The sequence below is a fragment of the Rhinopithecus roxellana genome, chromosome 20 (assembly GCF_007565055.1).
Source record: "Rhinopithecus roxellana isolate Shanxi Qingling chromosome 20, ASM756505v1, whole genome shotgun sequence".
Taxonomy (NCBI): domain Eukaryota; kingdom Metazoa; phylum Chordata; class Mammalia; order Primates; family Cercopithecidae; genus Rhinopithecus; species Rhinopithecus roxellana.
This window is the reverse complement of record NC_044568.1, coordinates 293506-576855: the sequence shown is the minus strand read 5'-3', so window position 1 is coordinate 576855 and position 283350 is coordinate 293506. Positions and strand designations below refer to the sequence as shown.

Sequence of the window (283350 nt, the reverse complement as noted above, 5' to 3'; positions counted from 1 at the left end):
TTGGGAGAAAAAAATAAGGCTGTACTTTACCTTTTTATACCAAAATATAATAAATCCAGATAGAATAGAGATTTAAATGCAAAATGAAACCACGTAATTCTAGAAAAAATCTTGGGTAGCTGTTCTGATCATATTAAACAGAAGAAGGTCTTCTAAACATGAAACAGAACAAAGAAATCATAAAGAAAAGATTGACATGGCCAGGCGCAGTGGCTCACACCTGTAATCCCAGTACTCTCGGAGGCCAAGGAGAGTGGATTACTTGAGCCCAAGAGTTCCAGACCAGCCTGGGCAACATGGGGAGACCCTGTCTCTACAAAAAATACAAAAATTAGCCGAGGATGCTGGCACTCGCCTGTAGTTTCAGCTACTCGGGAGGCTGAGGCAGGAGGATCACTTGAGCCAGAGAGTTTGAGGCTGCAGTGAGCTGTGATCACACCACTGCACTCCAGCCTGAGCAATGGAGTGAGACCCTGTCTCAATTAATTCATTAATTAAAAGTTTGACAAATTTGAACTACATGAAAATTAAAACCTCTGCATGGCTACGTATATATATATATATGCATATATGTATATATACACATGTATATACGTATGTGCATACATAAAAATATGTATATGTAAAAGATAAAAGACAACCCAATAGGAAAAATAATTGGGATAAGATGTAAAAGAGAAATGGCCAATAAGGATAAAAAGATCCTTAACCATACAAAGTCTAAAATACAAACTGAAACAAGGGACTATTACTATCTTTGACATGTTCAAAACAAGCAAGCGAGAGTCATCTCGTAGGGTCTTTTAGACCGAAAGTATGATAGGACACAGTAGTAGTGTTGTTTTTTTGTTTGTTTGTTTTGTTTTTTGAGATGGAGTCTCGCGCCAGTCACCCAGGCTGGAGTGCAGTGGCACAATCTCAGCTCACTGCAAGCGCCACCTCCCAGGTTCACACCATTCTCCTGCCTCAGCCTCCCAAGTAGCTGAGACTATAGGCGCCCGCCACCACGCCCAGCTAATTTTTTGTATTTTTAGTAGAGATGGGGTTTCACCGTGTTAGCCAGGATGGTCTCGATCTCCTGACCTCGTGATCCACCCGCTTTGAAGGATGAGATAATGCAATTTCTGTTTTGCTGTTGTTATTGTGTTAGAGATGGGATTTCACTCTGTCACTCAGGCAGGAGTGCAGTGGCATCTTCTCAGCTCACTTGCAGCCTCAAACTCCTGGGCTCAAGTACTCCTCCTGTCTCAGCCTCCTGGGTAGCTAGAACTACAGGTGCACACCATCACACCCAGCTAATTTTCTTATTTTTTGTAGAAATTGTGTCTTGTTATGTTGCCCAAGTTGATCTTGAATTCCTGGCCTCAAGCAATCCTCCTGCCCCAGCCTCTCAAAGTGTTGGGATTTGGGGCATGAGTCACGGTGCCTGGCTCCAATTTCTGTTTTAATAGCATCACAAGAATCACACCAGCTGCTGTATGTAGACTTCACTGGGCAAGATGAAAGCTGGGAGACTATTGCAATAATTAAGGTGAAAGATGATGGTGGATTGGACCAGGGTGCCAGCAGTGGAGCGGTGAGAAATGGTCAAATATGGATCCTATTTTGAAAGAACAGCCTGCAAGATTTGTTCATATATGGAATGTAGGCTGTGAGAGAAAGAAATCACGGATGACTCCAAGATTTTGGTCCTAAACAACTGGAAGTTGCCGTTTGCTAAGATGGTGAAGAGAGCAGAAGGAGCACATTTCAAGGGGAGAGTTTTAAAAAATCCTTGAGCTCCCTGTTACACATTCCAATAAAGATAGAAGTAGATTATGGTATATGGGAGTATTGGCTTCAAGAGAGAAGTTGGAACAAGAGCTATATATTTTGTAAGTTGTGTTTCTGTTTTCATTTATCTCAAAGTATTTTCTAATTTCCTTGTAACTTCTTCATTGATCCACTGGTTGTTTAAGAGTGTGTTGTTTAATTTCTACATATTTGTGGATTTTATACTTCTCCTTCTTTTATTGATTTCTAATTTCATTCCATTGAAGAAAAGATACATTGTATGATCTCAGTATCTTTAAATATATTGAGACTTATTTTGTGGTTTAACATGTGGATTATGCTGGAGAATGTTCCATGTGCACTTGAGAAGAATGTATGTTCTGCTGTTGTTGGATAGCCTGTTTTATGTATTTTATGTATGTCGGTTAGTTCTAGTAGCTTTGTAGTGTTGCTCAAGCTCCCTATTTACTTATTGATTATTTTGTCTAGATGTTCTATTTAATTTTGAAAGTGGGGCATTGAAGTCTCTAACCGTTATTGTAGAGCTGTCTCTTTCTCCCTTCAATTCTGCCAGTATTTGCTTCATAGATTTTGGGGCTCTGTTGTTTGGTGCACATACGTTTATAATTGTCATCTCTTCTTGGTGAATTGACAAAGCTATACACATGTGGGAGTTATCGTTGTATAGTTGGTATTAAAACTATGGGACTGGACAAGATCACCTGGGATGTCAGTGAAGAGAGAAGTCCTAGGATTAAGTTCTGATGACCCTCTAACATCAAAAAGTTGGGAAGAGGAGAAGGAGTTGCCAAAGGAGCCTGAGAAAAAATGGCCAGTGACAGGAGGAAAATCAGGTGTGTGGTTTTTCAGCTCAGTAAAGAACACCAGCCTGGTAATAAAAGTCAATACAAAATCCATAACTTGTAGTTTATGGCTCAAATATGGACAATCATGGTAATTTCTGGGATCATGTGTATGATGTGGTTTTCCAAATGAGGACTGAAAACATCCATCTCCCTTTCACTTACTAATGCCAAGCTGGGTGCTACAGGGCAGTGGTGGGGTTGGTTCCATCAAGGGTTGCATTCTCCGTAGGGCTGTACTCAGTAAAAGACTGGTATGTTTTCTCTTCAGAGCTCTCCAGGAAAGCTAGAATTTTGCATCGAGACTGGTATAAACCAGAACCCAGTGGGGCATGCTGTCCAGAGTGTCTCAAGGCCTAATAGGATGGCAACACAAAAAACTGGCCATACCCCAGTAGTACCAAGTCATCGTTCTTCTAGATCTCCAGAACTTTGCCCATCTGGGAAGGAAAGGAATTCCTGAACTAAAACAAACAGTTTTTTTGTGAAGAAGACTGGAGAATCAGGTTTGCAAAAAGCACGAACTAGGACAGTTTTGAGGGAGCTTGACAGCAGGAGTCGTCACAGGAACAGTGCAAGAATGACCTGGCTGACCCAGCAATTCCCTCTTAGGTACATAGAAAGAAATAAAAACATATAGTCACACAAAAACTTGTACACGGATGTTTACAGTAGCATTATTCATAACAGCCAACAGTGGAAATAACCAACAGCTTCCTCGGATCTTTTTTATAAGGGCAAAAGTCTCATTCGTGATCACTCCACCTTCACAATCTAATTACCTCCCCAAAGCTCCACCTCCTGATAACACCACATTGGGGATTAGGTTTCAACATATGAGTTTTGCTGAGGCAACATGAACATTCAGACCATAGCAGATGCATTCCAGGTGAGGTAGCTATTAGACATCTAAATTGGGCTTAAGAACACCTCCAAGGCTGGCCAGGCATGGTGGTTCACACCTGTAAACCTAGCACTTTGGGAGGCCGAAGCAGGCAGATCACAAGGTCAGGAGTTCGAGACCAACCTGGCCAACGTGGTGAAACTCCATCTCTACTAAAGATACAAAAAATTAGGCAGGCGTGGTGGTGCATACCTGTAATCCCAGCTACTCGGGAGGCTGAAGCAGAAGAATCACTTGAACCCGGGAGGTGGAGGTTGCAGTGAGCTGAGATCACACCACTAAACTGCAGCCTGGGAGACAGAGCAAGACTCTGTCTCGACAACAACAACAACAACAAAAACACCTCCAAACATTATCCCTTGCTTTCCCTTCCCTTCCCTTCCCTTGCCCTCTCTCTTCCCCTGTCTATTCTCTACAGGGCAGCCTGACGATTTTCTAAAGAAGTGAAATAATTTCACAATGGCCAGTGGTTCTTAAGTTAGGAAACTTTTGGGTTCCAGAGGCAGAAACCAACCTCAACCTAGACTAAGGAAAGGAGAGCACAGATGAGCTCAAGTCAAAGGGAATTCTAGGGGGATGGACCTCAGGCACAGCTAGATTCAGGTGTTCAAACAACACCATCAGGTTGCTGTCTCACTTTCTCTCTCCATTGGCTGTGGTTTTCTCATCTTCAGACAGACTCTCCACCTGCATATAAAGATGGTGCCCAACATCTCCAGGCGAAACTGGTCCTCAGTACCTTGGATCTCAGAGAGTAAGAAGTGTCTCTCTCTCTCTCCATCAGGATCGAAAGAGTCCCTGAAAAGGAACTCACATACCCACCTCTAAATCCATCACTGAGGGGCCAGCTGGGGTCTTACACTCACCCTTGTGGCGGGGGAGGTGAAGTCTCCTTTTTTGCATCCTGTTTACCAATCCTCATTCCTATTGGAACCACTGTTGCCCCTTCTTTTTCAGTGCATCTTCCAGAGTTTTTCATACATATGCAAGAAAATATAAAAGGAGGCTGGGCACAATGGCTCACTCCTGTAATCCCAGCACTTCGGGAGGCTGAGGCGCACAGATCACTTGAGGTCAGGAGTTCGAAACCAGCATGGCCAACACGGCGAAACCCTGCCTCTACTAAAAATACAAAAATTAGCCAGGCGTGTGTGGAGGAAAAGTTAAATATCACATTTGAACTCAGTTGGAAGTGGACACAAACAATGGTCACCAAGTCCCAGAACAGGTTGTATGAGCCCCTTGATGCGTTCATCCAGCGCTGAAAAATTTTTTCGGAAAAATCTCTATTTCAACCTAATCTTATATGTCAGTTATTGAAAAACAACAGACAATTGCAAAACCAAGTTGATCTTTCTGTGTTCCTTCAGTCCAGTCGCAAAGGGCCCTCGTGACTGGGCCTCATGCCAAACAACTCGTTACAAAAAGAGATAGGGTCCCAGACTGCACCGAAGCTTCATGAGACCTCTCCTCACCTGTGCACAGACAGGTGGCCGACTCTGGAGCCCAGGCTGCTGCTTCCCAGTCTGGTGATTCCTCCATAGTCTGATGAATGTATAGATATATAGATATATAGACATACAGATATAGATATCGGCCCTCTCCCTTTCCCACTGTGATTTGCCTCTCCTCATCTGTGCATAGATGAGTGGCCGACTCTGGAGCCCAGGCTGTTGCTTCCCCGTCTGGTGATGAATCCTCTATAGTCTGGTGAGTGTAAATATATGTATCTTTTCCCTTCTCTTCTTCCCATTGCAATTTGCTTATTATATCAATTTGCTTATTTTTATATCATTTGCTTATCATATCTGCATTGCCATTCATGTGGGGTAAAGGTTGTTTACTCTTAAAGGTATTGTGTGTATCTTTTCTTTTCCCTTTGTGCATTTCCCGCACAGAACAGCGTGGTGGCAGGCACCTGTAAGCCCAGTTACTTGGGAGACTGAGACACTTGAACCTGGAGGGCAGACATTACAGTGAACTGACATCACACCACTGCACTCCAGCCTAGCCACAGAGCAAGACTCCATCTAAAACAAAAAAGAAGAAGAAAGAAAAAAAAAAAAAAGAAAAGAAAAACAGAAAATAAAAGATATAGGGATGCTTCCTAAGAAAAAGGAATCTTTTCCAGAAGTCACTCCCAAAAGACCTCCCCTTGCCCCTCGTTTGTGGAGGTTTCCTCACACGCTCATGTAAAAAGCAATCGTGAGCAAGAAAAATGTGCAACACGAGAATCACTTGGTATGTTTAAAAAATATGAGATATGGGAGCCCAATCTCAGACCAATTAAAGCAGAGGCTGAGTCAAAGGGTTCAGAGACAGTGACAATTAGCAGCAAGACCGAAAACTAAAACCAGGTCATCCCCTGCAGAAAAAGAAAAAGGGTGGGGAGGGGAAGAAGCGAAGTGGAAGAGAAGAACAAAACAGGTGGGGAAAAGGAGGAGTGAGAGGATAGAAAGGAGAAAAAGCAACTATGTCGCCATCCTCTGGTGGACGCAAAGGGCAGGTCCTCAACTCTGTTCTTTCTACTTATTCATTTAAGAAACATGTATTGAAGGAATGTGCTGGATGCTGAGATTAGAGCAATGAACAAAAGAGACATAGTCCCAGACCCATAGAGCTGAGTCCGATGGAGGAGGTAGACATTAAATACATTCAGTCATTTATTTAGTAACAAAGATTTACCAAGCACCTACTCTATGCCAGGCACTATCTTAAGAGCTGTGATATGAGCCTGGTGTGGTGGCTCACACCTGTAGTCCCAGCACTTTGGGAGGCCAAGGAGGGAGGATTGCTTGAGGCCAGGAGTTCAAGGACCAATCTGGGTAACACAGCAAGACCTCATCTCTACAAAAAATGTTTAAAAATTAGCCGGGTTGGCTGGGCGCGGTGGCTCAAGCCTGTAATCCCAGCACTTTGGGAGTCCGAGACAGGCGGATCACGAGGTCAGGAGATTGAGACCTATCCTGGCTAACACGGTGAAACCCCGTCTCTACTAAAAAATACAAAAACTAGCCAGGCGAGGTGGTGGGCACCTGTAGTTCCAGCTACTCAGGAGGCTGAGGCAGGAGAATGGCGTCAACCCGGGAGGCAGAGCTTGCAGTGAGCTGAGATCCGGCCACTGAACTCCAGCCTGGGCGACAGAGCAAGACTCCGTCTCAAAAGCAAACAAACAAACAAACAAACAAAAATTAGCCGGGCGTGGTGGCGGGTGCCTGTAGTCCCAGCTACTCAGGAGGCTGAGGCAGGAGAATGACGTCAACCCGGGAGGCAGAGCTTGCAGTGAGCTGAGATCCGGCCACTGCACTCCAGCCTGGGTGACAGAGCGAGACTCCGTCTCAAAAACAAACAAACAAGCAAACAAACAAACAAAAAAATTAGCCGGGCATGGTGGTGTGCACCTGTAGTCCCAGCTACTTGGGAGGCTAAAGTGGGAGGATCACTTGAGCCCAGGAGGTCAAGGCTGCAGTGAACTATGATCATGCTACTGTACTCCAGCCTGGGTTACAGAGTGAAACCCTGTCTCTTAAAAATATATATATAGATAGATACAATAGTTTGCATTAGAAACAAAGCCAATTATCAACATTCCACAATGCTATGGTGACTATACGGTTTCCTGAACTGGCATTTGTTAGTTCTTTGGGAAGAAAGAAATATTCACTCCAAGAATATCCTTCAAAAGTACTCAGTGTCTCTAACCCTGGCACAAAACACATGGCAATTATCTCAACAACAGCAAAAAAAAAAAAAAATAATAAATATATATTAAACTTGAAGTTATTTTGCAATGGATATGCTACTATTTGTGAATTTGTTAGTATAAGACAGGGATCAGCTCACATTTTCTGCAAAGGGACAGATAGTAAATATTTTAAGCTTGCAGGCTGTATGGTCTGTATTACAGTCCACTCAGCTCTGCTTTGCAGGGCAAAAGTAACATAGACAACACACAAAGGAATGGGAGTTCTCACACAACTTTATTTACAGACCCTGAAATCTGAATTTCATATAATTCTCACATGTCACAAAATATCATTCTCCTTTTGTTTTTTTCTGATCATTAAAAAATGCAAACACTATCTTAGCCCACAGATCACACAAAAACAGGCAGCAGGCAGGGTTTGGCAGGCAGGCCACCCTTGGCTGACTCCTGGCAAGGCAGATGTTACTTGAGATTAAGGCATGAATTTCCCAATGTGCCTTGACAGGGAAACTGAAGAGACACCTAGAAACCTTTGATATCAATAAGGGATCACTCCAGGTATGACAGGTACATTTTTGTCCTACAGAGATAGGGATGGAATTTATCCTTTTTGGGGGGGGGGGGCGGGGGGAGGACTACAAATTGAGTTGTATTGATTCTAAATGCTATTTGAGGATAAAAAAGATGTTTCCAGCCAAGCATGGTGGCTCACACCTGTAATCCCAACACTTTGGGAGTCAAGGTGGACAGATCACCTGAGGTCAGGAGTTCAAGACCAGCCTGGCCAACATGGTGAAACCCCATCTGTATGAAAAACACAATGCTGCCAGGCATGGTGGCACGTGCCTGTAATCCCAGTACTGGGGAGGCTGAGGCAGGAGAATCACTTGAACCTGGGAGGTGGAGGTTGCAGTGAGTGGAGATTCCTACCACTGCACTCCAGCCTGAGCAACAGAGCAAGACTCCATCTCACAAAAAAAAAAGAAAGAAAGAAAGAAAGAAAGAAAGATGTTTCCATGTTGTACATAATTGTTGTATTAATTGTCTGTAATTGGATGGGAGTGGTGGCTCATGCCTGTAATCCTAGCACTTTGGGAGGCTGAGGCAGGCAGATTAGTTGAGGTCAGGAGTTAGAGACCAGCCTGGCAACATGGTGAACTCTCGTCTCTACTAAAAATACAAAAATTAGCTGGGCGTGGTGGTGTGCACCTGTAATTCCAGCTATTTGGGAGGCTGAAGCACGAGATTTGTTTAAATCCAGGAGGCAGAGGTTGCAGTGAGCCAAGATCATGCCACTACACTGCAGCCTGGGCAACCGAGAGTCTGTCTCAAAAATAAAAATAAAAAAATTGGCCGGGCGCGGTGGCTCAAGCCTGTAATCCCAGCACTGTGGGAGGCCGAGACGGGCGAATCACGAGGTCAGGAGATCGAGACCATCCTGGCTAACACAGTGAAACCCCGTCTCTACTAAAAAATACAAAAAACTAGCCGGGCGAGGTTGCGGGCGCCTATAGTCCCAGCTACTCGGGAGGCTGAGGCAGGAGAATGGCGGGAACCCGGGAGGCGGAGCTTGCAGTGAGCTGAGATCCGGCCACTGCACTCCAGCCCGGGAGACAGAGCAAGACTCCGTCTCAAAAAATAAATAAATAAATAAAAAATTAAAATTAAAATTAAAAAATTGCCTGTAATTAATAAGGTGTTGGTCCATATGTCATTTAGCCTTGGGCAATTCACTAAATCTCTCTGAACTTTAGTTTCCTTAATGTATTGTAAATGGAGGGGAAAAATAGTAGCTGGTACCTAAGAATGTGTTCAGGAGTAAATGACATAAATGCCTGTGATTGGCTTATCACAGCATCTGGTACACAGCATGCACTTAAATAATGAAAGCTGTCACTATGGCTGTTGTTTGATACCACTCTGCATTGCCTTTTTTTTTTTTTTTTTGAGATAGAGTCTTGCTCTGTTGTCCCAGGCTGGAATGCAATGACATGATCTCAACTCACTGCAACCTCCATCTCCCGGGTTCAAGCAATTCTCCTGCCTCAGCCTCCTGAGTAGCCAGGACTACAGACACACCACCATGTCCCGCTAATTTTTGTATTTTTAGTAGAGATGGGGTTTCACCATGTTAGCCAGGCTGGTTTCTAACTCCTGACCTCAAGTGATCTGCCTGCCTCGGCCTCCCAAAGTGCTGGGATTACAGGAGTGAGCCACTTCTCCCAGCCTGCATTGCTTTTCAATAGCAACCATCATGAAATATCAAATTGGAGAAGAGGATATAAGAGTTAACACATGTCAACAGTTTTGTACTTTAACCACTAATAAAATTTATTAAAGATTGTTAAAAATCAGTCTCTTTTATATTTCTTGTTTTATTTGAACATCAGGTGCACAGAATTGGATTATTCATAATAATGAATACCCTTGGCTCAAGGCATACTCTTCTCAGTGTTTTGTGTATGGCCTGCCTTTATGTTGTTAGTTAGCAGTTTTTAATAAGGTATTCAGCATCTGCAAAACCACTCACCCAAAACAAAAGCCAGGAACTTGGCAGTAGCCAACCTCTAACCACATGGTTCCCCCAAGTAGGGAGCCATCATCCTGAATCCCATATTCATCATTCGCTTGCTTTCCTATTTATGTTTAGCTCATTTTATACATATTCCTTAGAAGTGCATATTTTAGACCAGGCGTGGTGGCTCACACTTGTAATCCCAGCACTTTGGAAGGCAGAAGCAGGAAGATCCTTTAAGGTCAAGGAGTTCAAGAATAGCCCAGGCAACATAATGAGACCCCATCCACACACAAAAAAAAAAAAAATCTAAAATTGACCAGGCATGGTGGTGTACCTGTGGTTCCAGTGACTAGGGAAGCCGAGGTGAAATGATTGTTTGAGTTCTTGAGACCAGGAATTTAAAGTTACAGTGAGCTATGTTCATATCACTGCACTCCAGCCTGGGCGACAGAGTGAGACCATCAAAAAAAAAAGGCACATTTTTATCCTGATTGCTTTTTTATTTTGTTTGTTTGTTTGTTTTTAAAGACAGAGTCTGGCTCTGTCGCTTGAGTGTAGTGGCACGATCTTGGCCCACTGCAGCCCTGCCTCCCAGGTTCAAATGATTCTGCAGCCCCAGCCTCTCAAGTAACTGGAATTACAAGCATGAGCCACCATGCCCAGCTAATTTTTGTATTTTTAGTAGAGACAGGGTTTCACCATGTTGGCCAGGCTGGTTTCGAACTCCTGACCTCAAGTGATCCACCCACCTTGGCCTCCCAAAGTGCTGGGATTACAGGCCTGAGCCACCGTGCCTCACCTCTTTGTATTATTTTTTATTGTTGTTATTTTTTATGAGTTTTTTTTTTTCCAAATATTTTCAATCCAAGGTTGGTTGAAACCACAGATACAGAACCCACAGATATGGAGGGTGGCTGTATTCAACTTGAAGAGACAATGCCCAACTGTTTTCCAAAGTATTTACATGATTTTACACTTCCACTAGCAATGTATATGCATGCTTTCTATATATTTCTCATCCAAATGCTGGGGATTTGTTGAAGGAAATGAAATACATTACAAAGAAGGTATTTTAGTATAAGGATCAGAGGAATTTCATGGAAACCTAGAGCAAGAAGTTCAGCTAACCAGCCACCTGGCACTCTGGCTCTCTCTTGTTTCCCCTTCTCTCTCTCCTCTCTCTCTCTCTCTCTCTCTCTCTCTCTCTCTCTCTCTCTCTCTCTCTCCCTCTCCCCTCTTCCCTCCCAGCCCTCCAACCCCTCCCCGCCCCCTCCCCCCCCCTCCGCCGTCTTTTGGCGCAGATCATCTGCCTCTCTGCTTCTCTCTTTCTGGGTATTTCTCTTTTTTTTTTTTTTTTTTTTTTGAGACGGAGTCTCGCTCTGTCGCCCAGGCTGGAGTGCAGTGGCCAGATCTCAGCTCACTGCAAGCTCCGCCTCCCGGGTTCACGCCATTCTCCTGCCTCAGCCTCCCGAGTAGCTGGGACTACAGGCGCCCGCCACCTCGCCCGGCTAGTTTTTTGTATTTTTTAGTAGAGACGGGGTTTCACCTTGTTAGCCAGGATGGTCTCGATCTCCTGACCTCGTGATCCGCCCGTCTCGGCCTCCCAAAGTGCTGGGATTACAGGCTTGAGCCACCGCGCCCGGCCGTATTTCTCTTTTTTCTCTGTAAGTCAGTGTCCTCTAAAAGGCTCCCAGAGTCTGTCTCCTCCGTAACTTGGACTTGCCCTTGACTTTGGGGCTGGGTGCAGTGGTTCATGCCTGTGATCCCAGTACTTTGGGAAGCCGAAGCAGGAGAATCCCTTGAGGCTAGGAGTTTGAGAACAGCCTGGGCGACAGTGAGATCCCATCTCTAAAAAATAAAAATAGAGTTGCCCTTGACTTTGGGTTCCCCAGTGTCAACTCTGACCCAGATCCTACAGTATCTTACAACTCCAGGGTTCCCAAACCCTCCTGCTGTCAATTCAGATTTTAAAGAGAATAGATCTACTTGGCTTAGCTGGGGTCAAGTGTCCACGCCTGGTCCAATTAGCAGAGTCCAGGAGTTCAAGACCAGTCTGGCCAACATAGCAAAACCCTGTCTGTACTAAAAATACAAAAAATTAGCTGGATGTGGTGGCGCACGCCTGTAATCCCAACTACTCAGGACGCTAATGCACGAGAATCACTTGAACCCAGGAAGCAAAGGTTGCAGTGAGACGAGATTGCACCAATGCACTCCAGCCTGGGTGATAGAGAAAGACTCTGTCTCAAAAATAAGTAAGTAAACAAATACATACATACATACATACAACGAAGCATCTAATTCAACTTCAGCCTTAAGAGAAACACAAATTAAAATTACACGGAGATACCATTTTTAATTTTTGAGAATAGGAAAAACATTCTGAAGTTGGAAAAATATACTGGTGGTGAGACTCTCAGGACCTAGGCACTCCCATTTCAGTTTCTCCCTGTAGAGGGATGTGTTCATTGGTATAACTCCTGCAGAGGTCATGTGGATACTATCCATTAAAATCCCAAATATATTATATGGACTCCTAGACCCAGCAATCCAGCTTCTAAGAATTCACCCTACAGAAACACTTGCATGTTTGTAAAATGACGTGTGCACAGGGTTATTTGATGCAACATTGGTTTTTGACCTAGCAAAAAAAAAAAAAAAAAAAGAAAAAGAAAAAAATGAAACAGAAACCATCCAAGTGCCCATCAGGTTAAATAAAGTACAGTACCATGAAACACAATGAAGCTGTAAGAAAGAGGGAGGGAAAGAGAAGGAAGGAAGTAAGGAAGTAAGGAAGGAAGGAAGGAAGGAAGGAAGGAAGGAAGGAAGGAAGGAAGGAAGGAAGGAAAGAGGGAGGGAGGGAGGGAGGGAAAGAAAGGCAGGAAAGAAGGAAGGGAGAAACCTTTCTACAAACTCATATAGGAAGATCTCCAAGACATATCACATGAAAAAAGCTAGTTGTAGAACAACATGCATGATTGTGAATAATATACTATCTTTTCTGTTAAAAATACAACAGAATGTGGCCAGGTGCGGTGGCTCACACCTGTATTCTCAGCACTTTGGGAGGCCAGGGAAGGTGGATCACTTGAGGTCAGGAGTTCAAGACCAGCCTGGCCAACATAGTGAAACCCCCATCTCTACTAAAAATACAAAAATTAGCAGGGCCTGGTGGTGCATACTTGTAATCCCAGCTACTCGGGAGGCTGAGGCAGGAGAATCGCTTGAGCATGGGAGGCAAAGGCTGCAGTTACCCAGGATCACACCACTGCACTCCAGCCTGAGTGACACAGTGAGACTCCATTTCAAAAAAAAAAGGCCGGGCGCGGTGGCTCACGCCTGTAATCCCAGCACTTTGGGAGGCCGAGGCGGGCGGATCACGAGGTCAGGAGATCGAGACCATCCTGGTTAACATGGTGAAACCCCGTCTCTACTAAAAATAAAAAAAATTAGCTGGGCATGGTGGCGGGTGCCTGTAGTCCTGGCTACTCGGGAGGCTGAGGCAGGAGAATGGTGTGAACCTGGGAGGCGGAGCTTGCAGTGAGCCGAGATCATGCCACTGCACTCCAGCCTGGGTGACTGAGTGAGACTCAGTCTCAAAAAAAAAAACCGGAGAATACAAGAAGAGAATCCCAAGAAAGTGCATATCTATATATACATACATATGTGTATATATTTGCATAAATACATCCAGAAGATGCCTAAGAAACTTATTTTGGAATGTGGGAGGGCATGGTGCATTTAGATGAATAGGGAGCAACAGTTAAAGGGTATACACTTTATATGTTTTCATATGGTTAGGTTTGAAACCATGTGAATGTATTACTTACTTAAAAATTAAATTAGGTCGTGTGCGGTGGCTCATGCCTGTAATCCCAGCACTTTGGGAGGTCGAGGTGGGTGAATCTCGAGGTCAGGAGATGGAGACCATCCTGGCCAACATGGGGAAACCCCATCTCTACTAAAAATACAAAAATTTGCTGGGCATAGTGGCGGGTGCCTGTAGTCCCAGCTACTCGGGAGGCTGAGGAGGGAGAATCGCTTGAACCCTGGAGGCAGAGAGGTTGCAATGAGCCGAGATTGCACCACTGCACTCCAGCCTGGCAACAGAGCGAGACTCCGTCAAAAAAAAAAAATTAATTAATTAAATTTTTAAAAATTATTCCAATGTAAAAGAAAAAAAACTAGCATCCAGGACATAAAGACAAATCTCTATATGCTGGGTGTGGTGGCCTATATATATATATATATATATATATATATATATATATATATATATGTCAAAACTTCTCAAATCATGCTCTTTTATATGTGCAATTCATTGTCAATTATGCCTCAATAAAGCATTTTAAGAGTTAATTTTATTTTTTCATTTTTAAATTGCAATTTTGTTTTGTTTTATAACAAATAGGACCAGAATTATGCATACAACTTATAAATGATTATACATATATGTATATCTATTTGAGGGTGCAGGTTCAAAATTTTCTCACTGAAAGAGGCTTGTAGTCACAAATGCGTGGCAACTACTGGTTAAAGCCAGTTTCAAACCCAAATACAGAAGCTAAGCCCACATGTTTAACTGCTACACTCTACTGCCCCCTGCTGGAAGCAGGTTTTGCATTAGGCCTTTAATTGGCTCCTCTGGGTTAATGTCACAAATTTAATGAGGAAAGATTTTCCAAAGATCTACTTAGAACCAAACCCTTCTAAACCACACACACACACACACACACACACACACACACACACACAGAGCAGGAAGCAGCCTCAGATCTTTCTGCCACACTGGCCTCGAGAGAGAAAAGAGCAACCTTTCAAAGTTGTGAAAGAGAAAAAACAAAAACGAAACTATCGGGCCAGAGTCCAAACTTTCCCTAACACCTTGAATGCCCCCTCAGGAGGCCATGGATGGAAAGGGGTCTTCCCTAGAGGCCAAGATTCCCCCTCACCCTTTCCCCAGGTAACTAAGAGACTTAACACCAAGCCTCTGGCCAGGAATGGTGGCTAATGCCTATAATCCCAGCACTTCGGGAGACCGAGGTGGGAGGATTGCTTGAGTCCAGGAGTTCAAGATCAGCCTGGGCAACATAGCGAGACCCTGCCTCTACCAAAAAAATAATACAAAAATTAGCCAAGCCTGATGGTGTGCACCTGTAGTCTCAGCTACTTGGGAGGCTGAAGCGGGAGTATGGTTTGAGCCCAGGAGGTCGAGGCTGGAGTGAGGTGTGATCATCCCACTGCACTCCAGCCTATGGCACAAAGCGAGACCCTGTCTCAAAAAAAAACAAAACAAGGCTGAGCACAGTGGCTCACGCCTGTAATCCCAGCACTTTGGGAGGCCGAGGCAGGCAGATAACCTGAGGTCAAGAGTTCGAGACCAGCCTAGCCAACATGGTGAGACCCGTTTTCTATTAAAAATACAAAAATTAGCAGGGCGTGGTGGCAGGTGCCTGTAATTTCAGCTACTCAGCAGGCTGAGGCAAGAGAATCGCCTGAACCCAGTAGGCAGAGTTTGCAGTCAGCCAAGTGTGCAGTGCCACTGCACTCCAGCCTTGACAGAACAAGACCTTGTCTCAAAACAAACAAAACAAAAGCCAAACCTTTTGTCAGCCAGAGAGCGAGAGTTGCAAGGAGGAGTTGCCAGAATAGAACTATTCTGGCCATAGTCCAGAGAGCTACTGTGAGTTCTGACAAAACCCACAGGCAGACCCTTGAGGACTTTACAAATGTCTCTTTAGTTCGTTTTTTTGTTTTGTTTCGTTTTCAGACAGAGTCTCACTCTGTCACCCAGGCTGGAGTGCAATGGCACAATCTTAGCTCACTGCAATCTGCCTCCCAAGTTGACACCATTCTCCTAACTCAGCCTCCTAAGTAGCCGGAATTACAGGTGCCCGCCACCACGCCTGGCTAATTTTTGTATTTTTGGTAATGACAGGATTTCACCATGTTGGCCAGGCTGGTCTTGAACTCCTGACCTCAGGTGATCTGCCTGCCTTGACCTCCCAAAGTGCTGGGGTTACAGGTGTGAGCCACTGTGCCCAGCCATCTTTACTGTTGTTTCCAAAGACTTCTAAAGTAAGTGAGCTCATTGCTTCAGTTTCAGCCACACTATGACACATGGCCAAGAACTCCCCTCCAATCCAGTTCCCATTTCAAACAATGTTCTATGAGGGGATCCACCCAGACCTGGGATCTGGACTGCAGGATTAGGCAATGCACCCAGGATAATCCCAGAGCGTAAGTAGACAATTCCATGATCCGAAGTAAGCCACCACCCTGCAAATGTTACCACTATTATCATCAGTTTCCTGCTTCCACTGAGGTCTAAAACTCACAGCAATATCATTCAGTCCTAGGGAAAAGAAAGAAAAACAGAACGTGTGCAAAGGATTTTCTCTGAAACACAATATAGCATGGAGGTTAAAAACTTCGGATTTGAAGTCAGATATGCCAAGGTTCAAAGCCTGGCTCTTTATTTTATTTTTTTATTTATTTTTCTTTTTAAACACAGGGTCTCACCATGTTGCCCAGGCTAGTCTCGAACTACTGGGCTCAGGTAATCCTCCCCCCTCAGCCTCCCAAAGTGCTGGGATTACAGGTGTGAGCCACCATGCCAGGCCCTGGTACTTTTTTTTTTTTTTTTTTTTTTTTTTTTTTTTGAGACCAGGTCTGCCTGGTTTTATACCTTATTTTTTTGTTTGTTTGAGACAGAGCCTCGCCCTGTCACCAGGCTGGAGTGCAGAGGTGCTATCTTGGCTTCACTTCAATCTCTGCCTCCCAGGTTCAAGTGATTCTCCTGTCTCAGTCTCCCAAGTAGCTGGGATTACAGGTGTACGCCACCACACCCAGCTAATTTTAGTATTTTTAGTAGAGACAGGGTTTCACCATGTTGGCCAGGATGGTCTCAATCTCCTGACCTTGTGATCCGCCTGCCTCAGCCTCCCAAAGCCTGGGATTATAGGCATGAGCCACTGCGCCCGGCGCCTGGTTCTATAATTTAGCTTCTAAGTTGTGTGTCTAGGGAAAGTTAACTCTATACTTCTCTGACCCTTTTCTGTGACTCAGTTTTGTCATAGATGAAATGGGGATAATAGTAGTAATTACCTTGTAGGATTGTTGTGAGGCTCTTTGTACAGTGCTTGGCTCATGTCAAACACCCTGTATCTTTACTCTTATTGTTGTTACTATTACTGTTACTACTGTTACTGTTTTTGTTTTGTTGGGTTTTGGGTTTTTCTTTTTCTTTTCTTTTTTTTTTTTTTTGAGATGGTGTCTCGCTTTCTCACCCAGGCTGGAGTGCAAGTGGCACAATCTCGGCTCACTGCAGCCTCCATCTCCTGGATTCAAATGGTTCTCCCTCCTTAGCCTCTCGAGTAGCTGGGATTACAGACATGCACCACCACGCCCGGCTAATTTTTGTATTTTTAGTAGAGACAGGGTTTCGTCATGTTGGCCAGGCTGGTCTCAAACTCCTGACCTCAAGTGATCCACCCACCTCGGCCTCCCAAAGTGCTGGGATTACAGGCATGAGCCACCACACACTTGGCCTGTTATTATTCTTCTCTACCATCTGTCATTCTTCACCATCTCAGTTTTTTCTTTTTTCTTTTCTTTTTTTTTTTAAACAGGGTCTCGCTCTGTTGCCCAGGCTGGAGTGCGATAGTGATCATTGTCCTCACGTTGGTCTTATCCTCTCCAGCTCAAGCAATCCTCCCACCTCAGCCCCCTGAGTAGCTGGGACTACAGGTGTGTACCTCCATGCTCAGCCTTTTTTTTTTTTTTTTTTTTTTTAAGCAGAGATAAGATCTTGCTATGTTGCCCAGGTTCGTCTTGAACTCCTGGGCTCAAGCAGTCCTCCCACCTTGGCCTCCCAAAGTGCTGGGATTACAGGTGTCAGACACTGCACTTGGTCCATCTTGATAGACTGAAAGAGCTCACTCAGATAGGTCGGTGGATCATGTGGGTTCTTCAAGGCCTGAGAATTGGGTTATTTACTTCAGCCAGAGTCGTGCATGTCTCACCATTCCGAAGTTCTAGAAGTCAATAGAACTCACAAGGATATCTCAGGACCAGTTACACACCCCCAAATTTAGAAAATACAAGCAAATATCAGAACTAAAGATGACCATTGCAGCTGCTTAAAATCAAAGCACTGATTATTTCCTAAAATAGCATTTCGCAAGCCAAGAGCAAGATTCAAGATCCCGAAGTCTAAAACCATGTCCCTATTGTCAGCCAAGGAAAAGTGTGTAGATGGAGAAGATAGAAGAGGAAAAAAAAGGCCAGGCACAGTGGCTCATGCCTGTAATCCCAGCACTTTGGGAGGTGGAGGTGGGCAGATCACTTGAGGTCAGGAGTTCAAGACCAACCCGGCCAACATAGTGAAACCCCATGTCTCTTAAAAATACAAAAATTAGCTGGGTGTAGTGGTTTGTACCTGTAATCCCAGCTACCGGGGAGGTTGAGGTGGGAGAATCATTTTTTTTTTTTTTTTTTTTTTTTTGAGACAGAGTCTTGCTCTGTCACCCAGGCTAGAGTGCAGTGGCACGATTTGGCTCACTGCAACCTCTGCCTCCCGAGGTCAAGCAATTATCCTGCCTCAGCCTCCCAAGTAGCTGGGATTACAGGCACATGTCACCATGCCCAGCTAATTTCTGTATTTTTAGTAGAGACCAGGTTTCACCATGTTGTCCAGGCTGGTCTCAAACTTCTGACCTTGTGATCCACCAGCCTTGGCCTCCCAAAGTGCTGGGATTACAGGCATGAGCCACCGTACCCGGCCTAATTTTTGTATTTTTAATAGAGGTGAGGTTTCGCCATGTTGGCCAGGCTGGTTTCAAACTCCTGACCTCAAGTGATCCACCCACCTCGGCCTCCCAAAGTGCTGGGATTACAGGCGTGAGTCACCGCACTCCACCAAACCATGGTATTTTAGTTTGATTCCTCTGGAAGCAGAGCCTGAGACAGGGCTTCCGATGCATGGGGTTTATTCATTTATTTTTTCTGGAAGCAAATGTAAGGGAGTAAAAGGGAAACAGGGTAAGTCAGGGAGAGAGATGGAGCAAAGATGTAGTCTCAGGAAAAGTCTAGCCTTGGTCTGATCAGTGAGGGTTTCTAGGGCATAGGCTTTAGTGCAGAAAGGTTCTTCCTGGAGAACAGAGGCGGGGCTTTTCTGAGGACCACAGGGTTGGGTAACTTCCAGGAGAGGCAGCTCGCATCATCCCAGGGCAGTGTTCTGAGGAAGGGAGACCACTATGGGCTGTAAACAGCCAACACTCACTGCAGTTGGGAAATGCGGGTGGGATCCCACTGTGTCTACTATGCAAGGCAACTTATTCGACTCTGCAGAGATTCTACTCAACAGGTTTGTTGCTCAGCAAGCTCGAGGCTGAGATGCAAGGTTTTGCTTGTTTTAGTAATTAGGTTTTCTTTTTCTTTTCTTTTGCGGCAAGATCTCTGTCATCCAGGTTGGTGTGCAGTGGTATGATCACAGCTCACTGCAGCCTCGACTGCCCGGGCTCAAGCAATCCTCCCACCTTAGCCTCCCGAGCAGGTGGGACCACAGACATGTACAACCATGGTTTGATTTTTTGTAGAGTGGAGTTCTCACTGTGTTGCCCAGGCTGGTCTCGAATGCCTGGGCTCAAGCAGTCCACCTGCCTCAGCCTCCCAAAGTGCTGGGATTACAGGCATGAGCCACTACACAGCCAGGTTTTCTTTTCAATGTTTGTATATTTTATTAAGAAAATTAAACAAAACCATTGTTTATGAAATCCATCATATTTTTACCATAAGGGCATAAATCTATGTGTCTGCTTCTTCACTGGTTTTTAAGCTTTTATTTGAGTATCACGTATGATGCACTAATAGACTTTTAACAACTGACTCTCCAAGTGTAGCTCCGACATGCATGTTTGTTGATATTTTTGTTTACATAAACAACTAGGAAGAGAAAAGTGAAATGAAGTTTTTTTGGAACTTTACTCATTTTTCAATGATGAAAGGAACATCTTTGTTGAGTCAGATAATAGATTTCAAACACAAGGAGGATATTTCCTTGATTTTTTATGTCATTAACAGACAACAGACAACACTTCTAAAAAATATTTTCGGCCGGGCGCGGTGCCTCACGCCTGTAATCCCAGCACTTTGGGAGGCCGAGAGGGGCGGATCACCTGAGGTCAAGAGTTCAAGACCAGCCTGGCGAACATGCTGAAACCCCGTCTCTACTGAAAATACAAAAATTAGCCAGGCGTACTGGTGCAGCTACTCAGGAAGCTGAGGCAGGAGAATCGCTTGAACCTGGAAGGCAGAGGTTGCAGTGAGCCAAGATCACACCACTGCACTCCAGCCTGGGAGACAAGAGTGAGATCCTGTCTCAAAAAAAAAAAGTTTAGGGGGTCAACAAAATATAAATCAAGACCCAACTTGTAGCATCTGCTGACTTCCATGGTAAAAATACTTGCACCATAACTGATTCCAAGATGGTAATGTGATGTCACTGGCATGGAGTTGGGTTATAATTCTGTGTAACCCACCATTCCATACTAATAGTATTTCCACCAAACAGATACCATAGATAGAAAGAGTCCCAAGTGTGCTCAGAAGCAACAGTAAAAGAATTAGAAAATAAATTTTGAGTATTTATTACTTTCGTCTTTAATGTATTTAATTGTAAGTGTGTATACGTTGTTAATGATGTCTGGACGTGATGGCGCCCGCCTGTAGTCCCAGCTACTGGATTTGGGAAGCTGAGGTGGGAGGATCGTTTGAGCTGGGGATGTGGCGGTTGCAGTAAGACAAGATCGCGCCACTGCACTCCAGCCCGAACGGCAGAATGCAACTGTCTTTAAATAAATAATAAATAATAAATAAATAAATAAAGTGTTCACGCCCCCTCCATCTGTATCAAGAAATACAATGCAGTTAGATCCCCCAGGAGCCTCCCTCCAGCCCCCGCAGGGTAACTACCCCGTTTCTTTCCCCCTCTCTCGCTTCTCCGTGGGTAACCAATGCTTCCAACAGCTTGGAACCCTTGGCTTGCTTTTGTCATTCCAATGGAATCATGAGCCTGCAGTTTGAAATATTACCACTAGAGGCCTCTCGTGAGGCAAAACAGAAATCTACAGGACTCCGCCTCTGAAAAACCCAGTCCCGCAGGACTTCTGGCCTTCCTCAGACGTAAGAAGATGGTTACTCACGCCCAGGGCGGGGAGGAGAGTGAAATGACTGAGCTCTGTGCGTGGGTGAGTCCTTGGAGGAGATATGAGGCCACAGTGTTTCCTGGGGAAGATAAAGGGACCAACTTTGGCCTTAAACCCCAGTGTTGACCGGGACTGGTGGCTCAAACCTGTAATCCCAGCACTTTGGGAGGCCGAGGCGGGCGATCACCTGAGGTCAGGAGTTCAAGACCAGCCTGGCCAACATGGTGAAACCCCGTCTCTACTAAAAATACCAAGAAAAAAAAAAAAATTAGTCGGGCGTGGTGGTGGCCACCTGTAATCCCAGTTACTGGGGAGGTTGAGGCAGAATTGCTTGAACTTGGGAGGCAGAGGTTGCAGTGAGCCGAGACTGCGCCATTGCACTCCAGCCTGGACAACAAGAGTGAAACTCCGTCTCAAAAAACCAACAACAGGCCGGGCGCAGTGGCTCATGCCTGTAATCCCAGCACTTTGGGAGGTCGAGGCGGGCAGATCACGAGGTCAAGAGATCGAGTCCCATCCTGGTCAATATGGTGAGACCCCCGTCTCTACTAAAAATACAAAAAATTAGCCGGGCGTGGTGGTGGGCTCTTGTCATCCCAGCCACTTGGGAGGCTGAGGCAGGAGAATCGCTTGAACCCGGGAGGCAGAGGTTGCAGTGAGCCGAGATGGCACCATTGCACCACTCCAGCCTGGGCAAAAACAGGAAAACTCCGTCTCAAAAAAAAAACAGTGTGTTGTGCTAGTGAATTAGCATAGCCCAAATGAGCACCAAGGACTGCTTCTGCCCAGGCAACAGGACCAGTTACCAATGATTCCTTTATTTGAAGCCTAAACCTTAATCAGCTCATTAGTTCACACCACTCTGATCTAGAAGAAGCAAACCCATGGAAAAACATATCAAGGGGAAAATAGAGGTAAGGAAATAGAACATAGAGATTAAGCTCGCAGACTCAGGAGTTCAACGGACCTACGTTTGAATCACAACCGCATCACTTACTAGCTTTGTAAATTTGGACAAATTACTTAACTTCTATGAAACTTAGTTTGCTCATCTGTGATATGGAGGCAAGAAAACCTTCCTTGCAAATTAGCGATTAAGTAAATCACATATGTGCAGCAACAGTGACTATTTTGAGGAGGATGAAAGGAAGACTGTCATTTGGTTTCGAAAGACATTCCAATACACTGAATTTATGATGTGCAGAACTGGCAGGGTATGCGAACATGGGAATTAAAACTGCTCCAGGCCAGGCGCAGTGGCTCACTCCTGTAATCCCAGCACTTTGGGAGGCTGAGGCAGGAAGATTGCTGATTGCTTGAGACCGGGAGCTCGAGACCAGCCCGGGCACACTCCAGTCTGGGCAACAGAGAGAGACACTGTCCCCAAAATTATTTTTTAAAAAACATTTATGCATAATAGTATAAACAGCTCTTTCATTTGGTCAAGGACATATTTGCATATTAGTGCATACATGCATATCACATAGCTACATCTAATTTTATATAAATGGGATACATAATTAGAGTATTTTCTATTTTTAGTAGCTTTTTTCTTTCTTTTTGCTGGTTTTACTCCTTCACTAGTATAATACTCCCTCCAGCCTACCACAAAACCCTTGTTAACAAACCAGTATATTACATTCTGTATTTTTCTCCATGCTCATATAAAATAACTTACAAACATATTGCAAAGTTTTACAAAAATAAGTTCCTATAAGGCTGTTTTCTCATCTTGCAATTCTCAATGTGACTCAAAGAAATTCTTCCGAGTCAATGACTGTACTCTATTTTTTTTTTTTTTTTTTTTTCAGACAGGGACTCGCTCTGTCACTCAGGCTGGAGTGCAGTAACACAAATGCAGCTCACTGCAGCCTTGACCTCCTGGGCTCAAGCCATCCTCCTGCCTCAGCCTCCCACGTAACTGGGACCACAGGTGCATGCCACTACACCTGGCTAATTTTGTAAATTTTTTGTAGAGACAGGTTATCATTTTGTTGCCCAGGCTGGTCTCAAACTCCTGGGCACAAGTAATCCTCCCTCCTCGGCCTCCCAAAGTGCTGGGATTATAGGCATGAGCCACCACGCCCAGCCTCATATATATATATGTATTTCTTTTTGAGACAGAATCTCACTCTGTCGCCCAGGCTGGACTGCAGCGGCGCGATCTCAGCAGCTCACTGCAACCTCTGCCTCCCAGGTTCAAGCAATTCTCCTGCCTCAGCCTCCCAAGTAGCTAGGATTACAGGCACTGGCCACCACATCTGGCTAGTTTTGTATTTTTAGTAGAGCCAGGGTTTCACCATATTGGCAAGGCTGGTCTCAAACTCCTGACCTCAGGTGATCCGCCCACCTTGGCCTCCCAAAGTGCTGGGATTACAGGCATGAGCCACTGTGCCCGGCCTCCAATATATTATTTTTAATGGCTGCATAATACTCCAAATTGCAGATGTTATACAGTTCAGGCAACTATTTATCTTATTTATTTATTTATTTTTGAGACAGAGTCTCACTCTCTTGCCCAGGCTGGAGTGCAGTGGTGTAATCTCGGCTCACTGCAACCTCTGCCTTCCGGGTTCAAGCGATTCTCATGCCTCAGCCTCCTGAATAGCTGGGACTATAGGCGTGCACTACCACACCCAGCTAATTTTTGTTTTGGTTTTTGTTTTAGTAGTGACAGGGTTTTGGCATGTTGGCCAGGCTGGTCTCGAACTCCTGACCTCGAGTGATCCATCCACAACAGCCTTCAGTCAGCTATTTCTCAATGGAAGGAGATTTTCATTGTTTCCACTTGTTTGTCACTAAGAACAACGCTACAGTAAGCACATTGATGTTTCTACCATTATAAACCTGTTGCTTTTATTTTTGTGGAAAAGATCCCTGAGAGTGGGGTTTCCAGGTCAAAGGAGTTATGCATTTTTTATTTTTACCAGTTGTTAACAGATGCCTTCAAATATGTAACAGGCCAAGCATGGTGGCTCAGACCTGTAATTCCAGTACTTTGGGAGGCCAAGGCAGGAGGATCACTTAAGGCCAGGAGTTCGAGTTTCTTGCCTGGACAATATAGCAAGATCCCCATCTCTACAAAACATTTTTTAAAAAACAAAAACAAAATAACCAAATAAGTCTGTAACAATTTACATTTCCACCAGTACTATGTGAGACTGTGCTCTTCCCCATATCCCTGACTGCAATAGGTTTAGCCTTCTTTTTGTTTGTTTGGGTTTCCTTTTCTTGTTCTTTTTATTTTTTATTTATTTATTTATTTATTTGAGACAACATCTCGCTCTGTCATCTAGGCTGGAGTGCAATGACGCAATCATAGCTCACTGCAACCTTAAACTCCTGGGTTCAAGTGATCATCCTGCTTCAGCCTCCCGAGTAGCGGGGACTACAGGCACATGCCACCGTGCTCGGCTAATTTTTTTTTTCTTTTCTTTATCTTATGGACATTTTCAAACATTTTGAATGCAAACAGAACAGTATGATGAACCTCCAAAAACGCATGGCTCAGCTTCAGCAATTTTCAATATTATTTTATTCCCACAGCCTTCTTTTTAATTTTTGCAAATTTATGGGCATAAAGTGATATACTTGCTGTTACTTTTTTAATCTTGTTTTTACATTTCTCTGACTGCTAGTGATTTTGAGCACATTTTCACACGTGTAGAGCTGATATTATGTAAGAGCCTATTCATAGACTTTGCATATTTTTTGGTTTGTCTTTTTCTTGTCGATTTATAGGAACAGTTTGTATTTAATAGATGTTAATCCTTTACTTATCTTCCATGTTGCCAATATTTTTTCTAATCTGATGTTTGTCTATGGTGTCTATTCTAAAGTTTTAAATTTTTATATATTTCATGTGTATCTGTTTTTTCTTAAAGCTTCTATATTTTCTGTATTGCATAAGAAATTCCCCACCACCAGCACCAAGTGCAATCTGGTAGTTTAGAAAATTGTTTGGCAAAATGTACTGAAGCAGAACATACACATTTCCCATGACCCAGAAATTTTGCTGCTAAGTATATACCCAAAAGAAATGCATAGATACATTCATGTACAGACATGTACAGCCGGGCACTGTGGCTCCTGCCTGTAGTCCCAGCACTTTAGGAGGCTGAAGCAGAAAGATCACTTGAGGCCAGGAGTTTGAGACCAGCCTGGACAACATAGTGAGACCTCTGTCTCTACAAAACAATAAAATAATTAGCCAGGCATGGTGGTGGCACACACCTGTAATCGCAGCTTCTTAGGAGGATGAGGCAGGAGGATCGCTTGAGCCGAGGAGTTGGAGGCTGCAGTGAGCTATGATCAACATAGTGCACTTCAGCCTGGGCAACAGAATGAGATTTTATCTCTAAAAATAAAATATAAAATAAAATAGTACAAGAATACTCATAGAACTATTCATAAAAGCCAAAAACTGGTGGGGAAAAAAACTAATGCCCATCAACACTACAATAGTGCGGCCATAATAAAGAACAAGATCATGTCCTTTGCAGGGACATGGATGGAGCTGGACGCCATTATCCTTAACAAACTAACACAGCAACAGAAAACCAAATACCGCATGTTCTCACTTATAAGTGAGAACAGATTGAGGGGAACAACACACACTGGGGCCTTTTGGAGGGTGGAGGTTGGGAGGAGGGAAAGGATTAGGAAAAATAACTAATGGGTACTAAGCTCAATACCTGGGTGATGAAATAATCTGTACAGCAAACCCCCATGACACAAATTTACTTATGTAACAAACCTGCACTTGTACCCCTGAACTTAGGATAAAAGTTTAAAAAAATTAGAATGGATAAATAAATTGTGGCATAGTCATACAATGTGATGCTATACGGCAATGAGAATGAACTACAGCTACAGATCTCACAAAAAATAACACTAAAAAGGAAGCCAGAGATTGAAGAGCACATGCTGTATGATTCTATTTATATAAAGATCAAAACCAGACAAAAATAATCTATGGTGTGAGAAGTCTGGGTAGAGGTTACTCTTGAAATGGGGCACAAGGAACTTTCTGGGGGAGTTGGTCAAGTTCTGTTTGTTGATCTTTGCACAAAAAACAGAGCACAATCACAGTCAAACAGATGTGTTCACTGTAGGACCCGTGATTTGTGTACCTTCTGTAGGTATGCTGCACTTCAATAAAAAGTTTACTATGAAATACAAAATAAATTTCCCCATCTCCTAGCTCCTAGATCATTCACGTAGTATTGTAAACCATCCTCAAAGATTTGTATTGTCTTATTTTTCACATTTACTTTTAATCCATTAGAATGTATTTTGTATATTGTGGTAGGCAGGCTTCTAAGGTGGCCCCAATGATTGTCACCTGCTGGTATTCATGACCTGTGTCACCTCCTCTCTGTGAGTGGAGGCTGGAACTGTCTTCTGATAAATAGAATATATCAAAGTTAGACCAGGTGCAGTAGTGCATGCCTGTAATCCCAGCACTTTGGGAGGCCAAGGCAGGAGGATCACTTGAGATGGGTTTGAGACCAGCCTGACCAACAGGGTGAAACCACATGTCTACTAAAAAAAAAAAATACAAAAAGTTAGCCAGGTGTGGTGGTGTGCACCTGTAATCCCAGCTACTTGGGAGGCTGAGGCATGAGAATCACTTGAACCCGGGAGGCAGGAGTTGCAGTGAGCTGAGATCACACCACTGCACTCCAGCCTGGGCAACAGAGCCAGACTCTGTCTCAAAAAAAAAAAAAAAAAAAAAAAAAAGACGGGGGGCTTAGAATATGTTCATAGGGTATCATTTCTGAGATTAGGTTACAAAAGACTGTGACTTCCACCTTGCCAGCATCTCTGCTTTCTCTCTCATCTCTCTCTCTCTCTCTCTCTCTCTCTCTCTCTCTCTCTCTCTCTGATGAATTAACTTGCTATGTTATACACTGCCCTTTGGACAGGCCCACATGACAAGGAACCAAACAAGGGTGGACCAACACCTCTTAAGGAACTGAGGCCCTTAGTCCAACAGCCCACAAAGAAATGAATCCTGCCGTCAATCATGGAGTGAGCCTGGAAGTGAATCCTTCCCCAGTCAATCCTTAAGATGAGCACAGCCCAGGCAGACACCCTGAGGGCAGCCTTGCTAGACTTGCAGCACTGGGCCCTGCCGAGCCATGCCCACATTCCTGACCCACACAACCTGTGGAAGAAGAACTGCTGTTGTTTTCAGTCAGCAATTTTGGAGGTACTTTGCTCTGCAGCCATAGAAAACTAATGCACATGTGATATAAGAAAGAAATTTTATTTCTTCCTGATAGATACAATTATGCCAAGGCATTCATCAAATAGTCCAATGAATTAAACTATCATCTTTAGCTGAGTGTGGTGGTGAGCACCAGCAGTCCCAGCTACTTGAGAAGCTGATGTGGGAGGATCAGGTGAGCCCAAATTTGAGGCTGCAGCGAGCTATGATCATACCACTGCACTCCAGCCTGGGTGACAGAGCAAGACCTTATCTCTAAATAAATAAATAATAAAAATATCATCTTTGACATTTATTAAATGATCACATATACTGATGTTTATTTCTGGATTCTTTGTTCAATCCAACTCGTATATTTATTTATTTGTCAATTCCTGTGCTAAAATTATATTGATGCTGTGGTTTTGCAGTATGTTCTGATAATCTAGTAAAAAATAAGCCCCTTTCCGCCAGGACATGGTGAATCACACCTGTAATCCCAGTACTTTGGAGGCCGAGACGGGCGTATCAGGAGGTCAGGAGATAGAGACCATCCTGGCTAACACGGTGAAACCGCGTCTTTACTAAAAGTACAAAAAATTAACCGGGCGTGGTGGCGCGTGCCTGTGGTCCCAGCTACTCGGGAGGCTGAGGTAGGAGAAGGGCGTGAACCCAGGAGGCGGAGCTTGCAGTAAGCCGAGATCGTGCCACTGCACTCCAGCCTGGGCGACAGAGTAAGACTCCACCTCAAAAAAAAAAAGCCCCTTTCCCATTTTTCTTTATTCTCACACTTTTTTTGACTATTCTCAAGCATTTATTTTATTTCAAATTTTGCATCTTTAATTTTTGTGGGTACGTGGTAGGTGTACATATTTATGATAGGGTACATGAGATGTCTGGATACAGGCATGCAATGCGAAATAAGCACATCAAGCATTCGTTCTTGCATATAATCTTTATTTTAGCCAATTTTTAAAACCTTGGATCAAAAAAATTACGATATATTTTAATTTGGGGAGAATTTTTTTGTTTGTTTTTTGGAGGGTTTTTTGTTTGTTTTGTTGGGGAGAATTTTTTGTTTGCTTTTTGGGGTTTTTTTTTTGTTTTATTTTGTTTTGTTGTGCTTTGTTTTTGTTTTTAGAGACAGGGTCTCACTCTGTTACCCACGTTGGAGGGCAGTGATGTAATTATTGCTCACTGCAGCCTCAAACTCCTGGGCTCAAGTGATCCTCCCACTGCCACCACACCCAGCAATTTTTCAAATTTTTTTGTAGAAACAGAGTCTCGCTATGTTGCCCAGGCTGGTCTCAAACTCCTGGCCTCAAGCAAGTCCTCCTGCCTTGGCCCCCCAAAGTGTTGAGATTACAGATGTGAGCCACCACGCCCAACTTAATTCAGGGAGAATTAACATATTAATTATATAAAATCTTCCCATGCAGGAACATCCCTTTACATTTGTTCACATTTTGTTTTATGTCTTTCATAAGATTTTAAGGTTTTCTTTCTGTAGGTCTTGTGCCTTTCTGCTTAAATTTATTCCTAAGCGTTTTCCTTTCAGTGCTATTATGATTGGAATATTTTTGTTTTCTATTTCCGTTTTCTCTGCTCTGTTGCTAAAACAGGAGAAAAGCTATTGATGTGTGTATAGATCTAGAGATTTCAGAGCCTTTGAGCACACATTGAGGTGCAGGGAAGAAATAGAACTTTTTTCTTTTTAACTTTATAAAATTTATCAACTTTGTAAAATCTTATAGAACTTCATAGACTTTATAAAATATAACTTTTATTTTAAGCTCTCTTTGTGCAAGGTGGAAGAAATGCAATCCCATCTGGCTCCTCCTAGCCTTTTTCAGGGTGGGTTTAAGTTCCATGGAGCCTACACAGCACCAGCAGGCAAGAGAGCACCGGGGTCTGGTCACCATCTGTACCAGCGGGCAGCCCCTGAGATGCCAATGGCCTCTGCTGCATCGCCTGTCCTTCCCCTCTGAAGTCTCCTTCCTCCCTGTTTTCCTCCCTCTCTCTCTCCCTCTCTCTTGCATGCTCTACCTCTCTCTCCATATATATATACACACACACATACATGTATATATGTATGTGTGTACATGTATATATGTGTGTGTATATATATATATACACACATGTATATTTGAGCACATGTGTTCTCTCGCTGCTTCTTTTTTTTTTTTTTTTTTGAGATGGACAGAGGGACTCTCACTCTGTCACCCAGGCTGGAGTGCAGTGGCGAAATCTTGGCTCACTGCAACCTCCGCCTCCCAGGTTCAAGCGATTCTCCCACCTCAGCCTCCCGAGTAGCTGGGATTACAGGCACCCGCCATCATGCTGGCTAATTTTTGTATTTTTATTGAAATGGGGTTTCACCATATTGGACAGGCTGGTCTCAAACTCCTGACCTCAGGTGATCCACCCTCCTCGGCCTCCCAAAGTGCTGGGATTACAGGCGTGAGCCACCTCACGCGGCCTCTCTCTGCCTTTCTGTTCTCTCTCCTCTTTTCTGAGCACGCATGTTCTGTCTCTTTACCTCTGTCTCACTCTTTGTTCCCTCTCTCTCTCTTTCTCTATCTTTCTTTTGAGCATGCATGCTCTCTCTGTCTCTATCTCTATTTTGAGCACACATGTTCTTTCTCTTTACCTCTCTCTCTCTCTCCATACACATATATTTTTTGAGCACATGTGTTCTCTTTCTCTCTCTGTCTCTATTTTGAGCATGCATATTCTACTTTTTTTTTCTTTTTTTTTCTTTTTTTTTTTTTTTTTTTTTTTTGAGATGGAGTGTCGCTCTGTCACCCAGGCTGGAGTGCAGTGGCGCAATATCGTCTTACTGCAACCTTTACCTCCCAGGTTCAAGCAATTCTCCTGCCTCAGCCTCCCGAGTAACTGGGACTACAGGGATTACAGGCACCCACCACCACACCTGGCTAATTTTTTTTTTGTATTTTTAGTAGAGATGGGGTTTCACCATGTTGGCCAGGCTGGTCTGGAACTCCTGACCTCAAGTGATCCACCTGCCTCAGCCTCCCAAAGTGCTGGGTTTATAGGCATGAGCCACCCTGCCCAGCCTCTATCTCTCTTTATCACTATTTTGGGTGCACATGTTCTTTCCATCTCTCTCTACATATATATTTTTGGGCACATGTGTTCTCTGTGTATGTGTGTCTATTTTCAGCATGCATGTTCTCTGTCTCTATCTCCATCTCCATTCTGAGCACACATGTTCTCTCTCTCACTCTAATTTCAACACATATGTTCTCCATCTCTATGTGAGCATGCATGTTTTCTCTTTATCTCTACCAATCATCTCTCTCGCTCTCTCCCTCCTCCAAGCCACTCTCAGGCACGTGGTAAACATCCACCCACCCACCTCCATATCACAGTGGACAGTGGGGACCCCTCTAATGGGCCCCTCTGCCCCAACCAGAATGCAGCTTCTCTTCCGGAGTCTTCCTGCTTTCCCAGGCTCTCCCCAGGAAGCAAAATGCAGAGCCCCTCTGCTCTTGGACCCCACAAACCTACATGGGGTCCCGTCCTTGGATGAGGGACTGCAGGCCTGGGTCTCCCTTCCTCGGGGACCGGGAGTAGCTTCTCCCTGTTCCTTCTTATTCTCCTTCCTCTCCAAGTCTAGAAAATCTTTTCCAGCCTCATTTAGTATCTGAAATCTTTTTTTTTTTTTTTTTTTTTTTGATACAGTCTCACTCTGTCTCCCAGGCTGGAGTGCAGCTCACTGCAACCTCCGCCTTGAGGGTTCAAGTGATTCTCCTGCCTCAGCCTCCCAAGTAGCTGGGATTATAGGCACGCACTACCACACCCGGCTAATTTTTGTATTTTTAGTAGAGACAAGGTTTCACCATATTGGCCAGGCTGGTTATTGTCTCAAATCTAGGCTCCTAACCTGAGTTTCCTGAAAACTCAAAAGCTAGAATTTTCATTTATCTTTCTGCTTCTCATCCATTTGCTAAGGTAACAAAATTTAGGGCTGACTTGCTTGAATGGAAGAAGGACTGTCCGGGTAAATGAAACTCTGGAGTGGAAAAAACATGTAAGTATTTCAACATAGGATCCCATCATACATATAGGCACAGGGAGAAGAAACCATTGGCGGAAGTATGATAGAATGTTAACGGGGTGTTGTTTTCAAGTGGTGGACCCATGAATGAACTTTTTAAAAAATTTGTATTTATTATTTTATTTTATTTTATTTTATTTTTTTTGAGATGGAGTGTTGCTCTGTCACCCAGGCTGGAGTGCAATGGCACAATCTCGGCTCACTGCAACCTCTGCCTCCAGGGTTCAAGAAATTATCCTGCCTCAGCCTCCCAAGTAGCTGGGATTATAGGCATGTGCCACCACACCTAGCTAATTTTTGTATTTTTAGTAGAGACAAGGTTTCACCATGTTGGCCAGGCTGGTCTCGAACTCCTGACCTCAAGTGATTTGCTCACCTCAGCCTCCCAAAGTGCTGGGATTACTGGATGAGCCACTGACTGCATCCTGCTGATTATTATTAATATTTTTGAGATAATGTTTGCTCTTTAGCCCATGCTGGAGTGCAGTGGTGCAATCACAGCTAACTGCAGCCTCCAGCTTCTGGGCTCAAGTGATCCTCCCACCTAAGCCTCCTGAGTAGCCGGGACTACAGGTGTGAGCCACCACACCTGTCCAAATATTTTCTTATTTAAATTTTTCTGAATTTTACAAAGTTTCTAGAATGTATATTACTTTTATCATCACATAAACACACACACACACATAATTTATTCCAGTTCATTTGCAGTTTGTATTTTATGCAAGTCAAATTTTTTGCATGAGAAATGCCTGAATCCAACCATAGTAAACACACTGTACATTTCAAAATAATGCAGAGTGTACAAAATATAGAGCAGAAAGGAGGGTTCGTTCACACACTCAATTGCTTGGGTTAGGTTCTACAGTGGCAAGCAATCACTTTTTTAATAAAGTTAGGACTACTGGGCCAATTTAGGGATATTGGAACAGCTAAGCATGAAAGAGCAGCCAAGTAAACCAAAGACGTCATGATGTACACATTTCTTTGTTTTTGTTTTCTTTGGTTTTTTATTTAATTACTTATTTTGAGACAAAGTCTCACTCTGTTGCCCAGGCTGGAGTGCAATGGCGAGATCATGGCTCACTGCAACCTCCACCTCCTGGGTTCAAGCGATTCTCCTGCCTCAGTCTCCCAAGTAGCTGGAATTATAGGCATGCACCATCATGCCTGGCTAATTTTGGTATTTATAGTAGAGACAGGGTTTCACCATGTTGACCAGGCTGGTCTCAAACTCCTGACCTCAGGTGATCCTCCCACCTCGACCTCCCAAAGTGCTCAGATTACAGGTATGAGCCACCGCGACCAGCCTGTTTTGTTTTTTAGAGACAGGGTCTCACTCTGTTGCCCAGGCTGGAGAGCAGTGGTGCTACCTGCAGCCTGGAACTCCTGGGCTCAAGGGATCCTCCCACCTCAGCCTCCCAAGTAGCTGGGACTACTAGTGCACACCAGCGTGCCTGGCTTATTTTTTATTTTTTGTAGAGATTGAGGTCTTGCTATGTTGCCCAGGCAGGTCTTGAACTCCTGAACCTGGCATGGCTTAGTGTGAAATAACTTTCATAAAAATCCCAACCTGTTCATAGGAAACCCAGCCTAAGACAGTGGTGTAGTTCCTTCAGTGGTCAGCTAGGAGGTCCAAGCTGGATAAGGACGAGGAAAGGGTTGACAGAGTGGGAAAGAGACTGAGGGATGAAGGTACCATGTAGGTCAGGGCACAAGGATAAGGAGAATGAAAGAGTGAAACTGTTGCATGGAGAGGAGGCTGCAATCAGAGAAAGGGATGTTGGAACTAAGTAGTTCTGAGTGTGACAAGGACCCAGGACATAACGTGCAATTGTGGCGTGAGGGGTAAGGTCTCCAAAGAGGTACGGCCACTGAGAGGCTGCAGTGCTGGCTAGGCTGTACCTTGGACGTTGAAGACACCAAGGAGAGTGGCAGGATTTGGGGTGGAGATGAAGGCTAGGGGCCAAGCTACCAAGTTTTCAGTAACTGTGAGGGGATGACCAGGAGGGCCAAGGTGGCAAAGAGGAGGGGGAGAAGGTGGCAGAGCTGGGCTGCATGAGCCTCAAATCAGCAGGGATTTTTTTTTTTTTTGCTTGAGGATGAAGGAGACATGAATGAGTCGAAACTTGCAAACAGGGTGGACCTTACCTTCAAGGACCCTGGCAGGCCCTCTCTGAACAAAATTGGAGACGTCTACCGGGAGCACGGCCATTAGAAGGTGCCCTTCCGTGCGGCATTGTCTTACATCTAAGGCATAGGCATCTCTAAGCTCTACGAAGACAGGGGCCTCATCACTCTTGTTCACCAGGCAGGCATACCATAGCTTATAATAAATACATATTTATTGGTTGGGCACCGTGGCTTACACCTGTAATCCCAGTGCTTTGGGAGGCCGAGGTGAGCGGATCAGTTGAGGTCAGGAGTTCAAGACCAGCCTGGCCAAAAGTGGTAAAACCCCATCTCTACTAAAAATACAAAAATTAGCCGGGCATGGTGGCCTGCATTTTTAATCCCAGCTACTCAGGAGGAGAATTGCTAGGACCCAGGAGGCAGAGGTTGCAGTGAGCCGAGATTGTGCCATTGCACTCCAGCCTGGGTGACAAGATCGAAACTCTGTCTCATAAAATACATACATACATACATACATATTTATTTATTTTATTTTTGGAGACTGGGTCTCTCTGTCCCCCAGGCTGGAGTGCAATGGCACAGTTATAGCTCACTGCAGCCTTGCCTTCCTGGCTCAAGCGATCCTCCCACCTCAGCCTCCCGAGTAGCTGGAACTACAGGTGGACATCACCACACCTGGCCAATTGTTTTTGTAGAGATGGGGTCTCACTATGTTGCTGGTCTCAAACTCCTGGCCTCAAGTGATCCTCCCTCCTAGGCCCCCCAAAGTGCTGGGATTACAGAGGTGAGCCACTTACTTGACCCATAATAAATATTTATTGAACGAATGACTGAATTCACCAGTTAATCTCTATTTCCTGATAGCCCAGCGGGATCCGCTGGTGCAGTGATGAAGAGCGCAGCCTTTGAGATCAGGCTTATCTGTATTGGGACTGTGGCTCTTAGCCTCCGCTTGTACCTGCGGTGCAGTGAGGACTCCAGGAGCTGGTGATGAACCAGCACGGTCCTCGGCACGTAGTAAGTTCTCCACAGGTGGGCTCAGTAAAATCCCTCTCCCGGTAAAGCTCCCCGCGGTGTTTGGTGGGGTGCCTGGGACGCGAGGATGCGGCTGGGAGTGTGATGAGAAGGGCGGGGACCAGGCTGGGGTTGCAGGCCCAGCCAGGGGCGGAGTCTCCTCCGGGTCGGGAGGGGACCGAGCGCTCCCTGGGAGGCACCGAGGGACCTGGCCAGCCGTGCGGCTGCCCAGGCGCTATGGCGAGCGCGGCCAGAGGATCGAGGCCGTGGCCCCGGCTGGAGCTCCAGCTCCAGTTCGCAGCACTGCTGCTCGGGACGCTGAGTCCACAGGTGAGCGCCAGGGACCAATGCCAAGTCCCCAAAGTCAGGTCGCGGGGCGCAGGGGACGGGGTCGCGCTCAGGGCGAGGGCGCGGCGGGGCCACTGGGGCGCCTCACGCCTGGGTGGTCCCAACTCGGCCCCGACCGAGTAAAAGCCTCCTGGGTTTGGGGAGCCGCCAGTTACCCCCAACAAATACCTAGCTGGGGAGATCTGCCAGCGTGGAAAGGCAAGAGTAGGCCGAGCACCCCGCTTCTTCTGCAGGGAGGGGTGTAGTCTCGGGGAGGGGGCACCTGGGCACGAAAACCAGGCCTCTTAAAACTTCTGGGGATCCTGGCTTCCTTTGAAAATATGATTGACTTCAGGACCCTCTGCTGAGAAATGCGCCTGCACGCCCAGTTTTGCAATTTCAGAGGCTTTACCATGGGGTCCTCTTACCCATGGCTGCACCCCAGGTTCATAATAATAAACCTGGGATAAATAAGCTGGGAGTTTGAGTATCTGCTCCCACGGTGCCAGGAGTAGGAGAGTCTTAAAGAAATGCAGCCAGGAGGCAAAAGTCGCTTGGCCTAAGAATCCAGGTGTCCCGCCTGGAGCCCCCATGGGGCAAAAGCGATCAGGTAGAGTTAGGCACCTCTCATTCCCCGCTTCCACTTCATGGGTCCATCTCATGGTTGCCAGCTAAGAAGCAAGCCCAGTGTGGCCAGATCAGGTGTCTCAGAAAAATTAGAAATGAGAAAAATTTGAAATCTTGGTTTTTTTGTAGAAATTACCCAAATTTTTAAAAAATTGGCAGCTAATTGAAAACAAATTTTTAAGCACTAGATGGTCAAACAAAATTCTTTGGGGGCAACCAATCTGCAGTCTCTTCTCCAGACTGTTCTCCCCCCTGCCATGTGCTGCAGATGACAAAATTGAAGCCCAGAAAGAAAGAGGGGCTAGCAGATAATTTCCTGATCCTCCACTCAACGCCAGTGGCTCAGCCCCAAACCCGAGGGTCCCGAAGCAGGATGTGGCCTTTGTAGGGGTGCGGCTGGGCCACCCGGATGTTAGGCCTCCTGCTGGGAGCTCAGCCTCACCCTGTTTGCTCAAGGAGGGGCTGGAGCAGGTGAGTGAGCCCAGGAGCACCAGATGTAAGTACGGGTGGCTCCAGCCCCCCTCCCACGGGCACCCCCCAGCCTTGGGTCAGGGGACCCACAGGAGCCTGGCACCAAAACCAACTGGGCTGGTTTGGGGAGGCAGAAAGGGCCATCCCAAAAGAGGCAGACATTGTGGCAGAGGAAAAAGAGGCCAGGCACAGGAATCAGAGGGATGGCAACTCAAGTCCTTAGTTTTGCCACTTCTTATCTCTGTGGCTTTATGCCAATGACCTAACCAATGACCTAACTTTTCTAAGCCTCATTCTCCCTCCCCTATAGAATGGGAAAACTAATAATACCCGTCTTAGAATGGGTGCAGTGGCTCGAGCTTTTTGTAATCCCAACATTTTGGGAGGCTGAGGCAAGAGGATCACTTGAGGCCAGGAGTTCCAGACCAGCCTAGACAACATAGCAAGACCCCATCTCTACAAAAAATACAAAAATTAACCAGGTGTGATGACACACACCTGTAGTCCCAACTACTTGGGAGGCTGAGGTGTGAGGATCAGCTGAGCCCAGGGGTTTGAGGCTACAGTGAACTATGATTGTGCCACTTAATTCCAGCCTGGACAATAGAGCAAGACCCTATCTTAAATTAAAACAACAAGAACAATAACAAAAGGAAATGAAACAAACAATGAAGTCATTTTGTAAAGGCCTTTAGTCTTCTTTGGATAACCAGAATGGATTGAGGGAGGGGGTAAGGAATTGGGAATTTAGATACATTGGGAGCCAAAACCTTCCCTCAGAACCCCCCAGCTCCCACTATAACCCCTCTCTAGGGTCAAAGAGATGATGGGTGACACCAGCATGTTCCCCAATCACCCTTCCTCCCCTGCTCTGTCCCCATCTGGGGGAAGGAGGAATCATAGCCAGCCCTACTTAGGACAGGAGCAAAAGGTGGTCCCAGACCCCTCAGAGAGCTGACTTTGTCTCTACCCCCTTGCAGGTTCATACTCTCAGGCCAGAGAGCCTCCTGCTGGTGTCCACCTTGGATGGAAGTCTCCATGCACTGAGCAAACAGACAGGGGACCTGAAGTGGACTCTGAGGGATGGTGAGCAAGAGATGGTCCCTCCTCCCTCCTTGAACCCATAGATTGGTGAAGGGGGAGTCACTGTGGCATAGAAAATAAGAATATAGGCTCTAGAATCCAATAAGCTGGTATCTATAGGCAGCTTCACTGCTTACCAGCTGTGTGGCCTTGAGAAACTCACTTTACCTCTCTGATCCTCAACATCCTCATCTGTAAAGTGGGGCAAAGGATATGACCCTATCTGACAGAGTTTTTGGGAAGATGGCATTACATTGATGTCAAGTGCTTGACATTACAGTCATGCCATAGCTCAGTGAATATGAGCTGTGCTTTTCAGTGGAGTCTGGAGGGAGCTGCTTATGCTCTGTGTCCCTGTCCCTGCAGATCCCGTCATCCAAGGACCAATGTACGTCACAGAGTAAGTGAACCTGGGGCCTTTTAAGGAGGAGGCAGCTGGGAGATGGGAGACTCATAGTTGTAGAGAGTTTGTGTGTGGGATGGGGATGTGTTGGAAGTAAGGGAAGAGAATTGGCTCTGGATGTGATATGGGGGAGGGTCTTGGAGCCCCAAGGTGTTTCCTATAAGAACAGCTCCTAGTAGCAGAGAAGTTGGAGGGAATTTGGGGCCTTCATGAAACCAGGGGGCAAGCACCCATTGGTCTCCTTGTTCCTCTCTGCTCCACAGAATGGCCTTTCTCTCTGACCCAGCTGATGGCAGCCTGTACATCTTGGGGACTCAAAAACAACAGGGATTAATGGTTTGTATCCCATGGTGTTTGGGAATGGGTGAGGGCCAGGGCTTTCATTAGGTAGAGCACTGAGAGGTGGAGAGGCAGTATGGTCAGTATTTCCTGTCCTGCAGAGGATGTAAGTCAGGACTCAGCACATTGTGAGAAGGCTGTCTGAGGGACCCATTGAAAGGGTGGTAAAGGGAAGTCTGGCTGTGTCTGCAGGGCAATCTGACTGTCAAGCTGGGGGTATTCCAGGGGCTTCTCCAGGACTCTGAGGACTTTAAGGAGAAATGCATATACCAGTTAGCTTTTGCTAAATAAAAACCAACCCAAAACTCAAGAGCTCAAAACTCAAACATCACTTAAATTTATTCAACTCAGAATTTGGTGAGATGACAATTTAGACTGGGCTCAGCACAGTGGTTCTTCTGCTGGTCTTGACTGAACTTGTTCATGCATGTGTGGTCAGCTGCTAGTCAGATGGATGGCTCTGTTTCTGAAAGTTGGTAGTTGGTTGACTTTTGGCAGGGGTGGCTGGGTCATGTGTCTCTTATCCCTAGCAGGCAAACCTAGGCTTATTGACATGGTATCAACAAGGGACCCCAAAGCAGCAATACATAAGCACTTTTCAAGCTTCTGTTTGTGTCACATTTACTAATGGCTCATCAGGCAAAGCAGGTCACATAGCCAAGCTGAGAATCCAGTGGTGAAAAAACAGATCCCATCTCTTTATGAAAGGAGCTGAAAACTCACCTTGTGAAGGGACACAGACACAGACATGAATACAAGATGAAAAGCAATCTGTGGCCATTTTTTGCAATCTTCCACATCAGGACTCTGAATGGGGTGGAATGTGCTTTGTCAGAATTCCTTTTTTTTAATTTAAACAAATTTTTTAAAGACAGGGTCTCATTATGTGTTCAGGCTGGAGTGCAGCGGTACGATCACAAGGCTCACTGCAGCCTCGAACTCCTGGCCTCAAGCGATCCTTGCACCTCAGTATCCTGAGTAGCTGGGACTACAGGTGCACACCACCACACCCAGTTCTTTGTCAGAATTCTAACCATGTCAGGGGAAGCCTGCCAGAAAAGTCTTAAGTATATGATTTAGGAAGGTGAGCTGGGCGCGGTGGCTCAAGCCTGTAATCCCAGCACTTTGGGAGGCCAAGACGGGCAGATCACGAGGTCAGGAGATCAAGACCATCCTGGCTAACACGGTGAAACCCTGTCTCTACTGAAAAATACAAAAAACTAGCCGAGCGTGGTGTCAGGCACCTGTAGTCCCAGTTACTCGGGAGGCTGAGGCAGAGGAATGGCGTAAACCCGGGAGGCGGAGCTTGCAGTGAGCTGAGATCCGGCCACTGCACTCCAGCCTGGGCGACAGAGCAAGACTCCGTCTCAAAAAAAATAAAAAATAAAAAATAAAAATAATAAATAAATAAATAAAATAAAATAAAAAATAAATAAAATGATTTAGGAAGGTGAAGTGATAAGAAATTTTAGTGTGTGAATCAGGCAAGGTCTCAGCTGCAAACCATGGCATACTCAAATAGAATAGTTTGAGGACATTTTGTTAAACGTGTGAGCAGAGTATAGGAAACCACAAGGGATAGTGCAGTATATTAGTTCATTCTTTCATTGCTATACTAAAAAAATTACCTGAGACTGGGTAATTTATAAGAAAGGAGGTTTCATTGACTCGTGGTTCTACAGGCTGTACAGGAAGTGTAGTAGCTTCTGCTTCTGGAGAGACCTCAGGAAATTTACAATCATGGCAGAAGGCATGAAGGGGAAGTAGGCATGTCTTACATGCCCAGAGCAGGAGCAAGAGAGAGAAAGGGAGGAGGTGCCACCCACTTTTAAACAACCAGATCTTGTGAGAACTCTATTACAAGAACAGCACCGGCTGGGCACGGTGGCTTAAGCCTGTAATCCCAGCACTTTGGGAGGCCGAGGTAGGGAGATCACCTGAGGCTAGGAGTTTGAAACCAGCCTGGCCAACATGGTGAAACCCTGTCTCTACCAAAAAATACAAAAATTAGCCAGGTATGGTGGCACATGCCTGCAGTCCCAACTGCTTGGGAGGCTGAGGCAGAAGAATCGCTTGAACCTGGGAGGCAGAGGTTGCAGTGAGCCAAGATCACACCACTGCACTCCAGCCTGGATGACAGAGTGATACCCTGTCTCCAAAAAAAAAGAACAGCACCAAATGGAGAAATCTGTCCCCATGATCCAATTACCTCCCACCAGGCCCCACCTCTAACATTGGAGGGATTGCAATTCAACAAGTGATTTTTGTGGGGACACAAATCCAAAGAATATCCTGCAGTATCCTTTGGTTTGTGACAGTGGGGTGACATTATCAGCCCTAATTCTAGAGGCTGGGGAGGGAGCAGCTACCACAGCCTGGAGCTGGAGAGAGCTGTCCCAAGAGCACCACCTGATGGGACCTCAGGGCTTCAGTGGAAGGACACAGCCAGCCCGTGAGAACTCTGTGGCAGGGACACCAGGGCATACTCTGATCTCACCCTGTCCCTATTATTCAAACCCAGCAGGAAGCCAGAGCACATGGTGCCCACAGACATAACCCAGACAAGTCCAGCTTTGGGGAGAAAGCAGAGTAGAGAAGGGTGAAGGATGGAGCTTCACTCCTAGCCAGCATCAGGCCATGGTCTCCTTTATTCTAGAACAACTCCTTCACTTCTCTGAGTCTCTCATGGCTGTTGACAGTTTTGAAGTGTCAGTTGTTTTGGTTTTTTTGTAATTAAACTCCCCACTAGATGTGTGTGAGGTTTGTTTGTTTGTTTGTTTGTTTCATTTTATTTTGTTTAGAGACAGAGTCTCACCCTATCTCCTAGGCTGGAGTGCAGTGGCACAATCATAGCTCACTGTAGCCTTGAACTCTTGGGCTTAAGCAATCCTCCCACCTCAGCCACACAAATAGCTGGGATGATAGGCACAAGTCACCATGCTCAGCAAATTTTTTTTATTTTTTATTTTTTATTTTTTTTCTGTAGAGACGAGGTCTCACCGTGTTGCCCACACTGGTCTTGAATTCCTGGGCTCAAGCAATCTCCTGCCTCAGCCTCCCAATGTGCTGGGAGTACAAGCATGAGCCACCATGCCCACCCCAGTGCACGTTTTTGAGAAGGAGGTCAGGTCAGGCCAGGAGCAAGTGGCTCACGTGGTACCTTGACACCGGGTATGGGAATTTCTGCATTTCCTCAAGAGACTGTGCATCACAATGATTCAGTATGCTGGCTCTGGAGCCTGACTGCCTAGGTTCAAGCCCAGGCTCTGTCATTTAGTAGCTGTGTGACAGTAGCCAAGTTACATGACCTCTCTAAAACCCCAGTTTCCTTACCTAAAAAGTGGAAAAGATAGTAATACCTGTTATTTGGTTGCTATGGAAATAGGCTCACTTGCACAGTGAACACTGTGTGTTTCTGCTCTTACTCCTTCCTGGAAATTTTCCCTCCTAGAAACTGCCATTCACCATCCCTGAGCTGGTTCATGCCTCTCCCTGCCGCAGCTCTGATGGGGTCTTCTACACAGGTGAGCATCTCTCCAGCCTCTGGGGTCCAGTTTCAGCCAACAGAGGCAGGGATCTAAGTCATGACGGGCTAATTAGGCACAAGAGTGGTGGGACCACACCTCTCTCCATGCCAGCTTGAGAGCTAACACACTTTCCACCTCCACAGGCCGGAAGCAGGATGCCTGGTTTGTGGTGGACCCTGAGTCAGGGGAGACCCAGATGACACTGACCACAGCGGGTCCCTCCACCCCCCGCCTCTACATCGGCCGAACACGTGAGTCAGGCCCCAGCTGTTCCTCAAGCTCTGGGCAGCCTCCCCTTTTGCTCTGCTGAGATCTGGCTTTGGCTAACCAAGTTGAATTCAGGACAGTCTGTTAGTCATCAACAAACATTCTACAGAGCACTGAACTAGGAGCCAGGGATAGAGCTGTAAACAAGACAGCTCCAGTCTCTGCCACTGTGATGTTCATAGGCTTCCAGGTCTCTAGGCTGTGTGCTCAGGAAACCCCCACTCCTACAAGATAAATGGCCCCTGGGGTTGGAGGGAGCATCACATGGACGTTCCTGGTAATCTTGCTTCTGGGATCCCCAGAGTATACGGTCACCATGCATGACCCAAGAGCCCCAGCCCTGCGCTGGAACACCACCTACCGCCGCTACTCAGCGCCGCTCATGGATGGCTCACCTGGGAAATGTGAGTTCCATCTTTCTCTGGCCCCATCTTGGAGCAAGGTCCCCAACCCAGGGAACCCTGAACAGCATCCATGACCAATTCCCAGCCACATTTTGACCCACTTGACCTCCCCAGGGACCCCATATACTAAATGGCACACCCCGATGGCTGACCCCAAATGACTCCCTCAACACCCAGACTGACCCTTCTGAACCCTGGCCCGTCCCTCAACCTCCTAACTCTTCTATACTCCAAGTGGCCCCAATCAGGTAACCCTGGATGACTTCCCACATGCAGAGTGACCCCAAACAGCCCCTGAGCAATCTCTGTGTGTCCTAACTGACCCCTATATGTAACCCCTGAAAGCTGACCCTAAGTAGCCTCTTCCATAGACTGACTCCCTAGGTGACCCTGACCACTCCCCAACATTTTTTGTGAGATGGGATCTCACTCTGTCGTCACCCAGGCTGGAGTGCAGTAGTGTGATCATAGCTTACCACAGCCTCCAACTCCTGGGCTCAAGTGATCCTCTATCCTCAGCCTCCTGAATAGCTGGGACTGCAGGTGTGTACCACCAAGCCTGGCTCATCTTTTTTGTAGAGATGGGGTCTTGCTATGTTGCCCAGGCTGATCTCAAACTCCTGGGTACTGGGATTACAAGCATAGGCCACCACACCTGGCCCACCCTCTTGATATTATGACTGATACCCAACTGCCTGAGTGACCTTACAGGTGCCCCAAAGGCCCCCCTCAAGCCCTGATTCCATCATTCTGCATGAGACCCAACCCTGGTCACCTCAGCAGAGGTGAGATCACCTACGCACCCCAGCTGACCCCTCTCACACTCTAAGTGACTCCCAAGTGATACACATGCCTCCAGGCCACCCTGATTGATCCATCCTAGATGACCATCTGTTGACCATGGGCAATACCCCACCATCCTAAGTGACCCAAACTGACTCCCACACATCTGAGTCACCTTTGAATGACCCTGACTGTTTGTCTCATTTTCAAAGTGACCCCATAAACTCCAACAAACCTTCTCATGTCCTGATAACCCTCCATGTGATCTCCACACACCAGAGTGACCCCCTCACCCAGAGGGCACCCTTGGACCCTCTTAGGAGAGCTTCCAACCACATCTCCCCAGCCACCTTTCTCGGCAGACATGAGCCACCTGGTGTCCTGTGGGATGGGCCTGCTGCTCACTGTGGACCCAGGAAGTGGGGCAGTGCTGTGGACACAAGACCTGGGCGTGCCTGTGATGGGCGTCTACACCTGGCACCAGGACGGCCTGCGCCAGCTGCCGCATCTCACCCTGGCTCGAGACACTCTGCATTTCCTCGCCCTCCGCTGGGGCCACATTCGACTGCCTGCCTCAGGCCCCCAGGACACAGCCACCCTCTTCTCTGCCTTGGATACCCAGCTGCTGTAGGTGTTCATGCCTGGGGCCTAGGGAGGGAGCCGTCTGAGGTGTTGCAGGCTGGGTCTGATGGCCAGGCGAGATGTTCAGCTGTGACACACCAGTACAGCTGAACCAGGGGTCAAAACATTTCAAATTGGTTACTTACCTAGCTGGTGTCCTGTGCTGCCCTCCAAGCGTCCCCAGGACCCCCTGGGTAGCCCCCACTGTTCAGCACCTCATAGGGTAAGATCTGGCCTAGGAGGGTGTACTAGTCTGTTTCATGCTGCTGATAAAGACATACCCAAGACTGGGCAATTTACAAAATAAAGAGGCTTAATTGGACTTACAGTTCCATGTGGCTGGGGAAGCCTCACAACCATGGCAGAAAGCAAGGAGGAGCAAGTCACGTCTTACGTGGATGGTGGCAGGCAAAGAGAGGAGCTTATGCAGGGAAATTCTCCCTTATAAAACCATCAGATCTTGTGAGACTTATTCACTATACGAGAACAGCATGGGAAAGCCTTCATGATTCAATTACCTCCCACCGGGTCCCTCCCACAACACATGGAAATTCAAGATGAGATTTTGGTGGGGACACAGCCAGACCATATCAGAGGGGGACTCCAGGTCTTAACCTGTTCTGGTTGGTAGGTGCTGTGCCTTATCGATTGTTAAATACTTTAAATAACAACCTTATTGCATCTAACACCTTAGTATCCCCATCTTGAGAAACCAGTAGACAGTTTGGGAAAATCAGGGATCATCCATTCATTTCAATTCATTCTGCAAATATTAATTGAGCGCTTACTGTGTGCCAGTCTCACTAGAGTCTGGGAGTACAATAGCAAATAACCCAATCATTGTTCCTGCCTACAGGAACCTGAGTCTAATGGGAGTGACAGATATGTAAAGGGACTATTGCAACCTGACATGCAACCGAGTCTAATGGGAGAGACAGATACGTAAAGGGACTATTGCAACCTGATATGATAAAGGATGAGATAAGAGTAGTATAAGATGCCATGGGAATGTATAGGAAGAGTATCCACATCAAGACTGGGGACAACAGGCAGTCATGGATAGCTTCCTGGAGGAAGGAACATCTAAATTGAAACTTAAAAAATGAATAGGAAATGAGAGAGATGAGAGAGCATAGAACTCAGGGAACAGGAAAAAATTAAATAAGACTGAAATACAGACCTAAGAAAGGAGTAGGGTCTGAGATTATAAGCTAAGAAGAGATCTTGTAGGATCATTTAAAGGGCTTGGACATTTTCTCCTAAAGTTAAAAAGTCACTGAAGAGTTTTAAGGAAGGAAGTGATTTGATAATATTTTCATTTTAGAAAGAATATCTTAGAGTGGTATATGGAAAGAAATGGACCATTCATGGAATATTGATTTGTTCAGGAAAGAAATGAAGATACTTTATCCTAGAGCAGAAACTCTAGAGAGGAAAAGAAGTGGAGTGTGAGATATGTTAGAAGGAAGAACCAGTGAAAATTTGGTGATTAGGGAGTTGCAAGGAGTCAAAGATCATGCTCAGGTTTCTAGAAGCATGTGGGTGCTGTCATTTTCAAAGGGAGGGAACACTAGAGGAGGTGGGGGAGAAGAAGGAGGAAGAGGTGAAGAATGATGTAATGAGTTTATATTTAGAAAATTGAGCTCAGCAGGGCGCGGTGGCTCACGCCTGTAATCCAGCACTTTGGGAGACCGAGGCGGGCGGATTACGAGGTCAGGAGATCAGACCATCCTGGCTAACACGGTGAAACCCCATCTCTACTAAAAATACAAAAAATTAGCCAGGCATGGTGGCGGGTGCCTGTAGTTGCAGCTACTCAGGAGGCTGAGGCAGGAGAATGGTGTGAACCTGGGAGATGGAGCTTGCAGTGAGCTGAGATCACGCCACTGCACTCCAGTCTGGGCAACAGAGCAGGACTCCATCTCGAAAAGAAAAGAAAAAAAGAAAAGAAAAGAAAAGAGAAAAGAAAAGAAAGGAAGAAAGAGAGAGAAAAAGAAAGAAAGAAAAAAGAAAGAAAGGAAGGAAGAAAGAAAGAAAGAAGGAAGGCAGGCAGGCAGGCAGGAAGGAAGGAAGGAAGGAAGGAAGGAAGGAAGAAAGGAAGGAAAGAAAGAAAATTGTGCTCTTGAAAGCGGTCTCGGTTAGACATAGATTTGAAATCATGACTATAGAACATGTATCAGCTAGCTTTAGTCGCATAACAAATTGCCCCAAAACAGAGAACTTAAAAAACAACAATTTATTATTTTTCAAGATTCTGTGGGTCAGCTGGGGTGGGTGGGTGGTTTTTCTGCAGTCTGCCTGTGGCTTGGTTGAGTCTGGAGAATCTAGGATGGCCTCACTCACCTATCTCATAGTTGATGGACTATTTGGCCTATGGGGGATTAAAGAGGTCTCTCATGCCCCAGCAGGCTAGCCTGGGTTTTCTCCCATGGTAATCTCAGGGTCTACAGAAAAATGCAGAAGGAAGCCTCAAGGCACAAGCACTTTTCAAGCCTCTACTTAGGCCACATTTGCTATTGTCTGTTGATTAAAGCAAGTCTCATGGCTAAGCCAAGTCAATGTGAGAGGGAAATATACAAGGGCATGAGTACCCTGATAACTGAAACTACACATCACCAGCATTCATTCTTCTCTTCTTTTTCTTCTCTCCCGCTAGGATGACGCTGTATGTGGGGAAGGATGAAACTGGTTTCTATGTCTCTAAAGCACTGGTCCACACAGGAGTGGCCCTGGTGGTGAGAAGTGGTCTCTGAGTGGGCTGAAAAGTGGATGAACGGGAGAAGAACCTCCCTCACTTATGGCTCTCCATCTTCTGCTGTAGCCTCGTGGACTGACCCTGGCCCCCACAGATGGCCCCACCACAGATGAGGTGACACTCCAAGTCTCAGGAGAGCGAGAGGGCTCACCCAGCACTGCTGTTAGATACCCCTCAGGCAGTGTCGCCCTCCCAAGCCAGTGGCTGCTCATTGGTGAGATCCTCTGGCTAAAGTTGGGAGTAGATGAAGATAAAGAACCTGTGAGCCCAGCTTCTGAGCTGGAAAGCTAAGGTCCTCTTCAGCCCGATGACTTTTGCCCCCCACCTTAGGACACCACGAGCTACCCCCAGTCCTGCACACCACCATGCTGAGGGTCCATCCCACCCCGGGGAGTGGAACCGCAGAGACAAGATCCCCAGAGAACACCCAGGCCCCAGCCTTCTTCTTGGAGGTCAGTGCTGGCAGAGAGTGGGGGGTAGGGAGGCCCCAGCAGATGGGGGAATAGCCCTTGGACCTTTTCCTCAGGCTGCTAAGAATAACAATCAGGGTGGGTCAATTGACCTCACACAATTTCCCAGAAGACAAACATTTTTGTTGTTGTTGCTGTTGTTACGGCCAGAAACACGTTAGAAGTGTCAAAAAGTGGCTGGGCATGATGGCTTATTCTTATATTCTCAGCATTTTGGAAGGTCAGTGTGGGAGGATGGATGGCTTGAGGTCAGGAGTTTGAGACCAGCCTGGGTAACATAGCAAGACCCCATCTCTACAAAAAAAAATTAAAAAATTAGTGGGGCATGGTGATGTGCACCTGTAGTCCCAGCTACTCAGGAGGCTGAGGTGGGAGGATTGCTTGAGCCCAAGAGTTTGAGGCTGCAGTGAGCTATGGTCACACCACTGCACTGGATAACACAGTGAAACCCTGTCTCTTCGAAAAAAAAGAAAAAAAAAGACATTGACTACCTAAATCATGAAACATAGGTCATGTTTTCTTTATTCTTCTTCAGTGTAAAAATGGTAAAATATTCATTGAAAACAATAACTATAAAAGCATGTGCTCCTGGGAGAGGGTTGGACCTAAATCACTAGTAAGTAGCTCAAGGTTAGAAGGAACAGCCATGGCCTAGAGCCATAATTCTCAAATCCGGTTGCTCATCAGAATCACCTGGAAGCCAACTCTAGCGCTAATGCATTTAGAATCTCTGGAGGTGGATATCTATATTTTTCATGACATTCCAAGAGTATCTGTGTTTTTTTGTGACATCTCATGAAATGCTGGTCATTGGGTAGGTTTAGAAAACCATTCTTCTGGGCAACATGATGTTCCAGCACTGTGGAAAGTGCCACGTTTCCCACCATACGCAGACCACTCACTGCCCCTTCAGCTAAGCCCAGCCCTGTGTGGGGTGATGAAGAAAGGTTAGGGGTTCCCCGGTGGAAGGAGGTGCTAATAATAAAGGGCCCTTTATCCCCAGCTATTGAGCCTGAGTCGAGAGAAACTTTGGGACTCCGAGCTGCATCCAGAAGAAAAGATTCCAGACTCTTACCTGGGGCTGGGACCCCAAGACCTGCTGGCAGCTAGCCTCACTGCTGTCCTCCTGGGAGGGTGGATTCTATTTGTGATGAGGCAGGTAAGCCCATCACCCGACCTCAGGTCTGTCTTGGGGAAACGCTGCTCCTCCTCTCTGAGACCACTCAGCAACTCTCTCCCTCTACCCAGCTCTGACTTTGCCCCCTGCCTCCCTCCCAGCAGCTCCCCAGGCCCCTGTGATCTTGCTCTGTAAGTTCATTGCTGCCTGGTGAGGCCATCTCAGTCACAGATACTGGGCCCCACAGGGCAGGGTGTGGCCGGGACAGAGCTCTCTTAGGCTCTCATGTTACAGCAGCAGCCGCAGGTGGTGGAGAAGCAGCAGGAGACCCCCCTGGTACCTGCAGACTCTGCTGACATCTCCCAGGATGCCCAGTCCCTGCACTCGGGGGTCACCCCGAGGAGCCAGAAGAGGCTTCAAAGTCCCTCGAAGCAAGCCCAGCCACTCGACGACCCTGAAGGTGAGCTTGAGTGAACGAGACAGGGCAGTCAGGAACAGAGAAAAGCAAGGGGCAGACTTAACTGCAAAGCTGGTTTATTAAAAGCCACTATAGTGGGGTGGTTAGGTCTACATGAATTAATAAGAGTGTTTTGAGTAGAGCCTGTTATGTAATTGAGCACTCTAGGAGTGTCTGCTGTCATTTTTTAATCATTATTTTTTTGGAGACAGGATCTTGCTCTGTTGTCCAGGCTGGAGTGCAGTGGCACAATCATAGCTCACTGCAGTCTCAAGCTCCTGGGCTCAAGAAATCCTCCCTCCTCAGCCTCTCAAGTAGCTGTGACTACAGGCATAAACCACCATGCAGAGCTAATTTTAAAGTTTTTTTTTGGTAGAGATTGGGTCTCGCTATGTTGCCCAGGCTGGTCTTGAACTGATGTCCTCTAGCGATCTTCCTACCTCAGCCTCCCAAAGTGCTGGGATTACAGGCATGAGTCACCATGCCCAGCTCATTATTGTATTATTATTTTCAAGGAACCTGGGTGTAGATAAAACTGGGTATAGATCTAAGGCTGCTCTCTGTTTACCTCCTTTGAGCTTAGTTTTTTCATTTGTCAAATGGGAATAATAACATCCAGCTCATTACATCATCTCACCATGAGAAGTCACAATCATTATTATTAAATAATACTTAGGTAATATTAATATTCATGTTAAAATGATGTTATATTTGGAAACAATAATAGTAAATGACCTTTGTGCAATTTAGTACCTTTTATTTTTTTAAACACTTCTCTTTTCTCAATTTTGTCCTATAAGGACTAAAGCCCTTTTAGGTTGGGCACGGTGGCTCACACCTGTAATTCCAGAACTTTCAGAGGCCAAGGTGGGGATTGCTTAAGGCCAGAGTTCGAGACCAGTCTGGGAAACATAGGGAGACCCGTCTCTACAAATAATACAAACAATTCGCCGGGCGTGGTGGTGTGAACCTGTAGTCCCAGCTACTCAGGAGGCTAAGGCAGGAGGATCACTTGAGTCCAGAAGGTCGAAGCTGCAGTGAGCTGTGAACCTTTCAAGGTTCCTCTGGCATCTGGAATGCTCCAGGGCTTCTTGCATGCCTTTACCAATCAGCCTGGGCTACTTCTGCTTGATTGGCTCTGGGCTGGGCTCATGTGTTTGGTTGTTTTTGTGAACTTGTGCTGGCTCCTTCTAGTCACTGCTCAAGCCACTTCCTCATACCTTGGCCCCACTCTGCCATCACCTTCTCAGGCGGAAGTCTACGCTACATGTGGCTTGATGCTCCAGTGCTGTTTGCAATGTCCGCCTCTGTGGTCACTGTGCCTTAGCCCAGAGAAAAACAGCTCCCCTTCCTCAGGGGTCAGCTCTTTCAGAGGGCCCTGCAGCAGGATTTCCTGAGCCCTGAGCTGTTGTAGTTTTTGTCATTTTACTGGTCCTGGGTGGGTCCAAGTAATACTCACCCCACTGTACCCCAAAACGCCCATCTCCCTGGACCTTCTGACTCGAGTTGAGTCTGGCTATTTACCTGGACAACCAGGACTCCATCTTTCCCCAGGGTCATTCTTGTCAAATTCCTTATGGACTGTTTCATGGTTCACAAAACTACAGTGGAGTCACGGCCAACTTTCATTTAACTTGAATAAATTTGGCCGAGCGCAGTGGCTCATGCCTGTAATCCCAGCACTCTGGAAGGCTGAGGCAAGGGGATCACTTGAGGTCAGGAGTTCGAGACCAGCCTGGCTAACATGGTGAAACCACATCTCTACTAAAAATACAAAAATGAGCCTGGTGTGTTGGTGGGTGCCTGTAGTTCCAGCTACTGGGGGATGACTGAGGTACAAGAATTGCTTAAACCCAAGAGGCAGAGGTTGCAGTGAGCCAAGATTGCGCCACTGCACTCCAGCCTGGGCAACAGAGCAAGACTACACCTCAAAACAAAACAAAACAAAAAACCCACAAAAAAACATAAACAAAAACTTACAGAAATTCATCTACATATGCTTGGCTGGGCCTCCCTCAGGACTTCTGGCTGCATCATGTATTCAGTGACAAGTGGATGCAATCCAGCCTGAACCAGAGATAACATTTATATAGCGCTTACTGTATACCAGGCTATACCAGGCACTGTTCTGAATCATTTGAATGCATTAACTCATGAGATAACATCCTGTGAGGTGAATGTTATTATAGAATGCCCCTTTTATGGAAGAGGAAACTAAGGCAGAAAGGCCTAGTGACAATTCCCAACCCTACCCCGGCTCACAAAGCTAATAAGTGGCAGCTCAGGGGTCCAAATGCATGTGGCTGGCTCCAGCAGGTGCCGTCATTTCTGTGGGATGGTGCCCCTGCTTGAACAATACCCAGCAAATACCTGTGAAAGAATGTGACTGACTTTAAGTGTTACCCAACCTGTGGAGAAGCAGCAGCAAAGTCCATCATATGTACTCAGGATTTCCAGAGGTAATTCTGACTGTATGCCCTTTCTCCCTGACACGACAACTTTTGATTACTTTAGAATTGAACTTGGGAGGCCAAGGTAGGAGGATTGTTTGAGCCCAGCCTGGGCAACATAGTGAAGCCCCATCTCTACAAAAATTAAAAATACAAAAAGATTAGCCAGGCATGGAGGCATATGCCTGTAATCCAGCTGCTTGGGGGGCTGAGGCAGGAGGATTGCTTGAGCCCAGGAGTTCGAGGTTGCAGTGAACCTAGATCACGCCAGTGCACTCCAGCCTGGGTGACAGAGTGAGCCCCTGTTTCTAAAAAAACAATGACGACAAAAGCTCCCACATTTGCTGCCTCTCCATTATAATTATGCAAAAGGCTGAGCAGAGTGATGGCAAATATCTGTGTGTGCAGACTGAGCCTCCCCAGCTCATTATATCTGCATTGAAGGCCTTTGTGGCCTTAAGTCTGGCATCTCTCTTCAAGGGTGCTTCTGAACATCTAACCCAGGAAACTAAGCAAGTGTTTACTCCATGCTGAGAGCACTGAGAGCAGACACACAAGAGCCTTTGAGTCCAGCAGAGCCAGTGACACAAAGAGGGCCCAGAAGGGTGACTGTCACCTGCAGTCAGATGAGCAGGGTTTGTTCAAGCAGCTCTGTCCCTGCTCGCTGATCTGCCTGTTTTTCCTATGTGTGGGTGATGTGCTTCCAGCAAGGCCCTGCCTGAGCCCGTCTACTCCAGAAAGTCCAATGTATACCAATGAAGGTACTGCCTGCATCTTGCTGACAGATGAGTGTGAACTCTAAGCAAATAATCCAGAGGAATGCTAAGGTGCAGCTTGGTGATTTTCTCACTGATCCCTAATGCTGATATTATTATTATTATTATTATTATTATTATTATTATTATTAAGATAGGGTCTTGCTGTGTCACTCAGGCTAAAACGTAGCTCACTGTAACCTCTGCTTCCCAGGCTCAAGCCAATCCTCCCACCTCAGCCTCCCAAGTAGCTGGACTACAGGCACACAACACCATGCCTGGCTAATTTTTTTTTTTTTTTTTTTGTGACGATGGGGTTTCATCATGTTGCCCAGGCTGGTCTCGAACTCAAGTGACCCACCTGCCCTGGCTTCCCAAAGTGCTGGGGTTACAGGTGTGAGCCACAGCACCCAGACCTAATGCTGATTTTCATTTGCTCTTCCTAAAGCTGACTGTAAAAACTGAAGCTAGAAACTCTAAGTAGAATGTTCTCAGGACCACTGCACTGCACAATTCTAGGGGTGCCATAGACGTTTTGCTATATGAATAGTACCCACTGGAGCTGAGCAGGACACAGCCTGCCCAGATTTGCCAGGGTCAGAGTGAGACATCTCTCACAGACTGCCCAAAGGGAAGGGCAGTAACTATCCCAACCTACAGATCTTTGCCCACCTGAGCCAACCTCACCCATCCTAATGGGAAACCAAGGACTCTGGGGGGCTCCCTGCTGCCCTGGAACTAACTCTGGGCAGGTTAGCATTCAATGCCCACTGCTTCTGTCTGGTCCAGTCTTTTTTCTGTGGCTACACTCACTCTCATCACTCTTCCAACTGCCGGAACTCACCTTCCCTTGAAATTGAAGCTGATACAGTGTCAATTAAAAGGATTTAGTTACAGCTGGTGAAGGTGGGCAGAATGGCAGAGAATGTAAAGGGAAAACAAAACAAACCTGTGCAGAAGATGCCGAAAGAGGGAAAGAGATAAAAGGATAATATAGCAGACATCACCTCTACCGGTTCTTTCCGTACATCCATTTAATCTTCACAATAATATTGTGTGGGCTCTTTAACCTTAGTTCCCCACTCTACAGATGAGAATACTGAGGGCACAGAAGTGAGGCATTTGCCTAAGTAGATAAAGAGTCAGTGGCAGCACCAGACATTGAACCCAGACAGTCTGGCACCTGGGCTCTTGCTCTTACCCACTGCACCAGGCTGAGCATGGGAGGGTGGAGGCGCAGAAAAGGTCGAGGTGAGTGTGGACTGGGCTAGTGTCAGGCAAAGTTAGGCAGAGGCTCCCTGAGTCACCACCCTCCTCTCCCCCAGCTGAGCAACTCACCGTAGTGGGGAAGATTTCCTTCAATCCCAAGGACGTGCTGGGCCGCGGGGCAGGCGGGACTTTCGTTTTCCGGTGAGTGGCAGCCAGGAGCCAAGCTGGGGACATGGCACTCACAGCCCTCGTGGGCACTGTCCCCAAGAAAGACATTCTTCCAAAGACTCCCCGAGGTGGGTACAGGTTAATCCCTCACTCGCCAGTCCTGCTCTTTCCTTTATCTGCTTTTTTTTTTTTTTTTTTTTTTGAGTCTTGTTCTGTTGCCCAGGCTGGAGGGTAGTGGTGAAATCTCAGTTCACTGCAACCTCCGCTTCCCAGGTTGAAGCAATTCCGGGCTTCAGCCTTCCCAGTAGTTGGAATTACAGGTGTGTATCACCACGCCCGGCTAATTTTTATTTTTTTTTAGTAGAGACAGGGTTTCGCCATGTTGGCCAGGCTGGTCTTGAACTCCTGACCTCAAGTGATCCGCCCGCCTTGGCCTCCCAAAGTGCCCTTTATCTCCTTTCCCTGAATGCCCCCTGCCCCCGCCATCACCCACTTTCCAGGGGACAGTTTGAGGGACGAGCAGTGGCTGTCAAGCGGCTCCTCCGCGAGTGCTTTGGCCTGGTTCGGCGGGAAGTTCAACTGCTGCAGGAGTCTGACAGGCACCCCAATGTGCTCCGCTACTTCTGCACCGAGCGGGGACCCCAGTTCCACTACATTGCCCTGGAGCTCTGCCGGGCCTCCTTGCAGGAGGTGAGTTGAGGGCTCAGGGAGGGTGGGTGGGAAGGTCCGGGCTGGAGATTGATGCTTTGGCCCTCACTGCTGCTCAGTACGTAGAAAACCCGGACCTGGACCGCGGGGGCCTGGAGCCTGAGGTGGTGCTGCAGCAGCTGATGTCTGGCCTGGCCCACCTGCATTCTTTACACATAGGTACCCCCACTACCTCTGCCTCCCGCTTCCTGTCCTTAGCGCCTGCCTTCCGCCCTCAGCAACCAGCTTTCTTTCTGCCCACCTCCCACAGTGCACCGGGACCTGAAGCCAGGCAATATTCTTATCACCGGGCCTGACAGCCAGGGCCTGGGCAGGGTGGTGCTTTCAGACTTCGGCCTCTGCAAGAAGCTGCCTGCTGGCCGCTGTAGCTTCAGCCTCCACTCCGGCATCCCCGGCACGGAAGGCTGGATGGCGCCCGAGCTCCTGCAGCTCCTGCCACCAGACAGTCCTGTGAGTCTATCCACCAAGTCCTCCAGGCACACAGCTGCCCCAGGCTGCAGGAATCCGTCCCTGTCCCAGTTCCCTTCCTGAGGAGACTCCATGACGCTTGCTGTGTGACTTTGAGCTGCTCCTCCAAGCTTGTTTCTTCTTAAAGAAGGGATAATTTGTCCTTCCTTCTACAGCAGTATCAGGGACTGTTTTGCCACCCAGGGGACATTAGGCAATGTCTGGAGACATTTTTGACTGTCATGACTTGGGAGGGAGGGGCTACTGGCATCTGCTGGAAATGCTGCTAAATGTCTTACAGGACAGGACAGCACTCAACCCAAAGAATTAACAAAATGTCAGTGTTGCTGAGGTTGGGAAACCCTGAGCTAGAAAATGGTTTGCAATCTTCACTGTGCTTCACAACCTCTGCACAACTTAAAAAAAGGATGCCCATTGCCCGGTGCGGTGGCTCACACCTGTAATCCCAGCACTTTGAGAGGCCGAGGCAGGCTGATTGCTTGAGCTCAGGAGTTCGAGACCAGCCTGGGTAACCTAGGGAGACCTCGTCTCTACCAAAAGCACACACAATTTAGCCTGTGTGGGTGTGTGCATCTGTGGTCCCAGCTACTTGGGAGGCTGAGGTGGGAGGATCGCTTGAGCCTGGGAGGTGGAAGTTCCAGAGAGTCAAGATCAGGCCACTGCACTCTAGCCTGGACAACAGAGTGAGACTCTCTCTCTCAAAACACAAAAAACCAAACAAAAAAACCCAGACCCCACACCCAGTGATTTTGATCTAATTGCCTGGGTCATTTTTATGTGGAGCCAAGTTCGAGAACCACTGGTGTCGAAGGTTTTGGAGGGCATCAGATGAGCTAATTAGTTGATACACAGAGCAGCATCTGACCCACACAGACAGACACTTGCGTTTGGGACCCCAGAATTACAGATTTTGAGTCACAGTGTGTGGGCGGAAGTTGAAGCCAGAGAAATAGAGGCCAATCACACAAAAGGACAGTCACCAGGGAAGGCCGCCCCCGGTCCTAAAGTTGAGAGAAAGCTCAAAGTGGTGACTTGGGCTCAAGGACTAAATGCATGATGTCATGAGACTGTACAGTTTATTTTTAAATTAGTGGCCAATATGTATATATTTTTTTCTTTTTCTTTTTTCTTGAGATGGAGTTTCACTCTTGTTGCCCAAGGTGGAGTGCAGTGGCGTGATCTCAGCTCACTGCAACCTCCACCTCCTGGGTTCAAGTGATTCTCCTGCCTCAGCCTCCCTAGTAGCTGGGACTACAGGCAGGTGCTACCACGCCCAGTTAATTTTTGTATTTTTAGTAGAGATGGGGTTTATGCCATGTTGGCCAGGCTGGTCTCGAACTCTCAACCCTCAGGTGATTCACCTACCTCGGCTTCCCAAAGTGTTGGGATTATAGGCGTGAGCCACTGTGCTTGGCCCTATATATATTTTTTTGAGACAGGGTCTTGCTCTGTCATGGAGTGCAGTGATACCATCACAGCTCACTGCAGCCTTAAACTCCTGAGCTCAAGGGATCCTCTCACCTCAGCCTCCCAAGTTGCTGGGACTACAGGCATGCAACATGGCACCCAGCTAATTTTTGTATTTTTTTGTAAAGGCAGGGTCTCACCATGTTGCCCACGCTGGTCTTGAACTCTTGGCCTCAGGCAATCCTCCCACCTCGGCCTCCCAAAGTGCTGGGATTACAAGGTGTCAGCCACATGCCTGGCCCAATATTTTAATGTTTGAGAAATTCCACATACAATTTGGATTTCTGGATTTTCTTTAAAAAAATCAGAATCGCTTGAGGCCAAAAGTTCGAGAGCAGCCTGGGTAACATAAGAAGACCCATCTCTACAAACAATTTTAAAATTGGTCGGGCGTGGTGGCACATGCCTGTAGTCCCAGCTACTCAGGCCAAAGTAGACTGCTTGAGCCCAGGAGTTTGAGGTTACAGTGAGCTGTGGTTGTGCCACTACACTCTAGCCTAGGCAACACGAGCAAGGCCCCAACTCAAAAAAAACAAAATCAGCTCTGCCACCCTGGAAAGTCCCCTGGTGACAATGGGTTGGAGCTAAGGACCAGGTGCCCCTGCAGACAGAACCCATACCAGGTCACCACAGTCCTCCTGATTGCCTTATTGCCTCATGTCTGGCACCCACATGTTACCTGCCTACACCCTGTAGGAATGAAGCTTGGAAACCTGAACTAGCTCAGCAGGGGCAAAGGTTTTGGATGAAAACCATGGGACCCCTATAGTGGGGTGTGTGTGTGAGCAGGGAGCATCTAGAGCCAAGGAGATGCTGCCCAGGAAGCATCTTGAGTTCCAGTCTGAACCAAACCCCTGGCTGCTCTATCAGCCCATGGGAGAATTTAGCCAGGCCGACTTCCTGGAAGCAGAGATTTCCTTCTTAAAGCCCATCTCTCTGGCCCCAGACCAGCGCTGTGGACATCTTCTCTGCAGGCTGCGTGTTCTACTACGTGCTTTCTGGTGGCAGCCACCCCTTTGGAGACAGTCTTTATCGCCAGGCAAACATCCTCACAGGGGTTCCCTGTCTGGCTCACCTGGAGGAAGAGGTCCACGGTGAGAGAGCCCTGGGCCGGGCAGAGAAGGGAGGAAGGGCAAGACACTAGGCAGGCCTGAAGCAGACTTTTCTCTTCCTCTTCCATCCTCCAGACAAGGTGGTTGCCCGGGACCTGGTTGCAGCCATGTTGAGCCTGCTGCCACAGGCACGCCCCTCTGCCCCCCAGGTGCTGGCCCACCCTTTCTTTTGGAGCAGAGCCAAGCAACTCCAGTTCTTCCAGGTCAGAAGGAAAGCTTGGGAATGGCCCCCAAAAGTCCTAAGTTTGGGTCCTGGGCAATTAGAAATGGGACATTAGATTGGCTGAGGGAAAACAGGAAGAGCTACCAGGTCCTGGCAGCCTGGCTCTTTCCCTAAACTGGGAGCCAGCCTGGACTCCTAAACTCCACCATCTTGGCACTCTCTGGTCCACTCACTGCCAGCTTCGCCAGCCCCAGCTGCCCTTTGTATGGGAATATAGCCCATTCCTTTCCACCTGAGTCGTCACTCATGCTGTGCCAGTAGCCCACTGCACTTGCGTGAACTTGAGCAAGAGATTTCGTGCCTCTGAACTGCAGTTTGCTCATCTGTAGAAAGGGGACAGCAGTACCAAGCTCATAGGTTGGTGGTAAATAACAGAGGCGTGGCACAGAGAAGCTTCACGCCCCCAGAGGCAATGATCCTTGTCAGTCACCCTAAATCACTCCCCTAAGTCAGACAACACACTCCTGGCTATGTGGCATTTGGCCCTGGTCACAAGGCTCAGGAGCTCTCTGGGGCCCCAGGATGTCAGTGACTGGCTGGAGAAGGAGTCCGAGCAGGAGCCCCTGATGAGGGCACTGGAGGCAGGAGGCTGCGCGGTGGTCCGGGACAACTGGCACGAGCACATCTCCATGCCGCTGCAGACAGGTAGAGGCTACACTCAGGTGGGCCTGGGCAGTGGAGGGGAGCCCAGCAGGGACAGTTTCAGGACACTGAATTCCCTGTCCACAGACCTGAGAAAGTTCCGATCCTATAAGGGGACATCAGTGCGAGACCTGCTCCGTGCTGTGAGGAACAAGGTATGTGTTGGGGCCTGGGTGGGCCTGGGTCTTGGGGGAGGCATGGCTGCAGCTGAGCCAGGATTCTCTTGCTCTACCTACCCCCAGAAGCACCACTACAGGGAGCTCCCAGTTGAGGTGCGACAGGCACTTGGCCAAGTCCCTGACGGCTTCGTCCAGTACTTCACAAACCGCTTCCCACAGCTGCTTCTCCACACACACCAAGTCATGAAGAGTTGCGCCTCTGAGAGCCTCTTCCTGCCCTACTACCCACCAGACTCAGAGGCCAGGGGCCCATGCCCTGGGGCTGCAGGGAGGTGAGGTGGGCCGGAGGCCACACAAATGGTCTCCATGCTGGCTAGCTGAAGAGCTGAGCCTGTGGTTGGCCTCAGAATCAGAATCAGAAAAGACTGCCAGGCTGGGTGCAGTGGCTCACGCCTATAATACCAGCATTTTGGGAGGCTGAGGTGAGAGGAATTTGAGACCAGCCTGGCCAACATGGCAAGACCCCATCTCTACAAAAAATTCGAAAAATTAGCCAGGCATGGTGGCGCACACCTGTAGTCCCAGCTGCTTGGGAGGCTAAGCTGGGAGAATTGCTTGAGCCCAGGAGTTCCAGGCTGCAGCGAGCCAGGATCATGCCACTGCACTCCAGTCTGGTCCACAGAGAGACACTGTCACCCCCTAACCCCCACAAGACTGGCAGAGGCTGGGCAGCCTGGGGCTGATGAAGCAGAGATGTTCCCTGGATCCCAGGCCCTGGCACCCCTCAGGAAATACAAGAAAAAGATTCACATCTGTTTAATGTATATAAAGCCAAGGAAAGGACAGTTCTGAACTCAATAGAAATATTCTGTACAATTCATATGGTGGGGTTGAGGGGGAGGGGACGAGGCTGTAGAACCCACACCCGAACATGTACAAAAATAACTTACACAGCAACCCCCACCTGCAAGAATGATGCAGTCTGCCCAGCCACCGGGGCTGGGGGGCACACTGCAGACATGGCACCGCGGGAGCCAAACAGTATGGGCCCCAGATGCAGGTGGGAGTGAGGAGGGCACCAGTCCGGAGGGGAGGGCGGCTATTAGGAGGCCTTGAGGCGGTTGCTGGCCGAGCGTGAGCTCAGCAGCTTGTCCACCATAGTGCGGGCATAGCGGAGCCGGCTGGCCAGCTCCTTGCAGCAGCCGTACTCCTCCAGGAGACTCAGGCGGTACGTGCGGAAGTCCCGCTTCTCATCGATGTAGGTCACGGCTGCCATCAGTGGGCACAAGATGAGCTTGGTGTGATCCTGCAAGAGAAGAGGGGCAGGGATTGGTGATCCCAGAGGCCGGTGTATGTTAGGGAGTAGAGGGAAGACACAACAGGTTATAGGTACCTGAGCCGCTCACTCCACACTCAACTCACATGGGCCACTGCCAGGCACGTGGAGCCTACCCCAGCTCTCTCCTGCCCCTGGTGACATCCAGCTCACCTGGAAGAAGTTGATCTGCACGCTGCCATTGCTGAGGTGCAGGATGATGGCGCTGCGGGTGCGAAACCAGGTCCGCAGGTAGGGCAGTCGGGCGAGCTCATCACCTTCACGCGGCGTGATGTTGGCACCTGCCTTCAGCAAATGCTCACTCATGTAATTGCGGAAATATTTAAGGAGGGTGATCTGGATGAAAAGTAGGTGAGGGGTTCCAGAATTAGAGTATCACCCTCCAGCACAGGTCCCACTCCCGCAATAGCACGCCCCATGGGCCGGACGGCACTTACCTTCTTCATCAAGGAGTTGGGATGGGAACTCACGGTGAGATAGGACTCGGTGCCATCACGCTCTATGTACTGCAGGCTGTCACCATCGTTGTAGAGGATGAGGCGTGTTGAGTCATTGAAGAGCACCCCCACGCTGTTATCACAGAGCTGATACCCTAGGGATCAGTGGAGAGAGGTCTTAGAAAGGGGGAATAGAAAGTGGGGAGTGGGGCTGGGTGCGGTGGCACATGCCTGTGATTCCAGCACTTTGGGAGGCTGAGGGAGGAGGATTGTTTGAGCGTAGGAGTTTGAGACCAGCCTGGGCAACATAATGAGACCTCATCTCTACAAACTATTTTAAAAATTAGCTGAGCGCGATGGTGCATGCCTGTAGTCCCAGCTACTTAGGAGGCTGAACCCGCAGCCAGGCATAAGCCTGGAAGTTTGAGGCTGTAGTAAGTCATGACTGTGCCACTGCACTTCAGCCTGGGTGATAGAGTAGGACCCTGTCTCAGCGGGGGGGAGAAGGCTGGGGAGTCGGGGAGCACTGGGAGCTGGAACTGGGAGGCCTGGGATGGAGAAAGGAGGGCACTAAGAGTACCTGGGAGCTCAAAAAGGCCAGAGCCTGTAACAACTGAAAAGGTCACCTGGCTGTGCCTGAGTCACCCACATGGTTCTGGAAGAAACCTACCAAGGCCGTACTTGTCCGAATAATCCACCCACTTGCTGACCCAGAAGATGGGGATGCAGGCAGGATCCTCAGCCTCCTCTGAGACAGAAACAGACAGACAATTGGTCAGGACCAGCCTCTTCCTCTCTGGTTCACACATGTGGCCCACACCAGGGAACAAGGAAGCCTGCTGGGCACACCACCTGGGCTCAGTTGAGAGGCCTAGGGCCCCAGAGAAGAGCAAAGCAGGGCCTCTGCTGCCAATAGGCTCAGACAAGCAGCAGCATAGACATCTCTACACAGAAAGTTTCAGCACAGCGCACCAAGTTCCACTCACTCCTTCATTCCACTGACCCATTTACTGAAGGCCTACTGTGCCAGGCACTGTTGCAGGTACAGTGAGCAACAGACAAAACCCCAGCCTCCACAGAGCTTACACTGTGGTTGCAGGGGCAAAGACTAATCAAATTAAGTATGGGCAAAATATCAGTGACTTCTATCATGGTAAGAGTAAGAGACATCTAGTTTTCCAGTTTGGAGTAATTAGGAAACTGTGAAGACAGAAGCCGGTTGCAAACACATTAAAATGTTATATTCAGTGCATGCAACAAACCCCTTACTTTAAATCCAATCAAAGAAGAAGGACGTGTTGGACTATGTTGGGTGAGAAGTGTTATGGAAAACTATGCAGTGGGTAAGGGGATGAGAAGCACCAGCAGAGGGGCCAGGGAGATGCTCATGGAGGTGACACTGGAGCAGACACTTGAAGGAGGCCACAGTGTGAGCCATGTGGTGTCTGGAAGAAGTGCTTTCATGCCAGGGCCAGGGAGAAAGCCCCGAGGCTGCAGTACGTCTGGGTCTGTTATTTCAAGGGTCTTGAAGAAACAATAGGAACTTACTGAGCAAAAGAAACAGCGTATGAAGGTGGCACATCGAGGTGCCAGAGTAAGAGACGGATCAGAAAAGAAGGCAGGAGCTACAGCAAGCAGGGCCTCGGATATCAGGAAATGGGGAAACCAATGGTCCTATGGAGACAGGGCCTGGACAAGTCACCAGTGCTTTGTTGGCCAAGGTTCCTCCTGCCTTCTCTAGATGCCCCAAGCAATCTTGTCCCACCCAGGGCCCCGCAGTACCCACCTTGCCTGACCAGCCCACGCTCCGAGGGCTTGGAGGCATTGACACTGTGCAGCTGCTGCAGCATGTCACTGAGGTGGCAGTCGACCACCTCACCTGTCTCTCGAACCACTGGTTCTTCTTTTTCCCGGGGACGCTCAGGCAGGGGGTTCTCCAAGCCTAGAAAGGTGACAAAAACAGGGGCGTTGGGAAGGGCATAGGACTCCCCTGCCACAGCTGAAACTCTTCCGAAAGAAAAATTCTCTTAGCTACCATTGCTTTGGGGAAACTGAGTCAGTGCCTGGTTATTAGAGCAGCAGCTGCCATGCTCAGGTGACAGGCACAAGTGCTCACTGTGAGGCAACAGATCTTCAGATGCTCTGGCCTCTGACCCAACGATGTGGTACAACCTGCCACTCAGGCAAACAGCTTGAAGGCACCAGCAGCTCAGAGCTGCCCAGCTTCGAGCAAAGAATTAAAAGCATCTTCAGCATCCAGGCAGATGGAAGGGCTGAGTAGTTCAGTTCATCCACAGAATGGATTCAGTCAGCATTTAAATAAAAACACAAGAAATTTTTTTCCACCCCAAAATTTGCTTTATATGCTTATTTATAACCAAAAAAAGCTTGAAAAGATACATGAAATTTTAATGCTGATTATATCTGGGCAGTAGAAACACAGATTTTTTTATTGTCTTTTTCATTATTTATTTATTCCCCCACCAACATGGGTAATTCTCCTTGCATAATATAAAATGTTTAAGTTTTCAATTAAAAAACAATGCCATGATAGGGACTTAGGTATGAAATAATAAGATATTAGGGATTTGCTTTAAACACTCCAGCAAGGCCAAGCCCAGTGGCTCACACCTGTAATCCCAACACTATGAGAAGCCAAGGCAGGTAGACTGAGCTCAGGAGTTTGAGACCAGCCTGAGCAACATGGCAAAACCCTGTCTCTACTAAAAATACAGAAACTAGCTGGACATGGAGGTGGGAGAGTCACTTGAACGCAGGAGGTGGAGGCTGCTGTGAACCATGATCTTGCCACTGCACTCCAGCCTGGGCAACAAAGCAAGACTGTCTCAAATAAATAATAAATAATAAATAGTAAATAATAATTTTTTTAAACTCCAGTAACAAAAAAGGCAGAAGGCTGGAATAAATAAAAAAAGTCTGTCCAAATGTTGATAACTAGTAAAAATAGATGAAACATGGGACTCATCGTACAGTTCTCTCCACCTTTGGGTAACTGAAAATTTCCTTAAGTTTTTAAAATGCTATATGAAAAATTAAAACTGAAAGAAAAAAAGTAGGAGGCTGAGGCAGGAGGATCACTTGAGCTCAAGAGTTCGAGACCAGTGTGGGCAAGAGGGCAAGACCTCATCTCTACAAAAAATTTAAAAATTGGTCAGACATGGTGGCACATGCCTAAAGTCCCAACTACTTGGGAGGCTGAGGGTAGAGGATCACTTGAGCCCAGGAGGTCAAAGCTACAGTGAGGTACAACTGTGCCACTGCGCTCCAGCCTGGGAAACAGAGCAAGACCCTGTCTCAAATTAAAAAAAAATAAATAAAAACAGAGAAATAAGTAATCCTTTAAAATATAGCCCAAAGAATAAAATATCCATGAGTCTATTTCAGACATAACCAAATAAATAAATCAATGGGAGAGAAGGAACAGCTCTTCCTTACAGAAGAATTCCAATTATTAAATGTAGAAAAAGTAAGGAAAAGAAAAATTGCCATTAGAACGTCACTGTAGGCAGGACACAGTGGCTCACGCTTGTAATCCTAACACTTTGGGAGGCAGAGGAGGATCACTTGAGGGCAGAAGTTTGAGATAAACCTGGTCAACATAGTGAGATCTTGTCTCTACAAAAAAATTTTTTTTTTTTTTTTGAGACAAAGTCTTGCTCTGTCGCCCAGGCTGGAGTGCAGAGGTGAGATCTCGGCTGACTGCAACCTCCACCTCCCGGGTTCAAGTGATTCTTGTGCCTCAGTCTCCTGAGTAGCTGAGATTACAGGTGCGCACCACCATGCCTGGCTAATTTTTTGTACTTTTAGTAGAGATGGGTTTTTGCCATGTTGCCCAGGCTGATCTCAAACTCCTGAACTCAGGCAACCCGTCCACCTCGGATTCCCAAAGAAAAAAAATTTTTAATTAGCTGGGTATGGTGGCACATGCCTGTAGTCCTAGCTACTCTGGAGGGTGAGGCACGGGGACTGTTTGAGCCCAGGATGTTGAGGCTGCAGTGAGCTATGATTGAGCCACTGCATTCCAGCCTGAGTGACAGCAAGTCCTGAGACCCATCTCAAAAAAAATTCCACTGTAGTAATTGCTGCAAGGTATATGGAAACTCTGGGGAGTTTTTTGTTGTTGCAACTTTTCTATATAAGCCTAAAATTATTCCAAAATGAAGTTTAAGAAAAACCAATACCTAAAAATTGGAAACTGAAAAATGAACTGAAGTTGTACATCAAATTGGTGATATATCCACAGAGCAAAAAAGTATTTCAAGTGACTTTTTAAAACTATGTATCCTTAGTGAAATATACTTTAAAGACAATTAGAATTGCAAGAAAATAAAATATCATTTAATAACAGGAACTCATATATGTTGAAAATTTGAAGCATATTAATGTAAGGGAACAAGATTTTCAGTTTAGAAGAAACGAAATACGAGTATAAACCAAACAAGTAAGAACAGATTAATATTGTGTCTGAATCAGACACTTAAAAATTACCAAAAGAAAAGCAGTAACTCCCCAGTGGAGGAGAAGAAAATCACTGTAAGACAGTATGTATCAATGTTAAATTTCCTGAACTTGGGAATTGTGCCAGGTACTATTGTTATGTAGAAGAATCTGTTTTTAGGAAGCATACACTGAAGCATTAAGGGTAAAGTGTAGGACGTATACAACTTTTGAATGTTCAGAAAAAAGAGGGCAATTGATAAATGTGAAAAAAAATGTTAACTGGTGAATCTGGGCAAAAGGGGAGAATGGGAGTGTCTTTTTGGTCTCTGCTACGTTTTTCATAAGCTTACAATAATATAAAAATAAAATGTTTAAAAATGTGTGATTTGGAAATACCAACATAGACTCAATGTCAGTCTTCTCCCACTGCCACAAATGCAGCTCCTAATTCTGTTCTCTGAAGAGACCTAGAAGCAATGACAACCTAAGCAATGGCATGTGGTTTTTTGATTTTTAAGAAAATGTCCATCTTTTTTAAGACAAGTATTCTGAAGTTCATATAGGTATAAAATGGCAAAGTGCCTGGGGTTAACTTTAAAAAATACTTCAAAGAAACAAAAATAAATAAATGAAGCAAACTTGACAAAATCCTGATAACTAATTATTGAATCTGGTAAGTATGAGGAGATCCATTACATTATGCTCTATATGTGTACTTGAAAATTTTCATGCTGGCTGGCTGCAGTGGCTCACACTTGTAATCCCAGTACTTTGGGAGGCCAAGGCGGGCAGATTGCTTGAGCTTAGGAGTTTGAGAACAGCCTGGGCAACAAAGTGAGAATCTGTCTCTACAAAAAATACAAAAAATTAGCTGGACATGGCAGCACACGCCTGTAGTCTCAGCTGAGATGAGAGGATGACTTGAGCCTGGGAGGCAGAAGTTGCAGTGAGCCAAGATCACACCACTCCACTTCAGCCTAGGGGACAGCCAGACCCTGTCTCAAAAAAAAAAAAAAAAAAGAAAAAAAAAAGAAATTTTTATGTTTTTCAATGAATCATGAAAAAATGTTAGAAATTTTTTTAAAGGCCAGGCATAGCAGCTCATGCCTGTAATCCCAACACTTTGGGAGGTGGAGGTGGAGGATCACTTGAGCCCAGGAGTTCCAAGACCAGCCTGGGCAACATGGCAAAACACTGTCTCTACAAAAACAAAAAAAAAATTAGCCAGGCATGGTGGCTCATGCCTGACAGTCCCAACTACTTGGGAGGCTGAGATGGGAGGATTGATTGAACCCTAGAGTTGAAAGCTGCAGTGAGTTGTGATTGTGCCTCTACACTCCAACCTGGAAAACAGAGGAGAGACCCTGTCTCCAAAAAATTAAATTAATTAATTAAAGTGATTGGAAAGAATTTTTTAGGCTTGGTATTCAGTCCATTTTCTTCTTCTTGAGCATAGCAGGTTTATCCAGCCATGGTAAGGTCAGTCATTCCCGGCAGGGCCGAGGAGCAGATGGGCATTGGAGCCACGGATTTAAGGACAGAGGTCTGTCCTAAACCAAACCTGAGCTCTTGGGGCCAGGGACTAAGCCACACACACCCCTACAACCTGGGCTTTCTCTGGGGAGTCTGCTCTCTTACCCAGACCCTTGTTGTACCTTTATTGAGGACTGTGAGGGGCTTCCGGTTGCTGGGGTCCAGGCTGCTGGGAGCAATTGAAAACCTCGGTGGAATGGTCAGGCAGGTGATGGGGAGACGGGCAGGGATATAACCAGAAGTAAAGAACTCGTCATTAAGCAGCTCGTTAATGGTTGGGCGGGCAGTGGGATCTGTCTGAAGCATCTTCTGGATGAGGGAGGCGGCCACGGGGTTGATGTGCTGGGGCAGAGAGAGGGACAGCCATAAGCAGAATGTGAAGGGGACCCGGAGTACAGTACGGCCTCAAAGGGGCTGCAGGCCAATAGACCACACGCAGTCCCTAGTCTCAAAAATACACCCCAGGTTAGTGGTTCATAACTTGGTTCAATGCCAACTTCTCCACTGTCGGCTTTACTGAGCACCTTTGACAGAAGGGTCAATGGAGTGTGGCCTAGCACCAACTCACTTTCCTGGCACTTACTATGTGCCAGGAAAGCATTCTAAGCACTCCTGTGCTTAGCTCACTTAGCCCTCACTAATACATCTAAGCGGTGGGGATCTATTACCATCCCTTTTTTGCAGAGGAGGAAAGTGAGGCACAGAGAGGGTGAAGGCCTTGTCTAGTTGGCTTGATTCCATGCTGTCTCTGACAGTGAACTGACACTTTGTGATGGATTTACTGTGTCCATCCTTATGGTGACAGGCCTCTTGGCTTCACACAAGGACACTACACTTCAAACTGGCTGTGTGCTAGGCTTCTGCAGGAACCAGCTATTCCTTTAAATGCATTTCTGTTGGTGGTTGTGAAAATACACATCATGGCCAGGTGCAGTGGCTCACGCCTGTAATCCTAGCATTTAAGGAGGCTGAGGCGGGCGGATCACGAGGTCAGGAGATCGAGACCATCCTGGCCAACACAGTGAAACTCTCTTTCCACTAAAAATACAAAACAAAGTAGCTGGGTGTGGTGGCGGGCACCTGTAGTCCCAGCTACTCAGGAGGCTGAGGCGGGAGAATGGTGTGAACCCGGAAGGGGGAACTTGCAGTGAGCCGAGATCACATCACTGCATTCCAGCCTGGGTGATACAGTAAGACCCTGTCTCAAAAAGAAAAAAAAAAAAAGAAATTGCACACCACTATGCCATTAGGAAGCCCTGGGATTCACAGTGATTCATAATTCTGTGAGCACTTACTACATGCAAGGTACTCTGTGAGGTGCTCCAAGGCAGGAACTCCACTTTATAGATGGGAACTATGGTTCAAAAGATGCAGCCCAGGCTGGGCATGGTGGCTCATGCCTGTAATCCCAGCACTTTGGGAGGCCGAGGCAGGTGGATCACCTGAGGTCAGGAGTTCGAGACCATCCTGGCCAATGTGGTGAAACCCCATCTCTACTAAAAATACAAAAAAAAAAAAAAAAAAAAAAAAAAAAAATGCCAGGCAAGGTGGTGGGTACCTGTAATCCCAGTTACTTGGGAGGTTGAGGCAGAAGAATCGCTTGAACCTGGGAGGTAGAGGTTGCAGTGAATTGAGATCATGCCACTGCACTGGGGAACAAGAGTAAAACTCCACCTCAAAAAAAAAAAAAAGAAAAAAAAGAAGATGCAGGCCATTTGCCCAATGTGATCTGGCTAAGTGGCAGAATCCATTTGAATTAAGATAATCCATTTCCAAAGCTTAAGCACTTTAGCCTCCTATTCCTTCCCACCTCCTTTGTTTTTTGCATTTTATGCAACTTTTGGGCTACCCAATCTCTTGAGAATCTGCCAACTCTCTCCCCCTAGAAAAAATGCTTATGTGCACATACATGTCAAGTTCTGTATGCAATTTCAGACACAGGCCCTCACAAGCTCTGTGGCTACCCTAGAGGTGGAATAGACCTATTTCTGGTCCTAGGATATTGCTGGGCTCCATAAACAGCTTTTGGGGAAAACAAAATAAATGTAAAGTTAAAGCATCATTAGTCACCTTGGGAATACTGTATTCATTCTTCTTGATCCGGAGGTAGGTCTCTTTTAGGCAAGAAGTCTCAAAAGGTGGTTTGCCCACTAACAAGGTATACCTGTAAGCACAAGGTAGGATTTGGCACCAGTCTCCCAGCCACAACCCAGACATAAGAGAAATCATCTCAGGGTCAGAACGAAGACCAGGCATCCTCTGGACACTCACTGTAACTCTGGGGCCCCTGAAGACAACCCCCAAGTCCACTGAGCAGTCCCAGGAGCCATGATATTGGCTAGAATGAGCCCTTAGCAGAATACACATGGTGAGACTAGGATTCTTAGGGGCCAGTGATTTTTTAGCTGTGGCCTGCGGTCATCTAGGACTCTGTGCAAGGACCTCAGAGGCTGCCTGTCATGCAAAACAGGTCAAAGGGCTACCTGCACTTACAGAAGCAGCTCTACCTTTAGCAGTTCTGTACTTAAGTCTTCAAGTTTTCATTTGAAAAACCCCACTGCGAAGATGTATGAAAGTCACTGCTATAGCTCATTTCTAACTCTCCAGTACCTAGGCCCAAAACAAGAAAGGTAGTACCTGAAAAGGCCCAAGCCTCTGCCTGCCACCAACCACTGCTGATGGTCTCAATCCAGACAGACCACTGGCACGTCATCCTTCTATCTGTAACTCCTGGCCTAATTTCCCCCACTATGCTAATGTTCATCAGTGTTTAAGACCTTATTGTGCATGGAAATTACCAAGGGACCTTGTTAAAAAATCCAGATTCTGATCCAGTCAGTAATCTGGGTCCTGAGATTCTGCATACAGGTTCCCAAATGATGGTGATGCTGCCCTGTGGACCACTCTAGCAAAGAACTAGAGTAAGGTTGTGGAGACGACTTCTCCTCCTCCTTCTCCTCCCCCATGTCCTAGGCTGCAGAAATCCAACAGGACACACCAGTGACAGGGAAAGATATGGCAGTTAGGCTTTGTTTGGGGGTAACCTGTCCCCTGGAGTAGGCTTTCTGTAAAGCAGGCTGAAAGGTCCACAGAAAAGGTCAGCCAGGTAGGATGTCCCAAAGTTGCCCCTGCTGAGACCAGGTAGGTCCAGAGATAACTCCCAACTTACATGATACACCCAATAGACCACACATCCACCTCGAAACTGTGCCCTTTCTTGCTCAGCACCTCGGGAGCTATGTAATTAGGAGTCCCGCACAGGGTCTTCTTCCTCTCCCCGTCATATTCGACTTTGGTTGCCAGTCCAAAATCCCCTGGGACAGAGGGAGGAAGAGTGGGTACTTAGATGCCAGCCTCTGCCATCTGTCAATGCAGAAGGCTAGTTAAGGTTTGACCATCAAGAACCAGGGCCATTTGATCCCACAAGCTTCTGCTCCTTGTATGCAGCAAGGCTTGCCCAGGAATCTTCCTGCCATGCTGACACCAGGGAGGTGCCTCCAGTGACCCTTCTCACCCCTCCCCTTATAAAGGGGCTATGCTTCGAAACGGGAACTGGCAGGGATAGCAAAACTCCAGTGCCTTCAAGGATCAAGCAAGTTAACCTCCAAGACTTGACAAGTCTGTGAAGAAGTAATAGGGAGGAGTAGAGACTGTGGCAAACAAGTCTGAAGGGGACAGCTGCTTTCCAGCCTAGCAAAGGGCTGCCCTAAGAAAACGCTGTCCTCGTATTACTGGAGCTTTCACGACTGTTTAAAAGGAGCTCTGAATCAAAATTTTTTCCAATTTAAAAAATAAAAACAAATTCAAATTCTTTGTAAAAAAAGATAAATGCTATATTGGGACACAAAAAAATAACGCATCTGTAGGCAAGATACTGACTTGTGGGTTCTTTGTTTGAAATTTCTTGACTAAAGAGAGAATTCCAGAGGCAATCAACAGCCCAAACTTCCCACCATCCTCTTCCTTCCTCCTGGTCTCCTTCCTTTCTCCTAGCCTCCTCCAAATTCCAGCCTCTTGGAGTGATGTCAAGCACCCCTGCAGGCTCAGCAACTCACCTATTTTCACCTCCAGATCTTCATTCAGGAAAAGGTTGCCCAGCTTGAGGTCTCGGTGAATAACTCGGTTTCGGTGCAGGTACTGACAGCCAAGCACAATTTGCCTTAGGTAGTATCGGGCCTCAGGCTCAGTCAGGGCTTTCCTCCTCTTGTGCAGCTCCAGGAGAGACTGTGGATGGGAAGGAGAGGGCAGGAGGGATGGGGAGGTGGTATTGAGGCCGGTGGGGAAGGGATAGGGTTACCAGGCAAAGGAAGCACAGGACTGGACTCTGGACTCCCAAAAGATGGTGGGTTTCTCTCCTTCCCTATGCCCCCACCCCATTCCTTCTCCAGGACAACTGGCATCTGGACCCTGCCTTAACACTGTCCACAACCATTCACAGCACCACTTCTCCTACTAGCTTTCTCCCTTACCTGGGGGTCCTCTCTCAGCCCCACTCCGGAAGTCTCCAGCAGCAGATCCCCTTCCTGACTCTTATCTCCCTCGGAAGGCCCGAAGTCTAGCTCCAACTACCCCCTCACTGACCCAGCTACACTCCGGAAGCTCCGGTGCCCGGCATCACTAACCTGGGACTCCTCCCTGGCCACTCCAGGGCCCTAGCGTCCATTACCAGCACCCCTCCCCCCAAGTACCTCGCGTCTAGAAGCTGACCTCCCTATCAGCAACATGACTCAGACTCCACTTCACTGGAACCCCGTCCTCTAGCAGCTCCAAGAGCCAAGAAGCCCTTACCAAAGACACTTTCCATACCTAAGCGGGAGGCTCCCAGCACCCTTCTCTAGCAGCTCCAAGTCCCAGGTACTCCCTTCCTGGGCACTCTTTCCAGCAGCTCCAGGTCTGGGCGGTCCAACTGCCCCGCAGGCAGTTCCAGTTCCCCAGCAGCGACACTCACCCTCCGGCGGCAGAGCTCCAACACCACGAACACGAAGTCGTTGTCCTCGAAAAAGCCGTGGAATCCTACGACGTGCTGGTGGGCGAGGCTGCGGTGAATGGATATTTCCATGGACATCTTCTCCCTCTGGTGCGGCTTGAGCAACAGAGATTTAGGCACAATCTTGCCCGCGAACACCTCCTTGGTGTCCGCGTCCGAGATCTCGAAGCACTTGGCAAACCCACCCTTGCCCAAAAAGCGGCCCCGCACATAGCGCCGCCGGCTGCGTGGGTCCACTAGGACCTCCGGGATCTCTTTCGCCGGTGGAGCCGCCGCCGGAGCTCCAGGAGCTGCAACTCCGGGGACCCCGGCTTTCCCAGGGTCTGCCGGTGCCCGTGCCAGCTTCCCTGCAGTCGCCGCCGCACTCATGCTCCCGGAGCTGTTCTGCTGACCTGGATCCGAGCAGAGGATCCGCACCACTCCGCTCCTCCCCGAATTCAAACGCGGCGCTGGGAACGTTACAAAAGCCTGCGCGCCACTGATTGGCCGCGGGGATTTAAAATCCAAACCCGCCCGCCGCGCGGCACCATGGGAGCGCCCTGCGCAGCAGCAGCCTTTAAACCCGGACCCAGCCGGGGAAAAACGTGATTGACAGGGACGCCCGAACACGTGGGATAGCCTGGGAAACCAAACCCGGGGTGGATGCGGAGACCCAGCCCCGAGAGGGGAGGAATTCCTTCGGGGTTTCTCCCTTTCTCGGGAGTCCGGGAAAGCTCCTGCAGTTCGCTTGCGCCTCCTCCAGGAAGCTTTTCCTTAAAACTTCCTCCACCTCCACCCCACCTAGAATATAAGCAATCTAAGAGTTGGGAACTGGCATGCCAGCAGGTCGTTTCGGAGAGCCTTAGCATCCGCCTCCGATGCCGTCAGCTCTCAGGCAAGCCACCCGAACTGAACTAAAATCTAAGTAAAAGTGTGCTTGCCAAACATACCTTCATGGCTAGTCTGCTCCTTCAAATAACTGCCGCTTCTGAGCTCCTCCGGATTACAAAGCAACGCTGCTTAAAGGAGGGGCCATAGAACAGCAGCATCGCCATCACCTGAGAGCTTGTTAGAACCGCAAAGGCAAACATTCAGGCCCTACCCCAGATCTCCCGGGTCAGTGTCCGCCTCTCAACAGGACTGCTCAGGTGATTCCTACACATCCTGAAGTTGGAGAAGCACAGTACCAGAGTCCCCCATGATGCAACGAAGCTGTCTGGCCTGCTCGCTACTGAATTTCCCAGGGCCTAAAATAGTGGACACTCAGTTTCTTGGTCAGAGGGACGGAAGGTTGGAAGAATGCCTAGCAAACTGGCAGGTCATAGCCAAATGTGTCTTGCAGGGTTTTGTTTGGCCTCCCACTTGTGTGTGTGTGTGTGTGTGTGTGTGTGTGTGTGTGTGTGTGTGTGTGTGTGTGTGTGAGTGTGACGGAGTCTTGCTCTGACGCCCAGGCAGTGGTACGATCTCGGCTCACTGCAACCTCTGCTTCCCGGGTTCAAGCAGTCCTCCCGCCTCAGCCTCTCAAGTAGCTGAAATTACAAGCGTGCACCACCATGCCCGGCTAATTTTTGTAATTTTAGTAGAGAAGAGGTTTCACCATGTTGGCCAGGCGGGTCTTGAACTCCTGACCTCAAGTGATCTGCCCACCTCGGCCTCCCAAAGTGCTGTGATTACAGGCATAAGCAGCCATGCCCAGCCATTGTAAAACATTTACAGCATTTAAAAGAGGAGGTCATAAAAATTTGGATTTGTGGCCTTTCCTGAAAAAAATCAGCTCTAGCTCCTTACTCTGTGCCTACATGCTTTCAGTTTGCCACAGTTCCCAGCCACACCCCTTTGTTCTATAGGTACTTGAGTGGCAACCCTGGAACAGCAAAATACCTAAGTTAGAAGCTCTTTCTCTGTGCCTCCTTAGCACCCTCTGATCCTTCATAGAGCCCAGCAAAAATCAACCATACTATAAGCATCCTTCACCTGCCTTGCAGCTAAGGGGAAGGGCAATGAAGGCAATGATGCTTTCCACCCCATGTCCCAAGCTCCCAGAGCAGTGCTTGGTAAAAAAAAGGTACTTACTAAAATGTTGGCTGAATAAAAGGAAGACTTTGAAAAATTAAGTTATTTTGTACCCCTATGGTGTGAATAATTCTTTTTATTGAAATTTAATATACTTACAGAAAAAAATGTACATATCATAATTGTACACAGAGGTCAGTGAATTTTCACAAACTGAACACATCTGTAAACCACACCCAGATTGAGAAAGAGAACATGAAAACACCCCGCAAGTCTCCCTTGTGCCCTGTGCTGGGGGTGCCACCACCACCTCCTAGTCTGATGATGTACTAAGAGATTCACAGACTCAGCCTGTAATCATACTTATGGCTATGATTTCCTACAGCAAAAGGCTAGGAAGCAAAATCAGCAAAGGAAAAAAGTGCATGGGCAAAGTTCAGGGAAACCAGGTGCGAGCCTCCCACGGTCCTCTCCCAGCAGAGTCACACAGGACACAATTCCTCCAGCAATCAGCTGTGACAACCCATATGCACTGCTGTGTACAAGGGAAGCTCATTACAGACTCAGTGTTCAGGGCTCTGATTGGGAGCCGGTCACCTCATCCTCTGCCAAACACATATGAAAATCCGAGACTCACAGAAGGAAAGCAGATGTTGGGCATAATCCACACTGTACAGTTTAGGCACAGTGAGCCACTCTAATCATTTAGGGATTAATGAGAACCCTCCTGAAATCCAAGCTTTCAGATGCCAGCCAAGGGCCAGCCTTGCAAACAGGCCTGCTTTCTCATCTCTTTTCACACAGTCCATCTCCTTATTGAGGATTCTTTACAGCAAAATTATTATCAGTAGGACCCCATGCAAAAGGGTAAGACCAACCTGAAGTATGGACCTCAGTTCCTCCTGGTAGGCTCCTGGATTTAACCAGCTAAAATAAATCCCATTAACCATAAAGTCTATCTTAGAAATCCAGGTGGCTTCCTCCTTAATTCCTTTTTTTTGAGACGGAATCTTGCTGTCACCCAGGTTGGAGTGCAGTGGCGTGATCCTGGCTTACTGTAACCTCCACCTCCTGGGTTCAAGCAATTCTCCTGCTTCAGCCTCCCAAGTAGCTGGGACTACAGGTGCACACCACCACATCCAGCTAATTTTTTATTTTTGTATTTTTACTAGAGATGGGGTTTCACCATGTTGGTCAGGCTGGTCTCAAACTCCTGACCTCAGGTGATCTGCCCACCTCAGACTCCCCAAGTGCTGGGATTACAGGCGTGAACCACTGTGCCTGGCCCTTAACTGCTGTCTGAACCTTTTTCTTTTTTTTTAAACCTGACCTGATGCATCAATTCAGGCACAGTACAACTCTGGTCAGTAAGTGGAAGCTAACGCAAATGCTTTCCAGGGCTCAGGGGACATCATGAGAGTCATGGTCATGTACAGAAGCATAGTCCCAGGGGCACAGGTGGTACCCCTGGAAACAAAGAATTTGCAGTATTAGGGCACCTCAAGCAGGACATCCATTAGTCAAGCCGTACAGGTGAAGAGACCTCCCACCAGGGGAGGTCTCCTGCCCTAGTGTTTCCAGTTCCATCTGAAAAGTTTCTGGAGTTCTTGGCTTCCAAGGGACTGCCTGAAGGCAGTGAGTCCCAAACAGTTTTGCTTGTTCAGGATACAAGTTGATCCATCTCATGAGCATGGATGACATTTGTGGGAGATCTTCACGGAAAGCATGGGAGCTGGACCCACTCTGTTGTCAGTCTGAACTCAAAGCACTCACAGCACATGGAAAGGCAGCAAGCACTGGGAATTTTCCTTCAGCAAGAGGAGGCTTCTAGGGATCAAGCCTCCCCACGTGCCACACTTTATTTTCTCCAATGTTACAAAAACAGTCGTGCCCTGTTCAGCAATCATAACATTGCATTTTTTCAACCATCTCTTTCTCTCAGCCAGGCCTTTCCCCTGGAGGGGTTGTAAGAGGCACAAAAGCATTTTTGTAGATAAACTTTTTTGTTTGTTTGTTTGTTTTTTTGAGATAGGATCTGGCTCTGTTGCCCAGGCTGAAGTGCAGTGGCACGATTTTGGCTCACTGCAAATCTCCGCCTCCTGGGCTCAAGCCATCCTCCTACCCTCAGCCTCCTAAGTAGCTGGCACTACAGGCACATGCCATCATGCCCAGCTAATTTTTGCATTTTTTGTAGACATAGGGTTTCGCCATGTTGCCCAGGCTGGTCTTGAACTCCTGAGCTCAAGCAATCTGCCCACCTCGGCCTCCTGAAGTGCTGGGATCATATGTGTCCATCACTGTGCCTGGCCAACTTTTTTTTTTTAATCATCATCCTAGAGTTCAAGTAGATAAATGTTTTTGTGCAACTTAACCAGAAAGACACATTCAGGAATTGGTAATGATGTGTGGAGGGTTGAACTGTGTCCCCACAAAAATTCATGCTGAAGCCCTAATCACCTGTACCTCAAAATGTGAGCATATTTGGAGATAGGCCCTGAAGAAGTAACCAAGTTAAAATGGGATTGTTAGGATGGGCCCTAATCCAACCTGACTGGTATCCTTATTAAAAGAGACTATTAGGACACAGACACACAGACAGAGGGACCATACGAGAACACAGTAAGAAGGCAGCCATCTGTAAGCCAAGCAGAGAGACCTGGGAAGAATCCAAACCTGTCGACACCTTGTCCTGGACTTTCAGCTTCCAGAACTGCGGGAAAATAAGTTTCTATTGTGTAAGCCACTCAGTTTGTGGTACTTTGTTATGGTATCCTTAGCAAATGAATAAAGGATGAAACTCTGAATTTTTTAAAATTTCAAAATGTGTTTACATAATCTTCCACCCCTTTTGTCCTGATTATTCAATGAGCAGCCTAAAAAAGCCTAATACCTTTCTGGGGACAGCTACATTTCAATAATCCACCTACCTTACTAAGCTGTGTGTGCTGGGAGAAAAGTGAGGGAAGCAGAGTCACGCTGTCAGTCCACTGTTGCAAGGTGCAACTAATCCCAAAAGCTGAATGCAACAAGTCAACAGCAGTGAGAGAAGCCCCAGAGAAGGTTTGAGTCTGGTCTGTCAAAAGCAGGAGGAAGGGTCACAGTCCTTGTGATGTGCCCTTCTCCATCCTGCAGCTTTTGGCAAATATTAGAAGTTAGGAATGCAATTAGCCTCTGTATTAGAGACAAACAGCCTATCAGCAACTTGATCTTAGATGGATCCATTAGAGAATAAGCCCTTTTCAGCCAGGTTCCAGGATGTTTTCATAGTTTAGCACTCCACGGAGGGGGTCCTTAATCTCCAACGGCCCCAACGTCTAAGTCCTGGTCATTGAGCCTGTGTCTGCTTTCAGTTCAGCATAGCCCATGTTGAGGCTGAAACAGCTCATGGCACACAGTAGCAGGTTTCAGCTTAGAGTCAGGGCCAGGCAATTAGGATCTGGGAATTTGAGATTCTGAACAAGCCAGCTGCTTTTCTTCAGCAGCAGTGAAGGCATGCTGAATGGCCAGACAGCTGTGGTTCAAGTGACATGCAAGGCTGCCTTTTTATCTTGTTGGTCTTAAAGAGTCCAATTAACCCACTCAAAAAAAAAAAAAAATGCATATTAGACTAGACAATTATCAGCCTCTAAGGGTAGATATTTGATTTTGACAAGGGCTCATTAGCAATTTAACTGTATTTTCATTTTCCAAACAGATTGCTTCTCTTTACATGTTGTCTCCTTCTTTCCAGAGGCTCCAATAGGCACGAATCACAGCAAAAATCATCAGTTACAGGCCTGTTCTGGTTCTAATATCTGAAGAATTTAAATTCCAACCCATCCACTAGTGGCAAAAAACTAGAAAGCTGAATCCCACTAACACCTTTCGTATTTTATTTTTGAGAAGCTTTATTTGATTGGGGTGATTCCTCTAACATTTATGAAATTAACAAGCATAAAACTTTGTTTTTAAGAGATGAGTAGCTGGGACTACAGGCGCACGCCACTGTGTCCGGCTGAGGTATGGTTTTTAAGCAATGAAATCAACCAGTAAAGGCCGGGCGCGGTGGCTCAAGCCTGTAATCCCAGCACTTTGGGAGGCCGAGATGGGCGGATCACGAGGTCAGGAGATCGAGACCATCCTGGCTAACACGGTGAAACCCCGTCTCTACTAAAAATACAAAAAACTAGCCGGGCGAGGTGGCGGGCGCCTGTAGTCCCAGCTACTCGGAGGCTGAGGCAGGAGAATGGCGTAAACCCGGGAGGCGGAGCTTGCAGTGAGCTGAGAACCGGCCACTGCACTCCAGCCTGGGCGACAGAGCGAGACTCCGTCTCAAAAAAAAAAAAAAAAAAAAAAAAAGAAATCAACCAGTAAAAACAAGTTCAAATATTTTTCATTCATACACTCAAGGCCTGCTCAGCACCCACTGCATGTATGTTTTACTTGTTCCATTAGAAAGGTTTACTAAAAAATGGCCAGGCACAGTGGCTTATGACTGTAATCCCAGCACTTTGGGAGGCCAAGATCGCTTGAGCCCAGGAGTTCAAGACTAGTCTGGGCAACATGGTAAAACCCTGTCTCTATTTAAAAAATGAACAGATACAAGAAAGTTAAAAAAAAAAAAAAAAGGATGATGTATTAAAGAAAATGCTCCTAATTCTCTTATGTCTTTTCATAGCTGTTTCCACGTTCTCATATTCCCTTCTAATCCTTGTCAACATGGAATTTGTTTTATACAGTTGCAATTATGGTCCATTAATACAATCTATTTGTATGTTACCAGTAACAATAATACTAACAGTGAACCCTTATTGAGCATTTACTATGCGCCAGGCACAGGGCTAAAAGTTTTAGAGATGATCTCATTTACCTTAGGTTACTCACCCAAGGTTTATAGCCAGCAGCAGACAGCAAAGCCTGAATTCCAACCCAGCTCTGCTGACTCCCAAGAACATCCACCTGCACACTGCCTCTTGGGCCTTGTTTGTCTGGCAAGTCCTAAACCCCAGACTCATTTGTTCACTTGCTTGCTTCCTCCCTCCCTACCAAAACACAGTATGATCTATCGGTTAAACTCACAGACTGAAAACTCCGGGTTCAAATGTCAGCTCCTCTATCACTAGCTGTATGACCTTGGGAAAGTACTTAATCTCTCTGTGCCTCAATTTCCATGTTTATAAAATGGGGATAAAGTGCCCATTTCCTAGGATTCTATCCAGGAGATGATGTGCCTATTTCCTAAGGTTCTTGTAAGTAGATTCTGCAAGGACAGCACTCCAAATAGTACAGGCACATGGTTTTGACAGTTGTTTCTGTTATTATTGAAATAAAAAGAACCTGTACCTGTTCCCAGGCAGCTCAGAGTCTCTCACAGGCCTTTTCAGTTCCTGGGGCTCTCATATTTCCTCATTCTCCCAGACTCCTCTGACCCTACTCTTCCTCAGGCTCTTACTGCTCCTGTGGGAAATCAGAAAGAGCAGCCAGCAGACAACACCAACTGAGAAGAATGCAGCTGAAATGGCACAGGTCAGTACGGCCAAGAAACACCATGGGCCAATGTTCAGACCCATGGTCTGAAAGCCAGAGTGGGTGTGAATTTCACTCCCCTGTCTCTTTTCTTGGATGATTTTCATCTGCATGACCCATTTGCTCAATGCCCAGTGGATGTGAAGATACAGAAAAGTCCAGGTACTGCTTTCAGGGAAGTAAGATGTCCTGTGCCAACTCTTCTCACTTCAGCGTCCAAGTCAGAGTGCACAAGGAAAGCAGGTGGGGCTGGCCCACCAGCAAAAGCTTCAGGAGAGCAAGGGATTGGCTGACTGGGCTGCAAGGGTAGTGTTCAGAGCCAGCTACCTTGGAGGCCAAGATACCGGAGGAGCTGCATAAAACATGGATTTTGCAGCCAAATAAGAACTGGCCTTGATTCCAGCTCAGCCATTTATTAGATGTATAACATTGGGCAAATTTACTTAACCTCTCTGAATAGCAGTTTCCTCTGCTGTAAAACAGGCTGTGAAAATCCCTACTTTTTTGACAGTTGGGAGGATTAAATGTTTGCACCCCATAGATAACAAAACAAGGAAGGGTGATTTCTCCATCTCTTCTTTGTGGTGGACTGATGATAAAGGCCAAGATGTTTTTACTTTTAAATTTTAAAAATATGTAAGAATATTATGCCTTATACTCTAAGGGGTTTTGCTCAAGGTGTATCACTTCCTAATAAAAGTAGGTATAACTACAATTTACTGAGCCAGTACTTACGCTTTACATGTATAAATGCATTTCAATCCTTATAATAACCCTATCCAACTTCCCCGTTTTACGGATGAGAAACCTGAGGTTCCACGAAGTAAGATAACTTGCTCAAAGTCACAAGGCTAGCCAATGGCAGGCTGGGATTTGATCAGCCCAACTCTAGCACTCACGCTCCTCACCACTATGATGGCTCTCAAAATGGGCCCCTCAGACCCTCTCTGTATTTTGATTCTTTGGCTTTCTCCCTCACTAAGCTGTGAGATCCTTATGGGCAAGAACTGGCTCCATCTTAGTCTCCACTGTATCCCCAGGACCTAGAGGCAGTGCTTGGCACCTAGTAGTGGCTTGGAAAGCATTTGTTAAATGAATAAATGAGTGATGGTGTCTCTTTTCTCTGTACAGGAAATGGTGAGGGGCCTACCTTCTTACCCCTAAATGCCAGCAAGCACATATTCTACTAAAAGCACAAGCCCATTGCTGGGGGGCTCTAGAAGTGTTTCAGTTATCATGTATTTAGGGGAACTGTAGAAGCTGGCAAGACATTTTGCTGAGACCAGTTCTGAAAAAAACAGGCCTTTGGACATGCTGTCCCAACACTGCCAGTATCATTTCAGGGGCCTTGCAGCTCCATAGAAGCTAACCCCCAGGAGACCAGCCAGCTGGATTTGACTACCTGTGATTACCATCCAGGTTGTCAGATGCCAATTTTTTTCAGGAGAATAGCTGAGGCTAGCCAGAATGTGGCTGGGCAGCACCCTCTAGGCTCTCACTGGATAGAACAGGATACGGAGAAAGGCCCCCTAGCCACCAAGACCTCTTCCTTATAGCTGAGAAACTTCCAAGGATATGTTAACTAGGAACAATGTTTGTCTGATTAATTTCAAGTCTGCCAGATGGGTGAGTGACTAAGAAAGGAACTGTGGCCTCAGATCCTGAGTGAATTGGTTCATGCAGAAGTGACTAATACAGAAGCCACCACCAACCCCAAACAACCACAAGAGTTCTGTGCAGCCATGTAAAACAGAATCAGTCAACAGGAGGCTCACAGGACAATCATTCACCTTTGTTCCCTGCACCAGGGATCCTGCAGTCGGAGACTTATCTGGAGCTGGAGTAAGGTCTGAGGCATGCTGGCGGGGTATGTGAGGGTGGGGGGTGAGGGTGGTCGCATCCAGGCAATCATTCTATTAAGGATATGCTAGATGACCCACAGACTCAGGCCTGACTCCTCAGGAGCTCACAGCTAGTGGGGGTTCAGACAAGAACACAGGTACATAACTAACTCTATTGATAAGGGCCCCTCGGTAAGGTGCTATGGGGATCACAAGGAAGCAGTTCCATGGCCCAGTCAGCTCATCTGGAGGAAAAAAATAAAATAAAAAGGAAGCAGTTCCAGACAGAAGACCATCTCCAAATGGTTCTTTATTGAACACCCACTTTGGCTAGGCAGTATTCTCCCCCTGCCCTCTAATCCAGGCTCAGTGGAGTATCCTCAGAAGGCACCTCCCAAGACCAGGAGTAATGAGAGACTGGGCAGAGGGTTAAGGGACAGCAGGGAGAGAGAGGAAAATGAAGACACCAGGGAAAGAGGAGAGGCCTGAACTGGACAGCTGATGCTTTTTCCTGCCCAGCACCCATTCATCCCTTCTTCAGGTAATATCATCTGCCACAACCACCAACACCAACTCTCAGTCTCTGTGGGTACATGCCAGGCCTGTCCATTCGGTGTATTCCATCTTCCTGGCTACAATGATGACTTGAGGCTGGATACCTTCCTCGTCTGGACCAATGAGAACCAAATCCAGCAGTTCTGTCAGCAAAGGGGAGCTCTTTTTATCAAAAACTGGTGCTGTGGGGCCACACTGTGAAGCCCGAGAATAAAGCCAACTGAAATGAAAGCAGAGCTGAGAGCCAAAGAGACAGATCCCAGTTTGGAGTCCTGGGATGCAGCCTGAAGCCCAATCTAGCCCATCTTTTTCAGCTATATGAGCCATAAATTCCCTCTGCCCCAAGTGAACTGGAAAGATTCCCAACCAAGGTCCTTCCCATCTGGCTGTTCTGGAAGTATTCTGAGGATAAGGAGATTTTCTTCTCTAGGGTTATAAAAGTAATTATGTGGTGACAGGCTGTTCCTAGGTCCCTGGGGTGAGAGCCACCATGGAGACAGAGTCCAGCTCGCCTTTCCTAGGATACACACTCACTACTGTCAACACATCTTCGAATACATCAGCACATAATTATAAACTCCTATTGTTTGTAGTAGCTATTGTTTTCGTCTTCCCACCATTTTGTTTTGGATGAAGAAAAGGTCATGACCCAGACTGGATTAATCATGTGGCCAAACACGCATGGCCATAGTAACTGACCCAAGAGGACATGGAACTCACAACAAACCATTGAGAACTTTGGGAGTTTGCAAATTAGAACTGGAAGGGAAGAAACCTTTCATTCAGGGCCCCAAGCTGGGAGGATGCAGGTCTGGAGCTGTCAGCTGTCATGGCCCTAAATGCACGGAGAAGCTATTTATTTTGGCAGTTTTAATGTATAAGCATTTTAAAAACGACAAACTAGAAAGGAGTTCTAGATGGGACTAGTGGCAATGATTACATACAGCTGTTCTGTTTTGCAACCCCCCACAACTGGATATTAAGTCAGGATAGCTCTTGCTAAATTCTAACCTTCAAGGCTGAACTGTTCTGCCCTATTCACTTACGGATCAGAGCATTAAGCAAGGACAACCTGCTTAGCCCCTAACTTCTAAATCTTCTTTCTAAGCTAAGAGGTCAGAGCAGAACCAGGAAAGATTGTGCTATCTGGTCAGAAGGAGATGGTAAGAACAGCCCTAGCAACTTCATTTACTCCTGGGGCTCTGTGCCCACAAACTGATTTTACGAGCCCTTCATGTATATATGCGAATGGACTCTGAGTACAGACATTTTGGTGTGAATTGTGGAGTTTATGGCAAATACAGGGTAGGTTGAATGGTTCTAGGCCAGGGAGCAAGAGTTCACAAATGCGGTGTCTTCAATGAAATAAGGTAAGTACCTTGAGGCAAGGAGTAACTGCCTGACTAATGCATCCACATGAGAGACTCAAATCTAACACTTGGCAAAATTACAATCTGGGATGCTGAGGTCCCCACTTTTAGTGAAAGCCAAAGGCCCCAGGTCAAAATGCTAAAAAGTCTTTTACTAACTACCCTAGGACAGCTAAGGTCATTTTGGGACAGAAAGAAACACTAATCACCCCTCCCCTCAAGTTTTAAGAGCCAACAGGAATCTGGGCTCTGAAAAGTCACAAACACCTTTCCCAGGATTATGAACAATTGCCAACAACTGGCCAAATGTGTTAGCAGCAGAAAAGCTGGGCATTACCTGTGTGAGAGGCTCTCAGCATGGGTAGTGTATGGCCATGAGCAGCACACCAGCTCCATAGCCTCCACACCGGAAGGGTGCTGCTGCTCTGCAGGTCTGTTTCAGGCAGGATCCAGCCATCCACAGGACCAAGGGGCTGGAGCGTTGGGAACAGATGATTCTGTGTTCCACAGACAATGGTACAAAGTGACTGTTCACAGATAAGGTGTAAGCACAGCATTTGAAGACAACTCCTCCAGATGGTCTGTCTGTTAGTAAATTCTTAAGAGCTTAGAGCCTTGAGGATTGAGAAATTCTAAAGAAATTTTTTAAAAGGAGGAGGGTGGTAGATGTCAAAGACAAGAGAGTTTTTTCTAGGTGCTGACTGGCTCACTTTGTCCTCAGGTTCATCTTAGAGCTCAAGCAGATTCAAGACATGAGGCAGAGATGCTAGACTTGTGTCAGGGGCAAAAACTTCTGGTAGTAGCTCTTGGTGACGTCAATCATCAGCTCCTGAGTGCACTCCGGGAGCTCCCCTGAGAAGAGTCCTGGGGAAAGAAAGACCCAGCTCTAAGAAGCTTAAAGAAGTTACAAGAGATTAAGATACTTCTCTGGCAATATCCCTCTCACTTCAATCAGACGCATGTCTGACAATCACTTAAACAGTTGCTGGGGCTGTTCTGGTCCAGCGCTTGCTAAGAACAGCTAAACTTTTTCACAGCAGGACCCCAATATGGAGAAATTACTAAACAAAAGTCTTTCCTTCCTCCTCTGCAAAAGCAGAGATGCATGACACGGTAGAATGGCCAAATGCCTCCCCAAAGAATCTGAATGATGATTCTGTTCATCTTAGAAACTCAGATTCAATGATCTGAGAGATGAGATTTATTTTTTAATTGGAAAAACAATTAAACCACCCAGTGGTAGGTATCATATACTGTCAAATCTCTCTGTTCATATCATTTTCCATCTGTGAATTTATGACATGCTTCTGTATATGCTACATGATTTCAGCTGTGTAAAACAACATGGAGAAGAAGATACTGTCTTGGGGTAGGGCTAAGGCAATGTGAGGTTTTCTTCTTCCTTCTGATTTTCAGTGTTTTCCAAGTTTTCTGAGAGAAGTATGTATCACTTTCGTTTCCTCACGTTTTATAATTTGGAACTCCAGCCTCCTGATGGGCTTTACTTGTGAGTATTCTATCAGCCAAGGTCTGGAGATAATGTATTAATATTTGCCCCTCTCAGGTATCCCCAGGGTATTGCTGGTCTTAGATCATGCTTTATACTAACTTTTCAGTCTGGGAATTCCTGGGCCCTGTGGAATGTATACATTAAACTCATGACCAATGTGAGGGTAAGCCCAGCATTAAAATTCTCTAGACAGACTTTTTCTACTCAGAGCCCAGGCCAGGCAAGAAATGCTTTCCTGTACATTCCCTATGTTGGCAGCAGATTTGTTTTACATCGACTTTTCCTTGAGAGGGAATCCTTTAAGAGTTATCTGAGGATCTCTCTGTCATGTGTGGATCCAAGGCTTTATTTCCATCCCGACATGAGTATCACCCCTGAAACCACTTTGTGATGAAGACAGCATTAACCCGTGCAATCTCACAGCTTGGGCTGAGTTTCCTCTTTGTGTTTGGCCCTTCATAATTTCCTTATTTTCTGGTGAACCTAATTATGCATTTAAACAGTTTAAATGTTAGGTAGCATTTCCAGGTACTTTGTACAGGTGAATTTCTAAGTTAGCTCTATCAACATATTGCCAGAGATAGGAATTGTATGCATTACTCTTGTGATAGAAAATATAATTGAGTTTTAGGAAGTTAAAATAAATCAACACGCAAGGTTACCTGGGCAGCCTGAGAAGACAGTGAATGGTGGGACCACAGTTTCTGGAGGTAATACCGTGTTGTCAAGAATTTTGCAGCAGTCTTTCAACACACATCGGCGCCCCTGAAATTAAAATCTTGTTAATAGGAAATGGATCAGGAAATGGGAGTAAAAGTTGTCTAGTCTACTGTGTGAAAGGCTTTCTATTTTCCCCATTCATGATATCATGTAATAGCCAGGGACAGTGACAAGAAGCTTGGTTGCAATTTCCTGCTTCAGGTGGTACCTGACGAGGAGGAGGCAGCAAGGTTGTGACAGTGTGTGTTTGTGTACATTTGCGGGGGAAGGCTGTATGCTAGAGACAGGACAAAATGTCTCAGGCATTACAGACTGAATTTCAGTCTTCCGTGAGCTCTGTTGAATTTTCCCTTTGATTTAGTGGACATTTGTGCTTTTGCTTGTCCAGCATCCATTCCCCTTTCTTCTGGTAACAGAACCTGTCTTTTCCTTGGTAACCCTCCCATCCCTGTCTCATCCATGTGCTTCACCCCACAGCCCACACACCAAACCCCAAGCCTGGACACAATAACAGGTGTTGGGGATCAGCATATGACCCCAATTAGTCTGATGGACCCCAACCTCAGGGTTTTTGCTGAGACTGCTGGGGAAAGCAGCACTTCCCACTGGGGTTTCCAGAGGACAGGCTGGAAGACTGGAATAGGCATCTTATTTCCATGAAGGAAGAACCTGTCTGAGAGTGAACCTCCCAGAGGAAAGCAGCACAGAGATGGAGACTAATTCTTACAACATGGGCTGAAGCCCTGGAGCCATTTGGCCATGACATTAGGATCTACTCCTGTAGTCTTGGTTTATATTCACCACCCATTCCACTCTGCACCCACCAGCTTAAGGTTGGTTGGTTGGTTTGCTCCTTTGTCGATTCAAACTGGAAAAATCCTGACAAATTCATTTGGATATGAAACTATTAGTTCACTTGTTCTCCCACAGGTGAGTGATAGTCATGTGTCTGTTTGAACCTCATCCCGGACTTTAACCACTGTCACCACTTTTCAATTCTGCCATGATACACTGCATTTAGAAAGCAAGAAATAAGGTCTGAGAGACTCATCTGTTTCATGGGCTAAGGGAAAAGCAGGGCTTCTGTGTACAGTTTACAGCTGTACCTCAGACTCCTTGCTGAGGAAATGAAAGTTTTGGTCATTTTTGACTGCATTTACATCAGGACCTGTTAGTTCACTGGTATCCTGGCTAGACAATCAGAAAATATACCTGACTGAGAGTGTGGAAATCTTTACAAATACCAGGACAATGCTAACCAGTCCAGATCTCAGATTTTAGCAAAGAACATGAAGAAGACACTTTGATTTTGTTGTGTTTAAATTTTTCCCCACTATTAAACACTTAAATCATATGTTTTTCTAGGAAAAGGTAGATTGCTAAATGAACTTCTTATGAAAGCATGTGAACTTCCCAAGTGGCTCTGAATTTCCCAAGTGGCTGATCTCTCTCCAGCTAGGTAGACAACAGCCCTGACAATACTTGATAACATCTTTAGCTCAAAAGCACATTATGACTATAGTTCTTCATTCTTCCTTGTAAAGTCCTCTTCCATGGGTTACCTGCTAGTGGCAATTTCAAAAATATGGCAACTAACTATCTTCCCTGGTGACCTCAAATTAACATAAACCCATAGAATTCCTGTCATGACTAAGCTCCTACTAACTCAGATTAAGTTCATGAGGCACTGAGTAAAAGGACACCCAACGGGCTACCTGAGGCATGATATAGTCCCATGGAGGGATTCACACACAAAGGGCCCTGGAAAAGAAGACTAGTTGATGGGATATTTTCACTGTGTATACCAGCCACCATGCAGCCTGAAGGCACCTGCTCTGTCCACTGGTTGGCCATTTTGCCCACTTAAGAGAAATAGTGCTTAACTGGGTTTCAGAAGCTGTCTGGGTAGACTGATCAATCAAATTAAACATTTAAAATGTAGGTATTTCTTAGGCATGAATGTACTGGCAATAGCTGAGGAGGTAAAAGCTGAAACCACTTTTTTTTGGGGGTGGGGGTGGGGGGATGGAGTCTCACTCTGTTGCCCAGGCTGGAGTGTAGTGGCATGATCTCGGCTCACTGCAACCTCCGCCTCCTGGGTTCAAACAATTCTCCTGTCTCAGCCTCCCAAGTAGCTGGGATTACAGGCGCCCGCCACCACGCCCAGTTAATTTTTTTGTATTTTTAGTAGAGACAGGGTTTCACCATGTTGGCCAGGCTGGTCTTGAACTCCTGGCCTTAAGTGATCCTCCTGCCTCGGCCTCCCCAAGTGCTGGAATTACAGGCATGAGCCACTGCGCCTGGCCTGAAAGTACTTCTTTATTCTTCCCTAGAGAGTTTTCCAAGGAGTTAACAACTGCAGCCGTGCTGCTAATACTACAGCTACCTATATATCCTGTGCAAGAAAGTTAGCATCTTGGAGCCTTGGTTTCCTCATCTGTGAAACAGAATGGAAAACCAATCTGCAGGGCGGTTGTCAAGAAGAGAGAGTAAATGTAAAACTCATAGTACAGCAACAGTGCCTATAAATATTGCTTGTTAAGCTTTTCCTTCAGGCATCTGGGCAATTCTGATGAACACCTACATCTTCACATATCCAAACGGAAGTTAAGACTACCACATGGGATGTTACAGGAAGGATCTATGTGTCATGGGGATGGCTGGACTAAAAGAGTTACTTCCAGTGCTGAGGTTCTAGAATTCTAAAAGAATCTCTCCTGAGATTGAGTATTTGTCAAGGCTCAGCAAGTACTGCCAATATGAAACAATGACTATATCATGAAGTGATATATTAAAAAGTGGCATAAAAACAAGAGCACCTGACAACAGGATTAGAATTTCTTAAGCACTGGGAATAGAACTTGGATTTAACCTTTCAGACATTTCGCTCTGAGGATAAATGACAGGGTTATACGACTAGGCTACTGTGGTAATATCTTCACTTTGCTAAGGAAAATATCAGAAAACCCCAGCTGGAAGGCTAGTTTTTGCCAAGCAATTAGGGTGAGGGGAGAGGATGAACTTTACTAACTTTCCCCTTGTCCCAAAGACTTTCTGTTCACCTTTGCTGTACCCTCATAGTTCCTGGAATGTGAACTGTTTGGTTTCTGCAAGTTTTTTGATATTTCAGGGTCTGAGTCTTATCCAGGGCAGACAGCTGGCTCCATATTAACGGGAATGGTCATTAAAGAAACAGAGTCTTGGCTTTTCCTAGAATCTAGTCTAGAGTACAAATCTAAAATGCAGAAAACATTTTCCCTAAACATGCTTCTCATAAATCCCATCTGAAATCAAGCTCATCATCTAAGAAATCACAGGAAATCCAACTTTGTCAAGCCTTGGTTGGGTTACATCAACCTATTCCTAGGCTCCAGTGAACCAGGGTCCCACAGATTGTGCTGAGCAAGGGGCCCGCTTGCACCCTGAATTACACGTAAATGCCCTTTGATGACTTGAACCCTTCCATATGCATGTGAATCCCTTTCCTGAAATGCTTGTCCTCTCCCAATTTCAACTCACCCTTCAGATTTCCTTACTCCCACTAGACTGTAAGCTCCATGGAAGTAAGGCAACAAGTAGGCCATATAGCAGCAGAGCTAATAATCATATTGCCTGGGTTTAAATCCCAGGTTTACTGCTTTCTAGCCCTATCAAATCCCTTAACTTTTGTTTTTTTTAAAAATGAAAAATCTTGCTTTGTTGCCCAGGCTGGTCTTGAACTCCTGGGCTCAAGGGATCCTCCTGCCTTGGCCTCCCAAAGTGCTGGGATTACAGACGACAGTCATCACACCTGGCCCCAAATCCCTTAATATTTAAGATCCTCAGTCTTCTCATCTGCAAATAGGGGTAACACCTAACACCTTTGAATGGTTGTGAGGATTAAATGAAATCATCCAAGGAAAGAGTTTAACATTATATAGAGGAGGCTTGATAAACGCTTGCCAGTATTAATGTCTAGAAAATATTCCAAATCTTTTTATTTATTTATTATTTTTAAGACAGTGTCTCGCTTTGTTGCCCAGACTGGAAAGCAGTGGTGCAATCTTGGCTCTTTGCAACCTCCGCCTCCTGGGTTCAAGTGATTTTCCTGCCTCAGCCTCCCGAGTAGCTGGGACTACAGGCATGCACCACCATGCCCAGCTAATTTTTGTATTTTTGTAGAGACAGGGTTTTGCCATGTTGGCCACACTGGTCTCAAACTCGTGACCTCAAGTGATCCACCCACCTCAACCTCCCAAAAAGTTGGAATTACAGGTATAAGCCACCACACCCGGCCAAAAAAAGTTCTGTATCTGTCAAGAAAAATCCAACTATGGGAAGACTGGAAACCACTGCTACCCTGCTTGGTCACAGAAACAGGGTCCCACTGATGGGAGGGATAGGAGCTGGAGGGAAAGTGAGGCTGCTTTGCCAGCCAAGTCATCATACTCACAATCACACAGTTCTTCCCAACATGAACGTAGGAACCAATCTGAGCTGCGTTGACCACACAATCTTCCTCAATAAAGACATGGTCCCCAATATGTAAAGGAAAGAATGCAACACTAGAAGAGGAAAAAAAGATGAACAAAGAAAGGTCAAGATGATGTACTTTGGGTCAAGGTTTATAGAACTACAGATCATAATTTGAACTTTATCATCTTAGCAAGACTGTCCCCAGCAAGGAAAGAAACCTCAGGCTAGAAAAATTATACAATATTGAAGAAAATGAACGTGATTACTAGTTCAAAATTGCAATAATACACCAAAGAAATATGCAAGGAAAAACCAAGGCAGGAGGGGCAAGATCTTCAAAGCTAAAAAAGCAGGTACCAAATAAAAATCAATGAATGTTTGTTCATTCCCACTTCCTTTGAAAATGCTCACAGATCACATTTTTACTAACCTTCCCTATAATGTGCCAGGGGATTGACATTAGGCTCATGAGTTATAATTTCCACATTCAGCATTCTAAAAATTTATTCATTCACAGATTTCAGTGAGTGCCTACTATGTGCCAGACTCAATGCTAGAAATCAGGGCTACAACAATGACAAAAGAGATAGAACCCTGTCCACGAACAGCTTACAATCAAGAAGAGATTAAATAGTAAGATGTGACAACTATGATAATGGATACAGAAACACAATATCAAGTTATGAGCATATATAACAAGGAGACCTTACCTAGTCCATGGCTTTAGGAAAAACTTAATTGACTTTGAGTAGGAGTCAGCAGGCTTTCTCCAGATATCTGACATAATTCCCATCCCATTCTCTAGGGTTCCTCAAATGTCACTGACAGTGGTTCTGTGATCACATTTATATGTAATTTCTATACCTTGGGATGTAAAATATTTGGACTGGAATGAATATAAAGTGCTAGACGCTCACTAGCTCCTTCCAATTCTGTTCTATTCTGTTCAGAATATTTTTTCAGAGATGATACCTGTCCTCTATGAATCTATAATTTGTTTAAATCTTCCTTAACCATTACTATTTTTGGTCTGTACCTCTTGTGCAGCAATGCATTCCTTGATCTCATCACAGTCTGTAGCAGTACTGACAGTTCTTTAATTTTTAAATTTAAGATTCCAAGTTTGATAGTATTATCTGATTCTGGTATGAAATGCAGGTAGAAAAAAATCCACACTCAGCTTCTATTCACATTTTGCTATTTACACTTTCATATTTCTGCATTTCTCACATGTACTATTCCTACTTACACATCCCTTCATTCAGCAATAAACCCCTTGTTCACTCCTGGTGCTTTTCCTGTGCCATATCCAACCCAATAATGCTGTTAATCAACATCTCTAGTAGTGTTTCAGTCACACCGTATAAAACCATAAAAGGGTACCAGGAGGGTTTTCTGGTTTCCCCCTAATAGCCTTCAAAGCCAATCATGTGAATTTTTTATAATGATTCCCTGATCCTGTTCTTGTATGTCATGGAAAGCCTAGAATCCAATATCATTACTGGACATGTGAGATTATTTCTGCATGATATACTTCTAGGTATTACCATTAGTTTGAATTAATTGCTCCCTTCTTTGTTCCTTCCTAACCATGGTCATACCTTTGTGACAGGTGTATCACATCATAATCATATAGTAGCTGTCACATGTCACTATCTGATTATGTTAATTGTTTCTACAACTAGACTTTGGGAACTATGAGGTAGGAATCTTATTTTATCTGTCTTTATATATTCTCAGCTTACAACCCAGCTGCGGGCATGAGGAAGGTACTCAATAAATGCTTGCTGACTTATTGGATGAAATGCAGATGGGTGCCAGGAGGGCAACTAGCCAAGGAGGAGAGAGGTAAAGAGGCAAAGAGAATACTTTTAGCACCATATCAGCTATGGTGGTCAGTTTGCCTGCTCTGTCCATGGCCTTTCTCGGATAGTCTTTATTCCCACTGAAGGATCAGTGGACCTGCCTTGACTCTGCCCTTTGGGTCAAAGCTGTTCAGATCATGGATACTTAAGGTGAGCCAATCTGATTCTCTCTCTCAGGAGTTTGGAAATGACACATAAGGTCTCTAGTTGGTGTCTGCTGGAAGCCTAAATGGAGAAATGATATAAATTAGAATGTGAGTCAGCAAGGTAGTCTCCATGAACAAATGGGGCAGGTACCTGTGAGAGAGAAAAGGGAAGTAGAAATGCAGAGAGAAGGGCAGTATAGAAGAAAAAATACAATCTCAGATACAGAGAGGGATAGGTAGACAAAACAGTCTTGATTCCGGCTAGCTGTGCAATTCCAGGTTCTGGTCCCTTGTGAGGCCTGGCTTGCTCCTTTTCCTACTCTTAGGTTCCATTATATATGCCAGTCTGTTTGATCAGAAACCCTTTGCTTTTGCCAGTGTATAAGTGGATTCTGTTTGTGGCAACCAATCATCAACCAGACTGAAGACAACTACCAGCAGAGTTGTGTTCATTATGGTGAACTCTTACTCAGTGCTTCAAACAACAGGATGGACCTAGTCATTATACCACAACTCAACACATGGACCATACCACCAGTGGCAGCTTCTTGCCCAAGACTTGAACAAGTAATTAAATTACATACCCTTTGCTGAATTTCTTGAATGGTGGCCTTATGACACTACGACTTTTCACAACACAATGACGTCCAACTCTTACGTTTGCCAGATCCCCTCGGATAATACAGTCATTCATCACAATGGTCTGTAAGACAAAGCAAATTTTAAAAAATTAGCAACATAGTCTAAGACGTAACAAAAAAGAGTAGATAACGAGATACTGATTCTGAGTTATGTTACAATCCACTCTGACAGAATGTTACAAACGTTCTGCCAAAAGGAGTAACTTGTAAGGTAAAAAGAGAACTGCCCTCCTGACAGTGACTGCAGTTAGCGATGTTCCTAATACATCATAAGCTTTGCCCTTAATCCCCCATGAATAGAACTCACTGAATGAGCACTTAGTGAGAACACCTAAAGCAGATCTGGCTTATGTGTCTCTTTAGATTTGCTCAGGTAGGTCCTTGTGCCCCCGAAGCCATGGCTGCTTACTTACCAAGAGTTCTGGCTGCTCTACCTTTGTCTTCTTTCTTAACAGTACTACCTCCAGCCCCATGCTTCAAGAGGTGGACCCACTGGAGTTCTGGTTCATCTCTCAACCTCTGAACTCAGATTCTAAGTGCTACACTGCAGCAGAGTTTAAGATGTGGCTTCCCCAGAAGTTACTGAGAGGGGCTGAGTAACACAACCTGTAAGTCTGGGAGGATTAATGCCTTATACTTGGTAAAGAGTAGGCACCCTCAAAATGTCTGCTGAATAAATGAATGGGGTTAAAAAGTGAATATGCTGGAGTTGTAACTGGAAAAAGTAAGCAAGGGACATGCAAGTAGATTATGAGGAATTATGTATGCTAAGCACGGAAGCTTAGGCATTTTTCCTAGAGGATATAAAGAGTCAACAAAATATTTTATTTCATTAAAAAATTTTTTCTGGCCAGGCGTGGTAGCTTACATTTGTAATCCCAACACTTTGGGAGGCTGAAACAGGCAGATCATTTGAGGTCAGGAGTTCAAGACCAGCCTGGCCAACATGGTGAAACGCCATCTCTACTAAAAATACAAAAATTAGCCAGGCATGGTGGCAGGTACTTGCAGTAATCCCAGCTACTCAGGAGGCTGAGGCAGGAGAATCGCTTGAACCTGGGAGGCAGGGGTTGCAGTGAGCCAAGATCACGCCATTGCACTCCAGCCTGGGCAAAAAGAGTGAGATTTTGCCTCAAAAAAATTTTTTTTTTAAGACACAGGGTCTCACTCTGTTGCCCAGGCTGCAGTGCAGTGGCACAATCATAGCTCACTGCAACCTTGAGCTCCTGGGCTCAAGGGATCCTCCTGCCTAAGCCTTCTGAGCAGCTGGGACTACAGGTGTGTGCCACCACATCCCACTAATTTTTAAATGTTTTGTAGAGATGGGAGTCTCGCTATGTTGCCCACACTGGTCTTGAACCCCTAGGCTCATGCAATCAATCCTCCAACTCTGGTCTCCCAAAGTGCTGGGATTGCAGGCATTAGACAATACATTTGGCCCCAATATTTTAAACAGAGGATTAACAAACATAAATTTCCATATTATTACTACTATTCTGGAAGCACCCTGGCATCTGCATGGGGGATACAGGTGAGAGACTTGAGGAAAACTGACCCTTTAGATGACTACAATGGATCAAGGTAAAAATAGATAATTAGTCTTTTTTTTTTTTTTTTTTGAGATGGAGTCTTGCTCTGTCACTCAGGCTGGAGTGCGGTGGCATGATCTTAGGTCACTGCAACCCCACCTCCCAGGTTCAAGCAATTCTCCTGACTCAGGCTCCCCAGTAGCTGGGATTACAGGCACCCGCCACCACACCTGGCTCATTTTTATATTTTTAGTACAGACAGGGTTTCACCATGTTGGCGAGGCTGGTCTTGAACTCCTGACCTCAAGTGATCCTCCCAAAGTGCTGGGATTATAGGCATGAGCCACTGCACCCAGCCTATAATGGATCTTATCTAAAACAATAACTGTACATATAGAAAGAAAAAATAAATAGTAAAAAAATATAAATTAATAATAAAAGCAAATTAATCTGATTAAGCCTCTAGATTTAATGACCAATTTCAAGGAAGGAGGGAGATAAGGACCTTATTAGGCAACTCCATATAGACATAATCAGCCAAATTCAGCAGCTGGAGAATTCAGCTGGACAGTGATCCAGTTTCTGCAACATATAAATGGCATGGAAAGAAAAAAAGGGTTGGGGAAAAAGAACTGTTACAGATTAAAAGAGACTTAAGAGACATATCAACCAAATACAATGTGTGCAGCATCATGTTTGGATTCTGCTTTGAACAAACCAACTGGAAAAAGATATCCTGAGATACTGGGAAGACTGAATATGGACTGAGGATCAGATGATATTAAGGAAGTACTGGAGTTTTTACAATATTAGCATGATAACAGTGATACTCTACTCATTTTTGTTTGTTTATGGAGACAGGGTCTTGCTCTGTCACCCAGGCTGGAGTACAGTGACCTGATTATAGCTCACTGTAACCTTGAACTCCTGGGCTCAAGAGATCCTTCTGTCTCAGCCTCCAAGTAGCTGGGACTACAGGTGTATGCCACCAGATCTGGCTAATTTTTCTTTTCATTTTTTGTAGAGACATAGTCTTGCTATGTTGCCCAGGCTGGTCGCAAATGCCTGGCCTCAAGTAATTCTCTCACTTCAGCCTCCCAAGTGCTAGGATTGCAACTGTGAGCCACCATGCCCCACCTCTACTGAATTTTTAAGTCCTTAAGAATTAGTAAGACACATTGAAGTATTTGTGGGTGAAATAATATGACATTTGCAATTTGTTTTAAAATACTCCAGCCAGGAACAGTGGCTCATGCCTGTAATTCTAGTACCTTGGGAGGCTGATGTAGGAGGACTGCTTGAGCACAAGAGGTCGAGACCAGCCTGGGCAACATGGCAAAACTCTATGTTTACAAAAAATATAAAAATTAGCCAGATGTGGTGGTGCATACCTGTAGTCCCAGCTACTCAGGAGTCTGAGGTGGGGGGGACTGTCTGAGCATGAGGAGGTTGAGGCTGCAGTGAGCTGAGATCACGCCACTGCACTCCCACCTGGGTGACAGAGTGAGACCCTATCTCAAAAAAAAAAAAAAAAAAAAAATTAAGCAGGGCATGGTGGCACGTGCCTATGGTCCCAGGTACACTGGAGGCTGAGGTGGGAGGATCACCAGGAATTCAAGGCTACAGTGAGCTATGATAGTGCCACTTGCTGCACTCCAGCCTGGGCAACAGAGTACAACTCTGTCTCAGAAAAAGAAAAAATAAATAAATAAGAATAAATAAAAAACTCTAGCCTTCCCTACCCCATCCTAGTCAAACTAGGACTGAGTTTAGGGTGAGTTTAGAGATGAAGCAAAACTGTCAGAATATTGCTAATTATGGAAGCTGGCAAATGACTTTATGGAAATTCATTATATCCACTCTACTTTGGTACATGTCTTAAAAGTTCCATAATGATAATGTTTAGCTATAAAAAGGAAAAAAATAATAATCTGCTACTATACGCAACAAGATGGATACATCTCAAAAACATTACACTGCGTGAAAAAAGCTTGACATAAAAGAGTATATGATTCTAACCCAGATATCCATTAATGGGTGAATGGATAAAGAAAATGTGGTATACATTGCTTCTTGGCCTTTTGGTGAAGATCAAGTGAAGAAAATGTAGTATATATACATAATGGAATATTATTCAGTCATAAAAAAGAATGAAATCCTGTCACTTGCAGCAACATGGATGAAACTGGAGGTTATTATATTAAATGAAATAAGCCAAGCACAGAAAGACAAATATCACATGTTCTCACTCATATGTGGGCACTAAAAAAGTAGATTTCAAGACAGAGTAGAATGGTGGTTACCAGAGGCCAAGAAGGGTAGCGGGAAGGAGGAGGGGTTGATTAATGGGTACAAATACACAGCTTGATAGACGAAATAAGAAATAAGACCTAGAATTTGATAGGTCAGTAGGGTGACAATAGTTTACAGTAATCTATTATGTATTTCAAAATAGCTAGAAGGAAATAATTTTTTTTTAACTTTTAAGTTCAGGGGTACATATGCAGGTTTGTTAAATAGGTAAACTTCTGTCATGGAGGTTTGTTGTACATATTATTTCATCACCCAGGTATTAAGCCTAGTACCCATCAGTAATTTTTCCTGATCCTTTCCCTCCTGCACCCTCCCCACTCCCCGTTCCCATAGGCCCCAGTGTGTGTTGTTCCCCTCTGTATGTCCATGTGTTCTCATCATTCAGCCTCTAGTTCCACCCATATCCCTGCAAAAAACATGATCTCATTCTTTTTTATGGCTGCATTGTATTCCATGGTGTACGTACCACATTTTCTTTATCCAGTCTATCATTTATGAGCATTTAGGTTGATCCCATGTCTTTGCTATTGTGAACAGTGTTGCAATGAATATATATGTGTACATGTCTTTATAACAGAATGATTTATATTCCTTTGGGTATATAACCAGTAATGGGATTGCCGGGTCAAATGGTATTTCTGTCTTTAGGTCTCTGAGGAATCACCACACTGTCTTCCACAATGGTTACACTCCCACTAACAGTATGTAAACGTTCCTTTTTCTCCACAACCTTAGCAGCATCTGTTATTTTTTGACTTTTTAATAACAGCTATTCTGACTGGTGTGAGATAGTAACTTGTGGTTTTGATTTGCACTTCTCTAATAATCAGTGATATTGAGCTTTTTGTCATGATTGTTGTATGTCTGATTTTGAAAAGTGTCTGTTCATGTCCGTTGCCCACTTTTTAAATAGGGCTGTTTTCTACTTGTAAATTTGTTTAATTCCTTTAGATGCTAGATATTAGACCTTTGTCAGATGCAGTTTGCAAAAATTTTCTCCCATTCTGTAGGATGTCTGTTTACTCTGTTAATAGTTTCTTTTGCTGTGCAGAATCTCTTTAGTTTAATCAGATCTCATTTGTCAACTTTCACTTTGTTGCAATTGCTTTTGGCATCTTCATCATGAAATCTCTGCCTGTGCCTATGTCCTGAATGGTACTGATTAGGTTGTCTTCCAGGATTTTTACATTTAAGTCTTTAATCCATCTTGAGTTGATTTTTGTATATGGTGTAAGGAAGGGGTCCAGTTTCAATTTTCTCCATATGGCTAGACAGTTATCCAAGCACCATTTATTGAATAGGGAATCCTTTCCTCATTGCTTGTTTTTGGCAGGTTTGATGAAGACCAGATAGTTGTAGGTATGTGGTCTTATTTCTGGGTTCTCTATTCTGTTCCATTGTTCTATGTGTCTGTTCTTGTACCAGCAACACGCTGTTTTGGTTACCATAGCCCTGTAGTACAGTTTGAAGTCAGGTAGCGTGATGCTTGTTCTTTTTGATCAAGATTGCCTTGGAGACTCTAGAGGGAAATAATTTTATTGTTTCTAGCATAAATACAAATATTTAAGGTGATGAATATCCCAATTACACTGAGTTTTTATTTTTTTCATTTTTGGGGGACAGGGTCTCACTCTGCCGCCCAGGCTGGAGTACAGTGGTGCCATCATGGCTCACTGCAGCCTCGACCTCCCAGGCTCAAGTGATCCTCCCAGTTCAGCTTCCCAAGCAGCTGGGACCACAGGTGTACACCACCAAGCCCAGCTAATTTTTTTTATTTGTAGAGATGGGGGTCTCCCTATGTTGGCCAGGTTGGTTTTGAAATCCCGGGCTCAAGAGATCTTCCCACTATGGCCTCTGAAAGTGCTAGGATTACAGGTGTGGACCACCACGTCTGGCCAAAACTGATCGTATCTTTATAAATTTTATAAATGTATTATTATGTGCCCCCAAAATATGTACATCTATTATATATCCATAAAAAATTATTTTAAAAAAGGGCTTGTGATTCTAATTATATGAAACTTCAGAAAATGCAAAACTAATCTATATTAGTTTTATATTGGTGGTTGCCTGGGGCAAGGGTACAAGGGTAGAGGATTGACTGCAAAGGGGCACAAGGAAACTAGAGTAATAGAAATGTATTCTATATCTTGATTGTAGTAATGGTTGCACAGATGTACCCATCAGTCAAAACTTGTCAAATTGCACACTCCAAATGGATACATTTATTGCATGCAAATTATACCTCAATAAAGATGATCGGTTTTAGTTCCACAATAAAATGTTTAAAAAGAAAAGAAGGGCCGGGCGCGGTGGCTCAAGCCTGTAATCCCAGCACTTTGGGAGGCCGAGACGGGCGGATCACTAGATCAGGAGATCGAGACCATCCTGGCTAACACGGTGAAACCCCGTCTCCACACATGCACACGTATGTTTATTGCGGCACTATTCACAATAGCAAAGACTTGGAATCAACCCAAATGTCCATCTGTGACAGACTGGATTAAGAAAATGTGGCACATATACACCATGGAATATTATGCAGCCATAAAAAAGGATGAGTTTGCGTCCTCTGTAGGGACATGGATGCAGCTGGAAACCATCATTCTTAGCAAACTATCACAAGAACAGAAAACCAAACACCGCATGTTCTCACTCATAGGTGGGAACTGAACAATGAGATCACTTGGACTCGGGAAGGGGAACATCACACATCGGGGCCTATCATGGGGAAGGGGAAGGGGGGAGGGATTGCATTGGGAGTTATACCTGATATAAATGACGAACTGATGGGTGCTGACGAGTTGATGGGTGCAGCACACCAACATGGCACAAGTATACATATGTAACAAACCTGCACGTTATGCACATGTACCCTAGAACTTAAATTAAAAAAAAAAAAAAAAAAAAGACTTGCCCGAAAAAAAAAAAAAAAAAAAAGAAACCCCGTCTCCACTAAAAAATACAAAAAACTAGCCGGGTGAGGTGGCGGGTGCCTGTAGTCCCAGCTACTCGGGAGGCTGAGGCAGGAGAATGGCGTAAACCCAGGAGGCAGAGCTTGCAGTGAGCCGAGATCCGGCCACCGCACTCCAGCCTGGGCGACAGAGCCAGACTCCTTCTCAAGAAAAAAAAAAAAAAAAAAAAAAGAAAAAGAAAAAGAAAACAAGGAAGAGAATCTATATGACTTGGTGACTGTTTGGCTGTTGGGAGGTAAGACAAAGAGAATTTACAATAGGGTAAGCAATCATGAGGATTACCAATTAAATTTTGAAATATTGAATTTGAGATAGCTACAGGATGATAAATAGGCAGTTGTAAATAAACGTCTGAGGTCAAGGACAGAAGGTCAGGCTAGGCAGGTAGGTGGGGGAACTCCTGACATATAGCTGAATTTAGATTTATCACTAGCCTGAACACCTGACTCTGAAGGACACCAAAAAAGAAACAGACTCACACCTGGAAAAGCTTACTAAACTCAACTGCATACGTATTGTCTACAAAACTTGTACTCATAAAAAAGAACTTCCACATCTGCTGCTGATTATGAACATTACAGTTCTTTTGGTTTTCTTTTTTAGTTTTATTTTTTGAGATGGAGTCTTACTCTGTTGCTCAGGCTGGGGCACAGTGGTGTGATCTCACCTCACTGCAACCTCTGCCTCCCAGGTTCAAGTGATTCTCCTGCCTCAGCCTCCTGAGTAGCTGGGATTATAGGTACAAGCCACCACACTCGGCTAATTTTTGTATTTTTACTAGAGATGGGGTTTCACCATGTTGACCAGGCTGCTCTCAAACTCCTGACCTCAGGTAATCCGCCCGCCTTGGTCTCACAAATTGCTGGGATTACAGGCATGAGCCACCATGCCCAGCCACTTTGGTTTTCAAAAGATGTACTCCTCAAGCTTAAAGAGATTATCTATTTCTAGTATGAACTCCCTTCATCTAAGAGTCTTAATTTACTTCAATTATTGTTTTCAGTTTCATGTTTCCACCTACAATCAGAGAAAATGGTTTCCTTTTCTTTTGGAGGAAAACAGAATTCCAAGAGTTCTGGGTATTTGGTGATGGTGGTTGTTTTATTCTGTTTTAAATAAGTACAACAAGCTTAACGTGGAAATAAAGAACATCCACATAAGTCTGTTTGTCAGCCTAAACTATACACCAACTAAAGAAGCAAACACACGCAAAGGAAGTAAATGGTATCACAGGTGGTCAGAGAAATGTAGGAAGATGGACTCAAATCCTTTTCCTATTTCCTATTTCACAAGGAGTAGCGCTGAGGAAGAGAAGTCAGATTCAAAACAGAGGCAGTGGGGTGTTAAAATGAAAGAAGGTGGCTGCCCTTCAGAGAAGCAAATGAAAGGAGGTAGCTGCCCTTCACAGAAGCTAAGCAAAGAGTTAACTGAACTCAACAATGGGCAAGGCACAGGTAGCAAAGTGGAGATTGAAGGACTATACTTGCAAACCTGTATTGTTTGGCTCATGCGGCATTTTTATTATTTATTTATTTTAACTTTTTTTAGCTATCTCCTACAGGAAGGACATGTGGCATTTTAACAAATCATTTAAAATTAAACATTACTATTTGAATAGTAGAACATCTTGCATTTTAAAAATTGAGATTTCCAGTTGCTTTTGAAAAAGAATCAGAAGCTCTGGAAAGCTGATTGTTGCCACATGGGCCTGTATTCCCACACAGTAACAACCAGCTTGGGCTTAGATTGGTCACATTCTCCAGTTCACCAGGCCCACCACTCCCTATTGTTCACACTCTTTCTATCCCTGCAGGCACTGTGACATCTGATTTATGGGCTCAGGAAAACAGAAATGACAAAGTTCTGAAAGAGAAGGGTTAGAAATATAAATGGACTGTTCATAATAGCAAAAAACTAGAAACAAAATAACTTTCTACAAACAGGAGGGTGGATAAGTGGAATTGTACACAGCAGTGAAAATGCACAGACTGGCCAGGCACAGTGGCTCACGCCCATAATCCCAGCACTTTAGGAGGCCGAGGTGGGCAATCACCTGAGGTCAGGAGTTTGAGACCATCCTGGCCAACATGGTGAAACCCTGTCTCTACTAAAAATACAAAAAGAAAAAAAAGAAAAAAAAATTAGCTGGATGTGCTGGCAGCCACCTGTAATCCCAGCTACCCAGGAGGCTGAGGCAGGAGAATCGCTTGAACTTGGGAGGTGGAGGTTGCAATGAGTCAAGATCGCGCCATTGCACTCCAGCCTGGGCAATAAGAGCAAAACTACATCTAAAAAAAAAAAAAAAAAAAAAGAAAAAAGAAAAAAAAAAAGAAAAAGAAAAAGAAAGAAAATGCACAGACCACAATGAATCTTAGAAATAAAAGCTGAGTACTGCCCAAAGCAGTCTGCAGACTCAATGCGTTCTTAACAAATAGAAAAACAATCCTCAAATTCACAGACTCTGAATAGCCAAAGTAATCCTGAACACAGCTGAAGGGGGTATCACACTGCCAGACTTAAAAATATACTGCGATGCTACAATAACCAAAATAGCATAATACTGGCATTAAAAAAAGACACATAGGACAATGGAACAGAACAGAACCTAGAAATTAATCCACATATCTATCTATAGCCAGCTGATTTTTGACAAAGGCGACAAGAACATTCATTTGGAAAAGGACAGTCTCTTTAATAAATGGTGCTGGGAAAATAGCATATCCATAAGCAGAAGTAGACCCCACACCTGTCACCCTATACAAAAATCAACTCAAAATGAATTTTTTTTTTTTTTTTGAGACAGAGTCTCACTTTGTTGCCCAGGCTAGAGCGCAGTGACACCATCTCGACTCACTACAACCTCTGCCTCCTGGGTTCAAGTGATTCTCATGGCTCAGCCTCCTGAGTAGCTGGGATTACAAGCATGCGCCACCACACACAGCTAATTTTTTTCTATTTTTAGTAAAGATGGGTTTCACCATGTTGGCCAGGCTGGTATTGAACTCCTGCCCTCAAGTGATCCGCCTGCCTCAGCCTCCCAAAGAGTTGGGATTATAGGCGTGAGCCACTGTGCCCGGTCTATAACTCAGAATGAATTGAAGACCTAAATGGAAGGCCTGGGACTATAAACTACTAGAAGAAAACATAGGGGAAATGCTTAAAGACACTGGTCTTGGAAAAGATGAATAAGACTTCAAAAGCAGAGACAACAAAAGCAAATAAATAAATGGGATTATATCAAACTAAAATGATCCTGCACAGCATAGGAAACAATCAACAGAATGAAAATATGGCAGAACATATCTTCAAACTATTCTTCAAAGACAGAATTAATATCCAGAATATATTAATACAAGGAACTCAAACATCTCAACTGCAAGAAAACCCAAACAATCTGATTTTTAAATGGGCAAATGACTTGAATAGACATTTCTCAAAAGACAAACTAATGGCCAACAAATATATATTTTAAAATGTTCACTAAACATCACTAATCAGCCAGGCACAGTGGCTCACACCTTTAATCCCAGCAGTTTGGGAGGCCGAGGCAGGTGGATCACCTGAGGTCAGGAGTTCGAGGCCAGCCTAATATGGTAAAACCTCGTCTCTACTAAAAATACAAAAAAATTAGCCAGGCGTGGTGGTGTGTGCCTGTAGTCCCAGCAACTCAGGAGGCTGAGACAGGAGAATTGCTTGAACCTGGCAGGCAGAGGTTGCAGTGAGCTGACATCAGGCCACTGCACTCTAGCATAGGCAACGGAGCGGGACTCTGTCTGAAAAAACAAACAAACAAACAAAAAATCACTAATCATCAGGGAAAGGCAAATTAAGACCAGAATGAAGTATCGTCTCACTGCAGTTAGGATGCTTATCATAAAGACAAAAAATATCAAATACTAGTGAGGATTTGGAGAAAAGGAAACTCTTATACACTGTTGGTGGGATGTAAACTAGTACAGCCACTATGGAGAACAATATGAAGGTTCTTAAAAAACTACAAATAGGGCCAGGTGTTGTGGCCCACACCTGTAATCCCAGCACTTTGGGAGGCTGAGGCAGGCAGAATACTTGAGGTCAGGAGTTCGAGACCAGCCTGAACAACATGGATAAACACCATCTCTATTAAACATACAAAAACTAGCCAGACATGGTGGTGTGCACCTGTAATCCCAGCTATTCAGGAGATTGAGGCATGAGAATCACTTCAACCAAGGATGCGGAGATTGCAGCGAGCTGAGATCATACCCTGTACTCTAGCCTGGGCGACAGCGAGATTGTCTCAAAAAAAAAAAAAAAAAAAAAAAAAAAAGAAGAAAAACAAAATTTGCTGGCAATGGTGGTGTATGCCCGTAGTAGAAGCTACTTGGAAAGCTGAGGTGGGAGGTTCGCCTGAGCCTGGCCTGGAAGGTCAAGGCTGCAGTGAGCTATGACTGTGCCACTGCACTCTAGCCTGGGCAACAAAGTGAGACCCTGTCTCAAAAAAATTAACAAATAACAAATAAATAAAATTAAGATTTTTAAAATAAAAATAAATCACAGGAAACCAACTTAAACAATATATATTATTTAGGGATATGTGGAAAATTTGTTTAAATAATAAAGAATTTATAAGACACAAAATCAGGACAGCAGTTTTCTCTTGGAGGGTGGCAAAAATAGGAATGGGGAGGAACATAAAAATAGTACTTATTGTATACCAATTATGTTCCAATTCTTCAGTTGGGTATAGGGTTCACTGGTGTTGATTTCATTTTATGCTTTATAACATATATGTCACATATATTCTTTTGTATACCCAAAATATTGCCAAAGTAAACATCTTTAAAAAGCAAAAGGCAGCCAGGCATGGTGGCTCACGCCTGTAATCCCAGCACTTTGGGAGGCTGAGGCGGGCAGATAACCTGAGGTCAGGAGTTCAAGACTAGCCTGGCCAATATGGTAAAACCCCATCTCTACTAAAAATACAAAAATTAGCCGGGCATGGAGGTGCGCACCCGTAATCCCAGGTACTGGAGAGGCTGAGGCAGGACAATTGTTTGAACCTGGGAAGCAGAGGCTGCAGTGAGCCAAGATCCTGTCACTGCACTCCAGCCTGGGCAACAGGGCAATACTCTATCCACCCCCCCATTCCCCGCCCCCCCCCCGGCCAAAAAAAGCAAACAGCCCTCAATAGGCAAAACAATCTTATAAAAGTACAAACATGAAAGACTCATAATTCATGATTAAAAACTTATTATAGTAGGCCAAGTGCAGTGGTTCACACCTATAATTCCACTACTTTGGTAGGCCGAGGCGGGTGGATCACATGAGGTCAGGAGTTGGAGACCAGCCTGACCAAAATGGCGAAACTTGGTCTCTAGCATGGTGGCACGTGCCTGTAATCCCAGCTATTCAGGAGGCTGAGGCAACAGAATCACTTGAACCTGAGAGACAGAAGTTGCAGTAAGCTGAGATCATGCCACTGCACTCCAGCCTGGGTGACAGAGCGAGACTCTGTCTCAAAAACAAAAAAAAAAAAAACAGAAAACTGATTACAAAGCTATAATAATCAAAACAGTGCAGTGTTCCATAAAGTCATACAGACCAACCAAACAGAATTGAGAGTCCACAAATAAATCCATTCATCTATGACCAATTGATTTTCTAGAAGAGTGCCAAGACCATTAAACAGGGAAAGAATAGTATTTTCCTTTGGGAGGCCGAGGCGGGCGGATCACGAGGTCAGGAGATCGAGACCATCCTGGCTAACACGGTAAAACCCCGTCTCTACTAAAAAATACAAAAAACTAGCCGGGCGAGGTGGTGGGCGCCTGTAGTCCCAGCTACTCGGGAGGCTGAGGCAGGAGAATGGCGTAAACCCGGGAGACGGAGCTTGCAGTGAGCTGAGATCCGGCCACTGCACTCCAGCCCGGGCGATAGAGCCAGACTCTGTCTCAAAAAAAAAAAAAAAAAAAAAAAAAAAAAAAAAAAAAAAAAAAGAATAGTATTTTCAACAAACGGTGCCAGGATAACTGTATTTCTACATTCAAAAGAACTAAGTTAGACCCCTACCTCAAACCATAAAAAAAATTAACTCAAGCCGGATACAGTGATTCATACCTGTAATCCCGGCACTTTGGGAGGCTGAGGCTAGCAGATCACCTGAGGTCGGGAGTTTGAGACCAGCCTGACCAATACGGAGAAAACCCGTCTCTACTAAAACTATAAAATTAGCCAGGCATGATGGCACATGCCTGTAATCCCAGCTACTCGGGAGGCTGAGGCAGGAGAATCACTTGAATCCAGGAGGTGGAGGTTGCAGTGAGCCAAGATTGCACCACTGCACTCCAGCCTGGACAATGAGAGGGAAACTCCATGTCATTAAAAAAAAAAAAAAATTAACTCAAAATGGATCAACGACCTAAACACAAGCACTAAGACCACTAACACTCTTAGAAGAAAACACGGCAGTAAATCTTCATGGCCATAAATTTGGATTCTTAATATGACACCAAAAACACAAGCAACAAAAGAAAAAAGATAAAGCAGACTTCAAAATTAAAAACTTTTGTGCATCAAAGGGATGCACAAAATCTACAGAAAGGAAGAAAGCATTTGCCAATCATATATCTGATAAGTGTTTAATATCCAGAATGTATAAAGAACTCCTAGAACTCAGTAAGAAAAAGACAACACAATATAAAAATAGGAAAAGGACTGAACAGACATTTCTCTAAAGAAGACATACAGATGACCAATAAGCAACATTCAAAGATGTTCAATATCATTAGTCATTAAGGAAATACAAATCAAAACCACAAGGAGATACCATTTTATACCCCCTTGGATGGCCATAATCCAAAAAAAAAAAAAAAAAAAACCCAGAAAATAACTAGTGTTGGTAAGGATGTGGAGAAATTGAAACCCTGCACAATGCTGGTGGAAACGTAAAATGGTGTAGCCATTTTGGAAAAAAGTTTGGCAGTTTCCCAAAAAGTTAAACACAGACTCACCATTTGTCCCAGCAATCATACTCTTTTGTATATACCAAACATTGCCAAATTAAGTATTGAGTATTTACACTCCTAGGTATATACTCAAAGAACCTGAAGACGGGGACGGGAACAGATACCTGCACATCAGTGTTTACTGCAGCATTATTCACAATAGCCAAAGGGTAGAAACAATCCAAGTGCCTATCAACAGACGAACAGATAAGGAAATGTGGTATATACATACAATGGAATATTACTCCACTATGGAAAGGAATGAAGTTCTGATGTGCTTTAACAAGGATGAACCTTGAAAACCTTACGCTAAGTGAAATAAGCCAGACAAAAAGGACAAATATTGTATGATTCCACTTATACGAAATATCTAGAATAGGCAAATTCATAGAGACAGAAAGTAGATTCAGGCTATCAGCAATGGAAGGAAGTAGGGATGGGCATTTATTCCTCAATGTGTAGAGTTTTTATTTGGGGTGAAGAAAAAAGTTTTGGAAATGGATAGTGGAGATGGTTGCACAACATTGTGAATGTAATTAATGCCAATTAATTGCACACTTTAAAATTGCTAAGGCTGGGCGCAGTGGCTCACGCCTGTAATTCCAGCACTTTGGGAGGCTGAGGAGGGCAGATCATCTGAGGTCAGGAGTTTGAGACCAGCCTGACCAATGTGGAGAAACTCCGCCTGTATTAAAAATATAAAATTAGCTGGGTGTGGTGGCACAGGCCTGTAATCCTAGCTACTGGGGAGTCTGAGGCAGGAGAATCGCTTGAACCTGGGAGGCGGAGGTTGTGGTGAGCCGAGATCACACCATTGCACTCCAGCCTGGGCAACAAGAGGGAAACTCCGTATCAAAAAAAAAAAAAAAAAAAAAAAAAAAAAAAAAAATATATATATATATATATATATATATAGTTAGGCTAGGTGCAGTGACTCACGCTTGCAATCCCAGCATTTTGGGAGGCCAAGGTGGGTGGATCACTTGAGGCCAAGAGTTTGAGGTCAGCCTGGTCAACGCAGCAAAACCCTGTCTCTACTAAAAATACAAAAATTAGCCCAGTGTGGTGGCGTGTACCAGTAGTCCCAGCTACACGGGAGGCTGAGGCATGGGAATCCTTGAAGCCAAGAGGCGGAGGCTGTGGCAACTGAGATGGCATCACTTCATTCCAGCCTGGGTGACTTTCTCAAATAATAAAATTTTTTAAAAAATTGTTAAAATGGCAAATTTTGTTATATATAGTTCACTGTAACAAAAAAAGTCTTCGGCCAGGCACGGTGGCTCACGCCTGTAATCCCAGCACTTTGGGAGGGTGATGTGGATGGATCATCTGAGATCAGGAGTTCAACACCAGCCTGGCCAACATGGTGAAACCCCGTGTCTACTAAAAATACAAAAATTAGGCCAGGCACGGTGGCTCACTCCTGTAATCCCAGCACTTTGGGAGGCCAAGGTGGGCAGATCACGAGGTCAGGAGATTGAGACCATCCTGGCTAACACGGTGAAACCCCGTCTCTACTAAAAATACAAAAAATTAGCTGGGCATGCTGGCAGGTGACTGTAGTCCTAGCTACTCAGGAGGCTGAGGCAGGAGAATGGCATGAACCTGGGAGGCGGAGCTTGTAGTGAGCCGAGATCGCAGCACTGCACTCCAGCCTGGGTGACAGAGCGAGACTCTGTCTCAAAAAAATATATATATAAATTAAGTGGGTGTGATGGCAGGAGCCTGTAATCCCAGCTACTCGGGAGGCTGAGGCAGGAGAATCACTTGACGCCAAGAGGTGGAGGTTGCAGTGAGCCAAGATCCTGCCACTGTACTCTGACCTGGGTGACAGAGCAAGATTCTGTCTCAAAAAAAAGAACCAACCAAACAAAAAGAAACAGTATGTCTGAGCAGCAATAACCAAATTATATTTCTTTTCCACTTAATTCCTTGGTATGACAGGCTTAATGGAGACTAATTGTCTTCTGAAAATATTTGTGATCTCTTGGTTATAACGAGACTATTTTCCTTCTGGAAGTTAGAGATGTAGTATTTATAGAAAAAGTAATTTCAAAATTGAGTGTTCCAGATGGCAGGAAAACAACTATGAACTTCCCTGTTTGTCAAGCTCAAATATACCTTGTGATATTTTCTCTTCCAAGTTTATACTCGTCCCTTTGCTATTGTAATTTATTTGGATTACAAGATTCTCAGTCTTTCAGATTCCACTTTGCATATTTGTCTCATACTTTTAATATTTTTTCCAATTGTCACATTCGTTTTAAGAGTTTCAGTTAACAGTGAATTATTAATTTTTACTAAAGAGATAATTTTATAAGTATTACTTTAGTTTCTATCTTCAAATATTTCATTACCTATTACACTTTGTGCCCAGTAGTTTAATGCACATTATAATATCATAAAATAATGTTGGTTCTAGGTACCACTGTATTTTGTTCCTGGCATAAAAGAAAAAAGGTTTTCTGTTGCCTCTTACTGAACCTTTTTGCATTCAAGAGATCCAACTTAGGCCGGGCACAGTGGCTCACGCCTATAATCCCAGCACTTTGGGAGGCTGAGATGGGTGGATCACTTGAGGGCAGGAGTTCGAGACTAGCCTGGCCAACATGGTGAAACCCTGTCTCTACTAAAAATACAAAATATTAGCCAGGCTTGGTGGCAGGTGGCTGTAATCCCAGCTACTCAGGAGGCTGAGGCAGGAGAACTGGTTGAACCTGGGAGGCGGAGGTTGCAGAGACCTGAGATGGGGCCACTGCACTCCAGCTTGGGCGACAGAGTAAGACTCTGTCTCAAAAGAAAAAAAAAAAAAAGGAGATCCAACATCCAACTTAGAGAATAAAAAATTTAAAAACAAGAGAATTAAAAATGTACAACAATAAATGGGAGATATGGCAACATTTTATCTGCCCTGCTATGGTGATAATTAGCAGAAAGCAAGCTAAGGTTTGCAGCCTGGAGCTGGCTTTGTCCCTTACCTTGCCATTGAGAACGATGTTCTGGCTTCCACACAACACTGATTGGCGACTGACTTTGTTCCCAGATGCCTAAAAGAAAACAACAGAAAACCGGGGAGAGCAAACTTAATAGGTTTCTGGACTACAGGCTTCCGTCAAGAAAGCTCACATTTGAGAGAAAAAAACATAAAGTGGGGTGCTGTCCACAATGGAGTGTGAGTCCAGGATGTCAAAAAAGCAATGACGGATTAGGAAACTACGTCTGAGCCTGGTGGCTCACGCCTGTAATCTCAGCACTTTGAGAGGCTGAGGCAGAGGGATTCCTTGAGGCCAGGAGTTCAAGACCAGCCTGGGCAACATAGTGAGACCCCCCCCTTCTCTAAAAAAAAATTTTTTTTAATTAGCCGGGCATGGTGGCGCGTGTCTGTAATCCCAGCTCCTCAGAAGGCTGAGGATGGAGGATCGCTTGAGCCTGGAAGGCTGAGGCTGCAATGAGCTATGATTGCACTCCAGCCTGGGCAATAGAGTGAGACCCTGTCTCAAAAAATAAAAAAATAAAGGAAATTAGGGACTCAAGGAATAAACTCAGAATTTGAATGTCTATAGCTTAGTGGCATCAGACAGACGTGGATTCAAATCCATTCACTTCCGCACTTGGGCTTTACGGCCTTAAAACGAGGATAATGACTTTATGAATATCAGAGTTGTCAGAATGCAAAGAAAACCAAAATAACAATAGTAACGTTAACTGACCACTTGCCCTGTTTCCAAGATTTTACAAACATATCGTGTACTGATAATAAAGAACCAAACCGGCAGGGTGCGGTGGCTCACGCCTGTAATCCCAGCACTTTGGGAGGCCGAGGCGGGTCGATTACCTGAGGTCGAGTTAGGGACCAGCCTGGCCAGCACGGTGAAACCCCGTCTCTACCAAAAAATACAAAAATTGGCCGGGCGTGGTGGCGGGCGCCTGTAATCCCAGCTATTTGGGAGGCTGAGGCAGGAAAATCGCTTGAACTGGGGAGGCGGAGGTTGCATTGAGCCGAGATCGCGCCACTGCACTCCGGCCTGGGCGACAGAGAGTCTCCGCCTCCCTCTCCCCCAAAAAAATAACCGAATCGTTTTCGGCGCAAGTTACCACATTACAAAAGGCAATGTAAAAGGGCCTGAAGTCCGAGCTGTAATTCATATGAACAGGATGGGACTTGTCCTAGCCTCCTGAAGGCACTTTATCCCTATGAGAAAATCAGGAATAAATACAAAAGGCCTAAACTGGCCATGCGCGGAGTAAACAGCAAAGCCAGACTATACATGGGGCGTCGCTAGATAATCCGGGACTAACGGCCAAAGGGACAGGGGTGGGTGGGGTAGGGGCAGACTGGGAACTCCGACCAGGCCTCAAAGGGACGCAGGCTTGAAAAGAGGAGGAAAGATATCTAGACCCGCGCACCGTCTCGATGTACTCGGACTTGTTGTAGAGCAGCTCGCCCAACTCCATGGCCGCCGCCTCCTTCCCTCAGTCCCGGATCCTGTCAGAGTCAGTCGGTCAGTCTTTCTGAGATTCCGGCTACTTCCGGCCGCTCCTCCACTTCCGCTCTAGGTGGCCCACTGGGACTCATCGACAGCTCGGCTCTCCTTTAGGCGGCCTCGCTCCACTGCTCGGCCGTCTCCGGCTGCGCGTGCGCAGGTCGAACGTTGGATTTAATTGGCCGGAGATTAGGGCGCGCCTGGCCCGCGTGGGTCAGCTGATGGCGCGCTGAGGGTGCGATCCCGGGCTCCCCATTCTTTCTCGGGGCGCCTCCCCGGCCCAGGGCCAACTGGGTCCCGGTGTCGGTAGGCCTGGGGTCGGCGACGGCTGCTCTTTTCGTTCTGTCCCCTGCCCGATGGAAGAGCCTCCCGGGAAGCCCCTCAGCTGTGAGGAGAAGGAAAAGGTGCCACGGGGTGCGGGAAGGGCGGATGCAGGACTCTGACCTCGCTTTCCCAGGGTTTTAGGTCTAGCATTGTGTCCTCGGCAGTCCGAGAGCAGCAGTATCGTCTGACGCCCCTCCCCCCGCTTGGGGCTGAGGGGGCACAAAAAATGAAAATGTGGAAATAGCGTGGTGCTCACGTGGTGGCGTTTAAAGAACAAATCTCGTTACAGTAACAGTGCATTGATACAATGTGTAACACTTCATAGATAAAGCTGTGTCGACACCGTTGCTGCTCCCCCGTCCCACACCCTCAATCTTCACTTCTCCCGCCGGACCTCCTCAAGTAAATCTTTTTAAGTCTGGTACTTCCAGGTCCTTTCGTGTGTTAGTGTGTGTGGTGGAGGAGGGGCGTATCCCTAACCAGCAAAAAGGAGTCCTATGTGTATTTTTTTTGAGAAGGGAATGTTCGTAAATGGTAGGATCTGAATGGTTCTGTAGGTTCCGTTTTTCATACCCTTGTTTAGCATTCCTGTCAGGACATGTTTATCTACCTTACTTTCTTTTTTAAGTTCTAGACAGCATGTTGTAGTTTGGAAGTTTCTTTTCCTTTTTCTTCCTTTTCTTTTCTATTTTTATTTTTTGAGACAGAGTCTCACTCTGCCACCCATGCTGGGGTGCAGTGGTGCGATCTCGGCTCACTCCAACCTCCGCCTCCCGGGATCAAGCGACTCTTGCCTCAGCCTCCCGAGTAGTTGGGATTGCAGGAACCTGCCACTGCGCCTGGCCTTGGAAGTGCCCTTGCTTCTTTAGACTGTATTTTACTGATAGACTTTTAGTATGTTTCCAGCTTGTGCTGATGTTATTCTTATCCTGGCTTACCTTCTGGTGGAGGTGAGAAAGATCATTTATAAGTAAACAAGATAATACCCAGATATTTATAAGATTGGTGGGTAGGCCAGTCTCCGTGGCCCACGCCTGTAATCCCAGCACTTTGGGAGACTGGGATGGGCAGATCGTTTGAGCTCAGAGTTTGAGACCAGCCTAGGCAACATAGTGAAACCCCGTCTCTGCTAAAAATATAAAAATTAGCCGAGTGTGGTGACGCCAGCCTGTAGTCCCAGAGGCTCAGGCCTCAGAGGCTGATGCACGAGAATCGCTTGAACCAGGGGACGCTTAGGTAGCAGGGAGCCGGCGAGATCGCGCCACCGCACTCCAGGCTGGACGACCAAGTGAGACTCTGTCTCAAAAAAAAAAAAAAAAAAAAAAAAAAAATCCAAGTAGCATGTTTTGCACATAGACTTTGTTTTGTTTTTTTTTTTTTGTTTTGTTTTGTTTTTTTGTTTTTGTTTGTTTTTTGAGACAGAGGCTTGCTCTGTCGCCCAGGCTGGAGTGCAGTGGCACGATCTTGGCTCACTGCAACCTCTGCCTCTCAGGTTCAAGCGATTCTCCTGCCTCAGTCTCCTGTGTAGCTGGGATTACAGACGCCCAATACCGTGCCCAGCTGATTTTTGTATTTTTAGTAGAGATGGTGTTTCTCCATGTTGGCCAGGCTGGTTTGGAACTCCTGACCTCGGTGATCCGCCCGCCTTGGCCTCCCAAAATGCTGGCATGACAGGCGTGATCCACCCCACCTGGCCTTTTTTTTTTTTTTTTTTTCTTGTTTTTTGGTTTTTTTTTTTAGACAGAGTCTTGCTCTGTTGCCCAGGCTGGAGTGCAGTGGCACAATCTAGGCCTACCGCTACCTTCGCCTCCGGGTTCAAGCAATTCTCCTGCTTCAGCCTCCTACAGGTACCCACCACCATACCCAGCTTATTTTTGTATTTTTAGTAGAGGCAGGGTTTCACCATGTTGGCCATGCTGGTCTCGAACTCCTGACCTCAAATGATCCACCCATCTTGACCTCCCAAAGTGTTGGGATTACAGGTGTGAGCCACCACTCCCAGCTGTGTAAGTCTTTTTTTTTTTTAAAGGTATGTATGGAGGATGGAAATCTTGATGTTTTATTGGTTGAAAGATGAGTATAACTAAAAAGTTCCTAAAAAGCAGAAAAACCAGGGCTGGCTTTGCTGCTGAGATAATCCTTTGAACCAAAGAAGCCAGAGAGACGGGAATCTAGACTTTCAGAGAACAGTAATTTGATTCAGCCCAATTCACTTATTCATTTAATAAATATTTGTTAAATGCCTACTGTGTGCCTGGCTGGAGATTCAGCAGTGATAGCTCCAACCTCACTGGCCTGCGTGTTCCTCAAACATACGTAGCCTGTTCCACTGCAGAGCTTTTATATTTATGGTTCCCTCTGCCTGGGGTACCGTTCCCTCTGATCTTCCCAAAACTAGCTCCTTCCTCATTTGGTCTTAGGCTCAAATGATAGTCCTCAAAAATGCCTCCCTGACCACTGTAACTAAAGGAGTCCCTATCAGTAGGCCAGTAACTCTCTTATATCACTCTGTTTATCTATCTAGTTATGTATTACCTTGTAAAATCATCTTCCCTGTTTTCTTATTTATTATGTGTATCCCTCACTGTATATAAATTGCATCTAGAATAGCATCTGGAGCACTAATTGACACACAGTGGGTATCACTTATTATTCCAGGTACTAGAGATACCTGGACCATTAACTGATAAATAGAAGATTCATTTGTTGAGTGACTGAGGATGACAGTCCCTGCTACCTTCAAGGATCTGGATGATGGGGAGAAACAGAGAACACAGTGTGAGAATACTGTGGTAAGGAAAGTACAGAGGACTGATAGAGTGTCTAACCTAGATTTGGAGAAGGACCTAGAAGTCTATCCCAGGGAAATGAAAATCTAAGCTAAGGCTTGAGGAGTCAGTAGGAATTGGCAAAGGAAGGAAATGTTCCAGATGATAGGAACAGGTTATACAAAGATCCTGAAATGGTCAAGAGCTTGGTACTTTTTGAGAACCAAAAGTAGATTGTCATGGACCAGTGCTACTCCCTGCCTCTTGCCGGGGAACCCCACCAAGCACTGCATCCCTTCCCTGTGACTTCACCTTTCTGCTTGCCCAGTATTGTTGGTGTTTTTCTTCTTCCAGTTAAAGGAGAAATTAGCATTCTTGAAAAGGGAATACAGCAAGACACTAGCCCGCCTTCAGGTAAGTGAATCGTGTTCTCAAATTAAGGCGTTACAATACAAACAATTTAAAAACAGTTCTTGACTCTTTATATAAAGCTTTAAACGTATTTCTGGAGCTGTTTTTGTTTCCTCTAGCGTGCCCAAAAAGCTGAAAAGGTTAAGCATTCTATTAAGAAAACAGTAGAAGAACAAGATTGTTTGTCCCAGCAGGAGCTCTCACCGCAGCTAAACCACTCAGGTAAATCTAGACCATTCCCTTATGCCTGCTTTATTATTCATTTCCCAGGTATATTTTGGCTATTGTTCTTTTTCCCACAGAGTGAAGATAGTGACTAGCAATAGACACTTTAATTTTTATTTAATTTTATTTTTTTGAGACAGAGTCTCACTCTGTCACCCAGGCTGGAATGTAGTGGCATAATCGTGGCTCACTACAACCTCCACCTCCTAGGCTCAAGCAATTCTCGTTCCTCAGCCTCCTGAGTAGCTGGGACTACAGGCACGTGCACTACCATGCCTGGCCAATTTTTATATTTTCAGTAGAGACAGGGTTTTGCCATGTTGGCCAGGCTGGTCTCGAACTCCCGGCCTCAGGTGATCTGTCTGCCCAGGCCTCCCAAAGTGCTGGGATACAGGTGTGAGCCACTGTGCCCGGCTGCAATATTATTCTAATTAACATAAAATTCATATGCCATAAAATCTACTCTATAGACTACTTTCAGTTAGACTGTTTATTGTTCTTTTTCCCTCTCAATTTTCAGAAATTATATTTATTGTTTAAATATTAGAAAGGGTTTTTTTTTGTTTTTTTGTTTTTTGTTTTTATTTTGAAACAGTGTCTCACTCTGTCACCCAGGCTGGAGTGCAGTGGCTCAATTGCGGCTCACTGCAGCCTCTGCCTCCCGGGTTCAAGCAATTCTCCTGCCTCAGCCTTCCGAGTACCTGGGACTACAGACACACACCGCCATGCCTGGCTAATTTTTGTATTTTTAGTAGAGACAGGGTTTCACCATGTTGGCCAGGATTGTCGTGATCTCCTGACCTCGTGATCTGCCTGCCTCAGCCTTCCAAAGTGCTGGGATTTACGTGAGCTACCGTGCCCAGCAAAAGATTTTTTTTTTTTTTTACTTTAAGTATATATGAACAGAGAAAAATTGTAGGTGAAAATATTCTGAAAACAATGGTCAATAAATTCAAGTAATTTATAATAATAAAATTAAGGGTTATTGAAATGGGAGTGTTATTAAAATTACTTGAGCCAAGGGGGAAAATAAAGAAAGAAATACATGAGATAAAAAATTAGTTGAGGCCGGGCGCGGTGGCTCAAGCCTGTAATCCCAGCACTTTGGGAGGCCGAGATGGGCGGATCACGAGGTCAGGAGATCGAGACCATCCTGGCTAATATGGTGAAACCCCCGTCTCTACTAAAAAATACAAAAACTAGCCGGGCGAGGTGGCGGGCGCCTGTAGTCCCAGCTACTCCGGAGGCTGAGGCAGGAGAATGGCGTAAACCCGGGAGGCGGAGCTTGCAGTGAGCTGAGATCCGGCCACTGCACTCCAGCCTGGGCGACAGAGCGAGACTCCATCTCAAAAAAAAAAAAAAAATTAGTTGAGATTTAAAAGTTAAGAGAAGAGATTGTGTGATAAAGAATACTCTGTTTAAAAAACATTTTTAGCGCAATGCTATTTGATTACATGTACTTAAAATATCATAGATTGTTAGAATTTTAAAAATTAGAACTTTAAAAAATATGTACAGTATGGAGTATGTAGAGTTCCTTTACATATTCCATCAGATAGTAGAAGTAGTCAGCACCTTGAACACCTTGAACCTAAAGGTAACAGTGACCTTACTACTCACAGCCTAAAAAACAGATTTATTTCACCTGTAAATTCATCTGCCTGAATGAAGTGTCACTGATTCGTTCTTAAATAAATGTTTAGTAGTATTTATATATAATAGGATAAAAATGAGTATTTTTTGTTTTGTTTATAAGAAAAATATGTTATATATATTTTTTTCTCCTCAGAACCTAAAAATAAAATACGTGTTTATGACAAGTTACACATCAAAACCCATCTTGATGAAGAAACTGGAGAAAAGACATCTGTCACACTTGATGTTGGGCCTGAGTCCTTTAACCCTGGAGATGGCCCAGGAGGATTACCTATACACAGAACAGATGACACCCAAGAACATTTTCCCCACAGGGTCAGTGACCCTGATGGTGAGCAAAAGCAGAAGCTGCCAGGGAGAAGAAAGAAGCAGCAGAAGAGAACATTTATTTCACAAGAGAGAGACTGTGTCTTTGGCACTGATTCACTCAGACTGTCTGGGAAAAGACTAAAGGAACAGGAAGAAACCAGTAGCAAAAATCCTGCTAGATCACCAGTAACTGAAATAAGAACTCACCTTTTAAGTCTTGAGTCTGAACTTCCAGATTCTCCAGAACCAGTTACAGAAACCAATGAAGACAGTGTATTCATTCCACCAACTGCCCAACCAGAAAAAGGTGTGGATACACTCCTAAGAAGACCTGATTTCACCAGGGCGACTACAGTTCCTTTACAGACTCCAACAGATAGCAGTAGTAGTCAGCACCTTGAACATATTCCTCCCAAAGGCAGCAGTGAACTTACTACTCACGGGCTAAAAAACATTAGATTTACTTCACCTGTAAGTTTGGAGGCACAAGGCAAAAAAGTGACTGTCCCTACAGATAACCTCGTTGTAAACAAAGCTGTAAGTAAAAGTGGCCAGCTGCCCACAAGTTCTAATTTAGAGGCAGATATTTCATGTTCTCTAAATGAACTCACTCACAATAACTTGCCAGCAAATGAAAATCAAAACTTAGAACAAAATCAAACAGAGAAATCTTTAAAATCTCCCAGTGACACTCTTGATGGTAGAAATGAAAATCTTCAGGAAAACGAGATTCTAAGTCAACCTAAGAGTCTTAGCCTGGAAGCAACCTCTCTTCTTTCTGCAGAAAAACATTCTTGCACAATGCTTGAAGGCCTTCTGTTTCCTGCAGAATACTATGTTAGAACAACACGAAGCATGTCCAATTGCCAGAGAAAAGTAGCCCTGGAGGCTGTCATTCAGAGTCATTTGGATGTCAAGAAAAAAGGGTTTAAAAATAAAAATAAGGATGCAAGTATAACTTTAAACCTTTCCAATGAGGAAACTGACCAAAGTGAAATTAGGATGTCTGACACATGCACAGGACAACCAAGTTCAAGAACTTCTCAGAAACTTCTCTCATTAACTAAAGTCAGCTCTCCCACTGGGCCCACTGAAGATAATGACTTGTCTAGGAAGGCAGTTGCCCAGGCACCTAGTAGAAGATACAGAGGAAAAAGAAAATCAGCCTGCACCCCAGCATCAGATCATTGTGAACCACTTTTGCCAGCTTGCAACCCATCGGTTATTAGCAGGTCCAAGGAGGAAGTCACCTCACATAAATATCAGAACAAAAAAGCAGTTACTCTAGTGAAAGGTAAATCAAGATGTGTTTGATGATGATGATGATGAAAGCTAACAATTACTACAAGCTAACAAGCCTGGCATTTGCTTTTTTTTTTCTTTTCTAAAATGGGACAGGGTTGAGTGTGTTGTCCAGGCTGGAGTGCCATGGTGTAATCATGGCTCACTGCAGCCTCTATCTCCTGGGCTCAAATGTTCCTCCTGCCTCAGCCTCCCAACTAGCTGGGACTACTGGCATGTACCACCATGCCTGGCTAATGTTTTTAAATGTTTTGTAGAGGCGAGGTCTTGCCCTGTTGCCCAAGCTGATATTGAACTCCTGACCTCAAACAGTCCTCCCACCACGGCCTCCCAAACTGCTGGGATTACAGTCATGAGCCACTGTATCCAGCCTGCCTGGCACTTTCTAAATGTTGTACAGATACTAACTCATTGAATCATCACAGCAGTCCTACATGAGGTAGAATCTCTTTTCATTCTCACTTTACAGGTGAGGAAACTAAAGCACAGGGAGATTACAATGACTTTACTTAATTTAATTAAAATTACAGAGCCAGGATTCAAACCTGGCATTATGGTGCCAGAGTTCAGTGATAGAGCTGCAGCAGTTCAACACTGAAAAGGAAAATGTTTTGGTTGTTTATGTAATATTACATATTCAGGTACAATACAATTCCTATCTATGGGTAGAGGCTTCACAGCTAATACAGAAAGTGTTTTTGAAGTAAAATGGAATGTGTACTAAAGTTAGACTATGTCGGGCATGATGGCTCACCCCTGTAATCCCAACATTTGAGGAGGCCAAGGTGGGAGGATTGCTTGAGCCCAGGAGTTTGAGACCAGCTTGGGCAACATGACAAAACCCCATCTCTAATATATAGAAAAATTAGCCAGGTGTGGTGGTGTATGCCTGTGGTTTCAGCTACTTCAGAGGCCAAGGTGGGAGTATCACTTCAGCCCAGGATGTCGAGGCTTCAGTGAGCCGTGATTGCACCACTGCACTCCAGCCTGGGTGATAGAGCAAGACCCTCTTTCAAAAAAAAAAGAGAGGCCGGGCGCGGTGGCTCAAGCCTGTAATCCCAGCACTTTGGGAGGCCGAGACGGGCGGATCACGAGGTCAGGAGATTGAGACCATCCTGGCTAACACTGTGAAACCCCGTCTCTACTAAAAAATACAAAAAACTAGCCGGGCGAGGTGGCGGGCGCCTGTAGTCCCAGCTACTCGGGAGACTGAGGCAGGAGAATGGCGTGAACCCGGGAGGCGGAGCTTGCAGTGAGCTGAGATCCGGCCACTGCACTCCAGCCCCGGCGACAGAGTGAGACTCCGTCTCAAAAAAAAAAACAAAAAACAAAAAAAAAAAAAGAGAAAGAGTCCACTTACTATTCTGTTTTAGAAGTCATCATGTAATGAAAAGGCCTAAGCAACTTTTTTGGATAAAATATCTAATGCAGTGTCTCTAAGGCCTTCATGGGACACAGGATTTTGGAGGATGGGAAGCAAGGATACATTGTAATTTAAACTTTTAATTATTTACTGATAATTTAATCATATCTGATCAACTGAGCACAAAAATGGGGTAATTCATTGTGGCTCTAAATTAGGCATCAGCATACTTTCTAGAAAGGGCCAGATAGCACATATTTTAGTCTTTGTGCTCTGTCTCAACTACTCAGCTATGTGCGAAAGCAGCCAAAGTCAACTTGTAACTGTGACTGTGTTCCAACACACCTTTATGTGCATTTTACAGCCAAGTTCCTTAAAAAAAAAAAGAAAAAACTTTATGTGCAAAAATAGGTAGCAAGCTGCTCTGTAACATTGGACATGGACTTGGTCTATGAGCTATGACTAATTAATCCAAAAATTGTGATTTTTCATCTTTTAAGTGAACAAGAATGCATAGTCATCAAAAAGTAGGCAATCCAGTAATCTAGAAATATTGTTTTTTACACAGTAGTTTTTTTTATTGTTGAGACAGAGTTTCACGCTTGTCGCCCCGGATGGAGTGCAATGGTGCTATCTCAGCTCACTGCAACCTCTGCCTCCCAGGTTCAAGCGATTCTCCCACCTCAGCCTCATGAGTAGCTGAGATTATAGGCACCCGCCACCACACCAAGCTAATTTTTATATTTTTAGTAGAAGTGGGTTTTCGCCATGTAGGCCAGGCTGGTCTCTATCTCCTGACCTCAGGTGATCTGCCTACCTCGGCATCCCAAAGTGCTGGGATTACAGGCCTGAGCCACCAGACCCAGCTAGTAGTTTGAAATAGTCTGCTATCATTTTAGTAACCTGCAGCTACATTTAAGAACTTTTTTTTCAAGGTGACATTCACATAACAAAATTAACCGTTTTAAATTAAGTGAACAAGTCAGTACACAGTACATTTACAGTGTTGTGCAACCACCACCTCTATCTCATTCTAAAACATTTTTATCCCCTCTAAACCCCATACTCATTAAGCAGCTGCTACCCATTTCCTCTCCCCCTACCCCGTACTCCTTCCATGGACAACCACCAATCTGCATTCTATCTCTATGGATTTACCTGCTCTGGATATTTCATATATATAGAATCATACAATATGTGACCTTTTGTGTCTGGCTGCTTAGCATAATGGGCTTCTTTGTTTTTGAGATAGAGTCTCACTCTTACCCAGGCTGGAGTGCAGTGGCACAATCTCGGCTCACTGCAACCTCCGCCTCCCAGGTTCAAGTGATTCTCTTGCCTCAGCCTCCTGAGTAGCTGGGATTACAGGCGCCTGCCACCACACCTGGCTAATTTTTGTATTTTTAGTAGAGATGGGGTTTCACCATGTTGTCCAGGCTGGCCTCGAACTCCTGACCTCAAGTGATCCACCTGCCTTCAGCCTCCCAAAGTGCTGGGATTATAGGTGTGAGTCACTGAGCCTGGCCACTTAGCATAATGTTTTAAAGGTACGTTTCTCTTGTAACATGCATCAGTACTTTGTTCCTTTTTATGGCTGACTAGTATTCCATTGTATGTATATACCACAGTTTGTTTATGCATTCATCATTGAGGATATTGCAACATTTTGAATGGAGTGGGATACCATTTGCAATAAGAGCAGTAAATTGCTACTCAGGAGGCTGATGTGGGAGGATTGCTTGAGCCTGGGAGGCAGAGGTTGCAGTGAGCCAAGATCTCGCCACTGCACTCCAGCCTGGGCAACAGAGTGAGACCTCGTCTTGAAATAAGCAAACAAAAGCAGTAAATTAACTCTTTGCTTCAAGAGAAGACTAACTTTTCCATAGTGACAAGAGCCAGCATTTTGTAGACCATACTCTGGCAGCCTGTTGAAATCACAGTTTTAGAGGTAGGAAAAAATGTAGATATTTTTAGTTCATTTCTCTTATGAGAGACAATGAGAAAAGGGAAAATGAAATAAATCAATTTGCCTAAGGTTAAGCTGCAAATCAGTGGTTGAGCTGAGCCTTGTGCTCAGTCCCTTCTCCCAGTTAATATTTTTGGCCATACTCCGTTTTGTTTTGTTTATATTTATTTATTTATTCATTCATTCATTCTTTGAGACAGAATCTCGCTCTGTTGCCCAGGCTGGAGTGCAGTGGTGCTGGTGCAATTTCAGCCCACTGCAGCCTCCACCTCCTGGGTTCAAATGATTCTCCTACCTCAGCTTCCCCAGTAGCTGAGATTACAGGTGTGCACCACCATGCCCAGCTAATTTTTTTTTTTTTTTTTTTGAGATGGAGTCTTGCTCTGTCACCCAGGCTGGAGTGCAGTGGTGCGATCTCAGCTCACTGCAAGCTCCGCCTCCTGGGTTCACGCCATTCTTCCACCTCAGCCTCCCGAGTAGCTGGGACTACAGGTGCCCATGACCATACCTGGCTAATTTTTTTTTTTTTTTTTTGTATTTTTAGTAGAGACGGGGTTTCACCGTTGGTCAGGCTGGTCTTGAACTCCTGACCTCAAATGATCTGCCTGCCTCGACCTCTGAAGGTACTGAGACTACGAGTGTGAGGCACCGTACCTGGCCCTACTTTTTAAAAATTTTTATTTATTTATTTATTGTTTTTAAAGACAGTCTCACTGTGTTGCTCAGGCTGGTCTCAAACTCTTGGGCTCAAGCGAGGAGTATATTTGAGTTTAGAAACTCACTCTTTGTTGGGTATTATGTATATTTTCTAGTATATTTGAGTTTGGAAACTCACTCTTTGTTGGGTATTATGTATATTTTCTAGTATATTTGAGTTTAGAAGCTCACTTTTTGTTAGATATTATGTTTAAGAATGGTTTAACATGTTTCTTGGATAGGACTTCATTGTAAACATTAAGTTCATTCTGGGGAAATTAAGGTTCATTAAAATGTTTCTTTTAAATTTGGGAGGTCCTATTCTCTTTGTCATCAGTGAAACAGTTTGTTTTGTTAGGTTTTGTTACTATTTTTGTGACTTATTTTTCTTCTTTAGGGAAGAAAAGTCATCAAAAAGAGGATTCCCTTTCTTGGAGTAATAGTGCTTATTTATCCTTGGATAATGATGCTTTCACAGATTCATTTCATAAGGATGGAATGCTGAGCTTAAAGCAACTACTGTCTTTTCTCAGTATCACAGACTTTCAGTTACCTGATGAAGACTTTGGACCTCTTAAGCTTGAAAAACTGAAGTCTTGCTCAGAAAAACCAGTGGAGTCCTTTGAATCAAACATGTTTGGAGAGAGACATCTTAAAGAGGGAAATTGTATTTTTCCAGAGGAACTGAGTCCTAAACGCATGGATACAGAAATGGAGGACTTAGAAGAGGACCTTATTGTTCTGCCACGAAAATCACATCCCAAAAGGCCAAACCCACAAAGCCAGCATACAAAGACAGGCCTTTCTTCATCCATATTACTTTATACTCCTTTAAATACAGTTGCGCTTGATGATAATGACAGGCCTACTGCAGACATGTGTTCACCTCTTTTCCCCATCTTAGGTACTACTCCAGCCTTTGGCCCTCAAGGCTCCTATGAAAAAGCTTCCACAGAGGTCGCTGGACAAACTTGCCGCACACCCCAACTTGCTCATTTGAAAGACTCAGTCTGTCTTGCCAGTGATAGTAAACAATTCGACAGTTCAAGCAGTCCAGCAAAACCACATACCACGCTGCAGATGTCAGGCAGGCAAGGACAACCTACCTGTGACTGTGACTCTACCCTGCCGGGAACACCTCCACCCATTGAGTCATTGACTTTTAAAGAAAATCAGCTCTGTGGAAACACATGCCAGGAGTTGCATAAACATTCCGTCGAACAGGTACAATCCATTTCCTTTGTGAAATTTTCTCTGGAGGAATGAAATGCCTTAGTGAATGTAAACAGCATGACTTACTTATGCACTGGGCCTTCCACATTTAAGAACGGTTTGACATGTTTCTTGGATAGAACTTCATTGTAAACATTAAGTTCATTCTGGGGAAATTAAGGTTCATTAAAACGTTTCTTTTAAATTTGGGAGGTCCTATTCTCTTTGTCATCAGTGAAACAGTTTGCATTTGGAGCTTTGCTGCTGTTATAAGAGGAAATAAAGACAATATGAAGTAGACATTTTGATGAGTGGGTAATGCAAGCAGACATTATACATGAAGTGTAGACTAATGATGTGACTTTTGTTTTCACAGACTGAAACAGCAGAGCTTCCTGCTTCTGATAGCATAAACCCAGGCAACCTACAATTGGTTTCAAAGTTAAAGGTCAGAAGAATATTCTCTTCCAGTGTCTTGTGTCTTACATATGAAAACTTTAATGAATTGAAAAGCATTCGGTCATATAGCTTCTTGTTCTTTAATACTATTAAAGATATTGATAAACAGATTCAGAAAAACAGATTTGGATTGTTTTCCCCAATATTTACCTCTGTTTCTGTTTTGAGCTCTCCTCTTAAAGTTTCTATGCCAACCTGTTGGCAAGAATAACTTAGGCTAAGTAGCTGAACTTCATATCTAAATCTAAGTTGGGGAACTGGGCACGGTGGCCCACCTCTGTAATCTCAGCACTTTGGGAGGCTGAGGCGGGCGAATCACTTGAGGTCAGATGTTTGAGGCCAGCCTGGCCAACATGATGAAACCCTATCTCTACTAAAAATACAAAATTAGGCCGGGCGCGGTGGCTCAAGCCTGTAATCCCAGCACTTTGGGAGGCCGAGACGGGCGGATCACGACGTCAGGAGATTGAGACCATCCTGGCTAACACTGTGAAACCCCGTCTCTACTAAAAAATACAAAAAACTAGCCGGGCGAGGTGGCGGGAGCCTGTAGTCCCAGCTACTCGGGAGGCTGAGGCAGGAGAATGGCGTGAACCCGGGAGGCGGAGCTTGCAGTGAGCTGAGATCCGGCCACTGCACTCTGGCCTGGGCAACAGAGCAAGACTCCGTCTCAAAAAACAAAACAAAACAAAACAAAATTAGCCGGGCATGGTGGTGGGCGCCTATAATCCCAGCTACTACGGAGGCTGAGGGAAGAGAATACTTGAACCAGGAGGCAGATGTTGCAGTGAGCCAAGATCTCACCACTGTGCTCCAGTCTGGGTGAGTGAGACTCCATCTCAAAAATAAAATAAAATAAACATAACTCAGGCATTTTGACAGAGAGTGAAATGAGAGTTATTCATGCCTCTCCTATTCAAATGGTGTAATGTTTCTAGAAGAATCACTTATGGTGATTTATAAGAAAATGGGGAGCAGTTCTAGTGGTTAATCTTTTCTATGCAGTGTGGTAACTGAAAATGTTGCATTACTAAATGTCCTAGGGGCAAGGGTGAAGATGGTGCATATGCTCTCCCAGAGAACCACTGGTGTGAAGGAAAGCACTTCAAATCCACATAAAGTTTTTCCCAGATTACTGGCTTTGTCACCTTGGACAAATTGTGTAACCTCTGAGCCCCAGATTACTTTTCTATAAAGGATATGTGGTAATAACCTGTGCTGTGTTTTGGAATTTATTCTTGAGTCAATTTTAATAACTTATTTTTATTTTATTTTTTGAGACAGTCTGTTGTCCAGGCTGGAGTGCAGTGGGGCAATCTCCAGTCTCCACTCACTGCAACCTCAGCCTCACAGGTTCAAGTGATTCTCGTGCCTCAGCCTCTATAGTAGCTGGGATTACAAGCATGTGCCACCACGCCCTGCTGGTTTTTGTATTTTTAGTACAGACAGGGTTTTGCCACATTGGCCAGGCTGGTCTTGAACTCCTGACCTCAGGGGATCCGCCTGCCTTGGCCTCCCAAAGTGTTGGGATCACAGGCGTGAGCCACCATGCCCAGTGTCCTAATAACTTAGTCTCTTAAAAAATCAACCATTCCATTCATATTTTCAAATTTGTAGGTAAAAAGTTACTTCTTATAGATTATTAAAATCTGTGTATATGCAGTTAAGCCTCTCTTCCCCATTCTCCCATTTCTAAAATTACTGTTTTTCTATATTGGACTCAAGATGTGGCCATTACGTGGGTCTTCCAAACAAACTAGTTTTTGGTTGTATTGGTTATTAATTGGGTTGTGGTTTTTTTTTGTTGTTGTTGTTTGTTTTGTTTTCTAGTTCATTCTGTTTTTATAATAAACAAGATAACTGTAAATAATTCCTTTCTACTGTTTTTTTACTGTTCTTATTTTGTTCTTGTACTGACTTCCTGAGCTGCATGCTTACTTGATTTTAATCTTTCTTGTTTTCTTATAAATGCCTTTGTGATTATGATTTTTACTGGACATTTCCAAATTTTCTTGGAAATACTGCTTTGGCCATGCTCTGTGGTTTGGATACATAGTGTTCCCATGATCATAATAGTGATAGTATAATGTTATTCCTCGGAGGGAATAACATTGAAACCTGTGGTTTCAGCCCATGAGTGGTTCATCAGGATGTTTAATTTTCAAATGGATAAGTTGTATGGAATATCTTTTTGTGGTTAAATCTGAATTTATTCCATCTGGACTATACATTTTAAAATCTTTCATGGGCTGGGCATGGTAGCTCACACCTGTAACCCTAGCACTTCGGGAGGCCAAGGTGGGTGGATCACTTGAGGTCAGGAGTTCGAGACTAGCCTGGCCAACACGGTGAAACCTTGTCTCTACTAAAAATACAAAAATTAGCTGGGTGTGGTGGCAGGCACCTGTAATCCTAGCTACTCGGAAGGCTGAGGCAGGAGAATCGCTTGAATCCAGGAGGCAAAGGTTGCAGTGAGCCGAGATTGCACCACTGCACTCCAGCCTGGGTGATAAACTGAGACTCAGTCCCAAAAAAACACAAAAATTAAAATTAATAAATGAAATAAAAAATAAAATCTTTCATGATGTAAGTTTGATAGGCAAGTTTTTAGTTACATAAGAACCACAAAACTCTTTCTTTTCACCTGTATAAAACTTAAACTTTACATACCTACTGTTTCATTGAATTATAATTCATCACTTTGCATACTTATGCTTTGCATAAAACAGCCCTCCAGTACCACTTTAACAGGACTATTGTTGCCATTGTATCAGAATCCTTCAGGTTCCTGTTCCGTAGATGTGAGTGCCATGTTTTGGGAAAGAGCCGGTTGTAAAGAGCCATGTATCATAACTGCTTGCGAGGATGTAGTTTCTCTTTGGAAAGCTCTGGATGCTTGGCAGTGGGAAAAACTTTATACTTGGCACTTCACAGAGGTAAGTGAGAATCCCGAGCTGAAAAAGATCTTTGTAGCCATTTGCCTGATAACGTAGATAGGCAGCTTACCAAAATTGGGAGCTATGACCATGCAAGGCAGAACAGAGATGAGATTTTTTTCCCCAACATTTTATTATGAAAAGTTTCAAACATCCAGAAAAGTTGTATAGTGAGCACCCATATACCCACCATTCTAGACTCCACCATTAACATCCTACTTTATTTGCTTTATCACAAATTTTCTTTTGTTTGTTTGAGTCAGGGTCTCACTCTGTCATGCAGGCTGGAGTGCAGTGGCATGATCATGGCTCACTGCAGCCTCAACCTCCCTAGGCTCAGTAATCCTCTCACCTCAGCCTCCCAGGTAGCTGGGACCACAGACATGCACCACTATGTCTGGCTAATTTTTTATTTATATATTTTTTTTCCTTCTTATTTTTGTTGAGACAGAGTCTTGCTCTGTCACCCAGACTGGAGTGCAGTGGCACGATCTCTGCTCACTGTAAACCTCTGCCACCCAGGTTCAAGGGATTCTTGTGCCTCAGCCTCCTGAGTAGCTGGGATTACAGGCACCCACCACCATGCCCGGCTAATTTTTTTGTATTTTTTAGTGGAGACAGGGTTTCATCATGTTGCCCAGGCTGTTCTTGAACTCCTGACCTAAGGCAATCCGCCCGCCTCAGCCTCCCAAAGTGCTGGGATTACAGGTCTGAGCCACAGCATCCAGCCTATAGTTTTTATGCAGACGTGGTTTTGCCATGTTGCCTGGGCTGGTCTTGAACTCTTGGGCTTAAGCAGTCGGCCTGCCTCAGCCTCCTAGAGTGCTAGGGATTACAGGTGTGAACCACCATCCCCAGCCGATCCCAGTTTTATCTAGAGATGGTTTTTTCTTTTTTTTTTTTTTTTTTTTTTTTTTTTTTTTCGGAGACAGAGTCATACTTTGTCGCCTACCCTGGAGTGCAGTGGGGCAATCTTGGCTCACTGCAATCTCCATTTCCCAGGTTCAAGCAATTCTCCTGCCTCAGCCTCCCGAGTAGCTGGGACTACAGGCGTACGCCACCACATCCAGCTAATTTTTGTATTTTCAGTAGAGACGGGGTTTTACTATGTTGGCCAGGATGGTCTCGAACTCCTGACCTCAAGTGATCCACCGGCCTCGGCTTCCCAAATTGCTGGGATTACAGGTGTGAGGCACCACACTCAGCCTAGAGATGGGTTTTTACACTAGACCTGTTGGAGGAGCTTAGAATTTTATGTCTGTTATGACTTTGACACTTGCTGATATTTATACTCCTTGCCCTTCACCAAGGCATTATTTTGCTGCTTTTCTAAGTGTATTTCCTTCTAGTCTTTTCCCACTATCATATACATCTTACATGCTTGCAATCTTAGTGTGCTTAAAATTTTTAGATCTGTCTTTTCTCACCATACATATAAACATTTTTCTGGCCAGGCGAGGTGGCTCACACCTATAATCCCAGCACTTTGAGAGGCTGAGGTGGGTGGATCACCTGAGGTCAAGAGTTCAAGACCACCCTGACCAACATGGTGAAACCCCATCTCTACTAAAAATAAAAAAAATTAACCAGGTGTGGTGGTGCATGCCTGTAATCCCAGCTACTTGGGAGGCTGAGGCAGGAGAATTGCTTGAACCCAGGAGGTGGAGGTTGCAATGAACTGAGATTGTGCCATTACACTCAAGGCTGGGCAACAAGAGTGAAACTCCGTCTCAAAAAGAAAAAAAAAATTCCTTGTTTCTGTAGAGTCTTCATACTTGTATAAACTTCATTCTTGCTCTCCAAATGTATACAACATCTAACACTGTGCTTTGCACAGAGGTGCCCAATAAATATTTGTTCAGTGAACATAGATATACTTTTAAATGGCTACATAAATATTCTTTTCATTCACATGCCAGAATATACCCCATTATTCCTCTATTGTTAGAATTATACATTGCATTACATAAATGTTCAGTAAGCACTATTATGCATATAGTTTATTTAGATTTACAGCTAATAAAAAGAGTGTTTTCTGAGCCTTCAAATGATGAAAACTATTCTTGTACAGTGAGAATACAAAAGAATGTGATAAATTTTGGAAAATCTGGATTAAACGAAAATGAAACAAACCAAGTATAATTTTTGGCTGCTTTGTTTTATTTAGGTTCCAGTATTACAGATAGTTCCAGTGCCTGATGTGTATAATCTTGTGTGTGTAGCTTTGGGAAATTTGGAAATCAGAGAGATCAGGTATGTAATTCCCAACGGCTGATTTGTTTTTCCTTCATCTTTGTTTCTGTCAGCTGGTTTTGAGTGCAGGTAGTAACCTAGACTTGAGTCTTGAAAGAATCTGAAAGATCTGAAGAGAGAGAGATTTGTTTAAAAAAAAAAAATGGGGCCGGGCGCGGTGGCTCAAGCCTGTAATCCCAGCACTTTGGGAGGCCGAGACGGGCGGATCACAAGGTCAGGAGATCGAGACCATCCTGGCTAACCCGGTGAAACCCCATCTCTACTACAAAATATAAAAAACTAGCCGGGCGAGATGGCAGGCGCCTGTAGTCCCAGCTACTCGGGAGGCTGAGGCAGGAGAATGGCGTAAACCCGGGAGGCGGAGCTTGCAGTGAGCTGAGATCCGGCCACTGCACTCCAGCCTGGGTGACAGAGCGAGACTCCATCTCAAAAAAAAAAAAAAAAAAAAATGGGCCTTGCGCGGTGGCTCAAGCCTGTAATCCCAGCACTTTGGGAGGCTGAGATGGGCGGATCACGAGGTCAGGAGATCAAGACCATCCTGGCTAACACGGTGAAACCCCGTCTCTAATAAAAAATACAAAAAACTAGCCGGGCGAGGTGGCGGGCACCTATAGTGCCAGCTACTCGGGAGGCTGAGGCAGGAGAATGGCATAAACCCGGGAGGCGGAGCTTGCAGTGAGCTGAGATCCGGCCACTGCACTCCAGCCCGGGCGACAGAGCGAGACTCCATCTCAAAAAAAAAAAAATGAATAGAATGACATCAGTGACTGAAGTTTCTATTTAAAATGTGAACCTAGGCTGGGCACGGTGGCTCATGCCTGTAATCCCAGCACTTTGGGAGGCCGAGGTGTATGGATCAACTGAGGTCAGGAGTTTGAGACCAGCCTGGCCAACGTGGTAAATCACTTGAACCCGGGAGACAGGTTGCAGTGAGCTAAGATGGTGCCACTGCACTCCGCCTGGATGACAGAGTGAGACTTTGTCTCAAAAAAAAAAAAAGGCTGGGCACGGTGGCTCATGCCTGCAATCCTAGCACTTTGGAAGGCCAAGGCGTGTGGATCACGAGGTCAGGAGTTCAAGACCAGCCTGACCAACATGGTGAAACCCCGTCTCTACTAAAAATACAGAAAAATTAGCCAGGCATGGTGGCTTGTGCCTGTAATCCCAGCTACTCAGGAGTCTGAGGCAGGAGAATCGCTTGAACCTGGGACGCAGAGTTGCAGTGAACTGAGATTGCACCACTGTACTCCAGCCTGGGCGACAGAGCAAGACTCCGTCTCAAAAAAAAAAAAAAGGTGAACCTAGTCCTTTAATGTTAAAAGATTACTCCTGACATCACCCCATTTTTCCTTATATTTGGCTTAGGGCATTGCTTTGTTCCTCTGATGATGAAAGTGAAAAGCAATTACTACTGAAGTCTGGAAATATAAAAGCTGTGCTTGGCCTGACAAAGAGGAGGCTAGTTAGTAGCAGTGGGACCCTTTCTGATCAACAAGTAGAAGTCATGACATTTGCAGAAGATGGAGGGTAAGAAAAGCATTGATTGATTTTTAACTATTAGATGAAGAATAATTTTATCACAGGTTTCAGAGAAAGTTGGGTCACTAAGATCTTGTTTTTCTGTGCTGTGGGTATAATATAAGCATGTATGGCATCAAGACTAGGTTATGACATAGAAGCAGGTTAGTGAGGTGTAAGCCAGACATGTCAGGGATGAAGTCAAAGAAGGGGAGAGGCTCAGCAAATGTAGTTTGTTCTTCAGTCTTCTTTGAAATCTCTGTGTGTCCCTTAAATGTTAGAAATACCTCTGCTGGGCACAGTGGCTCATGCCCATAATCCCAGCCCTTTGGGAGGCCAAGGCAGAAGTTTGAGCCCAGGAGTTCAAGATCAGTTGGGGCCACATAGCGGGGCCCCATCTTTACAAAACATTTAAAAATTATCTGGGTGTGTCAGAGCATGCCTGTGGTCCCAGCTACTATGGAGTCTGAGGTGGGAGGATCACTTGAGCTTAGGAATTCAAGGGTGCAATAAACTGTGATCATGCCACCACAGTCCACCTTGGGCAGCAGACCGAGACCTAATCTTAAACACACACATACACACACACACACACACACAAATATTTTAAAAAATATATAGAAATACCTTAAGGCCCTAGACCCTTTCCTCGTTCCACACACTTGGAGTCCATTGCTTCACTGACCATCTTGGTGCTGACTACTTGCAAACATACATTTCTACCTCTGAGCTCTTTCTTGAGCTCTAGACCTGTAGGTTTATTTATTAGACATATTGGGAACACCTTGAATTCAAAATGTTGCAAACTGAACTTAACAGCATCTTCTCTATCATATACTCATTATACTTTATTTTTATTTTTCAATTACACTTCATTGTTATTATCCATCTGTCTTTTCTAAAAGTGGAGGGCAGGGAACTTTGGCTTATTTATTCATGATCTGTTGCAAGAGATGATAATTGTTTGCTTAAATTAGGAGTATGTTAGTGGAGATGGGAAGAAGCAGATAGATTTCTGAGAGATGAGAAGATAAAATTGCTGGGACTTGGTGATTGACTAGATTAAGAGGAAGGAGAGAATATCAACATGGTAGAGTTGGTCACTTGAATGGTGACCAAGCCCGAAATGTGGATATTTTCCTTGTCTCCTTCCTCCCAGTCTAGGTGGTCACTTAAGTGGTGACCAACCCTGAAACTTGGACATTATTAGATGGTGGTGCAATTCATTGAGATAGGAATGCAGAAAGAAACAAAAGGTTTAAAGAGAAACTTAACAAGTTTAATTTTGAATATAATGAATTTGAGGTGCTTGCAGCATATCTAAGTAGATAATATGGAAGTAATATATGTTCATTGTAGAAAGTTTAGTATACACGTTTTCTGGGTTAGATTTTTTTTTTCCTGGTATTTGGTTAGTTTATATTATGCACAGTTCAACAGTGTGGAGAAGGGCTACCTAGAAACTGCTTTAGTGCAAAGTACTGACTTTTCATACTATTTTAATTGCAGAGGCAAAGAAAACCAATTTTTGATGCCCCCTGAGGAGACTATATTAACTTTTGCCGAGGTCCAAGGGATGCAAGAAGCTCTCCTTGGTACTACTGTTATGAACAACATTGTTATTTGGTAAGTTTTCCCTCTAGGTCCTCAGTTCCATCATCTGTAGTATGAGGATACACCTCTCATTTTACAGGGGTGTTGTGAAGATTAAATAAGAGAGTATGTGTAAACATGATTGTGATTTTTTGTTGTTCTTGTTGTTTTTGTTGTGTTTTGAGACAGAGTCTCCTCCTATTGCCCAGGCTGGAGTGCAGTGGTGTGATTTCGGCTCACTGCAACCTCCGCCTCCTGGGTTCAAGCGATTCTCCTGCCTCAGCCTCCCGAGTAGCTGGGATTATAGGCATGTGCCACCACATCCAGCTAATTTTTGTATTTTTTAGTAGAGATGGGATTTCGCCATGTTGGCTAGGTTGGTCTTGAACTCCTGGCCTCAAGTGAACTGCCCGCCTTGGCCTCGCAAACTGCTGGGATTACAGGCGTGAGCCACTGTGTCTGGCCTGATTGTGGTTTTTTTGTCAGATACTATATACTTGTCTTACCAACAACATCATATTAATTGAGATATACCAAAAAAGATCAGTCTGAGTAGACTATTTAAAAATAAATGGAATTCTATTTTCAAAGATGTACACTTCTTTCTGCTTTTGGTTAGTGATTGAGTAGCTTCTGTCAGACCAACTCTCTACCTTCAAATAACTATACACTCTGGACAAAATACAAAAAACAACTTTCTAAAAGCACCAGAAAGCAAGAAAAAGAAGAAACATACTGGAGGGGTTTCTCCCTTTAGGTGAAGGGAATGACACTAGGCAACGTTCCTATTATGGCTTTAAGCTAGGAGGCAAGGCCCACTCTGCTCACTGGGTGACTGGAAGCCTAATAGAAGATCTGTCCCACTGACTTAGAGAACTAAAGGACAGACAGAGTTCAGGGTGATCACAGCTGCTAGAAAGGGAGGGGAAAAGTCCTAAAAAGGAGAGAGCAAAAAAAAAAAAAAAAAAGAACCCTAACTTCTAGCTATAATGTTTACCTAAATATCTGGTTGACCCTTTAAACTGGATGTGCATAAGTCAGAGTCAAAGCAGCTCAGGTGAGACTGAAAGAACTGAACTTCACTTTCGGCATTTGGAGTTCGAGTTTAGCCAAGTTAACTGTTTACTAGGACAGACAAACTTACAACCAAAAAAATCAGGGTCGGGCGCAGTGGCTCATGCCTATAATCCCAGCACTTTGAGAGGCCAAGGCAGGCAGATCACCGGAGGCCAAGTGTTCGAGACCAGCCTGGCCAACAAGGGAAAACCTCGTCTCTACTAAAAATACAAAAATTAGCCAGGCGTGGTGGTGCACACCTGTAATCCCAGCTACTCAGGAGGCTGAGGCAGGAGAATGACTTGAACCCAGGAGGCGGAGGTTGCAGTGAGTCAAGATTGCGCCACTGCACTCCAGCCTGGGTGACAGAGCAAGATTCTGTCTCAAAAAACATAAATAATTTTTTGAAAAATCAATAGAAGTGTATTTTAAAAGTACTTACCATATTGTCTGGCACATAGGAGGTATTCAGTAAACGTTAAAATTCCTTTTCTAAAAATATTTTTAAAAACAAAAAACATCAGTGTTTTTCAGAGGAACCTAACAGAATACAAAGCTTTTGCAACATATTAATATCACTGGAACTAGGATACAGTCCAAAGTTACTCAGTATACAAAAAAAAGTGTGGCGTCTAAAGATACCCTGTCTCTACTAGAGATACCCTGTCTCTACTAAAGATACAAAAATTAGCCAGGCGTGGTGGTGTGAGGCTAAGGCAGGAGAATCGCTGGAACCTGGGAGGCAGAGGTTGCAGTGAGCTAAGAGCGTGCCACTGCACTGTAGCCTGAGTGACAGAGTGAGACTCTGTCTCAAAAAAAGGAAAGAAAAAAGTGTGATCACACAGGAACCAAATTAACAAATTTGTGATAGGGAAACCATCACAGGAGTCCCCAGCCATCTCTTTTCTGACTACAGGGAGAACCATACCCAGCCACAGGCACTTGCAAGTTTAATTTGTATTAGGAGAATAGATCGATTTTGTTTCTTTTCTCAGAAGCCTTGTCTATTAACTGTTTCCTTGGGGCCAGAATGGGTCTTGGTAAGAGGAAGTTATGATATTAGTGTGACCACTACCCTAGCTCTTCTGTACTATCCAACCCTAACCATTTTTTGTTTTTCTTTTTTAAATACTGTGGTGACTTACAACCCTAACCTTCTAGAAATAAACTAGAAAAGCATGGCCCCTGAGAGAAACAATGTGCCCTTCCCACCAGAAAGCCTCTGAAATTTGGCTATGTTCTGATCTGCCAGAAGACCCTGTTTTCAGATGTCCCGATGTCTAGGGCGGCACTTGGCCACTTGGAGCGCATTCACCAGGGTTTCTACCCAGAGGTGTTATTTGAGGACGATGCTCTTTCAGAAGTTATCTTTTCTATTCTTTCTGTTATTCCCATAGTCCACACCTTCATTATGTGTCTCCTGAATTATTAAAATAATCTAGTAGTTTGTCTTCTTGCCATTAATCAATATTCAAACTTCATTTTTTATTTTTTTATTTTTTTAGAGACTGTGTCTTACTCTGTCACCCAAACTAGAGTGCAGTGGCGTGACCGTAGCTCACGGCAACCTCAAATGCCTGGGCTCAAACACAGGTCATTTTTTATTCTACTACTTTGTAAATACTCTTTCTTCCAACCCTACCCTCATCCCTCAAAAGAAAACCTTTACAGGGGACCATGTTTGCTTTCCTTCAGCTTTTATTTGCCCCGTGCTCTAGTACAAAAATGTTCTCTCCAGCTCTGCCATCCTCCTTTCCTCCTTTTTTTCTTCGCATCCCTCAGTTCTACCCTTTTTCTATCGGTATCCTTTGGCATTTTGTATGTAAGAGGTCACAAAGGAATTTGAGGTTGGGGAGGGATTTCTTTCTGAAATAGCCTCACTCAGTACCCAGGCTGGAGTGTATAGGCATGATCATAGCTCACTGCAACCTCAAAATTCTGGGCTCAAGGAATCCTCCTACCTCAGCCTCCTGAGTAGCTGGGACTACAGGCGCATACCATCATGTCCTGCTAATTTTTAAATTTTTTGTAGAGATGAGAACTTGGTATGTTACTCAGGCCGGTCTTGAACTCCTGGGCTCAAGCAGTCCTCCCACTTCAGCCTCCCAAAGTGCTGAGACCACAGATGTACACCACCATGCCTGGCTAATTTTTCTTTTTCTTTTTCTTTGTAGGGACAGGGTCTTGCTCTTTTTCCCAGGCTGGTCTTGAACTTTTGGACGTAAGCAACCCTCCCATGTTGGCCTTCTAGAGTACTGGGAAGTTTGGGAGGGATTTCTATGCTTGGCTTCTAAGTTCCCCTTAGGGGATATTTTCAGCCCCACAGTTATCTTGAGTTCTGTTGTACCATCCCAGCCTTCACTGATGTTTCCTTCTCCGAATTCATACTGCCTTGGTTGTTTTTTCATTTTTGTTTTTTTGAGACAGGGTCTCAGTCTGTTGCCCATGCTGGAGTATGGTGGCATGATTATGGCTTACTGAAGTCTCAACCTGTCAGGCTCAAGCAGTCCTCCCACCTCAGCCTCCTGAGTAGCAGGACTACAGACGCGTGCCACCATGCTGGCTAATTAAAAAAAAAAAAAAATTTTTTTTTACAATTTTTTTGTAGAGACAGGGTCTCCCCACCTTGCCTAGGCTGGTCGAGAAGTCCTCAATGCAAGTGATCCTCCCACCTCAGCCTCCCAAAGTGCTGAGATTGTAGACATAAGCTGCCACGCCTGGCCCGCCTTTATTTTTAATTTAGTATTTGCTGCTTTGTGTTGTTTATCCTCTCTGGTTTTTGAAGATAGGCACCGTTTCTCATATCTGTTCTTGGCACCTGCCTTAGCTCCATGTTTAGGGTAGTTACTCAAAGATGTATTAATCATATTGTCTGTCAAAAGCTATTACTTACCTTTTGGGCTTTGTATAATTTTATACTTACATGTAGTATTTGTTCTTATTTAACTCCTGATTTGTTAGATGTCTAAAGTGATTCATGTTATACTGAAGCGTCAGGTGGGTTTTTTTGGAAACTATGCTGAAGGTCTAAATATTTCTTAAGCTTAATGTTTACAATGAAGTCATACCAAATAAACATGTTAAAACATTCTTAAACGCTGAGGGGCCAGTGTGTAAGGAAGTCTTGCTGTCCATATTCACTGAGACATTTCATTTAATATCTTTCAAACATTCAGTAGATATCTGGGTCTCTACTTATGTCCCATTCTCTGTGAGAGATGCAGAGATGAATGAGATACGAATTCTGGTCCTAGGGCCCCTATAATCTAGTAGGTAAATAAGATGCCTTTACAATCAAAGCCTACAATTTCACTACCATTCTTTTTATAATTCACACAACGTCAAAGTGATAGATTTGGACTAAGTGATTTGGGATTTGAGGAAAGAACAATTTTAAATACAGACCATGTATGAAACTCTGTAGAACACCCATCTGGTGTCCCTGATAGGAGGAAAACCTTGCATATGCACATAAAAATTTAATTTTCCTTCTTCAGTTTTTTATACACAGTACCTGGCCCATAGAATTCTGTATTTGTTGAGTGGAATACATGATACAGTATTGCCAGTAGTATATTACATACCAAATGAGGTATATGGACAGAATTAAAGGAGAGGAGATGACTGTGGACTGCTGTAGTCTCAAGTGAGTTCATGCAGCTTGGAGGGGGTGGGATATAACTAGGCCCTAAGAAATGGATGGGAATTCATCAGTAACAGGGATGGGAACTGTTCTGTAACGGGAAGCAGGGAGTTGGGGGAGCAGGGGTCATTGGAAGGCATAGCTTGAGCAAAGTCTAGAGTCAAGGAAATGCATAATATGTTCTTCAGGCAGAAAGATTTTAGGAAATGGAGCAATGAGTGATAATGTAATATTGCACTGCTGGATTCATGAGAGGTATAAATACCATTAAAATGAACCTGGGGGCCGGGCGCAGTGGCTCATGCCTGTAATTCCAGCACTTTGGGAGGCCAAGGCGGGTGGATCACCTGACATCAGGAGTTTGAGACCAGCCTGGCCAACGTGGTGTACCCCGTCTCTACTAAAAATACAAAAATTAGCTAGGCATGGTGGTGCGTGCCTGTAATCCCTGCTACTCAGGAGGCTGAGGCAGGGGAATTGCTTGAACCTGGGAGGTGGAGGTTGCAGTGAGCTGAGGCTGTGCCATTGCACTCCAGCCTAGGTAACAAGAACAAAACTCCATCTCAAAAAAAAAAAAAAAAAAAAAAAAACTTGGACTTTATACTGTGGCTAATGGGAGCCAACTGAAAGTTTTTCATCAACAGAATAACGAACTGGGTGCAATCCCTTAAACCTGTAATCCCAGCACTTTGAGAGGCTGAGGTAGGAGGATTGTTTGAGCTCAGGAGTTCAAGACCAGCCTGAATATAGTGAAACCCTGTCTCTACAAAACATTAAAAAATTATTCAGGCATGGTGGCACACACCTCTAGTCCCAACTACTTGGGGCAGTGAGGTGGGAGGATTGCTTGAGCCCGGGAGGTTGAGGCTATGGTGAGTCATGATCACACCACCACACTCCAGCCTGGGCAATGGAGCAAGACCCTAAGCTCCAAAAACAAAAAAATAGAGTATCATGACAAAGCAGTTATCAATGTCACAAATCCTTAATAAAGCTGGGAAGCAGGTCAAGTGCAGTGGCTCATGCCTGTAATCCAAGCACTTTGAGATGCTGAGGCAGGTGGATCACCTACAGTCAGGAGTTCAAGACCAGCCTGGCCAACTTGGTGAAACCCTGCCTTTACTAAAAATACAGAAATTACCCGGGCATGGTGGTGGGTACCTGTAATCCCAGCTACTTGGAAGGCTGAGGTGGAAGAATTGCTGGAACACAGGAGGTGAAGATTGCAGTGAGCCAAGATGGCGCCACTGTACTCGGCCTGGGTGACAGAGCGAGACTCCATCTCAAAACAACAACAACAACAAAAAAACGCTGGGGAGTGATTCCAACAAACTTTATCTTTTTTCTTCTTTATATTCACCCCTCTCTCCTGACTCCACCTCATTCCTTCCTTCTATCCATTATTTTGGTCTAGCTGTAGTATAAATACATGCAATAGAGATATAATTATAAGTCTCTTTAAGGTGTAGTCTCTTGCCCTACCAAATTTGGTTTCCTGGCCATTGTCTTCCATGGAAAATTTAGACATAACAAGATGTGTCACAAAATCATGATACTGCTATACCATGTGCCTGATTTCAATACCAGGTTGAATGAGATGATGGAACTTTCCTCATGGAATTTGGAGAGATTTGTCCCTAGGGGCATAGTAGATTTAATCTATCAAATTAAACTATTGGCAAAATTAACCCACAGTTCTACTTTTACCTAAATCTATGACTGAACAAAACTAAGGAGCCCTTAGTTTTTTCCTTGGTCACCTCCTAAAGCATGCTATGATTAATAAGAAAATATTTTCTGAAAACTGGTTTGTTGGAAGAATATGATCAACTTATTTATTTTTGTTATCTAAGGAATTTAAAAACTGGTCAACTCTTGAAAAAGATACACATTGATGATTCTTACCAAGCTTCAGTCTGTCACAAAGCCTATTCTGAAATGGTAAGTAATGACTGGCTGGGACCACTTTGTGTTTACTTTGTGTGTTACTGTTGGTCTTATTAAGTGAGAGTGGTAAGTCATAAGTAGTAATGAACAAACCTTCCCTGTGGCATCTTTTTTCAGAATTGGATAACAATGTTTGTCCTTTCTTGAAATTTAGGATGAAAATAAATATTGGTACAGTGATTACTTGGTAAATTTTCTGGCTATAGGACCTGAGGGCAAGTCTTTATTTCTAGCTGTGGATTTGAACTGAGAACTATTATGCCTGTTATCAGACTTGACTCCCAACCACATCACGGTGATTAAGTAGCCTTAGGAAGGATGATTAAATGATCCCAGAAATACTTTTTTTTTTTTTTTTGAGACGGAGTTTCACTCTTGTTGCCCAGGCTGGAGTGCAATGGCACGATCTCAGCTCACTGCAACCTCCGCCTTCCGGGTTCAATCAGTTGTCCCGCCTCAGCCTTCCAAGTAGCTGGGATTACAGGTGCCCGCCACCATGCCTGGCTAATTTTTGTATTTTTAGTAGAGATGGGGTTTCACCATGCTGGCCAGTCTGGTCTCGAACTCCTGACCTCAGGTAATCTGCGCACCTCAGCCTCCCAAAGTACTGGGATTACGGTGTGAGCTACACTGCCCAGCCAACATGCTTTACTCTTAGGCTTTGGTCTTCTCATACAGAAGCAAATACAGTTACTCAGCTGTTGTACTAATAGTCTTGGCTAGTGGCTAACATACAGTTAGAAATAAATAAGCTCCAAGATTCAGTAGCAGAGTAGGATGACTGTAGTTGGCAACAATGTACCATATATTTCAAAGTAGCCAGAAGAAAGGATTTGAAATGTTCCCAATACATAGTAATGATAGATTCTCAAGGTGATGGGTACCCCAGATACCCTGTCTTGATCATTATATACTCTGTGCACATAACAAATACATGTACCCCATAAATATATAAAATATTTTGTATTAATAAAAAAATAAAAAACATTTTGGGAGGCCAAGGTGGGTGGATCACCTGAGGTCAGGAGTTTGAGACCAGCCTGGCCAATATGGTGAAAGCCCATCTCTACTAAAAATACAAAAATTAGCTGGGCGTGGTGGTGCACACCTGTAATCCCAGCTGCTTGGGAGGCTGAGGCAGGAGAATCGCTTGAACCCGGGAGGCAGAGGTTGCAGTGAGCCAAGATTGCACCATTACACACCAGCCTGGGCGACAGAGCGAGACTCTGTCTCAAAAAAAAAAGAAAAACAAATCTTAGCCTGGGCAACATGGCAAAAGCCCATCACTATAAAAAATACAAAAAAATTAGCCAGGCATGGTGGCATGCAGCTGTAGTCCCAGCTACTCAGGAGGCTGAGTTCAGGGCATCCCTGGAGCCCAGGAGGTCGAGGCTGTGGTGAGCCATGATCACACCACTGCACTCCAGCCTGGGCAACAGAGTGAGATCCTATCTCAAAAAAAAAAAGTCTTGGCCTGGAGCAGTGGCTCATGCCTGTAATCCCAGCACTTTGGGAGGCCGATGTGGGCGTATCACGTGAGGTCAGGAGCTGGAGAACAGCCTGGCCAACATGGTGAAACCCCATCTCTACTAAAACTACAAAAATTAGCCAGATGTGGTGTCATGCACCTGTAATCCCAGCTACTCAGGAGGCTGAGGCAGGGATAATTGCTTGAACCCAGGAGGCAGAGGTTGCAGTGAGCCAAGATCGCGCCACTGTACTCCAGCCTGGGCAACAGAGTGAGACTCCGTCTCAAAAAAAGAGCCTTGACTCACAGTCTGGTTACAGTGGGAAAGTAGTTGTCTAGGAGTAATGAATAACTACTTGAGTATTCACCATTGAAGCCATGAGCAGAGAAAATAGCAGCAGGCTTAGCATTTGTGTAGAGACTGACTTGCCTGGTGATTATGGTGAGAGGATCAGCATCCAGAGGCTCTGAACACAAAGACTGCATCTTCCCCTAGCCTAGTAGGATCTGTGGAATTGAACTTAAAAGTTGTGTGATCTTATGTAATCCATCACATAATCTTGAGCCTAACCTTTCTCCTCCTTTAAATGAGACAGTTGTGGCCAGGTGTGGTGGCACATGCCTGTAATACCAGCTTCTCAAGAGGCTGAAGTGAGAGGATCACTGGAGCCCAGGAGTTCAAGGCTGCAGTGAGCCATGATGGCACCACTGTACTCCAGCCTGGGTGATAGAGTGAGACCCTCTCTCAAAAATAATAGGCCAGGTGCAGTGGCTAACGCCTATAATCCCAACACTTTGGGAAGCCAAGGCAGGTGGATCACCTGAGGTTGGGAGTTTGAGACCAGCCTGGCCAACTTGGTGAAACCCCGTCTTTACTAAAAATACAAAATTTACCTGAGTGTGGTGGTGTGCGCCTGTAGTCCCAGCTACTAGGGAAGCTAAGGCAGGAGAATTGCTTGAACCCAGGAGGCGGAGGTTGTAGTGAGCCGAGATTGCGCCACTGCACTCCAGCCTGGGCGATAAGAGCAAAACTCTATCTCAAAAAATAATAATAATTGGCCGGGCGCGGTGGCTCAAGCCTGTAATCCCAGCACTTTGGGAGGCCGAGGCGGGCGGATCACAAGGTCAGGAGATCGAGACCATCCTGGCTAACACGGTGAAACCCCGTCTCTACTAAAAAATACAAAAAACTAGCCGGACAAGGTGGCAGGCGCCTGTAGTCCCAGCTACTCGGGAGGCTGAGGCAGGAGAATGGCGTGAACCCGGGAGGCGGAGCTTGCAGTGAGCTGAGATCTGGCCAGTGCACTCCAGCTTGGGTGACAGAGCGAGACTCCGTCTCAAAAAAAATAAATAATAATAATAATTAACTAGGCCGGGCATGGTGGCTCACGCCTGTAATCCCAGCACTTTGGGAGGCTGAGGCAGGTGGATCACCTGAGGTCAGGAGTTCGAGACCAGCCTGACCAACATGGTGAAACCCTGTCTCTACTAAAATATACAAAAATTAGCCAGGCATGTTGGCGGGTGCTTATAATCCCAACTACTCAGGAGGCTGAGGCAGGAGAATCGCTTGAACGTGGGAGGCAGAGGTTGCAGTGAGCCGAAATCGTGCCATTGCACTCCAGCCTGGGTGACAGGGCAAGACTGTGTCTCAAAACAAACAAACAAACAAAAACAACAAAAGATAGATAGATAGATAGATAGATAGATAGATAGATAGATAGATAGATAGATAGATGATAGATAGACAGACTGACAGTTGAATTCATCAGACAGACTGACAGTTGAATTCATCAGACAGACAGACTGACTGACAGTTGAATTCATCTCTAGAATTCAGCCTCCACCTCCCAGGTTCAAGCAGTTCTGTGCTTCAGCCTCCTGAGTAGCTGGGATTACAGGCGTCTGCCACAACGCCCAGCTAAGTTTTTTGTATTTTTAGTAGAGACAAGGTTTCACCAAGTTGGCCAGGCTGTTCTTGAACTCCTAATCCACCTGCCTCAGCCTCCCAAAGTGCTGGGATTACAGGTGTGAGCCACCACGCCTGGCCTAGAATTAACTTATTAAACATTTAAATAATGTTAAACCTTTTATATTACAACATTAATACCCACTTGATATTAAAACATTTCACATAGACATGTGTAAGATAGTAAGTAAAAGTTCCCCATAAAGCCAATCTTCAGAAATAATATTTTATGCTGGGCGTGGTGGCTCATACTTGTAATCCCAGCACTTTGGTAGGCCGAGGCAGGCATATCACGAGGTCAGGAGTTTGAGACCATCCTGGCCAATATGGTGAAACTCCGTCTCTACTAAAAATACAAAAAATTAGCTGGGCATGGTGGTGCATGCCTGTAGTCCCAGTTACTTGGGAGGCTGAGGCAGGAGAATTGGTTGAACCCAGGAGGTGGAGGTTGCAGTGAAAAGACATCGTGCCACTGTACCCCAGCCTGGCAAAAGAGCAAGTCTCCGTCTAAAAAAAAAACAAAAAGAACATTTTATTATTCATTTCACTGTTTAGTGCAGGGATTGATAAACTTTTTCCATATATGACCAGATAGCAAATATTTTCAGCTGTGCTGGCCTTACAATCTCTGTTATAAATACTCAACTCTGCCATTGTGGCCCCAAATCAGCCATAGACTGTATGCAAATGGCTGGATGTAGCTGTGTTCTAATAAAACTTTATGGAGACTGAAACTTGAACTTCATACATTAATTTTCACATGTCAGAAAATGTTATTCTTCTGATGTTTTTCAGCCATTTCAAAATTTGTAAAACATTCTTAGTTTATTGGCCATGGAAAAATAAGCACTGGGGCCAGGCATGGTGGCTCACAGCTGTAATTCCAGTGCTTTGGGAGGCAAAGGAGGGAGGATTGCTTGAGGGCAGGAATTCGAGGCTGCAGTGAGCTGATTATGCCACTGCACTCCAGCCTAGGTGACAGTGAGACCCTTTCCCCCCCAAAAAAAGTGTTGGGCTAGATTTACCCAGTGGGCCCTAGTTTGTCAGCCTCTTCTTAACTGTATAGCATTTAACATTTTTAAATCCTCAGTTTTTTTCCCTTTCAGAGATAGGTTCTCACTCTTGTCATTCAGGCTATAGGTCAGTGGCTAACTTTTAATTTAATTTTTTTAGACGATGAGGTCTTCAGCTATGTTTCCCAGGTTGGTCTCAAGCTATCCTACTGCCTTGGCCTCCTGAGTCACCTCAGTGGTTTTCTAAATATAAAAATATTTTATTTTCATTAATAAATTCAGTCATTCGGCTGGATGCCATGGCTCACGCCTGTAATCCCAACACTTTTGGAGACCGAGGCAGGCGGATCACGAGGTCAGGAGATTGAGACCGTCCTGGCCAACATGGTGAAACCCTGTCTCTACTAAAAATACAAAAATGAGCCAAGTGTGGTGGCGCATGCCTGTAATCCCAGCTACTGGGGAGGCTGAGACAGGAGAATCACTTGAACCCTGGAGGCGGAGGTTGCAGTGAGCTGAGATCGTGCCATAGAATTCCAGCCTGGGCAACAAGAGTGAAACTCTGTCTCAAAAAAAAAAAAATCTGTAAATATATGTGTGTGTGTGTATATATATGTGTGTGTATATATATATATACACACACACACACACACACAGAGTAATATTATTATTAGAACCTATAATTTTAAAGCCAGGAGAGATCTTTAACACATTTTCCCACAGAAACAGCCACAGGTGATGGTATCTTTTTTTGGTCACCCTTACCCTTAATAGAGAGTAATAGTGTCAGGGTTTTAAATAGGCTATTGTGGGCTGGTCTGAGAAACCAGCCACCACATACAAGATTGTTTTTATGGGAAAACATGTTCTGAATGTTCCAAAACCAATTTACAAATGAATATTTCTAATTTGGGCACTCCCTGCACATGTATGTCCTCATTCTCTCTTTGCCAATATTTCCCCAAATGATGAATGGCATGAAATGTAGTACTATCTAAGGGGAAGGAAATTGATGAATCAGATTCATGCCTGGCAGGACTGGCTAAAACAAACACTGGGAACCGGAAGCAGGAGAAGCTAAAGCTAGAAGTTGGCTGAGCGCAGTGGCTGATGTCTGTAATCCCAACACTTTGGGAGGCTGAGTTGGGAGGATCCCTTGAGACCAGGCGTTCAACAACAGCCTGGGCAACACAGCAAGGCCCTGTGTCTAATTTAAAAAAGAAGAAGCAGCAGCAGCAGCCAGAAGTCCAGTCCAGTAATAATCTCAACATTTCCTAGATGGCGGGGAAGAAAATGAAGCCAGTGGTTAAATCCTGGACACTTTAGAGCCTATTGATCATTGCTTTAATTGTTTAGTTTTTGTCTCTGCCAGATCTTTCTTTTTCCTGACATACTCTTGACAGTCTATTTGGATATTTATTTTTCTCCTAAATTAGGGGCTTCTGTTTATTGTCCTGAGTCATCCCTGTGCCAAAGAGAGTGAGTTGTTGCAAAGCCCTGTGTTTCAGCTGATTGTGATTAACCCTAAGACGACTCTCAGTGTGGGTGTGATGCTGTACTGTCTTCCTCCAGGGCAGGCTGGCAGGCAAGTGTGCATAACTGCTACTCCGTGGGTGGGACATTCTGAAAGGCACTGTGCAAACACAAAAACTAGATATTTTTGTGTCCCTTAGAAGAATGGAAAACATGAAATACTATAGATTATGATACGAATATTCAGAAGTAGGATGAAGGTTAGTGGACTTGAGTCAAACACCAGATTCCCTGCATCCTGATCTCTACTAGTATGGGGTTATATTGGTTTTTAATAGTGTTTATTCAAGCCCTGTTTTTTCCCCTAAGGAAAATATTTTGGCAGGGCATGGTGGATCATGCCTGTAATCCCAGCACTTTGAGAGGTCAAGGTGGGAGGAGAGCTTGAGCCCAGGAGTTTGAGACCAACTTGGACAACAGAGCAAGACCCAGTCTCTACCAAAAAAAAAAAAATTAGCCAGACATGCTGGCATGCACCTGTAGTTCCAGCTACTCGGGAGGCTGAGGGGGGAGGATGGCGTGAACCTGGGAGGTGGAGGTTGCAGTGAGCTGAAATTATTCCACTTCACTCAAGCCTGGCAACAGAGTAAGAGCCTGTCTAAAAAAAAAAAAAAAAGAAAAAAAGAAAAGAAAAGAAAAAAATCATGTAAAGAGTAATGAATGTTCTGTATTTAAAAAACATAATTTATGTTCTTTCCCTAAACCTAAATTAAGGAAATTTTAACGTACTTTAGGAAAACATCTTTACTTTGAAATCTGACTGAGTTTGACTGAGCCTCTATCATGCAGGCAGTTTATATTTATCTACAGATAAGTATTTATCTGGCCGGGCAGTGGCTCATGCCTGTAATCCCAGCACTTTGGGAGGCCAAGGTGGGCGGATCATGAGGTCAGGAGATCGAGACCATCCTGGCTAACATGGTGAAACCCCGTCTCTACTAAAAATATCAAAAATTAGCTGGGCGTGGTGGCAGGCGCCTGTGGTCCCAGCTACTTGGGAGGCTGGGGCAGGAGAATGGCGTGAACCTGGGAGGTGGAGCTTGCAGTCAGCGGAGATCGCGCCACTGCACTCCAGCCTGAGTGACAACAGCAAGACTCCGTCTAAAAAAAAAAAAAAATACAAAAATTAGCTGGGCACGGTGGCGGGCGCCTGTAATCCTAGCTACTCAGGAGGCTGGGGTTGCTTGAACCCGGGAAGTGCAGGTTGCAGTGAGCCGAGATTGTGCCACTGCACTCTAGCCTGGGCGACAGAGCGAGACTCTGTCTCAAAAAAAAAAAAAAACTGGGTGCAGTGGCTCACGCTTGTAATCCCAGCACTTTGGGAGGCCAAGGCGGGCGGATCACAAGGTCAGGAGTTCAAGACCAGCCTGACCAACATGGTGAAACCCAGTCTCTACTAAAATAAAAAAATTAGGTGGGTGTGGTGGTACGCTGTCTGTAATCCCAGCTACCCAGGAGGCTGAGGCAGGAGAATCGCTTGAACCCGGGAGGCGGAGGTTGCAGTGAGCCGAGATTGCACCACTGTACTCCAGCCTGGGCTGAAGTAAATCAAGAAAACAAGGTCGGACTTTAATAACTCACAAGGATAAAGGACCTTGACAGTTACAGTGCATGTTTTTTTGGACCTTATGCAAAGCTTATTTGATAAGTACATGTTCTAAAAGACATTCTCCATCCCTGCACTTAGCCAGCTGTGGCACTTCTGCAGGGTCTTGATCTGTTGCCTGGGCTGGAGTGCAGTGGCACGATCTCAGCTCACTGCAACTCTGCCTCCCAGGTTCACGCCATCTTCCCACCTCAGCTTCCCAAGTAGTTGGGACTACAGGTACATGCCACCATGCTTGGTTATGTATTTATTTATTTTTTTAAGAACCTAAGAACCTCAGAACCTCAGAACATCTGCAGTATGTGCTTTCATATACAACTTGCTTTCTTGGATTTGAAGAGAGAACCATAGTCGTTGGCCCTAGGGATTAAAGATAAAGATAACTGTTTGGTCAAGCATTTCCTTTGTCACTTTTCAAACTCATCTGTTCAGGAATCCTTGAAAGCCTATTTGGTACCAATCATGTAGGAAGCATATCTTAGTCCTATCAGGCTGCTACAACATAATACCACAGACTGGGTAGCCTGTAAACAACAAAGTTTATTTCTTACCATTCTGTAGGCTGGGAAGTCCAAGATCAAGGTGCTGGCAGATTCAGTGTCTGGTGAGAACCTATTTCCTGGTTCATAGATGGTACCTTTTCACTGTGTCCTCATATGGTAGAAGGCAGCTCTCTGGGGCCTCTTTTACAAAACCACCAATCACTTCTCAAAAGCCCCACCTCCTGATACCATCACATTGGTGATTAGGTTTCAACAGATTAATCTTGGGAGGACACAAGCATTCAGACCATAGCAAAACACTGCTATTTCTGGCCGGTGCAGTGGTTCATGCCTGTATTTCCAGCACTTTGGGAGGCCAAGACAGGAAGATCACTTGAGGTCAGGAGTTCAAGACGAGCCTGGCTAACATGGTGAAACCCTGTCTCCACTAAAAATACAAAAATTAGCTGGGTGCAGTGGTGTGCACCTGTAATCCCAGCTACTGGGGAGGCTGAGACAGGAGAGTCACTTGAATCCAGGAGGTGGAGGTTGCGGTGAGCTGAGATCTCACCATTGCACTTCAGCCTGGGCGACAGGCGGGACTTTGTCTCAAAAAAAAAAAAAACAAAAAACAAAAACTGTTTCTAATTTCATGGGAACTAGAAGGGAAAACTAGTGACTGTTTTTCAGTGCACAAAACGCAATACGCGAAGCTTGCACTGTTTGAGAGCACAAGAGTGGAGAGGCAGGCACCTTAATTGGCAGTAGAGGGTTGGGGAGAGACTATCAAAGAAAACCTTAGGGAATTTCCAAAGGTAAGTTAGGAGTTAGGTACACAGAGTCGGGTGGGAACCAGGGATAAAAAGTATCGTGCAGTTCATTCATATAATATTCTTTTGAGAGCTGGCCATGCCCCAGGCACCAGTGATACAGCAGTGAGTAATAATAATAGCTAATTTTTTTTTTTTTTAAGAGTCTCGCTCTGTTCCCCAGGCTGGAGTGCAGTGGCATGATCTCAGCTCACTGCAACCTCTGCCTCCCAGGTTCAAGCGATCCTCTTGCCTTAGTGCCCTAGTAGCTGGGATTACAGGCACATGCTACCATGCCCAGCTAATTTTTGTATTTTTAGTAGAGACGGGGCTTCGCCATGTTGGCCAGGCTGGTCGTGAACTCCTGACCTCAGGTGATCCACCTCCCTCAGCCTCCCAAAGTTCTGGGATTACAGGCATGAGCCACCACGCCCGGCCACAATAATAGTTAATTTTTTTTTTTTTTTTTTTTTTTTTGAGACAGGGTCTCGCTTTATCGCCCACGTTGGAGTGCAGTGGTGCAGTCTTGGCTCACTGCAACCTCCGCCTCCCAGGTTCAAGCAATTCTTGTGCTTCAGCCTCCCAAATAGCTGGGATTACGGGCTCATGCTACCACGCCTGGTAATTTTGTATTTTTAGTAAAGACCAGGTTTCTCCATGTTGGCCAGGCTGGTCTCAAACTCCCAACCTCAGGTGATTCACCCGCCTCGGCCTCCCAAATTGCTGGGATTACAGGCGTGAGCCACTGCACCTGGCTAATCATAGCTAATTTTTATTGAGCACCTCCTGTGTGCCAGGCATTATGCTAAGCCTTTTATAGGAACTGTTTCATTTAACCTCACCACAGTCCTGTGAAGTTTTGCTCTTAAAATCATCTCTATTGCACTGATAAAGTTAAATAATTTGCCCAAGGTTACACAGCTCTTACTTTGTAGAGTTAGAATTTAAACCCAGGTAGCTGACTGCAGAGCCCTTGTCTAAGTTAAAAAGGCAACCAGGTAGGTTTCTGCTTCATAGATGGCACCTTTTATGGAGGAAATACCCACTGAATATGGAAACAGGATAATCTCAAATAGTGAAAAATGCAGTGAAGATAAAAACATATATGTCATAAAGATGGAACAGACTCCAGTATGTGTGTGCACTGCCTCAGAGGATTAGGCATGACCTTTCTATGGACTAACAGGCCTGAATGATGACAAGAACTCAGCCATGCTGAGAGCTGGGGCGAGAACCTGCCAGGGACAGAGAACGGCAAGAGCAATGACACTGAATTGGGACTGAGTTTGGCTGGAGTGATGGAGAGTGGAAGGAAGGCCACTGTGAGCCTGCCTTCAAGTGGTACAAGATGCATCAGACAGATTGACAGGAACTGGACATGTGATTCTGTCCGAAACTGCAACACAATAGCCAACAGACCTCTAAGACTGCAAATGTAGGCATTCATAGTTACAGGGATTTTTGCTCCTGTTGCTGGTTGGGGGAACATGGTTTTGACCTTTTCTTTTTTTAATTGTTTTTTGGATATGTAATCTGAATTATATCTTCTTTGTATGCTATCAGGTTCCTGGAAGGTGACGTGAAAGATCATTGTGCAGCAGCAATCTTGACTTCTGGAACAATTGCCATTTGGGACTTACTTCTCGGTCAGTGTACTGCCCTCCTCCCACCTATCTCTGACCAACATTGGTCTTTTGTGAAGTGGTCAGGTACAGACTCTCATTTGCTGGCTGGACAAAAAGATGGAAATATATTTGTATACCGCTACTCGTAAGTTAGGGTAAAGCGAAAACACAATTTTCTGGATATATGGGGCCTCTTAGTATTTTTTGGAGTTTTAAATATAAAGGAGAATATCTGAATGACATTTAAAATAATTACTTGTATATGTCCAGACAGACTTACTTTTTATTCTGATGATGGTGGCACCACTGATCTTGGATGTACATTTATGTTTACTTTGAGAAAAAGGGTTTTAGGTTGATTTTTGTAATTCCCCACATTTGTACATGTGCTTTTAAAGGTGTACATAAAGCTTCAAATGGCAATAAATATTTATTTTTATACATTCTGCTTGGCATATTATTGTTTCCCATCCTTTCAAGATCACTTGCAGAAGCAAGAACTAATTATTATACAACTAGGATATTTAATCAATAGTGTTTGCCTAGTAAGTGTAAATTTCAGTCCAGTTAACTTACTACACTAATACGCAATATACTTTTTGTGCTATTCGTAATACTCTATTTTTATATATATACTAAAATAATATGAAACCTATTAAAATATCTGAATTTAGGAATACTCTTATTCTTTTTCATTCTCATGCATCCTTCATGCCAGTGCTGCATTATAACTAGAGTAACCTTTTTTTGAGATGGAGCCTCACTCTGTCACCCAGGCTGGAGTGCAGTGGCATGATCTTGGCTCACTGCAACCTCTGCCTCTTCAAGTGATTCCCCTGCCTCGGCCTCTCAAGTAGCTGGGATTACAGGCACCCACCACCACACCCAGCTAATTTTTGTATTTTTAGTAGAGACGGGGGTCTCACCATGTTGGTTAGGCAGTCCTTGAACTCCTGACCTCAAGTGATCCACCTGCCTCGGCCTCCCAAAGTGCTGGGATTACAGGCATGAACCACCACCACTTTTTTGTTTGTTTGTTTTCAGAACGGAGTCTCCCTCTGTCACCCAGGCTGGAGTGCAGTGGGATGATCTCAGCTCACTGCAACCTCTGCCTCCCGGATTCAAGCAATGCTCATGCCTCAGCCTCCCGAGTAGCTGGGATTACAGGTGTGCTCCACCATACTCGGCTAATTTTTGTATTTTTTGTAGAGACAGGGTTTCACCATGTTGACCAGGGGGATCTGTCTGGAACTCCCGACCTCAGGTGATCTGCGTATGTCAGCCTCCCAAAGTACTGGGATTACAGGCATGAGCCGCTGTGCCCGGCCGAAGAAGTTTATATTTTTTAAAGACACATTTTTGGGCCGGACGTGGTGGATCATGCCTGTAATCCCAGCACTTGGGAGGCCAAGGTGGGCAGATCACTAGGTAAGGAGATTGAGACCATCCTGGCTAACACAGTGAAACGCTGTCTCTACTAAAAATACAAAAAATTAGCCAGGCATGGTGGCACACTCCTGTAGTCCCAGCTACTCAGGAGGCTGAGGCAGGAGAATCACTTGGACTCGGCAGGCGTAGGTGCAGTGAGCTGAGATCGCACCACTGCACTCCAGCCTGGAGGACAGAGCAAGACTCTGTCTCAAAAAAAAAAAGACACATTTTTGGCCGGGCGCAGTGCTGTAATCCCAGCACTTTGGGAGGCTGAGGTGGGTGGATCATAAGAGGTGGGTGGTTCACACACACAAAAAAAGACACATTTTTATGATACTATAGTTTTTGCTCATTTATAAATTCTGTTTTGTTTTGTTTTTAATTTTTTATTTTCAAAGGATGTCTATTATATTTTCTTTGAGACGGTCTCACTCTGTTGCCCAGGCTGGAGTGCAATGGTGAGATCACAGCTCACTGCAGTCTCGACGTCCCCATGCTTAGGTGATCCTCCCACCTCAGCCTCCCCAGTAGCTGGGACTAAGGTATGGGCTACCATATCCAGCTAATTAAAAAAAATTTTTTTGTGTGAGACAGTCTCACTATGTGTCTCACTATGTCGCCCAGGCTGGTCTCGAACTCCTGGGCTCAAGCCATCTACCCACTGTGGCGTCCCCTCCCAACATGCTAAGATTACAGGTGTGAGCCTCCACACCCAGCCTCCTTTACAAATTCTATACCCACAGTTTTTAAACTCAAATTATTTGCCAGTGCATCATAGATACTAGAGAACTTTTTGTAAAGATTTAATTTACTTACAAACCTTGAGAAACCTGTATTATTATCTTGATAATAACAAGAGTTAACAAAACTAAGGTACAAAGTAATTCTAGTCAGTAATGGTTGCACAAACTCTGAGCATCTACTTGACACAGTAGGTATATAAATGATTGCTGTGAGACCTCTGCACTAGTAGGAGAGACTGTCACATAAAGCAGACAGTACCGTATTTTTTTTTTTTTTTTTTTTTTGTTTGAGACGGAGTCTCGCTCTGTCGCCTAGGCTGGAGTGCAGTGGCCGGATCTCAGCTCACTGCAAACTCCGCCTCCCGGGTTTACGCCATTCTCCTGCCTCAGCCTCCTGAGTAGCTGGGACTACAGGCGCCCGCCACCTCGCCCGGCTGGTTTTTTGTATTTTTTTAGTAGAGACGGGGTTTCACCGTGTTAGCCAGGATGGTCTCGATCTCCTGACCTCGTGATCCGCCCGTCTCGGCCTCCCAACGTGCTGGGATTACAGGCTTGAGCCACCGCGCCCGGCCAAGTACCGTATTTTTAATTTAAGGGGTATGTTTCAGACCCGGCACGGTGGCACACCCCTGTAATCCCAGCACTTTGGAGGCCAAGGTGGGCAGGTAATTGGAGGTTAGGAGTTTGAGACCGGCCTGGCCAACATGGTGAAAAATCCAAAGAGTAGCTGGGTGTGGTAGCACACACCTGTAATCCCAGCTACTCGAGAGGCTGAGACAGGAGAATCGCTTGAACTTGGGAGGCAGACATTTATTGCAGTGAGCAGAGATTGTACCACTGCACTCCAGCCTGGACAACAGAGTGAGACTCCATCTCAACGTAAAAAAAAGGAAGCTAAAAAAAGAAATTTTTAAGGGATATGTTCCAGGTGCTATTATGGAAACTCAAAGGCTGAGCAGCTGGGACAACCCAGGAGTCCCGGAAAAGCTTCGTGGAAGGTGGAAATTTAGCTGAGCCTTGCGGGGTAAGTAGATCAAAGCAGAAGCAAAGGATATTCTGGGCAGAAAGGACAGCCTGGATGAAATGGTGAAACCCAGTCTCTACTAAAAATATAAAAATTAGCCGGGTGTGGTGGAGGGCGCCTATAGTCTCAGCTACTTGGGAGGTTGAGGCAGAGAATTGCTTGAACCCAGGAGGCAGAGGTTGCAGTGAGCCAAGATTGTGCCATTGCACTCCAGCCTGGGTGACAGAGCAAGACTCTGTCTCAAACAGCGACAAAAAGAGAAAGTGTAGATGATTCCTTCAAGCAGCTTGTCTATGAAAGGAAGGAGGAATGGTATTAGAGATCTATAAAAGGGTCAGTGGAGGGTCCTCTGACTTTGCTTTTAGGCTAAGAGAAACTCTGATGTGTTTATGGGCTCAGGAGAAAGAGCCAGAAGACAGACCTTTGAGATGTAGGGAAGAAGAGCTAACTAGTGGCCCAAGATCCCATTGGGAACAGGAGGGGATGAAACTGCCATGCAGATGGGCTGGCAGAGGGAGGGAGAGATCATGGTGGGTTGGTGGGATAGTCTGTGCTGGGAAACTGACAGCTTTTATGCTTATCCATCCTTTGATGGGAATGCCACTGAAAAGCACCGGTGTTGTCTTTTAACTCTTCCCCATCTGCTAAGGACATGATCTTAATCTTAATATTGGGACTTTTTAGCCTATAGGCCATGTAGGCTGATATTTTGTCTTTATTTGTTTGCTAAAGGGAAAAGCAGCTCTCCCAAATTATTTAAATAAGAGATGATTTGTTATGTTTGACCAAAAGGATTAAATGTAACATTGATGCCAGGCTCAGTGGCTCATGCCTGTAATCCCAGCACTTTGGGAGGCCGAGACAGGCAGATCACCAGGTCAGGAGTTTGAGACCATCCTGGCTAACACGGTGAAACCCCATCTCAATAAATACATATATACATACATGTAACACTGAAATACTAGATAGGTCATGGGAAGAGATGGCCCCAAGTGTGAACTTAGTAGGCTATTAGGTTCTTCCTAAGCTTAGAGTTACATTTTTTGGGAGACAGAGTCTCACTCTGTTGCCCAGGCTGGAGTGCAGTGGTACAATCATAGTTCACTGGAGCCTTGACCTCCTGGGCTCAATTGGTCCTCCCACCTCAGCTTTCCCAAGCAGCTGGGACCACAGACATGCACCACCATGCCTGGCTAATTTTTTAAGTTTTTTGTGGAGACAGGGTCTCCCTGTGTTGCCTAGGCTGGTCTCAAACTCCTAGGCTCAAGCGATCCACCTCCCTTGGCCTCCCAAAGTGCTGGGATTACAGAGGTGAGTCACTGAACCAGGTTTGCATGTCTGGCTTGCTCACTGTTGCAGCCTCAACAATGAGTACTTAACAGATATTCAATTTTTTTTTTTTTTTTTTTTGAGATGAAGTTTCACTCTTGTTGCCCAGGCTAGAGTGCAATGGCGCGATCTCAGCTCCCTGCAACCTCCGCCTCCCGGGTACAAGCGATTCTCCTGTCTCAGCCTCCTGCCTCCTGAGTAGCTGAGATTACAGGCACCTGCCACCACACCTGGCTAAGTTTTGTATTTTTAGTGGAGACGGGGTTTCACCATGTTGTCCAGGACTGTCTTGAACTCCTGACCTCAGGTGATCCACCTGCCTCAGCCTCCCAAAGTGCTGGGATTACAGGTGTGAGCCACCGCACCTGGCAGCATACCATTACATTTTATTTTACTTGGATTTAACAAAAATAAAAATAAATTGAGGTAAAACTGATGGCATTATTGGATTGTTCATTCAGGCAGATTTCAGAATTTGGAGTCACTATCCCGTATGTTTCAATTTCAGTCAATATCCTTTGACTACCTGCTTAGAAATAGGAATTCACCTACTTAAACTCCTCCCTCACTTACCTATTTTTGTTAGCTATTGTAAGGAACATGGCTGTGCTTTGGTCAAGGATAGGCCAAGGTAAGATGTTTACATCCTGCGTGACTCAGCAAGTTTAGACACAGGCGTATAACTCCACTTGTTATCACAGCCATGTAGCCATAACATGGGAAGGCCATCACTTGGCTCTAAGCCACTATTTTCTGTAAAAGGTATAATTGCCCTGCTAATACTGTACAGGCGTTCGTGCCCAGAGAAAGAGTGAGAGAGCCAGAGCTGTCCGTCTTTGCAGACAGACGTGGGGGAGCCAGAACACAGCTGAGAGAAAGAGTTAAGCTGCTGACCCTGAAGGCAAGGGAGAGCAGCCTCGCAGCTGTGTGTCAGAGCCACGGGACTAAGCAGCTGAGACAAGGTGGACAGTGTGAGAGAACTAGTGTAAGTAAGCTGCTGATGAGAGCTGCTGATGAATAAAATCATCTTTCACCTGCCTACCGTCCCCTGAGTGTTCTTTCAGCTATCTGCTCATCCACCCACTCACCTCAGAGCTCCATATGGGCTGGAACCTGGCTGTGGGCATGACAGTTGGCATAGTCGTGGACCTGACAGCTATATTATACACTGTCAAGTTTTAAAACATGTATGTTGTTTTAATCGTAATTCTCACATTTATTAGTCTTAGTTATGTATTGAAATTATTTTTTCACATTATTTTTCATATATATAGAACCTATTCAATAAATGTTAATACTTGTGGAAGAATCGTAGAATCAAAACTTTATCCTTTTTTTCTTTTAATCTTTTTTGTAACAGAGACGGAGTCTTGCCATGTTGGCCAGGTCAGTCTTGAACTCCTGAGCTCAAGCAGTCCTGCCACCTTGACCTCCCAAAGTGCTAGGATTAAAGGTGTGAGCCACTGCGACCGGAACCAAACGTTTAAATAGATGTATTTCAGAACTTTCAGATAAAAAATGAAAGTAGGTTTCTCGTGTCGTGTCGCTTAGGGAAAGACGGCAACGTCTGCACAGACACCAAGCAACTGTCAGTCCCGAACCTGGATGGGCTCCGAGGGCGCAGTGCCTCCAGGAGCCGCCAGGGGCCGCCACCGCCGGCGATGCCCGACAGCGCTGCTCTGTGCGTCGCCTGCGCTCTGCCGGAGAGGAACCGTGGGCCGGTGGCGGCGGCGCAGTGCATCCTGGGTCGGCGTAGCTATGGCGTCTCGTGTCCTTTCAGCCTATGTCCGCTGCCTGCCCGCGGCCTTTGCGCCGCTGCCCCGGGTCCGGATGCAGACCGTGGCCCGGCCTCTCAGCACCGGTCTGTGCTCCGCGGGGACCCAGACGAGGCTCGGGCCTTTGCAGCCGGCCTTAAAGCTCGCGCAGGTGACTCGCGGTGACTTTTCTGGGGCTTGGCAGGGGTCAGGAATTGGGCCCGGTGGGGGTGGGGGCCGGGACCCCGGCCGCGCCAGCTGCCCGCAGGGGTGACCTGGGGGGCAGCCGGCTCGCTCCGCAGCCCCGCTGCCTAAAGGTGTTTAGTTGACCCCTGCCGGGAGGCCGGGTGACCTCGTAATAACTAGCAAGAGCACTGACTCGAGTCCAGCACCGCTGGACTGCCGCTTACCGAAACTTTGGACAAGTCTCCTAGCCTCGCTCACACTCACCTGCAAAATTGGGATACTGGCCTCTACCTTGCGGAGTAGCAATGAGGATTAGATGAGTTAATGAGGATAGAGCATCTCGTACCGTCTCAAAATAGTGGTCACCGTATTGTGAAAGCAGCATGCAAAGAGGCAGCCACACTGGCTGGCCTACAGCCTTCTACAGAGCGGTTCTCTCTGCAGTTCTGTCCTTACTTTTCCCTGCTGCACCTTCTGCCTGTGTCCAGGACTCCTGGAAGTAATTCTAGGAAACAAATGCAGGTGACCTTTGAACAATAAGGATTTGAATTGCTTTGGTCCGCTTATATGTGGATTTTTTTTTCAATCAAACGCGGCCAGCATTTACGGGATGTGCCGCCCTGCGTATAAGGAGGGCAGGCTCTTCCTATAAGGGGATTCTGCAAGGCTGACGGCGGGACATGAGTGTGCACAGATTTGGGTATAGTCAGGGGTCCTGGAACCAATCTCCTGCGCGAATACCAAAGAACGACTGTGCCTGTAGTATATAGCTTGAGCTGATGAAATCTGCGTGAGGCTGAAACGCCAGGAGGCAGTGATTTTCAAACCTAGCTCCATATTCAAATTACGTGGGTAACTTGAAAAAACAGAAAAGCTTTCCCCCTCCCCCTTCCTGCTGATTTATTCCTCTGGGATGATGCCCTGCCATGGTGGTGGTGTTGTTATTGTTGTTGTTTTTGAGACAGAGTCTCGCTCTGTCGCCCAGGCTGGAGTGCAGTGGCGTGATCTCGGCTCACTGCAAACCTCTGGTTCACGGCAACCTCCACCTGTCAGGTTCAAGCCATTCTCCTCCCTCAGCCTCCCGAGTATTTGGGACTACAGGCACCCACCACCATGCCCGGCTAATTTTTGTATTTTTAGTAGAGACGGGGTTTCATCATATTGGCCAGGCTGGTCTTGAACCCGACCTCGCAGTCCACCCACCTTGGCCTCCCAAAGTGCTGCGATTACAGGCGTGAACCACCGTGCCCGGCCTGTTGTTGTTGTTCTAGGCTCTCCAGATGACTCTGAAGTGCAATTGAGAATAAAAATAACCTTCTTAAGGTAGGATAGACTCCCAAGGTCAAGTTATGAAACCCCTTTTCAAAGTCATAGTAGGGTTTCAACCTTGACTGCATGTTAGTGTGAAAAATAAGTGTGTCTGGCCAGGCGCGGTGGCTAATGCCTGTAATCCTAGCACTTTGGGAGGCTTAGGTGGGCGGATCGCTTGAGCCCAGGAGTTTGAGACCTTCCTAGGCAACATGGTAGAACCCCGTCTCTACAAAAAAATACATAAATTAGGCTGGGCGCGGTGGCTCACGCCTGTAAACCCAGCACTTTGGGATGCTGAGGCGGGCGGATCACGAGGTCAGGCGATGGAGACCATTCTGGCTAACGCGGTGAAACCCCTTCTCTACTAAAAATAAAAAAAATTAGCCGGGCGTGGTGGCATGCGCCTGTAGTCCCAGCTACTCAGGAGGCTGAGGCAGGAGAATCGCTTGAACCCGGGAGGCGGAGGTTGCAGTGAGCCGAGATCGCCAGTGAGCCGAGATGCCAAGTCTGGCATCCTCCTTCCTGGCCACTCAAGGACTGAGTGACAACCTTTGTTATTGCATCAGCCTACAGATACTTCTGTTGTGGTGCTTGCCATATTTTTATTTCAGCTAAAATGATCTGTGGATTGGTCTCTTCCATTAGAGTGTAAGCTTCTCTGGGGGGAAGGTTGTGTCATGTTCATCTTTGCATTTCTAGCCCATTGCACAGTTCTTAGCACACAGGTTAAGTTCCCAGGCTTCTGAGACAGTCATGTAAATAGATAAAGGCAAGCCATTATGAGAACAAGTGTGTGTAATGCAGAAGCAAAAAGAGGTACTTGACCAACCTCTCAGCAAACATGATCTTGAAGGCCTGTGCAGAGACCAGGAAGAGCCCTTGTGGTTGACTCTTAGGGTGTCTGGAAGGGAACATTGTTGGTGGGAAGAGAGTGAGCATATCATGAAGGGAGCTATATGCTGCAGTGAGGAATTGTGGATGTTCTCTGCCAAGGTCATAGGGAGTGAACATGAAGCAGGGCTTATTGAAGGAATAAGCCCCAGGTGGCGGAGAAGGAACAGAGGTCTATAAGCAGGAGTTTTGGAGACAGGTCAGGAGTTCATTTCCAAACTGTTGAGTTGGAGAGGTCTGGGCTGCCTATGTAGAGGGGACCAGTCGGCAGTTTGTAGAGACAGCCTTTAAAGCCCTCTCCTTAGCCTCCTCTGAGTTTGCCTCAGGCAAAAGTGGGCCCCAGTGGAGTACCTGGATTCTGATGGAACCTCATCCATTTGAATTACTAGTCCAGAGGGCCGTCACTCTACCTGCAAACAGTACCTTCTCTGATGTCTGGGAGAGGTGGTTTATTTCCCATATAATTGTTAAGTGTAGATCTTGAGGAAGAACAGTTAACACCAGAAACCTCACATGTTGGCTGCTGGGGAGGTGCTTGTCCATTTTGTATCCCTTTTATTTTTTCCCAGTCAACAGAGATCCAGCTAGAAGGAGCAACAAGACCTTCCAAGAGGCCATGCTGGAAGCACATGGGGGTGAGGGGTACCTAACCTCCCCTGCCTCAGTTTCTCGTCTGTAAAAAGGAGGGTGATAGTATCGTCGATCTCACCAGATTACTGGAGAGCTGAAGGAAGATGATGTGTGTAAAGTGCTTAGGGCAATATCATAGCCTGACTTGATAAGAAATCAATGGAGGCCAGCCATGGTAGTTTATGCCTGTAATCCCAGCACTTTGGGAGGCTGAGGTGAGTGGATCACTTGAGACCAGAAATTCAGGACCAGCCTGGCCAACATGGTGAAACCTCATCTCCACTAAAAATACAGAAATTAGCCAGTCATGGTGGAGCATGCCTGTAATCCCAGCTACTTGGGAGGCAGAGGCATAAGAATCACTTGAACCCAGAAGGCAGAGGTTGTAGTGAGCCGAGGTCACAAAACTGCACTCCAGCCTGGGCAACACAGTGAGACTCCGTCTGAAAAAAAAAAAGAAAAAGAAATCAATAGAGACCAGAGGCAGAAGCATGAGAGGGGAGTAGGATCAAGTATTTTGGGGCTGCGCTACAGCCAAGGCATCAAACTAGCTGCTGCTGGTCATTGGTCTCAGGATCCTACTAAATAACCCAAAATAGCACTTACTGTGTAAGTGCCAGCCAATGTCCAAGCCCTTTACTTCATCTCTTCACAACAGTCCTGTGAGTATGGTACTGTTGTTTATCCCCATTTTACAGATGAGGAAACTGAGGTGTACAAGGTTAAGTAACCCACCCAAGGCCAAACAACTAGTGAGAGCCAGCACCATGGTGCAGGCATAGGCAGTCTAGTTTCAGAGTCTGAGCTCTTGCCCACTAACTTACTGCCTCATGCTGACCCTGATGCAGCACCTACTCTAGATGGCATGTGGCCTCCAGTCAGAGACTCATTTAATTTAATCACACAGTACCCCACCTGGCCCCTGTAGGTACTTGCCGGAGCTGCTGAGGACAATGCTGACAACCTAGTTGACCTCATAGGTAGCTGTGTATGAACATAGAGTATACCCTCACCAGTCTCCCTGGGTCCAAGGTCTTGCTTTGTTGCCCAGGTTGGTCTGGAACTCCTGGGCTCAAGCGATCCTTCCACTTTGGCCTCCCAAAGTGTTGGGATTACAGGCGTGGGCCACCACACCTGACCTCGTACCATTTTTTTTCTTTTTTTTTTTTTTTTTTTTGGAGAAGGAGTCTCACCCTATCGCCCAGGCTGGAGTGTAGAGCCAAGATCTCAGTTCACTGCAACCTCTGCCTCCTAGGTTCAAGTGATCCTCCCACTTCAGCCTCCTGAGTAGCTGGGATTGTAGGCACACGTCATCATACCCGGCTAATTTTTGTATTTTTAGTAGAGACGGGGTTTCACTATGTTGGGCAGGCTGGTCTTAAACTCCTGACTGCAAGTGATCCGCGCACCTTGCCCTCCCAAAGTGCTGGGATTACAGGCGTGAGCCACCACACCTGGCCTCATACCATTTCTTGATAAGCACATAGCCTCTGTTGGATCCTTCCACCTGAAACTTCTTTTCTGCCATTGCCATATTACCTCATTTCTTCCCCTTTCTCTTTATTCCTTTCTTCTCCATTTTATTTATGACTTGGAAACCTATTTGAGTCATTGTTAAGTAGACCAGTGATGTGCCTGTATCAAAGGTCTCCTTAACGCATAATAGGAAAGGATACCATGTATAATAGGAAAGGAGACCAGACATTTAGACAAAGAAAAGTGCTCTAAAACTCTTGAAAGTACTCAGAAACTCTCCAACTCATGTCTTTAGCTTGCTGATTAAACTTGATTTTTTTTTTTTTTTTTTTTTGAGAAGGAATCTCACTCTGTCGCCCCTGCTGGAGTGATCTTGGCTCACTGTGTCCCAGGTTCAAGTGATTCTCCTGCTTCAGCCTCCTGAGTAGATGGGATTACAGGCACATGCTACCACGCTCAGCTAATTTTTATATTTTTAGTAGAGATGGGGTTTCACCACGTTGGTCAGGCTGGTCTCGAACTCCTGACCTCATGATCTGCCTGCCTCAGCTTCCCAAAGTGTTGGGATTACAAGTGTGAGCCACTGTGCCCGGCGTAAACCTGATTTTAATAACTGACTTCTTTTTCTTTTATTTTCTTTCTTTTTTTTTTTTTTTTGAGAGAGAGAGTATCAGCTCTGTGGCCCAAGGTGGAGGGCAGTGGCACGATCTCGGCTCACTGCAACCTTTCTCCTGGGTTCAAGCAATTTTCATGCCTCAGCCACCTGAATAGCTGGGATTACAGGCACACACCACCATGCCCGGCTAATTTTTGTATTTTTAGTAGAGAGGAGACTTCACCATTTTGGCCAGGCTGGTCTTGAACTCCTGGCCTCAAGTGATTGGCCCACCTCGGCCTCGCAAAGTACTGGGATTACAGGTGTGAGACACCACACCTGGCCCAATACCTGTTCTTTATGCAAGATGAATGTTTCTTATACAGAGGTTATACTGGTTTGGTTCCCTGGGCAGTATTTATTATGATTTTTCATGGACCTTTGTGAGTTTCAGGCACCTGAGCCCTAACAAGCAGCCCCACTTTCTATAGGGAAATGCCTTAAGAACTCCAAGCCTCGGACTTAAAATCAACTTCAGGAGGTAAACAAACCAACTTAGATTAGGGATTCCTTTTTTTTTTTTTTTTTTTTTTTTTTTGAGACGGAGTCTTGCTCTGTCGCCCAGGCTGGAATGTAATGGCATGGTCTCGGCTCACTGCAACCTCTGCCTCCCACGTTCAAGTGATTCTCCTGCCTCAGTCTCTTGAGTAACTGGGATTACAGGCGCCCACCACCATGCCTGGCTAAATTTTGTATTTTTAGTAGTGAGATAGGGTTTCACCATGTTGGCCAGCTTGGTCTCGAACTCCTGACCTCAGGTGATCTGCCCACCTTGGCCTCCCAAAGTGCTGTGATTATAGGCGTGAGCCACCATGACCAGCCAGATTAGGGATTTCTGTAGTGAGCAAAACTGCCAAATACCCTGTTTTGTTTTCTCTGGTTCTGTGTTGTACCTTCCACAGCATTAAACCACCTGACCTGTAATTGCAGCTCATTCCACATTTGTTGAATGAAATCTGGTCAATACCCTAAAATACCTAAACATCGAGCCAACTAATACCAGAGATACGTGAGATATTGCTCTAACATGGCCGAGGCCAGAAGGGCTCATGGTTTGGCTGGTGGCCATGAGGCAAGCCTTGCTGGAAGGGAAACAGATTGGAATATAATGACTGTAAGCTCCCTCATCCTCTCTTTGGGTGGGTGGCCAGCTTCCTTTGTCCTGGCTGAGGTCAGGGAGATACCTGCTGGAACCAAACTAGACCTTTCTGGTGTATGGTCCTCAGTTTGAATTGCCTTTGGGTTTACCATGACAGCTCTTTCCTTGTGGGTTATTTTGACTTGGGTCTGCCTATTAAAGGTGGCAGCTCCCTAGAGAGGCCTCAGGATGCTGAAAAGATGCCATGAGAAGACATAGGCATTCTGCAGACGCCAGACAATTTTACTGGCAGTTAGTGTCGCAGAGCGGGATGAATGTCCAGAGCCTGAGGGTTGAACCCAGGAGGCAGAGGGGCTGGTCCTGGCTCCCAGGAAGGAGGCCTGAGGTGCTGCCGAACTGCTGGGGCTTCTGCGATTACCCAGTCCTGCAACGTGGTGTGTCCTAATGGCCACAATGAGAATGAGATGCTGTGTGTTCTCTACAGCCCCAAAAGTTCTGTGCAAGTTACCTATAGGCTTGTGCATTGATTTAGAGGCATTTTCCGTTCAATGACAGTGTTTTCTTCCTGCCCTCGCTCTAGGTTCCTGGTAGAGTTACACCGTTGTGCCGCCAGTATAGCGACATGCCCCCTTTGACGTTAGAGGGCATCCGGGACCGTGTTCTTTACGTATTGAAACTCTATGACAAGATTGACCCAGAGAAGGTAACTGATGGTGGTTTGAATTTTTTTCTTTAAATACAGAGTATTTAAATTACATGGTACAAAATGCAAAGGGCAAGATACTCAATAAAAATCTCCTTGGCTCCCAGCCACCCAGGCCCATTCTGGGAGACAACCAGCACTACCAGTTTCATGTGTGTTTCCAAAGGTATTCAATGCATATGTTAAAGCAGTATACGCATATGTGTGTATATTATGTGTATATTATATGTGTATCTCACCCTTTTTAAAAAACACAAGTGGCCGGGCACGGTGGCTCATGCCTGTAATCCCAGCACTTTGGGAGGCTGAGGCGGGCAGATCACCTGAGGTTGGGAGTTCGAGACCAGCCTGACCAACATGGAAAAACCTCATCTCTACTAAAAATACAAAATTAGCCAGGCATGGTGGTGTATACCTGTAATCCCAGCTACTCGGGAGGCTGAGGCAGGAGAATCACTTGAACCCAGGAGGTGAAGGTTGCAATGAGCTGAGATAGCACCGTTGCAGTCCAGCCTAGGCAACAAGAGTGAAACTCCATCTCAAAAATAATAACAATAAATAATAAAAACACAAGTGGGGCTGGTCGTGGTGGCTCACGCCTGTAATCCCAGCACTTTGGGAGGCTGAGGCGAGTGGATCATGAGGTCAGGAATTCAAGACCAGCCTGGCCAAGATGGTGAAACCCCATCTCTACTAAAAATACAAAAATTAGCCAGGCACGGTGGCAGACACCTGTAATCCCAGCTACTTGGGAGGATGAGGCAGAGAACTGCTTGAACCTGGGAGGCAGAGGGTACAGTGAGCCGAGGTCACGCCACTGCACACTGCAGCCTGGGTGGCAGGGTGAGACTCTGTGTAACAACGAAAATAAATGGAATCTGTTGTGTAGGTAAGGCAGTTTGTTTTTGATATGCGTTTTTGAAGAATCATTCCTGGTGATCCTGAGGTCTAAATTAGAGTGATAGGGTGATAGTAAACACTTTGTAACATGAAGCTGCCTACAGTTTATAATCATAATGCCACTTAAGGTGTGGAGTCTAGGCCTTAGTTGTCAGTAAGGCAGCAAAAATACCCAAACTTCTTCAGATGTCATTCAGAGCAATGATCAGAGATCTCAGTAAAACATATAGATTGCGCCGGGTGCGGGAGCTCACGCCTGTAATCGCAGCACTTTGGGAGGCTGAGGTGGGTGGATCTCCCTAGATCAGGAGTTCAAGACCAGCCTGGCCAACATGGCAAAAACCCTGTCTCTACTAAAAATACAAAAAAATTAGCTGGGCATCATGGTGGTGGGTGCCTGCAATCCCAGCTACTCGGGAGGCTGAGGCATGAGAATCGCTTGAACCCGGGAGGCCGAGTTTGCAGTGAGCCAAGATCGTGCCATTGCATTGCACTCCAGCCTGGGTGACAGAGCAAGACTCTCAAAAAACAAACAAAAAAACATACAGAGTGAAATTCTTCATTAGCTATGTATATATTGTTCACTTTAAAATAAAGTAGAATAAGATAAAGCAAACCATGTACATACCAGCACAGGTTACATATAAAATGTCAGCCATGGCCTCTGTATGTTAAAAAGAATTCGATATAGTCACAAGGACAGAAAACCAAACACTTCATGTTCTCACTCATAGGTGGGAACTGAACAGTGAGATCGGTTGGACACAGGGTGGGGAGCATCACGTACTGGGGCCTGTCAGTGGGTGGGGAGCTGGGGGAGGGATAGCATTAGGAGAAATACATAATGTAAATGATGAGTTGATGGGTGCAGCAAGCCACCATGGCACATGTATACCTGTGTATCAAACCTGCACGTTGTGCACATGTACCCTAAAACTTAAAGTATAATAAAAAAAATTCGATATAGTGATTAAGTGGCATTGTACCACCCTGTTATCTTGGGAAGCAAATGCTTTCATGGACTAAATTTTGTGTTTGGTGCTCCTTTCTTGCAGCTTTCAGTAGATTCTCATTTTATGAAAGACCTGGGCTTAGACAGTTTGGACCAAGTGGAGATTATCATGGCCATGGAAGACGAATTTGGTAAGGCTCAGTCTTGTATCTGTATACTGTGATTTTTGATTAAGGTGGATTAAACTGAAAGAAATGGTGGGAGTCTGAATTGGAGTTAGAATTAAATATTAGTAGAAACAGTAGTATCCACTGCCCTACACACACACCTGCCTGCCCACTTACCATCAGGTGAAGTAAGCTTTAGGGATGGTACATTTATTCAGAAAGCACCTTGCACAAGCCCAGCAGAGTGCCCAGTGTTGTGCCAAGAGCCGAATGACCAGAGATGGTTCCAGGGGACTGACTCTTCAGACAGAGTTCTAAGACAAAGGGCAAAAGCCTGCCTGGAACACATGCCGATGGCACGTCAGCCCTCCTGAGCTCGGGTGACATGAACCAGGTGGAAGTAGTGTGTGCCAGGACAAGAGACGCACCCAGAGCCTCCGGCCTTGTTCTCCTATCCTGGCTCACGTGCACACTCCAAGTTTGGGACGGTGTGTTGTGCAAGTGAGATCTTTCTAAGGCTCCATGGCTGTTTCTGCGTGAGTTGGTTGAATAGGAAATCAAAGGACTTCTGTGCTATTCTGCAGAGCAGGGCCTAGTTAAAATTCCTCACAGATGATGCTGACTAGGATGGAATCCTTTGCCTAGTGCTTCACAGTACCAGGTCTGGAATTGAGCTTAGGTATGAGCCTGGACAAGTAACTATCTCTCAAAGCCTGTTTCCGCAGCTGTAAAGTGGGTGATAATAGTAGGAACCCCAGGATTGGGATTGCTGTGAGAATTAGAGATTATGTGTAAAATGCTCAGCACAGCGTTTGGCCCAAAGTAAGCTAACTATCAAAACCCAGCCATTTATAAAAACCCAACCATCATGAAAAAAAAAAGCATGGGTGACGTGTGTTACAGCACGATGACCCTCGAGAACGTGCTGAGTGAAAGAAGCCAGACACAGAAGATGACAGGTTATATACCATTTACATGAAATGTCAAGAAGAGGCAAATCAAGATAGAAAGTAGATGAGTGGGCCGGGCGCGGTGGCTCAAGCCTGTAATCCCAGCACTTTGGGAGGCCGAGACGGGTGGATCACGAGGTCAGGAGATCGAGACCATCCTGGCTAACACGGTGAAACCCCGTCTCTACTAAAAATACAAAAACTAGCCGGGCGAAGTGGCGGGCGCCTGTGGTCCCAGCTACTCGGGAGGCTGAGGCAGGAGAATGGCGTAAACCCGGGAGGCGGAGCTTGCAGTGAGCTGAGATCCGGCCACTGCACTCCAGCCCCGGCGACAGAGTGAGACTCTGCCTCAAAAAAAAAAAAAAAAGAAAGTAGATGAGTGGTTGCCAGAACTAGGGAGGATGGGGAGTGACTGCTGATGGGCACTGGGTCTCTTTTACAATGGTGATGGTTGCACAATGTTGTGAATATACTAAAAACTACCAAATTTTATATATATATATATATATATGTATGTATGTGTACAAGGAGGAATTTGCTATTATATGAATTCTATCTCAACAAACAAACATACCTCCAAAGCATTGTACCCAACCTGCATGCATACTGTCTAGAAGCTAACTGGCCCACAACCTAAATGGCATTCAAGGTTGCTGAAAGTTTTGATATACTTGTAGCTGTTGTAGAAGGGTCAGGTGTGTTCAGTTCTAAAGGATTTTTTTTTTTAAACTCTCTCACGTTGTGTATTTTTCTTTTAGGGTTTGAAATTCCTGATACAGATGCTGAAAAGTTAATGTGTCCACAAGAAATTGTAGATTACATTGCAGATAAGAAGGATGTATATGAATAAAGTATCAGGTAAATAATTAGACTTCTAAAATGATGTTCACCCGTAGATTTAATTGTCTGTGGTTCTTCAATAAAGGAAACTCAAGAAGAAATAGAAAATGGAAATGCTTGACCAAGATTTTTCACTGCTTATAAAATGCAAGCCCTTTCCTGTTGTCTGCCACTCAAAGGGGCCCAGCCATGGTGGTGATCTTTGAGAGGTTGAGAGCTGTCATTCCTGCATAGAACTCCCTTGACTATCAGCTCTCCTCACAAAAGCAGAGTTTTGTACAAAGTACTGAGCAGGATAACCTGGAAACAGACCTCTATCTCCCTCAATTACTCACCCAAGGCAAGCCCAGCCTGCTGGGTAAGACACTGAGGTGACCTGGCTCTTTTTGTTTTTGGAGACGGAGTCTCGCTCTGTCACCCAGGCTGGAGTGCAGTGGTGTGCTCTTGGCTCACTGCAAGCTCCGCCTCCTGGTTTCATGCCATTCTCCTGCCTCAGCCTCCCAAGTAGCTGTGACTACAGGCACCCGCCACCACGCCCAGCTAATTTTTTGTATTTTTAGTAGAGACAGGGTTTCACCGTGTTAGCCAGGATGGTCTTGATCTCCTGACCTCATGATCTGCCCGCCTCAGCCTCCCAAAGTGTTGGGATTACAGCCATGAACCACTGCGCCCGGCCCGACCTGGCTCTTAATTAGGCAAGAGAGGCCTCATGGGTAAGAGGATGGACTTTGGAGTCAGACACACCCAAGTTTATTTTCAGCTCTGCCACACTCTGTAAGCCTGGTGGTCTCAGGCAGACTGCTTAGCTCTGTAAGCCTCAGTTTCCTCGTATGTAATATGGGGGTAATGATAGGACCTACCTGGGGCTTTTGTGAAAGCAAAATTGCAGAGAGTGTATATATCACTTGATACAATGATGTAAAGAAGCCTCTTAGTAAATAGTAGCTCTTGTTACTTGGGCCCTAGAATAATCAAATAAGACTTTTTGCATTAAAACATTATATTAGTGTCTTTAGCTTTTAGTGACCCTGTCTTTTTGTTTGTTTTTTTTTTTTTTTTTTAGATGGAATCTTGCTCTGTTGCCCAGGCTGGAGTGTAGTGGCATGATCTCGGCTTACTGTAACCTCTGCCTCCTGGGTTCAAGCGATTCTCCTGCCTCAGCCTCCTGGGTAACTGGGATTACAGGCGTGTACCTCCACGCCCAGCTAATTTTTATATTTTTCGTAGAGATGGGGTTTTACCATGTTGGCCAGGCTGGTCTCGAACTCCTGACCTCAGGTGATCCGCCCACCTTGGTCTCCCCAAGGGCTGGGATTACGAGCATGAGCCACTGCACTCAGCCAGATGCTGCATTTTTAGCACCTGAAAGATGTCACTTACCATTAATAAGAACACATCAAAAATAACATTGAACTTATTTTATCTTTTCCAGACCCTTTGGCTTTAGGGAGAGAGGACTCAGATGATAGTGGCGAATGTCTGGCAGTGAGGACACATTTTCGCATCATTGCTGACTCTGACAGAGTGATTCTGATGGACTTGTATTTAAATTGTGTAAGTGTTTTACTCTTTGAAAATAAATCTATAAAACCAACATTTTCTCTAGTCTTCAGTTTTTCAATGTCTATAAAGTGCTTTTTTATATTTTCATATTGACATTGCTTAATATTTTTAAAGGTCTGATTTGTCATTGGTATCATGCATGTCAAAAACAATGGCTTCTCCAACCATGTACTTGAAGTAAGACTCTCTCCCCACCTTCATATCAGGAGTGAATATATTCATGGAAATGGACTTTCTGCTTCAAAAAAAATTTTGTTTTGGTTTCCATTAGCTTATTATCAGCTGATATCAGCAGGTGGGACTAGTTGTTCATCCCTGTCCTAAAGATCCCTTTCCAAATTAATACAGTTTAACAGTTTTGGAGAATGGGAGGCTCTCTTTCCTCCTGGAAGGTCAGTTTGACATTGCCACACATCATTATCAGTTCTGCCCCTTTTACTCTTAGCACTGTGTTGGTTCCTTGGGGTTGATGTAGTTAACATGTACACATTGCCTAGCTCTTGATAAGGTTTAGTTTGAGAGTTACATCAAAATAATTGCTCTCTTTTTACATGACATTTCTAGTACGGGAGGGAAGTGGAACCAAAGGCCTACAGTAAGTAGTGTCTTCGAGGCAGAAGAACTAAGGTGAGGGGCCCTGAGCCAGCCGAGAATCTCATGGCTGAGAGATGAGGTGGTCGAAGGATGGGAGTCAGCTCTGGGATTGGGTCCACACTCATCTGCTTCCCTTCCTGCAGGTACCAATACGCTGGTTCCTTCTGGGTTGCTCTAGAGTTATTTCAGGCGTGTTAGGCAGGCATATTCCTTTTTTTTAACTTTTATTTAGGTTCAAGGGTATATGTGCACGTTTGTTATATAGGTAAATTATGTGTCATGGGGTTTGGTGTACAGATTATTTCACCCAGGTAATAAGCATAACACCCCATGGGTTTTTTTATTTGAGACGGAGTTTCACTCTTGTCACCTAGGCTGGAGTGCAGTGGCCCGATCTTGGCTCACTGCAACCTCCGCCTCCCAGTAGAATCAAGTGATTCTCCCGCCTCAACCTCCCAAGTAGCTGAGATTACACCCGCTACCATGCACCTGCCACCACACCTGGCTAATTTTTTGTATTTTTAGTTGAGACGGGGTTTCACCATGTTGGCCAGGCTGGTCATGAACTCCTGACCTCAGGTGATCCACCCACCTCAGCCTCCCAAAGTGCTGGGATTACAGGTGTGAGCCACTGTGCCCAACCCCCGATGGGTCTTTTTTGGATCCTCACCCTCCACCCTCCAGTAGGCCCCGGTGCCTGTTGTTCCCTTCTGTCCATGTTTACTCAATGTTTAGCTCTGACTTACAAGTGAGAATGTGGTATTTGGTTTTCTGATCCTGTGTTAGTTCACTTAGGATACTGGTTCCAGCTGCATCCATGTTGCTGTAAAGGACATGATCTCATTATTTATGGCTGCATAGTATTCCATGGCGTGTGTGTGTCTGTATGTATGTGTATACACATTTTCTTTTTTTTTTTCAGACAGTCTCGCTCCGTCACCCAGGCTGGCGTGCAATGGCACAATCTTGGCTAACTGCAATCTCCGCTTCCCCAGTTCAAGTGATTCTCCTACCTCAACCTCCTGAGTAGCTGGGATTACAGGCGTCCGCCACTATGCCCAGATACTTATTTTGTATTTTTATTAGAGATGGGGTTTCACCATGTTGGCCAGATTGGTTTCGAACTCCTGACCTCAAGTGATCTGCCTGCCTCGGCCTCCCAGAGTGCTAGGATTATAGGCGAGAGTCACCGCACCCAGCCTACACGTTTTCTTTATCCAGTCTGCAGTTGATGGGCATTTAGGTTGATGTCATGTCTTCGATACTGTGAATGGTGGTGTAGTGAGTGAACACAGGCATGCATGTGTCTTTATGGTAGAATGGTTTCTATTCCTTTATGTGTATCTAGTAATGGGATTGCTGGGTCGAATGCAAACCTCATTTTCGTTTCTTTGAGACATTCACTCTGTCACTCAGTCTGAGTGCAGTGACACGATAGTGGCTCACCACAGCCTCAACATCCCAGGCTCAGGCCATCCTCCTCCCTCAGCCTCCCAAGTAGGCACACCACTACTAATTTTTTAAGTTATTTATAGAGATGGGGTCTCGCTGTGTTACCCAGGCTGGTCTTGAACTTCTGGGCTCAAAAGATCCTCCGCCTCCACTTCCCAAAGTACTGGGATTACAGGCGTGAGGCACTGAGCCTGGCCCCTTTTTAGCAATAGAAAGCATATCCTTTTCAGTCATGAAAATCATACATTGTTACACTAGACCTTTTTTATTTTTTTCAATACTCAGCAACATATCTTGGAAAACTGCCAAATTGGAGGATACGGTGCTTCTTCATTGTTTTTTTACAACTGCATTTATTTAACAATAGCTTGAGCACTTACTAAGCACTGGTGATCAAATCGGGAGTAACAGGCTGTGTGTTATTCCTTTGATTGGAACGTCTGGTAGTTTAACACTGGGGATATTTTGGTGATAGTCTCCAAGTTGTTCTGGCTATTTTAAATCCCATGGCAGCTGTACATTTTGCCAAAAAAAGCGTCTGTGATTGTGTCTGCCTAAGATCACAAAGTCTGACTGTACTGCCACTTGAGTGCCTGCTTTGCTACTATCTTCAGCAGACGCCTGCAGTGAAACAGCCCATTCACGTCATCCAGTAGCTGGTGTAAGCCCCAAAGAAGCCAGAATGAGGGAAGACATTTACTGGATCTCACACACACAGATCATTCATCCCCAAGGCCATTTAGGGTCTGGTTGTTCAAGCAATAGCAAAGGCCTTTCTGTTCTTTCTGCTCTAAGAGCTTATCAGAATGTTCTGCTGAGAGACTTCTGTGCCACTATAGATAGGCAGCAAACTGGCCAAATGTAGCATTCCAAAGTGTGTGTGAATTCAAGAACAGGGTAAATGGAATATGGTATTTAATAGCTGCTGAAAACACCTCTGAGGATCTGTGCCTGTTGTACACCGTTCCCACTAGGAAAGGGTGGCTTGTGAAGCCTGTTGTGACCTGGTCCCAGCCCTGTCTCCAGCCATCCCCACCCTATCTCCAGTGGAGCTGCTTCCGTCTTCTCACTGTGTCCTCCACACAGCAAGTTCACTCACTCACTCCACACAAGGAAGTACCCACTGTGTGTTAAGCACTCCTGGAGCCTGAGTACAGTTTCACACCATATAGTTTGTCTCCCATCTCCAGGAACTCACCACCTTGTAAGGGAGATAGGTACAACCTAGGTGGAGGTTATCACACTCAGCATCACCAATGATGCAACAAGCCAACCTCCTATGCTGCTCCTGATGTGAGGCATCGAGGTCACGTCACCTCTGAGGCACTCCTGTGAAAATCATGTAACTTGAATCTGACTATGAGGAAACAAATCTGGAAGGTGGGACAGTTTATAAGGCCTGGACTTTAAAAACTGTCATGAGAGGCCTGGCATGGTGGCTCCTGCCTGTTCTGTTAATCCCAGCACTTTGAGGCCAGGAGTTTGAGACCAGCCTGGGCAATATCGTGAGACCCTGTCTCTTCAAAAAAATTAAAAATTAGCTGAGTGTGGTGTCACATGCCTGTAGTACCAGTTAGTCCCAGATTTGGAGATTGGGATAAAGAGAGATGGATTGGCAAGAGATTTTGGGAATAAAATGGCAGAACCTGGGAGGCTGGGTGGGCGGATCACTTGAGTCAAGGAATTAGAGGCCACGGTGAGCTATGATTGCACCATGGCACTCCAGCCTGGGCAACAGAGGGAGACCCTCTCTCTAAAAAAGAATTGAAAAACAAATAGATGGGGTGCAGTGGCTCACACCTGAAATCCCAGCACTTTGGGAGGCTGAGGTGGGTGGATCACCTGAAGTCAGGAGTCCGAGACCAGCCTGGCCAACATGGCGAAACCTCTTCTCTACTAAAAATACAAAAATTAGCCAGGCATGGTGGCAGGTGCCTGTAATACCAACTACTTGGGAGGCAGAGGCAGGAGAATCGCTTGAACCCGGGAGGCAGAGGTTGCAGTGAGCCGAGATCACGCCACTGCACTCCAGCCTGGGCGACAGAGACTCCATCTCAAAATAAATAAAATAAAACAAATAAATGGCAGAATCTGATCAGTTGTGTCTAAGCTATCTCCCAACCTACCAGTACTGGGTGAGTTGTGGTCTAAAGCAGGGACCCGAGGATTGGATTTGATGCATTGAATGTGAGGTGTCTGTGGGATACCCGAGCAGGCAACGGATAATGAGCAAGAGCTCAAGAAAAATGTCAGGTTTGGAGTCTGAGTGCTGCTGAGGTGCTTCCCCAGTGCCGGCTCCCTCCTGCTAAGTTCCCATGGAGGAGTCCACTCACCCCACTCTAGGAAGTGGCTTAAGTGGGAATGATTGGTCCTCCGCCCCTGGGATGCACACTTCAGTACTTGAGCGTAATGTGAATTCTACTTCCTCAGGAATGATTTGGTGCTGGGGTTGAGAAGCTAGGAGAACTGAGTGAAAGACTTACCTATCACCTGAAATTCTTTATCAAGTGCATGTGTTACTGTTTTAATGTTTTAAGGGGTAGCCAGCTAATAAATAAAACCAATTAAACAAATTTAACTGACAAATTAACTTTATTAATACGCAAAGCTAATTAATAAAGCCAATAAACAAATGCCAAGGTTCAAAATTTTAAAAAGCAAGTCACGCACCCAAGTTAGTGCCCTTAAGACACACAGCAAAACTGAGGAAAGAAAAAATCTGAAAGCAAAATAAAGCAGCTGGGTTCTTTCCTAACTTCTCAAGTACGAGGTAAGTATCTAAGAGCACAGACTTGAGCATCAGGCAAAGCTGGGTTCTGAATTGTAGCTTCACTTGGTAACAGGCATGTGGCGTTGGCTAAGCCATCTAACTTCTCTGAACCTAAGATTTCCTCTAGTGGCCAAAGCAGGGGTCACAGGAGGGATGTGGTGCAGTGTTGACTACATAATGCACGTAACATTCTTCACACTAAGACATAAGAAAGGAGCTGATGTCACAGGACCTGAATGCAGAGTGTTTAGAGCAAGTACGTGGTGGAAGAGCACCCAAAGGTGATGTCCACTCTTCCCTCCAGGGCTGGAGGCCCTGGCACATAGCAAGAGGTCAAAACATCCTGCTAGGTGGTCTTTTTTATTTATTTATTTATTTATTTATTTATTTATTTATTTATTTATTTTTTTCAAGTTACTATCAGACAATGTTTATTATTTCACACAAAAGTTAGACCAAGGCCACAGTGCCGTTAAAACACCTCCCTCCCCACCCACGCATGGCTCAAAAACCACCCCAACCCTGCTATAAAAACAACAGAACACAACAAAAATACTGCATTTGAGGCTGAGCCAGGAACAGAGTGGCTCCAACAAAAATAAGACAAAAACACAAGACACAACATCTTTTCAGTTTTATGTAAAAATTGCCATGGCCCACGGGGAAAGTGGTCATGGCCGTGTCAACAAGGATACTTCAAACTCAGGACTTCTGGAGGTTTGAGATAGCTGCCACATCTAGGGTGTCTTCTAGGCTCTGCTGCAGGAACTGAGGATGCTGAAGGGCAGGGCTGGATCCTTTGGCCCACTCTGAAGTTTAGGCCGTTGGCTGGATGTGCTTTTCATTGGGGAAGATGTCATAGGCTCCTTCCTCCTTTCAAGAGAGAGGGACACAGTGAGAGGGATGGAGGCCCTGAAAGCCTCCAGTGCCCACGATAAGGAAGCCAGCTAAGAGATTTCCCTCTCTAGAAAGAAGGCCTTCCACTGGACAAAGTTCATGGCCCTGGGAGCCAGCATGCCTGCATTCACATGGCATAAAGCCCTACGGCAACTGTCGCCACCAGAAAGCTGAGCGTAAGGACCCATCGGAGAAGCGGAGCCTGGGAGCGGGCGTTGAGTGGGGGCTTCCCTCTGGGAGTCTCCACGGGGGCAGAGTCTTGCCCTTTGTTGCTGGCCCGCTGGCGAAGCCCTGGTGCCTGTGAGGGGCTCTGGTCCTTGGTGTCATGTGTCAGCAGCTCCTGCAACTCCTCAAAGAGCTGGATGTTGAGCAGGAACGCGGTCTTGGCCTCTTCTATCACCCTCTGCCTGACCACGGGAGTCATCTCCAGGGAGTTCATGCGGGAGCGGTAGAGCTGCTTGAACTTGGTGGCACTGACAATGTTGGGGAAGGTGAAGAAGGCCAGGCCCTCGCCAGAGCTGGGCAGGTCCAGGGCTTTCTGAGCAATCTTCTTGAGCATCTGGCCCCCAGACAGGTCACCCAGGTAGCGGGTGTAGGCATGGGCCACCAGCAGCTCAGGCTCTGTGCGCCCCACCTCGTGGAGCCGCTTCACATAGCGCTGCATTGCTGGTGTGTACGGGATGACTTCCTGCCAGCGGGGCCCGTACCAGAAGGCCAGGTCCTGCTCCAGGGCGGCCTTGCGGTGCAGCTCTTCTGGGAAGTAGACAGGGGTGAAGACTGGGCTCTCCTTGTTGCGCTCAATCTCCTCCTCCAGGGCCACATAGATGTGGTGCAGGGAGGCCATCACCAGCTTGAAGCCCTCTCGGGTCACCTGGCCCTTCTGAAAGTTCCTCATGAACTCAGCATTCTCTGCCTGAGTGTGCACCTCCTTGGTGGCCTCCTTCAGGGCCTCTGACAAATCCTGGGGCATGCTGTCGGGTTGCGGACGCTCCATCCGGCCGGTGCTGGGCTCGTTCGTGCTGGCTCCGCGGGGGCGGCGGCTGCTCTGAGCTTTTTTTTTTATTTTTTATTTTTGAGATGGAGTTTCACTCTTGCTGCCCAGGCTGGAGTGCAATGGCGCGATCTTAGCTCACTGCAACCTCCACCTCCCGGGTTCAAGCAATTCTCCTGCCTCAGCCTCCTGAGTAGCTAGAATTACAGGCACGGGCCACCACGCCCGCCTAATTTTGTATTTTTAGAAGACATGGGATTTCTCCATGTTGGTCAAGCTGGTCTCGAACTCCTGACCTCAGGTATCTGCCCGCCTCAGCCTCCCAAGTGTTGGCATTACAGGCATGATCCACCACACCCAGCCTAGAAGTACCAGATAGCAGATTCTCTAGGTGGGCATCAGCCAACGTATAGCAAGTGACACAATCCCTGCTCCCCCTCCCCCATGTAGGAGTCAGATCCCTAAGCATCCAGCAGTGTTGTTTCAGGATTATGAGGTACTGGGAAAAAGTGAAGAGCTGACCCCTTCCCCCTGCCAGGAAGAAGGAAGACCAGCAGGGACAAACTCCATCATTCTTCCTATACCAAGGATTCTGTTTTAGTCTCCGCCTTTTTTTTTTTTTTGAGACAGAATCTCGTCTGCCACCCAGGCTGGAGTGCAGTGGCACAACCTCGGCTCACTGCAGCCTCTGCCTCCGGGGTTCAAGCGATTCTTGTGTCTCAGCCTCCCAAGTAGCTGGGACTACAGGCACCTGACACCACATCTGGCTAATTTTTATATTTTCCAGCAGAGGCGGGGTTTCACCATGTTGGCCAGTCTGGTCTCAAACTCCTGACCTCAGGTGATCCATCTGCCTCGGCCTCCCAAAGTGGTAGGATTACAGGTGTGGGTCACTGTGTCCGGCTGATATCTGTATTTTTTGTAGACATGGGGCTCTTGCTATGTTGCCCAGGCTGGTCTCAAACTCCTGGGCTCAAGGGATCCTCCCGCCTTGGTGTCCAAAGTGCTGGGATTACAGGTGTAAGCCACTGAGCCTGGCCCTTTTTTTGTAACAGATTTTCTTCCTCCCGATTCCTGGGTCTTTATAGCTTGGGGCTAAACCTGTAGCTCCAATCTCAGTGTTTTCTAAAACATGTCCTCGAAGGCTAAATGGCCAGGTGGGGTTGCCCATGGCACTAGTCGGGAGGTGTGAGTACAGAGACGCAGCTTCTCTTCCAACATGTGGAGGCCAGGGCCGACCAAGGAGCAGACCATGCTACTTTAACAGGAGTGTGGCTCACTGGCACGCCAGTCATTTTCACCATTTTGCAGAGTAAATGTCAACTGTTTCAGCAGAGAATACAGTTGAATATACTTAAAGCCAAGTAAGACCACAACTGGCAAAGAAATGGCTCTGGGCCCAATTCCAAATGTTGGTTAATCCCCAGTGTGGATTAGGCGCATGAAGAATTGGAAGGAAAAAGAGACGCAATTAATTATCAAACTTTAATCAATAGACTAATCTTACAGGATAAACAATAAGACAGCTAGTCAAGGTTACACTTTAAAAAAAAATCCAGCAGCGCAAATCTAATAGACTAAATACGTTCATCTCCTCCCAAACAGGCATTTGATTTAAAAACAGAAACGAGAACAGAGCGTACACCACAAGGAAACATGGTACTTACAAATATTGTCAAATAATTCTGTAGAACTCTTTAAGGAAGAAAAAAAAAAGGTTCTTAGAAATTGAGAAAGCAGTAGAACCACCCAGCCTGGCAGGTCAATCTACCAGATGTTCTGCACGTGAGAGGGCTCCCAACCACCTGTAACTTCAGAAAGGCTGCCAGGCACTATGATGAAGGAAACGGGTGCCGATCCTAACTGGAGATGACTTTATCACAAAGCCTTAAGACAAAGGGACCATCCTTTTCCAAGCCAACAGGCGTGAACAGAGGCAAGGAGCAAGAGGCAAGGGTTCCCTCAGCAGATGGGTGGAAAGCAAGCCTGCCCTTGCACGGCCCTTGGCACACTCAATCTACCCCCTTTCCCTTCTCTGCCCCTGGCAAAGAAAGGTTGGGCAAGTGCAAGAGCCCAGAACGGCTCCTCCAGGCACATGGTTAAAGTAAGAGTAAGAGGAAAACGAGCCCCTTTGGGGTGAAATATGGCAACTTTTCTGAGACATGGCAATGAGGCAGAGTTAATCTCTTTGGCCCTCATTAGCTAAAGCAGCAACTAAGGAGCCTACTCAGGGCCTCACGTGGGCCCCTTCTATGCCCACAAGAAAGTGCATCCTTAGCTCAGTTCAACATTTAAAAAGAGCTAACGCTACTTGCAAAAGGCCCATCATGGATTCAAACACTTAATACCAAAGAGGTCCAGCAACTCGCAAGTCTGTCTGCATTCTGTGACCTGAAGCAGAGCTGAGGGGGCCCTGGCTCACAGGGTCATGTTCTTCTGCCAAGGCGCCTCCGGGAGCGAAAGAAAAGCATGATGACGTCTGTGAGCCAGAACCTGCAGGAGGACCACCGGTATAGATTCTAGAAGACAAAGAAGCCCTCAGGAGGCTCTGAGAGGTGTTTAGTGTGTAAGAGATGGCCACCCCCTCCATCTCTGGCTTCGAGTCAATGCTCTTACGGCCACTCTCCGGAAACCAGCTCTTCCTTTATCCACCTGCACGCCCCTGCCACAGTGAGGGAAAGATCTGATCCCTCTGACAGTGAGGAAATTGTATACAAATTATCCTGAGGGAAAAAAAAAACCACTGTGACGCTACCTAAGAGAAAGAGTATTTCAATTTGCTTACACAGATTTAGTCAGTACACTCCAGACTGTAAGAAATGTATGAAGAGACTGCTCACGGAACTCAATGACTAAACAGTGAATACTACTGTGACCCAGACACGATCGAAAACACTTCTCCCAGTGGCTTCTGGTGCTATGTCTGCTCTCCCGAGAGCTTCCAGCAAGGTCTTCCATGCAGACAGGGTGAGGAGCCACAGAGCTCAAGATTGCTGAAGCTGATTTAGTAAGCTCTGTAAAGCAATACTCAAACAGCTCCATACGAAAAGGTGTCATTTACATTATTATTTATATATAGTATCTCGAAGTAAGGAAAAAAGCACCATTTTACTGAAAATAAAAATGCTCACGCAGGCTTTGGTCCTCCTGAAATGACACCAGCCTGAGTGAGAAGCAGTTGGCCCTTGGGCAGCAGGGAGATGATGGAAACGCTTGCTGTCACTGGCAAGAGGGGAGGCCAAGTGGCCTGGCGAGCCACAAGAATGGGGCAATAAGGGGAGCAAGTGGAGAGGCCTCGAAGAGCAGCCAGGCCAGCCTGGGGATGGAGCCGTCTGCTCTGAGAGATCAAAAGTAGGTGTGCGGCACTGTCAGGACAAGTCTCTAGGACTGGGGCATTGGCAAACAAAAGGGGCAGTGTCTGACCCGAGATGATGGTCTACTTAATGCATCTCATTTCCCCCAAAACCTGTCACCTGCAGACAGAGGCTTGGACAAGTAGCTCAGATGCACTCTTTTCCTCAGGAACTGCAGGCCGACAAGGACAGAAAAGCTGCAATGACTGCTCCTTTCTCAAGGGATGAAAAACAGGCTGTTTCTTGGATGCTGCACTTCACAAATGTACTAATTGCCTCCAAAAAAGCAAAGAGTAGATTTTCCTGCCTAGATGCATCACTTGGCACTGAACACACCACAGAAAGCAAGAGTCTATGTGGGCTGGATTCCTGAACTACAGCTTAGAAGGGAAGGGCGCACAATATCATCATTAACTGGCTCACAAGAAATAGCCATCTTGGGCGAACACATGCTAATACATTTCACAGAATGAGGGATGACAGCCCAGAATCCAAAATGTGACGTTTGGAACATTTCTCGCCAAACCTTACTATGAGAGCCTGCAACCAGTGAGAGGAGAACTGCAAAGACGGCAGCAGAGAAACAGCAAACAGCACAAAGGAGATCATTTACCAAGAGACTTTCCCTCCTTTCAGAGGCAACCAAGCCAGAAGGAGATGACAGAAGTTCACGTGTACAAAGAACAGAAGGACAGAAGGGCTAAAACCAGAAGAGGGTGAGCTAATCATGAAAGCAATTTATCCCATTTTTGTTGTTCAATAACATTGGCCAACCTGCTAGGGTCAGATGTCTTCTTGAGAAAGGCAGCATCTCTGAACCTGGGATAAAGGACACTTGAACTGAATGCATGAGCAGAAGGACCCAATGGAGAAGCATAATTGAAATCATCCTTGGACTGCTTAAGAATTTCTTGAAAACTTCCAAAGAAAGAAGTTTACATCTGGATCTGCAGCTATATGGCTGTATAGTCTATCTTCTACCTGGCTCCTCCTGGAAGAGGCCTTTGTCTGCTTGGGAGCTGGGGTTTTTGAGTGGCACAGCCCAGGCACAACCATGACAGGCTGGGCCTCTAGGCCAAGCTCAGAGAGGGGTGCAGACAATCATCCAACCAGCAATGGAACTCCTCAGAGATGGGGCCCAAAGGGCAAGACGTTTAAACAGGAGCCACTGGGAGATACTCTGCTGCTCAACGAACACCACAGCAAGTGTGAGAGCTCCCTGCCCAAGACCGAGCAGCTCTCCCTCTCCCACCGCGCGTTCACAGGCAGCAGCAGCACGGCGGGAGGGAGCCCAGGAAAGGAAGCGTTGATGAGGTACCAAAAGAGGAACTGACATCTTTGGGTTCTTAAAACAAAAACTCAAATCGAGGAAGCGAGAGAATGAAAAAGGGAAAGAATTAAATCTGAATCAATGGACAGAAATATATGGCTTACTAACCCCCCTCCATTTTGCATACAATTTTATACAAAAAAGGAAAAAAAAAACACCCCAACTCATTGCAATGCAGTCCAAATGTTTGCAACCAAAGATGTATGAAAATATTTCAATTGAAACCACTTTTTTTTTTAAAAAAACAAAGCTTTTGATCATTCCCTTGTCAACATAATTGGCAGATCTACTCTCAAACACACTTAAGAGTATTCCACACAACATGTTCGGAATTCAGATTTATTGATTTCCATCGTATTGAGTTTAAAAATGGTATGAAGCTGACTACAAGAAAGGGAACTGGTCATTTTAAGTTAAAATTAAGCTAATGGTGAAAGTACATCACCTCTGGCTTCAGTCACCACATCACCTCAGACTGAATATAGATTTTTTGTGAACAAAGTTCCAGAACTCTGAAATCCAGGGATGCTGCAGGCCTCTCCCGGCAATGTCCTTCACTTTGGGTCAGTCTCCTGGGCCAGAGGTGAAAGTGCTTTCAAAAATACTGCCATTTCCCCAGCACAGTGTCTTTGATTGCATCCACATATTGAGTTGGAACCCAGTACACCCAGTAGTAAGAGGCTTCCGTGGGGCCCAACTGAAACGCCTGAAAGGGAAAAAGGAAAACCAAGCGGTACTTCAGAGGTCGGGAGACCAATCAGGCAGGACAAACATGGGGGAGGGTTGGGATATGAGTTAATTAAAAAGGGAAGAAAAACCAAACAAAACTTTGCATGTGGGGAGCGTTCTCCCAACCAAAAACAAAAACAGGCAGGGTGAGGGTTAAGCTGAGCCAACCCTAAAGCAGTGGTTCTCAAACCTAAGTGGTCATCAGAGCCATCCAGAGGGCTTGTTGGAACACTGATCAGCAGGCTCCACCCCTGTGAAGTTTCTAATTTGGGGAGGTCTGGGGTGGGGCCTGAGAAACTACCAAGCTCCCAGGTGATGCAACACTACTGATCCAGGGACCACAGTTTGAGAAACACTGCCCTAGAAAACCTGTCACACATGCTCAAGAAAACAGGTATGAATGTTCATTGCAGCACTGTCTGAAACCACAAAAACCTGGGAACAACCTACATATCCATCAGTAAGGGAATGTAGAATTCAAAGTGACAAGGCTTAATCACACCAATACTGGAGTTCTTTTTAAAGAGGTATCAACTGGGTCCACATGGATCTACAGTTAATACTGACAGATTCTTAAACGCTGAACCAAAGAAAAGCAAGTTGTACCACAATACATGATACCATTTACGAAAACTGGAAGCAGAAAACAATACTCCATCTTGTTCGTGGATACACGTGTAAATAAAAGAATGGATAGATGGGAAGGACGCACGTGACACACGACGATGGTAGTGGGGGGAGGGGAAGACAGTGGGGCCATCATTGATGTGAATAAACTTTATTTCTTTTATTTAAAAAAAATTTAAAGCAAATTACAAAATATTTATAATTGCCACTTCTCAGTGACGGATATATGGGCTTGTGACAGTTATTCTCTTTCTTTTCTGTATTTTATTTGTATTTTTTCTGAGCTGGAGTCTCGCTCTGTTGCCCAGGCTGGAGTGCAGCGGTGCAATCTCAGCTCACTGCAACCTCAGCCTCCCACGTTCAAGCGATTCTCCTCCCTTAGCCTCCCAAGTAGCTGGGATTACAGGTTCGCGCCACCATGCCCGGCTAATTTTTCTATTTTCAGTAGAGACAGGGTTTTACCATATTGGCCAGGCTAGTCTTGAACTCCTGACCTCAAGTGATTCACCTGCCTCAGCCTCCCAAAGTGCTGGGATTACAGGTGTGAGCCACTGCGCCCAGCCTCTTTTCTGTATTTTAAAAACATTTCTCTAAAAATGAAAAAGCACAGCCAGTTTTCCAACTGTGAATGATGACACGTCAATTTAGTTAAAGAAATGGCATCTGCACAAAGAGATAACTAAGTACTTTCATTAGGACAAAGGTAAAGGTGTTTGGAAAAGAGAAGGGGGCTATTAGAGCTATCCTCTGCCGGAAATAACTCGAGAGAAATGAACTTTTCAATGAAATACTAAGTCATTACCCATCCACACCAATTCCTCCACAGAAGTCCAAAACAGTCCACTCAACTTCTTTGTACTTCCTACCACCAGGCTGCTTGAAAACTCAGGCTACAAACCCTACAGGGTGCGACTGGTAACACAAATTATTCAAAAAGGAGTAATGGGGCCCAGTTAAAAATATTCAACTCCAACTTTCTTTTTCTTTCTTTTTTTTCTTTCTTCCTTTCTTTGTGCCTGGCCCAACTGTTAAAACAGAAAAAAATAATTGACCAGGCCAAACCAATCTGTTTGCAATCTTTGTAATAAAGACTACAGACAGAGGGCTGGGCACAGTGGCTCACGCCTGTAACCCCAGCACTTTGGGAGGCTGTGGCGGGCAGATCACGAGGTCAAGAGATTGAGACCATCTTGGCCAACATGGTGAAACCCCGTCTCTACTAAAAATACAAAAATTAGCTGGGCGTGATGGCGTGCGCCTACAGTCCCAGCTACTCGGGAGGCTGAGGCAGGAGAATCGCTTGAGCCTGGGAGGCAGAGGATGCAGTGAGCCGAGATAGCGCTACTGCACTCCAGCCTGGTGACAGAGCGAGGTTCTGTCTCAAAAAAAAAAAAAAGACCACAGAAAGAGTAGGGTGGAAGGGCTGCCGGGGGCCTGAGAGAAGCCCCAGTGACATCATCATCACTTCCAGAAGACAAAACCCCAGGAGCCCCACAGCCTAGGGACTGCACTCCCAGCTGTGGCCTTGCTACAGCAGCACTGGGCAGGATGCCGACAGGGCTGCCTCCCTTGCCCACCATACTTTAAGCCCCTTTGATTTTTTTTCTATAGCAAGAGGATCTTCCAACACCTCTCTCTGCCTGGGACTTGGTACCCCAATCCACAGGCCAAACCACTAGTTCCTTCTTCCTGGGATGGGGCGGATGTGGCTTCATGACTATGGAATGGACACTGAAAGGCCTGCCTCCTTGGATGAACAATGGCAGGAGGCCCCACCCTCACACTACAGCTGCTCAGGCCAGGACCCTGATGGGCAACTGCAGAATCAACTTCGTTGACAATGTGGCCCCTCCAAACAGCGCTGGGAAAATTTTGGAAACTTTGCCCAAGCTGCTCATTTTACGGGAGGAATGAATTTTTTGCTTTGTTCTGCAGAATTGCGGAACACCTCCAAACATTCTGTCTTCCTGCAGGAAGCCTGCTCTCTGCAGAGTGGCCTCTATGCAGAACAGATGCTCCACAGAGCCTGTCCTCCCCACGAGGCCCTCAGCCACTGGGCCTGGCAAGAGCGGCATCATTATTACAGAAAAGAGGCTGCCTGGTGCCCTCACCAACACCAAGGCTGGGGCAAGTCTTGTTTTATATGCAAGATAAAACTTATAATGAAAATCAACAAGCCATTCCTCCTCTTTATATTTGTTTTCCTGATCTAGAAACAACACATGACAAGAGGGAGGCAAAAGAGACTTTTCTAAAAGAGGTAAGAGAAAACATACCCCCTTTAAACCGATGGAAGGTGTGTGTTGGGGGATACAAAATAAACAGAACTAGGAATAGAGGCCATGGATTAAGTTCTAAGTAGATGAAGAAAACATGAGGGTCTTAAAAAAGTACGTCTTCTGGAGACTGAGTTTGCTTCCATTAAACAAGCTCAGTTAAAACTGTTTCCTGCCAGGTAAAGCAGGAGTCTAGTGAGAGGCTGGACTCAACCAGTGCTACTTACCATCATGTGGTAGTCTTCATGTCCTTCGATAGGTTCACTGACCACATTTTTTATGGAGCCCATGGGCAATTTCTCAGTCCGCTCTAAGTTGAGAGGGATTACAGTGATTATTCAAAGGCCCTCCTGTTCTAACTCCTCTGACTCAGCAGTCCCATCATCAGGGCTGGTGGCTGTGGGATCTACGGTAAACTTAAGTGACTGGCACCATGCACTCTGGGGACAACACGAAAGGGTCTTCTGACCAGTGCACATAAGGCCTTGTGTGGGAGCTGGGAACTCCGCAGGAGCAAGTGGGAAACTGGGTTTGGTAATGGTATAGTAAAGGTCTCTGAGGGCAGAGATGTATCTTCCCTGGGATTACTTTTTAAAATCTGATGGTTAATAAATATCCAAGAAAGGCCGGGCGCAGTGGCTCACACCTGTAATCCTAACATTTTGGGAGTTAGGATTTGGCCAAGGCAGGTGGATCACCTGAGATCAGGAGTTCGAGACCAGCCTGGCCAAAATGGTGAAACCCCATCTCTACTAAAAATACAAAAAATTAGCCAGGCTTGGGGACAGGCGCCTATAATCCCAGCTACTTGGGAGGCTGAGGCAGGAGAATCGCTTGAACCCGGGGGGCGGAGGTTGCAGTGAGCCGAGATGGTGCCACTTCACCCTGGGCCAAAGAGCGAAACTCCGTCTCAACAAAAAAATAATAATAAATAAATAAATAAATACCCAAGAAATTCCTTTGTAACCTTATGCAAGCCCAGCATTGGCTAAAGTCTTGGGCAGTAGGGAGAGTCAAAAGGCCTACAAAGAAAGAGGAAACACATTCCCCTGTGGCTCTCACAAGGGCAGGGGACTGCCTGGGTTTTAGGGCTAGATTCTATACCACGACCCGGCTTCCTTCTCCCGCCTCCCTCCTCAAGTCCTCCCCACTCCATATTCACACACTTTTATGAAGTTCTCTTAAAACATTTATAACCTCTTTTGATCAACTCTTGAGATACCACTGGTCACATGGGGTCAGAAGACATTGAGGCGAGTTTAAGAGGATGGCAGGTAAGAGAGGGGGGCAGCAACAGATGCCTGGAGTGAGATGACACTGCCGGGAGTGAGCCAAGTGAAGCGGAACTGGGTGAGGTCAGGGGGAGGCGTGGTGCACCTGCACAACAGGACACAGCCACCCCAGAGCAGCAGACACCTCAGGGACCGGGGCGCGGGGGGAGGCGGGTGGGGAGGCTCAGCAAACAGCTAAACCAAGTGGAAAAAAACTTGCAGCCTTTGCAGAAAGAAAAATCTGGAAAGGTAGAGTCTAAAAATAGGTAAGGTGGCCAAACAGACTAGGAATTTAGAGATCAGGGTTCTGGTCTAGCTGGGGACTTAAGACATTTTACTTCAGTTCTGTGGGCCTCAGTCTCTGAAAACTGGGGGCTGGGGAGAAGGAACCTGAAGATGTTCATTTAGGTTTGGACTTCTAGTGGCTCTACAACAGTGGGCCCTAAAGCAGGACCTAGGCAGCAGTTGTCTTTAAGATGGAAGCTTTTAAAACACCTTTCATACTGAAATGTCTGGAGATTTCACAAAAATATACAACTGATTTCTGGCTTCTCTTGAAAACTCCAAAAATTGGGCAATTCTGGACACACACTCCTGATCACTACATCAGACCTTCAGCCAGATTCAACTTTCCTACAAGCAGGGTACATGCTCTCCCCCAGCGGCTTCCGGTTTCCTGCCTGGAGCTTGTTCTCATTCTTTTGAGGCTATTAGCACTGCCTCCTCCTACACAAGCTAGCAAAGTTTAGTTAAGAGTAGCAGCCCTTAAGGGTCACTTACTCAGCAAAACGCCCCATGGAGAGGCCAACTTGCTGCTGGGATGGTCATTCCATAGCCGCTTCTTCTTGCCAGCAGAAAGACGAAGCCAGTGGCTAGTAGCCAACTCCCAGAACAAGCTGTCCTCTTATGAGTGCTTATGACACTAAGGTGACAGGACTCCTGGGCAAGTGGGAAGAGTGCTTGCCCCTTGGGCTCCAGAGGTACAGTGCTATGGGTGGGAATGAAAATCTTAGCCTTGTTCAACCCTAGAAAACATGAGTAGTTCAAGGCCACACTCATTGACAAGGCTGGTGAGTAAGGAGGCTTTCAAGGGCTCAGAAGCCCCAACATATTGAGCTTCTTCTAGCATTCTGCCTTTAGGCCAAAGCAGGAAGGCAGCTGCTCCTACTAGCAAAAAGAAAACCTCCAATACAGGGTCAGGAAGTTCTTGTTCTATCAGTTCCTACAGTTACGACGTGTTCCCTATACAAACTTCCTGACACAGAAATATTCCCCGAGGAACCAACGAGCCTTACAGACTTAGTTCCTATCCAGACTTCTCTGCCTGCACCTATCCTCATGGCAGGGTCTTTCCAGATCAGCCTTAGCAACTGCCTTCAATGAGGCTGCCCACAAGCAAAAGTAGAGGTCCAGCAAGAGACAGGAAGTCTATGCACTTCGGCAAGTGAATGCGATGGGACAGAACTAAGCAAAATCACCTGCAAAGTCGACAGAGGCTGGGCACCTAACTACTGACAAGGGGAAGATGGACAGCTCTGCAGAAGAGAATGATGTAGCAGAGGGTTCAAAGGCCCTTGCAAAAACTGGCGGGAACCCTCAGATATTCTGCAAAACTTGCTTTGACCATGCAGTTAGAGTTGAATGTGAAATGAAGAAAACAGTGAGTTATCATAAAATTGACAGAAAACTCAAGCATTTTTGGCATTTCAATTTTTGTTCATTTTAACAATCAGTATAGGATGGAACACTGATTTTTGTGTTTTAGATGATTAAAAACTTTCTCTCCCCACCACCCCTGCCCCGATTATTCTCCATAAAACTTGGTTCCATGTTAAGTGGAGTCTCACTAAATGGTCTGTCCCTGAAACCAGTCAACGTCAGATGATGGGACCCCCTATACTTCTCTTTAGCATTTACCTCGAACACTGAATACCTACAGTGCTGGCCAGAAACAGGTGATTTAGGCATGTTCGGTTCCCTCCAGGAATCTAACAGGGGGACAGACAAGTCAGAGAGTAATGAGTGCTCTGGGGATATAAACGAAGCGCTCTATGAACAGAAGCGGCAGCAAGTCATTTGGAGGGTGGGGGGTGAATCAAGGAAGGCTTCATTCGGAGAGAACATTTAAGTAGGGCCTTGGAAGATTTTATTAATAACAAGGAATGAGAAGAAGGCATTCCAGGTAAGGGCACAGCATGAGCAAAGACAAGGAGCTGTGCAAAGCACATGGGAGTTTCACAGAGAGATGCGGCTGAAATACACAGGGGACCACAGGGCAAACGGGCCTGAAGCTGGAACCAAAATTTAAACTAAGGCCCAGTGCTGAGAACACTGAATGCTATGGTTACGCATCTGAATGTGTCCTTAAAGAGCCAAAGGTCCTTCAGCACAGGTACCCAGGATAAAAAGCAGTAGGTAAGATGGACAGGACAGAAGAAAACACAGATGGGGCAGTAAAACAGGGTAACTTGCTTTGAACAGACCAAGTTTAAAGATGCTTGGGAACTTTAACTGGCACAACAGTGTGGCAAAGAAAGGGACAGACAGTTCTGCAGTGTAACTGACAAGACTTTGTAAACATCTGGGGGAAGGAAGAGGGAGGACAGTCAGAGACACTTCCCAGCAAACAGCAAGGCTGATCCAGACACCGTGCACAGGCGAGGGTGGGGCAGGCAGAGGACAACCAGGCGGGGAGGGAGAGGCAGATTCCTAGGCAGCGGTTAGGAAAACTTCACCTACTATAGGGTCAAACTCTGACCTACAGGGGCCAGGCAGGTGATAAATGAACAAAGCTGGCTACTTCTAAGATAAATGGGACCGTGAGGACTGTAGCATGGCCCCCTGGAAACCACCACTCGGCTCTAGTGGATCGATGCCATGTGAGAATGCAGGCCCCAAAGGACCAGATCATTTGATTTTTCAAGAGAAGCCAAAAACAAAAAAAAATTCAGATTAAGTGAAATCTCCCAATTTTTACAGATTGCGTGTCATCCCACAAAACCTTTTTCTGTGGACCAGATTTGGCCTTTGAGCCTTGTGTTTGGGGCCTCTGAATCTGTGTGCAACTGAAGAGCCAATGTTTGGTGGATCGGCCCTGAGATCAGAATCAAAACAATGAGGCAAAAGGGTCCAAACAAAAGGCAAGCGTCTAAAAGCAAATTTAAAAGCCAGAAGCACGCAAAGCACAGTGGAGAGAGAGAGGTTTCAGAAGGAGGGGCGGAATCGTACTCTACAATGTGAGTGCTGCTGGGTGTCAGAGGCAGGCAGTGGGCCAGCAAGGAGGCAAGGAGAACATACCTTTAGTGCCAATCCACAGCTGGTCTTGTTCTAGTTTAAAGGTGAGTCTCACTTTTCCTCCGGACTTATTGTACATGCCGGACAGCGGTACCGTTGGCAGGCGTTCCTGGAGGCATAAGAGCATGGTAAGACATGGTGGGACGGTCTGAAAAAAAGAGAAGGGGGCCAGGCGCAGTGGCTCACACCTGTAATCCCAGCACATTAGGAGGCCAAGGCGGGTGGACCACCTGAGGTCAGGAGTTCAATACTAACCTGGGCAACATGGTAAAACCCCGTCTCTACTAAAAATACAAAAATTAGCCACATGTGGTGGTGCACCCCAGCCTGGGTGACAGAGTAAGACTCTGTCTCAAAAAAAAAAAAAAAGGGAAAAAAGAGAAGGGACAGGATTGGAGGAACTCAAGTCAGACGGTGGGGCTGGCTCATTTTCAGAATGCTCACAAAGAAATCCGCCTTACCTGGGCACCCTTAACAGATGGCATCACATCTTCGGGTTTTCCTTTATCCAATACTTTCCTGTGTTGCTATAAGTTAGAAGAGAGAATGAAATGAAAAAGCTGACTACATTTAGTCGTGTTACGATTCCTCTGAAAGACAGGATGAAGCAAGCCTCAGTGTTTTGGCTCAAAAGCTTTTAATGACAACAGACTATGGATCCTTTGAAACTATAGCACAGTATTGTTCAGCAGAACTTTCTGGGAGGATGAAGATGTTTGTACCTGTGCTAGCCACTACCTACTGCTGTGACTACTACGCACGTGAAATGCGGTTACTATGACTGAGGAACTGAATTGTTAATTTCATTTTAACCAGCCACATGTAGCTAGTTACCATATTACCTATCAAAGTTCTAGCACAAACAGGATTTCCAGATTGCCCTTCTCCCCTCAAAAAAAACCACCACTTAAATGATTAAATTGTCAAGCTAAAGAGGGCAACAAAGGGTGTTGCTCTCCTAGCAGACAAAAAAATGGCACCCACCTTTTTCAACTTGAATTCCCAGAGAACCCTATAAGATGTTGGTCATCTGTCTAACTGCCTACAAGGAGCAGTTCTTCAACAAATGGAGACCCAGCCCATCGCCGAAGTTTTCCCCACTGCCCTACCCTTAACTCCAGCTAAACAGGAACCTGGAAGAGCCACCTTTTGGAAAGAAATACTGATTACTCTATAACCTGACATTAAGAAGCCTCTAAACTCCACCCCTACCAGCCTGCCCCAAGAACCCTGAGGCAGCTCGTTAAGGATTCTAAGTTCAGGGCCTCTTAAACAGCTCTCCTGCCTGGCCCACCTGAGTCTTATTTCTTCTCCATCTGTGGCCTTACAGGCACAGTCACTGCTTGGAAAAGCTGGAACTATGGGACAATGAATGGATAGAAGGTAACAATTTAATCAAATGTAAGTACCAGGCAGCCACAAGCCAGCCCAAATCCTCACTGGCATGGTGGAATCCCTCTGGGAGGAATAAACTCAGCACTGCCAGACTGTTAGTAAAAAGTCACTCCAGACATCAGCCCCAGACCCCTTAATAAGCTGATAAAAAGGCAAGGGACTATATCCCTCTCATTAGGTCATGTGATGCATCATAATTGGCATCAATGAAACACAGCAGCATAGGCTGGAAGTGCAATTCCAGTCACACATTTCAAGTACCTTTTGAACAAGACTTCCTGTACTGTGGAGAACAGTTCTAGGCCTGTTAAGCTACCATTAGTAACTAAAAACCTGTATTTAAGAGGCATGTTATGCTCCAAGGGTGTGACCAGTGGGACCACTCCTATCTGACGCTCACATTTCACTATTTCATACATGTGGCAGAGGCAAACAGGAATACGAGAAGAAACTCAATCGGTTTCAAGACAGTGCGACCCCATATGTGGGGGTGAAGTCTCCAGATCAACATCTTTTAGATAATTAGACAATATAGGTTTATAACCCCTTATCCGAAACCCTAGCATTTTGAATTTTAAGGGTTTTCAAAGTCTTATAAAGATAATATTGCTTTAAAATACATAACAATCTTCTCTGTGGAGTCTGGGGCAGCACCTTGTCACCAAAGAGGAAAATTCACACTAATTCTGGTCCTGTTAAATTTATAAAAACACTTTTCCTTTTTAGAGTTCTTTGGGGTTTTGGAAGCACACGAGTGATTATGGATCTGTAACACAAACTGTGTCTTTCTCTTACTGTTGCTCATACATCTTAGTGTCTATGGTCACTAAACAACGTTGATTCAAGTCGATCTACTCTACTGCGGACACAGTTGAGAAGACCTGTTTTCCTTGGAACGCTAGGAAGAATGATCAGGAGGCTACACAGCGATCAGTAGAATTTGCCAGGTAAAAAGATAACAAGCGATGATTCTTACAACCTGTTCCTTCTATAGTAAAATCATCTCACTTGTCCTTATTCATAAAAGAATGTTAATGGCTATGATGAGCACGAGACAAGGCAGGCTCTCTTGCAGCCAAAAGAACAAAGAATGTAAAGAAATCAATCTCCTATTTCACACATCAGGACAAAAAATAAATAAATAAATCCATCAGTGTAGTTGTCTTCCTACTCAGCTTCATTCAGCTTCCTGAAACGGTCAATTTTAGAGGAACCTCCGAGAGTTGTTGATTTCCATGCCTAACCAGGCTTGTTGACTTGGGAAAAGCCACAAACCAAAAAGCCAAATGTAAGCACTTGTGCAAAATGAGGGCTTACTTCTAGTACTGGTATTTTTCTCTGGCACTAAATAGGAGAGAGAAACCCACGTCTGATTCCTTCCAACACATGGTCTGAAGCCTCCCTTTACCAAGGTCTTATCCTAAAGTAGGTAGACTTGAGACACACTGACCCGCCAGATGAGACAAAGTTGCAAATCTCAGGTAGTTGTCACCTCCACTCTGCGGCACCCAACTGCTGCCATAAATTTCCATCATGGGCCCTGTCCAAAAAGGAGCTTATTCTAGGGAGAATACAACCAGCCAAGGCTCGAGAGGACAAAGCCTCAAATTTCTCAGGACCAAGAAGCACAAGATGGACTCACTTTCTGCCTGCAGAGAGGCTCCTTCTTGTTCTCTTCGGCCTTTGCATCCTGCTGCGCAGCATCTTTGGGTGTGTTTACTGCTAAAACATCATTGATGGTAGAGCCAACCACCATGATCTTGGCCCCACTGGTCACTTTTATTTCTCTCAATGTTTTATCCTCGGGGACGAGTCCCTTATACATGACTTTCTGCATGGCAGGCGGGAGACCTTGGGAAAAGGTAGAAGGTGGACAGTGAAAGGAAGGAAGGAAAGAAAAATGTATGGATACTACACAACTCTTTGGTTAACAGACCAAAAAGCGTATACTGACTCCACCACCTATTAGCTTTCTTGGGAGATTTACAACTTCTGAACCTCAGTTTCTACAACTGTGGAAGACTTATGAGAGTAGGTCCTTCTATACAGAATTGTTTCAAGGATTAAGAGATGAGACCAATGTGGGGCACTTAGTACGGTGCCTAGCATTCAATAATTGTTCAACAAATATTAGCTCTCATTCTTTCCAAGTTGTTCCTCAGTCATCTAAATCATTCAAATATTAAGTGAGAATCCACAAGCATCAGACTTACAAAAGCCGACAGGGACAAAACTCCTGTTCTTAATGGAGTTTACAAGGCTACATGCAGAAAGCTTTAAAAAAAAAAAAAGTTCAAGGTCAGGAGTGGTGGCTCATGCCTGTAATCCCAGCACTTTGGGAGGCCGAGGCGGGCAAATAAAATAAACAAACTAGCCCCGCGGGGTGGGGTGGCGGGCGCCTGTAATCCCAGCCACTCGGGAGGCCGAGGCAGGAGAATCGCTTGAACCTGGGAGGCGGAGGTTGCAGTGAGCCCAGATCGCGCCAGTGCACTCCACCTTGGGCAACAGAGCGAGACTCCGTCTCAAAAAAAACAAAAACAAAAACAAAAAAAAAAAAACAAAAAAGGAAAAAGAAAAAGAAATTTCAGATGGTAAAGCACTATAAACAAGGTAAAATTAAGAAACAGAATCAACTGTGAAGAACCAGCATCAAAGTCAATAGCGGTGTTTCCTCAACTTCACTTAGAAGAATTACCTAAGATATTCGCTAAAAATAAATTCCTGGCTACATACCAGACCCACTGAATCAGAATCTCCTGGGAAAGGGCCCGGAAGCTGTAAAACAAGTGCCTTAGGTGATTTTTAAATTAGAGATGTTAGGGCAACATTAATGAGAAAGTGGGGTCTAAACGTCAGACTTCGGCTTGAATCCCAGTTCTGCAACTTACTAACTCTATAAACTTGAGTCTCCTTCCCCCGCTGAATAATGGGCATCCAAATGTTCTTTGGAAGACTGCTGTGAGGATGGGGGTGCCTCATGCAAGGAAAGCCACCAGGTGCCTAGCACGGTGCAAGGGCCATCAGGAGGCGGGGTGGGGAACACTGGCTGTCAGCGCCGCAGGAATTACCTGTAATCGAGTGGATCTTCTGTTTCAGCTCGGAGCCTGTGCTGTCCAGGGGGAACTTCACGTCATGCTTGGTCTTGTTCCAGATGATCTTCAAGTCCACCAGTTCCCTGCCCGCGCTGCCGCCCGCGTCTTCGCCGTTGCTGACCGAGGCCTGGGCTGCGGGGTCCCCAGGGGGCTGGGCCGGGGCCGGCTGCAGGCTACCTCGTGCGGCGCCGGAGTCCTCGGCCGCCGCCCCCGCCGCGGCTTCAGCCTCCACGCAGTTGAGGGGCCGCGCGGGCGCCTCAGTCGCCACGGTCTCGGCCTCCGTGTCCATGCCAGGTTCCTCCATGCCTGCAAGGGGGTTAGGGGGTGGGCGCTTGCCACGGGCTGGGCTTGGGAACGGATGCTGTCCGGGCGCCGCCGGACCTCCGTTCCCGAGCCACGCTTCTCCCTCCCGGGCCGGGCCGCATCCCCCAGAGGAGGGCCCGCAACCTCGGCCCGGGCCCGGCGCCCGCCACCCCCGCCGCACTCACCATCCGGGGCCCCGGCCGCCGCCATGATGATTGTGTACAACACCCACCGCTCCCGCAGAGGCCGCTGGGAAGAGGCAAGCTGGCTGAGATTGGCCCCCGCAGCAGCCCCTAATCTCTCACAGCCCGGCCGGAAACAGGTGGAGGTTTCTATGGAGACCCGCCTCCTCCGCTTCCCCGGTCCGGCCCCTGCCACGCTTTAGCTTTCCCAAGCCGAAGGGGGCGGGTCCGGGAAATAGCCCTTTCTCTGGGCTCTGCCCCCTGGTGGCGAGTGCGGCCGCAGCCGTCCAGGGGGGCGTGGACTTTCGCGCTGGAAGACCTGTGACTTTAAGGGGCAGGGCTGCGCTTGCTGTGGCGGAGGCCGATTGGCTGGAAGCAGTCCCCGGAAGTGACGCAGGAGAAGCCCACGTGTGCGATTCCATCCCACATGGCGGCGCTCCTGAGGATACTGTTGCAGCGCGGGAGGCCCTCGGCGGCCTCTGGCCGCCCGGTAGGACGGCGCGAGGCCAGCCTGGGCACTGGTCCCGGGGTTGCGGTGCGAGTGCGGTTCGCTCCCAGCCCCACAGGTAACCTTGGCGGACGTGACACTACAGGCCGAGGCCCCCTGTCTCGTCTCCGCCCCCCGAATGTTCCCGAAAGAATCCTTTCCGGTGGTGTCAAGGGGGCGGGCGGAGGAGGGTTAAGGCAGCGCTGGCCCGTTCTACAGAGGCGGAAACTAAGGTGCAGGAACAGAAATATTTCAAATTGCCAGGAATTTCTTTGTGTTTTTTGTGCCATCCCATCTCTTTCCGTCTTTCATGCATTTCGTACACGTGTATTGGATGACAAACTGTGTGCCAGGTGTTGTAGACACTGGGATACAGTGATCATTGAGAAAGGTAGAGGCCCTGCTCTCTAGGGGTAGGGGTCTGCACTCTAGTGGCTGCTGCAGACACCTATAAAAATAAATGTAATTTTAGAGTCACATGTGCCATGCGGGAAGTGAAACAGGATAGGAGACTGGGAGTTAAGAAGGGCGCTCCAGAAGGCTTTACTGAGCAGGTAACATTTGAGCTGAGATCCAAATGACAAGAAGGAGCGAAGCCGGGTGGGGTGGCTCAAGCCTGTAATCCCAGCCCTTTGGGAGGCCGAGGTGGGTGGATCACTTGAGATCAAGTGAGTCACTTGAGACCAGTCTGACCAACATGGTGAAACCCCGTCTCTACTGAAAGTACAAAACTATCCGGGCATGGTGGCGCATGCCTGTAATCCCAGCTACTTGGGAGGCTGAGGCAGGAGAATCACTTGAACTTGGGAGATGGAGGTTGCAGTGAGCCAAGATCTCGCCATTGCACTCCAGCCTGGGCAACAAGAGCGAAACTCTGTCTCAGAAACAAAAAAGAAGGAATCTTCTGGGTAGAGGAAATCGCAGGTACCAAGGCACTGTGCTAGTGTTGTTGGGATCTTAGCAAGCTAGAGGGTGACAGAGGCTCATTTTATAGCCAGTTAGAGATCTTGTCAGGGCCTTCTGGTTCCCACCAGTAAGGCTACCTTCTACCTTCTCTACACTGAGTGTGCCTCTCATCCCAAATGCCGGGATGAACATACAAGGATCTTTGTGGCAAAATCCCAGCTGTACATGATAGGATCTTTCTGGCGGTCAGTATAGCGTAGAGCAGTGCCTTTCAAACCATCTGTGGTAGAAGTGCTGGTTTTAAATTTCCAATCAATTGTGTCAGTATTTCCACAAAATTAATATAAATTAATGACCAGAAAAATAAAATTTTGAAAACATCCAAAATACAAACCCATCTCTTTTTATTGGGGTTAGCAGAGGTAAAATCATGCTGTCAGGTTGCTGTGTAAGTTTCTGCAGCCTGGTCCACATGGCAAAACCTTGTCTCTACTAAAATACAAGAATTAGCTGGGCATGTGGCCCAGGCCTGTAATCCCAGCTACTCAGAAGGCTGACGCACGAGAATCGTTTGAACCCAGGAGGCAGAGGTTGCAGTGAGCCGTGATCGTGCCACTACACTCCAGCCTGCGTGACAGAGTGAGACTCCATCTCAAAAGAAGAGCAACAACAAAAGTTTCTAAACCTTTACTCTCAGTTTCTGTACATGATTGTGAACTGATAACTGTTTTCAGACCTGCACTGGATCGCACACTTTGTTTTGAAGAGCACTTATGTAGAATGCCAAAGCCTGGGATTGCCTGGATACAAATTTCTGTCTTTGCCATTTGTTAGATGTGTAACTTACTAGATGTGCAAATTATTATTATTATTATTTGGGGACAGGGTCTGGCTCTGTCGCCCAGGCTGGAGTGCAGTGGTGCAATCTCGGCTCACTGCAACCTCAGCCTCTGGGGCTCAAGTGATCCTCCCACCTCAGCCTCCCGAGTAGCTGGGACTACAAGTGTGTGACCACTACGCCCAGCTAATTTTTGTGTTTTCTTGTAGAGATGGGGTTTTGCCATGTTGTCCAGGCTGGTCTCGAACTCCTGAGCTCAAGTGATCTACCTGCCTCGGCCTCCGAAAGTGCTGGGATTATAGGCGTGAGCCACCGCACCTGGCCTAGATGTGCAAATTATTTAATGAATCTGAGCCTCAGTTTTACTATTTGTGAAAACAGGGCTAATAGTGTCTGTCTTATGGGGTTAAGCTCATGCAGCTGAACCAATTAGCAAGGTCTAGTGCACCCAGAAAGCACTTAATAAACATCCTCTTTATTTTCTTGCTCATTTGCGGGAAAAGCCCATGTGGGAAAGGCTTTTGACTATAAACAGATAAAAGAATTATCAGGCACAGATCATTACAGTAGCTGAAATTAATTGATGGTTTACTTTGGTCAGCATTTAGACCTCTGAGCAACCCTATAATGAGGAAAATTCTTATTTTTTTGCTCTTAATCCCTCTGACAGTTGAGGAAATAGAAGCTCATAAAAGTTGAGTTCCTTCCAAAGGGGTAGCAACTAATAAATGGTGGATGCAGAATTTGACTCCACGTATGCTTAATGTAAGAGGCTTTGTTTTTAGCAGCTGGGTCCCTCTTTTGTCTTGGGGACTCTTGGGACCTAGTGCCGCTGAATACCACTGGTTTTCTGGTGTCCTTGCAGTAACTATCTGAAGGTTACACACATCAGTGTTGAAGCAGGGTCGGCCTGGTCCCAGAAGAGCTTTTCCTCTCCTCTGCTGCCTCTTGTACCTGTAAATGTAGATGAGCTCGTTGTGGAGACTTAGAGCTGTGGGCTGGACCAAAGAAGGTAGGGTAAGAGGTAATGACAACCCGTAAAAAGTGTTAACTTTCAGTTTTTAGACAGGAATAATGAAAAAGGAAAATCTTACGAGTGTAAAGTGATGAAGAGAAATATAGTGGAATCAAACACCACTGTTGGTTAGTGTGTAAAGCCAGCAATTAGGGTGAAAATCTTGGCAAGGTGTGGCGGCTCATGCCGGTAATCCCAGCACTTTGGCAGGCTGAGGTGGAAGGATTGCTTGAGCCCAGGAGTTTGAGACCAGCCTGGGCAACATAGTGAGACCTTGCCTCTACAAAAAAAAATACAAATATTAGCCAGGCATGGTGGTGTACACTTGTAGTTCCAGCTACTCAGGAGGCTGACGTGGGAGGATTGATTGAGCCTGGGAGGTTGAGGCTGCAGTGAGCCATGACTGTACCACTGCACCTGGCCCACGGTGCGATTGTACAGTATTTTAAATTTCTAGTTTGTTTGTAATTAATTTTTTTCCCAGCACACATCACTGAATTTCTGTAAGTTAAATGTACATGATATGGCCTCAGTGAATAACCCCACTTCTCTTTCAGGCAAAACTTGACCTTGAGACAAATATCAAAATAGAGTGGTGGATGCAGTTGGTGGATCCCAGCACTTGGGAGGCCAAGGCTGGGGGATCACTTGAGGTCAGGAGTTCAAGACCAGCCTGGCCAACATGGTGAACGCCTGTCTCTACCAAAAATACAAACATTAGCTGGGTGTGGTGGCACGTACGTGTAGTCCCAGCTACTCGGGAGGCTGGGCATGAGAATTGCCTAAACCCAAGAGGCAGAGGTTGCAGTGAGCCAAGATTGTGCCACTGCACTCCAGCCTGGGTGATAGAGCGAGACTCTGTCTTAAAAAACCTACAAAAACCTCCTGGGCTCAAGTGATCCCCCTGGCTTTGGCCTCCCAAAGTGGTAGGATTACAGGTGTGAGCCAATGCGTCCTGCTGGTCTTTGAAATTTATTGCAACGTTCTGTCACAGTAGTGCTTACTTGCTCCTTGCTGAGGCCTATTAGCTCATCTGCCCTGTCTTATCTGAGCTGTTCTCTTCTCCAGGCTTCTTGCACCTGGGTGGCCTCCGCACTGCCCTGTACAACTACATCTTTGCTAAGAAGTACCAGGGAAGCTTCATCCTGAGGCTGGAGGACACAGATCAGACTCGCTTTGTGCCTGGGGCAGCGGAGAATATTGAGGATATGCTGGAGTGGGCAGGTGAGCCTGGCAGAGAAAGGATCTTTCTGCAGGGAAGGAACAGGAAGCAGGAAAAGGAGCCTGTGGGTCTTCTCATGGAGCTCAGAGTGGAAAATCAGGAGTTCCTGGAGAAATAACCGTGTTTGTACTGCCCGGGGTAGCAGATGCCACCTGAAAAAAATGCTGAAGCTCTCTGAAACACAGCTCCAAGACTGGTTTCTTTATTTTTTAATTTTTTAGCGTCAGGGTCTCATTCTGTTGGCTAGAGTTCCATGGCACAATCATAGCTTACTGTAGCCTTGACCTGGGCTCAAGTGATCCTCCCACCTTAGCCTCCCAAGTAGATGGGACTACAGGCACGCACCACCACCCCTGGCTAATTTTTAGTTTTTTATTTTTTTGTAGAGATGAGATCTCACTGTGTTGCCCAAGCTATTCTCAGACTCCTGGGCTCAAGCAATCCTCCTGCTACAGCCTCCCAAAGAGCTGGGATAACAGGTGTGAGCCACTGACAAGGCTGTTTTGAGATTCCTATTTTCACCTCAGAATCTCAAGTCCATTCCCTATAAGGGCCAGGCAGGAAGCACAGGCCAAGTGGGAATTGGAGGAGCTGGGCCAGTGCTGAGCTGTGGAAACCACGTCTCATCCAGAGGAGGGAGTGCCTCTGAGCTCCAGCTCCTTGTACCTATGCGGGAATGCTGGCCCAGCTTGTCCAGTCTTCTGAGTTCCAAGAAGAGCCAGAAATACAGTTTTTCTGGATGAATACTTACCTTTATTAAATCTGGGCTCAGATTTTTTTTTTAACCACATTGTATAAGCCACACGTACAGCTTCTGAAGTTGATCTTGTGGGAAGTTTAATCCTGAGGACAGCTAAGGTTAGGGAGAACAAAGAGGAGTGTGTTTCCTTTTCCTGGGTCGACAATTGTCTACCTATATGGACAGGTGTGACTAGGAAAGGGGAGATTCCCAAGGAAAAATACCAAGACTCTGCTAGTCTAGAGATTGAAAAAAAAAAAAAGAAAGAAAAATCCCAAGACTGTTTTGAGATGTGTGTTCTAATCTCAGGTAAATTACTCACTAGACTCTGGATTCCTAAAGAGTACAAAATGATTTCATATCTTTTATTGTAAAAGGCTTTAGCAGGTGTTCCGTCAAGGTCCGTTGAATAAAGGATTCTATACAAGATCAGATACTGTGATCAAGGGACCATGCTAGGTGCTAGAGACGTTTAACAAAGACCCTGCACATGGCCAGGTATGGTGGCTCGTGCCTGTAATCCCAGCACTTTGGGAAGCCAAGACGTGTGGATCACTTGAGGTCAGGAGTTCGAGACCAGCCTGGCCAATATGGCAAAAACCCCATCTCTACTAAAAATACAAAAATTAGCTGGTATGGTATCGTGTGCCTGTATTTCCAGCTACTTGGGAGGCTGAGACACAAGAATTGCTTGAACCCAGGAGGCAGAGGTTGCAGTGAACTGAGATCGCGCCACCATACTCCAGCCTGGGCAACAGAGTGAGACTGTCTTGAAAAAAAAAAAAAAAAAAAAGTCCGTACGCAGTGGCTCACACCTGTAATCCTGTAATCCCAGCACTTTGGGAGGCCGAAGCAGGCGGATCATAAGGTCAGGAGATTGAGACCATCCTGGCTAACATGCTGAAACCCTGTCTCTACTAAAAATAAAAAAACTAGCCAGGCGTGGTGGCAGGCACCTGTAGTCCCAGCTACTCCGGAGGCTGAGGCAGGAGAATGGCGTGAACCTAGGAGGCAGAGCTTGCAGTGAGCCTAGATTGCGCCACTGTACTCCAGCCTGGGCAACAGAGCGAGACTCCATCTCCAAAAAAAAAAAAAGACCCTGTGCTCAGTGACAAAGGGAAAGACAGATAAGTGGATTAATTATTTCTCTTTTTTTAAATTTTTTAAACAAAGTCTTGCTCTGTTGCCCAGGCTAGAGTGCAGTGGTTCAAACACAGCTCACTGTAATCTCAAATTCCTGAGCTCAAGGGATCCTCTCACCTTAGCGTCCTGGGTAGCTGGAACTATAGCCGTGTGCCACCACGCCCAGCTAATTTTATTAATTTATGTTTTTGTAGAGATGGGGTCTCGCTATGTTACCCAGGCTGCTGTTGAACCCCTGACCTCAAGTAATTCTCCTGCCTCGGCCTCCCAAAGTGCTGGCATCACGGTCATGAACCATCACTCCTGGCTCCTAATTTATTCTTCATAGGATATTAAATGATAATAACCAGTATGGAGAAAAGAGTAACAGGCTTAGAAACTGGGGCGAGGGATGCTCTTGTAGATAGCGTGGTCTCCTCTTAGGAGGTGACACTGGAGCAGAGACCTGCATGAAGTGAGGAGCCAGCCCCGTGGTGACCTGGGGGAAGAATGTTCAAAGCCAAAAGAATAGCCAATGCAGAGGCCACACGGCAGGAAAGTTCTGGATGTATTTGAGGAGCATCAAAAAGACCAGCTTGGTCTAACCATAGTGAGCAGAATGACCAGGGATGTGAGGATAGAAGGCTTGCCAGGCCGGGCACAGGGGTTCCTGCCTGGAATCCCAGCACTTTGGGAGACCAAGGAGAGAGGATCACTTGGACCCAGGAGTCCAGGACCAACCTGGGCCACGTAGTAAGACCTTGTCTCTCTAAAAAATTATCTGGGGGTAGTGGTGTACTCCTATAGTCCCAGCTACTTGGGAGGCTGAGGTGGGAGCATCACCTGAGCCTGGGGAAGTTGAGGTTGTGAGCTGTGATCATGTTACAGGATTCCTTCAGTGCCACTTTACCAGCCAGAAATCTCTGCAGCTGCCGTCACCTCTGTCGGGCCTCGCTTGGGCCTTCTGGGCCCACTTGGCCCAGCAGGCTGCACTTGGCTCATGCCCACTTGGATCCCACACCTGCTGTGGCCCCACACTCAGCCCATGGCTGGACAGGGTGTGCCACGAGTGGCTTCTTTGTTGGGTGCCGGCATCTAGATGAGGGGAAAATGGTGACACCCAACAACTTGGGAGATGCCAGCAGTTGTGGAGCTCCAAGGGGTGTTACGGCTCTTGTTTGGGGAGTCCTGAGGTCTGAGCCCCCAGGTTCGAGCCCCCAGCACTGTCTCAGCTCTTCACTCCTGTAGCTTGGTGAGCAGGAGCATGTTACAGCTCTCTTTCTCCCCTAGTCCGTTGAGCGGGAGTGTGTTACAGCTCTCTTTCTCCCATAGTCCGGTGAGCTGGAGCGTGTTACAGCTCTCTGTCTCCCTAGTCCGGTGAGCGGGAGTGTGTTACAGCTCTCTTTCTCCCGTAGTCCAGTGAGTGGGAGCGTGTTACAGCTCTTTTATTCCCATCACCCGCAGCTTGGCGAGTTTTGGGTTCTTGTCCAGCAACCAAGAGGAAGAGGTGTGCAGGTACTGTAGAATGAGTACGGGAGAGAAGAATTTTATTGAGTGACCTAAGGGAAGCTCTCCACTGCAAGAGTGGACCCTGAAAGTGGTAGCCATCTGTGAGGCTGAGTCTGGCATTTTTATGGGCTTAGAATGGGGGAGTGCCTGCTGATTGGTCCGTGAGTGGTCTTGGAAAAAGCACCATTCAGTTGGTTAAGACATATCCTCCAAAAGGAACCAATCAAGAGAGAGTGGGTGAGACAGAGAAAGAAGTTCTCACTCCAGTCATGGACTGTATCCTGAACTGACAGTTTGGTTTTCAGGCTTTGAGCTGTCTTTGGCTTAGAGGTCAGATTTCACCAGGGATTGTCCGTGACTGCATAGGAATTTGTCTGTCTCCTGTCAGTCATGCCATTACACTCCAGCCTGAGGCAACAGAGTGAGACGCTGTCTCAAAAAAAAAAAAAAAGAAGGCTTTCCAGGAGCCAAATGACCTGGTGCTTCACAGAGCGAGATGAAGGCTTCACTTTCACGGAGGATCTGCTACTGATCAGGTACCATGCCAGGCATGAGGGATACAGTGATGAACAGCGCTGATGGTGCCGGGCCCCACCCTCCTGGAACTCCTGTGGCAGCATCATTGTGAGAATGAGGCTTGCAACCCAGACCTTGTCGCCCACCCTGGTATTTTGTTGAGGCAGAGGACAGGTATTCAGGCACCCCGTGGTGGCTGACTTCTAGAGCACCTTGCTTTGGGAGTCATTCTTTCTTTTCTTATGTTTTTCATTTTATTGATTGATTGATTGATTGAGATGGAGTTGCTCTGTCGCCCCGGCTGGAGTGCAGTGGCGCCATCTCGGCTCACTGCAAGCTCCACCTCCAGGGTTCACGCCATTCTCCCGCCTCAGCCTCCTGAGTAGCTAGGACTACAGGCACCCACCACCACACCCGGCTAATTTTGTTTTTGTATTTTTCATAGAGACGGGGTTTCACCATATTGGTCCGGATGGTCTCGATCTCCTGACCTCGTGATCCACCTGCCTCAGCCTCCCAAAGTGCTGGGATTACAGGTGTGAGCCACCGCACCCGGCTATTATTATTATTATTTTTAGAGGTGGTGTTTCACCGTGTTACCCAGGCTGGTTTCGAACTCCTGAGTTCAAATGAGCCACCTACCTCGGCCTCCCAAAGTCCTGGGATTACAGGCATGACCCAGCATGCCCGGCCTTTTTAAAGAACTGACATACCAAGCCTGTAATCCCAGCACTTTGGGAGGCCGAGACGGGCAGATCACGAGGTCAGGAGATCGAGACCATCCTGGCTAACCTGGTGAAACCCGGTCTCTACTAAAAAACTAGCTGGGCGAGGTGGCGGGTGCCTGTAGTCCCAGCTACTCAGGAGGCTGAGGCAGGAGAATGGCGTAAACCCGGGAGGCGGAGCTTGCAGTGAGCTGAGATCTGGCCACTGCACTCCAGCCTGGGTGACAGAGTGAGACTCTGTCTCAAAAAAAAAAAAAAAAATTGACATACAAGCCAGGCGCAGTGGCTCTTGACTGGCTCTCACCTGGGGTGGCTCTCCCAGCACTTTGGGAGGCCAGAGCAGGTGGATCACAAGGTCAGGAGTTCAAGACCAGCCTGGCCAACATGGTGAAACCCGTCTCTAATAAAAATACAAAAACTAGTTGGGCGTGGTTAGTGGCGCATGCTTGTAATCCCAGCTACTCGGGAGGCTGAGGCAGGAGAATTGCTTGTACTGGGTGTTGGAGGTTGCAGTGAGCCGAGATTGCCACTGCACTCCAGCCTGGGTGACAGAGCTAGACTCTGTCTTGGGGGAAGAAAAAAAAATGACATATAATTCCCATAATATGAAATTTATCATATCAAAGTGTACAATTCAGTGGTTTTCAGTGTATTCACTGTGTTGTGCGACCATCACCACTAATTCCAGAACGTTTCCATCACCCCTAAAAGAAACTCTTCCTTATTAGCAGTCGCTCTCCATTCTACCCTCTCCTACTGCCTGGCAACTATCAATCTCTTTCTACCTTCCAACTACCATTCTCCTTCTGCCTTCATGGATTTGCATCTTCTGGACATTTCATGTGAATGAGATCATACAACATTTGTCCTTCTGTGACTGGCTTCCTTCGCTTACCATAAGCTCATCTGTGGTCTATAAGTACTTCGTTGCTTTTTGTAGCCAAATAATATTCATTGTATGGATATACCACATTTTGTTTATTCATCACTAGTGAATGAACATTTTGGTTACCTCTGGTTTTTGGCTGTCGATTAAAACTCTATGAACATTTGCTTGCCAGTTTTTAAATTAACATGTTTTCCGTTCTCCTAGGGGAGTCCCTCTTAAACTCTGGGGCATTCCAAGATACCACATTAAAGAGACTGGTTTAGCATTAGATCAAGAAGGGACCCCCCCAAATTTACCCGATTCTGCCGTCCTTTCTGACAAATGAAGAAATGGAGGTCCCGTGGGAGGGAGCCAAGTAACATGATAATCAACAGCTGGCTGGGTGCCGTGGCTCATGCCTGTAATCCCAGCACTGGGACGCTGAGGCAGGAGGATCACTTGAGCCCAGGAGTTTGAGACCAGCCTGGGCAACATAGGCAGACCTTGTCTCTATAGAAAACTTAAAAAAAGTTAGGCAGGCCTGGTGGCATGTATCTGTAGTGTCAGCTACTTGGGAGGCTGAGGTGGGAGGATCGTGTGAGCCTGAAAGGTTGAGGCTTCAATGAGCTGAGATCATGCCACTACACTCCAGTCTGAGCAACAGAGTGAGACCCTGTCTCAAATAAAAAAATACCAAAGCATAGAGAGCACTGAGCACAGGCCACATGATGAGTACTTTACTTACATCGTCGTGTTCTAGTCTCATGATGATCCTCATGAGAAAGTTACTACTTATTTCCTTCTTTAACAAATGAGTACCCAGAGCCCAGAAGGATGACTTTCCCAATGGTGTCTGAGCTGTCTGGTACATTTGAACCCAGGCGCACTCAGCTCAGTTTGTGTTAGCATTGAGGGTAGCAGGGTGAACAATGTCCTTATTTTCCCAATTCATTTGAAAGCTCTTTGAGGGCAGAAACACCATCTTCCAGTTCTCGTGTCCCTGTGCCCTCTCCTGAAAGCATTCATAATGAAATTTATCCTACGTAAATTCCAGAAGGAATTGGACTTTGGATTGGGAGTTTGGCTTACAGTAGATCATATTTAATCTATAGCATATATTGAAACTGTCCTAAATATACACCACTGGGCTAAGCACTTGTAAGCTCTGACACATTCTCACAGTTCCCTCTGCACAGGCTGCTAGCTCCACTTTTCAAAACAGGAAACTGAGGCTTAGAAAGACTAAGTCTAGCTGGGCATGGTGGCATATGCCTATAATCCCAGCTACTCAAGAGGCTGAGGTGGCAGGATCACTCGAGCCTAGAAATTGGAGACTGTAGTGAGCTAGGATTGCACTACTGCACCCTAGCCTGAGTGACACAGCAAGACTCGCTTTCTACTAAAAAATTAGCCAGATGTGGTAATGTGCACCTGTAGTCCTAGCTACTCGGGAGGCTGAGGCAGGAGGGTGGCTTGAGCCTGGTAGTTCAAGGCTACAGTGTGCTATGATCATACCACTGCACTTCAGCTGTGTGATAGAGTGTGACCCCATCTCTTAGAAAAAGAAAGGCTAAGTGCCACAAACAGCAGTGTGATGAGTGGTTAAGAGTGTTGGCTCCGGTGCCCATTAGTCTGGGTTTGAAGCTGATCGTGCCTCTTCTACTCGGCCAGGTGACAAAGCACCTCTGTGCCTCAGTGTCCACCTTACAGAATGGGGAAATAACCACACCTACCTGCTAGGGTGGGTTTGAGGCTTCAGGGAAAAGTGTCTTTTTTTTTTTTTTTCCTGTGAGACGGAGTCTCGCTCTGTCGCCCAGGCTGGAGTGCAGTGGTACAATCTCGGCTCACTGCAAGCTCCACCTCCCGGGTTCACGCCATTCTCCTGCCTTAGCCTCCCAAGTAGCTGGGACTACAGACGCCCGCCACCACGCCTGGCTAATTTTTTGTATTTTTATTAGAGACGGGGTTTCACCGTGTTAGCCAGGATGGTCTCGATCTCCTGACCTTGTGATCCGCCCACCTCGGCCTCCCAAAGTGATGGGATTACAGGCGTGAACCACCGTGCCCAGCCAAAAGTGTCTTTTTTGGCACTCAGCATCCTGGTACTCACACATTGGTAGCACCTCGGGATCCCCTGTCACAGCTACTAAGTGGCAGAACCAGGAGTCCAACCAGGGCCTGATGGGCTGTTCTCTGAACCACGATTTTTTTCTCCTAAGTCAGCTGTTCCCAGGCCTGGGCTTGTTTCTCCCTCTCCAGGGAAGGAATGGATTGAGAGGACATACAGTTGGGGGTGTGGACTTCGGAGCCCGTACATCGGAGCCCGTACATCTCTGTTTGCTCCTTAGTCCACGAGCCCATGCAACTTTGAGTGCTTTACCTCTCTGTGTTTTAACTTTTCATCTCCAAAAGGGACATTGGGCCGGGTGCAGTGGCTCACACCTATAATCCGAGCACTTTGAGAGGCCGAGGTGGGTGGATCACCTGAGGTCGGGAGTTCAAGACCAGCCTGGCCAATGTGGTGAAACCCTGTCTCTGCTAAAAATACAAAAATTAGCTGGGTGAGGTGGCACATGCTTGTAATCCCAGCTATTCTGGAGGCTAAGGCAGGAGAATTGCTTGAACTTGGGAGGTGGAGGTTCCTGTGAGCCAAGATTGCACTACTGCACTCCAATCTGGGCAACAGAGCGAGACTCTGCCTCAAAAAAGAAGGGAGGTCGGCGGGGGGTAGGGCCAGGAGCGGTGGCTCACCTGTAATCCCAGCACTTTAGGAGGCCGAGGTGGGCGGCACCTGAGGTCAGGAGTTCAAGACCAGCCTGACCAACATGGAGAAACCCCGTCTCTATTAAAAATACAAAAATTAGCCAGGCATGGTGGCACATGCCTGTAATCCCAGCTACTCAGGAGGCTGAGGCAGGAGAATTGCTTGAACCCAGGAGGCGGAGGTTGCTGTGAGCTGAGATCACGCCACTGCACTCTTGCCTGGGCAACAAGAGCGAAACTCTGCCTCAAATAGAAAAGTGACAGGGGGGGACATTGTACTAATGCCAACCTTATGGATTGTTATAAGGATTAAAGCTTTAATATATGCATAAAGCACTTAGAGCAATGCCTGGGAACAAGTGCTGTGTGCACCTTAGCTGTCATTATGGCCTGTGTTCCAGGTATCCCCCCTGATGAGAGCCCCCGCCGGGGTGGTCCTGCTGGGCCCTATCAGCAATCTCAGCGATTGGAACTGTATGCCCAGGCCACAGAGGCGCTGCTGAAGACCGGAGCTGCTTATCCCTGTTTCTGCTCACCCCAGCGGCTGGACCTCCTGAAGAAGGAGGCCTTGCGGAATCGCCAGATGCCCCGGTAAGAACCCCAGCTTGTTGCGTTTGCCTCACTGACATTGGGTGTGTTTGTTACCTGGTGCTGCATAAGAAATTTCCCTAAATGTGTATTATCTCTCAGTTTCTTTGGGTCAGGCATCTGAGTGTGGCCTCACCAGTTCCTTTGGCTCAGGGATTCTCAAAGCCACTAGCAACTACAGGTCCTAGCCAGTCCTGGAGTTTTCTTAAGGCTTAGCTTGGGGAGGATCTACTTCCATCTCCTCTCACAAGGCTATTGGCCAGCCTCAGGTCCTCGCTAGCTGTTGCCTGGAGACATCAGTTGTTTGCCATGTGGGCCTCTCCATAGGGCAGCTCACAGCATGGCAGCCAGCATTCCTCAAAGCCAGCCAAGGAGAGAGTGAGCAGGTACAAGCTGGAGTCCACCTAGTTGTGGAAGCGACTTCTCACCACTTTACAGGCTGTGTATTCCTTATCTGGAATGCTTGGAACCAGAAGTGTTTTGGATTTTGGATTTTTTGCATATTGAAATATCTACATAGATATAATGAGATACCTTGGGGATGGGACCCAAGTCTAAACATGAGATTCATTTATGTTTCATGTACGCCTTATACACATAGGCTGAAGGTGATTTTATGCAATATTTTGACTGTAGCCTGTCACATGTGTTTGGGTGTTGAATTTTCCACTTATGGCATCATGTCAGCACTCAAAAGGTTTCAAATGTCAGATCAGTTGTGGCTTTTTTTTTTTTTTGAGACAGAGTCTCACTCTGTTGCCCAGGCTGGAGTGCAGTGGTGCCATCTTGGCTCACTGCAACCTCTGCCTCCCAGCTTCAAGCAATTCTGCCTTAGCCTCCTGTGTAGCTGGGACTACAGGCGCATGCCACCACAACTGGCTCATTTTTGTGTTTTTAATAGAGATGGGATTTTGTCATATTGCCCAGGCTGTTCCCAAACTCCTGAACTCAAGCAGTCTTCCCACCTCAGCCTCCCAAAGTGCTGGGATTGCAGGCATGAGCTACTGTACCTGGACCATTGGAGCATTTCAGATTAGACATACTTGGCATTATTTTTGTTCATTAGACAGAAGTCACTAGGCCCAGCCCACACACAAGGGGAGGGGACTATACAAGGACAGAAACACCAGAAGGCGAGAATGACTGGGGGCCATGTTAGAAGCTGCCTGACACATTGGGTCTCAGAAAGTAATGTGTAAAGTAATTTTAATTACTTGTTATTTTGAATGGGCAAAATGTTCTATATTTAAAAGGTCCACAGGGCGGACATGGTGGCTCACGCCTGTAATCCCAGCACTTTGGGAGGCTGAGGTGAGTGGATCACGAGGTCAGGAGTTCAGAACCAGCCTGGCCAATGTGATGAAACCCCATCTCTACTAAAAATACAAAAATTAGCTGGGCTTGGTGGTGTGCCTGTAGTCCTAGCTGCTCGAGAGGCTGAGGCAGGAGAATCATTTGAACCCAGGTGGAGGTTGCAGTGAGCTGACATTGCACCACGACACTCCAGCCTGGGCGACAGAGCAAGTCTCTGTCCCCGCAAAAAAAAGAAAAGAAAAACGAAAGGTCCACAGAGGGCTGGGTGTGGTGGCTCACGCCTGTAATCCCAGCACTTTGGGAGGCGGAGGCAGGCAGATCATTTGAGGTCAGGAGTTCGAGACCAGCCTGGCCAGCGTGGTAAAACCCCATCTCTACTAAAAATACAAAAATTAGGCCTGGAGTGATGGCTCATGCCTGTAATCCCAGTATGTTGGCAGGCCGAGGTGGGCAGATCACCTGAGGTCAGGAGTTCAAGACCAGCCTGGCCAATATGGTGAAACCCCATCTCTACAAAAATACAAAAATTAGCTGGGCATGATGGCAGGTGCCTGTAATCCTAGCTACTTGGGAGGCTGAGGCAGGAGAATAGCTTGAACCTGGGAACTGAAGGTTGCAGTGAGCCGAGATCGTGCCATTGCACTCTAGTGTAGGTGACAGAACGAGACTCCGTCTCAGAAAAAAATTAGCTGAGCTTTGTGGTGCACGCCTGTAATCCTAGCTACCTTGGAGGTTGAGGTACTAGAATCGCATGAACCCAGAAGGTGGAGGTTGCAGTGAGCTGAGATTGTGCCATTGTACTGCAGCCTGGGTGACAGAGGGAAGCTGTCTCAAAAAAAAAAAAAAAGGTCCACAAAGACATATATTGAAAGAACTCTCTTCCAGTCTTGACTCTGGCCACTCAGTTCTGCAGAGACAACCAATGTTAAAATTTTCTTATGTCTCCTCCAGAGACATTCAGTGCATATACTGATAAGGTCCTATATTTTCTCTTTTTCCTTATTCACATGGTAGCATGTACTATGCACATGTACTATGTATGTGCTATGTGGGGTACAATGTACTATGTATGTGCTATGTGGGGCAATTTACCATGTCCACTTACTATCTTGAGGATCAGATATCAGTCCATAATAATGTATAATATTCCATTTATGGATATAACTTCATTTACTTAATCAGTTTCATCTTAACCTTTATTTTTAATTTATTTTATTTCATTTCATTTCTTTCCCCTCCCCCTCCCCCTCCCCCTCCCCCTGCCCTTTCCCTTTCCCTTGCTCTGTTCCCCAGGCTGGAGTGCAATGGCGCGATCTTGGCTCACTTCAATCTCCGTCTCCCGGTTTCAAGTGATTCTCTGGCCTCAGTTTCCCAAGTAGCTGGGATTACAGGCGCCCGCCACTACACCCGGCTAATTTTTGTATTTTTTTAGTAGAGACGAGGTTTTACCATGGTGGTCAGGCTGGTCTCAAACTCCTGACCTCAAGTGATCTGCCCAAGTGATCTTCAGGTGGCCTCCCAAAGTGCTGGGATTACAGGCATGAGCTACCACGCCCGGCCTTAACAAATATTTATGTTATTATTTTTTTTTTTGGAGAAGGATTCTTGCTCTGTTGCCCAGGCTGGAGTGCAGTGGTGTGATCTTGGCTCACTGCAACCTCCACCTCCTGGATTTAAGCAATTCTCCTGTCTCAGCCTCCCGGGGAGCTGGGACTAGAGGTGCACGCCGCCACACTTGGCTAATTTAATTTTCTTTTGTATTTAGTAGAGACAGGGTTTCACCGTGTTCCCCAGGCTGGTCTCTAACTCTTGAGCTCAGGCAGTTGACCTGCCTCAGCCTCCCAAAGTGCTAGGATTACAGGCATGAGCCACCGCATCCGGCCCAAACCTTTATGTTATTTCTAATATTTGGTTATGAAAGAAGAGAGCTGTGATGACTAATGTTGACATATGTCATTTTGCACTTGTGCAGTGTGTTTGCTGAATACCTTCCTAGAGGTGGAATTCCTGGGTCGAGTTGTAGCTTTGATGGATACCGCCAAGTGGCTGGCCCTTTACTTGTTTATACTCCCATCCACAATAGCATCATCACATTTACATTGCAGTGCCAGTAAACTATTTGATCAAGGGCTCAGCTATTTGGCCAAGGTCATGATGTTTACGGTGACATTGCCTTTTTATTATAAACAATCTATTTGTCTATTGACAGAAGATTTTTTTTTCCCCATCTCATTCTGTGACCCAGGCTGGAGTACAGCAGCATGATCACAGCTCATTGCAGCCTTGAATCTCCTGGGTTCAAGCAATCCTACAACCTCAGCCTCACAAGTATCTGTGACCACAGCCACATACCAACACTCACAGTTAGTGTTTTGTTTTTTTTGTTTTGTTTTGAGATGGGGTCTCACTCTGTCCCTCAGATTGGAGTGCAGCGATGTGATCTCGGCTCAAGGCAACCTCTGCCTCCTGGGCTCAAGCAGTCCTCCCATCTCAGCCTCCCAAACAGCTGGAACCACAGGTGTGTGCTGCCATGCCTGGCAATTTTGTTTTGTTTTGTTTTTTTGGTAGAGGCAGGGTCTTCCGTGTTGCCTAGGCTGGTCTCAAACTCCTGAGTACAGGAGATCCACCCACCTCAGCCTCCCAAAGTGCTGGGATTATAGGTGTGAGCCATCATGCCTGGCTGGCACACAGCTAGTTTTTAAATTTTTGTAGAGATGGAATTGCCCTATTTTGCCCAGGCTGGTATGAAACTTAAGCGATTTTCCCACTTCAGCTTCCCAAAGTGCTGGGATTATAGGCATGAGCCACCATGCCTGGCCAACAGATTATTACTTTTTTTTTAAAATTATAGTCATGCCCTGTTGTGGAATCCATGCAGCCATGTATTTATTTATTTATTTATTTTAAGCTTTCAGGATTTGTATTAAATCCTAGTCTAGTTTAACGGTATCTGATGTTATACACATCATCTCATGGTGAACGTGTTTAATAAGCGAAAGCAAATCAGACAGCTCATCTAAGTTATTTTTTGCAGACTAAACAGTAAGGTAATAATGATGGACACTTGCTCAGTGTTCATACAAGCTGTGTTGGTTATCAAAGTATATCTGCTAATATTTAATAAAAAGAGTGAAATATCACTGGGGTGGAAAAATCAAATAAGCCTAGACATTTGGTTGGAAAAGAACAGATCCAGTATGGATTTCACAAACCAAAAGTTTGTGAAAACTCAGTGCAATACAAATCCTTTTTATTATAAAAGCTTAGTTGAAGCTAAAAGATCTGTAAAAACTATTACTTTGGGCCTTAAACAGTACCAGCTCTTAGGATCAAAAAAAGACCACAACTCCAGCCTGGGCAACATGGTGAAACCCTATCTATATTAAAGTACAAAAATTAGCTGGGTGTGGTGGTGTGTGCCCGTAATCTCAGCTACTCAGGAGACTGAGGCAGGAGAATCACCTGAACCAGGGAGATGGAGGTTGCCATGAGCTCAGATTGTACCACGGCACTCCAGCCTGGGAGACAGAATGAGACCCTGTCTCAAAAAAAAAAAAAAAAAAAAAAGGAGGGGGCCACAACTGTTGAGACTGTATTACTTGATTTTATTTTACACTACGTGGTAGGTACAAAGCAATCCTCCTTAATAAAGTTGACAGCGTCCCTGAAAACTTTTGTTTTCAGACAGGGTCTTGCTCTGTCACCCAGGCTGGAGCAATGCAATCGTGACTCACCACAGCCTTGACTTCCTGGGCTCAAGCGATCCTCCTGCTTCAGCCTCCCAAGTAGGTGGAACCACACATTACCCACCATGCCCGGCTAATTCTTTTTTTTCTTTTTTTTTTAATTTCTAGTAGAGACAAGGTCTCATTACCCAGGCTGGTTTTGAACTCCTGGACTCAAGCAGTTCTCCTGCCCCTTGTCCTCCCAAAATGCTGGGATTACAGGAGTGAGCCACTGCACTTGGACAGAACATATTTAATAATGCACATTTAAAACAAGTATTCATCTTACAGGTTGTTCTGTAATCCAAACATGACAGCTTGGAGAACAGCATTTAGAAAACAAAAGTCAATGTAAAAAGACAGACTAAAACAACTAGAAGCCAGGCACAGTGGCTCATGCCTGTAATTCCAGCACTTAGGGAGGCTGAGGTAGGCAGATCACCTGAGGTCAGGAGTTCGAGACCAGCCTGGCCAACATGGTGAAACCCCATCTCTACTGAAATTAGCCTGGCATGGTGGGGTGCACCTGTAATCTCAGCTACTTGGGAGCCTGGGAGGCAGAGGCTACAGTGAGCCAAGATCACGCTGCTGCACTCCAGCCTGGGTGACGGAATGAGACTCCATCTCAAAAACAAATTAAAAAAAACCCAACTAGGACAGTATAGGTTTTATATGGCTCGGACTTTATAGTTTTCTTTTTTTTTTTTTTGAGACGGAGTCTTGCTCTGTCACCCAGGCTGGAGTGCAGTGGCCGGATCTCAGCTCACTGCAAGCTCCGCCTCCCGGGTTTACGCCATTCTCCTGCCTCAGCCTCCCGAGTAGCTGGGACTACAGGCACCTGCCCCCTCACCCGGCTAGTTTTTTGTATTTTTTTTAGTAGAGACGGGGTTTCACCATGTTAGCCAGGATAGTCTCCATCTCCTGACCTTGTGATCCACCCGTCTCGGCCTCCCAAAGTGCTGGGATTACAGGCTTGAGCCACTGCGCCCGGCCAACTTTATAGTTTCCTTACTGCATCATCAATGTATCGCTGTAGAATATCTGTTCCAGGTAGGCGCGGTGGCTCAGCACTTTGGGAGGCCAAGGCGGGTGGATTGCTTGAGCCCAGGAGTTCAAACTCAGCCATTGCAACATGGTGAGCCCCCGTTTCTATTAAAAAAAATACAAAAATTAGTCAGGCATGGTGATACATGCCTGTAGTCCCAGCTACATGGGAGGCTGAGGTGGAGAGAATCACTTTACCATTGGGAAGGTCTAGGCTGCAGTGAGCTGTGATCACACTACTGTACCCCAGCCTGGGTGACAGAGTGAGACCCTGACTCAAAAAAAAAAAAGAAAGAAAAATAAAAGAAATAAACCCTGTCTCTATTAAAAATACAAAAAATTAGCTGGGTATAGTTGTGCATACCTGTAGTCCCAGCTGCTCGGGAGGCTGAGATGGGAGAATCACCTGAACCCAGGAAGTCAAGACTGCAGTGAGCCATGATTGCACTGCTACATTCAAGCCTGATCAACGGGAGTGAAACCTTGTCTGCTGTCTCAATGAATGAATGAATGAATGAATGAATGAATGAATGAATGAATGAATGAATGTTTCTTCAGCTGACCCCATTGCTCTGGCTTTAAAGAAATACCTTTTCTTCTTGGTTTTATTTAACCTTCGAGATCCATCCAATAATCTCTAATATCATCAATTAGCACTTCCCCTTTAACTTCCCAAACACTAAGGTACTTCATTTTCCCAATCTGAAACATGTTATCAGCCGGGCACAGTGGCCTGTAATCTAATCGCAGCACTTTGGGAGACCGAGGAGGGTGGATCACTTGAGACTAGGAGTTCGAGACCAGCCTGGGCAACATGGTGAAACGCCATCTCTATATGAAATTTAAAAAAGAAAAGAAGCATTATTTCTGCTGCCGCTGCTCTGTTTGGAAGATGACAGAGCTCCCGGAGTTTTGCCAGTCTTTTGTTCCATTACAAGTTTTTCTGAAGCAACTTACTTTTTCTTCTTTAACTTTTTGTCAACCTCACTGTCAGAATTGCTGCCAGAAGAGCTTGAAGAAGCAAATTCCTTTGATTTAGACATTGCACTGCCCTACTCCTGCAGCTGAACACCCTCCTGTTCACTCATGTGCAACTGACTCATTTTTAAAAACAACTTTTTTGGCTGGTTACAGTGGCTCACGCCTGTAATCCCAGCATTTTGGGAGGCCAAGGCAGGCAGTTCACAAGGTCAGGAGTTCGAGACCAGCCTTACCAACATGGTGAAACTCGTTTCTACTAAAAATACAAAACTTAGCTGGGCGTGGTCACAAGCACCTGTAATCCTAGCTACTCTGAGACAGAGTACTGAGTACTGAGTACAGAGTGCTGAGGCTGAGACAGGAGAATTGCTTGAACCCGGGAGGCAGAGGTTGTGGTGAGCCGAGGTCACGCCACTGCACTCCAGCCTGGGCGACAGAGTGAGACTCCATCTCAAAAAAAAAAAAAAACAACTTTTTTTTTTTGAGACAGGATCTCACTGTGTCACCCAGGCTAGAGTGCAATGGCGCCATCATAGCTTACTATGGCCTCAACCTCCTGGGCTCCAGTGATTCTTCCACCTTTGTCTCCCACGGATCTGGGACTACAGGAATGCACCACCACGCCTAGCTGATTTTGTTTTGTTTTGTTTTGTGGAGACAGAGTCTCACTATGTTGCCCAGGCTGGTATTTTAAATTTTTAAATCAGAGACAGGATTTTGCTATGTTACCCAGGCTAGTTTTAAACTCTAGAGGTCAGACTGTCCTCCTACCTTGACCTCCCCAAACACTGGGATTACAGACATGAACAACGGTGTCTAGTCCCATGCACCATTTATTGATTGATTGAACGCTTAGCTTTGTCAAAGACTATCCTTACAAGCATTCCATCTGTGTCTCAGAACGCTTTTGGGTAGTTAGTGGAATACCCTGTTAGAAGGGACAAACGATACTTTAACTCACAGATGAATCACCTGGGGACCTAGTTAATGTGCAGATTCTGACTCAGTAGGTCTGGGGTGGAGCCTGAGAGCCTGCATTTCTGACTGACTCCCAGGAGGCTGATGCTAGGGGCCCACAGACCACACTTTGAGTAGCCAGGACATCGATCATAGACATTTGTCTTTTGATTCTGCACAAGGCTGGAGGTGGGTGACTCCAGGATGAGACTAGCAGCATAGGGATGCCAGGGCTCTATTTTGGCTTCTCTCTGCCTTCATTGCCCTCCCTCCTGCAGTTGCAAGTAGCTGTGGCAGGTCTAAGCATGCTCCCCTCACAGGACAACATCCAAAGAGGACAGAAGTGGGGTAGTGGGAAATTTTAAGAAGGGGTTTTCCTCCTGTGGCTGTCTCTCCTTGTCCTTTGGAGAGAAAAACCTTTCCCAGAACCTTAATTCTTCCTTACCCCCAAGGCGTGCTTTTCTTCGCATCCTAGTGACTAGGATGGGGTTACATTCCTGCCTGGACTCGTCACTGGCATGGGGCAATAGGATTGCAAGATTGGCTATGCCAATCAGGATTCAACCCCTCAGGCTAAGCATTTTGCTATTTTCTTGTTAGCAAGGAAAAAGCATGGAATGGCTGATAGATAGGCAGACGTTCGTGTCTGCTACACCATGTTATCTTGGTTTTCCACACAACTGTATTATTATCCCCATTCTAGACTGAGGAAGCAGCTTGCAGTAGTAACTGACTTGCTTAAGGTCACACAGCTATGGCAAAGGTAGGACTCCTGTCCATCAACCTGTCCATCAGCAGTACTCACGCTGCTCTGCTCCCCATCAGGTATGACAATAGGTGCCGGAACATGAGCCAGGAGCAGGTGGCCCAGAAGCTGGCCAAGGACCCCAAGCCTGCGATCCGCTTCCGCCTGGAGCAGGCAGCGCCGGCCTTCGAGGACCTGGTGTATGGCTGGAATAGGCATGACGTGGCCAGCGTGGAGGGAGACCCAGTCATCATGAAGAGCGATGGCTTCCCCACATACCACCTGGCCTGCGTGGTGGACGACCACCACATGGGCATCAGCCACGTGCTGCGAGGCTCCGAGTGGCTCGTCTCCACTGCCAAGCACCTGCTTCTCTACCAGGCCCTGGGCTGGCAGCCACCCCACTTCGCCCACCTGCCCCTGCTCCTCAACAGGGATGGCAGCAAGCTCTCCAAGAGGCAAGGGGACATTTTCCTGGAGCACTTTGCTGCTGAAGGCTTCCTGCCCGATTCCTTGTTGGACATCATCACCAACTGTGGCTCAGGTTTTGCAGGTACCTCTCCCCCTGAGCAGTCCCAGCAGCAGAGAGTGTGGCCAGGAGGAGCAGGGCTTTGGCTCAGACAGTCCTGCTCTTTGGTCCCAGCTTTGCCATCTACCAGCCGGGTGACCTTGGACAAGTTTATTCTTTTATTCAACAGATGTTTATTTTGCCAGACACTGCATTAAGTGCTGGGGCTACAATAGTGAGCACGATAGACACAATCCCTGCCCTCAAGGGGCTTATAGTCTCTGAGCCTCAGTTGCATATCTGGAAAATGGGGACAAGTGTCTACTTCATAGGGTTAGGATTCACTGAGCTCAGGAGTGTAAGATACCGAGCCCAGCACCTGTCACACAATAAGCACAAAAAATGACAGACCCCTATGATTATGACAATTATTGTTACTATTACAAGCATGTATGCTAACAGTATTACTAGAACTAATATGGATCTACTTTCTTTTTTTCCTTCTTCATTTTACTGCTAGATGAATCTAGTTTATTTCAAGCTGAGCACTTATCCATGGTCCATGACTTAGACCTAAACCTTGAAGAAGCAAGTATCAGATAGGATGACCTGAAGGATTTCTGAAAATGTGTCCAGAATAGTCTGCCTGCTGGTCTCACTTCATTTAATACAACATACTGTTAAAGGGTAGATACATGTCTCCACTCTTCGTAAGAGGATTGTGAAGCTCAGAGAAGCTGAGTAACTTGCCAAAGTCACACACCTAGTGAGGGATATAGTGCTTTAGGCCTATGCCTGATCACGGTGCCTGCTGACTGTGGGACTGAGCTGCTGCTCACAAGAAGCAGCTCCCAGCACCATGGTTCTTAACTTTTTTGTTTTTGAAACAGAGTTTCACTCTTGTACCCCAGGCTGGAGTGCAATGGTGCGATCTCGGCTCACTGCAACCTCCGCCTCCCGGGTTCAAGCGATTGTCCTGCCTCAGCCTCCCGAGTAGCTGGGATTACAGGCACCTGCCACAACGCCCGGCTGATTTTTGTATTTTTAGTAGAGACGAGGTTTCACCATGTTGTCCAGGCTGTTCTCGAACTCCTGACCTCAGGTGATCCGCCCGCCTTGGTGCTTGAGCCATTGCACCCAGCCTGGTTCTTAACTCTTGACTGTGCTTTGGAATCAACTAGGAAGCTTGTAAAATATGCTCAGACCCCAACCAAACCCAGTTGACTCAGACTCTCTGGTACAGCCAGGCAATGAGTGTACTGTTCTGCAGCTCGTGTCTTGAGAGTAATGGAGATGGGTTTAGCCTGATTGCTTTCAGACCCTTTTTTCCTTAACGACAGAACCCTTTCTGAAAAGGAAAACCTATTCAGGCTCTAGATATATAAATAGCTAGAAGTTAAATCCCTTTGGGCAAAGTGGAATGGGGAGCCCAGGGCTTGCTCACTCAGCCTCCCTTATGTTTGAAAGTAGAAGGAGGGCGGGCGCAGTGGCCCACGCCTGTAATCCCAGCACTTTGGGAGGCCAACGCAGGAGGATCATTTGAGCCTGGGAGTTTGAGACCAACCCAGGCAATATAATGAAACTCCGTCTCTACAGAAAAATTTGTTTGTTTATTTATTTATTTATTTATTTGATGGAGTCTTACTCTGTTGCCCAGGCTAGAGTGCAATGGCACAATCTTAGCTTACTACAACTTCCGCCTCTCAGGTTCAAGTGATTTTCCTGCTTCAGCCTCTTGAGTAGCTGGGATTACAGGCATGTGCCACCACGCCTGGCTAATTTTTGTATTTTTAGTAGAGATGGGTTTCACCATGTTAGCCAGGTCAGTGTCGAACTCCTGAGCTCATGATGTGCCCACCTCTGCCTCCCAAAATGCTGGTATTATAGGTGTAAGCCACCATGCCTGGCCCTACAGAAAAATTTTAAAATTAGTCGGGTGTGGCAGTATGTGCCTGTAGTTCCAGCTACTTGGAAGACAGGCTGGAGTATCGCTTGAGCCTGAGAGTTTGAGGTTACAGTGAGCTATGATTGTACCGTTGCACTCCAGCCTGAGCAGCAGAGCAAGATCCTGTCTCTCAAAAAAAAAGAGATAAAGTGGAAGGAGGAAGGGAGGGAGGAAGCTGAATGGCTGGGCCTCTCTTCTTTGCAGAGAACCAAATGGGCAGGACCCTGCCAGAACTGATCACGCAGTTCAACCTGACCCGGGTCACCAGTCACTCAGCCCTGCTGGACCTGGAGAAGCTCCCAGAATTCAACAGGTGAGTGGGGATCATGGAGATCCCCTGGTGGGAAAGGGCTTTCTTGCTCAAGACAGTCCCTAGAGCAGAGGGTATAATGGACTCTGGTACCTAATTCTGTGTGACCACGGGTAAATCACCTAACCTCTTAGAACCTCTGTTTCCTTTTCTCTAAAATGGGATTAATAACAGTACCAATCTTATGTGATTGTTCTATGAAAGTATCTTGTATAGCCCTGGCACATACATAGTGCTCAATAAATGGTATACATAAATATATATATATATATATTTTTTTTTTTTTTTTTTTTTTTTTTTGAGACGGAGTCTCACTCTGTTGCCCAGGCTGGAGTACAATGGCACAATCTCAGCTCACTGCAACCTCTGCCTCCCGGGTTCAAGCGATTCTCCTGCCTCAGCCTCCGAAGTAGCTGGGATTATAGGTGCCCACCACTATACCCGGCTGATTTTTTTGTATTTTCGGTATGAGACGGGGTTTCACCATGTTAGTCAGTCAGGTCTCGAACTCCTGACCTCAGGTGATCCACCCGCCTTGGCCTCCCAAAGTGCTGGGATTACAGGCGTGAGCCACCACGCCCAGCGGTACATATATTTTTATCATTAGCGTTGTGTTCCTAGCCACCCCTTGTGTGGACTCTGTTAACAACCAAAGCCTGGAGAGGGGTATCTTCATTTTGGACTCACCTCCCCCTGTCAACCTTTCACCCAGCCAACACAGTGATTGAGCACTGTCCCATGGCATCTACTTTATATTTCACATATTTGATATTGCAAGTAGCTCTTCACTCGGAAACCTCCAAATATCGTTCCAACTCAAATCATTGTTAACATGTCTGAGTCAAAGGGTATTAGTGTTGTCCAGGCGTGGTGGCTCACACCTTTAATTCCAGCACTTTGGGAGGCCAAGGTTGGCAGATCACCTGAGGTCAGGAGTTCGAGACCAGCCTGGCCAACATGGTGAAACACTATCTCTACTAAAAATACAAAAATTAGCTGGACATGGCACATGCTTGTAGTCCCAGCTACTTGGGAGGCTGAGGCAAGGAGGATCACTTGAACCCGGGAGGCAGAGGTTGCAGTGAGACAGGATCACACCACTGCACTCTAGCCTGGGCAACAAAGTGAGATTCTGTCATTAAAAAAAGTTATTAGTGGTTAAGACCATCAGCCAGGTGTGCACCTGGGGTGAGGGTCTTACTGATACTTTGCCTAGAGCACTAGTTTGGGGACGCAGTATCCTCAGTGCATTTACTTGCATGAGCCCAGATAATTAACATCAGTTGCAGATATTTTAGGGCTGTTTATTTACTTCTTCCATCAGACCTATGAGGTCAGTTGTATGATTTTGCCCTGTTTTACATATGAGGAACCCAGGACATAGAGAGGTTAAGAAGCTAGCCCCAAAGTTCACACAGTAAACAGTGGGCATCTTTTGAATGGGGCATTCAAGAGTGGATGTAGGCTGGGTGTGTTGGCTCATACCTGTAATCCCAGCACTTTGGGAGGCCGAGGCAGGTGGATCACCTGAGGTGAGAAGTTTGAGATCAGCCTGGCCAACATGGTGAAACCCCATTTCTACTAAAAAATACAAAAAAATAGCCCGATGTGGTGGTGGGTGCCTGTAGTCCCAGCTACTCAGGAGGCTGAGACAGGAGAATCGCTTGAACGCAGGAGGTGGAGGTTGCAGTGAGCCGAGATTGCACCATTACACTCCAGCCTGGGCAACAAGAGTGAAACTCCATCTCAAAAAAAAAATGCCACTTTCTATATATTTTAGAGGCTGGGTCTTGCCCTGTCACCCAGGTTGGAGTGCAATGGTGACATCTCAGTTCACTGCAGCCTCAAACTCCCAGGCTGAAGTGATCCTTCCTCCTCAGCCTCTGGAGTAGGTGTCTACAGGTGTGTACCACCACGCCAGGCTAAGTTTATTATTTTTAATATTTTTTTGTAGAGATGGCATCTCACTATTGTTGCTCAGGTTGGTCTCAAACTCCTAGCCTCAAGTGATCCTCCCTTCTTGGCCTCCCAAAGTTCTGGGATTAAGTGAGTCATTGCACCTGGCCAAAATCTTCTCCAGGTCCAATAGGGCTGAGTGGCAGGTGACCCAGGAAGCCGAGGTTGCAGTGAGTGGAGATTGCACCACTGTACTCCAGCCTGGGCAACACAGTGAGGCTCCATCTCAAAAATAAATAAATAAATACAAATAAAATGTCAGCTACTATTTTGAAAACACTGAAAACGTGGCTGGGCATGGTGGCCCACACCTGTAATCCTGGCACTTTGGGAGGCCAAGCTGGGTGGATTGCTTGTTGCCCAGCCTGGGCAACATAGCAAGACCCTGTCTCTACAAAATATTAAGACATTAGCCGAGCATGGTGATGTGTGTCTGTGGGCCCAGCTACTTGGGAGGGTGAGGTGGGAAGATCACTTGTGCCTCGGAGGTCTAGGCTGTAGTAAGCCATGATTGTGGTACTGCACTCCAGTCTGAGCAACAGAGCAAGACTCTCAAACAAAAACAAAACCAAAACCCCTGAAAACAAAGCATGTCTCCGAGTTGCTTGGGACTTTCAGGCTGTTTGTGAACTTAGTCGCATCCCTTTCTTTTTATAAATGTAAAGAGAATTCTACTTCTAGCTTGCGAAAGGGAGGGCTTATGGAACCTGATATGTCATTCTTCCAACTTCACCCTCTCCCCGGGGGAGAGACGGTTTGGGTGGGTTGGGGTGTTGACAGTAGGGCAGCCCCTTGATTTCTTCCGCAGGCTGCACCTCCAGCGGCTGGTGAACAATGAGAGCCAGAGGCGCCAGCTGGTGGAGAAGCTGCAGGCCCTTGTGGAGGAGGCCTTTGGGAGCCAACTGCAAAATAGGGATGTCCTCAACCCAATCTACGTGGAGAGGATCCTCCTGCTGAGACAGGTGTGGTGTCAGGGGTCTGGGAGGCTGAGGGAGGGGTAACTGGGTGCTTCAATTCCTCCTCCCTTCCAGAGCCCTGTCCCTAGTGCATTCAACGACTGCCTCCTTCCTCAGGGTCACATTTGCCGCCTGCAGGACTTGGTGTCCCCAGGGTACTCTTATCTATGGACTCGCCCTGCGGTGGGTCGAGCGCAGCTGGACGCCATCTCGGAGAAGGTGGATGTGATTGCTAAGCGTGTGCTGGGGTGAGTACCCGCAGGCTGAGCTCAGGGTTCCACACCCTCCTTCCCCCTCTCCCTCCCACGGCTCCCTTTCCTTCAAGGTTAGGCTGTTGGGCCCCCAGCACAACCCCATGGCCAGTAAAAAAGTGACCCTTCACTGGCTTTCGTTGGTGGGAGGGCTTACCCGGAGGACCGGGCTTTCCCTGTACATAGGCCTGTGTTCACTGCTTGCACCAACCTGGTTGCATCCCAGCTCTGCCATGTACTCACCAGATTATGTCACCTTGCTCAGGCGGCTTCACTTTGGCCAAGTTACTGTACCTATTTGAGCTTCCTTTTCCTTCTTGGTAAGAGAGAGATGATGCTAATTCTTACTGTTAACAGTAATAACTTTCAATTACAAATGCATCCAAAGCTGACTTAGGCAAGAGGGGAATTGATTGCTTATGTAGCTGCAGATGCTAGAAGGGCTGCTGGAGGCACAGCTTAATGCAGGAGTCAGTACTCCATTACCAAGATTTGCTTTCTCTCTCTGCCTTTCCCCTTCTGTCCCTCCTCCCCGATGCTGACCACTTTTCCTGCAGAGGCTCTGTATCAGGTAACTAGAGGGCAAGTTTCTCTACCAGACAAAAGAAATGACAGCACATATCCCCTGTGGAATTAAATTTCTCCCTTATGTAGCAATCTGCAGGAAGCAGCTCAGGGCTCATCCTCCCACCTCAGCCTCTTGAGAAGCTGGGACTACAGGCACAGGTCACCACGCCCAGCTAATTTTTTTACTTTTTGTAGAGACAAGGTCTTGCCATGTTGCCCAGGCTGGTCTCAAACTCCTAGGCTCAAGCGATCTTCACGCCTCAGCCTCGCAGAGTACTAGGATTACGGGCGTGAGCCATGTGCCTGGCCGGGGCCTATTAGTTCTAATTCACCAGGATTCAGTGTCGTAAGTGCCTGTCTCCACCATGAGGCTGGATTTCATATTTGCTCTGGGACTCCCTCTCGAGTCAGGAAAGCTGATATCCAAATGTTCAGGAGCTGCCAGATCCCTAGAAATACCTTCTATTCCCATGCCAAGCTCTGGGCCCGCTCTAGCGGGTCTGGAATTGCCATTGTTCCTGGCCTGGGACCTGTCATTCTTTCGTCAGCTCCTCAGCATTCTGCTTCCCTGCAGTGCCACTGGGGAGAGTGTCTGCTTTTTTCCCACATTATATTTTATGTCTTCAGTATTTCATCTCCTGGATTTTGTAAATGGCAGTACTCATGTGACCCAGTTAAGAATTGTCTCAGTCCATGGGGTTGCTATAGCAAAATAACATAGACTGACGGCTTCAACAACAGACATTTCTTTCTCATAGGTCTAGAGGCTAGAAGTCCAGGGTCAAGTTGCTGCCGATTCGATGTCTGGTGATGGCCTTGTTCCTGGGCCCTTCCCTTTTCTGGCCCTTTGCTGTGTCCTCACGTGGTGGAGGGATGGGGGACCTCTCTGGGGTGTCTTTTATAAAGGCACTCATCTGTGCATGGGGGCTCTGCCCACATGACCTGATCACCTTCCAAAGCCCACACCTCTGAATACTGTCCCCTTGAGGGTTAAAATTTCAACATATGAATTTAGGGGAACACAAACATTCAGAACATAGAGATGATGCAGTAAGAATGATCACCCTTGTCTGAAATTGAAATTCATCTGCTTCAGTGCTGACAGTAAGGAAATCTGTCTGCACTGAAAGGCTATTTCTTCAAATCACTTATGAACCCAGTTCCCTGAGGCAGTAGTGGTCCATACTGAGTTGACTTTGGAATGCGGTTGCCTGGACCATGTTTGAGCAGGCAGGGTCAGAATTGCCATCACAGATCATCTGCATCAGGAAGATGTCCAGCCTCAGTTCCTCTTCAGTGTCTCCACTTTGGAATCTCCAGTAATAACTGAGGAGAGGCTGGGTGCTATGGCTCATGCCTGTAATCCCAGTATTCTGGGAGGGTGAATGGGAGGATCACTTGAAGCCAGGAGTTTGAGACCAGCCTCGGCAAGATAGCTTGACCCCATCTCTACAAAAAGTAAAAATAAAATTAGCCAGGTATGGTGGTGGGCACCTGTGGTCCAAGCTGCTCAGGAGGCTGAGGTGGGAGGATCGTTTGAGCCCAGGAGTTTGAGGCTGCAGTGAGCTGTGATTGCACTACTGCATTCCAGCCTACGTGACAGAGCAAGATCCTGTCCCTTAAAAAAAAAAAAAAAAATTAACTTTTTTGAAAAATGAGAGGAACTGGGAAGTTGCAGTGAAATATACTCATCCCCAGCCTATTCCCATCTCTTGACTAAGAATCAGGGCCAGGGCAAATTTTTGCAAGTCCAGCTCTAACTGATTGGAGAATTTCTCCTGAAACTAAAGCTTTTGGGGAGAGCATCTTGCTCAGCTGGACTGCCAGGATGTGGGGGTTGGTTGCTGGCCTGTTGGAATCCTAGAGGCTTCAATTTGTGGAAGAACAGCCATAGCAAGTTGGTGACGGGGCCATTGCTGGAGCTGGGCGGGGTCTTCTGATTTCTTCTCTTCTTGGCTAGTCTCCAAAGACGTCTCCCTCTACCAATCTTAAAGCTATATTTCAGATAATTTCCCAGAAATTATCCATTCTATGTCAAATCTATTCCTAAGTTTCTTTTTTGTCGTGCCTGCAAGCAGACCTGTTTCTTTTAAGATCATTTTGTAATGTCTCAAAGCTCCTGAATGTACTTAACTAATTTCTTAAAATTTTAAATTCAAATATAAAATGTAATACTTGGCCGGGCATGGTGGCCCATGCGTATAATCCCAGCACTTTGGGGGGCCAGGGTGGGTGGATCACCTGAGGTTAGGAGTTTAAGACCAGCCTGATCAACATGGTAAAACCCTGTCTTTACTAAAAATACTAAATTAGCCGGGCATGGTGGCACGTGCCTGTAATCCCGGCTACTCGGGAGGCTAAGGCAGGAGAATCGCTTGAACCCGGAAGGTGGAAGTTGCAGTGAGCTGAGATCGTGCCATTGCATTCCAACCTGGGCAACAGAGTGAGACTCCATCTCAAAAAAAAAAAAAGTAATATTTCTGAGTATTTATCATGTGTTCAGGCACTTGGTGCTTTGTAAGTTTTAACTCTTTACGATATCCCTGTGCAGGACAGATACTATTATTTTTTTTTTTTTATTTTGAGACAAAGTCTCACTCTGTCACCTAGGCTGGAGTGCAATGGTGCGATCTCGGCTCACTGCAACCTCCTCCTGGGTTCAAGCAATTCTCCTGCCTCAGCCTCCTGAGTAGCTGGGACTACAGGCGCCCACCACCACCCTTGGCTAATATTTTTGTATTTTTAGTAGAAATGGTGTTTTACCATGTTGGCCAGGTTGGTCTCGAACTCCTGACCTCAAGTGATCTGCCCGCCTCAGCCTCCCAAAGTGCTGGGATTACAGGTGTGAGCCACTGCGCCAGCCTCAGGTACTATTATTCTCCCCACTTTACAGATGAGAAAACTGAGGCATAAAGATTGAATGACACAGAGGTAGCAATGAGTAAAGCCTCTTACGGCACCTCTTACCTCCCTGCATTGTGACCACTGGCTTCTCTGTGTGTGGTCCCTTGGTAGTTTTTCCGTCTCGACCTGGATAAGGGAGAAAGTGGTCAATATCTTCCTCATCTCCCTCAAAACAGGCTTGAACATTGGTTGTGCTGCTTGTACTGTAGCTGATCAATAACCTTCTGAAGCCCTTCCTCCCACCCACTTGCCATTAGCCCATGCAGGTCCTGTAAACTGGCCCTCTTCTTCTAGGCTTCTAGAAAGATCTGGTATGAGCTTAACTCAGGATATGCTGAGTGGAGAACTGAAGAAGCTATCAGAAGGTCTGGAAGGCACCAAGCACAGTAATGTGATGAAACTCCTCCGGGTGGCCCTCAGTGGACAGCAGGTGAGGCAGGGACGCAGGTTGGATTGTTCCCTGGAGCCCCTCATTGATCCTTTGAACTTACGTTTCCTGGCAGGCACTGAGCTCGATGTTCAAGATACAAGGATGAAAGAAATATGATCACTCCCCTCATTCAGTCAATCAACAGACACTATTGAGTACCCACTATGTGCAAGCATTGTGTTAGGTACAGTGGATACAGTATAGAATGAAACACACATTCATAATCTCTACCTTCATGGGGTTTGCAGTTTATTGGGGATAACAGACCTACCAATAGCTTACTTAATATGGGAAAAACAGGCCAGGCATGGTGGCTCACACCTGTAATCCCAGCACTTTGGGAGGCCTAGGCAGGTGGATCACCTGAGGTCAGGAGTTTGAGACCAGCCTGGGCAACATGGTGAAACCTTGTCTCTACTAAAATTACAAAAAATTAGCTGGGTGTGGTGGTGCGCCTGTAATCCCAGCTACTTGGGAGGGTGAGGCACGAGAATTGCCTGAATCTGGGAGGCAGAGGTTGCAGTGAGCCAAGATTGTACCATTGTATTCCAGCCTGGGTGATAGAGTGAGACTCCATCTCAAAAAAAAAAGAGGCGGTGGTTGGGGGAGAAACAGGCTCCTAGGACCCATCCTTGTCCAGGGAAATAACACAAGCATTGATCCTCAGAACACAGGCAGCAGTTTGGGGGGCTGGCCTGGGAATAATTTCTGCAGACTGAGGCTAAGCTTCAGTTCTTAGGCAGTTTAAGGTAGTAAGGCAATATTTGCTCTTTTTGTTCTCAGCAAGGACCTCCTGTAGCTGAGATGATGTTGTCCTTGGGACCAAAGGAAGTGCGGGAACGGATCCAGAAGGTGGTTTCCAGCTAGGGAGAGGATGTGTCGGGCAATGGAGATCGCCCTGAGAACCTGTGAGCTTAGAAACAGCTTTCAGAGACCAGAAGGAGGCCTGGGGCCTGTTGGGAAGTTTGCCGAAGGAACTAAGAGTGGAAACAATCTCTGACTGCACACAAGTGCATTTATGGATCCACCACAGGCCCGTCCTTGTCAGCTGGCTGGGGAAGCCCAACCCATCTAACCTCCTTGACTCTGGAAAGGCATTCTCTGGGTCTGGTTTCTCACACATTACACAGCAGAGGTTCGGTGTTAGTTCACAGAAAAGCTAACATCCCGGAACAATGCAGAAGCCTTGGGTTTCAGTTTGCTAGGGTCCCCATAACAAAATGCCACAGAACCAGGTGGTTTAAACAACGGAGATTTATTTTCTTAACATTTCCGGAGGCTAGAGGTTCAAGATCAAGGTGGCAGGCCTGGTTTTTCCTGAAGGCCTCTTTTCTTGACTTGCAGACAGCTGTCTTCTCACTGTTTCCTTGTGTGGTCTTCCCTCCATGCATACACATCTCTAGTTTCATTATGTGCCCAACGTTCCTCTTCTAAGAATACCAGTTGCACTGGATTTTAACTTTAACCAGCCTCATTTTAACTTAATCACCTCTTTAAATGCTCATTCTCCAAGTAAAGTCTCATTCTGAGGTGCTAAGGGTTTCTCAACATAAGAATTTAGAGGGACACAATTCAGCCCGTAGAAGCTGGGCAGCGGGACTCATGGGTCCCAGTTCTCAGGCCCCAAGGACTCAGAGCAGTAAAGGATACGTGACACAAGCAGGGCTGAACTGGATGCCAGCCTTTCTTTGGGGTTGTAAAAGGAGAAGTGACTCCACTGCCAACGGTAAGCACTCTTGTCTTATGCTACCCTTTATTCTTGAGCCTTGGGGCAGCCTGTGTCTCCCTTCCCTAAACATCATGTGTTCCATTTTTCCAGTCTTCCAGACCTGGTCCTTGGACTGGAGATCTCCACCCTGCCTATTTTGTGGCTTTCTCTTCAAATCCACCTCTTCCTTCCTCCATGACTTATAAGTCATCATCTCTGCTGGTTTCTGAAATGAGATATGCTTCTTGGGTTCTTCAGTGAAGAGGAGTAGCAAGTGAAAGGAGGATAGTGGCGGGGTAGACAAACCCCTACAAGGCTTCTAGGCTTCCCCTGCATGGCAGCCAGCCTCTAAGTTGGCCCCCAACCATCCCTGCCTTTTTCTATTCACATCCTTGTGTGGTTCCTTCCCCCACTGAATAGGCCTGACTTGTGTAACCACTATGCTATTGAAGAAATGGAGAGTTGGGTTTCTGAGGGTAAGTGATGAAATACATCATGGCTTCTGTCTTGTTCTCTTTGATTGCTTACTTTGGGGGAAGCCAGCTTCCAGGTCATGAAAATACTTAAGCAGCCTTATGGGGTGCTCCACATGACAAGGGATCGAGGCCTCCCACCAACAGCCATGGGAGTGTGCCATCTTGGAAGCCGGTCCTCCAATTCCAGCCAAGCAGCCACATGACTGCAGTCCTTGCTGATCTCGCTCGTGACCTCTATGGGAGACCCTAAGCCAGAACAACTCAGAGAAGCTGCCCTGGAATTTTCACACACATGAACTGTGAGATAGTAAATGTTTATTGTTTAAAGCTACTTGGTTTGGGGATAATTTGCGCTCCAGCAGTAGACAATTAATGTATTTATTTTGTCCAGGGGAGTGGAAAGGCGATTACAGAGTTTGTTGAGCCCCATAGAGTCCTAGTCTTTGCTTAAAGAATATACCAGTTCTTTCTAATACAGAATCCATTAAGTTCGTTGGTTGCAAACAATAGAAACCAGCTCTGCCTCACTTATGTTTATTGGAGGCCATAAGAGAGCCACAGCATCTATGGAAAAGCCAAAAAACCAGGTCTTGGAATAGACAGGAACTGGCTACAGGAGCTAATGGCCAGTCTTGTCTGAGTTCTTTGGTGGCGACACATAAACTACAACCGTTTTGTTGTTGTTAATTTCTCTGTGTTTTCCTCTCAGTTTTGGATAACTCTGCTCAAGGTTCAGATTCTGAGGAGCGAGTATCTGTTGGGGTAGCTGAGGTCTTGCTACCATTCCTTGGCCAGTAATAGGTAGTTTCACAGGGATTATATGCAATGGACGAAAAGTTGTTCCCAAGGAAAACTAGGGAGCTTTCTCCAGAAGAAGATGTAGTGGCAGAAACAATAGGTGGTTGACCACAGAAGGGGACAATAATAACAGTATTTTAATTTATCGTGCGCTTACATGAGCCTCACCCACTCCCAGGTGTCAGATAATGCTCGTAAATGCCTTAGTCCATCCTGAGATACTTTCTATCTCAGTAAATTTTTTTTATAACACTATGAGAGAAGCAGTATGTTTATTTTTCTGTTACAGATATGGAAACCGAGGCTCCGAAAAGTTAACTAAAGCTTCTGAGGTTATAGTACGGGGCAAAAACCAAGACTTAAACTCAGATCTGTGCCGATCCAGAGTCCAAGCTTAGCTCTGATCTACTGAGTGTTGTCAGAGCATCTGTTTCTAAGACATTAAGAATGGTTACAAGGAGCTCCTTGGCTCACAGTCAAGAGAGAGTTTTTAACAAAGTGAGTGATCAAAATACTAAGTCGATTCTGGTATATCTACAACATGGATGAACCTCTAGGACTTTATGCTAAATGAAATGTTAGTCACAAAAGGACAAATACTTCCTAATGCTTTGTGAGGCAAAGGTGGGCAGTCTTGTCAAAGGCCAGGAGTTTGAGACCAGCCTGGGCAACATGGTGAGATCCTGTCTCTACAAAAAATTTAAAACTTAGCCAGATGAGGTGACATATGCCTGTAGTCCCAGCTACTTGGGAGACTAAGGTAGGAGGGTCATGTGAGCTGAGGAGTTAAGGCTGCCGTGAGCTATGAATGCACCACTGCACTCTAGCCTGGGCAACAGAGCAAGATCCTATGTCTAAAAAAAAAAAAATGAATAGGCCGGACACAGTGGCTCACACCTGTAATCCCAGCACTTTGGGAGGCCGAGGCAGACGGATCACAAGGTCAGATCGAGACCATCGTGGCTAACATGGTGAAACCCCGTCTCTGCTAAAAAATACAAAAAATTAGCTGGGCATGGTGGCAGGCGTCTGTAGTCCCAGCTACTCGGGAGGCTGAGGCAGGAAAATGGCGTGAACCCAGGAGGCGCAGCTTGCCGTGAGTGGAGATCGCGCCACTGGACTCCAGCCTGGGCGACAGAGCGAGACTCCGTCTCAAAGAAAAAAAAATGAATAAAATAAAGTTAAAAGGACAGATACTGTAAGATTCTACTTATTCGAAGTACTTAAAATAATCAAAATTATAGAGGCAGAAAGTAGAATGGTGGTTGTCAGACTTGGGGAGGCAGAAATGGGAAGTTACTGTTTAGGGTATAGAGTTTCAGTTTTACAAGATGAAAAGTTACGGGGGTGGATGGTGGTGATAATTGCACAACATTATAAAGATATGTAACGCCACTGAACTGTATACTTAAAAATGACTGAGATGGTAAATTTTATGTTTTTCTGTATTTTACTATAGTTTTTTAAAAATACTAAATTAGAGCTGGGCATGGTGACTCACACCTATAATCCCAATGTTTTGGGAGGCCAAGGCAGGTAGATCACTTGAGACTGGGAGTTCAAGACCAGCCTGGCCAACATGGTAAAACCCTGTCTCTACTAAAAGTACAAAAATTAGCCAGGTTTGGTGGCTCATACCTATAATCCCAGCTACTTGGGTGGCTGAGGCACAAGAATCTCTTGAACCCCCTAGAAGGGGAGGTTGCAGCAAGCCAAGATCACACCATTGTACTCCAGCCTGGAGAACAGAGCGACACTCTGTCTCAAAAAAAAAAAATAATAATAATAAAAAAGCAAAATTAATAAAGCTGCTGCTACTTCTTCCTCAAGTGGAGTGTGCTGTGCTATGTTGAAAGCAGTTCCAGACGTCTTGTCTTCTGTTTGGGGGTTTTGCTCAGGATCAGTAAGACTAGTTTATTGTTTTTTTGTTTTGTTTTGTTTTGTTTTGTTTTTAAGAGAGAGGATGTTGCTGTCTTGTCCAGACTGGAATGCAGTGGCACAATTATAGCTCACTGCAGCTCTAACTCCTGGGCTCAAGAGATCCTCCCATCTCAGCTTTCTGAGTAGCTGGAATCACAGGTGCATGCTACCACACCTGGCTAAGTAAAAGTGTTTGAAGGAATTTCATACATTTTAAATAACCTCAAGCCCATCCCCGGTGTTTTGAGAGTATACTGCAGTGGTGAAGGGTACAGAGGCTGTCTAGATTAAGAAACATTCTGCCCCTTATTCATGTGCGACTTTCTGTACCTCAGTTTCCTTGTTTGCAAAATAGGGATAAGAATTGTACCTGTCTCAAAGAGTTGTAAGAATTGGAATAGATAATATATATGAAGTTCTTTTTTTTGTTTGTTTTTGAGATGGAGTTTCACTCCTGTTGCTCAGGCTGGCATGCAATGGCACGATCTTGGCTCACTGCAACCTCCGCCTCCCAGGTTCAAGGGATTCTCCTGCCTCAGCCTCCCAGGTAGCTGGGATTACAGGCATGTGCCATGTGCTGGCATAGCCAGCTAATTTTGTATTTTTAGTAGAGATAGGGTTTCTCCATGTTGGCCAGGCTGGTCTCGAACTCCCGACCTCAGGTGATCCTCCCGCCTCAGTCTCCCAAAGTGCTGGGATTACAGGCATGAGCCACAACGCCTGGCAACATATATGAAGTTCTTAGAACATTGCGTGGCATTTAATAAATGTTAGGTATCACTATCACCATTATTTTCATCCTTAGAAACAGTGATCTTGGTGGCAATGCGTATAAACGCACTCAGACTAACTGAAACTATGAAAGGAATTTATTGGAAGAATTAGGACTCACAGATATAAAGGGCAGGACTTCCAACTAGACCTCACAAGAGAATGGAATCTGTACCTAGAAACCTGTTGGGACCAAAGGCAGCCACCCGGCCCTCTGAGATGGCACATTTCCTTTTTTTTTTTTGAGATGGAGTATCACTCTGTGGCCCAGGCTGGAGTGCAGTGGCCGGACCGCAGCTCACTGCAACCTCCGCCTCCCGGGTTGACGCCATTCTCCTGCCTCAGCCTCCCGAGTAGCTGGGACTACAGGCGCTCGCCACCTCGCCCAGCTAGTTTTTTGTATTTTTTAGTAGAGACGGGGTGTCACCCTGTTAGCCAGGATGGTCTCGATCTCCTGACCTCGTGATCCACCCATTTCGGCCTCCCAAAGTGCTGGGATTACAGGCTTGAGCCACTGCGCCCGGCCGAGATGGCACATTTTCTAACATTCACCCCTCTGTGTGTGTCTGCTCTTCCTCTGAGATGGCACAGTTTCTAACATTCACCCCTCTTTGTGTGTCTGCTCCCCTTGTTTTCCCTCTGCAGGCTGCCTCTCTCTTTATCTCTGCAGTTGGCCAACAAATGCCCCAGCCCTGAAGCTAAATCATCTCTCTTCTCCTACACCACCAATTAAATAACCAGTATTCCACATACAAACTCGCAGGGGAGTATCTGATTGGCCTAGCCTGGGTCAGGTGTCTACCCCTGGTCCAATCAGCTGTGGTCAGTGGGAGTCATAGTCTATGATCATGGCTGCAGGGGACTCACTTTAGTGAGTGGGAAACCAGTTCCTTGCTCTGAGCATGTTCTTTTTCAGTGTTGTTTAGAGAGTATCCTTTCCAGGGCTGGGCATGGTGGCTCACACATGTAATCCCAGCACATTGGGAGGCCGAGGCTGGTGGATCACTTGAGCCCAGGAGTTCGAGACCAACCTAGAAAACATGGTGAAACCCCGTTTCTACAAAAAAATACAAAAATTAGTGGTGTGTAGTGATGCACACCTGTAATCCCAGCTACTGGAGTGGCTGAGGTGGGAGGATCACCTGAGCCCAGGGAGGTGGAGGCTGCAGTGAGCCAGGATAGTGCCATTGTACTCCATGCAGGGTGACAGAGCAAGACTGTCTCAACAAAAGAAAAAAAAAAGTGTCCTTTCTCCTTTCCAGAAAATTATATTTTTATAGCCAAATTTGGAATTCCATTCATATTGCCTTTATCCTACTTTATTTTTGCCCTCATAGTACTCTTTACTATATGAAATTACATATTGTATTTGTATGTATTTACTCTATATCTTATACTCAAAAGAATATGAGATTATGGCAGTAAGGAAGTCAGTCTTTTATTATAACCATAGCACCTGGCACATTGCCAGATACATAGTAAGGGTCAAGATCTCATGATGAAAAAAATGTTAAGAGGACTATATTAGTAAGATGAGTTTCTTCAGAAGTGGCACTCATCAGCTGGTCTAACTGCCAGACTCTTAACAGTTACCAGTATCACTTCCATCTAAGTGGGGAAATCTTTCCTCTTTTGCAAGATTTGCCGTTATAATTAGCAGTCCAGTCTGTTGCCTGTAATTTGCATTGAATCCAGCTATCTGGGAGAGACTACCTTTGACAAAGCTTGGAAGTGAAGGGTGGGGACAGATGACGGACATATGTTTAGTGGGGAGTAAAATTAGAAGTTGTTGGCTGGGTGTGGTGCCTCACTCCTGTAATCCCAGCACTTTGGGAGGCCAATGGGGGAGGATCGCTTGAGCACAGGAGTTTGAGACCAGCCTAGGCAACATGGTGGAAACCCCCCCCCCCCATCTCTACAAAAAAATACAGAAATTAGCTGAGCATTGTGAGCACTTGTGGTCCCAGCTACTTGAGAGGCTGAGGCGGGAGGATAGCTGGGCCTTTACAGACTAAGTGACCTTTGAACTGGGTTCTGAGGGATGAGTAGGAGTTTCCCAGGTAGATGGGGGTTGGAAGGATATTCCAAGGAGAGGGATGAAAAATAACGCTTCTGGCCAGGTGCGGTGGCTCAAACCTGTAATCCCAGCACTTTGGGAGGCCGAGACAGGCGGATCACGAGGTCAGGAGATCAAGACCATCCTGGCTAACACGGTGAAACCCTGTCTCTACTAAAAGCTACAAAATGCCGGGCGCGGTGGCTCAAGCCTGTAATCCCAGCACTTTGGGAGGCCGAGACGGGCGGATCACGAGGTCAGGAGATCGAGACCATCCTGGCTAACACGGTGAAACCCCGTCTCTACTAAAAATACAAAAAAAAAAACTAGCCGGGCGAGGTGGCGGGCGCCTGTAGTCCCAGCTACTCCGGAGGCTGAGGCAGGAGAATGGCGTGAGCCCGGGAAGCGGAACTTGCAGTGAGCTGAGATCCGGCCACTGCACTCCAGCCTGGGCGACAGAGCGAGACTCCGTCTCAAAAAAAAAGAAAAGAAAAGAAAAGAAAAATAACGCTTCACAAAGTTGGTCAGGACTGGACCAAGGGTAGGAGTCGGGGGAGAGGTAGAAGTGGCTGCTGAGAAACCAGGCAGACGTGAGATCCAAATGGCTCTTCTTTGACAGGTTAAAGGTGTAAGCGTTTCATCCCATGCAAATAATAAAACCCAGATTCAATAGAAAAAAATTGACTGGGCATGGTGGCATGTGCCTATAGTCTTACCTACTAGGGAGGCTGAGGTGGGAGGATCACTTGAGCCCAGGAAGTCAAGACTGCAGTGAGCTGTGATTGCGCCACTGCACTCCACCCTGGGCAACAGAGCAACAAATCTTAAATAAGATTTATTATCCTACTTAGGAAGTTCATGGGTAAGGCAGGCTGCAGGGTTGGTTAATTACACATGTGGTGACATAAGTGAGGGCCCAGGGTCCTTCTGTCTCTCTGCCCTCCTGGCCACAGCATCTGCAGCAGCCACAGTTGGCTGCCTGCAGCAGTCAGGCCTCCGCACTTCCTCCTTCATGTCGGCTGGGGAGAGGGTAGCTTTCTATGGCTCTCTCCCAACAGCAAGGAAACTCCTAAGTACTCTCCCTCTACTCAACTTCCAAATTTTTAGCCATCCCTGCTGGGGAAGTGAGGGTCTCCATAAATCATTCAGACCCAGAGCTGGAGATGAAGGGGGTCTGTGTGTCCCTGAGGTGCATGGCTGGGTGGGGAGTGGTGGATACCTCAGCAAAGTTGGGGTTCAGTTAATGAAGGCAAGGAGTTGGGTCTTCATAAGGTGGGAGGTGCAGAGCCATTGAAATGTTTTAGCCATTGAAGTGTTTAGCCATTGAATGAGCAGATTTGTGATTTTTGAAAGGTCATTCTGGCAGCTATGCTGAAGAGAGACTTAAGCAGGAGCAGATGGAAGCAAGGAGCCCTGGTAGGAGAAGATTGGAAAATGAGGCACAGAAAAGGGCTATTTTCACTATAAAGCCATGTTCTCTCATCACGGCCTCTAAGGGCTATGTTAGGGTTCTCCAGAGAAACAGAACCAACAGGATATATAGGAAGAGAGATTTATTATTAGATAGTGCCTCATCAAATTATAGAAGCTGAAAAGGCCAAGTGTGGTGGCTCATGCCTGTAATCCCAGCACTTTGGGAAGTCGAGGCAAGAGGATTGCTTGAACCCAGGAGTTCGAGACCAGTCTGGGCAACATAGTAAGACCCCATCTTTATAAAAAAATAGGAAAAAAAAAAATGGCTGGGCATGGTGGCATGTGCCTATAGTCCTACCTATCAGGGAGGCTGAGGTGGGAGGATCACTTGAGCCCAGGAAGTCGAGGCTGTAGTGGGCTGTGATTGCACCACTGCACTCTACCCTGGGCAACAGAGCAAGACCCTGTCTCCAAAAAAAAAAAAAAAAAAAAATAGGTCGGTGATGATGGCTTATGCCTGTAATGGTAATCCCAGCACTATGGGAGGCTGAAGTGGGAGGGCTGCTTGAGCCCAGGAGTGCAAGACCAGCCTGGGCAACATGGGGGGACCCCATCTCTACAAAAAATTTAGAAAGTAGCTGGGCATGGTGACACATACCTATAGACCTGGCTACTTGGGAGGCTGAGGAGGGAGGATACTTGAACCCAGGAGTTGGAGGCTGCAAGTGACCTATCATGGTGCCACTGCACTCCAGCATGGGCAACAGAGCTAGACTCTGTCTCTAGAAAAAATAAAAATTGAGAAGCTGAAAAGTCATCTGATCTGCTTGTGCAACCTGGAGACCCAGGAAAGCCAGTGGTGTAGTTGAAGGGCCTGAAAGCTAGAGAGCCAGTGGTGTAGATTCTAATCAAAACCTGAAGACCTAAAATCCAGGAGTGCCAAGGACAGAAGATTGGTATTTCAGCTTAAGCTGTGTGTTAATGTGTCATTGTGTTGCTGTAAAGAAATATCAGAGACTGGGTAATTTATTTTTGTTCAATTTTTATTTTTTATTTTTTTTGCAGGCTGGAGAGCAGTGGTGCAATCTCAGCTCACTGAAGTCTCCACCTCCTGGGTTCAAGCGATTCTCTGGTCTCAGCCTCCTGAGTAGGTGGGATTACAGGCACACACCACCACGCCCGGCTAATTTTTGTATTTTTAGTAGAGAAGGGGTTTCGTCATGTTGGCCAGGCTGATCTTGAACTCCTGACCTCAGATAATCCATCTGCCTTGGCCTCCCAAAGTGCTGGGATTACAGGCATGAGCCACCATGCCCGGCCTTTTAATTTCTTTTTTTTTTGTTTTTTTGTAGAGATGGGCGTCATTATGTTGCCCAGGTTGATCTTGAACTCCTGGACAATCTTCCTATCTCACCCTCCCAAGTAGCTGAGACTATAGGCATTTGCACCACCACACCCAGCTGATACATATTTATATATATATATTATCTCTCTTAGATTAAGAAAAAAACCCCATGAAGTAGGCATTTACCCTTATCTCTTAGATGAAAACAACATAGTTCTAATTACAATGCCTGCACACCCAACCACTACATTAAACTCCTGAACCACTTCCTTTTTTTTTTTTTTTTTTTTTGAGACGGAGTCTTCTTCTGTTGCCCAGGCTGGAGTGCAGTGGCCAGATCTCAGCTCACTGCAAGCTCCGCCTCCCGGGTTCACGCCATTCTCCTGCGTCAGCCTCCCGAGTAGCTGGGACCACAGGCGCCCGCCACCTCGCCCGGCTAATTTTTTGTATTTTTAGTAGAGACGGGGTTTCACCGTGTTAGCCAGGATGGTCTCGATCTCCTGACCTCGTGATCCGCCCGTCTCGGCCTCCCAAAGTGCTGGGATTACAGGCTTGAGCCACCGCGCCTGACTAAACCACTTCCTACCCGCTTAGCCTTTATCCTTTCTGTTGTGGTCTCCAGACCATCAGCATCAATGTCAGCTGGAGATTTATTACGAAGACAAATTCTGGGCCTTATCCCAGACCTGCTAGATCTGAAACTGTGCGGCGGGGCCCTGTAATTTGCAACAAACCCTTCAGATGATTCTGACACATGCTAGTTTGAAAACCATTGATCTAGATGTTGTGGGACATCTATACCTAACACCTTTCCTCACCTCTCCGAAGGGTTATGGCCAACACTCCTATAACAAAAGACGGGTTAAGACCAGGTATGGTGGCTCACGCCTATAATCCCAGCACTTTGGGAGGATTGCTTGAGCCCAGTAGTTGATACCAGCCTGGGCAATATAGTGAGACCTTATCTCTACAAAACTAAATAAATTAGCTGGGAGTGGTGGCATGTGCGCCTGTCGTCCCAGCTACTCTCTGAGGACTGAGGTTGGGAAGATCATTTGAGCCTGGGAGGTCGAGGCTGCAGTGAGCTCTGGTGGTGCCACAGAACTCCAGCCTGGTTGACAGCAAGATCCTGTCTCAAAAAAAAAGGGGGGGGGGCTAACAAGAGAAAAGCATAACAGATTTATTTATTTATTTTTTAGACGGAGTCTTGCTCTGTCGCCCAGGCTGGAGTGCAGTGGCTGGATCTCAGCTCACTGCAAGCTCTGCCTCCCGGGTTTATGCCATTCTCCTGCTTCAGCCTCCTGAGTAGCTGGGACTACAGGCGCCCGCCACCTCGCCCGGCTAGTTTTTTGTATTTTTTAGTAGAGACGGAGTTTCACCGTGTTAGCCAGGATGGTCTCGATCTCCTGACCTCGTGATCCGCCCGTCTCGGCCTCCCAAAGTGCTGGGATTACAGGTTTGAGCCACCGCGCCCGGCCCATAACAGATTTATTTAATTAAAGTTTTACAGGCCGGGCACAGTGGCTTTACGCCTGTAATCCCAGTATTTTGGAAGGCTGAGGTGGGCAGATCATTCAAGACCAGCCTGGCCAACATGGTGAAATCCCATGTTTACCAAAAAATTACAAAATTAGCCAGGCATGGTGGCGGTTGCCTGTATTCCCAACTACTTGGGAGACTGAGGCAGGAGAATCAATTGAATCTGGGAGGCAAAGGTTGCAGTGAGCCAAGATCAAGCCACTAGTACTCCAGCCTGGGCGACAGAGTAAGACTTTGTAAAAAAAAAAAAGTTTTATCTTGACATGGGAGCTTTCAGAAATAAAGACTGAGGGAAGGCTGTCTACTTTTATGCTTAGGTTTGATGACCAACAGCCAGGTAGAAATAGGATTGAACTAAAGGGTATGATTGATCTATTGGTAATAGACTTTGGTGGGAGGACCCAGCAAGGTCTGTCAAAATTCTTCTTGGCTTACCTGTATATCATTCCTTCCTCCTAGGTGTAGGGCAGGAATAAGGGGGCATTACCACCTATTATCAGACAAAGTAACGCAGATAATTTCTTTTTTCTTTGAGACAGTCTCACTCCGTGCCCAGGCTGGAGTACAGTGGTGTGATCTCAGCTCACTGCAACCTCCACCGCCCAGGCTCAAGTGGTCCTCCTGCCTCAGCCTCCTGAGTAGCTGGGACTACAAGTACACACCAGCACACCCAGCTAATTTTTGTATTTTTTTGTAGAGACGGGGTTTCACCGTGTTGCCAAGGCTGGTCTTCAACACCTGGACCCAAGTGATCTGCCTGCCTCGGCCTCCCAAAGTGCTGGGATTACAGGTGTGAGCCACCATGCCCGACTGAAAATTTATTTATGGCCAACTCTTAAACAGAAATAGGGGAAGGTTGGAGTAATATGTCTAGGTTTTATGGCTGGCTTTAGGGGAGAGGGGTTTGAGTTTCCCTGACCCATCTTGGGAAAGAGGAATTGGAGTTTCTATGGCTTGCCTGGGAAGAAGAAAGATGGGCAGGAGGTCAGAGAGCCTTTGCTCTAAGGCTGCTTCTGAGGCTTTCCAGTCTCTTTGAGTTCAAAGTACTTGCTATGCCAAAACACCATGCTTTGGGATATGGTTTTATGAGCTCCAGCAATGTAAAAATGTTAAAGGGTGCTTACAGTAAGTAAAGTTTCAAGAGTTGAAGGATGGTCCTTGGCAAACTCTAGAGCTCATGCCCCCTCTAACATATGTAGACTCTAGTCATGTCCAGGTTTTTGTTGCAGTGTAGAAAGCCAGGTTCAGTGTTGCCAGATGTTTAGAATCTTCAAGAGATGAATATGTCTTAAAGTTTTTATTTAGGCCAAGTGCAGTGGCTCATGCCTGTAATTCCAACACTGTGGGAGGCCGAGGTGGGTGGATCACCTGAGGTCAGGAGTTCGAGACCAGCCTGGCTAACATGGTGAAACCCTGTCTCTACTAAAAATACAAAAATTATCCGGGTGTGGTGGCGGGCGCCTGTATTCCCAGCTGCTCGGGAGGCTGAGGCAGGAGAATCACTTGAACCCAGGAGGCAGACGTTTTGCAGTGAACCGAGATTGCACCATTGCACTCCAGCCTGGGCAACAGAGCAGGACTCCGTCTCAAAAAAAAAAGAAAGATTTTCTTTAACTCCTTAATGAGGAAACTGGTGAGATGTTCAAACCAGTCAAAAGAATGGACGCATTCTTTCATATAGATCAGGAATATTGAAATGGATGTGCAAGTGGGGGCAGAACTGGGTTTTCCACAGGAGTAAGTTTGTGTGTTCCTAGGACAGTATTCATCTGCATGTGTGTGGACAAGAATCATCACCCATTGCTATTCAGTTATCTACAAGGAAGAATTTTTGCTTCTGTATGGTATATGTACCTGAGAATGGCCCTATGGTCTAAGAAGAATGTGTGTTCTGAGTTCCAAGCCACGGAATCATGGAGTGGCCAGCCTGGAGGTTCTCTCTTTTTTTTGAGACAGAGTCTGGCTCTGTTGCCCAGGTTGGAGTGCAGTGGCACGATCTCGGCTCACTGCAAGCTCTGTCTCCCAGGTTCATGCCATTCTCCTCCCTCAGCCTCCCAAGCAGCTGGGACTGCAGGCGCCTGCCACCATGCTCGGCTAATTTTTTTGCATTTTTGGTAGACAGGGTTTTGCTATGTTAGCCAGGATGGTCTCGATCTCCTGACCTCGTGATCCGCCCGCCTTGGCCTCCCAAAGTGCTGGGATTACAGGCGTGAGCCACTGCACCCGGCTGGTTCACTCTTTATTTGTGAGGAACATCTGAACCCTTGGCCCCATCCTGTGGTACGCAGGCCATACGGGGTATCAAGACCCTTCGGGGTTAAATTGAGGTTGCCAGATGGAGGTTGCTAAGGGAAGGGTGCCATTTGAAAATACTATATAAACTGATGCTTTTTACAAATGGTAGTGGTCCTCCTGTCCAGCCCACTACCACTAGACTGCCCTGTAAGTCCCCTCAGTAAACCTGCCTCATTCTGTGACTCTGGGTCTCTTCTTCCGCCTCTCAAACATGGTGCCATCCCTACTGAAGTTAATAGGGGTGCAGCACAGCAGCTTCAATGGAAAATTATGCGTTGTCTAGACAGCACAACCTTCCAGGTTCCAGCCTTTGTCTTTGAGAAGTCTTACATAACTCTGTTAAGTTGTAGACACCTGATAGCAACTCAAAATAATTCTTGCCTATAAATAGGTAAATTAATTCTGCCCACTGGAGGGACAACTCTCAAGCCGATGGAACAACCAGTTTTGTGTCCATTTGCACATTCATTTTACATTCCTTTTTTTCCAGATAAATTTGCCCTTCTTTGACTTCACTTTTGGATTGATTATAACATCTGCTTGGTTCACTCATGTAATTAAATAAAATGTTTAACATGTGTTCATTTCATAATTTTGAGAATCATGACATACGTTTTTGGGAAAATTATCTTTTAATAAAATAAGCAATAATATATCGATGGTGTACTGTGTGATGCAGAAAATGAAGCAGAGTGTTGAGGAATGCAGGACATGTTATTTTAGAAGTGTTCAGGAAACCAGGGAGGCGGAGGTTGCAGTGAGCTGAGATAGTGCCACTGCACTCCAGCCTGGGCGACAGAGCGAGACTCCATCAAAAAAAAGTGTTCTGGGAAAACCCTTCTGTGAATAAAAATGCAAGCACATAGGTGGGGCGCAGTGGCTCACGCCTGTAATCCCAGCACTTTGGGAGGGCGAAGCGGGCAGATCATGAGGTCAGTTCAAGACCAGCCTGGCCAACATAGTGAATGAACCTTCGTCTCTAAAAATACAAAAAAAATTAGCTGGGCGTGATGGCACATGCCAATAGTCTCAGCTACTTGGGAGGCTGAGGCAGGAGAATCGCTTGAACCCGGGAAGCAGAGGTTGCAGTGAGCCAAGATGGCGCCACTGCACTCCAGCCTAGGCAACAGAGTGAGACTCCATCTCGAAAAAAATAAAAAATAATAAAAAAAATGCAAGCACTGTGGAAGGTCAAGGTAAGAGGATCTTTTGTAGCCCAGGAGTTTGAGATGACCGTGGGCAACATGGTGAAATCCAGTGTCTACCAAAAACACACAAATTAGCCAGGCGTGGTGGTACCCGCTCGTCCCACCTCTTCGGGAGGCTGAGGCGGGAGGCTCGCTTGAGCCCGGGAGGTGGAGGCTACAGTGAGCCGTGATCACGCCTTTGGACTCCAGCCTGAGTGACAGAGCAATACCCCATCTCTTAAAAAATAAAAATGCTGAAAGAAGTATTCACGTTCTGAAAATCAAATTTAACTGGGCGTCCTGTATTTTATCTAGCAACCGTATGGTGAGTGGTCTCAGAAGACCCGCGCTGGGTAGAGGGGATCTGGGCTGAGATATATCCCGGCCCGCCCCGCGTGGAGGCGGGGCCTGGGGAGTGGGCGTGGCACAAGCGGCTCCGCCCCGTCACGTGCCCTCCGCGCCTGCCGCGCAGTCAGCCCAGCAGAGCGCCAGGCGGCTACGGCAGCTGAGGCGGCGGTGGCGCCCGCGGCCGCGGCGTCGGGGCTGAGGCGATGGCGGCGACTGCGGTGGCGGCGGGGGCGGGGGCTGTGGCGGGAACCGAGTCGGCCCAGGGTCCCCCGGGGCCGGCAGCAGCGCTGGAGCTGTGGCTCAGTGAGTAGCCTGGCAGGCCCTCGGCGCGGCCGCTGCGTCGCACGTGAGGCCTCGCTTCCCGCCTCCCGGGGCCTTGCTTCTGGGCGGGCGGCCGCAGGGGAGGCTGGCGGCCGGGTAGGGGGTCTGGGCCCTGCGCGGTGGGGAGGATCTCCCAGGGGTCCCCGGAGAGAAGCCCCAACTATCCGCCGGGGCTGCGGCCCCCGTCTGCGCTCTGCCCCTCCCCCTCCGCCCACCCCTCCCTTAGCCGCAGAACAGGACCCGGACCCCGACCCCGATACCCATGGCTACGTGACCTGCGCTTTCCCCTGCGCCAGGCACTGTGCTCACAGCGGCTCAGCCCTGCTTAATCCTCGTTCCCACCCGGAGCTGGCTTCTATTATTAACCCCACTAGGGAAGCGGGGACGTTGAGGCTTAAGGAGACGCAGTCGTGCAAGACACGCAGTCTGTTTGGAGCTGAGAAAGATCTCTATCTGGCTACCGCGTCAAAAAGAGCTTTTTTACCTCTTGTGTTTACTTTGGCCAGACTTTTTTTTTTAAAACGCATATACTTTTTCCCCCCCACCTAAGAGACGGGGTCTCATTACGTTACCCTGGTTAGGCTCAAATCCCTTGGCCGGAATTCTTCTGCATGTCTCTTGTAATCTTCACAGTAATCTTAGGGGCTATTATTATCTCCGTTTTACCAATGAGGGATTGAGGATAAAGAGGATAAATAATATTCCCCTTGTACCCAGCCCTGCTAGGTGCCGGGAACACTGAGGTGCATAACACAGGGTCCTTGCTCACAAAAACACTTTTTAGTGGGTACAGGCTGGTAGTCACATCACCTTACTAACGGGATTGGCGAGGAGGAGGAGGGCATTCGTTTCACCTGTTGTGGTAGAAGTTGGTTTACCTGGGGGTCGTCACAGCCGACCGCATTCCAGGCAGACGAAACTGCATGTGCAAAAGCTGGGGACAAGAGAATGTGGAGCGCTTCGGGAACAAGTAGGTCAGTCCGCTGGAGTGCAAGGCTAAAGCGCAGGAATCCGGGAAAGGCTGCACGGCTAATTGGGGCGAGATCTTCATGAGCCTTGTGTGCTGCAGAAAGGAGTTTGTTTTTTACGAGGGCAGGGGAGCTGTTTGGGAGTTTTCAGCCAGAGAATCTGATCAAGGAAGCCTGTTAAAGGCGTCACTTGCAGCCATATGGTGCTAAATTGGGCGGAGAGGGTGAGACTTAAGGCAGGGAGAGCAGCTAAAAAGCTCTTTTGGTGGTGGTTGGGGGTCGCAGGAGGACTAAGGCAGTGGGGAGAGGGAGAAGTAATGAGTAGGCGCAGTCAGCAGCCTCGGTGCCTTGGAATGGAGACAGGGGACAAGGAGAAATCTAGGCTAGATCGCAGATTTCAGGCTCGAGGAACTGGTGGGTTACAGATGTCTGTCCTGTGAGGAGGAGCTGGTTTAGACGGAGAAGGTTGAGATGTGGAGTTTGAGGTGCTTGTGGCAAAGTCAAAAAAGAGATGCCCTCTAGGCAGCTGGTTGGCACCGGAGAGGGCGAGTGTGGGATGTACCGTTTGGAAGTCTGGTTCATTGGCAGTCAGCTTGCGGGAGAAGCTTGTGTATATTAAGAGCAGAGGTTTGGAGAGAGAGCGTGGGGAGCCCCAGCATTGAAGAGGCAGATGGGAAGAGAAGACTGAAGGCTGAGCAGAAACAGGCAGGGGAGACCTGCAGGGGCACCCACTGATAGCAAAGGAGGGATGTGGTTGTAAGGTAGTTTTGCTGCTTAAAAATGGGGTAGAATGAGGAAGGAGAAGAGGGAACTTTGAATTTGGTAACCAACCAGTTATTTAATGAGACGTCCTTGAGTTAAACAGTAGAGACAGAAGATAGTAGTTTTAGGAGGCAATGGAGAACAGAAGGCTTAGACTGGAGTTGCAAAAAAAAAAAAAAAAAAAAGGACTGCTCATGCCTGTAATCCCAGCACTTTGGGAGGCCGAGGTGGCGCGATCCTTTGAGTCCAGGAGTTTAAAGACCCGCCTGGGCAACAGGGTAAAAGCCCGTCTCTACTAAAACACAAAAAATAGTCATGTGTGGTTGCACACACCTGTAATTCCAGCTACTTGGGAGGCTGAGGTGGGAAGATCGCTTGAACCTTTGGGGCAGAGGTTGTGGAAGTGGAGATGAGATTGCACCACGGACTCCAGCCTGGGCAACAAGGTGAGATTCTGTCTCAAAAACAAAAAATGTAGCCGGAGTAAGAGAAAGTAGCTGCCTCAGGTGGAGGAGATGAAAGGAGTGCTTGGGCTTGGAACTGCCCAAGGACACGGTTCTTCAACTCCAGCTTTTTTTGAAACAGAGTCTCACTCTGTTACCCAGGCTGGAGTGCAGTGGCACGATCTCAGCTCACTGCAGCTTACCCCTCCTGGGTTCAAGCATTTTTTCCACATCAGCCTCCCCAGTTCTAGCTTTTTTAAAAATTTTATTTATTTTATTTATTTATTTATTGAGATGGAGTCTCTCTCTGTTGCCCAGGCTGGAGTGCAGTAGTGCCATTTTGGCTCACTGCAACCCCTGCCTCCTGGGTTCGAGCAATTCTTCTGCCTCAGCCTCCCGAGTAGCTGGGATTACAGGCACACGCCACCACAAGGGGCTAATGTGTGTGTGTGTGTGTGTGTGTGTGTGTGTGTGTGTGTGATGGAGTTTCATTCCTGTCCAGGCTAGAATACAATGGCATGATCTTGGCTTACTGCAATGTCCACCTCCCAGGTTCAACAAGCGATTCCCCTGCCTCAGCCTCCCAAATAGCTGAGATTACAGGTGTTAGCCACCACATCCAGCTAATTTTTGTATTTTTAGTAGTGACGGGGTTTCACCTTGTTTGTCAGGCTGGTCTCGAACTCCTGACTTCAGGTGATCCACCTGCCTTGACCTCCCAAAGTGCTGGGGTTACAGGCATGAGCCACTGTGCCCAGCCCAGACTAATTTTTAATATTTTTTGGTAGAGATGGTGTTTTACCATGTTGGCCAGGCTGGTCTCAAACTCCTGACCTCAAGTTATCTGCCAGTCTTGACCTCCCAAAGTGCTGGGATTACAGGCGTGAGCCACCATGCCCGGCCTAATTTATTTATTATTATTATGGTTTTTTTCATGGCATATACATTGTATTAAGCTCCAGCTTTTGGGGGCAGTGTCCCAAAGTTGCTAGATCTTCCTGTTTTTCAGGAACGACTAGAACCTATATTCTTAAGTGAAATCTCTTGGGTTTTCAGAAGTTGGCGCCGATTTTGGGCCATAATTTGGGGAAGGCCAGGCAGAATAAATGTGTGGGGAGGGTGCAGCCAGTGGCCTCCTCAGCCGTTTTTCATGAGGCTTGAATGTAGAAGGAGGGAGAAAGGGTAGCAAGAGGGAATTTAGGAGTAAAGGAGAGTGTTTTAGAAGGAGAGGGGGACATGTGAGCCCCCCTTCATGTTGATGTTCCTTTGGGGAACTGCCCCTCCCCGATTCTGGGTCCAGTGTCCCATCCATTGCAGAGGGACCTGAAGGTGCTCGGAGCCAGAGCAAAAAGGGGGGACCTGGCCTTACAGAGAGGAAGGACACCTTTTGTTTTTCCGACTGTCTGGGGAAGGAGATCAAGATGATTGCACATGCAAACAAGTTTGTCAGTGCCACCATCGCCACCTGAGTATTAGGTGCTCAAGTGGAACAGGGGACTTGAGGAAGGTGGGGAAGCATGGGGGAGTGACTGGTGAGGCAAACCGAAGGGGACCCACCCAGACAGAGAGCTGGGTTTCTCAACCTTTGCATGAGTGACATCTTGGTCCTGCTAATTCTGTGTTGGGGAGGCTGACCCATGCACTATAGGATGTTTAGTGGCGTCCCTGGCCTAAACCCACTGGATACCAAAGCTCACACCCTTCCTCCCAGTCATGACAGCCAAAAATGTCACTAGATACTGCCACATTTCCCCAGGGTTGAGTGGGATCGGATCACTCCTACCCATCTCCCTGCTGCGATCCTGCGTTAGGACTGTGGAGTGCTGACTGGACATCAGGAATGCGGGTTGCAGTCTTCATGGCTGTATTTGTTGTTGTTGTTTTTCTTCTGGGAATAGGAGCAGAGAAGTAGTGAACGATGGGTTAAGCCAGATTTGTTGGGGATGGCGGGGCATTGGTGCTGCAATGGAGGGATAAGGGGGTCGTGAGATTGATGGTATGGCCAAGACGTGGGTGTAGTTGAAGGCAAATGCGTTGTGGGTCTGAGCTGGATGAAGTCACCAGGGGGTGGTGTTTGAGGAATGGCCAAGCTCAGGTCCCTGCAAACAAGGCAGCTGTATCTTTAAGATGGGAAGAGAGTAATAAAACCTGTCCTTAGGGTTGTTGAAAGAATCAAAGACTTTAGTACACAGAAAGCACTTAAAATAGTGCCTTACTATGCTTGTAGTAAGTGCCCAAGAAGAGCCAGCTATTATTATCATTAGGCTTTTATAGCTGCAAGTAATTGAAACTAACTCATACCCATACTCACTTACCAAAAAAAGGAAAGTAAAGAAAGTCCCAGAGTAGGGGTAGGCTTAGTCCAGGAGCTCCATGGTTCACTTCTTTGATTGAATTTTCTCTGCTTTGCTCTTCTCCGTACTGCAATCCCAGCAGAATTCATTTCTTTTCTCCATTGATTTGCAAGAGTTATTGCTCTTCTGCCTGTCGGCTTGGGTTTTATGTCCACCTTGGAGTCAGCATGACCCAGGGTCATGAAATATGAAGATGGCCAGACCTGGGGTGGGGTGTGGTGGGGTACAGTACCCAACCCAGAGCCAAGGGTGGGGAAGGTGAATGGGGGACCTAGAATTGAGGAGAGGGGTTGTTCCCAGAGGAATATCAGGAAGCTGTTACCAGAATCTCATGCCTTAAAAATACAAACAGCAGCGCCTGTGCATTCTGTCATTCGGTTCTGCAGCCTTTTTTTCCACTTCATGTATTTTGGTCATTGTTCCACATGACTGCAGATGTAGTCACCTTGTTCTTTTAAATGAAAAGCCTTAGATGCCCTGTTGTATGGGTGTCCTAGGATCCCTTTAACGGGGTCCCTGTTGGTGGACATCTTAGGTGTTGCTAGCCTTGCGCTATTAAAAACAGGACTCCTCTTGGACTCTGGGATTCTAGCTCTGGTAGTGCTGCCACGGAGGCCATGGCTTAGTAAAAGTTGGGTGCTCAGTAAATCTGTTTCTTCCTTCCACTTGGAATGATGTGTAGGACATTCCCATGCTGGGTCTTGGAGGTTTTCACACGTGCTGAATTGGATGATTGCCGGACTCTGGGGAAGGAGTCCCCCTGCAGCGTGGACTGCTGAAGGATTGCATTCTGCTCCTTGGGGTGACCGCTTCCCCACAGCATTGGGGCTCCCCTTGCTAGCACAGGCAGCTGCTGGTGCCAGAGTCATGACCCCGGTTGGTTGGCAACTGACTTGGAATGGTTTGGCTTCTGAATTAGTCAATCTTAGATGAGCCATTTCACTCACAGCTGGAGGTCTCAGCTGTTTTCTTAACACCTCTGGCCCTGTAGCACGCTTGAAATGAATCATACAAACACTGCTTTTAGTGAGGAAATACATGGCAGCAGTGTTATTTCTCAGCACCCCTCTGTCCTGCTCAAGTGCCAGCTATAAATAAACCACCTTGGAGTCTGGGATAGCCCAAAACAGAGAAGGCATCCTTTGAATTTCTCCCTGGCCATGCCCTGTCTGGCCCCAGCTAGTCGTTGGAGCAGATTGGTATCAAACCGACCTGCAGGGGTTGCTGTGGCCTGGTCAGACCCAGCTACTGGCCGCCTGGGGGTCATTTTTTGGATCTGCGCAAGTCCTCTGAAATAGTTTGTGCAGGCTGGGATTATGTGTTTAGGGGCCCAGTTATTTCAGACTGAGATAGCCATCTCCCCGTGTTATCAGTATGTCCAGCCAGCTGGCCAAACACTGTCTAGCAAAAGAAGAATCATTCATTCAGTAGGTACCTGCCAGCAACTCTTCTAGGTGCCGGAGCCTATGAGAGTGAATGAGACAGGCCTCCTTTTTGCCTTCAAGGAGTTTATGAGCACGAAGATCAAGCTGGCTTCCAAGAGAGGCCCTAACTTTGTCAAGGAACTGAAGACCTCACCCGAGAGTGGTTAGAAACACATCCAGGCTGTGGAGCTGGACCAGCCTGCAACTGAATTTTTGTTTCTGCCATTCCCTTGCTTTGTGGCTGGGTAGGTTTCGTCATCTGTAAAATGGTGTAGATGTTTGTGCCACCCTGGATTCTGAGGACATCTGGCATGGTACCTGGCCCATAGTCGGTACTTTTTCTTTTTCTTTTCTTTTTTTTTTTTTTTTTGAGACAGAGTTTTGTTCTTGTTGCCCAGGCTAGAGTGCAATGGCGTGATCTCGGCTCACTGCACCCTCTGCCTCCTGGGTTCAAGCAGTTCTGCTTTAGCCTCCCAAGTAGCTGGGACAACAGGTATGCAGCACCACGCCTGGCTAATTTTGTATTTTTAGTAGAGATGGGGTTCTCCATGTTGGTCAGGCTGGTCTTGAACTCCCAACCTCAGGTGATCTGCCCACCTCAGGCTCCCAAAATGCTGGGATTACAGGCATGAGCCACCGTGCCTGGCCTCATAGTAGGTACTTTTTAAAATGACAATGATCACCGTGACTTTTGAGCCATGATAAATCTTTTTGTTTTCTCCCCGCTGCAGGAGAATCCATTTTCCTTTTATTCATTATGCAGTGGGGCTAAAGTGCAGGGCACGAAGGCTTTTACACAAAATTTTAAGTTTTTATGTATAGGTTTTCATGGAAATTTAAACATTTAACAGTGATAGGGACAATAACCCATCATAAGTACATTATCACTAGGTTTCAGCAACTCTTTATTTTGCCATTTATTTTCAACTATCAATCCAAATATTCTAGAAGTATTTTAAATCAAATATACAATATCATTAATTTTGGAAAAAAGTAACTATATCTGACAAGTAAAGATAAAAAAGAAAATATCATTGTCACAACTAATACAATTTTTAATATATAAAATAGATAAAATTGTGTATTCACCAAAGAGTAGACTCTACAACCACTGAAGGCTTTGCATGAAATGTTTTGACATGGTTCATCTAATATTTCATCTTCAGACACAAAAAATCAATACATGAAAATATTTAATTACATATAAAGGGCCATGGACTATGGTTGGAGGAGGAAATTGCAAATCAACAGTGGGATATTCCAAACCACTGTATTGTGAAAGGAAACGCAAGAAAGAAAAGAGGAATTCCTATTGTTCACGATGAAAGGAAAGGTAACTCCTAGAGAGCCACTCCCTCACTTTGCCATATTCAGATGTCTAGAACAAGGCACAGGTCTGGCCATATCCAAGGAAAGGTGAGGATTCAGGGTATAACAAAAGATAGCAGAGATCATGGGGTGTCTTAGGATTCTGTCCCCCACATCCACCATTGCACAAAAACTTAACCTAACATCTCACATTGGTGGGGATCTGGTGTTCTTGTAAGAAAAAAAGAAAGTCTCAGAAAATGTTTCCCTTGTAGACTCTGGGGCAGTTGATCCTCAGCACTTTCTATTTTGGAAGCCAAAAAATTCTTTCTTGAGAAGGGGGCCAGTCCTGTGCACCATAGGATTCCCATTGTTGACTGCATGTCAGTGGGTGCCACCAGTTATTAAAACCAGAAATATCTGGGCAAACTTCCTCAGGATGCAGAAGCTGCTCCCGTGAGAACCACTGCTCCTCTCCATATGTGAACAGACTGACAGATGCAGGCAGCACCAGCAATCTCTTGAACCACTGAGGTGCACTGGAAAATGTGAGTCGCAGTGTGTCCCTGTGTTAGAATTATTAAGAGGCTTTTGTTTTGTTGACAAGTGCTGAGACCATGCAATGCACCACGGCAATATTAGCTGGGAAAATGATCTTTTCATAAAGTTTTGAACCCAGATGTTCCTTCTTTGTTGTTTTCCTGGAACGGGGTAAATCCAGTTTTCACTTCCATACCTCCCCTAACAATCCCAAGGTCAGGTCTTTTACTGCTTCCCTAGGTGATGTGACCATTATCAGCCTGGGGGAAGATGAGCTGATTTCCTCTCTTATCGGCCTGGGGGAAGATGAGCTGATTTCATCTCTTCCTTTATAACCATGACATGGGGGCCTCATTTCACATGCACAGATTCCCTCCAAAGACTAGATGAGCAGGCCTGAGCCACCCTGGTGCTTGGAGTAGTGACAGCCTTGCCCCAATGCCACTCTCTCTTCCCACCATTGTTGAGTTTTGGGCCATCATGCATTCAGTGCCTCAGTGGACAGAGAACCAAACCCAGGTGCTCTCACAAATCTGGAGCCAATTAAAGTTTTTTGGACTCCAGCTCAGCTCAGACCACTGTCACCTGCTAGGGACTGGGGACACCACTGGCACCTGCTTGAGACTATGGGTGACTGTGGACTCTGAGCAGGGATGTGCTGTGTCCATGTGACACTCCTTCTCCCCAACAGTTGTTCAAGAGGGTGGTGCCCTAGGAATGCCATCTGAACCCAGTGGAACAAGAAGGGCAGAAAGCACCTGGCACCCACTGTTCATACCACTGTCACCCAGTTCCACAATGTGGCTAACGTGAAGATGTTTCCTCTCGATGAAAATCTAAACAACAACAAAAAAAAGAAAATCCTAATTTTGTTGTTTCTCTCAGCAGAAGTGATATTTTCTAGTCTTTACAGTTGAGAAGTTCAGGATTTTATAATGTTAATTTCTCTCTTTAAGATGGCATTAGTGCACCGAATACCAATGAAATTCATGCTGATAGCCCTTGTCATGGCAGCGGCATGTCGATGCAAGTCTTCGTATTCCACAGCAGTGACACAGCCTCCAGTTCCCGTGCTTTATCTTTGTGAAGAAAACTAAATAGAAAATACAGGTCATGGTCATTTGCCAAGGCATGCAGGTCGAAGTAATATTTTGTATAAACACTGGCAGACACAGGAATATTAAACTCAAGTGGCTCCAAAAAACACTTCTCCATCTTGCTCATGTTCTCAACTGCCATGTCCTTGGGATTCTGGCTGTCATCCACACTCCACAGACCACGAGTTCTCCAAATCTTGGAGGCAAGAAACATGGCTCCGAGGACAAACTTTTTCCAATTAGTAGGACAAAGATCGATGTTAGCATTAAAAGTCATTGAATGTACACCAAAGCTACGACTGCACATGGAGCTGTTTTATGACTTGAAAAAGAGTACAGAAATATCTGAAAGTACAGTTGCGTTTGGGATCATGCTCGAAGGATTTGCCTGGAACCTTCTCTTGTGAAAGTAGATATGTTGGCTTGTCAAAAATTGCCACAGATCTATTTGCGTATCTGTGCTTTATATTGTAATATATTGCCAAAGTCATACTTTCTAATGTGTGTCTAAGATCAGGCTGGCTGACTGCTGTTATCTAGCAGTATGGTGGAACAAGAGCTGTATTTTCTATCAAGATGCCATGGAGGTATATAATGTAGGTGAGAGCTCCTCCTCTTTTCCTGCACACTGTTTTGATATTTTCTCAAAAAGAGCGTGCTTTCCCTTGGATGATCAGAAGCAAAATATTTGGGCATCTCCTGGTCGCTGATGTGCTGCAGGTCATGGCCCTCACAGGCCCCTAAATCTGGCTAGGCAGGCTCCACAGCAGTGGGGTGTGGCACTACTGCCACCTCCGCCTCCATGATGTTATAGCTGCAGGGCGGTTCCGCCCACCGCACCCAGCACTGGCTTTGCTTGGGGCTGGCACTGGGGAGCAGCATGTTCCATCTGTTGCACCTCTGCTCCTCTCTGCCTTGGCCTGCACCTTTGCTTGATGCTGCCTCGTAGGTGTCAGCACTGCAGGACAGCTCCCCAGAACCCCTGTGCTGGCCCCGCTTGGGGCTGGCATTGGGAAACAGCATGTTCCATCTGCTGTGCCTCTGCTCCTCTCTGCCTTGGCCTGCACCTCTGCTTGCCACCACCTCAAAGATGTCAGAGCCGCAATACAGCTCCGCAGACCCCCTGGGCAGACCCTGCCTGGAGCTGGCGTTGGCACACAAGCAACAGCTCAGCGTGTTCCCCATGAGGCAGCTGGGCTCCTGGCTCCTCTCCTCTCCCGCAACTTGGGCCTTCCCTTGCTTCCAAGTCTGCAGAGCTCAGCCCTTCCACCTCTTCCTAGCAAAGGCACGCTGGCAGGGCCAGCCCCTGGCTATGGGGCTGCACCCCACCAGCAGCCCGCACCCCGCCTCATCCGCCTCCCCTGAGCTGACTTGTCTACAAGGGTCCCTTGGGAACCTGTTTGGTTTCTTTAGAATGGGACTAGATGCAGCAAGCCTGAGAGCTGTGATTGCGAAGAGAGCGCACAGAGGGAGCTCCTCCTCCTTCCACTGCTTCCCACCTACTGAAGGAGGTTGCTCTGCCAACCGCCAGAGCTCCCGCCTGGTTCCCAGGAACCAATCAGGCCCAGAGTCCCCTCCACGCGCCCCCGCCCCCGTTGTGATGTGAGAGCCTAGGCACGTGGCTCACCAGGCCCCGCCCTGCCGGTGGCCCAGCCCCTACCTTTCATTCAATTGCTGGCTGCTGGGAGCTTTCAGGTTTCTCCAATGTGAGGAACATCTTACAGTTTCAACAAACGAAGAGGCCTATGTAAAAGAAAACCAAGCCAGGCACGGTGGCTCACATCTGTAATCCTAACACTTTGGGAGGCTGAGGCGGGTGGATCACAAGGTCAGGAGATCGAGACTATCCTGGCTAACATGGTGAAACCCTGTCCCTACTCAGGTGATATGCCTGCCTCGGCCTCTCAAAGTGCTGGGGTTACTGATAAATCTTGATTGAGTCCTCATGATACGAGTTCTAGCAAATAAGAAAGGAAACTTACGTTTTGTAAATTATTTTGCTGTTTGGCCTTGGTTAAGGGTTTGAAACGTAATTTAACCTCAGAGATTTTTTCTTTATTTAAGAAATCTGGTGTCATCTGGGCACGGTGGCTCATGCCTGTAATCCCAGCACTTCGGGAGGCCGAGGCGGGGGGATCACGAGGTCAGTAGTTCGAGACTAGCCTGGCCAATATAGTGAAACCACGTCTCTACTAAAAATACAAAAAATTAGCCAGGCGTGGTGGCAGGCACTTCTAATCCTAGCTACTCGGGAGGCTGAGGCAGGAGAATCACTTGAACCCGGGAGGTGGAGGTTGCAGGGAGCCAAGATGGTGCCACTGCACACCAGCCCGAGTGACAGAGCGAGACTCCATATTAAAAAAAAAAAAAAGCTGGTGCCCATCAGTGCTATGTCTCTTTCACTTGGCAGCCAGAGAGGAGTGAGAAGGCTGGATTCTGTGAGGGGAGTTTGGGTCATGCCTCCTGTTCTTTCCCCGCCTCCCCCTGTTCTCTCCCTGCCTCTCCTGTTCTCTCCCTCCAGGTCGAGTCACATGTGAGGTCAGAATTCTTTTGAAGTGTCAACTTTGACCTTGTAGTGAACTGAAACAGAAGCTTAAATGGTATAGACTTTAGGTGATTCAGACATAGTCGCTGAGAATCACTGGTTTAAATAATTTATTTGATGAGTTTCTATTTTGTACCTATGGCTAAGGCACTGTAAGGAAGATATGGTTTCTGCCCTCAAGGTTTCATTCTCTCTAGGTAGGACAAGGCATGTGTACATATTACAGTAAAAGCCAGAGACTGTACATAATAATGAACAATTATCCTTTATAGACCTCTTACTGCATGCTGCTGTACTAAGCATTTTAGACACCTCCTTTAAATCATATGACAGTCCCATGAGGAAGGTACTATTTTCCCTATTTCATTTTTTCATTTGGAAAGATGGGGCCTCACTATGTTGCCCAGGTTTGTCATGAACTCCTGGGCTCAGGCGATCCTCTTACCTTAGCCTCCCAAAGTTCTGGGATTACAGGCATGAGACACTGTGCCCAGACTGTTTTTATTATTATTTTTGAGACAGGGTCTCATTTTGTCCTCTCAGGCTGGAGTGCAGTGGCACAATCATAGGTCATTGCAGCCTCGACCTCCTGGGCTCAAGTGATCCTCCTGAGTAGCCAGGACTGCAGGTGTGTGCCACCATGCCTGGCCTTTTTTTTTTTGGAGACGGAGTCTCGCCCTGTTGCCCAGGCTGGAGTGCAATGTCGCGATCTCAGCTCACTGCAACCTCCGCCTCCCGGGTTCAAGCGATTCTCCTGCCTAACCCTACTGAGTAGCTGGGACTACAGATGCATGCCACCATGCCCAGCTAATTATTTGTATTTTGGTAGAGACAGGGTTTCACCGTGTTGCCCAGACTGATCTCCAAGTCCTGAGTTCAGGCAATCCGCCCTCCTCGGCCTCCGAAAGTGCTAGGATTAAGGCGTGAGCCACTGTGCCCAGCTGTCTAATTTTTTTTAAAAATTTCTGTGGAGATTGGGTCTCGTTATGTTGCTCTGGCTGGTCTCGACCTTCTAGGCTCAAGCAGTCCTCCTGTCTTGGCTTCCCAGAGTGCTGGGATCATAGGCATAAGCTACAGTGCCTAGCCCTATTTTATTTTATAGTTGAGGAGCTAAGGCTCAGAGAGTCCAAGTACCTGTGACTATTAAGGAGTGTAGCTGGAGATCCCTATCGGAGAAGGGGCAGATAAAATTCTGTTCGGAGGAGGAAACAGGTTTTGTTTTATGGGGATGGGAGATAAAAAGATCAGAGAAGTCTTTAGGGTGGAATGTGAATTGGGACTCAAGGGTAGATAGGATTTTAAGATACAGAACATAGGGAGAGGGCTTTGGGGGAGTGGGGAGGAGAATATAGGAATCACTGATCCTTCCCTTGCCCTTGTGTTCTCTCTTCACTTAGAATGGAGTCAGTGGGCAGGAAGATGGTAATTACCTGTTTGATGACTCTCCCTATCTGGATACATGACTTCCACGTGACATAAATGTGACTGCAGTCAGGAAAAGTTCGACTCTGTGCTGTGTTGAGTAATCAGAGGGAGAAGCAGTGGGGCTGTTGTAGCGGGAGGGAGTTTTCTGCAGGAGCTGGAAGTTCAGACGAGTCTGTAAGAATATGGATAGGGCACTGAGAGCACAGAGCAGACACTCCGGCCAGGAGAATAACAGTATCAGAAGTACTGCCCCGAGAAGCAACACCTCATTTTCAGAGCCTAAAAGAGCTGCTCTGTCAGAACTAGTACAGTTTCTCATCAGAGCAGCTGGTCAGGCCGGGACTGGATGGCCAGAGGGGAATTGGAAGGGTTGTTGTTTTGTTTTTTTGTTTTTGAGACAGGGCCTTGCTCTGCCGCCCAGGTTGGAGTGCAGTGGTGTGATCTTGGCTCACTGCAGCCTCAGCCTCCCAGGCTCAAGCAGTCTTTCCACTTCAGCTTCCTGAGTAGCTGTGACTGTAGTGACATGTCACCATGCCCAGCTAATTTTTTTTTTTTTTTTTTTTTTCTGAGATGGAGTCTCGCAACAGCCCAGGCTGAGTGCAGTGGTGCCATCTCAGCTCACTGCAACCTCCACCTCCCGGGTTCAAGCAATTTTCCTGCCTCAGCCACCTGAGTAGCTGGGATTACAGGAACACTCCACCACGCCCAGCTAATTTTTTTATTTTTAGTAGACACAGTGTTTCACTATGTTGGCAAGGCTGTTCTCAAACTCCTGAATTCAGGTTATCTACCTGCCTCGGCTTCCCAAAGTGCTGGGGTTACAGGCGTGCACCATCGTGCCTGCTTGTAATTTTTTTAAATGTTAGTAGATACGTGATTTCCCCATGTTGCCCATGCTGGTCTCAAACTCCTGGGCTCAATTGATGCACCTCAGTCCCATGAAGTGCTGGGATTACAGGTGTGAGCCACCACGCTGCCATTAGAAGTTTTATGAACGGGCAGGATTGTATTCCTTCTGGTGGCATGTTCTTGTCTTCCTGTTACACAGTTGAGACACTTCCAGGGGGCCTCTCCTCTGTCTCCACTGGTCGTAGGTCAGGTGGGGGCATCCCAACTCGGGTGTGAAGACAACACCCGGGCCAACCTCTGCATTAAAAGTGAAGCTGCTTTCAGGGGAATAACTTGTCAGGTAATTTTTTTTTGAGACAGAGGCTCCCTCTGTCTCCCAGGCTGGAGTGCAGTGGTGTGATCTCGGCTCACTGCAACCTACGCCTCCCAAGTTCAAGTGATTCTCTTGCCTCAGCCTCCCAAATAGCTGGGATTACAGGCATGTATCACCACGCCAGCTAATTTTTTTGTATTTTTAGCAGAGACGGGGTTTCATCATGTTGGTCAGGCTAGTCTCAAACTCCTGACCTCAAATGATCCCCCCACCTCAGCCTCCCAAAATGCAGGAATTACACACATGAGCCACTGCGCCCAGCCAGCTTGTTCTTTAATTTGCTGGTTCATTCAATCAGCAAATATTCAGTAAGGGCATATTATGTGCCCAACGCTGTGCTGGATGGTGGTGGGCAGCGCAGGCACAATTCTTCTCCTTCTAGCTGTCTGCCCACTGGTCCAATCCTGTAGATCTGTGATAAGACAGCCCTTGGCCACCGTGTGTATGGGGAGGGGTGTAAATTTCTTCTTCTTATGCATTCTCTAACTTTATTATTTATTTGACAGACAAAGCCACAGACCCAAGCATGTCGGAACAGGATTGGTCAGCTATCCAGAATTTCTGTGAGCAGGTGAACACTGACCCCAATGGGTAAGGTGACTTACACATAGTTAACTCTGGGGGCACCCCACACTGAGTGTAGGCCTTTGTCTCTCAAGACTGTTTTAGGGTTAAGCTCTCTAGGCAAGGCTTGGTGGCTCATGCCTGTAATCCCAGCATTTTGGGAGACCAAGACAGGAGGATCGCTTGAGCCCAGGAGTTTGAGACCAGCCTGGGTGACAGAGCGAGACCCTGTCTCAAAAAAATAGAAATACAGTCAGGCCGGCATTCACGCTCTCATTTTCACCCATAATCCTGAGAACGTTATTTTTCTATTAGCAAATTCATGTGGGGGAAAAAAAAACACAGGATAGCTCATTTGCAACTAGCAGTTATTAATTTTAAATAGTGTTATAAAACACTAATGCTGAGGAGAACTCTGAATGTTACTGATAGAATATAGACATGTTACCTAATAAAAAGAGATCTGTGTATTCTCCACCATTTAAATGTAATCTTAAGAAAAAGGAAAGGGGGAAGGTTTTACTGAATTCTGTTTCTATAGCATCTGGATAGGACCTGAAGACTCAGAATCAAGTGAGTCATCCAGATGTTTTGTTTTTGTTTTGTTTTGTTTTCTTTTTTTTATTTTTTCTTGAGACAGAGTCTCACTCTGTCACCCAGGCTGGAGTGCAATGGCGTGATCTCAGCTCACTGCAACCTCCACCTCCTGGGTTGAAGCGATTCTCCTGCATCAGCCTCCTAAGTAGCTGGGATTACAGGCACGTGCCACCACACCTGGCTAATTTTTGTATTTTTTTTAGTGGAGATTGGGTTTCACCATTTTTGCCAGGCTGGTCTCAAACTCCTGACCTCAGGTGATCCACCTGCCCTGGCCTCCCAAAGTGCTGGGATTACAGGCATGAGCCACTGTGCCTGGCCCATCCAGATGTTTAATCTGTGTGGTGTCGCGTATTTGGCCAGTTTGAACCCAGAGTTTGATCGCACTTTCTGCTCTAGCATTTCCTGGGCATTTATCACAGCCATGCAGGGCCTGTGCTGCTCTGGCTATGCATGGGACTGGGCTGGGACTGGAAGCTTGGAGTTTGGGGGCTGGGGGTTGGCTGAGGGGAGGGCAGTATGCCCTGGGCAGGAGGAGGACCTTGCGTGCTGTAGGTGCAACCAGGGTGGGTGGGAGGTGGCCCTCTCCAGGGCCCCTGCGCGTGGGCTGTTTGTCAGGCACGCTCCACCTCTGCTTTTGGACACCAGCCCCTGGAAGAAAAGTGACTTTACTGAGTATGCTCAGCCACTTGGGTTAGTTTCTTCTTGCGTGCCCAGAGTCTAGGTCTTTTTGTTTCCCTATAGCCCCACACATGCGCCCTGGCTACTGGCCCACAAGATCCAGTCTCCGCAAGAGAAGGAAGCTCTTTATGCCTTAACGGTGAGTTTGGCTTACCTTGTAGCCTAAGCTTTCCTGTCCTTGTGCTATAGAGAGCTGAGAGTCACTTTGCTTCCACCCAGATCCTTTCCGTTGGGGCAGGGAGCCTCCTCTGAGAGGTTCACCTTCACAACAGGTTGGAGGAGGGAGTTCTGGGCCAGGGTCCCCACCCTTCTTCTCTTTCTCATCTGTTTTTTTCAGGGCAGCATTGAGTCTGCTGTGGGAGAAGGAAAGGAAGGTTTTATTTCATTTGCCCTTCTTAGACCAGGGCTGGCAAGTTCATGTGCCCTGTCTAAAGAGGGCAGCTCTAGCACAGGGCCCACTGACTATTGGCAGGTATGAGTATGGGCTCAGGATTGCTAGTTTAGGTCTTTGTATATGTTTGAGAGTTTAGATGTTAGTGACTACTTTGCAGTGTTGAAAGCCATAGTATGGACCAGAGGAGGGGTCTGCAGGCCCAGCTTGCCTCTTGAGTGCCAATGGGTGACATCTGGCTGGTCTTGGGCACTGGATACCGGATTTCTGCCTCTGGGGAGGAGTTGCTTCTTGAGCCACTTTCACTCTCAAAAGGTCTCCTTAAAGGTGGGGTGACCTCAGGGTTTGGCATACACCACTAAGCTCTTTCCTGGGCATAAACCTCAGGCAGTTATAGCAAGATTGAACAGGGGACATTTTTTTCTTGATCTGAAAAAGTCCTCTTCATCAAAACTTCAGTGTTCTCATAGGCTTGAGGCAGGGTTAGCCGTGGTTCCAGCGCAGTCTCCAGCAAGTGGTTACCAGCCTGGAGGGGAGCCCCTGGGACCACTGGCTTTCCACCTTCTCACGGGGGTCCTGTGTCTGTGCAGGTGCTGGAGATGTGCATGAACCACTGTGGGGAGAAGTTCCACAGCGAGGTGGCCAAATTTCGTTTCCTGAATGAACTTATCAAAGTGTTGTCCCCAAAGGTGAGTACCTGAACTTGGCTCTGCCCACTGTGCCGCACCTACGCCTGCCGTCAAACTCCTGGTGCCCTCCTCAGGCCAGAGGCAGGCCCACACATGGACAAAACCTGCTCCTGCCTGTGAAAGTGCTCTTCTCTCCAAGCTCTAGGAAGAGGCTCTGCTCATCAGCTGACCCGTGCCCCTCACTGTTAGCGTTTTCACATTTCCCCTGTAAGAAGGCCATGGAGACATGTGGCCTAGAGGAGATGAGGAACTCCAGCTTGGAGGCACAGGCTCCTGGTAGAGACAGTGAGAGATCCCAGGGGTGGCCTGAAGTTACCCTATCACCTCCTGCCTTGTCCTCTGCACCTGTCTTCCTGGCCCCTGTCTTAGCTCAGCCAGTCTCAGGTAACCAACATTGAGCCCTGCCTTGCTGTGTTCCCACAACAGTGCTGACACTGACTGTGGGTCCCACAGTTCATTTCAGTTCTGACGCTTCTCAGAGCTGCATGCTACCCGGACCCCACGTGGTGAGGGCTCAGTGCTGCTTAGGTTCACTAGAATGATTCACATATACAGGAAAGCACTATACTTTGTATCCCTGTTTTATTATAAAGGATACAAATGGAAGCAATGCATAGGCAAGGTCTTGGTGTGGCAAGAGGGGACAGATCTGCTGTCCCTCTCGTGGACTCTGAGCTTGCCATCCTCCCATCGTAGGTTCAACTGAGAGATTCTCTGAGCTTCCTTGTTTCAGTGTTTTTTCTTTTCTTTTTTTTTTTTTTTTTAACACATCCTTGCTGGCTTGAACTAGCTCTAGGTTTTATTACCGAGGCATGATCGGTCAAATCATTGGCCACATAGTTGAACTCAATCTCTAGTTCACACCCCCCTGCCTGCCCCTGCCACCTCTGTCGGTGGGGATGTGAGGGCATGGGTCGGGATGGGGCTGAAAGTTTCAGCCCTCTGATCATAGGGCTGATCTCTTTGGAGTGGCCAGCCCTTGAAACTCTCTAGGTACTCACTCTAAGTCATTAGTGAAAACTCAGGTGCGCCCTGCGAGTGTGTCTCTTGAATAACAAGACACTCTTGTGACTCAGGAAATCCTGAGGATTTTTGAAGTTCTGTGCCAGGAACTGAAGCAAAGACCAAGTTTTATTATTATATTCTTATCTAAGGCAAAAAAAATGACTGTCTCCAGTGGTGTAGAACAGGCTCTGACCCAGGCCTCTGCATGGTGGGGTTTAGTGTGAGTATTGTGGAGATCAATTCCTTGAATCCCAGGAAGGACTCCAGGGCTAGGCGCCAGATGGGGTGGCCTCTAGTCTCTCCTCACACTCATACCGTTCCCGGGTGCTCGTGTCTCTGGGCGTCAGCAGCTATCTCTTCAGTTAAAGTGTCGGTCTCCCAAGTCTCTTCCAGCTCTAGAATTCTCTTTCCTTTTTACTTGCAGTACCTGGGGTCCTGGGCCACAGAAAAAGTTAAAGGAAGAGTCATTGAAATACTCTTTAGTTGGACAGTCTGGTTTCCGGAAGACATCAAGATCCGAGATGCCTATCAGATGCTGAAGAAACAAGGTCTGACTTGCGTTACTGTGTCATATTTCCTCTTGTCTCGGCCTGTATCTTCCTGCTTTTTCGTCTGCCTTATAATTTTTGTTGAAAGCTGGACTTCTTATGTAGGACCATAGACACCGAGGTAGAGTTTTGATTTTGTTTTTTTACGCAATAAATCTTTTATCTACTACCTTTAAAAGCCATAGTGCAAACCTAGAAAGATGATGTAAGGCTTGCTTTTTTCCCTGTTGCCTGGATCATAGGAAACCACAGCATGAGAAAGGTACCTATGTCACTAAAGTGACATATAAGCAACCTATGTCACTAAAGCACTTATTTATCTTTTAAAATTCTTGGTTGCTTAAAAACTAACCTTTTCTTTTTTTTTTTTTTTTTTTTTTTGAGACAAGGTGTTGCCCCATCACCTAGGCTGGAGCACAGTGGTGGAGTCATGTCTCACTGCAGCCTCGACCTCCTGGACTCCAGCCATTCTCCTGGTTTAGCTTCCCAAGTAGCTGGGACTACAGACGTGTGCCACCATACCCAGCTGATTTATTCACTTATTATTCTCCCACTTGCACCCCAACACACACAGACACACACAAACACTCCCTCCCTCTCTCTCTCACTCTCTCTCTCTCTGTCTCTCTCTCTGTCTCACTTGCTCTCTTACTTACACCAAATATTTTTATTTTTTGTAGAGACAAGGTCTTGCAGTGTTGCCCATGCTGGTCTCAAACTCCTGGGCTCAAATGATCCTCCCACCTCAGGCTCCCAGGCGTGAGCCGCCATGTCCATCTTTAACCTCTTTTCCTGAAATAGTGGAACCTTACTGTGAAGTACAGATAAATGCTACCTATGAGCCAGAGTGTGAAAAATACTATTGTGATAAAAGTAACAACGTGCAGACAGATCTTTCAATACTTTTTTTTTTTTTGAGACAGAGTCTTACTCTGTGGCCCAGGCTGGAGTGCAGTGGGACGAACTCCATTCACTGCAACCTCTGCCTCCTGGGTTCAAGCGATTCTCATGCCTCAGCTTCTCAAGTAGCTGGGATTATAGGCACCTGCCACCATGCCCGGCTAATTTTTGTATTTTTAGTAGAGATGGGATTTTACCGTGTTGCTCAGGCTGGTCTCAAACTCCCGACCTCAAATGATCCGCCTGCCTCAGCCTCCCAAAGTGCTCGGATTACAGGCGTGAGCCACTGTGCCCAGCCATGGATTTATTTTTAATTGACACATACTTATACACATTTATTGGAGACAATGTGATATTTTGGTTCATGCATGCAATGTGTAGTGATCAAATCAGGGTAGTTGGCATATCCATCAGTGAGGTAAGGAGTTTTTAATGCCTGGAATTGGGTAGAGCTTTCCTTTTGGTAGGCAGGATTTGAACTGGGTGTGAGATTTGTTGTTGCTGTAGTGACATCAGATTTCAGATTCCTCTAGTGTTAGCCTGTGTTTAGGTTGGGGGCTAGTTTGTTAATTTTTTCAGGATCTGTTCTCTCAGCTGTAGGTCTTCACTTTCCTCTGCACCTCAGAGAGAGCCTTTCTCCTTGTTCTTGCCACTCGTAGCAGTAGACAGCTGTCCCTTGTCAGAGGGATAGGGTGGTGGGCAGGGCCAGTCTTTGTTCTGGTTCAGCCTGGTTCTTAGGCAGGCACTGCATCCTGGGTCTTGGTAGGATCTGTTTGTGATCCTGCCTCACCCCAGTGTAGATCTGGGCCCAGGACATAATTCCTGCTCCTCCTCCAAGGGTACTAGGGTTTGTTTTTGTTTTTTCTCCCCTATTTTTTCTCTAGCTGCAGTGGGTTCCACCAGTGCTCTATGGCTGCAGGGTTTGTTCCTTTTCTCCCTGTAATCCTGCCTTCAGGCCTTCCCGCTATTTTTGTAAGCCTCTGGAGAAGAGCTTATTTTCTTTCTGTTGCAGCCTCCAGAAATTCTGATTCTCGGGCCGGGCGTGGTGGCTCAAGCCTGTAATCCCAGCGCTTTGGGAGGCCGAGACGGGCGGATCACGAGGTCAGGAGATCGAGACCACCCTGGCTAACACGGTGAAACCCCGTCTCTACTAAAAATACAAAAAACTAGCCGGGCGAGGTGGCGGCGCCTGTAGTCCCAGCTACTCGGGAGGCTGAGGCAGGAGAATGGCGTGAACCCGGGAGGCGGAGCTTGCAGTGAGCTGAGATCCGGCCAGTGCACTCCAGCCTGGGTGACAGAGCGAGACTCCGTCTCAAAAAAAAGAAAAAAAAAAAAAGCAATTCTGTATTCTCTTGGCAGCTCACACTGGCCTGTAAACAATTTTAAAATAATTCTAGCTTAGTTGTTACTATTGGTATTGCCTTTTATCAATCCTTGGAGGTTGTTTTTTTCCTTAGATTTCAGGTTACTTAGTTGTTGCCCTGTGATCTGACCTCTCTGATGGATTCAAGGAAGTTGTAGGCTGGGCATGGTGGCTCATGCCTATGATCGCAGCACTTTGGTAGTTTGAGGTGAGGAATCTCTTGAGGCCAGCAGTTTCAGACCAGCCTGGGCAACATAACGAGACCCCATCTCTACAAAAATTTTTTTTTTAAATTAGCTGGGTGTGGTGGTGCCCACCTGTAGTCCCAGCTACTTGGAAGGCCAAGGTGGGAGGACTGCTTGAGCCCAGGAGTTTGAGGCTGCAGCAAGCCATGATCACACCACTGCACTCTAGCCTGGGAGACAGGGCAAGAATCTGTCTCAAAAACAACAAAAATGTTGTGAATTTGCACACTTTCCAGTGTTTCGTTGTTGTCACAGTGGGGGTGATAGTTCCCACCCTTGTGTATCCTGTTTGTAAGATGGGAATCTGAATTTCTTTTTATATTGGGCTCTTAAAAAAAGGAACCCGGGTTCAGGATGGACTGTTGTTCCCTGTCACATGCACTCAGCATTTTCAGGAGCTTCATCAGGGACCCTCCAGATACTTTTGATCCCTGGGAGGTTATGTAGCTGGATTAACTGATCCATGTTTTTATAGCATAGGGCCCACAGACTGCAGGCCTTCAGGACTGGGTCTTCTCTGACATAGTTGGCTCTGATGTCCCGGCCACCATGGTGGTCCCTTGGATTCTCCTAAGAGATGATGTAAAACTTCATTCATAGACTGGGTGTTGTCTTTGAAGGCTGTTGACAGTGCTTTCCTAGCATGGTATCAGGAACCAGGGGTTTCTGGACTTTATACTGGATTCTGACTGAAGTTTCTGAGTACCATATTGGTGTCTTAACTTTGTAAATTGCATTTTTAGGAATTATAAAACAAGACCCTAAACTGCCAGTGGATAAAATCTTACCCCCACCATCTCCTTGGCCCAAGAGCTCCATCTTTGATGCTGATGAAGAAAAGTCCAAGGTAAGGAACCAGACCTACATGGTGTCTGATCAGACCTTTTCCCTTAGGGACTGTAAATGCCCTTTGATGCTTGAATCAGAGTGTGAAGGGGGCCAGGTTACGTGGATTCTCCTCTCCAGACAGGCCGTTAGGAGTGAGGTAGCAGAAGATTTGGGTGCATTCTTTATGGATAAGCCGACTAATAAGGTGCTGGGCTCTTTGTGCCCTCTCCCTTTTCTGCACAGCCTTCCTTGGGGAAAGAAGGTGCAGAATACTAGCTCATGGGAAGTGTAGGTGATGGGTCATGTCCTGTATGGGTGTGGTATTGGGGTGGGGACGGTGGAAGGACTTGCTGCTGTGTGTTGGTTCAGCTCTTTCTCAGTGCCAGTGAGCCCGGCCCTATCCATTTTCCATCCACTATGAACTCCCCAAATCGTTGTTCCTTGGACATCAGTATCTAGAGGGACAAGAAGAGTAAGGTGGCCAAGACCCAGGGATAACTCTATGGTGCCTGTGAGTGGGGAGCCCTTTGGCCTTCTGCTGTCAGTGTTTTCGGTCATGACTGTTCTTGGTCAGTCACAGGTCTAGTTCACGGAGCGTCGGAAGGCTACACACTATGTACTCGTTTCTGCGTGGTATGGTCTGCCTGCCAACTGCACCCCGTCCCTATACCCACTCCTTGGGCCTAGATACTCTGTGGCTATCAGGTCCCTGTTGTTAGAATGAGCAAGACTAGTCTAGGCTCCGGGCCGCCTTTCTCCCTGGCTTTCCTCCTGTTTGGTGCCTTGGGTTTGCAGAGGATGGGAGGAGCTAGGAAGGAGGTATGGTGTGACTTCTCAGAAAGAATCCTGTGTTACCAGCCCTCATTATCCCCACCTTTCCTGCCATCCGTCCCATGAAGATTGAGTGACTTCTCTGTGCCAGGCATCTTGCTAGGCATTGGAAATGAAGGGATGAACAAGATCACCAGGGTCTGTCGCATCGTAAAGCACATGGTCCCAGGCAACTGCAGACCTAGCGCCCTTTTGGGCCAGAGAATTCCCTGTCGTTGGGGACTGTCCTGTGCACTGTAGGATGTTCACAGCATTCCCGACTCTACCCACGAGCTGCCAGTAGCACCCCCTCTCTAGTTGTGACAACCAAATTTCTCCAGACTTGGCCAGACATCCCCTGGGAGAAGTAATCCCCCACATCCCCCTATCCCACTGAAAACCAGTGGCGGACTGGGCACAGCATCTCATGCCTGTAATCCCAGCACTTTGGAAGGCCGAGGCAGGCAGATCACGAGGTCAAGAGATTGAGACCACCCTGGCCAACGTGGTGAAACCCTGTCTCTACTAAAAACACAAAAATTAGCTGGGCATGGTGGCACGCGCCTGTAGTCCCAGCTACTTGGAAGGCTGAGGCAGGAGAATGGTGTGAACCTGGGAGGCAGAGGTTGCAGTGAGCCAAGATCACGCCACTGCACTCCAGCCTGACAACAGAGCAAGACCCAGTCTCGGAAAAAAAAAAAAGTGGTGTATTGGGATAGTCAGGGTGCCTGCATCATAGTGTCCTTGGGACCGTTTGGTGAGACAGTGCATGTAAAATGTGTGCGCTGTTGTTAGTGTTAACTCTTCTGTAGCTGCTGCTTCTGCTCTGGGCCTGAGGGAGTTGTGGTCTCACCTACTCTTCCTGTTCACTCTCTCCAGCTTCTGACAAGGCTTCTAAAGAGCAACCACCCTGAGGACCTTCAGGCCGCAAACCGGTTAATCAAGAATTTGGTCAAGGAGGTGGGCATTCTTCCAGTTGGTTCAGTAGAAGCAGCATTTGACAGAGGCTGAAGGACAGTGCACATGAGCCTATGCTTGAGGGGTAGAGGAACAGTTGCCTGGGAGAAAGAGTGGCTCCTAGCCCTGACCTCTGGGGAACAGCCATAGGCTCCCTCAATTGGAAGCAGAAATCCCGCTGCTGTCGTACTTCTCAGCTGCTTTCATCCATGCTGCTCAAAGCATTTCCTAGACACCAGCTTCGGTCCCAGCAACAGGTATTGGTATGGACAAAGTCCAGGTTTAGGAAACTGCTTTTCAGAGTGCTTGAGGCTGGTGGCACAGAGGCAGAGGTCACGGTCACCATTCCCCAAACTGCAGTTTCCTCCCCAGGAATTCTGGGCTTTTGAGTATTTTTTCACTCACTGTGTGAGCTCTCCCATGCACTTAACGTCCTGGTGACTCCCCTGAGCGAGCTCTCTCAGTAGTGACTCTTTCCCAGGCTTCAGCCAGGGTTTCTGCTCCTTCACTCTCATCCTCTTCTTTTTCCCAAAAGGAACAAGAAAAATCAGAGAAGGTGTCCAAGAGGGTCAGTGCGGTGGAGGAAGTGCGAAGCCATGTGAAGGTGCTGCAGGAGATGCTGAGCATGTACCGCAGGCCAGGGCAGGCCCTGCCCAACCAGGAGGCCCTGCAGGTAATCTTCAGGTGTAACACAGGGGTCTGCACATGTTTACTAAAGTGAGTTCGCAGTGCTTTCACCTGTATGCACCCATGAAGCCATCTCAGAGTCAAGATGGTAAACATATCTGACACCTCCCCGAATGTCCTTGTGCTGCTTTGTCCTCCCTTCCTCTCTCCACTACTCCCCAATCCCTGGGCAGCTACTGATTTGCTTTCTGTTCTGATTCGCTGATAACTCCCAAACTCTTGTATAAATGGAATGATGCAGTACATAACCCTCTATTTTAGCCTGACTTCTCGATCTCACTCTAGATCCATTCACGTTGCTGTGTGTAGCAGTAGCTTGTTTCTTCTTATTGCCAGGTACTGTCCTGTCATCTGGATGTACCACAGCGTGTACCTATTGATGGGCCTTGCGTTGTTTCCATCTTTGGGTGATTATGAATCACGCTGCTATAAACAGTTGTGTACACGGGATTTTGTGTGAACATCTGTTTTCATTTCTTGTGGGTAAATGTCTGGGATTACTAGGTCATATGCTAAGTATATATTTAACTTGTTAGGAAACAGTGGCTAAGCTATCTTCCAGGGTGATTGCACCATTTTACAATCCTAACAGCAGCATATGCAAATTCTAGCTCCTCCACATCTTGAGATCTTAGTTTTTATACAGCATCTTTATTGAGATAATTAACATACCATAAAAGCAAACATCGTATCTATCTAGTTATAGAATATCTTAATCACCCCTAAAAGAAACCTTGTACCCATTAACAGTCATTCCCCCTTTCCCAAACTCCCCTTTCCCCAGTCCCTGGCAACCACTAATCCACTTTCTGTCTCTCTGGATTTGCCTATTTGGATTCTTTGTCCAAGTGCGGTTACACAATACGTGGGCTTTCGTGTCTGGCTTCCTTTACGTAGCCTAATGTTTGCAGGTGCATCCATCTGGTAGCATGTGTCACTGCTCCATTTCTGTTCATGCCCGAATAGTGTTCCATTGTTTGGCTATGCCACATTTTGTTTCTCCATTTATTAGCTGATGGGCATTTGGTTTGTTCCTACTTTTTGGCTATTATGAATGATGCCTTTGAATTATTCATTACAATTAATGACTTTGAACTTTGTCCAAATTTTTATGTGAACATAGGTTTTTAATTCTCTTGGGTATATACCTAGAAATGGAATTGCTGGATCTTGGGGTAACTCCATATTTAACATTTTGAGAAACTGCCAAACTGTTTTCCAAAGTGGCTGTGCCATTTTACATTCCCAGCAGCAATGTATTGGTTCCAGTTCTCTGCATTCTGCCAACATTTGCTGTTATCTTTTTGATCGGAGCCCTCCTGGAGGGTGTGAAGTGCTGTCTCATTGCAACTTTCTGTTTCTTAATGGCTTGTTTATTTTCTATGCTTATTGGCAGCTTGTACATCTTAGAAGACATGTCTGCAAATCCGTTGCCCAACTTTTGGAGTGTCTTTTTGAGTTACAAGCATTTTTTATGTATTCTGGATACAAGTTCCTTATCAGACAGTGTTCTCCCATCCTTTTCACTGTTTTGATAGCATCTTTTGAAGCGGGAAAGTTTTGTTTTGTTCTGTTTTATGAGACAAAGTCTCGCTCTATCGCCCAGGCTGGAGTGCAATTGCATGATCTCAGCTCCCCACAACCTCCGCCTCCTGGGTTCAAGCAATTCTCCTGCCTCAGCCTCCCGAGTGCTAGGATTACAGGAATGTGCCAGCACACTTGGCTAATTTTGTGTGTTTTTTTTTTTTTTTTTTTTTTTAGTAAAGACAGAGTTTCTCTTGTGTTGGTCAGGCTGGTCTCGAACTCCTGACCTCAGGTGATCCGCCCACCTCAGCCTCCCAAAGTGCTGGGATTACAGGTGTGAGCCACTGTACCTGACCAGTAGAGACAGGGTTTCACCATGTTGGCCAGGCTGGTCTCGAACCCTGACCTCAGGTGATCCACCTGCCTTGGCCTCCCAAAGTGCTGGGATTACAGGCATGAGCCACCACGCCTGGCCTTCTTTTCTTTTTCTTTTTTTTTAAATGTCTTGCTGGTGCTTTTGTTGTCACATCTAAGAAACCACAGTCCAGCCGGGCTCAGTGGCTCACGCCTGTAATCCCAGCACTTTGGGAGGCCAAGGCAGGCGGATCACCTGAGTTCAGGAGTTTGAGACCAGCCTGACCAAAATGGAGAAACCCCATCTCTACTAAAAATACAAAAAACTAGCCGGGCGACCTGGCGGGCGCCTGTAGTCCCAGCTACTCGGGAGGCTGAGGCAGGAGAATGGCGTGAACCCGGGAGGCGGAGCTTGCAGTGAGCTGAGATCCGGCCACTGCACTCCAGCCTGGGCGACAGAGCGAGACTCCGTCTCAAAAAAAAAAAAAAAAAAAATACAGTATCAGCCGAGCATAGTGGCACATGCCTGTAATCGCAGCTACTCGAGAGGCTGAGGCAGGGGAATCATTTGAACCCGGGAGGCGGAGGTTGTGGTGAGCCGAGATCACACTATTGCACTCCAGCCTGGGCAACAACAGCGAAACTCCATCTCAAAAACAAACAAACAATCAAGAAACCACAGCCTTTCTGTGGCAGGTTCGAGGCAGCCATGCTCTTGGTCTCCCTTGGAGCTCTGTTCACCTCCTTCTGCAGGTCTGTTTCAGCCATCTCCCTCTGCATTCCAGTTTTTTTTTTTTTTTTTTTTTTTTAATGTTTCTCTGCACAGGAGAGCCAGCCCCCACATAACTCCTTTATTTACCTGTCCTTCCACTTCACAAGATTAGCAGAAATGAACTACTGTCTTTCCAAATTCCTAAGCCTCCTGAGTAGCTGGGATTACAGGCACCCGCTAACTTTTGTATTTTTAGTAGAGACAGGGTTTCACCCTGTTGGCCAGGCTGGTCTTAAACTCCTGACCTCAGGTGATCTGCCCACCTCAGTCTCCCAAAGTGCTGGGATTACAGACGTGAGCCACCCTGCCCGGTCAGATTCTTTTATTTTCAAAAATCATACACCTGTAGTCTGTAATCTTGTTCTGAAACTCTGCCATGTTACTTCAAACCTGCACTCTCGAAGTCAGGACCAACAGGAGGCCTCCTGAAGCCCCAGACTCTGCCGCCTGCCTGATCAGAGGCTCCTGGGGCCCTGGAGGGGGCCGTTGTGGGGTGCCTGGGCTTGTGTCATGAACCATGTTGTGCTCTTTCAGGTCGTATATGAGAGGTGCGAAAAGCTGCGGCCCACGTTGTTCCGGCTGGCGAGTGACACCACTGATGACGATGATGCACTCGGTAAGTTTTCTTTCCTTGGGTGTAGCTAGCAGCACAGGTGCAAGACAGACTTGGTCCCTCCTGTCACGCTGCTGTGCCAGGAACAAGACAGAGTGGACTTGATATTCCGTGGAGCTTGTGCTTAGGTAGGGTGTGGCCTGAGTTGCCTCAGAACTGACTTCCAGCAGGATCCAGGCTTCAGTAAGAAATCAGCAGCAGGTCTAAAGCCTGAAAAGGGGTGGAAATTGACCATGGAGATCAGGGTGTGAGAGGTAGAAGAAAGATGCCTCTGGAGGCTTCAGGAAAAGCTGACCAATCGTAGGGGCCAGAGAAGCAGCTGCGGGTGGTGTCTCCAAGGGATCACCAGCTTCTGTATCTTCAGGGGCCAGGTAGGTCACCTAAGAGAGCCCGGCCAATTGGAAAATGGAAGGGACATCCGTAGGGACGTGAAAAATTGTCCACAGTTACTAAAAAAAAATTTGACTCTTTAGTATGGAAAATCTCAAAACATGAGAGACAGGAATAGTAAAATAAATTCTATGTATTCTTCACTCATCTTTAATAATTACCAGCTCATAGCTGATTTTTTAAATCTTGTTTCATCTGTACCTCTTTTTGTACCCACCCATTCCCTAGTCTGTTTTGAAGCAAATTCTAGACATTCCTTTTTCTTTTAATTTTTTTTTGAGATGGAGTCTCGCTCTGTTGTCCAGGCTGGAGTGCAGTGGTGTAATCTTGGTTCACTGCAACCTCCACCTCCTGGGTTCAAGCCATTCACCTGCCTCAGCCTCCCAAGTAGCTGGGATTACAGGCAACCACCATCATGCCTGGCTAATTTTTGTATTTTTGTAGAGATGACGTTTCACCAATTTGGCCAGGCTGGTTTCAAACTCCTGGCCTCTAGTGATCTGCCTGCCGTGGCCTCCCAAAGTGCTGGGCTTACAGGCGTGAGCCACAATCCCCAGCCTCTGGACATTTCAAAATAATCAAAGATTCAGTCAGTGTTCAGATTTCCCTGATGAAATTTCTCCTTAATCATCTCTTGCTAACTTAAAAAAAAAAAAATTGTTCTAAATCAGACGCAAAAGAAAAGCCCTACTGTATAATTGGTTTATATTTCTTTAGTCTCTCTTAGTGGATAGCATGTGCATGCCCTCTGCAATCCTTTTTCGTTTTTTTGAGACGGTCTCACTCTGTTGCTCAGGCTGGAGTCCAGTGGTGTGATCTCAGTTCACTGCAGCCTCTACAGCCTCTACCTCCTGAGTTCAAGCAATTCTCATGTCTCAGCCTCCTGAGTAGCTGGAACTACAGTTGCACACCACCATACCTGGCGAATTTTTGTACTTTTCGTAGAGATGGAGTTTTGCCATGTTGGCCAGGCTGGTCTCAAACTCTCGTACTCAAGTGATTTGCCCGCCTTGGCTTCCCAAAGTGCTGGGATTACAGGCGTGAATCACTACGCGCAGCCTTTTTTCCTTGCATGAAAATAGGCCCTCTGAATTGAGAGTATTCTTAGTCTCAGTTCTGCTCGTGGCATCCCCCATGATGCTGTTAATGTTTCTGTTTCTGATACTTCTTTTTTTCTTGAGATAGAGTTTCGCTCTTGTTCCCCCGGCTGGAGTGCAATGACGTGATCTCAGCTCCCTGCAACCTCCCTCTCCTGGGTTCAAGCAATTCTCCCACCTCAGCCTCCCGAATAGCTGGGATTACAGGCACCCGCCACCACGCCTGGCTAACGTTGTGTATTTTTAGTAGAAACTGGGTTTCACCATGTTGGCCAGGATGGTCTTGAACTCCTGACCTCAGGTGATCCGCCCACCTCAGCCTCCCAAAGTGCTGGGATTGCAGGCATGAGCCACTGCGCCCAGCCAACAGGTTCTGAGTTAAAGTTAAAAGTCTGTTATTTAAAGGGCCTTAATTTGAGTGCTTACTGTCGGTCAGTACTCTGGACAGTACAGGTGTAGAAGGTAAACAGATTTGCTTCCTTCTGCATGGAGAACTACTAACATGTTAGGACTCGGGTTAACTGACTAGGCCTGATAGGGTCTGATGACACAATCTGGGGGCTGGAGGTGTGGATAAACTGAACATAGTCGAGCCATATGAAGGCTGTTTTATGGAAAAGCTTAGAAAGGATTGAGATTGTTGGTCACCAAACCGGGGGTTCCGATTCTTCCCTCATTCTTCAGCGGAAATTCTCCAGGCAAATGACCTCCTCACCCAAGGAGTTCTGCTGTACAAACAGGTGATGGAGGGCCGGGTCACCTTTGGAAACAGAGTGACCAGCTCAGTGGGAGACATCCCTGTCTCCAGAGGTATGTTTGAAAGCCTCTCCTTGCCTTCTGCCTCGGGGCAGCCTGCAATTCCCAGAAAAAAAAAAAGAATGGGTCCTAAACATAGTCTGGGTTAAGGAATAGAAATGAGAGAACTCGCCCTTTGTTCCCCTTCCTGTGAAAGCCGGTCTCATGTTGCCACGCCCAGCCACAGGAATCGTCATGAGCTGGTTGCCGGGCTGGACCCCAGCTTTGACTACACACAGAAGCAGATGGCTAAGCTGTGCCTGGGTTTGAATTCTCATAAATGGTTGCATATGGGAGCTAGAGACAAAAGAAATGGTCTTCCTCGAGGTTCCTAGTGCCAGGTCAGCTGTATCAGAATCACCTGGAGCACTGGTTGAACTGCCACTGCTTAGGTCCCTGGCTTGGACCTTCTGAATCAAGACTGCTTGGAGCTGGGCCTGGAGGTCTGCGTCTTTCAAGCACTGCGGGTGATTTTGATCAGCTGTGGTCAGAAGCCTCGGAATGGCCTGAGCTGGAGAAGGCTGAATCTGCTCTCCTCCAGGGTGATGGGACCTTTGCATGATGGCCTGTGATCCCTGGGGTAGGAAGGCAGGCCTTGGCTCCCTGTTGTCCCGGATGCCAGCTGAGCTTGTGTGTCAGGACACTCAGCTGAGTGGAAGGTTCTTGGAAGGGCAGGGAGGGCATTACCATTTGATTAGGAGGTGGTCTGAGGGAAGCTGATTGGATTTATGTGGAGACTTTGCTCTCATGTCCAACTGACTTCCTAACCCTGGGCTTTCTAGTCTTTCAGAATCCAACAGGCTGCATGAAGACCTGTCCCCTGATTGACTTGGAGGTGGACAATGGACCTGCGCAGGCAGGGACTGTGGCGCCATCTTTGCTTCATCAAGACTTGGCAGCCTTGGGTGAGGGCAGGTCCTTGTGGGGAGCAGGCACAGGATGGGTGCCAGTAGGAGAGCGAGCTGGTTCCCTTCGCGGAGCACGTGCCTGCTGCTGAGGGGGTCGAGATGGTTGTGAATAGGAAGAATGAGCTGGTTCCCTCTGGGGGCACGTACCTGCTGCTGAGGGAGTGAGTAGGGGAGTGAGTTGGTCCCCTCAGGAAGCACGTGTCTGCTACTGAGCGAGTCAAGATGAGTGTGAGTAGGGGAGTGAGCTGGACCCTCGGGGAACACGTGTCTGCTGCTGAGGGAGTCGGGATGGTTGTGAGTAGGAGAGTGAGCTGGTCCCCTCAGAAAGCACATACCTGCTGCTGAGGGAATCAAGGTGGTTGTGAGTAGGAGAGTGAGCTGGTTCCCTCAGGGAGCACGTACCTGCTGCTGAGGGAATCAGGTGTTCTGGGCAGTTGAGCGGGTCCCCCTTGCATATTAGTCACAGATTGGCCATGGATGAGTCGCATGACCTTCAGTAAGTTGCTTATTTGTCTAGATTTTCTGGATGTCCTAGAAAGGGTGGGTGTGGCATTACTCGCCATCTTGAAGCAGGTGGAGTTAATGTTATGCATGTCACTCCATTCCTTTCTTACAGGAATCAGTGATGCTCCTGTTACAGGCACGGTGAGGATGCTCTTCCCAGGGCCCAGAGAGAGAAGGGGAGGGTCTCAGACCTGCCCTTGTGAGGCAGCACTGCCTGGCGAGCAGAGAGGTGCTCCTGCACTGTCCCGGTGGAATCATGGCCTTGGAGGTCCAAAGTCTCTTCCTCACCCATACTGTCTGGCTGGTACCCCAGGGGAGACAGGTTACACCAGACTCCTGCTTCCTGGAGGTCTGCCCAGGAGCTGAGTGTGATCTTGCCCTTTCTTTCCCCTCTTGCCCCAAGAGATGTCACCAGCCTGGGCCACAGCAGCTTGGGTGGGCTCGGGAGAGCTGTGCCTTGGTTTTACTGTGGCTGATGGTCACTCATACCCTGGTCTTACTTTAGCCATTCCTGATTTGACAGGTTGCTGGTCAGAATTGCTGTGAGGAAAAGAGGAATCCCTCCTCCAGCACACTGCCAGGCGGTGGCGTTCAGAACCCTTCTGCAGACAGGAATTTGCTGGACCTCCTCTCACCACAGCCAGCTCCGGGCCCTCTGTGAGTCTTCTGGGCAAGGGGAGTGGGAGAGTGTGGCTCCTGAGTGCAGTTCCTTCTCATGGGACAAGGGCCAGAGAATGGTGCTCTAAGACAGCCTCTCGCCCTGGAGAAACATCTTTCTTTTTTTTTTTTTGAGACAGGGTCTCGCTCTATTGCCCAGGCTAGAGTGCAGTGGCACAATCTGGGCTCATTGACAACCTTTACCTCATGAGTTCAAGCGATTCTCCTGCCTCAGCCTCCCGAGTAACTGGGATTACAGGCACATGCCACCATGCCCAGATAATTTTTTTTTAAGTTGTAGTAGAAATGGGATTTCACCATGTTGGCCAGGCTGATCTCAAACTCCTGACCTCAGGTGATCCATCTGCCTGGCCGAGAATCATCTTTCTGTTGAAAGTTTAGGCGAGGTGCGGTGGCTCATGCCTTGTATGAGTTCGTTTTCACACTGCTGATAAAGACATACCCGAGACCGTGTAATTTAAAAACAAAAAGAGGTTTAATGGACTTATAGTTTCACGTGGTTGAAGAGGCCTCCCAATCATGGCGGAAGGCAAAAGGCATGTTTTCTTTCTTTTTTGTTTTTTTTTTTTTTTTGAGACGGAGTCTCGCTCTGTCACCCTGGGTGGAGTGCAGTGGTGCAATCTCAGCTCACTGCCACCTCTGCCTCCCGGGTTCAAGCGATTCTCTTGCCTCAACCTCCTGAGTAACTGGGATTACAGGCGTGTGCCACCACACCTGGTTAATTTTTTGTGTTTTTTTAGTAGAGATGGGGTTTCACCATGTTAGCCAGGATGGTCTTGATCTGCTGACCTCATAATCTGCCTGCCTCTGCCTCCCAAAGTGCTGGGATTATAAGTGTGAGCCATTGCACTCAGCCAAAAGGCATGTCTTATGTGGCAGCAGGCAAGAGAGAATGAGAGCCAAATGAAAAAGGGTTTCCCCTTATAAAACCGTCAGATCTCATGAGATTCACCATGAGAACAGTGTGGGGAAACTGCACCCATGATTCAGTTCTCTCCTAGAGGGTCCCTGCCACAACATGTGGGAATTGTGGGTGCTACAATTCAAGATGAGATTTAGGTGGGGACACAGCCAAACCATATCATACCTGTAATCCCAGCTCTTTGGGAGGCCAAGGCAGGTGGATCGCTTGAGCCCTGGAGTTCAAGACTAGCCTGGGATATATGGCAAAACCCCATCTCTATAAAAAACACAAAAATTAGCCAGGCGTAGTAGCTCATGCCTATAGTCCCAGCTCCTCAGGAGGCTGAGGTGGGAGGATGACTGGAGCCCGGAAAGTGGAGGCTGCAGTGAGCCATTACCATGCCACTGCATTCCAGCCTGGACAGCAGAGTGAGACCCTGTCTCAACAAAAGTTTAATATGCTGCTTCCCTTTTCTCATTTTACTCCCTTTCCTAGTCGTTGGAAAATACCTGCTTTGGCCAAGACATCTGAAAGGGGGTTTATTTAAGGACTAGGAATAATAGAACATGAGGTTTTTGCTGTTTGTTTTTGTTTTCCCTTCTAATAACCATGTAATTGAAGTTAAGTAAAATTTGATCCATAGAGAAATATACAACAAAGTGCAAAGTACCACTCCCTAAAAACAAGGTTGAATGTTCCTTCTTTGCTTTTTTTCTGTACATGTAGTGGTGCATTCTTGTGGCTTGTTACACAAACAGGATTTTAATTTACAAACTGCACTCCAGCGTGACCTTTTCATATCATATCTGTGATGCATTTCATATCAGTTTCTATAAATATGCCTCAGTCTTCTTAATAGCTACATTATAATTCATTGCATGGATGTATTTGATCATTTCCCTTTTGTGGACATTAACATAATTTCCAGTTTGGAGATGCTTAGGGGAGTGCCTTATAGTACAGATCCCTGAAGGGAGAGGTTCTCTAAGGTGTGAATGTAACAACATTTTCATAGATCCTGTCCCTTTGTCTCTGGAGAAGTGCAGCTTACCTTCACCCAAACAGCCTGAAAGTGCCTGTGTTCCTGATAGAAACCACCTGGCTCTGGCAGAAGTGGGATGTCCTGAGAGTTCATTCCCATTTGCCACCCAGAGGTCATTTCTTGCAGTCTTCTTTTTTTCAGCCACTTGGGCAGGGTGGGTTATTTCTTCTCGCGGGACTTTAGTTTTCTAAAATGTTTTCAGTTTGTGTCCCAAATGGACAGAATCATGGAGTGGATAGTAGCTGGTGTAATTTGTGTATCATCTGCCTGGCTCACGTCCCTCTGTGATCACACCTGGAAAACAACCTGCCTGAGCTACTTATTGTCAGGGACTGCCTGACAGGTACAACATGAACAACCCTCATAACAAAGGCTCTAGGTTATTGGGTTCTTATTATATGTGGACATTTTAAGTGCTTTTCTTTCTTTCTTTTTCTTTTTTTCCTGAGACGGAGTCTCGCTCTGTTGCCCAGGCTGGAGTGCAGTGGTATGATCTTAGCTCACCACAAGCATGCGCCACCACCACCTGGCTAATTTTTAATTTTTTTTTTTTTTTAATTTTTGTACTTTTAGTAGAAACTGGGTTTCACCATGTCGGCCAGGCTGGTCTTGAACTCCTGACCTCAAATGACCCACCTGCCTCAGCCTCCCAGAGTGCTGGGATTATAGGTGTGAGCCACCGCACCCAGCCTCTAAGTGCTTTTCACACATTGTCTCGTTTGAATCTTATAACAGCACTACGAGGTAAATTTTTTTTTTTTTTTTTTTTTTTGAGGCGGAGTCTCGCTCTGTCGCCCAGGCTGGAGTGCAGTGGCACAATCTCGGCTCACTGCAAGCTCCACCTCCCGGGTTCACGCCATTCTCCTGCCTCAGCCTCCCAAGTAGCTGGGACTACAGGCGCCCGCCACCTCACCCGGCTAGTTTTTTTGTATTTTTAGTAGAGACGGGGTTTCACCATGTTAGCCAGGATGGTCTCGATCTCCTGACCTCGTGATCCGCCCGTCTCGGCCTCCCAAAGTGCTGGGATTACAGGCTTGAGCCACTGCGCCCGGCCACTACGAGGTAAATTACTTCTGTTATTTCCATTTAACAGATGAGGAAGCTGAGGTACGAGTTTGATTACTTGACAAAAGTCATATAACATCTGGTACATTAGCTCACACCTGTAATCCCAGTACTTTGGGAGGCCGAGGTGGGCGAATCACCTGAGATCAAGAGTTCAAGACCAGCACGGCCAACGTGGTGAAACCCTGTCTCTAATAAAAATACAAAAATTAGCCAGGCGTGGTGGCAGGTGCCTGTAATCCCAGTTACTCGGGAGGCTGAGGCAGGAGAATCACTTGAGCCTGGGAGGCAGAGGTTGCAATGAGCCGAGGCAGTTCCACTACACTCCAGCCGGGGCAACAGAGCAAGACACTGTATCATCAAAAAAAAAAAAAGGCATATAACATCTAACTCTGTGTGTGTGTGTGTGTGTGTGTGTGTGTGTGTGTGTGTGTGTGTGTGTGTGATTTTTTTCCCCTTGTTCTTTAATAAGCCTAACCCAAATTCTAGGAAATCACTACAATTTTTGCTAGTCTTTGATATTTTTTATTTCTTTGTAGGAATTATGTTTCGCAGAAAAGTGTCCCCAAGGAAGTGCCCCCAGGTACTAAGTCCTCTCCAGGTTGGTCCTGGGAGGCTGGCCCGTTGGCTCCTTCCCCATCTTCACAGAATACACCTCTGGCTCAAGTGTTTGTCCCTTTGGAGTCTGTTAAGCCCAGTAAGTACAATTTTACTCCCCACCTTTTCTTTTTCCTGGGAATCTATTAGACTCCCAGCTTTTTCCACTCCAGTTTGGTAGAGGTAGCCCTTGAATTTGGTTGATGAATGGGAGAGATTTTGCATGAGGGCAAAAAGTAAGAGGTTGTGGCCAGGTATGGTGACTCATGCCTGTAATCCCAGCACTTTGGGAGGCTGAGGTGGGAGGATCACTTGAGGCCAGGAGTTTGAGACCTGCCTGGGCAAGATAGCCTTGTCTGTATTTGGGGGGGAAGAAAAAATGGGGAGGCCGAGGCAGGTGATCACTTGAGGCCAGGAGTTCGAGACCAGCCTGGCCAACATAACGAAGCCCTGTCTCTACAAAAAATACAAACATTAGCTGGGCGTGGTGGTGCATGCCTGTAGTCCCAGCTACTTGGGAGGCTGAGGCAGGAGAATTGCTTGAACCCAGGAGGTGGAGGTTGCAGTGAGCCAAGATCATGCTACCACACTCTAGCCTGAGTGACAAAGTGAGACTCCGTCTCCCAAAAAAAAAAGTTTGCTTCTTTGTCTTTTAGCTAATTTTCTTAGCCTTCCTTAATATTGACACTGTCAAGGATATGGGCAAGCCTTTAGGCACATAATGTTCATTGATTTGGGATTCAAGAAGGGAATGTTTAATGTGGCCTGAAATGACTGGCAAGAGGTAGAATTCAAATGAGTGGAAGAATTTGTCTAGTGATCCTCCTTCTCTAGGGATCCTCATTAAAGCAGAAAAGTGGATATTACCTCTGTTACAAAGGGAAGGAAATGGAAGGCTCAGCTAATCAAGGTGCCTACGGTCTCTACACTAGTATGCACAGCAGGACACAACTCAGGTCGTCTGTTCCAGGGCCTGGGCTCTTTAGCACAGAGCCCTCCTGTGGCTCTTTGTGATGAGGTTAGATTGCAGAGAGCCCTGAAAGCCGGGCAGACAAATTTATAAATAAACAGAATTGGTAAACAGTGGGAGCTCTTTGCACATTTCTTTATTGATTTTTGTTTTAAGAAATAATACATGTTCAGTGTTAATTTTCTGAATTCAATAATTGTACTGTAGTTACGATGTTAACATCTGGGGAAGCTACATGAAGGGTATATAGAAATTTTTCTATTAGTTTTATAACTTCTTATAAGTCTGAAATTATTACAAAGCAAACTTTAAAGAAGTTAAAAATACATGTTCAAAATGTAGAGTTTTATTAAAGACAGAATAGGCTGGACTCAGTGGCTCACGCGTGTAATGCCAGCACTTTGGGAGAACAAGACGGGCAGATCACTTGAGGTCAGGAGTTCAAGACCAGCCTGGCCAAAATGTTAAAACCCTAAAAATACAAAAATTAGCTGGGTGTGGTAGTGTGCACCTGTAATCCCCAGCTACTCGGGAGCCTGAGTCAGGAGCATCACCTGAACCCAGACGGCAGAGGTTGCAGTGAGCTGAGATCGTGCCATTGTGCTTCAGTCTGAGCAACAAAGAAGACTCTGTCTCAAAAAAAAAAAAAAAAAGGACTAGAAAAGTAAAATCATCTATACCATTACCAGCCAGAGATGGAAATTCTGTTCATGTCTTGATAGATTTTCTTCTTGTCTTATCATGTATGTGTATTTGTACATACATAGTTCTTAATAATTTTATACCACAGTGTGTACAGAGTGTTACTCTATTTACTGTTACTTTATATACCATTTTTATGCCCTTAGTTCTTTAAAAACGTGATTTTTATGAACTTATATGTATATATGCACCATTAAATAGAGGTACTGTAATCTGTTTATTCAGTATTTTATTTTATTTTTTATTTTATTTTATTTTATTGTTGAGACAAGGTCTGGCCCTATCATCCAGGCTATGGTGCAGTGGTGCCATCTCAGCTTACTACAACCTCCGTCCTCCAGGCTCAAGCCATCCTCTCACCTTGGCCTCCCAAGTAGCTGGGACTACAGGCATGTGCCACTATGTCTGGCTTATTCAGTCCTTCTCTGAAGGTCAATTTCTTTCTACCTGTTTGCTGTTAAAAACAGGGCTACAGGCCAGGTGTGGTGGCTCATGCCTGTAATCCCAGCACTTTGGGAGGCCAAGGCGGGTGGAGCACCTGAGGTCAGGAGTTCGAGACCAACCTGGCCAACATAGTGAAACCCTGTCTCTACTAAAAAATACAAAAAAAATTAGCCAGGCGTGGTGGTGGGCACCTGTAGTCCCAGCCACTTGGGAGGGTGAGGCAAGAGAATCGCTTGAACCTGGGAGGCAGAGGTTGCAGTGAGCTGAGATCGCGCCACTATACTCCAGCCTGGGTAACACAGTGAGACTCTGTCTTTAAAAAAAAAAAAAAAACAAAAAACAGGGCTACAAAGAACATCTTTGGATGCCTTTCTTTATACCTTTCTTTTATACCTTCCTGATTATTAGGCGATCATAATACCAGTGAAATGCCACATGTAGACATTTAAAATTCTGATCTGCATTACCAATTTCCCTCCTGAAAAGGTTGCTTTTTTCCCCATACTCTTGCCACCATACCCCACTGATATTTTCAGTCTCTTAAATCTTTGGTAGTTTCATTGTTAAACTGTGTTTTAATTTTAATTTTTTTTTTTTTTTTTTGAAATGGAGTCTCACTCTGTCGCCCAGGCTGGAGTGCAGTGGCTGGATCTCAGCTCACCGCAAGCTCTGCCTCCTGGGTTTACGCCATTCTCCTGCCTCAGCCTCCCGAGTAGCTGGGACTACAGGCGCCCGCCGCCTCGCCCAGCTAGTTTTTTTGTATTTTTTGGTAGAGACGGGGTTTCACCGTGTTAGCCAGGATGGTCTCGATCTCCTGACCCTGTGATCCGCCCATCTCGGCCTCCCAAAGTGCTGGGATTACAGGCTTGAGCCACCGCGCCCGGCCAAAAAATGTGATTTTTAATAACTGGTGGTGTGTCTGATGGTTGAATGGTGGGGAGAGGTCAGTTTGGAGGGTCATAGGAGTCCAGCTGGAGTCATGAGGACTTGGATTATTGTAGTGCAGAGGAATTCAGTCCTGGACATGTTCTGCATGGAGAAGCAGTAGCATCTGGGGATAACATGTACATCTCTTTCCAGCCTGGCTGTCTGGGGGGTTTTGAAGTGGTGGTAACCCTTCTGCTCGTGCCCTCTCTACCAGGCAGCCTGCCACCTCTCATCGTGTATGACCGGAACGGATTCAGAATTCTGCTCCACTTCTCCCAGACGGGAGCCCCTGGGCACCCAGAGGTACAGGTGCTGCTCTTGACCATGATGAGCACGGCTCCCCAGCCTGTCTGGGATATCATGTTTCAAGTGGCTGTGCCAAAGGTGAGTCATCTGTTGTGGATTTCTCAATAATGGCTGAGTGCCAAGTTCTTTGCTGGGACTTACCTGTCGAGTGTCAAGGAAAGAATCTTCACTCAAACTAACTGAAGATAAAGTGGGAATGTAATGGCTTACCTGACTGGGGATTCCTGAATATCTGGCTTCAGATATGAGTGGATCCAGATAGGTTCTTAAACGATGCCTTAAGAGTCTGTCTGTATCTCTTGACTCTGCTTTTCTTTGTCTCCATTCTGACAGTTTCTCCACAAAGCAGGAAAGTGGCTACCCACAACTCCAGGGTTGCATGGTCCTTAACTCTCTTTATCTCAGAAACTCTCACCAGGCATGAAGCATGTATACTGATTACCCAGGAAAGGGCTCTGATTGGCCTTGTTGGTCTTACTTCCATACCTTGGACCAGGAACTTGTGTCCTGGGATATGAGGCACTTGGCCAATGTGAGCTAACATATCCACCCCTTTTCAAAGGAAGTGGGGCCCTACTGCTTCACAGCCACCCCACAGTCACAGGGGAAGGGGCCCGTCCTGAAAGGAAAAGATTCAAGACAGACAAAAATATGACATGCAGTCTCTACTTCTCATGGTAGTCCTGTAGGGAATGTTCTGCTACTACCTGTTGTATAAGTTAACCCAAGGCTCAGAAATTAAATATTTTACTCAAGGTCACAGAGCTAGTGAGAAGCAGTTAGAATTCAACCCAAGATGTGCCCTGGCTGTTGATGTTGCTTCTCAGATGCCAGTTATTGACCACACAACTCCAGATCCATTCTGTGTGTGGAAGGAAAGGGCTCTTAGATCCTTTTAACAATTAGTGGGAGTCTGTCTGCTTGGGCTCCCATAGGTGCCTTGGGGTACCACGTCTAAGAGGGCCATTTCCTCTTGGAGGGGTGTTGGGGAGGTCCAGCTGCCCCTCACCTGATCTTTATCCTGGAAGCTGTGGTTAGGAATGAGTTACATGTTGGTTTTCTTCCCCCATAGTCAATGAGAGTGAAGCTGCAGCCGGCATCCAGCTCCAAGCTTCCTGCATTCAGTCCTTTGATGCCTCCAGCTGTGATATCTCAGATGCTGCTGCTTGACAATCCACACAAAGTATGTTCCAGTGTCTGTGGTAGCAGGGAGATGGGGGCCCCTGAACTGTAAGGGGAGGTAACTTTGTGGGTAGACAGAGGCACATTGAGGCCTTGCTCTAAACTCTCTGGTTTGCCAGGTGCAGTGGTTCACCCAAGTAACCCCAGCACTTTGGGAGGCTGAGGCAGGGGACACCCTGAGGTCAGGAGTTTGAGACCAGCCTGGCCAACATGGTAAAACCCCATCTCTACTAAAAATAGAAAAATTAGCTGGGTGTGATGGCATGCGCCTTTAGTTCTAGCTACTTAGGAGGCTGAGGCAGGAGAGTCGCTTGAACCCAGGAGGTGGACATTGCAGTGAGCCAAGATTGCACTACTGCACTCCTGGGCAACAGAGCAAGACTCCATCTCAAAAAAAATAAAGTCGGCCGGGTGCAGTGGCTCATGCCTGTAATCCCAGCACTTTGGGAGGCTGAGGCAGATGGATCACGAGGGTCAAGAGATCGAGACCATCCTGGCCAACATGGTGAAACCCCATCTCTACTGAAAATACAAAAATTAGCTGGGCATGGTGTCGCACACCTGTAGTCTCAGCTACTCAGGGGGCTGAGGCAGGAGAATTGCTTGAACCCAGGAGGCAGAGGTTGCAGTGAGCCGAGATCGCACCATTGCACTCCAGCCTGGTGACAGAGTGAGATTCCATCAGATAGATAGATTAGATAGATAGATAGATAGATAGATAGATAGATAGATAGATAGATAGATAGATAGATAGATAGGAGAAAGAGAGAAAAGAAAAGAAGAAGAGAGAGAGAGGAAAAAAAGAAAAAGGAAAGAAAGAAGAAAGCCAGTCTCTGATTTGGTTGGGTGGTAGGGGTATATGTGGAATATCCCTCACTGGAGTCTGTCTTTGGGGCTCATTGAAGGAAGATCAGATGGATTGTCATAGCTGGGGACCAAGGGAGGGACACATGAACTCTCCCTAATCCTCTGGAATCCTCTGAAAGGGCAAGGCCTGTCTTCCTAAGCTGGTCTCTGAATTGCAGGCCATCTCAGGATTTCAGGACTGCAGAAGTATCCAAGGGTTCCCAGGATATGTGCCTATTTCCCCTTGTTTGTAGTCCCAAAGAGAGTATCCTAGGTATTTTGTGTCAGAATTGTTTGAAGCACTCACTTGACTTAACATGGTCACCCTGTTCCTGGGTTGCTCTCCACTGATTTAACATCTTCTGTCTCTTCTATCCCAGGAACCTATCCGCTTACGGTACAAGCTGACATTCAACCAAGGTGGACAGCCTTTCAGCGAAGTAGGAGAAGTGAAAGACTTTCCAGACCTGGCTGTCTTGGGTGCAGCCTAACTTTTCGCAAGACAGACCCTTCATTTCAAGCTTAGGCTGGCGTTACTTTTGCTGTCAAGTCGGGACTAATGGTGTTTCAGTGCAGAGTGCCAAGAGTCCTATCCTGACGTCAGGCTCTGGGTGTCAACCTCTGACTTATTCTGCAGATGCTGTGTGTGTGTGTGTGTCTGTGTGTCTGTGTGTGTTTGGAGAGAGGGTGGTAGCGCAGGGCTTGGGATATCGGCAGTGTGGGAAATGTGATGCATTTCTCATCATCATCATCTCTGCTACAGTCATGTTTCTGCATGTCAGCAAGCAACACTGTCCCTGCCTCAGGTTGGAGGTTTTATCAGCCAAAGTGTTTTTTTCATGTATTGTTCGTTCCATTCATCCACTCTGTGCCTTGTCAGCCTTTGAAAGTCTTGGTTGCTCCCAGGCTGCTGTTCTCAGGGACCTTAAAAGGGACCTGGTTAGTCTTGGGGCAGAGAGTATCTTCTTGGGCACTCTCTTCCAAGAAAGACCTTGTCTCCATTTTCATTAGACAGTGCTTCTTGTGTGTGTTCTGGAAGATCTTCTAAATGGAGTGCACTGTTCCCAGGCGAGTGGCTGCCAACAGACCTGAGGACCACACTTGGGGGACCAATCATGTCCTTCACCACTGTGCCTTAGAATCGTCCCTGGACAGGCCTTCTGGGCAGAGGGGAAAGCAGCTCCCAGGCCTTATTCAGGCCTCAGGGTTGGGCAGCCAGTCTGGGCCCTTCTCAGGATCCTCATCTCCATCCTCATTCTCTTCCTTCACGGCATTTACTCGGAGCTCTTTGTGACACACCATGTCGGTCATGGTGAATCGGCCAACAGCCAGCCCTTGCCAGCTGACGTCACAGTCTAAGATGGGGAACTGTGGTACAGATAGACATGAAGAGAGCTTAGCAATGATTGAGGTGGTGACTAAATATACAGTCATTAAATAAATACCATGTAGCAAATGTACCTTGTGGAGTGTTGAGTAAGTGGAAAATGGAAAGCCAGTTGCATTTAGAGATGATAGGCCTAAAGGGAACTGTCTTCTGTCGAGAAGTAAAGGAAACTTCCTGAAGGATGTAGAAACTTAACTGCCTCAGTGAAGAGAACCTGAAGATCTGAGGCAAGCTGGACAGGAGAGGTGGATATTTGTTGAAGGAAAAATTCAACTTTATAATCAGTTCCCATTTAGTGAGCACCTACTGTGTGCTAGGAACTTGAATGTGTATTTTTGACAAGTCTTGCTTGGCCTGATGGGTGAGAGAAGGAACCTGAGCCTGGCTGAGATGTCCAGGTGGAGGGCTTTGAAGTCTAAGCAGCTGAACTGGCTGGGTGGGTTTCTACCTCCGAAACTGCAAGGCTTGTTTGGAGTTGTGTCTTAATCACAATATCTGATATTTTTACAGTCTGATCTTTTGGCTTCTACATATAGTGGAAATCTGCCAACACTAATTGGTGGAGGTGGGAACTGTAAAAGATCAAGTATGCTAATTTTAAGCAAATGTAAAAACTCATAAAACAGATAAACAGTGGGGTGATTTCATTTGCCATACTTCACATAAGACAAATTTTAATCTAAAAGTACTTGCTTGTGTTCTGTGTGCCTTTTTTTTTTTTTTTCCTGTTTTTTGAGGCCACTCTGTCACCCAGGCTGGAGTACAGTGGTACAATCTCAGCTCACTGCAATCTCTGCCTACCAGGTTCAAGTGATTCTCGTGCCTCAGCCTCCCAAGTAGCTGGGACTACAGGTGTGAGCCACCACGCCCAGCTAGTTTTTGTATTTTTAGTAGAGATGGGGTTTCACCACGTTGGCCAGGCTGTTCTCAAACTCCTGACCTCAGGTGATCTGCCCACCTCGGCCTCCCAGAGTGCTGGGAGTATAGGCGTGAGCCACCACACCTGGCCTCTGTGTAGTTTTTATAGGCTCTGTTGCTGTTGCATAGTCTTGAAGAGGTACCCATCATAATGACAGCATCTCCCTCTGAAGGGTTTTGGTCAAAATGGGTGAATGAGACTTACACATAAAGACAGGCTTTCTCCCCTATAGTTCAGAGGTGAACTCACACGTGTGTACCTGAACATTCTTGCTTTTCAGGAGACAGACTCCCAGTGGTACTTCCTATGCTTAGGTGTTGGACAGGATAGGTGTGGGAGGAGAGAAGGCAGGCTGCTGTCCTGAAAGTGGCTGTGGTTTATGTTATCACTTCCTTCTAATCAGCAAGTCCAGTGGCCACTCACAGCCCACCTCCTACCTCTTCATTCACTCAACAAGTAGTGGCTCACGCCTATAATCCCAGCATTTTGGGAGGCTGAGTGGGATGACCGCTTGAGCCCAGGATTTCAAGTCCAGCCTGGGCTACATAGTGACACCTCGTCTCTGTTTTTTAAAGAACTAGTTTTTGACCAGCTACCCTGAGCCAGGGCACCACCCTGAAGGAGCTTCTCTTCCTCTGGGGAGAAGCAAATTCATGATGTGTGTGCTGGAGATCTGGCACTCATGGCCAGTGCTTTCCAGTATCCTGAACTCTTCAGGGGTCCTGTTGACCCCTATTTCGTGACCTACCTCTGTGAGTGCTCTTTTTCCTCTGTCTTGTAAGTGTGGTGGTTTTCCAGAGTCCAATCCTCAGGACTTTCCCATCCACACAGAGGCCTGGTAGTCAGGCGACTCTAAACCATTAGATGGATTGTAGACCTCTCTCAAGCTGCCACCTGCTTGCTGTCCCCAGATGATATTTCAGTCTGTCAGTGGATATATGTATCTGGAGGTTCCACTGTTGCTTCAATCTCAGTTACTTAGAATGGAACACAGAGAGTCCTGCCCCCTTTCCACCTACATGCTCTTACTTGAAAGGACCTGAGACTTATTGGGTCCCTGATTCCTGCTTCATCTGTTTCTGCGGAATGGTTGTATGTCAAGTGGCCTGTTTCCTAAATAATCCCACATCATGTCCTCCCTGCACTTACATTGCCACTGCTCTGGTGTGGGCTTTTTTGGCGGGGGGATGGGGGAGACAATGCCTCTGTCCCAATGCTGAGTACCAGCTCTGGTTCTTGCCACTACCGGAGTTCTCTAGCAAATCTGAGCATCTGACCGGGTGAAAAATTCTGAATGGCTTCCTGATGCCTAACTTTATGGGATCAAATTCAAGTTGCACGCTGACACTCAGTGCCCTTCTGGTATCATCTGCCAAGACCAGGGCCTGCTTCACCATAACCGCAATAAAGTCCTTTCAAGCCCTGATAATGCCATGTTTTGTCATAACCTTTTGCCTACATATGCTGCAGTTAATTACTCTTCCTGTTATCTTCCACGACCTGGGCAAAATGTTTCCTTATCTGTGAGCCACTCTGAACACAAATAGGTCATGAAAATAGTGTTGAAAACAGAATAAATGACAACCAAAAGAAAAGCGAATATTACCTAGTACAAATAGTGTAAATTAAGACAGCAAATGTTAAAGGTAGAAAGCAAAGGCAATATTCTAGAATACAAATA

At 46.4% G+C, this 283350-nt stretch overlaps 9 protein-coding genes and 1 pseudogene across 23 annotated transcripts; 5 read left to right on the top strand and 5 right to left on the bottom strand.

The window, feature by feature from the left end:
- The first annotated feature begins 34343 nt into the window (after positions 1-34343).
- Positions 34344-58224, top strand: ERN2 (endoplasmic reticulum to nucleus signaling 2). Of its 2 annotated transcripts, XM_010358223.2 has the most exons (22): positions 34344-34737; positions 36813-36918; positions 37282-37315; positions 37582-37654; positions 41109-41181; positions 41328-41435; positions 41754-41855; positions 43001-43265; positions 45916-45994; positions 46081-46228; positions 46345-46466; positions 47488-47643; positions 47896-48061; positions 52589-52673; positions 53141-53330; positions 53408-53507; positions 53599-53798; positions 56230-56377; positions 56471-56598; positions 57140-57263; positions 57348-57415; positions 57503-58184. In XM_010358223.2, the coding sequence occupies exons 1-22, from the start codon at positions 34513-34515 to the stop codon at positions 57713-57715; spliced, it is 2913 nt and encodes a 970-aa protein (XP_010356525.1). In that variant the 5' UTR covers positions 34344-34512; the 3' UTR covers positions 57716-58184. The 2 variants fall into 2 exon arrangements, with proteins under 2 accessions (XP_010356525.1, XP_010356526.1); XM_010358224.1 differs by lacking the exon at positions 47488-47643 and having other exon boundaries at positions 34612-34737; positions 57503-58224.
- On the bottom strand, positions 58181-71029 carry PLK1 (polo like kinase 1). The gene is made up of 10 exons (XM_010358226.2): positions 70095-71029; positions 69202-69370; positions 68316-68460; positions 67217-67310; positions 65269-65488; positions 60939-61094; positions 59823-59900; positions 59153-59307; positions 58869-59051; positions 58181-58685 (listed from the first exon to the last, which is right to left on the bottom strand). Exons 1-10 carry the CDS (start codon positions 70500-70502, stop codon positions 58482-58484), a joined length of 1812 nt encoding a protein of 603 aa, XP_010356528.1. The 5' UTR covers positions 70503-71029; the 3' UTR covers positions 58181-58481.
- Positions 71030-79749: 8720 nt separating this feature from the next.
- Positions 79750-109229, bottom strand: DCTN5 (dynactin subunit 5). 3 transcript variants are annotated; one of them, XM_030924363.1, is made up of 7 exons: positions 108944-108959; positions 107515-107583; positions 92768-92844; positions 90677-90795; positions 88059-88170; positions 83569-83671; positions 79750-82260 (listed from the first exon to the last, which is right to left on the bottom strand). In XM_030924363.1, the coding sequence occupies exons 3-7, from the start codon at positions 92783-92785 to the stop codon at positions 82163-82165; spliced, it is 450 nt and encodes a 149-aa protein (XP_030780223.1). In that variant the 5' UTR covers positions 92786-92844; positions 107515-107583; positions 108944-108959; the 3' UTR covers positions 79750-82162. The 3 variants fall into 3 exon arrangements, 2 of the variants coding, with proteins under 2 accessions (XP_030780223.1, XP_010356524.1); XR_004055325.1 differs by lacking the exon at positions 92768-92844 and having other exon boundaries at positions 79762-80169; positions 81734-82260; positions 108944-109229; XM_010358222.2 differs by lacking the exon at positions 92768-92844 and having other exon boundaries at positions 108944-109229.
- Positions 109224-147608, top strand: PALB2 (partner and localizer of BRCA2). Of its 4 annotated transcripts, XM_030924360.1 has the most exons (14): positions 109238-109424; positions 112003-112136; positions 112467-112526; positions 112643-112745; positions 114538-116007; positions 120438-121264; positions 121629-121700; positions 124486-124647; positions 126815-126900; positions 128266-128427; positions 129928-130044; positions 136564-136651; positions 142544-142692; positions 147101-147605. In XM_030924360.1, exons 2-14 carry the CDS (start codon positions 112065-112067, stop codon positions 147309-147311), a joined length of 3579 nt encoding a protein of 1192 aa, XP_030780220.1. In that variant the 5' UTR covers positions 109238-109424; positions 112003-112064; the 3' UTR covers positions 147312-147605. The 4 variants fall into 4 exon arrangements, with proteins under 4 accessions (XP_010356521.1, XP_030780220.1, XP_030780221.1 ...); XM_010358219.2 differs by lacking the exon at positions 112003-112136 and having other exon boundaries at positions 109224-109424; positions 147101-147608; XM_030924361.1 differs by lacking the exons at positions 109238-109424; positions 142544-142692 and having other exon boundaries at positions 111394-112136; positions 147101-147608.
- A 5779-nt stretch (positions 147609-153387) lies between these two features.
- Positions 153388-165799, top strand: NDUFAB1 (NADH:ubiquinone oxidoreductase subunit AB1). The gene is made up of 5 exons (XM_010358218.2): positions 153388-153615; positions 160272-160394; positions 162350-162437; positions 164122-164221; positions 165636-165799. The coding sequence occupies exons 1-4, from the start codon at positions 153448-153450 to the stop codon at positions 164211-164213; spliced, it is 471 nt and encodes a 156-aa protein (XP_010356520.1). The 5' UTR covers positions 153388-153447; the 3' UTR covers positions 164214-164221; positions 165636-165799.
- Positions 165800-170996: 5197 nt separating this feature from the next.
- On the bottom strand, positions 170997-172530 carry LOC115895303 (heme oxygenase 1). Its single transcript, XM_030925603.1, has one exon. It carries the CDS (start codon positions 172471-172473, stop codon positions 171607-171609), a length of 867 nt encoding a protein of 288 aa, XP_030781463.1. The 5' UTR covers positions 172474-172530; the 3' UTR covers positions 170997-171606.
- A 1411-nt stretch (positions 172531-173941) lies between these two features.
- On the bottom strand, positions 173942-190559 carry UBFD1 (ubiquitin family domain containing 1). 3 transcript variants are annotated; one of them, XR_004055396.1, is made up of 8 exons: positions 190326-190559; positions 189814-190143; positions 188388-188596; positions 185812-185877; positions 185354-185459; positions 183974-184044; positions 181013-181095; positions 173942-177859 (listed from the first exon to the last, which is right to left on the bottom strand). XR_004055396.1 is itself a non-coding variant. In XM_010358217.2 (7 exons), the coding sequence occupies exons 1-7, from the start codon at positions 190348-190350 to the stop codon at positions 177749-177751; spliced, it is 930 nt and encodes a 309-aa protein (XP_010356519.1). In that variant the 5' UTR covers positions 190351-190559; the 3' UTR covers positions 173942-177748. The 3 variants fall into 3 exon arrangements, 1 of the variants encoding a protein (XP_010356519.1); XR_004055397.1 differs by having other exon boundaries at positions 183994-184044; XM_010358217.2 differs by lacking the exon at positions 183974-184044.
- Positions 190560-190724: 165 nt separating this feature from the next.
- On the top strand, positions 190725-225453 carry EARS2 (glutamyl-tRNA synthetase 2, mitochondrial). 5 transcript variants are annotated; one of them, XR_747407.2, is made up of 10 exons: positions 190725-190888; positions 194637-194792; positions 203434-203623; positions 212467-212939; positions 215044-215152; positions 217914-218067; positions 218179-218309; positions 222078-222213; positions 222997-223939; positions 224033-225453. XR_747407.2 is itself a non-coding variant. In XM_030924742.1 (9 exons), the coding sequence occupies exons 1-9, from the start codon at positions 190750-190752 to the stop codon at positions 223078-223080; spliced, it is 1551 nt and encodes a 516-aa protein (XP_030780602.1). In that variant the 5' UTR covers positions 190725-190749; the 3' UTR covers positions 223081-225450. The 5 variants fall into 5 exon arrangements, 4 of the variants coding, with proteins under 4 accessions (XP_030780602.1, XP_010356518.2, XP_010356517.2 ...); XM_030924742.1 differs by having other exon boundaries at positions 218200-218309; positions 222997-225450; XM_010358216.2 differs by having other exon boundaries at positions 222997-225450.
- On the bottom strand, positions 209657-210851 carry LOC115895215 (annotated as a pseudogene).
- A 12716-nt stretch (positions 225454-238169) lies between the features above and the next one.
- GGA2 (golgi associated, gamma adaptin ear containing, ARF binding protein 2) lies at positions 238170-283095 on the top strand. 3 transcript variants are annotated; one of them, XM_030924806.1, is made up of 18 exons: positions 238287-238372; positions 246088-246197; positions 252985-253069; positions 254384-254459; positions 255302-255400; positions 256830-256953; positions 260205-260308; positions 261979-262059; positions 262592-262729; positions 265928-266009; positions 268178-268303; positions 269071-269193; positions 269813-269841; positions 270224-270357; positions 273929-274086; positions 277244-277413; positions 278408-278518; positions 279744-283095. In XM_030924806.1, the coding sequence occupies exons 3-18, from the start codon at positions 253005-253007 to the stop codon at positions 279852-279854; spliced, it is 1731 nt and encodes a 576-aa protein (XP_030780666.1). In that variant the 5' UTR covers positions 238287-238372; positions 246088-246197; positions 252985-253004; the 3' UTR covers positions 279855-283095. The 3 variants fall into 3 exon arrangements, with proteins under 3 accessions (XP_030780665.1, XP_030780666.1, XP_030780667.1); XM_030924805.1 differs by lacking the exon at positions 246088-246197 and having other exon boundaries at positions 238170-238372; XM_030924807.1 differs by lacking the exon at positions 246088-246197 and having other exon boundaries at positions 238366-238384.
- The last annotated feature ends 255 nt before the right edge of the window (positions 283096-283350 follow it).

Bases quoted from the DNA above. Each gene is read 5' to 3' on its own strand.
- UBFD1 (XM_010358217.2), bottom strand. From the start codon at position 190,350: ATGGCGGCGGCCGGGGCCCCGGATG. The intron at 190,144-190,325 runs GTGAGTGCGGCG...ACCCCCTTGCAG, and splicing joins GGCGGCCGGGGCCCCGGATG to GCATGGAGGAACCTGGCATG. The intron at 185,878-188,387 runs GTGAGTCCATCT...TCTAACTTATAG, and splicing joins AGCCTCTCTGCAGGCAGAAA to CAACACAGGAAAGTATTGGA.
- DCTN5 (XM_010358222.2), bottom strand. From the start codon at position 108,991: ATGGAGTTGGGCGAGCTGCTCTACAACAAGTCCGAGTACATCGAGACG. The intron at 83,672-88,058 runs GTGAGTATGATG...TTTTAATTTCAG, and splicing joins TTGGGAAGAACTGTGTGATT to GGGCGCCGATGTGTGTTGAA. The intron at 82,261-83,568 runs GTAACCTTGCGT...TTCTTTCCCCAG, and splicing joins TGTCTTCTCAGGCTGCCCAG to GACTCTTCTCAGGGGAGCTC.
- EARS2 (XM_010358215.2), top strand. From the start codon at position 190,750: ATGGCGGCGCTCCTGAGGATACTGTTGCAGCGCGGGAGGCCCTCGGCG. The intron at 190,889-194,636 runs GTAACCTTGGCG...TCTCTTCTCCAG, and splicing joins GTTCGCTCCCAGCCCCACAG to GCTTCTTGCACCTGGGTGGC. The intron at 194,793-203,433 runs GTGAGCCTGGCA...CCTGTGTTCCAG, and splicing joins GGATATGCTGGAGTGGGCAG to GTATCCCCCCTGATGAGAGC.
- PLK1 (XM_010358226.2), bottom strand. From the start codon at position 70,502: ATGAGTGCGGCGGCGACTGCAGGGAAGCTGGCACGGGCACCGGCAGAC. The intron at 67,311-68,315 runs GTAAGTTGGGAG...TTGTGCTTACAG, and splicing joins TGGTCTATTGGGTGTATCAT to GTATACCTTGTTAGTGGGCA. The intron at 61,095-65,268 runs GTACAACAAGGG...TCACCTTTCTAG, and splicing joins CCTCACAGTCCTCAATAAAG to GCTTGGAGAACCCCCTGCCT.
- LOC115895303 (XM_030925603.1), bottom strand. From the start codon at position 172,473: ATGGAGCGTCCGCAACCCGACAGCATGCCCCAGGATTTGTCAGAGGCC.
- NDUFAB1 (XM_010358218.2), top strand. From the start codon at position 153,448: ATGGCGTCTCGTGTCCTTTCAGCCTATGTCCGCTGCCTGCCCGCGGCC. The intron at 160,395-162,349 runs GTAACTGATGGT...CCTTTCTTGCAG, and splicing joins ACAAGATTGACCCAGAGAAG to CTTTCAGTAGATTCTCATTT. The intron at 162,438-164,121 runs GTAAGGCTCAGT...TTTTTCTTTTAG, and splicing joins GGCCATGGAAGACGAATTTG to GGTTTGAAATTCCTGATACA.
- GGA2 (XM_030924805.1), top strand. From the start codon at position 238,273: ATGGCGGCGACTGCGGTGGCGGCGGGGGCGGGGGCTGTGGCGGGAACC. The intron at 262,730-265,927 runs GTAATCTTCAGG...GTGCTCTTTCAG, and splicing joins CCAACCAGGAGGCCCTGCAG to GTCGTATATGAGAGGTGCGA. The intron at 266,010-268,177 runs GTAAGTTTTCTT...CTCATTCTTCAG, and splicing joins TGATGACGATGATGCACTCG to CGGAAATTCTCCAGGCAAAT.
- ERN2 (XM_010358223.2), top strand. From the start codon at position 34,513: ATGAGAAGGGCGGGGACCAGGCTGGGGTTGCAGGCCCAGCCAGGGGCG. The intron at 37,655-41,108 runs GTTTGTATCCCA...TTTCCCTCCTAG, and splicing joins AAAAACAACAGGGATTAATG to AAACTGCCATTCACCATCCC. The intron at 46,467-47,487 runs GTCAGTGCTGGC...CTTTATCCCCAG, and splicing joins CCCCAGCCTTCTTCTTGGAG to CTATTGAGCCTGAGTCGAGA.
- PALB2 (XM_030924360.1), top strand. From the start codon at position 112,065: ATGACAGTCCCTGCTACCTTCAAGGATCTGGATGATGGGGAGAAACAG. The intron at 130,045-136,563 runs GTAAGTTTTCCC...TTGTTATCTAAG, and splicing joins ATGAACAACATTGTTATTTG to GAATTTAAAAACTGGTCAAC. The intron at 142,693-147,100 runs GCAAGTGTGCAT...GTATGCTATCAG, and splicing joins CCTCCAGGGCAGGCTGGCAG to GTTCCTGGAAGGTGACGTGA.